This window comes from Vipera berus (assembly GCF_964194415.1).
Source record: "Vipera berus genome assembly, chromosome: 2".
In the NCBI taxonomy this organism is placed as follows: Eukaryota; Metazoa; Chordata; class Lepidosauria; order Squamata; family Viperidae; genus Vipera; species Vipera berus.
In genome coordinates this window covers 204,535,344-204,759,308 of record NC_138203.1, presented here as the reverse complement: position 1 = coordinate 204,759,308, position 223,965 = coordinate 204,535,344, and the positions used below count along the sequence as shown (strand labels likewise).

Here is a 223,965-nt window from a genome sequence, read left to right as displayed (position 1 = left end):
CAGGAAGTAACGCGGTACATGTTTTTGTGTCAACAATTCTGTTGCAAAACACTTTAATCAATTCCTGTCTTTTGGGAATCCCAAATCAATCCTGAAAAATATCCTTAAATTGGTACAAATTATGCATGTAGAGAATATTAAATGGTATTTTCAGCCAAGCTAATTATTTGGATAGCATAAAATCTGAGGAAATGAAAAATAACTTCATATAAGTTTGACCATTGAGTGGTTATTTATTTATTTGCTTGTTTACTTGTTTATGTAAATTTGTTTGCCACCTATTTTGTCATGGGGCTACTCTGGGCAGCTGTATCGCTAGGTTACTAATACAAAGATTTACAAGGATCCCAAGTATTCATTCATAATACAGCTAAACAGAAATGAAAAAAAAATATCCTTGGAGAACCAGCACAACATCACAAAGCTTTGATGTTACCATTTCTATTTGTGATTTGGGTATCACAAATGTGCTATTTATTCTTATATTGCCAGTTCATGCTAGTAATTCACAAAACTAGCAGTTTCCTTGGAATCTTGTTCTAGTTCTAAAAAAACTAACAAAAGAAAATACTTGAGATTTTATATCACCCTATGCTTAACTTTGTTTAAAATGATTTATTAAATAAATCACAACTGGTAGGCTTCACACATGTACAACATAAATAATTCATAAAAAAGATGAGCAAAAATCAGACAAATCACTTTCTGGATTTGTACAGCAAACAAGCCCAGTCTATTCTAGCAGCAGCTTCTCTTGGATATCTCAGCAGGCTAGCAGTGATGACCAAATCTTTCCCTCTGTAAATCACACTGATTTTATATGGTACAACCCAATTGTCCTGCTGCTATAGCAACAATCTGACAAGAGATAGAAGACACCTGTGAAAGCTCCCTTCAGTAGAAAACCACAAGGTACTCCTAAAGAATAGCTTTTAAATAATGTCACCACCAGGGCTTGGAAGCCACTCATTGCTCCACTATTGTTGAGATGTACATCTAAAGCAGTGATGGCGAACCTTTTAGAGACCAAGGGCCCAAACTGCAACCCAAAACTCACTTATGTATCGTCGTGTGCCGGGTGGCCGTGGCCCATTGGGTGGGTGTGGCCCATTGGGTTGGCGTGGCTGTGGTGGTAAAGGCAGAGTGGGTGGAACTAAAAAGTTCAATCAATTCCAACTTTGCGAGATCTTTTTTTCCCCCGCGAGAAGTTGAAATTGATTGATTGAAACATTTTTTCTTTTTACACATGGTGGCGGAGGCCTAAAGCGAAAAGGTTTTATAAAATCCAGCTGAAGGCCTAGGACTGGGGTAATGGCACATGTGCCCACAGAGAGGGCTCTGTGTGCCACCAGTGGCACACGTGCCATAGGTTCACCACCACAGATCTAAGGCATCACCAGACTAGGCTTCACCAGAACAAACAGGACAAAATAAGACAATCTTCATAACTGTGGTTATGATTGCTCTTTTATCTTACTATGTGAAATTTCTCTTTTTGCTAGGAAATCCCAGGAATTTCCCAGTTAGGAAACTAACTGCCTTTTTCCTGACCATTCCTACTTTGCTACATGTCTATACATGTTTTCATGATTATTTGTTCCCCGTTGCTCTTCCCAACTTCGGTATATTTCGGGTTCATCGACTCAATGTTCTGTGTCTCTCAGATAAAGTGGCACAACCTGCTCACTGGTGGAAAAAAACCCAGCTCTGAAAGTATCCATATCCTCCTAATTCTTCAAATAGGTTCTGATCCTATAATGAAGCATGGGGTCACTGCAGGTGTATGAAATAAGAGATCCCACAAAAGGAACAGGCATTCAAATGAAGGAAGCAAAACTGTGCATTAGAACCCTATCTCCAATCCATATAATGTGTTCATACATGTCACTGAATCCAAACCAGCTAATCACATTTTAAAAGGTAAAGGTAAAGGTTCCCCCGCACATGCGTGCTAGTCGTTTCCAACTCTAGGGGCCGGTGCTCATCTCCGTTTCAAAGCCGAAGAGCCAGCGCTTGTCCAAGGACGTCTCCATGGTCATGTGGCCGGCATGACTAGACGCCAAAGGCGCACGGAACGCTGTTACCTTCCCACCGTAGTGGTCCCTATTTTTCTACTTGCATTTTTATGTGCTTTAGAACTGCTAGGTTGGCAGAAGCTGGGACGAGTAACAGGCGCTCACTCTGTTACGCGGCACTCGGGATTCGACCCGCCAAACTGTCGACCTTCTGATCGACAAGCTCAGCGTCCTAACCCACTGAGCCACCGCGTCCCTTTTAGCCTAGTGTATTTCTGAACCCAGAAAATTGTGACTAAATTAGGGTTAAGTTGATCATGGGAAAGCATTTTATATAAATATAGCTACTGCCGATTATAGGTTAAATCAGAATCTTCTCCTGTTATACTATCCTTGTGGACCATGCAGCTGGAAAGCCTACTTCTTCATATGTTCCAATCACACAATTATATGTGCAGGGTTCCTGTCAATGGGAAGATGGGCTCTATGTTCTAAGTAGGGCCAATCTAGACATTTTGACATTCCTTTTACTCTAACAGCCTAGGGTCCTTCAGATATATTAGAACTCTACATATTGATTGTGTATTCTATTCCATGGTATATCTGAAGAATGTATGAGACCCTCCTACTTTTAAGCACTATTATTTTTTTCAGCTATAAACATTTCTGAGTAATTTAACTTTAATATTTATCTTGAACAAATCTGAAAATACTAGAAAGAGATAATGACACTTGGCTACCATTTTGACATATGGAAGGAAGGAGGTCATCAAAATAGCCATACAGTATATTCTTTCCCTCCCCAAACTTTGTAATGTTAAGGAAGGTTTTTGCAAGTTGAAAAGAGCCTCTCCCTTTTGTTTTTAAGGCCTCAAGGAATTGATGTGACCCATGGCTTTTCCTAATTTAGTTTTGGTGTGACCAGCTAGCCAAGCTGCATATGAAAAGGTCACTTATTCTTTTCAAGAGAGGAGATGTCAAGTGGAGTGATGGAAAACCTTTGCATTGGGAGCCATAATATTCACTTCATACAATTGCCAACCCCATGTGGAAATGCAGGAAATGGATGGTGTAAAAATACATTCATCTGTTCTTATACCCTGGTGGGCTAAAAAAGAAAAACAGTCAACTTTCCTTGATGAGCAACTGATATCAAGAAGTCTATATACAGGAGAATGCTTGCTGACAGTAGAGATGAATCTTAGTTAAACCATGGATTGTTAATCAGTGGTAGTTCTGTTCTTGAACAGTGGGAACATAAGACAAGGGACATTGGCCATTGTACTTTCAGCCTGCCTGCTGCTTAACCCTCTTATGCAAACCATGTCAATTAAGTCATGGGTTATCTTATTGCTTTCATTCTTAGCATCCCCTTCAGGAGGGCAGACTGTATATAAATCTAAAAAAAAATATGAAGTCTTATCTTTCGGTCAATCTTGCAACAGAGTAGAACAGAGTAGAAACTAGCCTTTATTCTAAAATAACTACTTATGGTTAAACTGAAACATTCATCCAAGAAAAACACATTCCCAAATTGTAAAAAGACATATCTGCTACTGGCTTTCATAGTAAATGATTTTACATATTTATGAACTTCAGTATATTTTCATTATTTTGTGCATGCACAGAACAGCATGGGGAAAAAATCAATTCAATTCAATTCAATTCCCAAGCTGTCAGGGGGGGAAAGGTTTATTTTCCAGATCTTGGTTTATTCATAAATCGAATCTTCTGTCTCAAGTCTTTTGCCACCAGAGGTTTCCCCTTGTGGGCTATGTTGAAATTGGCATTTTTGACAACTCTTTTAAATTGGAGGGGTTTATTGTACAGTTACTTTGGAAAATATTGCATTTCTCCTGTTATATTAGATGGATGTGGTGTACAATAGCATCCCAACTCCATTTTGGGCATAACGATAATGGTAAATTACCAGCGGGGAATCCAAATTTGAAAATAGCAAGGTATACAGGTAGTTGTGGACTTACAACCACAATTGAGCCCAAAATTTCTGTTGCTAAGTGAGTTTGTTAAGTGAGTTTTGCCAAATTTTATGACTTTTCTTGTTGTTAAGTGAATCATTGTAGTTGTTCAGGTAGTAACCTGGTTGTTAAGAGAATCTGGCTTTCTCACTGATTTTCTCAGAAGTTCGCAAAAAAATGACCCTGGGACACTGCAACCGTCATAAATATGAATCAGTTGCCAAGCTTCCAAATTTTGATCACATGACCAAGGGAATGCTGCAATGGTTGTAAGTGTGAAAAATGGTCATAAGTCCACTTTTTGAGTGCCGTTATAACTTTGAACGGTCACTAAATGAACTGTTGTAAGTCAAGAATTACCTATCTCTGTGTGTTTGTGTGTATGTGTGTGTGTGCATATGATAAATTAATAAAATCAAATGTATTCTCGTCCTCCGAGGAAATAAAAATATATAACAGTGTGACAAAGCCTCCACCTAGCTCATGTTTGATGGATAGATGTGTGGCCCTATACAGTAGCTTTAACTTTTAGAAACCCCTCCCCTTTTAAATATAAAGAATTTAACAGGTTGTCTAAAAATAGTAATCATTTGATTTGGTTTGTAATTAGCTGGTGATTTATGTTAATTTAGTTTTGAAATGCAAGAAGAGTTACAGAATCCAGAGCAAGAATGTCCAAGGCATTTACTGTAGTGCAAAAATATGTTGATATCCAAAAGTAACATTATAGCTTTAGAGTAAAGATTAATTCAAGAAAAATATATATATTGGATGCATATGGGTGTTTCCAGAAAGAAACTGAGATATTCACCCAATGACTGGGGAGAGGGTGATCATAATATAACCCTTGAAAATAAGTGATCCTGTGCTGCTGTGACTTTCTTTAGTCACAGGTTTTCCTATAGAGATGATCCTGTGTATTATTAAAGCTAGAAACTAGTGGCATAAACGCTAACAGGACACAGGAAATGGACGTTACTGGTAGTCCTTGACTTACAATCACAATTGAGCCCCAAACTTCTGTTGTTAAGTGAGACTTCGTTAAGTGAGTTTTGCCCCTTTTTACAACATTTCTTGCTGCAGTTGTTGAGTGGATCGCTGCAGTTGATAAGTTAGTAACCTGGTTGTTAAGTGAATTTGGCTTCCCTGTTGACTTTGCTTGTCAAAAGGTTGCAAAAGTTAATCACATGACCCCGGGTCACTGCGACCGTCATAAGCATGAACCAGTTGCCAAGCATCTGAATTTTGAGCACATGATCATGACGATGCTGCAAAGGTTGTAAGTGTGAAAAATGGTCACTTTTTTCAGTGCCGTTGTAACATTGAACAGTCACTAAATGAACTGTTGTAAGTCAAGGAATACCTGTACATGCACATGAGATTGCAAAACAGATCGTCAGTACATAGATGAAGGAATATCTATTTTCCATCAATTATGGAATGATCTGAAGTAGTTATTTCTCTTTCCATATTTCAGTAACCAGTTTCAACTGGAAGACTACTCTGTGAGTCTTCTTGCTCTTCTTTCCTTCTAAAGTTAGGTAAACTGAGTTAAAACTAGACTGTTCATATATAAACCTATACAGTATGCAACACATCTATGAATGAAGACTATAAAAATACTTTTTTCTCTATTTTTAATCTCTTTATTGGAAACAGTATAAAAAGTGATGCATTACACTAGCTCAGCCTTTTTTCAGCCATCCTGTTTCATGAAATGGGAGTTCTAGTCCAAAGTATCAAGTCATCAGACTGAAAAAAGATTACGCTAAACATGGCAGAGTAGAAGATAAATGATGCTTACTTTCATTAAAAGGTAAAGGTAAAGGTTGCCCCGCACATGCGTGCTAGTCGTTTCTGACTCTAGGGGCTGGTGCTCATCTCCGTTTCAAAGCCGAAGACCCAGCGCTTGTCCGAGGATGTCTCCGTGGTCATGTGGCCAGCATGACTAGATGCCAAAGGCGCACAGAACGCTGTTACCTTCCCACCGTAGTGGTCCCTATTTTCCTACTTGCATTTTTACGTGCTTTCGAACTGCTAGGTTGGCAGAAGCTGGGACGAGTAACAGGCCCTCACTTCTGTTACGCAGCACTTGGGATTCGACCCGCCAAACTGCCGACCTTCTGATCGACAAGCTCAGTTTCCTAACCCACTGAGCCACCGTGTCCCTTCCTTACTTTCATTGCTTCAATATTAATAGTAAATAGGATGGTCATTCTCTTTTTTTTCTCTGTAAAGATTGTTTGTATTATGACTTAACTTGACAGTGACTGCAGATATTTTTCTGTTGGCTCAGGTCTGTAATCTGGAGAGGCAAAGTGAAAAGGAGTGAATGTCAGAGAGAAGACAAGTAAGCCATTAATTGTAAGGAGATCTGCAGTTTGTGATAGCAGACCTTTTGCTAGCCTCCTATTGTTAAAGCACTGGAAGCTGCTATCCTTAGGAAACTCTTGGCCCATTTGGAAAGAAGGATGATACACTGGAAGAACAGTGTGTCTAAACTAAAACTTAACTGTAAAACAAAGCTTTTGCTGGGCAGCAAAGAATTACTCTCTCTATATTACAGTATATATTATATATTCCATATAATGATTCTATTACTGTCTGAAAGAAAGAAAAATCAAAGCAACTCTTTTTTCCCCGCTCAGATATGACTGAGGAGTAGAATCATCCCAGCCGTGAAAGTTTTCAGAAAAGGCAAACTAAGAATAGTGTGAGTGGGTTGTAGGTGGCAAGAGGAGTTAAGAAATTCCACAGGAGGCAAAAATGACTCAAGTTAAGTTAGTACAGTATTAGACAATTATTTTGCTGGGTCATATTTTACAAGTAGGGTACATGATGCTAATAAGAGATTGTACCAGGATACTGTGATTTCCCTTCAAACATATCTTAAAATATGTAAGAGGAATCTGAGTGCCTTTATAGAAAAGCAGAGCATGAAAACTAATCATTCTGATTTTGGCAAAGAAAAAAAGCAACAAAGATAGTTGAGTTAGACTATATTGTACACACACAGAAAAACACCCATATGCACACCTAAAACTCTCATGTCTATAATCTTTAACTCGGTGGAAGGACTATCATAGGGCAACACTTTTTGAAACAAAGTACCTCAAATGGGCTAACTTACAGAATGTCTCCAAAGTCCAGGACCCATGACACCTGTGGAACTGAAATTTGGCAAATTTTACAAATATTTAACAATATTAAAAGGATCATTAAGCATTTTATGACAGAGTACAAATGTCATAAAATATTTCCTGTGGTCAACTCCTGATGTTTGACTATGCCATACAATTCAGGATGGGCCACTTTTAAGGAAGATACCTCACAGAACATCTCCCTGAATTTTTAAGAACTTGTCAAGTATATTACAAACTCTGCTGTTGTTGAAGGAATCTGCTAAGGAAATATTTCTGAAAAAAAATCACCCAAGGGGTCGCAAGTTGTTGTTGTTGTTGTTGTGTGTGTGTGTGTGTGTAAAAGCCAAAATCAATAATTTTATTAAGACCAATCAAAACTATGTTCAAGGGGATAAGGAAATAGGTGAAAAATTCCTAATTAGGGCAGTTGATGAGCACAAACTATTTATAAATATTGAAAGTGGTGGACAGAATGGTATAACAGCATTGCCTGGGAGAAAAATAAGCCAAATCTTTGTTGGCATAGTTGACCTATAGAGGAAGCAAAATAATAAACCTGGATGACATCTTCAGTATACATTTAAGCAAACAGCCAGGACTTGTTGTCCTGTTTCCAGATGTAGAGGGTTTCTCCATTTGCCCTCCAGGCATACAAGTCATCAGGTTATTTATAGGAGCAAACAGTAGGGAACCCACAGACACATTCACAACTGCCTCCAAGTTTTCACTCAAACTCTCTAGTTCAAAGGGTTAATCTTGTTCTTTAGAATAAAGAATTTGCAACAAGCCCTCATCTTTACCACATCAAACACAATCTCAGCTTGCATTGTTTGAAGAACATTAGACAATAGACAAATTAACGAGACAAGGGAAATTTACTTTGTCAAGCCCTTGTTTGTCACCAATTCTTCCAAGTTTTATATCCCCAGAAAAAAGAGACCTAAGCCAGTTTCTATCTTATTTTGTGGCTTCTTGATCAAATCCTTAACTTCCTTTTATCTTCTTTCCTGAAAAAGTAGCTTCTCTTAACCCAGACAAATAGAGAATACAGGGTATTTTAAAGGAAACATAACATTTCTTCAAAAATGTTTATTGTAAAATATTGTTAAAAATCAGTTTTAACTTAGCTTGTTTTACAATAGTAACTTGAAAGGGGTACAAATTAATCGGCCATAAAAAAAGACCTGAATTTCTTTCCTTGAAAGTTGAATTTCCAATAAAGTCCATAGCTTCATCTCTTGAGCCACCTCTGAAAATTAGACCTGTGCATTTAAGCTCTTTGAATAAAAAGTGCATATGTTTCACATTAATATATAAATTTATATATATATTATATTTACAACCTATGGAAGTTCAATACTAGAAAGAACTATTCTCTAGCACTACAGAAAATCATTCAATCACTGGCTTCCAACATTTCTGTGAATTTCAACCAATATTTTAAGCAACCAATATTTTCTGATCACAATGTTGGATTCTTATGACACATTTTGTTCAAAGAAATAAAATGCAGGATAGCCTCTGCTTTTCATATTTTGGATAACTATATATTTTGCAAATTAAAAACATGTAACATAATAGTTATCAGATTGGATCCTATGCATCATCAATGTCTTATTACCTTGGGCATTAGAATCCTAGGAAAAAATGATGTAGATGTGTGCCCTAAGATGGTAAAATATCACATTAGTAATTATAAATAAGATCAAAGGCAAATCCAAGATTGAGAAAACTGGGGAAAAAAGGAAAATAGGCCTTATACATGCAGTTAAACAACACTGAATCTGAGCTTCAGACTTTTTGCATTCCAATCCTGCCAAAAAAAGACTGTGAAAGGAGAGTTACTACAAGGTGTAAGTTGCTTACAGATGTGAAATTTTTGAAAGAAACTTTACAGCCACCAATGGCTACAGTCTAGGTTTACAGGCCATATTGCACTGCATTGTAAGTGAAACATCTACATATCCCAAACCTGAGTTGATCCTTATAATGTAAGGTTACCTTGTTGGTGAAAACATTTGTCTAGCATGTAGACTAGGGGAACCAAATTTCTAGAACAGAAGTAGGCATATAAAAGGTCATGAGCTTGTGCAGTGGTAATGCTCAGACTTAATACTAATTTAGTTCAGTGTAATGTGAACATTGAACCTTTGTGCAATGAAAAACTAAAAGTCCAACAATTATGATCCGAAGATCTCTTTTCTGAATACTTCTCGTGAACAAGAAGTTTGCTTTTGGGGAGAGGTTAGAGGATGATGAATTTATCTCCTATGACCCCTGTTCTGCTGCCGAGAGTTATTGGAAAGAGAGCCCACTCGAGTGGAACAATAATATTTAGTTACCATTTGTTTGCACTGTTCACATTTCACTGTGCAACACCAATGAAACTTGCAATTGCAGCTCGTGACAATTTCAATCCGTTTCTCCTCTATTTTGAGGCCACATTCCAGGCAGAGCCTCTTGCAACTCCGTTTCTCCCACTGCGTCAGATTCTTGCCACTTTGAAGACACTCTCGTCCTTCAGTACCATAGAGGCCTAAACTGGTGTTTTTGATGCAATAATCTGGGGAGTCTTCCAAAAACAGAAGATCAGCAGCATGCACGGTATTGAAGGGCTCAGATAATATTCCACGACTCTCTGCACGGTTACCAGCTCTTATTCTTCTCTTGTCCAATTCCAGCTTCTGAGCCTGGTTATATTTGTTCTTTAGATAATTTCCAACATCTCGGAAGTCTGCTAGTTGGAGCCAGCAAGTTTGGATGCTGCAGCTCCCTGATACTCCATGGCACTTGCAGGCCCGCTTCATAGTTGCTTTTACAGCCTTGCATGAGAGATGGAACAACATTTAGGAATATTAGGAAATAAGAGCACTGAACAATTCTGTTAAATATCACAAGAAAATGGTGAGAAGAGAAACTTAATTCATCCATCTCTAAGCAGGCTATTTTGAGAGTTTGCATAGTCAAACATGTGGAAGACATAACAATTGGGAGTTTCATCCTAATATATCTGAAGGACACCAGATTAGAAAAGATTGACTTAATTTAAAACTCTAATCTTCTAATTAAAAATCAAAAGTTTTAAATATTTACTATTGAGCACAAACCCCTACTAATTGATGTCTTCCAAATATTTTGGCGTACAACTTTCCAAACTGCAAATCTTCATGGCTGTTGGCCTCTTTAATTTAGTGGAAGGCATCAATAATCTCTTCCTGGTCTAGAAACAGATTTGGTTTGTGACCTGCAATTTCCAATAGGCTGAGAGTTCTATATGGGATACCACAATCTGCACTCCAAAAGTGATTGGGGAAAATGTCATTTTGAGAGAGGGGTTCAGCAGCTTTGCAGGGTGGGGGAATTGCTGCCTTAAGCACAACAACCTCTTGTTTCTCTACTTTGTGCCCCTACCCCCGATTCTAAAAATTACATAAAAGTGCCATTTTTTTTAGTTCTTCCCATTCTAGAAATCGAAAAGGAGACAAGCTTTTTGTCACCCCAGGTAGGACTTTATATGCCCATGAACTAGTTGGATCTTATTACATGTGAACATGTGGGGTCCACCTCTGTGTCCAGCTAAGGAGGGCTGGGCATCTGTCAAATTGATTCAGGAGAAGTGCTTCAGGCCTTGAACAAGCACATCCTCTATCAGCTGTTTGTTAAAGTGCTTGGGTTCTATGTAAACCAGAGGAGAAGGGAACACTGCTACTTTAAGGAATCCATAAAAATGATTTTTAAGGCAGGTATTCCTTTCTTCCATATACATATCAAAGTCTGAGCAAAAGTTATTTTAAAGTGAATTTAAAGTGTTGTGCAGCAGGGTTAAGTTCACATCAGGTCTGCACAACATCCTCTGAATCATTTTTCAAAATGTGTATTACTTCCTGTTCAGTGCTAATTGGTTTAGGTTGCTTAAAAAAAGCAAATCTGGAAGAATGTTTTTCCCCCAACTTTCTTCCAGAGAGTTTGGGAGAATGTACATTTGTTATAATTTACTATTCATTTAGCATCAAAACCGTACAAAATCAGTAGACGTAATCACAAAATCATACTTTCAAAAACATGCTAAACATCAGAACCTGCATTATAGTCAAAGCAATTATGAACAATATAAAAGTGTGTCCTAAAAAAAGAAATTCTATCAGAGCAAAGCCATCATCAGGAAGGTCCCATCTCTGTCTGCCAGTTCTTAGCAGCACAAGGGGGTTGGGGGCGGGAGGAGAACAGCTCTTAAAGACTAATCTTAATGCCCAGGTAGATGTATATGGATGCCTTTCCTTTCAATAGTACCTCTGGAACACTTTTAGACAGCCCTTTGCAGGGACTGCTAAACAAAGGTCCAGTTTGGATCCTAGGACAGCCCTGTTTTGTACAGATCTGGATCCCAGGACAGCCCTGTTTCCTACAGATCTGAATACTTCCTAGCATACATGATTTCTGCCACCTTTCTAAGAGTGATAATATGAGTGATCTGGAAAAAGACAGGCATTCATGATTAAGTAAAGAAGTAAACTGGACCGACCTGCTGTTATTCTAAATACAGCCCTGCACTGGCACAAGCATCAAGCCATCATTTAATTTCCCCATAACATCCTCCCTCCTATCCTGAATCTCCCCACAGCTAAATTCCCATGCTAGGTGAGCATGTTATTAATGGAAACAAGCAACATATGTTATTAAAATAAATTCTTCTATGTTTAGACTTACTTCTCTATAAATATGTAGAATTTCTAGTTGGGCAATGGAAAGCAAAAGCCTACACCAGTATATATAATTTTAGGCTGACTTAAATCCCTAACTGGCAAATATATTGGCCTAGTATGTTTAGATTATAGTACTATCCATATCTTAAAAGTCTCCTTCAGCCTACTATCCTCTGCACAAGTTAGATTCTAGTTACTGTTATCCCTAAGTAGCATGGATATCACGTATGGGGGACAGCAGATTGGAGAAAATGAGACTCATGTTCACCAAACATTGGTTTGCTTTTACTTAGCTGGATGTCTGAATACAAGCTGTTATGGATAAGGATTCTTTGCAAATCAGGCCATTAGGGCTTACTTCACACATTGTGGGTGGGTTATCACTATGCCTAACAAGCAATCTTCCAAATTCTTTTTAGGAAAAAGAGTCAGCAGCAGACATGTTGGGACTTGTCCAAATCTCTCACTCTAATGGAACCTGAAGATCAATTTCAATCAATCAATCACTATAGAGAACAGGTTTCCACATTTTCCCTATACCTACAGTAACTGAGAGCAAAGTTTGTATTTATTACATCAAATTGGACTTAATAATACATTTTTAAAAATCAGACATTGTTGTCATTGGTTTTAAGGTAATCTCTGAACTATTGTCCTACTGACTAAATTTTCTGTTTCCAAAGTTCATTGAATCATGTAGTTCGCTGCAGGGCCAGATAAGGTAACTCTATAGTTATTCAGGTTGAGCACTTACTAATATACTCAAGTTCGTGAAATCATGGGGACAGTCAAATTAGGAAAACACAGCTTGAAGGCACAGTTCTGCAACACATACCCCAATTCCAAAAGAAATATTTTTCAAAGTAAAACTTACCAGTCTCCCTGCCACATTATTATGCAAATTCAATAAAGCTCTGGCATCATGTGCTGTCTCCAAAGCATCCACAAAGTGTTTGGAAATTTTTTCACCAAATTCCACATTGTCACTACATCCTCCCCAAACCCATCCGCTTCCACCTGGGGGAGAAAAATATATATGTATGATTTCCAAATCCCTGGGAGTTGAGTCATAAAACAGAGGCGGATTTTTAGGAAATTCACCAAATATCTAAACAGAATTAGCACATTTTTTTTGGATTAGTAGAGGGGGTATACATGTGGTGATGGTGGTGATGGTTGGGAAATAAAACGTCCAGTTGGGTTGCTTGGGGTGGTTCAGAATCTGTACAATTTGTGAGGTTAATTGATACCTTAGTCTAACTTGCAGAAATAAAGAGTACAAAATATGGAGGCCTGCAGTTCTGCTCTTCAAAAGTGTGAAAACCAACTTAACTGAGCAGAACACCTGTCTTTCTTTGGCATATCTTTTTCAGAAACACCCAGACTCACCTACACGTCCATTTCTTGAATTATCACAGCCACAATTCTCAAAGTCTCCCATGCTACAGTTCCTGGTTAGGGAATACATTACTCCAGCTGAGCTGATGGCATGAACAAATGAAGTTTCCCTTGTAGCTAGAAGGAAGGAAGAATGGTCAGTATGAAACATAAACTCTCGCCTCCTTATAGTCTGATCTTCCCTTCTCCTGGCCAAAATAAAAGCAAAAAAAAATCGTCTTATCATCTCAAGTTTACCAGCAATGAATTTATATATACTAATTCATTCCCAATCTTTGGAAAGAAGTTTAGTTAAACAATTTATATCCCTTCCCATGCCCAAATCTCATTAGGATTCTGGATTAGGAAATGTATCAAAGGACACATAGGAATTACAATAGAATTTTTTAAAAAGCTCTTTTTACAAATTTGTACAGCATGATAAGAAATTGGAGGGAGAGAAATACTAAATTTGTGGATATAATCATTTCTACTATAAATGTTTTGTTTTCTAGTCATTGGTTTTAGTTCAGCTTCAAGGTTTTCAATTTTTCTATGTATTTCATCAGGTCACAGACAAATCAAGCAGCATTCTTAGTGAAAGCATCCTCATTTGATACCAAAATGCACCACTGAATGAAAGTGTTTTTTCATTTGTATGATGTCTGTTCATAAAGCAGTGAGGATTGATTGGTTAATCCATCTACATTTCCCCTGTTCTCTAAGTCTGTTTATAAATTAGGTGTACTGATATATGATGTTTAGTGATAATCAACAGGTTAGTTTTCATTTTGTATCAAAAGTTAATTTAAAACATATACATTAATACATAAATATTCCCGTGCCTAAATATATGGCTGAGAGAACTGTACTCTCTTTCCTTAGTGCCAAATATTGGCATCCCTTTATTTAAAAGAATTTTGGGGAAGGAGGACATTCAATGGCAAATTTAATTTTATTACTTTATAAAGTATTCTTCCATCCACAGATTTAGAAGCCCTCCATGCTGAATTCAGTAGGAGTAGCTTCTCATAAAAGGTGCATAGGAGGATTATGTTCTGAGTTCCATATTTATTTATGACCATCCTAGAAATCATTGTTCACCTTTCACTTTGAATTCTGAATGACACTTTTTTTTAAAAAAAAAACCAAAAACATAACAACAAATAGTTGCTTTTTAAAATGAATTGCTACTTCTTGACTTAGTCCTGACCATAACAACAACAAAAACAAAAGAATCCATGCACAACATTAGCTCACCTCTCTGACCTTTGGCAAAAATAAGAGACTCAAAACCTGCACACTGTTTTTGATCTGATCTGACCTAATAAAACCATTGTCCTAATAGGGATGAACACAGCAGCTGATTTCTGGGATTAAAAAAACCAGACCTCAACCTTGGCTAGAAAAAAAAATGTTCTCCAGGTACCAGCTCAATGTGTACACGCAATGTAGACGATATCATACTGAACCTGATTCAGATCTTCAAACTATAAAGCACAGTAGATGATTTTGATCAATCACTTTCTTCCTGGACAATCTATCTCTTAGATTTGTATGGATTAGAAGTCTAAAAGATTTTTCTATGCCACTCCTAGAAAAAAGGGCAGTCCCACCTATGGTAAATAATAACAGCAAAGTAAAAGAGAAATTTACTTTGATCTCTTCAAGAATATATTCCTGGTATATATTCCTTCACATATTCCAGGATGAAGCCCTACCACAAGACACTGAATCCTACCTACAGATTATGCTCTGTTTCAGTTGCATGTAACCTTTGCACACTTTCTCATTTCAGGCTGCTAAACACAACTCAAGTGGACCTATCAAAAGGCAGGGATGTGTTAAAATCCACTTACCACTTCTAAGTCTGTGGTGAGTGGAGAGTTGAAGTGCACTCTCTGGACAGTTCCAGCGTTCCCAGATAAACTGATGCTTACATTCCTCAATTCCACTTTGGGCACCAGCAGACACGCTTGTAGAGTACCTCAAATATGCCTTTCACAGGCAAAACAAATGCAACACATTATTTTTCAATGTTTCTCAACCCTCCCGAGCACCCTTGAACAGTCATCTATATCCAGTCTTTCTGATTTCTGCACAAAGGGTCACAATATTAATACAAGTTACTTACCATAAATAAGTAATACGTTATTGACTGAACTGTCATCAATTATGTAATTTTAAAATACTTTTTTTGGGGGGGAGGGGAATGTAAATAGGTACCTTGGGTCCTGTCATCAGAAAGTTATTCACTGACCTGTAGAAAGAAGGGGAAAAAAAGGTATGCAAATCTTTTTTTGAACAGTATTTAAAGAGTGTCCTTCGAAACCAAATATTCACATCCACACCAAAAAGAACCCCTAAGTGGCAGTGAGCCTTGAATGCCTACCAGGCTGATGTTGTGTTGAAAACAGCAATCACACTGTATAGCACGAGACTGGTGAGGATGAAGGAGGTCCCTCTTTTCATGGTAAATCTCTATTCCCCTAGCTGACCTACAAAATTGTCTTCCCCTCAGACCCTTCTCAAAGGATTTGCTAGATAACAGAAAGAGCTAGACTCTGCTCCTCCTTTTATTATACAAAAAAAACCCACACACACAAAAAAAACCACAAAAAGCCCCAACCCAATAGAATGAGGGTGGAAAAAAACACCAAGGCTCTTTTAAATTACTTAAAAGCCTAATTTATGGAATAAAAAGCTCTCATAGGCCAGCCAGCCCACTTCATCAGATGCAAGAAGAAGGGAAGTTACCGCTGCCTCAGTCTTTCTTATTTATAAGGTGGATGCCTAAACAGCCAACTGCCCCCCTCCCGCCCGCCCCATTCATTTGCTGCCCAATGACAAGATAGCAGAAGGAGCTGCCTGACGATGCTGCACTTCAAAAGGCAAAGGAGGCGGAGGGGGGGGGGTCTTCGCTATCCATTCTCAGAACTTGCCTAACAATAGAGAACTTTTTTAAAGCAGCTCCTTGACTGGAAGAGAGGTGTCCTTTCTCTCTCCTTTGAAAAACAAACAAACAACACCTTCCCTTCTTCTGGTCTTCGGTCGCTCCCCAGAGATCAGGGGATCATTTGGGGGAAAGGCTAATTATCTTTGATGATTAAATTGCTCCTTCCAATGAAATGCCAGTCCTGCTAGTTGAACAAACTTTGAGTGGGTTTCTTTGGGGACAGAGCTAAGATTTCATACATTGGAAGGTGAGGGCAGCAGCATTTGTGAACTTCAACAGGCTTCCTCATTTGGTGCCTTGCAGGGCTGTTGGACTTTAATGAGCCTATCCATGTTGCCTGAAACTATATAGAAAATAACATTTAGTAAACCTGTCAGACACTGCATTGGGGATGGCCATCTTGGAATAGTTAAAAGTAGTTAAAAGTATAAAGCGCTAGTATTATAATTCTCATTTTATTTTCATCATGCAACAGATTAAGAAACAGGATCCCAGCCAGGAAAAGTGAGTAATTTTCATCGCTATACAAAAGTTCCATCCTTAACTTGAACTATTCTATTCTATTCTGATGGACAAGACAGAGATCTAAGCTTATAAATCAACAGTTAAACTGGCTTTCAAAAAATTCAGACAGAAGGACTATCTGTAACAGTGCCCATGGACTTTCTCCAGCACATTAAAAGCAAGATGGATTCTCAGTATGATTAAGTAATTATCAAAAATCCTCTCTTCTGCATTTAAAAATTTACTTAAACGTAAATATCCTTAAATCCTCAGAATCTTACATTTAATTCCCAAAGATCTGGGCAAGAAGGTGCAGCATTAGTATTCTGCAAGGCCTATTCACATGAAAATTAGGGATAATTTACTTTTCTGACAGAGCATTTTGCAAGATAAAGCCCCCCCTTTTTTTGACTGGGTATCTCAATGTTTGATTTGTCAGGTTGCTATAGATTTATCCCAATATGACTGCAACAAATTTCACCTCTCCTTTTTTTTCTCTTAACTTGATTGATATAATACTCAATATTTCCTGTTCTTATTTATCTAATTCCTGATTCTCCAAACAAATGTATTTTTGGAAGGGGTTCTTCAAATATCTTAAAATCGGAGTGGACAATTTCATGTAGACAAATTAAACATTCCAGGATGATGTCTCAGAACTGTATACAATTTTACAGTACAGATCATGACCAGCATTTTAACTGTACCTGGAAATATGCCTACTAGCCTGAGAACATCAAAGAATATAAAGTGTTTACTACTGTGGTGAACCATGGCCATAGCCAGGTGGGGTCATGAAGTTTCTAAACACATTTTAAATGAAGCCCCTTGAAGACAACTTTAAACTAATCCAAAGGAACATCAGCAAGGTATATGTTATAAAGATCTGATATTTCCAAGATTTGATGCATTGAATACTGCACACAAGTAAATGCACCGGAGACTACCAGCAAAATCTGAACCTTTTTAGTTTAAGACCTAAATCTAGGATAGTGGAAAATACGTGTCCTCATAAAAAATGCAGCCCAAGTCATTTTAATCAATTAGTTCATTAGGTAGATTAACTGAATCCGTACTCTCTAAACCAGAGGTCCCCAACCTTTTGGGCACCAGGGACCGGTTCTACGGAGAGAGGTTTTTCCAAGGACCGGAGGGGGTATGGTTTTGTATGCTGCCTGCATCTCGCGGATGGGACTTTGCTTGTTTGTGTGGACTGATTGATGGCATGCCACGGCCCAGTACCAGTCCACGGACTGGGGATTGGGGGGCCCTGCAATAAACCACTTTTCAACTTAGGAGGAACACTTACATCTTCTCTGAATGGAGCATTTGATAATAAGAAACCTTTATTGTCAAAGTACAACATGTGTACATTGAAATTAGCTGAGCCTCCCCCGTGCTCTCTCCTCCCAACACACAGTGACAACAAACCCTCCATCCTACCACACCATGATATGATTATGTTTGATGTTATTCAACCAATTATCAACATTAGATATCTGATTTAGGATTAAAATCCATTTCTGGATTAGATGGGAAAGAGAAAAGAAACCAGGAGCCATCTGCAGATGGATGAAGCCAGATTCCAAACTGTCTTCTCCCAACAATGTCATGTTTATGTGAAATAGAATGGGATATAAAATTTAATCCTAGAGTCCATAAACCATTGAAAAGGCTCAGAAGAAACATTTCAGAACCACTGTCTGAAATCCGTGGGTGACACTGATTCTGTGCTTCAAATTGCCATTCTAGCTATGTACTCCAGAAAGGTCCCTTGGTCAAGCATATTGAAAGCAGTAAGCGAATCTAGCCAAATCACCAGTTACCTACTGTTCCTGCTCAGCTCTTGGAATAGAGAAGATTATTCATCAATATGACAAAACACACTCCAACTCATTAACATACTGAAGCAAAACTGAAATGAGTCTAGATAAGCCACCTCCTACAGAAACCTCTAGGATAGATACACCTCCACATCTTATCTGAAAAAGAAATATTGAAAATTTGTGGGAAAAAGTACAATGTGTTGGGATTTGGCAAGCAGTTCCTTATCACCAAAACTCTCTTTTTTCCTCCTCTTCCTCCTTTTTTTTAAAAAAAATGGAAATGGAAATGGAGTTTTAATTTTTTTTACAAAAAATAAATACCAACTCAGTCACTTTTATAAACCATGAAGGTAACCTACGATATTGCTTATCTTTTCTAGGATCTTGTTCCCACACTGAGACAATACAGGTGAAGAATGCATAAAATGCCTGGGCAAGCAAAAGTCATCATTCCTTGCCCTGGAGCTGCACCATCAGATCACACATTTCCCAAAGATCATCACTTGTGTAAAGTATTTAGAATTTGAACTCCAAGACTAAGAGTTTAGAAGACTTCCTGACACAATTTACTGCAAAGTAATCACATTAAACTCCAAGGACAGAAAATGTGGCATAAATATGACATAGCATAAGCATTTAAACATGCTGTGAAAGGAGATTTTTATAAAATAGCACAGCAAGGCAGTCCTTAAACACCACCATTTCTTACATGACATAGTTGGGCATCCAATGGTTTATTCATTTGCCAGAAACCCAGGGTAGCCACCAAAAAATTAACTGGAAATGTAGAGCTAGTGGTACAGGGCTACATATGTGTATGCTTAAAATCCTTGGGTACAACCTTCAAGACTTCCAAAAGCTACTATGAAATTATATATGTTTAATATATATGATAGATATAATATATATAATATATAATATATATAATATGATAGAAAGGAAAATTATTAATTCATGGGGAGTACAGTATTCATATCTCCAGTTCAATTTAAGCATGAATGCAACCAAATTTAGTTTTGTTCTCAACCTACTCATTAGTAGAAGTGTAACCTCTGGTTTGCTGTTGATTGGCCACATGTATCCCTGGGCAGGAAAAAGTTGCATCTAATTTAGCAGGCTATTTTCATATCATAGCAAAAGACTAAGTCACCCAAGCCCAAGGCTCCTGTCTTTCTTTCTTTCTGGAAGGCAATTCTTTCTTGACTCCAAGTTTATTAGCAATAGAAGAAACTTATCATCATCCAAGATCATGTGAAAGGGAAACCTGGAGCCAGTCTGATAAAGCTGCAAACAAACATTTGCAATCAGAGGATTAAAATGGTAGGTTAGTGAGAATGTAATGAATGCCAAATTCCTTATAATGAGCACAGAAGTTTTCCCAAAGTGAATGTATTCCTGCTGGGAGGAAAAAAAGCTTGCCTTGAGACACTCTAATCATTAACATTCTGGAAAGCCATTTCAGAAAGGAAAGGATTTTGATAGACAACAAATGATTCAATTCTTCTTTATAAGAAAGTGTTTGTTTGCTGGAAAGAAAACTGCTAATCTGATTTTTTTTTCACACAAATGATTATGTTTTACAGTAGGACCCTAATCCTACTGTAAAGAGGAGTGCTAAACTGGAGAAGACTATTGCAATATGGGTTGTCTGATATTAGATATTAGGTAGTTTAATCTTTCTTAATAAGAACACTAGAAGGACCTTTTCAGAGCAGCTATTTAATAGTTTTTCTATGTTCTGGCATGAGGGTGGTATGGCAATAATGACATACGTGTGTGCATACATGTAGTTCCATGGCTGAGAAGCCACCTCATTTTTATTTTTATTTTTTTGAATAAGAAGCCTCTTTAACAAAGGAGTCAAAATAAGAGTAAGGATCTTCTGTTAGTTAGCTACTGATCTCATTTTCACCTCTCATCATTTAATTATGCAAAATATTCTCAGGGCATAGGATGGAGATGCCTTGAGGAGACTAACTATGCAGAAATCTCAATAGACTTGGCATTTAATCAGAAATGGTTATATTGACTGCATAGCTATTTGACCGTAATCAGTGAAATTCTCCAGATTCTTCTGATGATTCAGGGCTTGCGGTCCTGACTGTTCACAGCCCTGAGGGGATGAAGTGATTAGCAGCATGGATGGAAAGGATGGCTTGTTCACTGGGACTGGTGGTGCTGCTCTGCCTTTAACATAAGAGAAGGTAGTGTGACCCATGGTGCTTTCCTAGCACAGAGGAAATCCGCTGTTCAGGAAAGATTTTTGACTTTGAATCTGCATCTATACCAGGAAGTATATCCTCCTGTACTGGATTTAGTGAGATTAACTTCTGAGTAAGCCTGCAGACTGGCAAAGGATGCCTGCAGTCCTAACGGTATTTACTAGGGAGTTAGCACCATTTCCCCCAAGTACTGAGATGTGTGATATATTTTTGCCAGGGGAGCATTGCCAAAGAGGCTGTAAACCCAACACGTTTGGAGGGTGGTAGGTTGAGGAAGGCTAATTAGAGCTACTGGGGCAAGATGTAAGATGATTATTTTCATTGCAATGGCTAACATGAGCTATCGTATCTGCATGAACTTAGCAGAAATAACCATCCACAGCAGCGTTGGACCAGGATTAGATGGATTATCATATTAAGTAGGCTTTTTGAAAGGGCCACAAATAAAATGAGAGGGGGAACCAATGTACAGACTGACTGCCTCTAAATGTTTCTTGGTTCAAAATGTGTTGGTTCCTTTTACCACATGACAAAGGAGTCTGATCTGCACCAAGGACTGGTAGGTACCCTGTTGTTAGGAGTCTGTAGGTCTGCGCTCAAAAGATTTCTGCATGTCCAAGCAAATGAAAGAATTCTAGGCTTTTATCAAGGAAATTAAATTAGCAAGCTGGGCCTTTGGGCTGAAGTTCCCATACATGAAATGCTCTTCCAATGAAGGTTTGGGTAGCTGCCTCCTGCTCACTGGTATGTCTTACTGACATTTAAAAAATCCTATTCACTTCAGGTACAAAAATGATTAGGGAACTGGAAGGTAAAACATGAAAAATGGTTGTAGGAATTGGGTATGTTTTGTTTAATGAAAAGAAGGACTTGGAGTGACATGATAGCAGTGTTCCAATATCTCAGGAGCTGCCATAAAGAAGAAGAGGTCAACCTCATCTCCAAAGCACGGCTGCAGGACTTGGATTTGGCTAGTCCAAAGAAAAGAAGAAATAGGGGTGACATGATAGCAATATTCCAGTATCTGAGGGGCTGCCACAAAGAAGAAGAGGGGGTTAAATTATTCTCCAAAGTACCTGAAGGCAGGACAAGAAGCAGTGGATGGAAACTAATCCAGGAGAGAAGCAAGCTAGAATTGAGAAATTTCCTGACAGACCAATTAATCAGTGGAATGACTTGCCTCTAGAAGTTGTGGGTGCGCCAACACTGGAGGTTTTTAAGAACAGATTGGCAACCACTTGTCTGAAATGGTATAGGGCAGGGGTAGGCAACCTCAGCTCTTTTATGACTCATGGACTTCAACTCCCAGAATTCCTGAGTCAGCTATGGAGTTGAAGTCCATGAGTCATAAAAGAACCGAGGTTGCCTACCCCTGGCATAGGGTCTTCTGCTTGAGCAGGAGGTTGGACTAGAAGACCTCCAAGGTCCCTTCCAGCTCTGTTATTTTGTTATCTTTCCAATGAAAACTAGACCATGCTTTTGCTCTTTTTGTCTGTTTTTTCCCCTCTTTTGAATTCTATATATTGTTCATATTTTTTTAAAAATCCCAGTCGATGTTTTTTAGAAATAATGGTAGATATTTTTAAAGATAATTTAAAGATAATTATTCAGGGGTTATATAAACAGAAGATAGTTAAGAAGTTTCCCTTCTTCTCTCCACTGCAGCTCTGTTAGTATAAAATTCCTCTTCCTGTCAGTAATTTTCCTTCCTCAACTATAGCTAAGTAATTTTTTTTTTGAGGAGGGGGAATGGCCATGATTAGAGAGGGAGAGAAAACCAAGGGAAAGACATTGTGTGAATTATAGTTTGTCCAGTGACAGAATGCGATGGCGGAGGGGGGCGACCACGTATCTAGGTTTGATTTTACAACTCATGTCATTCTGACTTAAAGCTAGTTTCCATGATTGACTCTGCAACAAGATGTCCTGCCAAGCTCTAATTAGGCCTTTCAGAAGAATGAAAAAAGGAAAGTGTGCTGCAGATTTCTTTACACACTGGCAGTTTACATACATCTACGAACATATGAACAGCAATTATCAAGCTCAGGGTGATTGTGAAAATCATTCTAAAACCAATGATTCTGTATCAAATGGGCATGTTTGTTATTATTTTACTTCCAAAATTTTTCTTACAATATTATTTTATATCAACATGTATATAACTGGAGCCTGCAGTGTTTTGAATTTGATTCTGCAAGGGTGCTTACAGATGCAAATGTAGCCAGTGGGCAACTCTTTAAAAATAGTCACATTTTGGGGGGGAGGTGGAATTGTGTGGAAAATGGTAGCAACATGATTTTGGGAAAAGATAAGACACATTTTTGGAATAAAATGCAAAATGCTGCATAGTTTTGGCACGCAAACATGTACGTTCCTTCATCATGAAACATAATAGTCACCCAGAAGCTTTTCAAGGAACACCTGTTTATTTTTATCAAACAGAAGCTTAGCGTATGAATCTTTGAAAAATCAGATATTGTAAAGAAATAATTGCCTAGTGCTACGGGGCGTGGGGGAGATAAAGGACCCAATAGTATGAAAAGACAGTCAGGATTGTGTTGAAGTGAGTTTAGAAGTGATGTGACCTGGGAGAAAGAAAAATGATCAGAGAGGTGGGAAGTGCTGGGGAACACAACACAGAGATTGGAAGAGGCCACTACAATGAAAGATAGATCCAAAATATGAACTCTGTATGCAATATAAGAACGGTAGAAAGAATGAAGAAGTGATTTCAGCCTATCTGAACACAAAGTGGTGGGATGGTTTCAGGGTTTCGGAGATCTGAACTTTACCATAACCACACTTGTAAATAACTTACAACATATTTCAAAGAGTGTAGCCTTAGGACCAGATGGAGAGATTACAACCTTGATCAAGGTTGGATTTTGGGATATATATATATAGGCACAAATGATTTTTTAGGAGTTCCTGTGCTTGAGCTATCTTGGGGGGGGGGGGAGGAAAAGAGCCTAAAATGGAAGTCAACATGGAATAATACAAGCAAGTCACATTGTGCAAATAGAAAAGGAAGAGAGGCACATTTAAAACTTAGGCACAGCAAATGATAGCTTTTGAAGTTTATATCCTCCTTGTCAAGAGAATTGGATCTTCCATGGCTTCACAAATATACCCCTCCAAGCACCACACCTGGATAATTAGGAAAAATCTCCTCTCCTTCCTTCCTTGAAGACTTTTATTGTATTCATCTGCATTGCTCTCCATAGGAGGCAAAGTACTTCCCTATGTGGGATGCCATATACTTTATTTGTATACAGACACCTACAACTTGTGAGGAGGGAGGAGGGGAAAGTTCTTGAATGATTTATTGTCCTGAACTCTTTTCTTTCTCAGGATTAAGTCCTTGCAGTGATGCATCTCTGATAAAGAGTAACTTTGATATTGAGGAATAATTTTACACTGGATAGTGCCAAATAAAGATGATATCACATTACATATATTTCTTATTATGGGCAGCTTTCTGTATAATTTACTGAGCAATGCTATATTTATATCTGATAAAATCTACTGAGAATGAGAATGGGATTTACCAACAGAAAGATTCCATCCATCCTTCATGAGCTCCATTTTAACCCCTATCCAAATCTGTTCTGAAATGTTGCATATTTTGTGGAGCAGATGCATAGGTAGTAAATCTGCAAGAAGCCAAATAAGTGCCCAATTTTGCAACCTTTTTTGCACTGGAGGTGGCAGATGTGATCTCGGAATCACTGTCCCATGATCTTTCAAAGATCCTGGAGTACTGGGGAACTACTAGAGGACTGAAAAAGAGCAGATGTAGTTCCCAGTCTTCAAAAAAGGAAAAGAAAAATGGATCCAGGAAACCAGTCAGCCTAACACCAGTCAGCCTAACATCAATCAAGCAACAGATCTGTGAACATCTAGGAACAAGCAAAGCTGTAGAATAGAATAGAATAGAATAGAATAGAATAGAATAGAATAGAATAGAATAGAATAGAATAGAATAGAATAGAATAGAATAGAATAGAATAGAATAGAATAGAATAGAATAGAATATTGCTGGAAGGGACCTTGGAGGTCCAGCCCCCTGGTCAAACAGGAGAACCTATACCATCTCAGACTGAAGGAAACTCTCCTGATGTTTTCAGACTTGTTGATCTAAAGCTCTCTACATGGGGCTGCCCTTGAGGACCACTCGGAGGCTTCAACTGGTGCAGAATGCGGCCGCGCGAGTTGTGATGGGGGCTTCCCGATACTCCCATGTAACACCTCTACTCCGCGAGCTGCATTGGCTTCTGGTTGCCCTTCGGGTGAGATTCAAGGTGCTGGTGATGAACTATAAAGCCCTTAATGACTTGGGTCCGGGTTATCTGAGGGAACACCTGCTGCCGGCATCAAGCTCCCTTCGTCCCGTGCGCTCCCACAGGGAGGGCCTTCTCAGGATACCGCCGGTTAAGGAATGCCGGCGGGTTATTCCCAGGGGAAGAGCGTTCTCTGTGGGCGCGCCTGCCCTTTGGAATGATTTACCTGTGGAACTCCGGACCGCCCCCGATCTGCGTTCATTTCGCCGGGACCTGAAAACCTGGCTTTTTGATCTGTCAGGCCTGGACTGAAGGGGTTTTAGCTTTTTAAATATTGTTTTAATTGTTGGGCTTAATTAATTAAATTCATTTTAATTTTATATTATCTTTTATATTGTATTTTATGCTGCCCTGTAAACCTTCGGGAATAGGGCGGTATAGAAATATAAATAAATAAATAAATAAATAATAAATAAATAAATAAATAAATAAAGGTTCCTAATAGCTGAAAAGCAGTTAACAAACGATTTCTGTAAGTGATTAGAAAAGAAAGTATAGAAACCTAGTGCCCTTTTGAAGGTGCCACACAGCTGGCAGAACTGAGCCAGATATTAGGCATTCCCTGGATGGAATCCCCTGCTACGGAACTAACTATCCATGAAAGGGAAGATGAGCCTCACTCTCATGTTGTCCTGTGAATTCACAATGGATAATTGAGAAAGCCAAAGAGTAACTAAAATAAGTCAGTGTGTCCTTCATTGATTATAAAAAGGCTTTTTATTGTATCTATCATGTCAAGCTGTGGAAGGTGCTTAGAAAATGGGAGCTCCAGAACATCTTATTCACCTCGTGTGAAATCCATGTACAGGAGATGAAGCCACAGTCTAGATAGGACTTGATGGATCAGACTGACTCCATATCTAGCAAAGGAATGAGACCAGGCTGTATACTGTCACCTTATTTACTTAATATATTTTGAGGGAGGCTGGAAGAAGAAGGGTATGATTTTGAAATTGGAAGAAGAAACATCATTTCCTTGTTCTGTAGGGAAGACACTAGGTTGATAGTGAAAGTGCAAATGATCTTAAAGCTGTAGTGTTTAAAGTCAAGGTGCACAATGGAAAAGTGAGACTAAGATTAAATATCAAGGAGACAACAGCTACAATAGACAGCCTTAGAACGGACAGTGAATATACTGAAGTGCTAGATAACTTCTGCTTTTTAAGGATTGACTATCAACAGCAAAGGAACTAGCTGTTGGTAGGATAGCAATGACAGCTCTGGAAAAGGTACCCAGATGCTCCTGTCATATCTGTACCTACAAAGATCAGGATTGTGTAGGCAACGGTTTTCCCTCTGATAGTCTATGAATATAAAAGTTGGACTTCAAACAAGCAGAAAAGCAGGATATTAATGCTTTTTAATTTTGGTGTTGAAGTAAACCCTTGAGAATATTATGTTTAGACCAAGGGTAGGCAACTTTGGCTCTTTTATGACTCGTGGACTTCAACGCCCAGAATTCCTGAGCCAAGGTTGCCTACCCCTGGTTTAGACAAAGAACAAGTGGCTGAGGTAGAACAAAGCAAGCCACCTGAATTTTGCCTCTTTGAGAAAATAGTTGATATTGCTTTTTTGATCAAAAGCAAAGACAGAATTCTTTGCATCTCACATTCTATCTAATTTCTCATTAGATAGAAATTACCTGGCTTAAATTATACTACATTGTTGTGTACACATTATGCAGGTCAGGTCCTTGGAGAGGTCTATAATGATGGATAAGGTGGAAAGAGAAAAGAGGATGAACAGCAGCAAGGAGCAATGAACAGCAGCAATGGATTCAGTTTGATTGCTGATTTCACTATTGCAAAAGCTAAAGGGTCAAGTTGAGGACAAATTATCCTGACAATCTGTCTATGACAATCAAGTCAAGATCATTCAGAAAGGACAGATTTTCAGGATATTTTGGTTTGTCTCCCCAAAATATTCTTCTGTCTTTGCATCTGATCAAACAGGCTAAATTCAGATGGGCCATTCTTTGGACAATAGGAGTCCCAGTTTTCACATTTTTTTTTCAAGTGGCACATGGGGCTGCGAGGACAATAAGGTATCTTGCCCCTCATTATTGTCCCGCAAGCAGAGAGAATTTTGTTAAGTGCTAATCTGAATTCACCCTATAGGTCTAATATAGTCATACGTTGAAATGTCTTAAGCTCTATGGCATGTGACTGATTTTGTTTATTTTGGCAGGGGATAATATATGCTGTCCCTGAAGATGTGTTCTATGGAAATGTTATCTACAGGAATTTGCAGCTTTGGGTTGAAGCTTTGGGGATGGACTGAAGCTTTGATAAGAGGTATCTAGTGTGCAAATTGAATTATGTTAAACATTCATCATACCTGGGCGTCTGGTGGGTATTAGTCTGTAGCCTAGGGTCAGATAGCCATCAGCCTAGACAGGGCATTGCTAATGCTAAGCTAAGAATATTCTTATTCACACAAGCCAAAGGACAACACTTTATGTTTTCAAGCATATCAGCCCCGTGCCCTAGAGCTGCTGCTACTCTCCCACACCCTTACTCAATGTCTTTCCATTCTTTCTCAAAGGAAAAAAAAATGAACATCTCCTTTTCTTTGAAGTTTGCAATAAGCAGGGAAGTGGCCTGCAGACTGAAGTATCCTTAATATAACGTTTATATGCATAGCTGAAGAATAATTCCAGAAAGGACATTTTCTTCCACAATGGTAATAAAATAAAATATTGGAGACTTTTTCTGATGAATGAAAGAAAACCAAAATGCACTGTTATAACAATGGCACTTCACAGTTTCTAGCAGGATTTTTGAAATACAAAGGACTAAACCTAAGTACTGAAAATGCAAATGATATCTACCTTTCCCTCTAAAAAAGAATGTAGTATTGTGTTTCAGCTTTGTTCAAGCATTCTGTATTTTTCCAAGTAGTTTTGTTGAGGAAGGCATTGTAACCTTCCTGATGAGTTAATGAAGTGATCTTGCGCTAGATTTAGTGTTAACGTTCTCCAAGAGCATAGATTATTGACATACTGTAGATATAGTCCTACACAATTTTATTCTTGGGGGAAATGAGATAAGCTTCTCCTAGTGTTCATATGATTCTTATATGTATCTTAAATTGATTGTAGGGGGGAAAATGGCAATTAACTGGAGGACAGATCTAGCAAGTGGTGCTTCATCAGTTAGAGAAGAAACTAATTTCAGGGTGTACAGCAAATTTTCAAAGCTTTGATTTCTTTAAAATATTTAAACTGATCCTTATTTTGATAACATCCTGATTCATGCACGCAGCAGCGCATGCTGATCCTATTATCCAAGACATATTCAACATTGCATACTTTTACTTCTCAACATAAGATTGTGACTCATTTCTGTTTGCTCATTGATCTTATTTGCTGGTCTCAATAAAAATAAATAATTTTACACAGATAAATATGTAGTAACTTGTATCTTGCAGCCTCCATGTGCCTGAGCCATACATAAAGATAAGTGGTGGAGTGTTAGGGCTCTTGGACTCATTTTTAAAAGCATACTCCATCAATACAGTGGAAGAAAACTTTTGAAGTCCATTTCTTAAAAATGGACTATGTCTGAGGTCCCCAAGCTTTTGGGCACCAGGGACTGGTACTGTGGAGAGAAGTTTTTCCGCGGACCGGAGTATATGGTTTTGTATGCTGCCTGCATCCCACAGATGGGGCTTTGCTTGTTTGTGCAGACCAGTTGCTGGCATGCCACAGACCGGTACTGCTCCACAGACCAGGGTTTGGGGACCCCTGGTGTATGTACTATTGGTAAATAGAAATTGGTCTACTTTATATTTTTCTATATCTACACATATTGTATGTGGCATTTCCTAACTTGCAACTCTTTCTGAAAAGCCACCTACTTGACATCTTTAAAGCAGCAATGCCAAAGAGTGTATTAAAAGTAGTAAATTAAATAAAATGTCCCTTAAAAAGAAATATAAAGGCTATTGTGTGAAAGCATTTTTTATAAAATAGTAATGTTTCTTACTAAGAGAGAGAGAGAGAGAGAGAGAGAGAGAGAGAGAGAGATGCTTCTCATACATTTTGACACTTAAGCAGATGCAGTACAATGATGGAAAAGTACCCTCTAGTGAAAAATAAGCTGCACTGCAAATTCAAGCTCTTCCCTCAGCCCAAATATATTAGATCAGGACAGTTAATCCTTATTCTTACAATAGCGTTAGAGAAAAAGATGGGTGGATCAGCTGAAATGGTTATCTAGTCCTTCCCTTTTAGTTTCTCAAAGTAGCCCTTAGAAGAAACTAAGTAAGGGGTAGGCAACCTCGGCTCTTTTATGACTCATGGACTTCAACTCCATAACTGACTCAGGAATTCTGGGAGTTGAAGTCCATGAGTCATAAAAGAGCTGAGGTTGCCTACCCCTGAACTAACTGAAGAGGAAGCAGGAAAGAGGTTATGACTTATCGGTATTTCCTAATACTAATAATCATAATTGTGCTGCTTCTTTCATAGCTCTGTTGTGTACTAAATTGCCTAAGCTTTGAAGCTAATTGTCCTGTGCTAATATTATTTAGAAGGGACGCGGTGGCTCAGTGGGTTAGGACGCTGAGCTTGTCGATCAGAAGGTCGGCAGTTTGGCAATTTATTTGAATGTATAACCCCCCCAGCTCCAATAGATCCATTGTCTAACTTTGAGATAGAAAGTGTAGTTTTGGGTCTGTTCAGAATCCCCCAATATCATGCTCATCAGATGCCTGCAGGGGCAGCAGTCCATAAAACAAACATGGATGGGTCATTAGATAAGATCCAAATACTGATTTCATTTTTCTATCAGAAAGACATATGGATTAAGACTCAAACCTGTGATCTGAAGGTAAAATGGGTTAATATTGATATTTACAAGGTTTCTGTTAAATATGCTCCTGCGCGATCAATTAGTATGTAACCTTGTTTTATGAAAGCATACACATATCATTTTCAAATCAGGATAAAATACATATTTGATCGTGTGGGGGCATTCAAAACTTCAAGTTTGCAAAAAACTGGAGAAAGAATAATCTGTTGTGACATTATCTCAATCATCTTCAAACATTTTTGTTATGTGCCCATGTCTATTATGGAAAAAATATATTTAGTTGTGGTCTGAAATTAAAACTTATTACTAAGAATGTTTACAGATAGACTTTTTGATCAAGATGTACAACTCTTTTTGAATTTGAAAATGTAATTTTAAACAAGGGCAACACATCAGAAACTGGTTTATTGTGGGGTTCCATATCAGATAGTATATGAAAATAATAGTTTCTGTTGACAAACAACAAAAGAATACATTTTTGGCAAATTCACATATATATTCAATACACAATGTGTAGTGTCTTTGGGAAATTATAAATGGTGTTTTGATTGGCTTTAGAGAATTGCTTTAAATTAAATGACCCTTGCTGTTTTAATAAAGGGGGGGGGATAAAAAATGGCTATTTCTGAAAAAGCAGAATACATCAACTAATAACAGATTTTTAAAATGTTGAACTTAAAACCCCATAGCAAGAGATGTTAGCCATATCTTCTGATTCAACTTCAAGGTGTATTTTTGTTTTGCTTTTCCTGTTCAATAGCTGTAAAAACAAACAAACAAGAACAAGATAAACATAATTTGTCAACATTTGACATTTGTACAGATTTTTTTAAAAAAATTACGTACACAATTAAAGAAGTCTTTTTCATTGTTATTAATTTGTGCAAAACAAATGCTTTAGCAACTATGAAAGATTAACACAACCACTGTTGCAGATCAATAATTTTGCCCTATTTCTTGTATGAAGTGGTTCAGCAGTGCTGGAAGAAAGATTTGTGAGGTTTGAGAAAATAATTTTGATCAGTTGAATGGAAATAGAATATTCAGGTGTATCATAGTCAATTGACTAGTTAATTAGAGAGATAATTAACAGTTGAAACCTTCTGATCTATTGTCTATATGGTGATCTTTAACATTAGGAGGAAATTTTGCATTGGGGGAAATGACATAATACCATGTTTCCCTGAAAATAAGACTGTCTTTTTTTTCCCTCCAAAAGAGGCACCAGGTCTTATTTTCAGGGGGAGGGTGTCTTTTATACTCACCTCTGGCATTGACAGCCCCCCCCAGCCTGTCCACTTCTTCTGCAGCCGAAGGAGCAGCTTCATTCTGCAGCTGCATTTTGGCCTGCATTTCACAGTCAGGCCTTTCCCGAAGGCCTATGCAGCCGAGTACCAAGCTATGGATTCAATCCATAGCTCTGTTCTCGGCTGTAGAGGTCTTGCAGAACTGAGCTATGGATTGAATCCATAGCTCAGTTCTCGGTTGCAGTGGCCTTCCGGAAAGGCCTGTGACTGAGAAATGCAGGCCTGGCTGCAGAAGATACTGCAGAAAAAGTGGGCTGGTGAGGAGAGGCCTGGCTGCAAGGTAAGTGGGTGAGGGGTGCGTGGGGCAGCTCCACACCCCCACCCCCGCCCTAGCTTAATTTTTAGGTATGTGCCTCACCCCAAAACTAGTGCTTATTTTCAGGGTAGGCCTTACTTTTGGGGAAACACAGTAGTATGGGTAGAGCCATGTCACACATGCAGAGGGCCACGATTTGATTCGATTTTCCCCCCCCACAAGTTTCAGCTCAGGAAAGAACGAGAATTGCAGGATTCCAGGGACATGTATATTCATCTTCATTTTTAAGAAAGGGAGTGTTTTGTTTTTCAATAACTACTTTATGATATTTTACTCCAATCTACTCCAATCTCTATCATCTCAAAATAGTGGGAAACTGGATTTCTGTCTTGGCAATTAGAGTCAGGTGAGATTTCCTGGGCTCTAGGCAGTCCAGGGCAGGACCTCGGGCTGCCCAACACAAATGTCCTGCAAACAGGCCTTTTTCCTAAATTAAGAGAGACAGAATCCCATAGCTTAGTACTGTATGTGTCTGGCAAAATAATTTTAAGGCCTACCTTTCCCAATCTTACACTGAAGAGATACTGCAGTACGGGTAGTCCTTGACTTACAACCATTTGTTTAGTGACAGTTTGAAGCTGAATGGCACTGAGAAAAGTGACCTATGACAGTTTTTCACACATACAACCGTTGCAGCATCGTCCTGTTCGTGCGATTAAAATTTGTATGCATGGCAACCAGTTCATATTTATGACGGATGCAGTGTCCTGGGGTCACGTGATCAACTTTTGCAACTTTCTGACAAGCAAAGTCAATGTGGAAGCCAGATTTACTTAACAACCTGTTACTAACTTAACAACTGCAGTGATTCACCTAACAATTGTTGCAAGAAAGGTTGTAAAATGGGGCAAAACTCACTTATCAAATGTCTTGCTTACAATATAAATTTTGAGCTGCATGTGGTCATACGTCAAGGGCTACCTGTTACCCATTACAGACTCCTAAATGAGCAGCTTGAATTTAGAATGGGGGAAAAGTTGACTTCGAAGTGAATTCAACCCATGGGGTTTTACACTAAAAACATTCTTGCAGCTTTCTTGCATGGTGCAGAACTGGATAGTTACTGCCTTCTCACAGTCTCAACTTGCTAACTGGTCCCCTTTTAAGTACTAATCAATACTAAAACCACTTAGCTTTCTAGATCAGCCAAGATTGGTTAGGTGCTGCCATCTGTTGAGACTCAGGGGAATGAAAATAATTTAACTCCACGCTCTGCTTTGTTAGAATAAATGGAAGGCTAGATGTCACTTAGCTTTTTGGAAATATGAGAGGATAAACATTATCATCATCAACAACACTGTCCTAGTGCTTTTCTACAGGTGCAAGATATTCTTAACACTAAAAATAAATGACAAAGTTTCATCAACTGTGTATCTTAATTGGTCCATCTTTATTGCCTTTATCTTCTCCTTTATTGGCACGAAGTTGACTGATGCTTGGTATGAAATCTAGTTGCTCTCTCATATTGCTTACTGGCCCTACAATTGGATATTTTAATAAGACTGGAAGGTGCCAGAATCCTTTCTCTTGTATCAAACATCTGCTGTGCTTGACATTTTTTTAAATATTGCCTCTTTCTATTAACAAATGACAAATTATAGTCCCAGAGATCAGATTGTAAATCGTTATTTTTCTGATGCAGTTAGTGGACAGACCCAGTGTTTAAAAAATTTCAAGAGTTCAGTTCAACATCACATGAAAGGACATAAGGTTCATGCAACAAAATTGCTTCTTACTCTCCCTGGCTATTTACCTCCTCCACCTCAAACTGCTCTGAGCGTCCCACAAGTCTCTCGATTAAATGTAGATTTTGGGGCAGTGATGGGATTCAAATATGTGAACAACCGGTTCTCTGTGTGGATCCTGCTTCCAGAAGTCCATTATGGGCTTAGGCAACAAAAAATTAGCTACCGGTTCTGCTGAAGTGGTATGAACTGGCTGAATCCCACCACTGGTTTGGCGGGGGGGGGGAGGTTTTATATGAGAGGAGGAGGAATCCCTTCCACCAGAGGTGTTTTTTCTGTTAATGCACATTGACCATAGAATGCAGTCGCAAGAATGCATAAACAAAGGGGGGGGTTGATGTCTAGCTATGCCCCTGAAAGGAGGTGTAACAAAAGACAGCAAAAGAATCGTATGATTCTTAGTCAATGCACAGGATCAAGTGCTCCCAAAAGAGGCAGAGAAGCCACTAATTTATACCAGCAACTCTCCTCTGTAAAATCATGGCAGGTAAAATACTAATAAAGTAAAGCAACGTACCTATTGCATTTGCTTTCTATTTGTTTCTTTTTGTGTTTGGTATTTTATCCCAAATCTTGTTCATTTGTAAAACATGAGATTTACACAGTACTAAAGCTCCTGAAGCCAGACAAGAGGTTGTGAGATGATATCTCATGTCTTCTCTTTCCTCACTCTGGGCAAGAAAAAGGGTGTGTTGCAAACAGGTGAGGACTCAGAAGGAGAGGCACAGACAAGGCTTTTACAATCCAATGGTTTTGTTTCATAGGATCACAGAAATACATTTCTCTCGCGTCTTGGAAAGTTCTGGTGAAGGGGCTAGGATCTATTCTGGTGATTGCAATCAGCTTTCTCAGCTATCCTGATTGCAGAGATCGTTTTACATTTTACACCTGATTAAGTGAAGACTAATGAGCCAATTAGTCTTCACTTAATGACCACAGAGACCGCAGTCATTAACTGAGACATTATGTCCCTGCAACTTGTGATTTTATTGCCAGCTTCTCTATTGGTTTTGTTTGTTAGAAGCTGGCTGTGAAACTTGCAAATGGTAATCATGTGACCACAGTTTGAAGGCTAGTCATAAAGTTACTTTTGAGTACCACTGTAACTTTACACAATCGCTAAACAGTACAGTTGTTGAGGAATACCTTTATCTGAGTGTCTGAATCTGTCTGAAATAATCTGAGGAACTATCCTTTTGTTTATTCCCTCCTTTGCAAAATATAGCTGCATGCTGTATCATTTATTGAGATGTAGGTCAGAGGTATTAACTGACCAATTTATATCATACCCAATATAGGAAAATCTTCCGTTCACAGGAAAAGCATTTAGACTAACAGTGATCAGAGCAGGTCAGAAGGTCTGTGATATAATTTCTTGCCACAAATGAACTTTCAGGAAACAGTTCAGATTAAGGATAGCCAAATGGATGCATTGAGTAATTTTTTTTCTATTTACTATATTAAATTGTTATTTTTTTGCAAGAAAAATAATAAGCCTTGCAGCAGAGAAGGCTTGATTGCAGCTGTAGGTGGAAACCTGATCAAGCAATGTTACATGGATGATTTAACTACCAACCAGCAGAGGGCAGCACTAAGTAATTTTTCAATTGATGGCATACTATTGTCTGCAATAGTTAATAATGCTGTGCATTTATTGGTTTTTTAAAAATATTGTTGTGTCTCCTTAAAACTTTAAAATTCATTATAACCACAGCTTTTGTAGGTTACTGTAGCATAACTGTTTTTGCCACAAGGCCTCTGTCAGTCTTTAAATAGATACAAAATCCTTTGTGCGGGCATGTTGCTCAAACGGACAGCTCCCTTTGGGTATTTGTCACATGAGATTTTAGATATGAAATTCCAGTCACAATGCCATAGGAAAATCAGACAAAAAAAACAATTCAAAGTGTACATTAAATTATTATCTTGCTTGGCACTGACTGGTTCAATTAGCTTGAAAGTCATACTGTGTCCTGGAAGAAGCCAACATACATGCCTTCATATGTGACTACATGAAATCATTATTTGAAAGTACTATGAAAGCAGATACACTGTATGTTGGTATTTGAGGAATAAATTCATTCGTTTCATTCATTTCAACAGGACCTGCCTGATCATACATCTGTATGAACAGTTTCCAAGGAAATGTGGTCAAGTAGGTCATTGGCAATTTATCTATCATACACACTGATTAATTAATTGTACAAAGAAATCACTTACTTTCCTTAGTAGGTAGTGGATTTTTTTCTCTAGTTTCAGTTTTTTTCAGTTTGGTTTTATCAAACGTTTCAATTTCTGCAAAATCTGGTTTGTCAGACATGATGAACCCTGACAAAGAAGGAGGAAACACACCCATGGCTTTGTTAACCGGTGTGTGTGTGTATACACACACACACATACACTTCTGGATGATACTTTATGTGAAATACAATAATATATACAGTAAAGGTACTACTTCTGAAGACAAAAGAGTTAAAGTATTTAAACATGAAAACAACAAAGGGAAATAAAGGGTTTAAATGTGTTTTTGAATAAAATATTCCTTGTGAAATTAACAAATGCTCTTAAAACATTTTAATGAAAAGCTGACTGGTTGCACAGAAGCTGACTTTCTAGCATGCTTCATTTTTTTTAAAAAAAAAATCCTCTAACACTTGGTGATCATTTCCCAGACCCCTTCAAGGACATTGTTTAACAGACAATTGACTTTCCTTTAGCAGAACAAAGCCACACAAATAAATGTCCAGAAGAGCTAGGGTTCACCACTGCTCTTAACAATAGAGTGGAAGATCTGTAAGATTGCTTTGTTCTTTCGTATTTTTGTTTCCATTCATCACACCTCATGCAGAATATTTCCGATTAAAAAAAACACCCCAGCCATTAAATCTTTCCCTAGTGGATCATATTTAAGCTTCTGATTTTCTCCTGTAGAAACAGAGAATCTAATTCCAGATCAACCAGAATTAATTTACCCTAAAGTTATCAATAAAGGCTGCCTTTCATACTTACTCTAAAAGCTAGCCACATTTATGCTTTTATATGATTAGGGCAGGAAAGATAATAAAACCACATGCCATTACCTGTTCTGCTTCTTCCTCCTCAGCTACGTTTTGACTATCTGAGCCAGCATGGGGTGGAAAAGGTCGCACACTGATCCCTCCTCCCCATCTCAGCCCACCTCAATTAATATTGATAAGCTTGCAGCAAGGGTGGTTCAGCGAATATCAATTTATTATTTCAGCCCAGGCAAGCTCCACGTAACTGGTGCTCCAGGGACAAAAGGGGAATATCCAACCTGGACAATGAAAACTTAAAAAGAAAATCAATATTCTATTTTTCCTCCCTTTATTTGCTGAGCCTATTTCTATTAATTCTGTGGGCAAATATGTTCGAGGCAAAAAGAAGGCTACACGTACCTAGGTTGAAGTAAAATCTTCCCTACTGTCATGCACAGCTCAGCATTTTCCTGGAACTGATCAGAAATGTGGGATTTTTTATTTTATTTTTTTTGTAGATGAGGAAGCTGGATTACTCTTTATGCTAAGAGGAAGGATGCAAATACATTGTCACACCCAGTGCTGTAGGAAGATGGCAGTACGTGTGTGGCTATGTTTTACCTGCTTATCTAACCAGCGAAGCATTTATACAAAAGAAAAATAAATCAAGTAAGCTATAATTGATTAAACTGAAAATGACAGAATATATAGAGAATATCTATCTCTGATACAGACATTGCTTTTTTCTCCTGATTGCCCCTGCAATCCTTGTCTCTTCCTTGAGCCCATCATGTAGCCTCCCTACCACTTTCCAAATTTAAATATATTTTAAAAATTTGTTATTGTTGACCTTAATATTTATCATATGCTGCTTCTTTCTATCTTGGGCCTGCATTTTTATGTTCTCATGTGGGAGAAAACATTTATTTATTTGGAAAACAAATAACATTTCTAAAAATTGTTATTAACCAATTCACCCTTGGACTCAATTTTAGGCATATAATCTAGCCAAGCTTTCTTGTCTGCTTTCTTAAATTTAGCCGTTGGTTTAGGAGCTCAGTACTGTGTACACTGTACCCCCTCCTCCTATCCTTCCTCAGGGATGGATGTTAATGTCCTTCATAACCAGTTCATATAACCAGGTTTACTCCAAGGAAAGACCTAATCCAATTGGTGCACACCCTTGTACTTTCTTGATGTGGTTACTTGTGTCAAATCCAGTCAGTGTAGAAGCTGTGAACTCAGAAATGACATGAGATCTTTTACTTGAGGGCATGACAGTTGAAGTTACTCTATACCAGAAGGGCAGGTTTCTGATTAGGCTAAATCATGCCAAATCAATCTACATGATCATTAGGATAAATGATCAAAGTTTTATTTTGAATAGATCTGATGCTTACCAACAGCACTTAGAAGCAAGGCATCTGACAATTCAACCATCTGGGTCTTGTTTGGGATATAGTTAACTACTACTACTGCTTCTGCTGTTGCTGCTGCTACTGTCTCCTTTCGCCCTTGAGGTTTTAAATAAAGGTTCAGGTAGGAATTAATAATAGAGATTTTGTTGCTGATCTGCTATAAATACATGTACATAAAAATAATATATTCCAGACCATGCACAAAGAATTATTTTCTTAACTGATCTCCAACCACTTAGAAAATGAATGGTGAATGAGAATGGAATTCATCTTCTGGATCAGGCTGGAATTAGGATTGTTGGTTGTCTAATCACAGACTTTGGGATATAGTTCTTTACATAACAAAGTGGGAGAAGGCTCAGAATTGTGAGAGAAAGCTAGGAGGTTTGCAATTTTTCATCTTGGGAAAAAAGGTGATGATTGAAACGTATGTAATCATCCATGGAATGGAGATAGCAGATTGGGAAGAGTTTGTCTCTTTTTCTCAAAATATTACAACCAAGCATCATCCCATGAAATTTATTGGAGGGCAAAATCAGCACTGCTTCATGCAGCATATGAAGTGATGGTCATTAATTTAGATGACCTTAAAAATCCAAAAATTATGGAGGGCATGTCTGTCAAAAGCTATTGCTCTTGACTTAAGGCTCCCTCTGTGTGATGGGCATCATGCCTTTGAAATCCTGTGGCAAGAGAACAATGGCAAGGAAGATACGTCTGCATATGCACCTTTTGCATATTATAGAAATGTTGACCAGAATGGTTCTTGATGTATTCCTGCAGAGCTCTTCTTATGTTGGATTGAATTTATAGCATTTCTGAATAGAAACATATAAGATGGGATTTATAGATTAAATCAAAACAATGTACTGTATAAACTTTAGTGAGAGACAGTTTGACGAAGTAGTTAAGGAATCAAGCTACACAGATATTTCAAATGTGTAATGTTTTCCAAAATGGTATCTTTCTCCCCAGGATGTGGTTATTATAATTATAATAAATAATTATTAATTATATTATATATCAGTAAATTTATTATCCATTTTGTACCTAATGCAGCAGGATCAGGGAACTTTCAATTTTTGTACTTTGCTATAGTCTTTAAAGCATTTCCTTAATTCCACAAATGCATCCTTTGAGAATTGTATTTTCATGTATTTAGCAACTTGTATTAAATATGAGAAGGTAGATGATAAACTGTAAACTCTCTTTTGGTTTGGGATGGAGGGGATAGTTTCCACCTGGTCCTTATTTTTGTAATGAACTGCTTTCTTGTCACCCTTTGATCCTCTGAACTAGTTCCTACATTTAGCCATGTGACTTTTGGAAAGTATTTTGAAAATCAGTCACCTAATGGCTGGATAAAATTTCTTATCCTGGCAAGGACCTTTTCAATTTATGCATTTCAGGTTCCATGATTCCATCTAAATAAAGTAATGCACAAAACATGAATAAATACATATTTTCTTCCTAAATGCATAAATGCCTTAAACTGAAAAGGTTTGTCATCTTTCTCAGAGTTAGTGTGCAATAAATGGCCTGAAATTCCCAGTCAATGGTGCAGTCATGGTATATAATATAGTATATTATGCACACGTTATTAATCATATGAGTGCACTGAAAATCAGTAAAGTGTCAGCCTGCGGAAACGAGAATAGGCAGGCATTTTGCAAGACTGGGCATACTTGGATTGCAGAAATCCATATGACCATTAGATTGCAACAAAGAGCTGGAGAAATTTTCAGTCTAGATATGGTAAGTCTAGAAAAGAGTAATCAAGTTATTGAGGAGAGTAGTGATCTGAAGATGCAATGTATTTTAAGTCTAGGCTAATATACTTTGACCCATTCAGTTAAAAACAGAATTCCAAACCTGCAATACGTGTTTTTTTTTAAAATAGTACTGGCATTTCAGTGGTCCTGCAGAATATTGTGCTCTATTTTCTTGACTGTATTTGCTCCATGATATTTACAACCTCTAGTATAATCGGAAGGTGAATAATAAGGAAGTATTCTTTTTATAAGTGTTATAGATAATATGTGTAAAAGTGATAAAGAATTACAATGAAGTTTTTCTTTAGGGAAAAAGTAGGAGGCTGGTCTTTGAAACCAAACAATGAGGCCTTAAGTAAAGCAAGCATTTTGCTTTATCAATCACTTTAAGTCAATAAGCTCATGGAAATGGTTTACATTCACACTAGTGTTACTTTGGAGCAACGCACATTCGAACTACGGTTGCACATATTATTCTTAGTAAATGAAAGCTTGAGAGTTTAGAATTCAGAATAAGTTAATACAGGAATTATATCGCTCAATTCCTATGGCGAATAAAAGGTCTTTATATCTGCTGGATACAGCTGAGTGCTAGAAATGTCAGATTGTTTCATATTTTTGCATGAAGCCTAAGAAAACAGAACAAGGTGATCATCTTGCAAGAAAGGCTCTTATTCCCTGTGTCATTTGTTCTGTTTTATTGCCAGGATAAATATCTCAACTTGGAAACAGAAATAAGTTCCCAGCCACGAAGACAATGAATCACGAGTTTGTCGAAGAGGCAGCACGTGGCTCCTGTTGCTCCATGTTGCTGACCTCTGTCCTTCGGTTCCTGGGCTTGTCACTGGCAAGCTGGATTTGCTGGAGTTAAAACTGTAGTGCCTTTGTCTTGCTGCGGAAGCCCTAATGCAGATGGCTGTTTATCTCTGCCAGTCCTCTTCAAGACGTATCAAAGGCCACCCCACCCTCAGCTCATCCAGCCTATCCAAGATGCACTTTTTAAAGGCTGTACAAAGAGGAATGTGATTAGCACCACATACTTACTGCATTGGCCATGAAATCCATTTGTAGCTTAAAAGAATGAAACAATTAAATGTTTTAGACAGAAGCAGAGTAAGACATGCTAGGTTAAACAACAACAACCCATAGTTATAGTTTTGTGGGATTAATGGACAATTTTAAATTAGGATTATAGGATATGATTAGCTATTTAATCTCTCATTTTATTTTCCTCTTTAGTCAAAATGATTCCAGAACAGCTTTGTTAATTAAATAACAAATCTTCCTAACCACTAATCAAATGGTATTATTTTCTAGAGCTTGCAACTTTCTCATCTCTTATTCCTAAAATTTAAGATCATTTTAGGTAAGGAATAGTTTACTGATGACACCATAGCTAAGTGAGTCGCATCCAATTGTATGACTTTTTTTGCTGCTGTTAAGTGAATTATGTGATTGTTTGCATTTTGGAAGCCCGAGAAAGTTGCAAATGGTGATCATGTGACCTCAGGGTGCTGCATCAATACACGCCAATTGCCAAGCATCCAAATTCTGATCACGTGACTGTGGGGTTACTGTGATAGTTAAAAGTGCAAGAACTGGTTGTAAGTCAGCATTTTTCAGCATTGTTGTAACTTTGAACGGTTGTTAAATGGTTGCAAGTGGAAGGTTACTTGTAGTTTCTTTGGCAACAACGCAAAAATGGTTTAGCATTACTTCTTCTGGAAGTATTGCACATATAGATACATACATAAATAAATACATAGATACATATACATATATACTGTACAGTATATCTCCCAATGTTGTCCATAGCCTTGGAATTTCATAGTAGTAAGGATTAACTACGTCTCATACACAGCTTTTCTGAAATCAGTTTATACATTTTCATGCAAACCTTTAATATTAATAATTTGTTTAATGGTTGTATTCACTTAAGGTATTATTTGGGCAAGCGCTCCCTGGTCAACGTACATAAAATATACTGCTCAAAAAAATAAAGGGAACACAAAATAAGACATCCTACTATTAAATACAGTACATTGTGTTGTTTAAGTGTTCCCTTTATTTTTTTGAGCAGTATATATCAATTTTTATATGACATGTAGGATTCTAGAGAACTGAATATTTCAGAACAAATCCAAGTCAATTTATCCTGAGTTAGGTACGCACCCAAACATTCATAGTTGGTGGATAGTGAAACTATAATGTAAAAATAAACACCATCTGAAATAGAGGAAGTATAGCCAATGTTAATAGCTAAATTAACTGTTGCCAGAAAACTCTTGTTTTGATTGCGACAAACAGCAAGCACATTCTATTGAAATTCCCTCTCAACAACTATGTATCAGAAGATCGTGTGCTGAGTGGAAGTGAAAAAGCATCCTAGGTCAGAAAGTCCATGCTATCAGGCTCTGAAAAGTGCTAAAGCATGTGATAATTCTGCAGTTTTATTCTACAAAGCAAGGGGAATGCTTTGCAAAGCCTATGAGCACGTTACAATCCTCAAAGCATTAAAGCTGCTGTGTCTTTTGAAGGCTTAAAGCAGGCTGTTCTCGACTATCTGCGCCTGCCCACAAAGCTACCCTTTGTGGCAGAATGTGCTGTCTGTGCAGAGATGTGCATTCAGCTGGGAGCAGCCTTTGAAACAGCTCTGTCAGCCTTCTAAAGGATGTGGCTGTTCTAGTTCTTACACTTCTGCTTGTGCTTTTGAATGCACGGCAGTAATTAAGTTATAAATGGCCAAAGTGCCTCAGCAGAAAGAAAGTACATAAACACAGCAAACAGATTAAGTAAAGGTTCTCCTGGCTCGTTAGAGATATTTGACTTATATCGGACTATAACTTATTCATTCAGTAAAGATCTGTAGATAAGCGGTAGACACACAAATTAATCAAGTGCCAATACATCAGAATTGTTAAAATTGTCACAAACCCTCGATAGTGAGGTAGATGGCATATAGATTTAATAAACAAATAAATACCCTATGGATTTCAATTATATATATACTTTCAAGTAAATGAGCTGAAAAATAAACCATCTTGCATTTTCTTTTCTTACTGTACATGTCTGCTGAATCAAGTCATGAACTCATGTTGTTTTTAACCTGCAGTTTGATGACACTAAAACATAATTTATCAATACAATGCCAGTTTCAAAGTTGTAATTAGTATGCAAATTGTTTTTAGTTTTACTTAAAATTGAAAAAAAGCTTATATTGAATGCTCACATACTAAGTTTTATTTCAGAATCAAAGCAATGGCATAGTAATTTATTATACACCTTTCACTAAATAATAATAAAAAATAACAGAAAAATTGGCCAGATTGGGTAAGATTAAGTTAATCCTAGTGGAGGAAATCTTCTGCTGTCTGATCACACAGAACTGCCAGCACACCCATTTTCTAGGTCAAGGTTTGCCAATGGATGGAGATGGGCCAGAGGAAAAAGTAGTTTTGCCATAACAATCCACAAGTCCATCTTCTTCAGTTTTGTTTATTATGACAACAGTTTTCCAGGATTCAGGCAGTATTATTTTTGAGTCCTTGTTAGAAATGTCATGAAAACTCTTTTCATCAAGTTTGACTGTGATGTCACAAGGCTTTGAAGAGGATATAAGCTGTAATCAATTGGTCATTTTTTTAGCTGGCATAAAACAGCAAGAGAATAGTGTGGCTTTGTGTTACAAATAGTTTCATTTAAGTCAGAGGTCCCCAACCTTTTGGGCAGCAGGGACCAGTTCTGTGGAAAGTTTTTTCCACGGACCGGAGAGTGCATAGTTTTGTGTGCTGTCTGCATCGCACGGATGGGGCTTTGCTTGTTTGTGTGGACCAGCTGTTGGCATGCTGCGGCCTGGTATCAGTCCATGGACGGGGGGGGGGTGTTGGGGACCCCTGATTTAGGATAGGAGCCTTGGTGGAGCAGTGGGCTAATGCCTCCTTAAGTAACACCAGCTGCCTGCAATTAGTGCAGGTTCGCATCCCACCAGGCTCAAGGTTGACTCAGCCTTCCGTCCTTCCGAGGTAGGTAAAATGAGGACCCAGATTGTTGGGGGCAATTAAGCTGACTTTGTAATAATGCCGCTTGGTGTGTGTGTGAAAGCCCTAATAAGCAGGCATATACATAGAATGAAGGCTACTGCTAAGCTTGTAAGCCGCCCTGAGTCTTCGGAGAAGGGCGGGATATAAATGGAATTTTTTTAAAAAAAGATGCTCATGACTTCATTATAAGTCACTCCGGATGCTTCTAGATGGCAAAGCAGTGTAGGAATAAATGAAAACTGCCAAGAGAACCCCTACCACACCAATTGCTAGTACACTGCTTTGGAAAAGGCTCTACTGGGAACAACGGTGATGAGTACACCCTTAGACCAGGTTAGGGACAGATTCTCATGGACAAAAATCTAGGTCACAGGTCTGCAACCCGCGGCTCCGGAGCCACATGCGGCTCTTTCAGCCATCTCCTGCGGCTCCCAGTCCTCTGCCATGTGCAGTCCCAAAAAAAGAAAAGTGGAACTAAAAAACTTCAACCAATCAATTCAAATATGCAGGGTAGGTGCATGTCTCGCCTTGGCTCCACTCTTCAGTCAAACCCTGTTCTGTGCATGTGCGCATGTATGCGCATGCACACACATTTTTTGCGGCTCCCAGTTTTTCCTTTTGTGAGAGAACCGGTTCCGAGTGGCTCTTTCACTGTTTCAGGTTGCTGACCCCTGGTCTAGGTGGTCACTTAGGAACCCACACCAACTTGACATAATCACAATACAAAAAGATGGCAGGGTTTTTTGTTGGGTTTGTTTCCTTCAACAACTGTAGATCGGGGATGAGGGGGAACTGTTTTTTCCCTACTCTTCTAAAGTCAGTTGCACTTCAGAAATTCCGTAGCTGACACGTTCCTCATCATTGCAACCAAGCAAGAGCATCAATTCCCAACCCCACCCCGAGCTATCAACCAAGGGCGGTCAATGCAGGAAAGGCTCCTAAAACCCCAGCCCCTTGACCACACCCACCCTCGCTCCGCCCGAGCCATGATTGACATACATGGCTTCCCTAAGCCCGCCTCTCCCTTTATGATTCCTTCGCAGGGCCTGGGGAACGTCACTTCCTATCCAAAGGGGCGGGAGAGAAGGGCTTCGCGAGCCCTTCGGCCTTCCCTGCCAATCAGGCTGACGTCACTTCCTTCTCCAGGCGGCGGCTCTCTGCTGCTATTTTGCTGCTACAGTTTGACGGAGTCCGTCAGCCGGGAAGCTCGCGCTACGGGGAGCGAGGGTTTCTCGGTGGCGCGCCAGGGACCGTGCATTTATTTGGCCTCCAGGGGCGGGGCCGAGACCGGGACGGCAGCTTCACGCTTGTTACCCTCGGCTGACGCCGCTCGAGGACCAGCCCTGAAGAGCCGAGCGGGACCTCGTCCAGCCGGGCCCTCGAAAGGAAAAAGCCGGAGGAACCTGCTGCTGAAACTGAGGGCCGAGGGGAGAGTCACCCGGCAACGGTGAGGGAATTGAGGCGCGCATGCGCGCCGCGGCGGCGGTGATGGTGGGGAGGCGGAGGGAGCTGAAACGACGAGGACAAGAAGGGATGCGGGGAAGGGGCGGTTGCGTCCCGGGGCTCTTCGGAGGCTCGCTGCTCAACGGGGCGGTGGGATCGGAAAGCCCCGTTCGGCAGGCAGCCTTTCCCCGTGGAAGCGGGGGTGGGGTGGGGTGGGGGCGCTCTGCTGTGGGATCGCTGTTGTGATTTAGAGCAGGGGTCTTCAAACTTGGCCCTTTTATGACTTGTGGACTTCAACTCCCAGAATTCCTCAGCCAGCAAAGCTGGCTGAGGAATTCTGGGAGTTGAAGTCCACAAGTCATAAAAGGGCCAAGTTTGAAGACCCCCTGATTTAGAGACTTTTGTAGAGAAGTTGGAGCGATAGCTACTTAGATCTCAACCGTGAGGGGAACGGTGTTCCTTTGCAAGATCAGCCCGGTGAATGCTTCCTGTTGCCACGGGCGGGCTAGAAACATTTGAGGACGTCTGTGGTTAACAGCAAATAACAACAGTGGTCGAGAATGGGATTCTTGGCTGGCATTCCAGTTATGTACTTGCTTGATCGTGGAAATCGGATAGGGGGTTAACTCCCATCGCCCGCCTTTCCCCCCCCCCTCTGGAACTAGGATCCTGGGGTTGGGAATAATGGTATTTCCCATATCGCAAACATTTACAACCCTGTCTCATCCGACTCCTCCAGATTAACCTCTGTAATTCAGGATCAGGTGTCATAAACAGAGAGCAGGTGCAGCAGAGAGGGGAAAAAAAATCCTCTCAGGACAAAATAGAACCGTATGACTAATTGAAGTCAAGTTGAATGTTACATCAGCGCTGCTGGAAGACAATATAATTTGTAAGGATCAGTTAAATCCAATGTAGATAAGGTTTTTATGATTCTTGGTCTAAGACAACTTATCAAGCATTGATTAAGGAGGACTGCAATAGCATTCATGTTTTTCTGTTACCGATCATTATCTGCAGGAAAGTGTTATGGCATGTTCTAGGTATCTTGGTTTGAGTATAACAGAACCTCTCGTAGGTTTTCTGGGATGGTCTGATTCTTAGGCAAATGCACAAAATTTATTTATGATCTGATTTGAAGCTGGTTTCCCAAGCTTGTGAAATTGATATCTATCCAAGAAAACTTATCCTGAGTTCTTAATTTATTCTTTACTGAGCAGTGATAATTTGGTCTGATAACTATCAAGTTATCATTGAGTTTGGCCCTCTTTTATTCAGACGTTTAAAGCAATGACATGATTCAGGAAGGTGTATAGAAATGAGAGGTCTATATTCGCTGTCCCTGTTAAGAAAACGTATCAGAAAGTACAGGGGTATGGGATTTAAGATGTCATGAGATTTAGCTGGCAATAATAGGGATGTACAGCAGTATAGCACATGGTATTTCTACTTTCTCAGCCTCAAGCAGAAAATAGAAATACAATAGCCATTGCTGTTTTCATTATATAATTCTGCTTTTTCATCCCAAATATTAAGAACAAAACTCAGGAATACCCTACTAGGAGCAATGGAAACCTAGGCTGTTACTGCAGCTATTTTAAGTAACACTGTTTCTCTGAACTAAACCTTAAATACTTCTTTTAAATGAACAATGCTGATATCAGTTAATGTGAACAATGTTGGGCATGCTCCCAAGTGCATGTTCATGGATGTTTAAAAATGCAAGAATGCTATCTGCCCTTGAAATGTTTCCTGCAGTAGCCACTGGCATAACACCATGTACCTGCTGCAGTCTTGTCTACCACATAAAGTGAGAACTGCATGTATTTACTCAAAATTCTACAAGAGTTTCTTTTATTTTATTTTATTTTTATTTTTTTCTTATTGTTGGATGGGTATTTTATCCTATATGTAACATCTGAACTCAGGCTTTCTATTATAGTGTGATTATTATTACTAATTATTGAGAAATTTTTAAATGGGTTATAAAAATAAATTAGATAGGCTTAATATTGTGAGCTATGTTATTTTTTCCTTAAAAATAAACTGACTTAAAATGAAAAAGTAATACAAGCATACTTTTAAGAAGTAATATGAAAACTCCCAAGAAAAATATAGCATGGGGCAATACTTTAGGATGAAAGGAAGACGCTTCAAAAGCCAGTTAGTTCAGAATTGTTAATAGAGTCAAGTAAAGAATGCAGTAGGGAAGAAATACATTTTTATTGCTTTTGGTTTACATTAAAAAGCATGTGGGTGATGGAATTTGTATTAGCAGTTTCCTATTGGCTCCATCTTCATATGTGTGTTTTGCAAAATTTGTTTAAAACCAGACTGTTTCAAATACTCTTCAACATTTTAAAGAAATAGTAACAAATTGTGTTGTTGCCACAATTATGGCACCTCTGCTATGTATATTGATTGTACCTAGTGTGAAGTGTAAACAGTACATAACATTGATATTCCTTTGTTACACTTTTCTTGAAATAGACATTATATTCCTTTTTTAAAGGTAGGAGTTGATAATTACCATTCAGAAGTAAAATAATGTAATTCAAGGTAGACTATTGTAAGAGTCGCTCAGAGTAAATGCCATCAAAGTCAGTAGAGTTTATTTTGAGGTAGACTTGTATAGAATTACACTGCAAAATTAGTAAAAACTGTGGGGAAGCCAACAATATCAGGTTTCTCATGTTACTATGAGTTATGTAAGATGTACTGACTAATGTTCCTGAATTATGTTATTTTCTGGTAGTTATTTGTTTTAAGAACTGGGCAATGTCAACTATATTGCAGTATGTTTTGTAATATACATAGGGAATAAAATCTGTTTTGTATTTTTTAAAAGCTATCAAACAATAGGTTAATAGTGGCAAGATATGGCATGTTTTTCTAAAAAGTTATTTACTTATTTATTAAATGCATATGCTGGCTATCTTACTGATAAGGCAACCCTGGGTGGCTTACAAACAAAATTTATCTGAAATCAGACGAGTCATTTAGTATTATATTGTATTAAAATGTAAATGTGCTTGTTTTCTTAGGGAAGACAGTGACATTATTGTTCTAGTGTACTTCCATTCATCTTTAGTGATATGTTTGGTTCATATTCTTTGGTATTCATTCTTCCTTTGGTTAAAGGAAGAGGGAGTGATTGCTCCTTAACTGTTTATAACAGTAGATGAGGGCCCAAATAGTGCTGGGCAGCTGCCTTGCCCCATTCCTCCAATAAACATGGTTGCTTGGACAAGGCCCCAATATTCTACTACCTCGTAGTAGAATACCAGTGCTGAAGGAAGGATGGAGCAACTGAGAAAAGAGCTGCTACTCTGCTACAGATTGCCTGGAAGCACAACCAGAACAGGTGATCCTTGTGGTGGAAACAGAGCTCATGGAAGCCCTCCTGACTTTCCCAGTGGTTCCTGCTCACTGATCTCTTGTTCTTCTCCTGAGACCTTGCATGGTTGAGGCCTGTTACTTTAATGGCAGTAGAGAAGTTGTGGCTCTGTGGCTCATCTTCTCCCTCTCTTCTTCCTGCCTCAGTTGCTACATAGTGGGAAGGGCATTTGATGCCTGGGCTGGAATCCTCAATGCCTTGGGGAAGGGGGGGGGGCAGAGAATATTGCTTAGCTTCTGCAATAGCTTAAATCATGTCCAGTAACTTGCTTCATGTTCTTTGAAATTCTGCAAAGTGTTTTCTTTGTTTTAGAAGAGATCATTCTTGACAACAAAAATCTCTTTAATTTATTGCTTTCTTGAAGAATTTTTATCAGGAAATATGCTGATACAAATAATGCAGATGAATTTCCTTCATGAAAAGAACATATTGTGAAGCACCACATTGAATTCAAAGTAATGATGTATCTGAGGTGTCCAGTAATTCCTTAGATGCAGCTCCTTTAAGGAGCCTCTGGCCGGTACAGTGAACATGTCAGTGCCAGATATGAAACATTCTGCTTCAGATCTGAATATTGTATATCCGCGCAGATGAATATGTTGCAATTAGTGTTCAGCATGCTAGAATAAGAGTTACAGTGAAATGCTTATATGGTCTATTTAAAAATCATTTGTAGAAGAAGATAAAGAATATAATTAAAAACACAACCTATTTCAAGTGTGTATTTTATTAGTCTTATATTACAAGGTTCTTGAGACTGGGAAACATCTAAATTGTTTGTTGGCTATGGAGGATGAGAAGAACCCAGAATACAAGGGAATGGGTAGAGGAGTGTGTAGTTCTGTGAGAAGTAAAACCTTTTGAAATTATAGCAAATAACAATGTTTAGATGAGGCAAGTAACCTCTTGTAGAGGAGATTTTAAATCAAATGGAACAGTGTAATACAAAAAGTCTTAATACTATTATGGAAATTATTAAAAACTGTACACATATCAGTGATGGTCTCCCAATCCAACTCCTTCATAGGGTTGTTGTTGCTGGGGAAAATAGGTAGAAGTAGTATTAAGGTTTCTTTGCTGCTTTGAGTGATTTATAAAAATAGTAAAGATGCATTAAAAAAGATACCTAAATCAATTTTATATGCATACCATTCACTATGCCTCCTCATATACTTCAGAATAGGGCTCAGAGGTTTCCTTGAAATATTATTCCCCACATCAGTTTTGTCTATTTACTTTTTTCCTTGTTTTCTTTATATTTCTCTGAAATGTACAACTTGAGGGCTTAACATAGCCTCTGAAAATGTTGAGTAAGGCCTACTGAGACCTTGAATTATCATTTTTCATGATAGAAGAGGAAACTTTATTACAGATAGGCCTTGATTTACAACTACAATTATGTCTGGAATTTTGGTTGCAAGTTGTGACTGTTAAGCAGGTCAACATAACGTATGTCCTGATTCGTTTTACTGTTTTTGTATAAAGCAAATCACTGCTACTATTAAGAAAAAAACGGCAAAAATGTTACAAATTGTGGTCTCGTGAGCATGGACACGTAAATGTGGGCCAATTGCCAAGCATTTGAAATGGGGTCACATGATCATGGGGGCTTAGTATATGGCATCTACAGATGCAATCACTGATATTTAGTTTAAAGCACCAGCAAACGTGTAAGATAAGTGGATACTACTCTAATATAATAATATATCAAATTAAGGTAAAACCATAATAAAATCACCATAAAATGGAGCCATAGAATTGCAGGGGGATACGGTAGATGTTATAATTCACTATCTAAGGAAGCTAACTATTTAACTGCTTCTGGTGTGGTTGCAATGAGATCATCCCAGCTGCCTTGAAATTTCCCGAGGAGACATTCTTGAACTATATGTGTTATAGTTTATTCTGGTGAAAAGTCGCACTGCGGTCTCTCAGCGATTCCCCACTTAAAGAGTGTTGCCTTAGTTCTGGCATGGCTTGTCCAGATTCTATTCAGGTGGCTCCATATTTTTTGGGCCATCTTCCGTGATCATGGGGTTTGATACAATATTTTACAGCAGTCAGAAATGTTTTACAGTCTGTAAGGCACCCTTTCCCGAGGCTGTGTTAACTTCAAATGGTCATTAAGCAACCAGTCATTAAGCGAGGTCTATTTGTAATGTCAGGCATGTACTTACCATGCTGTTTCATAGTAGATAATGTTGAGCAGAAGATAGAGAAGAAGAAGAATGAACCAAAAAACCACCCCCATGAGATAAGGAAACAGTTCATATTAATACCATTCACTGTCACCGTCATGGTATGCATCATTATATTGTACCTGCTTAATACTATCCCCTAAATTGTGACATTCAGGAAAAATTATTGTGGTAGTCTCTAATTCTAGTATGCATCGAATAGCATAATCAAACTAGACTATGGTTCTGCATGTTGCATAATGGACAAAAATCTGCCAAATTGGCTGATACTAATGATTAGTAGGGAATGCTGTATGTGACATGGTTATGGCTTAGGCTGGAAACTTAGTACTGTATGCATCTATTCTCTATCACTGATAAATATTACATGTATGAAAGCCTCACAGCAATGCCACGATGGCATCCCATTTCTGGGATCGTTTAAAGATAACTATAAAATATAGATTTCAACTTGGAATGCAAAAAAATAAATGGCCAAGAACATGAATTAAGAAGAAAAAATAATTATATTGTTTGTTTGTGAAACTTGAGAGAGAAAAATCTTATATAAGAATGGATGTTTAATCTTTTTAGGGTGGAGTTACTGAAGACATACATGAAATGAAGATGTAGATTTAGTTATGAAGAAGCTAAAATGAATGTTACAAAATATAAATTACTATTGTGTGTGTATATGAATGTGGAAATTTATAAGATGATGATAGTTGCGTGTAATACTCTATTGAATGATGATAATGAAAGAACCAAGGATGATATTGGAGTTCTAAATACATTTAGAAGAAAAAGTTAACTTGTTATGAATAAATGAGCGAGAATAAAAGACAGCAATTAAGAGAATATAAATGAGTCATTCACAGATGCAGGAACATATGAGAATGATAAATATATAGTGAAAGAGATTAAAGGAAGTAGAACAACTGCAGGAGGAGCAAGTATAGTTTATGCATAAAAACATAATAAGGGATAGATTAATTGTCCAACAGAAATAAATTTAATGTGATGCTCAGGAATAAGGTGTGGAAGTAGATTGGAACAGAGTGAAAATTATGTTACAGAATGTCACAGAAGTACATGAGGTTATATTAAAGGAAGTATGAAAAATGCTTGGTGGAATGATTTATTTATTCATTCGGTGGATTTTTATCTCAGTTTTCCTAGCCCGAACCCTTCAAGGTAGTATTCCCTGCTCTATTTTTCTCCCTCTGAGGAAGCTTTACCTGAGAAGAGTGACCAGAGTCACCAGCTTTCATACCTGAAGCTGGAATTGAACCTTGATTTCTTCATTCGTAGTCTAATCCACACCTACGCAACACACGGGCTGTATACTGCATAACAAGCAGCTTCAGTGTTTTTTGAAAAATAATCCATTGCCACCAAATGTTGCTGTTGCCATGATTGATCTGCTGCTGCCGCCTTGATTTTTGCAGCTACTTCCTCCCTCAAGACATGCAACGCTCTCTACATGGGGCTGCCCTTGAGGACCACTTGGAGGCTCCAACTGGTACAGAATGCAGCCGCGAGAGTCGTGTTGGGAGTCTCCCGATACTCCCATGTTACACCTCTACTCCGTGAGCTGCATTGGCTCCCAGTTGTCTTCCGGGTGAGATTCAAGGTACTGGTAATGGTGTTCAAGGCCCTACATGGCATGGGTCCGGAGTACCTTAGGAGCACCTGCTGCCGGCATCAACTTCCCTCCGCCCTGTGCGTTCCCACAGAGAGGGCCTCCTCAGGGTGCCACCGATCAGAGAATGTTGATTGGTGGCCCCCAGGGGGAGATCCTTCTCTGTGGGCGCCCCGGAGCTATGGAATCGGTTGCCGGTTGAGCTCCGGATGGCGCCCGACCTCCGCTCCTTCCGACGCGATCTGAAAACGCATTTATTTGAACAAGCCGGCTTGGCCTGATGGGGGGTGGGTTGGGTTTTTATTGTTCTTAATATTTGTATTTATTGTTTTTTACCTTGGGCATTATGTTTAATTCCTTTTAACTTTTGTATTTTTTGTATTTTATACATTTGCCCTGTTCACCGCCCTGAGTCCTTCGGGAGAAGGGTGGTATATATATATAATAATAATAATAATAATAATAATAATAATAATAATAATAATAATAATAATAATAATAATAATAATAATGCCACCAGGACCTCCAACATTTCCAGACCTCAGGAATCGTGCCAGCTCCAATGCTGCATGATGCTGCTAGCCACCAGATAACTGATCACCAGGCCAAGTATTCCATAGTGGCCCGCAGTTATTTTTAAGGTATCAGTCTGGCCCTTTACCCTCTAAGAATTGGTCTAATATCTTAACCATTATGCTACATTGAGTAAGGGAAAAAAACACAAAAAAGAGATTGATTCCTGCAAAAATGTAGGAATATGTACTGTGTGTGTTTGTGTGTAAATATACACACACACACATATGCAGTATATATGTGTATAATATATATGTATATAGAGGAAAAACTGCAGAGAATATAATGAAACAGGCAAAGAACTGCTAAAATAGACAAATGCAAATTGATACGATGGGATTGTGAGTGAAAAGGATAAATGGAACTTCTGACTGAGTATGAAATTACAAATAAAGGTGATTAAATGATTTGGTTTGAAAATGAAATGACAGAATTCTAGGAGAATTTTAGAGTTTTGTATGGGAATGATAATGGCAAAAACCTTAACAATTACATATAATTTTTCCACATGAAAAAATATAAGAATTTTAGAATAAAATGAATTCCATTCCATTTGCCTTATATCATGCTACGTTCAGTAGTATTTTACCACCTGAAGTACTAATCTTTAAAATGTATCTTTGGATGCAGTGGAATAAAAGTTATAGCTACTGTTTTTGGACTAAATTATTGGTAACTCTCTCTTCTGGAATTGTGATTATCTGTAATTATTTTATTGTTTGAATATAATTTTTTAAAGTAAGTTTGAGCTAATTGATTAATCTTCCATCTAAAGGTACTTTTTAAAATTATTTTTAAAATACTGTCCTTTGTTAAAGCTTTTTGCTATGTTGTACTAGCTACTAAGCAATTTGATTTTATATTTCTAATTGTTAAATATTTTAGAATTTCGTCCCAACTATTAAGCAGTATCTAATGCTTTATGCCAGATCTTGAAAAACTCAGTAGATGAGAAAGCAGCAGGAAATTATACTGGGAGTTTAAAAATCTGATGCAAAGGCAATGGTAAACCATTTCTGTATTATTGTTATCATTACTCATGGATATGTCCGTGAAATAACAAGTAGTCAAGTATTTGAAAAAACGCTTGGCTTTTTCATTTTTTTTTCAGCCTCAGTATAGGAATTGAATCCAGTCTAATCTGGGTGGTGGGTGGGGAAGAAAGGCAAAAGAAAGATAAGTTCAAAATGGGTAGGTGGGTGGGCTATAGAGAAAGACAAACTATGTATCATGATAGGGAAGTCAGTTAGGTAGCTGCTCACAAGTTGCCACTCTTCCATTTTCAACTTCCCTCTCTTTTCCACTCTGGTCCTAATCCCCATTGAAGAGTGTACAGTACATTTACTGCCTTGTAAATCCCAGTGTATGCATATAGACAAGTATACCCATAAACGAGAAGGAGGGGACTAAAACACGCAGGCAACCTATTACTTTTTTATACAGAAGAAAGTATGCCTCTAGTAAAACCACTTTTACACTTCTAGGAAAAGAATTGGAAGGAATTACAGAAGCTTGCATGCTTTCCCTATTTTGCTATATTTAGAGTTCAAATTTTGTACAGTCAACTTACCTCAAATGTGTTTTTTCATGAGGCAACTGGACTTTCTTGTTTTTCTTTCAAGACATTTCGCTTCTCATCCAAGAAACGTCTTAAGCTCTGTCTGGATGGCGGGGAATGGAAGGATTTAATACTCTGTGCAGACAGCTTGTCATTTGCATTCTGCAAGGAGTAGAAATCCTTCCATTCCCCACCATCCACCTTCCAAGAAAGTCCAGTTGCCTTGTGAAAAAGCACCTTTGGGATAACTATGACCTGGATGACTGAGAATCTCCATAAATGTACAATCAACTTATTTATCATTTGCTTCTTACTTTTTTATTTCTTAAATTTATATCTCCTTTCCTTCAGGAGTTTGATACACAGTCTAGTATTCCTTCCTCCCCCCCCCCCCCCAGATAATGATAATTTCGTAAAGTTGATTGGGCAGAGAGTGATTCCCTAGCTAGCTACCATAGTTGGAAGTTGAATCTGAGTCTCTGGGTCCATAGTCCAACATTTTAATCATAGTATCATACTAGTGCTCTTACTGATCTAAAACAAATAACTCAAATCTTTTCAACCTGTACAATAAGTGTGAACATTGGAGTAAAGCTGATGATTTTTTTTGTTCCTACGTTGTTTCTTATGTGTAAGAACTGGACTGTAGGGACAGCTTTTAAAATGAACTTATAAAACCTGTGACCATTTTGTAACGGATGAATATTTAGAAATACATTAGTGGAAGGAAGGAACGTTGGACTTCTTGGCTGCCATTTGGTAATTGCTTTGTATTTTCAGAAATGAATAAGAGGCTCATATTAGAAATGTTAATTACAACTTAAAGGTGGGCCTGTGGTTGCAGCTAATTTTATTTTCAGTAGCTTTCCATAATTTATTATCAAAAGTTGGAAATACTAAGAAGGAAAACTAGTTGGACTGTAATGTAGTCTTCAACCAAACAACGCCTGTATTCATGGACATTCATGGAGTACTGTACACAGAAATATAATTGGCTTTAATACTGGCACAAGGAGATGGAAGAATTCAGTTATAACAGCGAAGAAGTTGCCATTGGCTGACTGTGGGACAGATCACAGACTGCTTATTTGCAAGTTCCAAATTAATTGCTGCAGTATAATTTGAACTTATACCAACATTTTCAAAAACATCAGTTACTTTCTCTTAGCCCAACCCACTTTCTCTTAGCCCAACCCACCTCATGAGATGATGGTTGTGGGGAGGAGGAAGGTGTGTTGGACATGTTCCTCATCTTGAGTTATTTGTAAAAATAGGCAGGGTACAAACAAATGAAAGTAGAACAGAAGAATCAGTAAAGATTTTAATCAGCAAATCTGGAGAAGACACACTGGCCAATAAAATTAGAAGAGATTCATCTATATACCAATATCGAAGAAAGGAAAATGAACAAAGTGTGCAAATTATCATACAATATAATACAATAATTTCCCATGCTAGCCAAATAGGATCATTCAATGCAGATTAGTGCTCTGTATAGAAAGGGAAATGCTAGATGTTCAAGCTGGCTTTAGAATGTGGAATCTCCAGCTAGTGTCCTATCACAGCAAAAAATGGGACAGACCTTACTCCCCCATAGTCCCTGAAGCCTTATTTGACCATTCCCAAGAAAATTCAGCCAGTCTGTTGAGATTCTCTTAAATAGGCATTGCAACAATAAAGAAATAATTTTGATTGACTCATGGTGTGGGCTGACAGTTGCTGATGCATGCTGGATAACTGAAGAGGCCAAAAAATGCCAGAATTAAATATGATTTGTTGATTGTACAAAGGCCATGTGTAATGATATGGTAGGCTAGTGATGGCGAACCTTTGTGTTGCGCGGGGCTCCTGCTGTGGGCGGCGGTGGCGGCCTGATGGACCTGCTGCTGGTGGCAGCGGCGTGCATGCCAACAGAGAGGGCTCTGAGTGCCACCTCTGGCACACGTGCCATAGGCTCGCCACCACTGTGGTAGGTCATGTCAAGGTATGGAATGTGCTTTGGGAAAATTGGTATCCAAGAACATCTTATTCTCCTCACGCAAAACCTATATACAGGATAGGAAGTTATAGTCCACATGGTGGGACATGATAGAACAAAGCAGCTCACAAGAAATCAAGCTGCATAGATGTCCCCATACAATGGTTGTAAGTGTGAAAACCAGTCATAAGTCACTTTTTTCAGTGGTGGTGTAACTTTGAATGGTCACTAAGCAAACTGTTGTAAGTTGAAGACTACTTGTACTCTGAATAAATATAGGATACTGATGTAAATTCACTTGCTTCCCTAAAGTTTTTACCATAGATAATTGAGTATAGTAATTCAGTTCAGGAAATGGGCTATCCATGTTTATTGACTAGCTATATCTATGTTTTAACTAATTCATTACAGAATGGCCCTTTTGTTTTGTGAAACCAGGATTAAGCCATCTTACATGTGAAAGGTGTTATTGTGTGAAAAATGGAGGGAAAACTTTCTTCCAGATTGTGATTTACTATGTCTCTTTAATGGCCAGTGCAGCTTCCTACAGAGAAATGCAAATGGGTATTTGGTAAATTACAAGAAGATATTTTAGAAAATTAAATTTTGCTTTGCAATTACTGGGTACAATAAGTAATATATACCCACTTGATGGATAATTGTTTTTATTCCTCTAACTCATGACAAAATGTTTCTGTATTTTGGTAGATTATCACACAGAATGTTACTCCATTCTGGTTCAATAACTAATCCTAATTATAACAATACGTACTTTCTAAGGAGAAAGTAGAGTTGTACAGTCTTTTCTTGTATATAATATTCACCTTGAGAGCCATGGGATTGCATAAGTAACATTATCAAACAATAATATGAAACAGTGATCTATTTTTAAATTTCATTTGGTCCATACATTGAAATGCAAATGTTCTGCTACTTGTTGATTTTGAACATGAAACGTTGAATTCTGAGGGCAAATATATTTATTTTTATTTTTTATTTTATTTTAATTCCATTTATATCCCGCCCTTCTCCGAAGACTCAGGGCGGCTTACAAGCTTAGCAGTATAATCAGTACAAGCTTGCTATAATCTTACAAGAAGTGTTCTGATGCTGTGTGGATCATCCTGGAAAAATTCTGAATTTGAAATGCCCTCAGTTCTTAAGTTTGAAACATTTCTGGGATGACTGAAACAGCACTGGAACTCTTAGTAAAGTCCCAAACAAATGCCCTAAACTACAAACAAGGAGTTTGATTTTGGAATGAGGTGCTTGTAGCTCAAATTTTTTCAAATGGGAAATGTATTACATGCTACTGAATTTAGTTTTATTTGTGAGTACAGTAATGTATATAGGACTACACTGTTAAGGGATTAAGTACTCAAATGCTTTTGTGTATTTTGCAGATTAATAGCTGAGATACTGATCAAGTTCTGCCCTTCTTCAATGAGGAACTACAGGCTGATCTTCTGCCATAACCTTAAGCAACCATAAATGACAAAAGAATGCTCAGTCAGTAAAGGTAGCTGGCAGAGAAAGTATTTTGTGAACATAGGTGTTTAAGTGCTGTGAGGTAGGTGTTCTCAACTATTATTATTTTCTTAAGATATTCTTAAGCTGTATCGATTTCAAAGGTTCTGCTTTATAAAAATGCAACATAATGGAGAACATTCTTCAATAGTGTGGTAAATACACTGTGATCTGTAACTCTGGGTAGTCTGCACATAATTTCATATGTAAAGCTTTCCCCCCCTAGAATTCTCATATTGTAAAGTCCATATTGGCTAGAATATACATTCAAATTTAGTTTTTTTGTATTTAAGATACTACTTATTTATCAAAATTATCCTTATGAAGATCCAGTTTTCCTCCTTATTTTTTAAAATGCCAGTAAATGTTTGTAAAAGGATGAAATTTGGAAAAAGTAGTTCTTTGTACTATTCAAAAGGCATAGACCTAAACTGGTTGATAATTGATGCCCAGAATTGTACATTCTGATTTTTAAATAATTTTTGGAAACAGTTCAAAGGACAAGAAGAAGTATTTTGTGGGTTGCATGTAGCAATGAAGCTGCTGTATATGGTCATCCTGAGATCTATTAAGCAGTATGTGATAAAAATTATAAATATAATCAGTCAATCAGTTTATAATGTGCTGAAAGTTAGTGAAAAGTGGTTTGTTTCAGAATATTAGGCAGCTGTATTTTAAAATTACATTTCAACCTTTTAAGTGTTTAGAGCAATAGAGACACATTTGATTTAGATCCTGAAATTACAAGACAAACTGAGTTGAATAATTGGAGCTCCCTTTTACTCTGAGTTGTTTCTCCTAAAGTTTGGGGAAATCTTTCACGTGGTGTGGCCTGTGATAGTAGCAGGGTGATAAAAAGTGAGAGTAGTCTTCTTCAAATTGACCCTTGGGGATCCCATTGATTTTTTTTTTGGAGGGGGAGTGGGCAAATTATCAAGACATTATTATTTCACCAAGTGTTTTGTTTGTTTTCTCTCTATTCCTGGAAATGTATTCATATATTTTATTTGGATTTTTATTTAATTTTTGTTTTAAGTACTGTATGTGCTGGTTGTCTTGGATAATTTTGTAGCAAAAAAGCAGAATTTTTACTGTAACGAAACCTGTATATCTTTAGAATCTTCTGTGTAATTGTAATTGTGTTCAACATTTTCTAGCTTTTATTACATGTCCACCAAGCATGATAAAATTTCTTATTGTTGGTTATTCTAGGTTGTTTTTCTAGCGCAGCAGTGATAGATCACTTTATAAAAAATTCTCTTTAGGACTATAACAGTAGTATAAATTTCAGTCCTTTCAATCACATTTTGTGTGTGTGTATATTATTACCATAGTTTTTAACCCATTTTATCATATATTTTTTGCTTCTGTTCAGAAGAGGTTCAATAAAAGTTTATACATTTTATCAATAACGTTCCTCATTTCTATACAATCTCATTTCAAACTCAATCTTATATTGTTCAAAACCAAAAGTTCTTTTATCTACTTTTAATCTTTTTAATAACTGCACATATAAAAATCATTGATGTGAATATCCTTTTATTATCAGTTCGTCTACATTCTTCTTGACGAAATTCTAAATTCAGAGTAAGTCTTGGTCTTATCTCATCCTAAAGCATGATAGAAGCTTGAACAGTCATAAGAAAGCAGTTACTTATAATAAACTTCGGTGGGACGTGGTGGCTCAGTGGGTTAGGACGCTGAGCTTGTCGATCAGAAGGTCGGCAGTTTGGCGGGTCGAATCCCGAGTGCCGCGTAACAGAGTGAGCGCCTGTTACTCGTCCCAGCTTCTGCCAACCTAGCAGTTCGAAAGCACGTAAAAATGCAAGTAGAAAAATAGGGACCACTACGGTGGGAAGGTAACAGCGTTCCGTGCGCCTTTGGCGTCTAGTCATGCCGGCCACATGACCACGGAGACGTCCTCGGACAAGCGCTGGCTCTTCGGCTTTCAAACGGAGACGAGCACCGGCCCCTAGAGTCGGAAACGACTAGCACGCATGTGCGGGGGAACCTTTACCTTTTTACCTTTTTATAATAAACTTCTACCACTTTGATTTGTAATTGCCAAGAATTTTTAATAAAAAAAAACTAACCTGAAGGCAAGTTAAGCCTTATCCAGGAAATAAAACAGCTAGCCAAATTTTGGCATTAATTCTGGGTTACCTAGCTTCTAGTGTAAATTTGCCTGGCAGCCAGCATCTAAAGAAATCATCACTTTGAGATGGTGTTTATTACTAGAGACAGTTCTAATCCTTTTTCAGGTAATAAATTTCTGTGGGAAGCAGTGCATTACACTGAAATCTATAATTTATTTTCAGAAAGACACTTTGACATTGGGCTGCATAAAGATATGAGGAAGAGCTCCTCCCCTTCTTTGAGTAATTGCAACTCTGTTCTTACTAATAAAATATTTGGAATTCCACTTGATGAACTGCAGCAGGAAGGGCAACCAGGCAGTGAAGTTCCATTCATAGTCCGCCATGTCGTGGACTATATTGAGGAACATGGTATGTATTTTCGTCCTGTGCCTTAGTGATAAAATTAAAAACTTGGAAATATAGATACTTTTCATGTATTCTTCTTGGGAAGTTATGAATGCAGTTCTCTACTAGGCTTTATAACAGTGAATGTCATCCTAACTGTCCTCTGTACCACTCCTATAATCTAAGAAACATCTGTACAGGTAGTCCTTGGCTTGCAACCATAATTGGGAATGGAATTTCCACCTTAAGTTGTTCTGGTCATAACTCAAGTTGGAACTGATTTTATGACAGTTTTTAAGTGAATCGCTACAGTTATTAAGTGAATTGGTTTCCCAATAGGTGTTGCTTTGCTGGAAATTAGGGGAAAAAATAGAAATTGTGATCACATGACCACAGAACATTGTAATTGATCATAATTCTGAGCTGGTTACTAAGTGCCTGAATTGTGATCACATGACTGGAGTGGAGGTGCAATGGTCATAAGTGTGAGTGCAGAGGTTATAAGTCATTTTTTTCTGACATAATTTCAAAAGATTGTTAAATGAATGGTTGTAAATTGAGGATTATATATAATGGGACAAATTCTTCTTCCATTTCTTTATACTCACTAAATCTGCTGTTGTGGGTTGAGGACGTTGTGGAGAGAATTTGGAGGAAAGAACAAAAAGTTCCAGTACACAAATAAAATCTCATGGGAGAAACTACTAGTTTACGTGTGTGTAAAATGTTTGAGAATTATTTTAAGTTGAAACTTCAATAAATGCCCTAAGCGCATCCTATTTTGAGCACAAAACAAATGTTAGTTGACATTTTAACAGTTCAGGTAGTCCTCGCTTAATGACTGATTTCTTAGTGACTGCTGGAAGTTATAATAGACCTCCCAGAACCACTTATAACCTGGTTTTGAACTTCCGATGACCGCACCCACATAAACACACAGTCTGGCAACCGCCTCACATTTACATCCATTTTGCAGTGTCTCATGGTCTCTCAACTGCAATTTTGGGCGTTTTTTTGCCAGTTTCTAGCATTTACTTCATGTTTCCAGCAAAAAAAAATGCCCATTGGGAAAAACACACTTATTTAACAACTTTGGTGTTTACTTAATGACCCCAGTATCCACTTAACAACTGTGCCATTTGTTTGACTGCCACAGAAGTCATAAAATTAGACACAGTCATGCAATGACACACTTAATGACTGCCATATCTTGCAACCATGATTCTTGCCTCAATTACAGTCTTAAGTCTAGAGCTAACTGTACTTCAAGCAAGAAACAAGCTCTTTTGAGCATGTAATGTTCCATTTCACAACCTTTAAACAGTTTTCAGCCTATTTTCCATTCAAAAGAGTAGTTCACACTTGAAATGGGAAGTTTTATGGGTTTCACTGTTAAACGATAAATGTTTTGCACACTGCTCCAATATTTTTGTTGATGTTTGTAAATGTTTCTTTGCGTGGCAGGATTGGCTAGGGTCATCTTTTTTGCCTGTTTTTGTGACATTCATTGGTAAGAAATGAATATATTTTCATTTTAAAAGGGAATATTGTTTTTTTCATTCTGTTTGAAGGAGGTCTAGAGCAAGAAGGACTTTTTCAAGTCAACGGAAATGCAGAAACAGTGGAGTGGCTTCGGCAAAGATATGATAATGGAGAAGACGTCGACCTGGTTAAAGAAGCAGATGTACCTTCTGCTATTAGTCTTCTTAGATATTTTCTTCAAGAACTTCCAGAACCAGTTATTCCTGGCACTCTTCATATGCATTTGATACAACTGCCTCAAGGTATTGGAATGACTTCAATATATGTGGGGGGAAAAACTGTTTAGAAAAAGTTATTTGGAAATTTAAAATGCCTGAAATTGTTTCCCTCTGTAACATTCCAAATGTGTATCCAGATCACTGGGAACCTTGGTTTTATATTGATAAAATAGAAGCTATATGTAGTGGAAATAGCACTAGTCTACTAATATACACTTTTCCCACTTTTAGGCCCGTTTAATAATTCTTTATGTAAATGGAACATTTATTAGGGTCACATTGTAATACCTATGCACGTCTTCACACACATAAATCCACACTATGTTACTGATGATTTATTTGGTTTGAAGATCTGTTAATTTTATATCCATTTGATATATAGAGATAGGTTTTGGCCCTATCTTTATATCTGAAAAAACTAAAAAAATGAAATTTTCTTAATAAATGCTGACATACCTATTTTTATATGATCCCTTCTCAGAAATTTGAAAACAATCTAATATAAAAGCTGGGCGGTTGACCTTTCCAAGAATATGTGTTGGATGGACTGAGTGAAGTCCATGTGTGTCAAAATATCCTTGCATTTTATTTCTTGCGGTTTAACTATATCTAAATTACATGAACATTTGAACAAATGGAACCACAAATAAATTTAGATATTTTGAAAGTTTAGATATTTTGAAAACGTTTTGAAAGATAGCTTCAGTTGATACTTCATATTTCTTTATTTAGCATCAGAAACATTCTTAAATTCTTTTCTCTATTTAATAGAAAAATATTCTGAATGTATGCGCCTATATCAGTGATGGCGAACCTTTTAGAGACCAAGTGCCCAAACTGCAACTCAAAACCCTCTTATGTATCGTTGGGTGTCGGGTGGGCGTGGCCCATTGGGTGGGGTGGCTGCTGTGGTAACGGCAGACTGGGTGCGACTAAAAAATTCAATCAATCAATCCCAACTTTGCGAGATCTTTTTTTCCTGCGAGAAGTTGAAATTGATTGATTGACCCCTTTTTTTTAAAAGCAAAAAGGTTTTATGATACCCAGCTGAAGTCCTAGGACTGGGGCGATGGTGTGCGTTACCACAGAGAGGGCTCTGCGTGCCACTTTGGTTCGCCACCACTGACCTATATACTTCAGTTTCTTCTATTGAGTGTTTGGCAGTCAAACTACATTTTTCTTAATATTGATAAAATAGATTTAGAGGTGACTGTCATATCTTGGTACATAGCTAGATACAGGTTGGCAAGGCAAACAACGTGCCCTTGTGAACCTGCTGTTCAGAAATGTCAAGGGCAACTATATGTTAAAGGTTTGAGGCACTCATTTCAGGCCTCTTTCTAGGTCCTCTGAGTATTTGTTTCAGCAACGATTCTGACATACCTTTTCTGGGCATATACTTGTGTGTTCAGATAACTGGGAAGGCATTAAAGCAGCTTCTCAAAAAGGTTGACACAGACCTGCATAACAAGGGTCTAATAAAGAGCTAAACTTGAACAGCTGAGCAATGTGCATGAATTCACTGAACCATTATAAATAAACAGAATCAGAATATAGCTCTTGATTGCCGCATATACTATATTTAAATAATAGTTCTTTTTATCCAATGTTTTGTTTAGTTTTCAGTCTAATAATACCTTTTTCAAAGCCAATCTGATATGTTTGTGATACATATTTTCCAAAAGAAATGAATAACTTAATAACTTGGTATCTGTGTGTTCTCCTGGTGTTTTGGTTTTGCTTAATATGAATGTATAGAATACAGTCAGGTTTTCTGTCAGCAAGTCTTCTATACTTCTATACATACTGTAGAAGTAGTAACAGCTTCAGATGTTAATTCCTGGTATAAAATGACTGCAATACTAGGGAGAGAACGGGAATTTTTATTGCATATTAAAATATATTTTGTTTTCATATCTATTACTTTAGATAATTTAAATCCATCTGACAAAGATAAAGATAACATAAAACTAACAAATAGTTATACAACAAAGTAGAGATGATAGGAAAGGATTGCTAAAATTTGCAGAAAATGAGGTGAAAAATGTTCAATTACTGAAAACTTTTTTTTACTTAAAAGTAACATATTTAAAATGGAATTGAAGAATTCTACATGAAACTTCATACTGGTATTTGAATTGAAATTTATCCAATGTGGAATAGTGCATTAAAATTTATTGAAAATATCTATCACATTTTGCAGATTATAATGAAGATGAATTTGGAAGAAAATTAAGATTCCTCTTGCAACAGCTTCCACCTGTGAATTACAGTTTATTAAAGTTTCTGTGTAGATTTTTAGCTAATGTAGCATCACATCATGAAGAGATTTGGTCTGCAACTTCATTGGCTGCAGTTTTTGGTCCTGATGTCTTTCAGTAAGATATTGTTCCCCTCCCCTAATGAAACTTTAGAGTAAAAGTGTATTTAAGAAATTTCTCCTGTAATCTATTAAGTAACTTATTTTACCTTCCTTATTTCTATCCATTTAGCAAATTCTATTAAATATTATCATGTAAAATTATATGGCTCTTAAATTTAGCTTTTCTATTAAAAATAGTATAAGTTTTTTTTCTTTTGCTAAATTACTTTAAATTAACAAAACTCAATTTTTGTATAAATATTGGATCTGCCTATTACTTACTCTTTCAAATGTAATCCCACAATTATATTAAATGCTTAGAACACATAGTAAATGATTTTCTGATTAATATGATGAATAGACCTCATTGCTCCTAATTTCAGAAAGGCAAAAATGAACTCAAGCAGTGGCTCTGTTTGCTAGACAAACCAAAATGGTAATTTCTTGTAGATGATGCTCTTAGAAGGTTGTCTAGCTTTAGGAGGAAAATGGTATGTATTAAAATATACATTTTAACCTTTAACTCTAGTAACCCTGGAGTAGGAAATAGTAACAACATTTGATAAAATAATGTTAAAAAACATGAATTTAGTTTTGGACATTCTTAAAGCATTTACACAGATGTGGAGGATCTGAAAGAGCAAGAACTTGTTAGCAGAATAATGGCAGGACTGCTAGAGAATTATGATGAACTCTTTGAAAATGAAGAGGAAGATTTCTCATCCAATGATTTAAGTTCAGTAACTGAGCAGGTAAGAAACTAATGCATTTTTGGATAGATAAAATATTTGTAATATGTAAAAATAGAAATCTTTTGCTGTATAATGTGTTTATAAATTCTAGTTTAGGTTTCATTTATGTTCCCAACTTTTCTTTTACCATATGGAGAAGATACTTAAACTAGCTGCAGTTATTACCTATTTTAATCAATTACTAAACAAAACCAGTTCTCATGGGGGAATCTTAACGCTAACCTATGGTTTCATTAGATGTGGACAAGTCTAGCCTTGTCATTGTACTCTTCATACCTGTCTTCTCTTTGCAACATGAGGAAAAGTATGTTGCATTTTCTCATAGTATACATGTTCAAATACAATATGTCCATTAATGTGCAGTGCCATGATTTAAATTGTTGATATTTAAACTTAAGACAAAAGCATGGTTTAACAAAAAGAGTTTTGTTCAGTTCATTCATCTGGCAGTAATAATTACAGCATGCTCCAGTTATATGTATGTAGTTTATTTAAGTCACCTGATAGGGGAGATGGATGGCATAAAAATTTAATAAGTATAATAAGTAAATATAATAAGTAAAATATCTTTCTTTGCAAGTGCAGTGTGAAAAATAGTTATGCAAACCAATTCATTTAATGTTACTATTTAACATCTCTGTCTCCTGGGAAAATAAGCACAAAAACTAGTAAGAAGCAAGAAAAATACATTTGCACAGAATCAGTGTGTCCAAGCAGACTTTGAAAAGAGACGACAAACCTGTTGGTGCAATTTGAACACCAGTTTAGTCTATTGCATCTGTGTTAGAGTGAGATTTCATTGAATTGCTTTTAGAAATAAGAAGAGCAGAGATTTCAGTATTATTAAGCTAGAGAACACTGCTACTCTTCCTGACATTATGTCCACTTTATTTAAAGAAGGTCCACATTAAATCTTTTATCTTGTGGCTTTCTTCAAGGAATAGATGTCTCTGGTTTTTTCTTCTTCTTGTCTATATATCATATGCATTACCACTGGCTTACGAGTCCAGGGCTTCGTTGGTACATGTTTTCTTTGTTAAGTTGAGATCCAAAGCATAGGTATCAATAAAGTTTGATCCACTTTATTTATGAACGTACTCTTTCCCTCCAGTGTGTGGAATCTTAATAACTTGTTTTATCTGAGAAAATGAGGTCTTGATGTTACTTCTTTTTTTTTTTAAGATAAATGATTTGTTGGATGAAGATGATATAAAGCTTGAGCAGTCTGAAGAACTGCCAGAAGAAGAGGAAGAGGAAGAAAACACAGAGGATCCAAAATATAGGGAAGATACAGAGCCTCAAGATATGATGGAGAGCATCCTGGAGTCATGTAGTGTTTCAGCCTCAACAAGGTATCAGCAAAGATACTAAAGATGGCATTACTAGGCAGTACACTGTAGTATGCTTCAATACTATATATGCTTCTCTTTTTAGTGCTGAATTTTAGGATTTTAGTTATGCAAAATTTTGGAAACAACTTTCCAACCTTTCTGTCACAGAAGTCAGATTTAGACACAGTAATGTAGTCAAATTGACACTAAGCTCTCAGACCTGAGTTTCCTTCATCTATTTTATTTATTTTATTTTTATTACATTTATATCCCGCCCTTCTCCGAAGACTCAGGGCGGCTTACAAGCTTAGCAGTAGCCTTCATTCTATGTATATGCCTGCTTGTTAGGGCTTTCACACACACCCCAAGCGGCATTATTACAAAGTCAGCTTAATTGCCCCCAACAATCTGGGTCCTCATTTTACCTACCTTGGAAGGATGGAAGACTGAGTCAACCTTGAGCCTGGTGGGATGCGAACCTGCACTAATTGCAGGCAGTTGGTGTTACTTAAGGAGGCATTAGTCCACTGCTCCACCAAGGCTCTTATATGCAATGAGTGATTCTCTGATACTGCAATACAGAGTTTAAAATAGTTGCATTTTGAATTCTGGACTCATGACATGGCTGTGGCTTGGGGGGCACTTTTTTCAGTGCCATTGTCACTAAGTGAACTGTTGTAAGTCGAGGACTACTTGTACTTTCATCACTTTTTTCCTTTTTTTTTGTTTATCAAGTTTTTGACACCATGCTAGTTGACTGGTGGTACTCGGATGTTGCCATATCCTAAAAGTGGTACAATGGGTAAAAAGGTTGAAAAGCCCTGCCGAAATGGACACAAGGCTTTTGAATAATAATAATAAAAAAATCAGTAGTAGAACCCCATTTAAAATTATCTTTTTTAAGACTGCAATGTAGGCAAATAACATTTGTATTATTACCGCCTGCATGTTTTGAATATAGCAGCCTGAATATAGCAGTCAACTAATTTGTTATGATCCAAAAAAATAGGGAATAATACTTTTTATTTATTCTTTTTATATATTAAATGTCTGTGCTGCTCATCTCTCTAATACAGTGATTCCGGGCAGCTTACAATATAATAACAAGTTAAAAAGTGCTAAACAATTAAAATTAGAATAAAAAGATTAAAAGTTAAGAACCAAGATGATAATGAAAACCTTCTCTACCCTGTCAGCCACCCCCAATGTAGCAGACCCCTAACAGAGTTTTTAGACTCTTTCAGAAGGTCAGGAGTGTAAGGGTAGATCTCACCTCTGATGGGAGAATATTCTAGAAGGGGGAGCACAGTGTAATTTTACAATATCATGTAAAAAGAGGAAAGGGAGTACATAGGGTGATGTCCAGTTATTTTTAATAATTATTTCTGATTATTTCATAAGGGTTAGTTTGAGAGACCACATTAAAAGCATACGTAAAAAACAGTATTCATTTTCTTGTCATACACGTACACAATGATTAACTCAGGATTTAATCTTTTCATTGCATATAATTTTTAACTGAGGGCACAGTGGAAGTCCACACAAAGCTAGCCATATTTTTATAGTTACTTCATTGCCAATATGTTATGTACTGAAGACAAATTGTCTAGATAATATTTGACATTTGTGTGCCAGCTTTGTATTTACTTTTAGATGTTGATGCTATGAATGTCTTCAGCTCGGTTTCATAAATTGAAAAGTTCTATCTTATAAATTGCAGGATTAATTAATATCTTGCAATAATAACTAACACTATAGAGAACTGGAATTGTCTCTAACGATTAGGAGACTGTAGGCTAAAACATGAAGAATGGTTTCAGGAATTTGATATGTCAAGTTTAATGAAAATAAGGTCTAGGGGTGACATGATAGCAATATTCCAATATCTAAGGGGCTGCTGGCAATGGATGCCTGCAGTCCTAACAATATTTACTAGTAAATATTTCCCCAAGTACTGAGATGTGTGATATATTTTTGCCAGGGGAGTATTGCCAAAGAGGCTGTAAACTCAAAACATCTGGAGGGCGGTAGGTTGAGGAAGGCTAACGAGCTACTGAACTAAATTTGGGGCAAGAGAGTCAGGTTGTAAGATGATTATTTTCATTGCAATGGCTAACATGAGCTACCGTATCTGCATGAACTTAGCAGAAATAACCCTCACAGCAGCGTTGGACCAGGATTAGATGAATTATCATATTAAGCAGGCTTTTAGAAAGGGCCACAAATAAAATTGAGGGGGGAAACCAATGTACAGACTGACTGCCCCTAAAATGTTTCTTGGTTCAAAACGTGTTGGTTTCTTTTACCACATGATAAAGGAGTCTGATTTTGTTAACTAATATTGAATAACACCAAAAGATAGAAAGCCTACGCCTTCTGTGATACTTTTACTGTATATTCATATCTGTTGATGATTATTAGTTACTTTCATAGTTGGATAAACCAGTTTTATTGCAGTTTGAGCTGAATCTCCCATTCTTTGGCTGCATTAAGGACTTATATAAACTAAGATATGGAATAATTGTGAAATTAGAATGAAATTTATATATTTCACATTTTTCTGTGATGATTTAAGATTGCAAATCTGTTCAGATGCCCTTATGATCCACTATCTTGTATCCAGGAGTTGTAAAATCAAAAGCCTGTTAGAAGTAAAATGTTGATTGGGCAGCTTACTGTCAGTCGTGACCTCATGTTGCAGTCTTTTCTATGTAGACTGCAGGACATAGTGCAGTAGTACTTCAGTGCTATCTTAGACGGAACTACTTAAATTAAGTAAGCAGAATAGCCAAGAGAGACTGCTGATCTGTTTAGTTTTTTCCAATGAGGTGTTTTCATATGAAATGTTTATTTGGAATAGGAAAAGTAATGAAAATGGCTTTCAAAGTTCTACTACATAGGTAAGCGGACTGGTTGTATGCTAAAACTGAAATAACTTGCTCTGGAAAATATGCTCTGCTATAAACTGCTATTTCCCTACAGTCATATAATCTATGATATTTAAGGAGAATAAACCTCTTCATGTATTCCTAATTGTTTATTAAAATTATAATGCTTATGAATATTTACATGATTTTGCCAGATTGTGACAACATATTAAAATAGTTATGCTGTATCATGCTGTGTCATTCTTTGTCAGGAATTCAGTCAAATAATGCTGCTGCTTAAAATATTATAATCTGTAAAACTAATGAAAGAGACTATAAAAGCAATAAGATTTTTCAGGCTTGGAAGTGATTTTTGAGAATATTCACTGCATTAAAGATAGCTGAGGTAGGGGAGGCAATGTTGAGTGTTTTGCTTACTGACTAGGTCCCCTCCACCCCGTCCTCATGGGAGCACTGAATAAAGTTTGGGACTTTGTCAGATGTAACTATTATATAGTCTATGATTTAATAAAATGCTTGCTGATTAAAGAACCTTACATAAACTTTGAATAGTCAAGTGTTTATTTAAAAATTATTCACCTTCATTTCTTTAATAAATTTTGTTTAAATATTTTATTTTGTTAAACTTTCTTTTGATCCTCTGTATATAGTACAATGACGCGGTGGCTCAGTGGGTTAGGATGCTGAGCTTGTCGATCAGATGGTCGGCAGTTTGGCGGGTCGAATCCCGAGTGCCGCGTAACAGACTGAGCGCCTGTTACTTGTCCCAGCTTCTGCCAACCTAGCAGTTCGAAAGCACATAAAAATGCAAGTAGAAAAATAGGGACCACTACGGTGGGAAGGTAACAGCGTTCCGTGAGCCTTTGGCATCTAGTCATGCCGGCCACATGACCACGGAGACGTCTTCGGACAAGCGCTGGCTCTTCGGCTTTGAAACAGAGATGAGCACCGGCCCCTAGAGTTGGAAATGACTAGCATGCATGTGTGGGGGAACCTTTACCTTTATATAGTATAATAGTGTTAATATAGTGCTTGTTATTATTCAGTTGCTCAGTCAAGTTGACTCTTTGCAACCCCATAGGTCATAGCACACCACGTCCTCCTGTCCTGTCCTCCACTGTCTCCCGGAGTTTGTCCAGATTCAAGTTCATTGTGTTGATGACGCTACCTGACCATCTCATCCTCTGCCGTCCCCTCCTCCTTTTGCCTTCAGTCTTTCCCAACGCCAGGTCTTTTCCAAAGAGCCCTCCCTTCCCGTTAATGCTGCTTAAGTACTTCATTGCATTTCACAAGTTTAAGAGCTTGTTCATATTAGTTACAATAAATGAAAAGTATTTGTTTTTCCATTCCAAAATTAGCCGTTGCTTAGTAAAAGAAAAAAAGAGGTTGATTTGGAAAAAAATAGAGGACCTATTTTTCTGTATAAGCAAAAATAAGATGGCCTTTGTTGTAGCGAACAAAGCAGTTGTAAAACTAATTTAATATTGTATTTTAAGCTTTGAAATTGGTATTTTAACTTGAGACAGTATGAGATTGTGGGTATGCTAAGATCTTACAGAGGGTTTTTTTTTTTGGGGGGGGGTTGATACAGAAGAAAAATTGTTGATAAGTCCTGGAAATATTTAAACTATAAGGGGATGCTGCTATAATTACTTAACATCTGAAATGGAAAACCTTTGGTTCTACTTTTCCCAAAATAAGCGTAGAATTTTTTTTGTGTAGTTGGATCTCAGTAAACTGATCAATATGCTCCACACAATGTTCCTTCTCTATTATTTGTCTCCTTGGTTCAATATTTAAAACTGACTAGAGCTTCCAATCAAAACATTTTCCATTCATGCTGAGTTCTTGAGACATTCATCATTTGAACTTGTATGCAGAACCTCCATTTCTTCCTGACCTGCAAAGTCACTAAACTTTCTTCTTTGGAGACTACTCTTCCCTCTTTAATTACTCTGATACTTCATCAAATTATGGATGTTTGACTCAATACTGTTCACTACTGCTTTCTGACTTAGGCGTTTTTATTATTTTACATCATGTTTACTTAGATCAATACTGAACAGATGCACAGGATTTTATTTATTTTATTTTATTTTAATCCCATTTATATCGCGCCCTTCTCCGAAGACTCAGGGCGGCTTACAATCTAAGCACAAATCAAATGTGCTTAGCAATAAGCACATTTTAACGATTTGTTAATCTTTGTTATAAAGATTTTGTAGGAAAAGAATATGACAAAACATTAAATGACAAAACCTATACTTGACTCGTTTTTTTTAAACCCCTGTCCTTTCATATTTTTTTAGAACAAAGAAACACAAAATTGGACTTATTTTGGAAGAACTTACATTAAAATTCCATACAATTTGTACAATATTTTGAAAACTCAAGTACAACAAAGTGTAGAATTTAATGAGAATGATACTTATTTTGATTATGGTAAATTTTGAACGTATTACAAAAGTGCATATTCTTTTTTCCAAGAGGTAATGCTTTGTTGCCTTTAAATAGTCTCAATTTTACCGGTGGAAGTGTTCAGATGCTAATCTAAAGGATTAATAAAACTGCCTTCTTGCCAGTCATAAGAAGTCTTCACTCGTATGTTACATCCAGGTGCGCTGCTATAAATGCTCCTGCTACGTTAATTAAAACATACTCTTCTTTCATATCATGTCTTCCTGGGAGGAAATTAAAAATGTTTTTCAACTCTTGTAAAAAGCATGATGAATTTCTTCATATATATGGAAGGGAAAGGTAGAAAAATACACAACCCTTTTTTATGTGGAGGAAAGAGTATAGTTTTTCCTTTCATACTTCATTTTTTCAAGAAACAGCAGCAAGGTGATCGTTGTGCTGTCTTCAAAATCTTTGTAAGAAGATAGGCCATATATTTTTCATTTTGAGGGTGAAGGTTTGTTCTCTGAGCTTGTGGATTGGTTTCTGAACGTTTTGTTACCAGGCTAGATAACATCTTCAGCAGAATTTAGGGGATGTCGGTGTCGGTGTACTTCTGTTTATAAGGGCTCCAGGTTTCCTTTATAAAAACATTCTGTTTCTGTACATAGGCAACCAAGGATACCTTTTAAAGCAGCTTGCAAAGGATGTGGCTGCGTTAACATGTCAAAGAGAGGTGCTGTATTAATGTTAACACACTTTGTGGAGCACCTATTTGCTTGGCTTTCCTAGCATTATTAAATAACAGGTTACTAACAGTAGTTATTGTTGAGGTCAATACCTGGGTATGTTCCATTAGCAGTTCATATTATTTTGCTGTATTGTTTTGCTTGCAGAAGTTACATTAAAACACTGTATTTTAAGTATGCTGAATAACAAAATCTTAAAAGAATGGCAAAGGCAACTCAACCTGGTCAACTAGAATTATGTCTGAGTTTAAAGCTTTTATTAGTGATTGTAACCTGTTATTGATATACTAGGTTTCTTACTGAAAATCATTACAATATACTTAAGTCAACTGAACTGAAACCTGAATGTTTCCGTATATCATTTTCATTGCAGTGCTCATCTCTCCTCCTTAAGTATCTTGCCAGCTTCTGCAGAGTAAGTATAAATTCCCCATAGGCATAGAAAATATTCATGATTGCACTGTATACAGGTACTCCTCAACTTACAACTATTTGTTTAGTGACCGTTCGAAGTTACAGCGGCACTGAAAAAAGTGGCATTACCATTTTTCACACTTAACGACCGTTGCAGCATCCCCATGGTCACATGAATAAAATTTGGACGCTTGGCAGCTGGCATGTATTTATAATGGTTGCAGTGTCTTAGGAGCAAGTGATCACCTTTTGCTATTTTCTGACAAGCAAAGTCCATGGGGAAGCCAGATTCACTTAGCCTGGTTACTACTTAACAACTACAGTGATTCACTTAACAGTTGTAGCAAGAAAGGTTGTAAAATGGCTCAACAATTGCCTTGCTTAGCAACGGAAATTTTGGGCTCAATTGTGGTTGTAAGTCAAGGACTACCTCTATTGTTACGGAACTGTTGAGCTTTGGATGAATAAATACTGGATGACATTAGTACAGATAAAAACTTGGAATTCATATTGAATGACCATTTAAAATATCTGTTAATTTTAACCCCCATTTTTCTTTTCCTAATCTTCCATATACCCACATTTCTTATTGGTCTAAAAGCACATGACTTGTTTTGACCCTAAATTTTCTTCTTTTGACATTTGTTTTTTCTGTATCTTTACTTTCTCTTTAAATTATACCTTTATATTGTACAATTCACCATTTAAACCACCAATTCTCAGACAGGTTGCTATTCTTTCTAATTGCCCTGAGTCTACTTCCATTTCTAAACCTAGTACAAGATTTCACATTGTATCATATTGAACTGTGAGCGTCAGAAAATTTCATGATATCACAGCAATATAACTAATGATTATGAGTGCTTTATGGATAATGATCATTTTCATATCTGTATTGATATAAGTATTTCAGTTAATAAAATGAGATTTCTGATATAGGGAACCAAATATAAATAAAGCAGTAAATAGGCACTAATCTACAATTAAAAGCTCCACTAAGAAATAAAAAAAATGTTCTTTAGGAAAGCCTGAAACAATAGTTATATGATAGAAGTGCATCCTTAAGTGAAAACTTAATCCAGGTAGAAGGCGGGAGCAATAGACATCTAGGGGTAGCAGACTATAGAGTATACACACTTGTTTCAGCTTGCTTGATCTAAGGTCAGCTCCAGTAATTTTTTTCCTCCAATTTTTAAAATTGAACATCGATAGAAAAATATGCTGAATCAGAATATGGGATGGATGGATCTTGCACTTAATTTTTAAAATTTTCATGCTTTCAATTGGAATTGTAAATGAATTTACTTTAATCCTCAGTGTAAGAAATTTGTTTTGATTGTAGTGTACTTTTCTTTCTGTAGTCTGTAACTAGCTTTTCTTTCTGTTTTTTCTGTTATTTGAATTATACAGTGGCGGCAGTCAATTTAATTAAAAACTTTGAGAAAGATTTTATTTTTGTAACGTAACCACATTCTCTGAGTCTATTTGATAGTAAAAGTGAATGAATAAATTGCTTTCTTTTCAGTTGAATATCCCTCTGCTTGCTAGGAACAAAGTTGAGCAACATGATTTACATAAAAGAAAATAGATTATTAATACATTTCATTGTTTTATTTCAAGCATCTTGGAAAGAACAATTAGAGCAGCTGTAGAACAACATCTCTTTGATCTGCAGAGCAGCATAGATCAAGATCTCAAGAATTTACAGCACCAAGTGGTGTGTCAGGAAGGAGATATTGAGGAAGATGAAAAAGGATCTAACAGCCGGTAAGAATTTATTTTATATTGCTTATTTGATTACAAAAATCAATTAATATTTTAAAATAAAAATGATTTTTTAAAATAAAAAAATAAATAGTTACATGAAATTTTATTGTTTGTAGTGTTTGGGCACTATGTGATGACGTTAGTATGGATAATGAATGAAGATGATGACAGCGATGAGGAGGAGGATATTTGATAGCATTTCCATTATCCTTAATATATTTCTTAAGAGAGTTCATAGTGTCCTAATAATTTATTCATGCTCTGTTGCATTTTTCTTCAAGTCAATTTCCTGTAAGACTGTGGCAGGTCATGATTTACCTGCAGGACATTCTAATTAAATAAGGATTATAATTTGTAGATTGTTGTTGCTGACAGTATATTCCGTGATGTTAGCCAACTGCAAATAAAATGCTTGCTGCTTCTTGCTGAGGTTTATCGGGTGGTGGCGGCAAGCAGCTGCAGATCCATGTCGTTGCAGGACTGCTTGCCGCCCTGCAAGGCAGGGTACAGGGCGGCCAAAAGGAGATGGGCTATTAAGAAATATGAAATATAAATAAACAAATGGGGAGTGATGTAGGGGAGAGATGAAGGGCCCTTATGAGGTGTAGGTGTAGGCAAGCTGCCAAATGCCTGAATTTTTGTCATGTAGCTGTGGAAGTGCTGCAATGGTGATAACTTTGGGCATGGGTCAAAAGTCCATTATTTTAGAATTGCAATTTTGACAAGTCACTGAATAAGTGATCATAAGTAGAAGACTAGCTGTAGCACAAAGATGCCTGCAGCATCTTTAGTGCCTTTAGATGTCCATTCTTTGTTTTAGTGACACTAGGGGAAATTTTATTTCCTTCCACTTCTTCTGAAGCAATTCTTCAAGTAATGTGTTTGAATAGGTAGTGTCTTCTGCTTCGTAGAGGTTGGGTGTTTCAGAATGGTTTCAGGGTGATCAAGTTGTATGAGCCAACTGCAACACACATCTTATCACTAGTTTAAACTCCTTGCTTTGGGGAATATCATTCTAGGGATTATTGCAGTATCTACAGCCTATTGCTGGATATGGTAGGAACAGTATTAAGTTTTCCCCAAAAGTAGAATTTTATATGTATTTTTGTGCTATAACATTTATGAGCATCTTATTAAATAATAAATGGATATTAGGAATTTTATTTTTCTTTTCTTTTCTGAATGCAGTTGTACAGACTTTTATTAGCATATTCTGATTTCATTAATCCAGAATATTATCACCAAAATAGTTAATGCCTAAAGTCCTTAACCTATACCCATAACCAGATAGCTTTATGCAGGTAAAATTCATTATTTAGCATCTTGTTCCTTTTGTTAGGGATGATACTGAAAAGAATATTACTAAAGATTATGAGAATCTTGGAGACTGCTCTGAAAGAGTGAATTGCACTAAATTAGACAGTGAAATTGTACAACCTGTGTCTGAGGATAAAGAAAATTATCAGGTAAGAGTAGCATACAATATGCTTCATGCATTTTGAGTTTTGTTTCCTGTAACTGTAGTCTGAAAATATTTTAGTGCAATCTGAAATATAACTAGAAGGAATACTATTAGCATTTGTTTTGTAAATATATTGTTATCCTGCTGTAAACTAGCTAAAATAACAATATCACTTTCCTTTCTTTGTTGATATAAGAGAGTCTCCAGACTATGTGTTCTTTCTTGTAAATGAAGTATTTTTTATGGTCATAGACCATCATAATTCTTCTTTGTACCTCTGGGTGGGGTATGTAAATGTAATCCAGTCTGCTAGGCAGGTCATGCAAGCCACAGGACCAGAGTTTGTCTCCTCTCTAGAAACTGAACTCGAGCTGGCAGATGCTCCATACACCTGTAAATTCAGTTTGAAAAGGCTGAATTTGGTAGTGCAAACTATAAGAACTTTGTTTTTAGACACTCATTTGGAACTCCTGTAAGCACAGTTCTGCCATTTTCATGTAAGAATAGATAGGAACATTGCTTTTTCTCCATACAGAATATGAATCTTGTGCCATATTTCTGGACATTAAACACGTCCAGCAAATACTACATCTTGCTCCTAAAGCCATCCATATGCTAGCAAGCTTTACACCCTTTCAAGTTCCCTTTCCTTTTTGACACAGGAGACTGTACTCTCCGTGACTTTTTCATCATCTGTTATTTTTAATCTCTTAACTAAAGCATTCTCATAATTAATTCAAATTAAAACTTTACTTTGCCATTATTCTCCCTGCCTTCTACTCCAGCAAGAAGCCAAGTGTAATATCCGTCAAGGAACACATATAAATTTGAGACATTTGTTCCTGTAAGAAGTTAGTTGGATTGAAAATAAAAGCTATTTTCAAGATAATCCAGGCAACATGATGGGTTAGTTAGCAGGGAGTTGTATCAGATCATTTCAGGACAATTTAGGATTCTACCAGAGAATCTTGTTCTTTTCTCTGCAGAGACCTATGTTAGGGCTTACTTGCCACTGGGACATTGAGTAGTTATAGCAATAGCACTTAGACTTACATACCATTTCACAGTGCTTTACAGCCCTCTCTAAGCGGTTTACAGAGTCAGCATATTGCACCCAACAATCTGGGTCCTCATTATTAGCAGCCAAAAATTACGTTATAGAGGAAAAAAGACTAATTGCTAGAAAGCTGTAATGTTATTCCCATACAATTTAGTTCCAAAGTGTTACTGTCCCACATTTTGTCAGCTCCTACTCCCTCCCCCTCCCCCCAGGAATATCAGGATATGCCCCATTTTGTGTCTGCTCACTATATCCTGTGCATACTTGTGAGTTCCAGATAATCATTGCAATTTCACTTACAGTAGTAGCATATGCTTTGGAGCTGGGAAACTTGATGACATTTCTCAGCAATACAAAGCAGCTATGTCTTATCCTGAGAGTGAGTAGCTGCTTTCCATAACTTTGGAAAAGACATATTTATATTAAAGTGTTGCTGACAGATGCAGTGTGTACACCTGTGTATGCTCTGAATCACTTCTTTTCCTTTGAATCTGATCGAAAGCATTTCACAGCCCTACAATGTTTATTTATAAAAGGACTAAAAACGGAGGACAACAGGGAACACTTTTACCAAGGCCTAGAAATTTAAAGCAGCTAACCGGTCTGGAACTGCCTCCTCCGCCTTCTAAAATGAAGGCTAAAGTTTAGATCATGTTTGAAAATATTTATAGATATGTATTTCGTTATATCTATTTATTTAGTTCCAGACTTAGTGGGAATACTTGCTGAGAATCTTTTATAAAAAACAAAATAAAATTTTGTTCCTGCTAGCGTAGGTCTTTTTTTCCTGACAGAATTTATGCTTGTGCAAAACATGATTTTTGCCCTGTCCTGTGTGACATGCTATTACAAGAGCTACATTCCCAAGAATATTGCAAAATACCTTATTTTTTTTAGAATCCTGCCTCTGAGTGAATGTAAGGTAAAGCAAAAATGAGCAAAGACACTGTTTTGAGTGGTGTGGTGGCCTACTGATGAAGACACCCACCTCCCACTCGGAAGGTTGAGAGTTTAATTCTAGGTAGCGGCAGATGTTTCTCTCCTGGGGTGCAAAGAAAAAAAAATCTGCTGTGCATGGTGTCAGGAAAGGCATCCAGCCAGTAAATGCTCAGTTCCATCCAGTCGCCTTGACTCTACCCCGAATTAAGGGATTATGGGTCATAAACAGGAGTTTTTATTGTAAAGAAGCTTCAGGTCTTATAAGAGAAATTCAAAATTAAAAAAGGAAAATAATAATAGCTTATGGTTAATTTATCACTTTCTTCTAAAGGAAGGTAATACGTTTGTAGGAAATTAATTTATGTGGTACTCCTCATTTAAATTAGCATGTTTTTCAGGGGATTTTCTATTACCATACTATCCTAGCAAAGCATAGCTGAATTATTTATCTTTATATTTATATTAGAGTCATTTGTTAACTTCTTTTACTAAAATTTACATTACGTTAGCGTTACCATTATATGAATATTATAAATATTAAAGTGATTGCATTAAGAATCCTATATGTACTCTTTCAAGGAATTTCTCTGGGAAATGCAAATATTAGTATGTATATAACTTTCAGTTGTGATATACGATAGTTTTGCCCTTCCTCCCATTTTAATGAATGTAAAAGACCATGCTGTTATTTTAGTCACTGTTACAGAGCCATTTTAAATTTTTCAAATCAAAACAGCCAATAAATTTAATGCATATATTTATAATAACAGTAAATGGCTTCTGATACAAGCCATAGAAATAGAAAAAATATTAGGGATATGCAAAATTTATAATTTCCAGAAACAAGGCATTGTGGAGAACGTTCGACTGTTTTGCTCTTCCAGTAAGCCATGCTAACTTCCTGAAGATTCTCCTTTTTCAAAGATAGTTTGGTGGAGTTTGTTTTTGGAATTCTCCAAACTGGAAATAGTTCAGTGTGTTTTGGGGGTTATACTACCCCAAATAAACAAGTTTCATCCGGAACATCATTTCCAGAATTCCTCACATGATTTCTGAAAAACTGCCAAATTACTCCTGGAATGGCATAATCTTTGTGTGGCCTTTGCATGTAATATTCAGAAAATAACACCGAAGAAGGAAAAATAGATGGGGAAAAAAACAAGTCAAGCAACAATACACTGGGAGAAGGCACAACATTTGAAGGCCAAATATCAATATCATCCTGAAATTGTCAGATATTTCAGATATTAATGGGGCTAAATTTTCAAATAAACAAACAGGCCATTTGTAAACTAACTTGTACTACTTGCCAGTAGTACCTATTTCAAACCTGTTTGTTTATTTGAAAATTTAGCCCCATTAATATCAGAAATATCTGACAGTGTTAGGATGATATTGACATTTGGCCTTCAAATGTTGTGCTGGAAACTGTATTCCAAAAGATGGTGGAATCAGAATGTACATATAATTCTTATCAATTTAAATTATTATTTCCAGTCACTTAAAGTTCTCTTTCTGTCACATTAAAAATTACATGTTTTCAGCATTTGGGTTAGGGCTTTGGAAACTGAATACTGCCTTTATTTTATATCCTAGGAATAAAATGTGCTTTACCTAAAAAGGAAAAGAGCAAATGATTTTAAAACTATCTGAAGTATGTTTAGCTGTCTTCAGATCCAAGGCACAGAGGAGAGGCTATATTAAGAAGCGCTATTACTGCTTAGCAGTGAATTGACTATTTTTCCTCTATCAGCTGTTCATAAGGATTAGTCTGTAATCACCTTTAATGTGATTTTCTGATTGTGTTAAATGCAGATATTAAAAATAATATTTAACATCTGCCAGTTTTAACTGGGTGTCTTTACTAGTGGCATGAGTGCTTTTTTCCAGCAGTGTTCTATCCATGTTGCTGCTTTATTTAGTAACAAGGATTAATAGTATCTTTTAGAGTCCAGCAGATGGCTCATTCTGCATAAACTGAGAGAAGTCCTCAGAAGCCTTGTTGTTAATATTTTGTTTACATCTTCAGCCCTCAAATTAATCTGGATTAGCATACTTCAGCAGGGCACTTTAAAACTTTTCCCCCCGAGAAGTTAAAGTAACTAAGTAGTTTAAATAAAATTTAAATTTGTTTAGAACCATAGAATGTTGTAGCTTTCTTCCTTCCTTAAAACAGAATGGCACTTACCATGCTAAGGTCTTTTTTTTCACCAATAGGCTGCAGGCGTATTGTTGAAGCCATGTGATGATGGAGGTGAAGATAAAGAATCCTTTGGAAATGAGTATGTACTCCAGTATACATGAGAACATTGGGTTTGGGGCAAGATACTTTTTATTAATGTTATCTTTATGAGGAACTGTTTTTCCAGAATTAGTTTTCTTAGTATGAGGACATCTCTATGTTGCTGGAAGAACAGATAAAATGTCTATACTCAGGGCATTTAGGACTGAATAGATTTAGTGATTGTATTAGTGACAGGATTGTAACCTTATTTTGCGTTACAGGATACAGAAAGGTTAATTTAACATAGCTTTTGTGATTTTTACCTTTAGAGTAGGAAAAAACCAGAGCCAAATAAGAAAATAGTTTCATATTGTATAAAAATCTCTCTCACCTTCAACTCAGCCAGTCTGCTTTCTTTTGTGTCAACTAATTTTTATGTTATGAAATTATTTTATAAATTTTGCTTACCATTGATTAAAATTTCACAAAAACAAGTAAACCATATTCTTTACAATTTATCACGCCAAGTAGAGTTTTGCAATAAATCCAGGTTTTGTTTAATAAATCATGAAGAAACACATTGAACAATGTTTACCATGATTTTTTGAATTGAGGAATCATGATTTGTTAGTTACTATTAAATCATAATCAGAAAATTTTTTAAATGCTTTTGCAAACCATTTCTTTTGTACACTGTGCTTTGCCATATCTAAATTGATAAATCATAATTACAGCTTTGTATACATAGATGTATTACTAGCCATGATACTAGTTTGTGTGTGTGTGTGTGTGTGTGTGTGTGTGTGTGTACATGTGTGCGCGTGTGTATTAATAATATCACTAGATTAGGGGGATAATTGTAAGTGTAAAGTTCTTTGTTCTGGTTTATCAAACAAAAGCCAAGTTTACTTTGTTTTAAACTGTACTGATATGACTGAGTTGAGTCCATAAGAATTGCCATCATAAGTATTTTGAAATAATTTTCCATGTCCTAACTTCCTTTATAGGCAAGACTTTATATTGTTTGATGATGGTAGCAAAATGACGTCACATATGATTCTGGTGAGAGCTTGTTTTTTTTTCTTTCCCTTGTATATCTAGGCACATTTTAAATATATATCCACAAATGTATTTCTACTTTTTAACTGCATGAATATTAACTGTAATTTTTACAGGTAGGTAGTATTTGACAGTCTCTTGTATGGTTCCTATTTTATATATTAATTTAACTTACTTAATTGCTTGCTTATATTTCATATCTTTTTATCAATCAGGAAAACATACTGAAAACCCACAAAACAAAAATTTAAATGTATGCTGGAAGTTGCTCATCCTATAATAGTGTATTGTTTATTTACAGGATTGTGTTAGCAATATTTCTGATCAAAATATGAAAAATGAATTGGAGGAAGTGAAAAACCGAAATAACAATGCTCCTGAAGCAACACTGTGTGCCTCTTTACCACATCTTGATTTGAAGAATGTGAATGGTGGTGACAAATGGGAAGGTAAATCTTGATTTTACTGATGTTTTTCAAAAATGGGTTAATTTTGAAAATTCAAATATATGATCAATATAAATATATATTTATTGATATTTAATAATGTATTTAAAATGGGCATTAGATGAAGTCTATTGAAATGAATCAGTAGAAGAAAAAGTTAGATTTGGGAAGTTGAAACTTCCAAATATTGTTAGTTGAAGTTACCAGTAATTCTTAACAAATTGTTTTAATCTGCTTGAAGTCTCTGAGAGTGGGGGTTTCTACTAATATTCTTCTAAAGAATATTATTTGTGTACTGCTTTTATGCTTGTTTCTCAATTTATAAACTGCAGAGATTGCTGGGGATCTTTATAACAATTGTGTGAAGGGTATTTTACTCCTGCATAGTCCTATAGCTAAGAAAAGGAGGATATGTTGACTTTGATGATGCCAACCCCATTTTCCACTGTAAAAGAATGTATGAGGGAGCTTAGCTAGAACTTCTTTGTCACTCTGTCTTTTTATCAGGGAGATAATGGGATTCTGCCCATTTTATTTTTAAAGAATTCAAGATGAGATTATTATGTTCGCCCACATCATTTTTCTTGAGATAAAACACATGTCATCCATGTAGCAAACAGTGATGTAGTAACCATCGTATTTACCATGGCTTTAATACGCCAGCAAATAGTTATGACTGCTTATATTGAAATAATGTATACATTTGTTATAATATGCAAATTTTAAAAGAAATATATTTTGGAACATTAGCATTCATATTCATCTCTGATGAAGTAATTATAGTTATAATTTACAATATAAAACTAATGTTGTATTATGTAATATTTAGGAATGGGTTTGATTCTTCTTTTTGGGGTAGGGAATGTATTGACCATGAAGTGCAGAAATGCATTTTTACTTCCGGGAAAAAGTCTTAAAGAAAATTTCAGAATCTGCAACAGCTGAAATTATATTAGAACAGTATATTCAATTTCAGGATTATCTTTTTTTTTACAATTCTTTTGTATGGTGCTCCTGGTAATGCAACTCTGTATGGTCAAATATATTTTTCCATACAATTAACAATCAAAAGAATGCTGATTGTTGGATATAATTGTTGGATATAAATGTAAGGATATATGGTTGCTCCCAGAAGCTCTTACATAAGGAGGCACCATTATTGTTCTGCCTTTCCAGATAGCTTGAAAAAGATAGCTTCTATACCTCATGCAATCTGTAAGTTGTCAAAAAAAGTTTTTAATATTACTGAGGTTGGTAAAATGAGGATCCAGATTGTTGGTAGCAATATGCAAATAATACTTCTACATTGTGAACTGTCCAGAGAGTGCTGTAAAAAGCTATGGGGCGATATATAAGCCATATAAATGCTATTGCGATTTTATAACTGTAGCTTAATCTCATGTGTGTCTAGATGATGCCAATTGGACAGATTTCCTCAAAATGAGAAGATAATATTTTTCCCCAGCCATTAGATTAACCATTCAAGTTATTTTTTGTTGTACAGTAGAAACATAAAGAGATTCCTAGTAGGAGTAAATGTAGATTAAGAACATGTAAAACATTAATATAATCTGTTTTGTATTGTTTTTGAAAAATGAAATGTCATATTTGCTGCTTATATTTTAGTTATATCTAGTTGAACAAGTTATTCCTCTAATAATTGGTATATCCTGCTGCATTACGCCAAACTATTAAAGTATAGTTTCTCTTGAGAATGATCCTGGAATATACCAGTAATTCTTGTTTTCTCTTGTTGATTCATGTGGTAAAGATATTGGTGAACTTTTGGATAACAACCCCTAACCTTAATCTTATAGCAACATCCAAACTGCAAGATTATGATTTCTGCTTAACTTGCGAACTGAATCAATTAATAGTATAGTGATATTAATTTCCAAATGGATGATAAGGTTTTTTCTGACGTTCCTCTGATTCTAAGGATAAAACATATGTATTTTGATCACATAATTACTTAAAATAGCTCTTTGTTTAAGCAGGAGCTTGTTGTTTTATTTGCTGCTGTACTCTGGGAGTAGGATCCAAAGAAATGCAATGCATTAATAGTTCCTTGCCTGGAGGCGGTCCAGGTCTGGATGGGGAGAAACAGGCTTCGTCTCAATCCTGCCAAGACTGAGTGGCTTTTCGTATCGGCATCTCGGGCTAACCAAACTATTCCACCTTTAACGATGGGGGGGTGAGGTGTTACCCCCCCCGTTGATAGGGCTCGCAACTTGGGCGTCCTCCTGGACTCACGGCTCAATTTTGAAGATCATATAGGAGCCGTGACCAGGGGGGCTTTTGCCCAGGTTCGCCTGGTGCGCCAGTTGCGACCCTACCTGGACCGAGATGCCCTACGCACAGTCACTCATGCGCTCGTGACCTCCCGTTTAGACTACTGCAACGCTCTCTACATGGGGCTGCCCTTGAGGACCACTCGGAGGCTTCAACTGGTGCAGAATGCAGCCACGCGAGTTTTGATGGGGGTTTCCCGATACTCCCATGTAACACCTCTACTCCGTGAGCTGCATTGGCTTCCGGTTGCCCTCCGGGTGAGATTCAAGGTGCTGGTGATGACCTATAAAGCCCTAAATGGCTTGGGTCCGGGATATTTGAAGGAACACCTGCTGCCAGCATCAAGTTCCCTTCGTCCAGTGCGCTCGCACAGGGAGGGTCTTCTCAGGGTGCCGCCGGTAAAAGATTGCCGGCGGATAACACCCAGGGGGACGGCCTTCTCTGTGGGTGCGCCTGCCCTCTGGAACCAGCTGCCCGTGGAGCTCAGGACTGCCCCTGACCTGCGTTCATTCCTCCGGGACCTGAAGACTTGGCTCTTTGAGCTCTCTGGCCCAGGCTGAGAATTTTAACTGGGGTTCTATTTTCAGGGATAATTTAATCTTTTTAATAGTCTTTTAACTTTTGTATTTTGTATTGATGTGATTTTAAAATGCCCTGTAAACCGCCCTGAGTCCTTCGGGAAAGGGCGGTATATAAATCTAATAAAATAAATAAATAAAATAAATTAATTGAATGCAGCTCAAGAATATCCTCAGACTTTAGGGATTACTTCAAGGGGAGGATTAATGGCTAAGCCGAAAGCCCCTTTGTGCTCTGCAAAGCTCTTTGGATCCTGAACTAGGTTTCTTCATTCTCTCTTCTCTTTTTCGAATCAGATTGAATTTGTTTATATTAATCTTATTGTTAAGATCCATTTAGATTTAGTTTAATGATTTCTAGACGTGTTATATTGTGTGTCAGAAATTTGCTTTTTAAAAATGCGTATCTTGTTAATTTGGACAAATGCATATGTTGGACACATAAATAATTGGCATATGAATTTTCTCTTCATTTTGGTTTGTTATTTTTAAACATATGTGAGCAAAATCTGTCCTGTGCATAAATTTATTTTTGTTTGAAATGTGTTTTAAACATGGAAAAGCATGTGGCTTTTGTTTGTCACCTCTGGAACATTTCTGGAAAGGCTTATTAATTGACAAAGGCCTTAAGCTTGCATGGTGTTGGGCACCTTTTAACTGCTCCATTCAGTTGAGAATTGAGTGCTTAGACCTGGCCCGGAGTCAATTGGAAGACTTTCTGTGTGGTGCTGTACTCCTACGTGTTCTTTATAGTTTGTTCTAACTGTGCTGATGTGTTCACTTCAGTATTTTTTGCCATTTTTTTTTCATTTATTAGCGCCATGCCCTATCACTTTTCCCCTCATTGATTTCAAAACAATGCATCTACAGAGAGAAGGGGAGGGTAAGTATGGTTCGCCATACATTCAGTTACTGCCTCTTTCATGGTTTATGGTTGCTTTCAAATTACCCCTTTTACCTGCTGCCTTCTGAAGAGTTATGGCTTATGATCGGTGCAGTGGTATGCATATAAACGTTCCAGGTTGACATGCTGGTACGTTCAGTTAAATGATGTTAGCCAGCAGAACTAGGACTGCCTGACAACCTGGGAAGGCCTCTGCCAGCTAGAGAAGAATGTCCTCTGCTAGTTGGACCAAGGAAGAGTGTCTATATAAAGCAGCTTTATAAGTTCACACCATGACATCATGTCTGGTTTGCCTTTTTGTAATCCAAATAACTTTTATTTTAAACAAGGAATTCCTTAAAATATATTTTGGTGTTTGGTGGGAAGCAGGTATAAGTGGGTTAATCAACATTTTACTGTGTTGTCACTGTGTTGTTTAAAATTCTCTTTCAAATATAAGATTTGCACTGGAAAAATCAGATTCAGTATTTATGTCACTCTATTTCTGTGATTGTAAATAGAGATAGACTGAGGAACTGTCTGTGTGTATGTGTTAATATTGGTACACACACACACACACACACATTATTTTCGAGGGACAGTAACAAGTTTCTTGGATTATTCTAATATTTCAGATTCCTTAGAACAGGCACAAATTATTTCACAAACATACATTTTAAACATTATTTATATCTTTAATGTGCAATATGAAATATTTATTTACTTTCTTCACAAACAATGATCCTTCTATAGAATTATTCTTCAATATCAATATATGGAGGAGTCAAATTTTTTGTATTACAATGAAACATAAGGGGTTGCACTTCATTATCTAAAATCTTTATGTAAATGATGCACACTGTTGCACTTGAAGGAATTTAGTGTGCTTTCTGTTGTTTTGGACAAAAATTACCTATTCATATGGTTTAAAGCACATAATGAAAATACACATGGTACATATTTAGCGTGCAACATAGTATAGTTTTATATATTAATGCATGATGCTTATCTAATGAAATACATTAAGTGGCGTACACTTATTGGAATATTGTTGTATATGTCTTAAGTGTATTGGGCTATTTTCTTTTTGTTTGCTTTGACATGTAGCTTTCCAGTGCATTTCATTATTCATTTTAGTCACATTGTGAATTTGCAATGTTTTTTGCTGCAGTCTTCTAATATTCCAGTGCCATTTGTTTTTTATTTCCTTCTAGACCCATTCCCTGCTTTTAAATCTTGGCAGGAAGATAATGAATCTGGAGAAGCTCAGCTTTCTCCACAAGCTGGAAGAATGAATCATCCTCTGGAAGAAGATAGTCATCCCATATTGGCACATCGGAGTTTGGATTTTGGGCAAAGTCAGCGTTTCCTGCATGATGCAGAAAAAATAGATTCTTCATCTAAAGCCCTTTCTTTTGTTAGGTAAGTAGTTAATGTCATTCACAGATACAGTTCATGAGAAAAACACTGTTAATGATTTGTATTCGGATATAGAATTTTTTATTTTTCATTTCCAAAATCATGAGTTTTGGTATCATGTAATTGTTTTTTATAAAGTAGTAAGACTTTTTTGTTTTGTGTTGTCTTTCTAAAAAAGCATCTGAGTTAAAAAAATGTAGGTTTATGAAAGAAAAATAAAAAAAAGTTTGCTAGAAGAGAATTTGCCTTTTCCACTGAATACCGTATATACTTGAGTATAAGCCGACTCGAATATAAGCCGAGATCCCTAATTTTACCCCCAAAAATTGGAAAAAGTTGGTGACTCGAGTATAAGCCGAGGCTGGGAAATGCAGCAGCTCACGGTAAATTTCAAAAATAAAAATACAGGTAGATAACAATAAAATTGCTTTAATTGAGGCATGTGGAAAAGAGGGTCAACAAAAACAATATATTATCAGTATATTCAACAAAAACAATATATTATCAGTATATTCAACAAAAACAATATATTATCAGTATATTCAACAAAAACAATATATTATCAGTATATTCAACAAAAACAATATATAACATTAAAGTATTAACAATAACTTTAAATGTACAAAAACCTTAACTCAATAAGCAACCAAGCTAAAACACAAGCATCAAAATCCTTCAAAACTGGATTCCTCCTCCTCATCTGTATCTGCAAACAGAGCTTCAGCTGTAGCTGGTGTGAGGTTATCATCATATACATTGTCACAGAGTTCGCTGTCATCACTATCACAGTTGTTGTCCTCATACAAAGCAGTGTCTTCACTGCCATCCATAGCATTACTTATGCCACATTTCCTGAAGGCGTGCTTCACCATGTCCTCTGGAATCTCTTCCCATGCATCACGAACCCACTTTGCTATCAGTTCTATGTCAGGCTTCATCATATTTCCACCTTTTGTTAGTCGGGCTTGACCAGATGACATCCATTCGCACCACATCTTTCGCACACGGTCTTTGAAAGGTTTATTTAAACACACATCTAAGGGCTGTAATACAGATGTAAGCCCACCTGGAATAACGGCTAAAGTAACTTGAGAAGACTTTGCCAATGTTTTTATGTCATCAGATGTGTGGGCTCTGAACATATCCCAAACTAGCAATGATGGTTTTTTCTTTAAGGCTGCTCCTGGTCGTCCATTCCAAACTTCTTCCAGCCACTTTTTTGTTCCATCTTCATCCATCCAGCCTTTAACATGTGGGCGCACTGTAATTCGTGGTGGGAATTTGACCTTTTTAGGCAAGGTCTTTCTTTTAAAAATAATGACAGGCCGCAGCTTAGTTCCATTAGCCAAACATGACAGAACAAAACAGTTTTGTCTCCCAAACTTGCCACGGTTCTGTTGCTTGGAAGATCAAAGGTCATAGGTGTTTCATCCATATTCCCAATATCTCCCAGGTCATAGTTATGGATCTTTCTTTGTTTTATGATGAATGAATCGAATGACATCACTTTTTCATCAAGGTCTCTTGGCAACTTCTGTGAAATCTTTGTTCTTTGCCGCAAACATAGGCCATACCTATTCATGAAGCCAGTACACCATCCTGCTGACGCAACAAAATTTTCAATGCCTGGTACTTTTAATTTGTCATCTTTAGCCATTTGAAGGGCACGTAAGCGAATTCCCATGCGTGTTACGCAGTAACCATTTTGACGACACTCCATAACCCATTTATGCAATTCAGTCTCTAGAGCCACATACGGAGTTGTTAAACCACGTCGAGCTTTTTTTGCCTTTGGAATCTTTTCCAACTCAGCTTTCATTTTCCGCCACTCCCTCACTTGTTTTTCATCAACACCAAATTCCCTACTTGCAATACTGTTATTGCTTTTTTCTGCTCTTGACACAACCTTTAGTTTGAAAGCAGCTTCGTATGACCTGCGTCTTTGTTTTGGTGCAGGATTAGAAGTACTGGGTTCCATTTCTAACAGGAATGGGGAGGTCTGCTAGGGAGGCGGCAGTCAAGCGTTGTTTCCCTCCTCGTGGGTGTGTGTGTGTGGGGGGGCAGTCAAGCCTTGTTTCCCTCCTCAGTCAACCTTGTTTCCCTCCTCGTGTGTGTGTGTGGGGGGGGAGGGGCTTGTTTCCCTCCTCAGTCAAGCTTGTTTACCTCCTCGTGTGTGTGTGTGTGTGTGTGTGTGTGTGTGTGGCAGTCAAGCGTTGTTTCCACGTGGGCCCCGGGCTGCGTCCCGGCGACTCCGCTCCCTCCCCTCACCTCCGGGCCGGGCTTCTCTCCGCCCGTCCGCCCGCCGGCGGGCTGGCTGGCTGGCGCTGGTCCCCGGGCGAGGGAGCGAGCGGGCGAGCGGCGGCTGGCTGAGTTCGGGGCGGCACGGGCGAGCGAGCGAGCGGGCGAGCGGCGGCTGGCTGAGTTCGGGGCGGCACGGGCGAGCGAGCGAGCGGGCGGGGGGGGAGCGGCGGCTGGCTGAGTTCGGGGCGGCACGGGCGAGCGAGCGAGCGGGCGAGCGGGGGGAGCGGCGGCGGGCTGAGTTCGGGGCGGCACGAGCGAGCGGGCGAGCGGCGGCTGGCTGAGTTCGGGGCGGCACGAGCGAGCGGGCGGGGGGGAGCGGCGGCTGGCTGAGTTCGGGGGGCAGCGGGCGAGCGATGGGGGGGAAAGCGGCGGCGGCGGCGGTGAGTTCGGGGGGCAGCGGGCGAGCGATGGGGGGGGAAAGCGGCAGCGGCGGTGAGTTCGGGGGCAGCAGGCGAGCGATGGGGGGGAAAGCGGCAGCGGCGGTGTGTTCGGGGGCAGCGGGCGAGCGATGGGGGGGAAAGCGGCGGCTGGCTGAGTTCGGGGGCAGCGGGCGAGCGATGGGGAAAGCGGCGGCGGCGGTGTGTTCGGGGGCAGCGGGCGAGCGATGGGGGGGAAAGCGGCGGCGGCAGTGTGTTCGGGGGCAGCGGGCGAGCGATGGGGGGGAAAGCGGCGGCGGCGGTGTGTTCGGTGGCAGCGGGCGAGCGATGGGGGGGGAAAGCGGCGGCGGCGGTGTGTTCGGGGCGCAGCGGACGAGGCAGCGGGCGAGCGATGGGGGGGGAAAGCGGCGGCGGCGGTATGTTCGGGGGCAGCGGGCGAGCGATGGGGGGAAAGCGGCGGCAGCGGTGTGTTCGGGGGGCAGCGGGCGAGCGATGGGGGGGAAAGCGGCGGCGGCAGTGTGTTCGGGGCGCAGCGGGCGAGGCAGCGGGCGAGCGAGCGGGGGGGAGCGGCGGCTGGCTGTGGCTTCGGGGCGGCGCTGAGCTGCGCGGCCGCCCTCCAGCCCTGCCTGCCCCCTGGCCGGTGCCTTCGCCCCGCAAGCCCCCCCGACTTGCCCGGAGGAAGCGGCGGCGGCGCGGCGCTGCGGGCCGGGAGGGGAGGGGGGCACAGCGGGGGCTGCCCCTCCTGCCGAGGAGCCGAGCCCGGCGGCGTGTGTGTGTGTCAGACCCGCAGGAATGGCTAGTTGCGTTTCTCTGTGTGTCAAGCCCCGTGGGCTCGACACACAGGAAGGGGGGGAATGCCGGAATGCCGCTTCCCTACCAGCCATTCCCGTGGGTCTGACACACACACGCACGCACGAGGGGGAGAAACAACGCTGGACTGTCGCCAGCTCTGCAAGGCTCTGCCGTTCCCTTCTCTCAGCAGCCTGTTCCGAACGAAGGGACAGTTCTTTTTTTTGTTGACTGGAGTATAAGCCGAAGTGGAGTTTTTCAGCCCGAAAAGTGGGCTGAAAAATTCGGCTTATACTCAAGTATATACGGTAGTTATTATTAGCTGAAATTTGGAATAACATTCATAAATACACACATACATACATTCATACATACATAAATAAACAATCTTTCTTCAGTTGCAACTTGTGCTAGAGTGAAAGTGTTGGTACTTTTAGGCATATATCTCAAGAAAATTCCAAATCTGGTATATATTTTAATACTTTTGTATTCTTTGCTCTTAGGTTAACAATAAATCTGATTTTAATGATGCATACATTTTCCTGAGAGTTTTTTTAAAAATGTAAATTATAACAGCACAGGTTTAAGAAAAGGAAATTCCATGGCATAATTTGCATACATGAAAAACAAAAACTTGTGGTATTTTAATGGGGACTTCTTCAGTTTTGGCTACATATTGTTTGTATGTCACTATCTCGATAAAAATAACACATTTTTACCTTTGAGGTTTTAAAACATTTAATTAGTTATTGAATTTGTTTTGACACCCATCTCACTTCAAAGCAATAATATATAGTATTATATATATATATGTGTGTGTGTGTGTGTGTGTGTGTGTGTGTGTAAATTATTAACAAAGAATTAAGGGAGACTAAGATGCATTTCTGACTCTTTAGTCTTCATCAGTCAGTCATACCCTTCTGAGATTCGAACCTGGGCTGATTGCATATTAGGCAGTATTTTTACCTCTTGAGCCACAGGATCTCTCTCGCTCTCTGTTAGCTTTCTGCAAGGGGAGATGTGAGTCAAATGTTAACTATTTAGATTACCTTGCTAGGCCCCAAACATGGGGCAAATCTTTATTTCCTGTTTTCAGCCTTATCTCAAAGGCCATCGAACAGGCTGTAGTCACACCGGGGGAGAAACAACGCTGGACTGCCGCCACCTCTGCCAGCCCTGCAAGCCTCTGCCGCCCCTTCTCTCCGCTGCCTGTTCCGAACGAGCTCGTGCGTGTGTGTGTGTGTCAGACCCGCAGGAATGGCTAGTAAAGGTGGCGGCAGTCCGGCATTTGTGTTTCTCTGTGTGTCAAGCCCCGTGGGCCCGACACACAGGAAGGGGGGAATGCCGGAATGCCGCTTCCCTACCAGCCATTCCCGTGGGTCTGACATACACACGCACGCACGAGGGGGAGAAACAACGCTGGACTGCCGCCACCTCTGCCAGCCCTGCAAGCCTCTGCTGCCCCTTCTCTCCGCTGCCTGTTCCGAACGAGCTCGTGCGTGTGTGTGTGTCAGACCCGCAGGAATGGCTAGTAAAGGTGGCAGTCCGGCATTTGCGTTTCTCTGTGTGTCAAGCCCCGTGGGCCCGACACACAGGAAGGGGGGGAATGCCGGAATGCCGCTTCCCTACCAACCATTCCCGTGGGTCTGACACACACACGCATGCACGAGGCGGAGAAACAACGCTGGACTGCCGCCACCTCTGCCAGCCCTGCAAGCCTCTGCCGCTCCTTCTCTCCGCTGCCTGTTCCGAATGAGCTCGTGCGTGTGTGTGTGTGTCAGACCCGCAGGAATGGTTGGTAGGGAAGCGGCATTCTCTACCAGCTCTGCAAGGCTCTGCCGCTCCCTTCTCTCAGCAGCCTGGCCCGAACGAAGGGACAGTTCTTTTTTTTTGTTCACTGGAGTATAAGCCGAAGTGGATTTTTCAGCCCAAAAAGTGGGCTGAAAAATTCGGCTTATACTCAAGTATATACGGTATATATATATATGTGTGTGTGTGTGTGTGTGTGTGTGTGTGTGTATGGATCTTTGGTTATTCGGGTTTTTCCCCGCGTAGAACTAAAGGTGTAGGGGCGACGTTTCGACGGAATCCCATCCGTCAACATCAGGCTGGTGGCTTCTGCTTCCTTCTTCTGGGAGAAGCATGTGGCTGTTTGTTCCTCTTTTTTAAACTGCCAGAGGGGGTGTGTTCTGTGGGTGGAGGTGTGCTCTGATTGGGTGGGGGAGTAAGTGTGTTCTGATTGGGTGGGAGTGTGTTTTGAATGGTGGGTGTGTTCTGATTGGGTGGGGGTGTGTTTTGAGTGGATGGGCTGGTCTCAGCTGCCAGCCTTAGACCTGAGCTGGTGAGTTGTGCTGCTTTTGTTCGGCTTCGTGTTTGTGGTGGTGCCATGTTTTTATAGTGGGTGTCAGTTTGCTTATTGTGTGGTTTGGAGGGGTTTAAAGTGGCTGATGTTGCAGCTGTAGTTAGGTTTCTGTTTTGTGGTTGTGCCTCGTTATCATTGTGGGTTTAAAGTGGCGGCAGGGCGCGGATCCAGCCGGCGGCAGAGGCTTGCGGAGCGCGGATCCACCCTCCGCCGGCATGCAGGCAAATCCTGCTAAAGGGCTTTTCCCCCCCACTGGATCCGCGCTCCGCAAGCCTCTGCCGGCGGCAGGGCGCGGATCCAGCCGGCGGCAGAGGCTTGTGGAGCACGGATCCAGCCTCCGCCGGCGGCAGAGGCTTGCGGAGCGCGGATCCAGCCGCCGGCGACAGAGGCTCGATCTGCCGTTCTGCAAGCCTCCGCCGCCGGTTAATACCCTGTATTCAGCTCTGGGAAGTGGGGGGAAGGGGGAGAGAGGGGGAGTTTGGGAGGAGGGGGAGGGGGAGCTCCACGGTGCAAAAATATAGCCTTGCCGCTCTTCGCGTTGCTTGCCCGACTGGCTGTCACGGGACCGCACGGATCGCCTCGCTCCCACCGGCAGCTGATTCCTTCGAGTTTGGTCTCGAGCGATTTTGCATTTTCTCCAGTGCTGAAAGCCACTCGGCGGATCCCAGCCTTGGCTTATACTTGAGTCAAGAACTTTTCCCAGTTTTTGGGGATAAAATTAGGGGTCTCGGCTTATACTCGAGTCGGCTTATACTCAAGTATATACGGTATCTATGATTCTACAGAGCTGGACAATTAACACATCTATTTTTGGTTACAAAGTCTTAAGTTATTTATATGAAAGTGATCATATAGTTTATATTTTACCTTAACCATGTTATCTTTTCAGCAGCCATTTTGATTTACTGGTTAATATACTAGGCTAGAAATCAGGAAACTATGATTCAAGTCGTGCCTTAGGCATGAAAGCCGGCTGGGTGACATTGGATTAATCAGTTTCTCAACCCAACACAACCTAGCACAACAGAGTTGTTGTGGAGAAAATAAGAGGAAGGAACATTAGGTATGTTCACTGCCTTGAGTTATTTATAAAAATAATATAAAGGCGGGAAATGAAGAGGTAATTTATAGTAAATATTGGTGATAATATTGCAAAAGTAAAAAAAAATAATTTTGTTGTCTCTGTTGCATGGATTTTATGATGGAAGTAGAAATGTATACCTGTTTCCTCTTTTAACTGAATATGTATGTATATGTATATATAGTACCTATAATATTTACCTCTTCTTCTAAATTCAGAACTCGAAGAGCAGCATTTAGTAGTTCTAAGGAAGACAGACGGGAAGAAAAGACTCCATATCAGCTAGTTAAAAAGTTGCAGAAAAAAATAAGACAGTTTGAGGAGCAATTTGAGAAAGACAAAAACTTCAAGGTAAATTATTTTAATATTTTACAGTGGTGCTTTAGAATAATATTTATTTGCTTTTACTTTACAAAAATGAACTTGGATTGATATTTTTTCATCATTCCATTCTTTCCTCTTTTCTACTTAATTTTCTTTTCTCAATTGTTACATAAGGCTTAATATATGTAGATTAAGAAGTTAGTTCATTGAGGATGGTCGCTGCATCACTTAATTGACCATGGGAAGACTGATGACATTTCTCCCCATGGAGGTGGATGATCCTCCCCTAACAGTTTCATGTAGATGGTAGAATAAGAACAAAAAATGTACCAACCCTTGTGTGGGAACCAGGACTCAGACTTCTTGTCACCAATCAACACTGACTGAAAACAGCCTCAGAAGAAGGATCCAAATCAAGATAGCACAGTGCCCCCATATCCAAATCCTGGAGTCATTCCAGAAGGATACCATACTCAATACTTAGCATCATTTTGCTTTATTTATTTGTTTATTTAGTTTGCCACCCATGTTGCCTTGAGGTGACTCTGGGAGGCTTATAACAGTAAAAAGAAATAAAACCATGCAGCTTGATCCTTCTAAAGAACTTAAACTATAGGCTCTGTTGTCAACAGTTAAGCCTGTGTTCAGCTTTGTCCATTATGCCTTCTACAAATGTGTTCATAATTACTCTTAAACTTTCCAGAAAATCATTTTTAGAATATTCAAAACTGGAAATTCTTTCTTCCTGAGGTGGCTAGAAAAAGTATAGTAGCAGATCACCTTAAAATTAATTCCTGAGCCCAATACTAATAAATCTGTCTTAATGAATTCATTGGTGTAGTTATTTCCTTTTGATGTCCTCTAGTATCCAACCTTCAAAATGATCATCAGTTACTTATTTTCAAAATGTAAAAACAGATGGTTTCCCCATGGGAATAATAACAATAATAACAACAACAATAATAGTTGGAAGGGACCTTGGAGGTCATCTAGTCCAACCTCTTGCTCAAGCAGGAAACCCTATACCATTTCAGACAAATGGCTGTCCAGACTCTTCTTAAAAACTTCCAGTGTTGGAGCATTCACAGTTTTTGGAGGCAGATTGTTCCACTGATTAATTGTTTTGTCAGGAAATTTCTCCTTAGTTCTAGGTTGCTTCTCTTTGGTTAGTTTCCAATCATTGCTTCTTGTCCTGCCTTCAGGTGCTTTGGAGAATAGATTGACTCCCTCTTCTTTGTGGCAACCCTGAGATACTGGAACACTGCTATCATGTCACCCCTAGTCCTTCTCTTCATTAAACTAGACATACCCAATTCCAGCAACCGTTCCCTATACGTTTTGGCCTCCAGTCCCCCAATCAACTTTGTTGCTCTTCTCTGTACCCTTTCTAGAGTCTCAACATCTTTTTTACAGTTTTGGTGACCAAAACTGGATGCAGTATTCCAAGTGTGGCCTTACCAAGGCATTGTAAAGTGGTATTAATACTTCACGTGATCTTGATTCTATCCCTCTGTTAATGCAGCCTAGCACTGTGTTGGCTTTTTTTGGCAGCTGCAGCACACTGCTGGCTCATATTTAAGTGGTTGTCAACTAGGACTCCATGATCCTTCTAACAGTTACTTCTATTGAGCAAGGTACCACCTATACTATACCTGTCCATTTGGTTTTTCTTGCCTAAATGTAGAACCTTACTTTTTTCACCATTAAATTTCATTTTGTTAGGTAGCGCCCAATGTTCAAGTCTGTCAAGATCCTTCTGTATCTTAAGCTTATCTTCTGGAGTTTTGGCTATTCCTGCCAGCTTGTTGTCCTCTACAAATTTGATGAGTTCCCCATCTATCCCCTCATCCAATCATTGATGAAGATGTTGAAGAGCACTGGGCCCAGAACAGAGCCCTGTGGCACACCACTACACACTTCCCTCCATGTTGATGCAGTTCCATTGAGGACCACATGCTGAGTACGGCCGGTCAGCCAGCTACAAATCCATCTGGTGGTGTTACTGTCTAAACCACATTTTTCTATCTTTATCAAGTAGTAGGTTGTGGTCTACTTTATCAAATGCCTTACTGAAATCCAAGTAAATTATATCCACAGCATTCCTCTGGTCCACTAATTTTGTCACTTGATCAAAGAATGCAATAAGATTTGTCTGGGTTGATCTGATCTATTGTTATAGTTAACTTCAGGGTCTTCATTCAATTCCATCTGAACTCTTAATCTATTTAAAACTTTATAAAATCAACACTTCAATCACCCTCTTGCTATATATTCCCAAAAATGTTTGTTTTACCAATCCTTAACCTTGTAATTCAAAATTCTTTCTTAAGATATTGCAGAAAGCTCACCCAATGAATCTAAGAGAATCCTTTGCCGTTCTCAAGGTTCTCAACCTTTAAAACGCAGTACAAAAAAATTGGATCGAAGTGGTTAGGAGATGAGAGTTGGTCGACCTTTGAGTCCGTATAGACTATATTAACAGCTATGAGCTCAATGGAATCTCACGCATCCCAGTTGTTCACAAGCTGATCGCCAAAATCCTGGGTTTTTGCCATCTGCTCATGAAAAATAAGGTATCTTCTTTCTCTAGAGAGATTTTGGCAGTCTGGATCTAGCATCCAGATGCTGTTTTCAGCTGTACTACCATCCCTGTCTTCTAGGAATGTCAATTTGCTACTGTGCTCACTGGAAGTCCCCAGGTTTAGCTACAAAAAACTGAATAAAAAGTAAAGAGACAGCTTTAAGATTTTGATGATTAGATATGTGTATGACATAGAAGTACTGTATGGCTTATTTTACTTTAAAATGTTATTGATTTATAGGTTTTGATCTGTATCAAAGAAAGCCAGGAGTTCCTTTTTTCTACAGTTTTTCTTGTTGCTAGCATTCCCTAATTTTGTTTTTGTTATCCTTTTCCCCTTTTTAAAATTCCTTTTCTTTTTTCTCTCTTCGTATTTTATATTTTTTTAAAAATATACTTATCTCTTTTCAGCCTTCATATTCCGATATTGCAGCAAATCCAAAGGTTTTAAAATGGATGACAGAGCTTACCAAATTAAAAAAGCAAATAAAAGGTAGGCTTTTCATAGAAATCTCCTACAGCACTTCTGCAGCTTATGCTTATTAACTACTGATAATTTTCATTAAGAAAGCATTTGATTATTTCATTCTACTTTCTAAAACAATGTTACATATCTAAATACCAGTAAAATTCTCATCAGTGTAACCTTCAACTGGATGAAACATCCAGTTAAACAAATTTTGAACCGAGGTGTCTCAAATGGGCTAACTTACAGAATGCATCCAAAATCTGGACCATGAGTTTTGTGAAATTGAAATATGGCAAAATTATGGCCGATTGAGTGTTGCTGTGCTGCCACCAAGGAGTTCAGTAGGCCAATCCCCCTAGCCCTTCAGACTGGCTCTTCCTTTGACTGGTGAAGATCAGGTAGATCAGTCCTGTTTTAGCCCTCTGAAGGCCAGATAGACTGGCCCCACCATTGGCTGCCAGAGGATGGTTATCTGCAGTCAAGCTGGTTGCAAGTTAATCTCATTCCCCCTGCCTTTTTGCCCTTGGTCATTCTGTTTCTCTGTTTAGGTAAGTAAATACCTCTGAAATGTGGTTTAATATCTAAATTCCTCCTTTCTGCTTTTATTAGCCAGATTAGAAGTAACAGTTGTAAAGTGACTGAGCTATGTTCTGTATTTTTTTATGAGCTTGTGTTTCATATTTTTTTTTAATTCAATGTAGATGCAAAGCACAAAAGCTCAGATGAATTGATACCTCAGGCACGTCCACGAAGCAACACCCTTCCAAAAAGTTTTGGTTCATCTCTGGACCATGAAGATGAAGACAATGAAGATGATCTGCGTGTTGCTCAGAAAGAGAAGAAGCCTACAAAAGAAATCACTGTTGAACTAATTTTAAAAAAATTGAAAGAAAAGCGAATTGAAAGATGCTTGCCAGAAGATATAAAAGTAAGTTTTGCATATGCTGCTGCATCAAAAAATAAAATGCATCTGTCAAGTTCATTATCCTGTTGAATTTCCTAATACCTCATTCAGTAAGTAGCTGATAATGCTGACCAATCACATGCTAATTTAATAGGTAGAAATATGAATAATCTCTAATGCATGCATTGGGCTCTGCACAAGAAACGGAATTTGTTTTCTATAGTGTTGGAGACAAATATTAACCTGATAGTCATTTAAAGGAGGAAGCATCTTGCAGAAGAAGCAGTTCCCTGGAATAGAATGCTTTGACATTTTAGGGACAATATGCAGATCTTTCTCAATATCTTTTGTTATATATATGTGGGGGGGGGGGAGGGACATAGCCTTGATCTATGTTTACTTAAGAAAGATGACTAACAAGATTAATTGTATAATTAGATAGAGTATTCAAAATTTATGCAAGGATAGGAGTTTATTAAACTGGACTATCCTTAAATACAGCAGTAGAAAGGGATTCATGAATGGTCCAGATGACTTTGAAAACTTTTGATAAGATGGTCTGGATAGGTGGCACAATCAGACACATTTTTCAAAAAAATTGTATGATGATTTCTTAGATAGTGGTGGCATTTAGGGCTTGACCACATTACTTAACATGGGGAAACAATCTGCAAATCTAGTTTCCCCCACACACGCTCATATTTTAGAAATTTGTAGGAGTGAGAACAGCAAAAAAGATTATTCTGAACTGTTGTCTGCCCAGTGAAGTACTGTGACAAAGAAACTGAAAGTCACTCTAGACCTGGGGTCCCGAACCGGTTCGTGGCATGCCAGAAACTGGGCCGCGCAAACAAGCAAAGCCCCATCTGTGGGATGCAGGCAGCACGTGAAACCACACCCCTTCCAGTCTGTGGAAAAATCTCTCTCCACGGAACCAGTCCCTGTTGCCCAAAAGGTTGGGGGGCCACTGTTCTAGACCAGATGTATTGTCAACTGGCAAGCCAAAATCCAGTAGTTACACAACTTACGTACTTAGCATTCAGTTGTGCTACCAGGAATGTGTTTGCTAGAAAACCCATTTATTTTTCCTCTGCATTCAAAATCAAAATCAAGAAAACACAAACAAAATATTTATATTTTATTTGTTTATTTAAATTTATTGGTCATCCAATTCTGTTAGGTAGTGAAATAATAATGAAACACTTTATATAATGCATAAATGTATAAAAAATATTTAGCTTAATTTTTAAATGATTTCTAAAAACTTATGTAAAACTCCTTACAGGTTCAGAAATTTTTGTAGGGGAGGCACATGAAATGCAGGTAAACATTAAAACATTTAGAGAGAATTCAGTCAATGGATTTATAATTATTGCCTGAATAAAGTAAACTTTCCAGTTTTATAAATTAGACTTGCACCATGTGATTCATACATATAAAAAATATTCTTATTTTTCAAATATTTCAACATTGTTTATTTATTTGAAACCTCAAATAAATGGCTTAAAAATTTCTTCAAACTTTGCCTCACTAGCCTTTGTCCAATTTTAGCTGATGACAGTTGACTTGGCTATAATGATGCATATTTTTTTTCCATTTCAAAATAACGTGCTCCGATGCACAGGTCCTCTTAAAAAACTTTGATATGGCAAAATAATAAAATTTCAGGAATCAAAGTGGAAAAGGAAGAATCTAAACTAAAATTATACAACTAAAGATAGTACTCACAGTTACTCATGTAAAGGACTCTTTAGAATAAATATGGGTTCAATATAACAAGGAACAAGACGTGGAACAAATTATATGAAAATTATTTGAAGAGGAAAAGCAACATATGCAGAAGATACCTTAAAGAAAAAAGTATATATTTTCTGGTTAGGAAGAATATCAATAGTAAAAGTGTATAGTAGTTTATCAAACATCAAATTAAAAGAAAGATATCCAATGACTGACAAAGACAAATAACTAATTACATACAGTATGATCAAACAATGACAGGAATAAACCTACAATTTTGCATGATATGACAAAATAAGGTGGCTTGGTTTATCACATCTTAGATTATATTAATAAACCAGTTGTTTAACTTGGATTACAGATTGGATTATATCGCCTTACAAGTGCTTTTGTTGAAGGAGCAGGACTCCCAGAAGGCTTGCATAAGTATCTTTGGTCAAATACAAACAGAAGTGTCCAGGCTATCAGGGATTACTTGGTTAAAAATAATTTATTTTATTTTATTTTATTTTATTGCATTTATATACCGCCCTTTCCCTGAGGACTCAGGGCGGTTTACAGGGAGTTAAAATCAACCATACAAAAGTTAAAACCCAATTTAAAAAATATTAAATCAACCCTGTACTATTAAAAACCCCAATTAAAATAAATATCTCCTCAGCCTGGGCCCGAGAGCTCAAAGAGCCAGGTCTTCAGGCCCCGGCGGAATGATCGGAGGTCGGGAGCAGTCCTCAGCTCCACCGGCAGCTGGTTCCAGAGGGCAGGCGCCCCCACTGAGAAGGCCCTATCCCTGGGTGTCACCCGCCGGCAATCTCTTACCGGCGGGACCCTGAGCAGACCCTCCCTGTGGGAGCGCACTGGGCGAAGGGCGTTTGATGCCGGCAGCAGGTGTTCCCTCAAATACACCGGACCCAGGCCATGTAGGGCTTTATAGGTGATAACCAGCACCTTGAATTTCACCCGGAGGGCAACCGGAAGCCAATGCAGCTCGCGGAGTAGAGGTGTTACATGGGAGTATCGGGAAACCCCCATTACAACTCGCGCGGCCGCATTCTGCACCAGTTGAAGCCTCCGAGTGGTCTTCAAGGGCAGCCCCATGTAGAGAGCGTTACAGTAGTCCAAACGGGAGGTCACAAGCGCATGAGTAACTGTGCGTAGGGCGTCTCGGTCCAGATAGGGACGCAACTGGCGCACCAGGCGAACCTGTGCAAAAGCCCCCCTGGTCACGGCTCCTATGTGATCTTCAAAATTGAGCCGTGAATCCAGGAGGACGCCCAAGTTGCGAGCCCTATCAACGGGGGGTAACACCTCACCCCCCATCGTTAGAGGTGGAATAACTTGGTTAACCCGAGATGCCGATATGCACAGCCACTCAGTCTTGGCGGGATTGAGACGAAGCCTGTTTCTCCCCATCCAGACCTGAACCGCCTCCAGGCACCGGGACATCACGGAGAGGGCATCACTGGGTTGGTTCGGGGTGGAAAGAAAAAGTTGGGTATCATCAGCGTACTGGTGATACCCCACCCCAAAGCCACGAATGATCTCGCCCAGCGGCTTCATATAGATGTTGAACAGGAGAGGCGAGAGAACCGACCCCTGAGGGACTCCACAAATGAGAGGCCTCGGGCCGTGTCCTAACAGTATGGGATAAATATAGAAGAGTCAATCCAGATTTATTGCCCCTTGCTTCAATATTAAACATTTATTTTTTATGAAAATGAATACATATAAAAGTGGTCAGTGGAATGATAATTTGTATAGAGCACAAGACTTAATTATCCAGAAGCCGATATGAATTGTTTTGAGACACTTTTCCCTGGGATGGTCAGAAATGCCATTGGTTTCACCATCTTCAAAGGAATTACGAAAACAAGATAGATGACCAACTTTGAGAGCTGGACAAAATTGATATAAGATGCTTTTTCATTCATACCGCAGACTTTGTTGCTCTAATAGACAACTCAAATTTTAAAAGACTACCAGAAATGCAGTAACCAGGTTGGATCATTTTTTTTTCATATTTTGTGGCAACTAAGAGGCTCAACTATATGGATGATGATTCACCATAGAATGAAGCAAAGTTTAACTATAGACTTTTATTGCTCACCAGCTGCTTTTTGTGCTAAATATTACCAAATGTTATATTGATAGAGTATATGGAGTTGGGTCTGAACATGAGACCAACTGCTAGGATATTTTCTGCTGCTTAACCAAAATTACACATAATTCCTTCTCAAAAAATAGCAGACGTGAGTTATGGAACTATGCTTCAATGTAAAAAATAACTTTAAGAAATAAGACTGATACTAAATTTAATTAACTTGGAAACACCAGAAGACTATAATTCTGCATGTGGACATCCATATTTAAATTTGGGTTACTCCAAGGCTTTAAAATATTAGATTTTGCTTCTTTGTTATAATGACAAGCCTTTTCAGCTTAGATCAGGGGTGTCAAACTCAATTTCATTGAGGGCCACATCAGCATTGTGGTTGCCCTCAAGGGGCCAGGTAGGTATGGCCAGGGTGGGCATGGCCTAGTGGGTGGGCGTAGCTAGAGTGCGTATGGCCTACTAGGTAGGTGTGGCCAGCTCTGCATCATTCGCATCAAGGGTGCCTATGGGGGCCTGGGCAGGAGTGGGACAGATCTGAGGGTCTCTGGCAGAAGGAGGGTCTCTGGGCCAGGGCCAAGGCAGTGGGGGCCGTTCCCTCACTGTTTCCAGGATGGCTTCGCGGGCCACATGAAACCACTTTGCGGGCCGGATCTGGCCCCCGGGCCTTGTGTTTGACATGTCTGGCTTAGATAGAAACACATATTTTTTATTCTGATGGTTTATTCTTATATCGGCTGCCTTTGCTAATTCTTGATTTAATTTGACAATAGTTTTAAAGTATTAAAATCGTCTTTATATGCTGTATTAATCTATTGCTACTTTCAAAATTTTCACTTAGTGTTATACAGCTTGTAGATTTCTCTTTAAAAAATAGGGACGTTCAACTATGACAAAATAAAATTATTGTACTATGGTTGTACAGTCTAGAGAATATGAACCAATTGCATTGTCTCTGATTTATCATGAAGATATCTTAAAATTTGTTTTGAAGTCTTAAAGAGTTCAAAGAACAGCAAAAGCCACTTTTCTTCTGTAGCTTTCTTGTAATTTTTGGTTTTCTTTCCATAACTAAGAAAGGCTAGGTTGATGGATTCATAGATCAGAGTCTTTTCTGTGGAATTCCTAGCACTATCTCTAATGATATTTAAACATGAAATACGAGTATTAGTGTTTTGAGAGAAAATTTCAAGCTCTATAACTGGATTTTAATATCACAGATTGTTTTAAACAATGTTTTTGCGTTGCCTTTTGTTCTTCTGCTGAGAAACCTTTCTGCATTACTTTAAGAAGTCCACATGGGAAGAAAAACTGTTATAAAGATTTTCATCATAATTCAGCTATTTCAATTTTATTATTTTACCTCCACAAGTAAGTATGAAAACAAAAATGGATATAGAATAAGACCTTTCCATTTCTCTCATTATAGAAAATGACGAAAGACCATCTTGCAGAAGAAAAAACATCACTTCAAAAAAGTCTCCTGTTCTATGAAAGTCAGCACGGACGTCCGGTAATATTTCATACTCTCCCTCTTGACTGGTTAGAATTATTTAAAACACTGTTGACATCATCTTGCAGAATCCTTGAACCCTTGCTCCAAAGTTTCTTCTAATACCTTTAGATTGAAGGAATTGTGTTGGGGACCAAAGAATAAATAGGACTGAGTCCTTCAAAATTAGCAATAAAATTCTAAGTATTCTAAAAGAAACTGTGGTTTCTTTTCAGAAAATTGTTCCTTTAAAACCTTCATCAATATTCATTGATGCTTATCTAAATGTAGTCTCAGAAACATAATTCAGAAGTATTTTAAGAATTATTAATTTGAGAAGAGAATAACAAGAGTTTAATTTTACTGACATTCTGGGTTGGTGTTTTTTTTAAAAAATTGAAATTAAAATCTAAGGAATTGGGAAGATGGGGTTGCTTTATTGGTGTGAATTGAGATGCTGCTTCTGCATATTGTAAAACACACTGATCTCAAAGGTCCATTTATTATTTCTTTAAAACTGTACTTACTGAGTTCTGTATACAACTGTTATATGGCTCAAATATTACATTTTAATTCTCATTTAACAACCCTAATTGAAAGTCTCACTGTTGGTAAGCAACATGGCCACTAAATGAAAAATCACCTAACCACAACACACTCTTACGATGTCACTTTTTTTAAAAAATCCCATTTATATCCCGCCCTTTTCCGAAGACTCAGGGCGGCTTACAATCTAAGAAGCACAAATCAATGTGCTTAGCAATAGCCCTCATTCTATGTATATGCCTGCTTATTAGGGCTTTCGGGGGGCCCCAAGCGGCATTTTTACAAAGTCAGCTTATTGCCCCCAACAATCTGGGTCCACTTCCCATTTGATTGTCAAGCAAGACATCACACAATAGCAAGTTGCAATTTTATTGTCAGTTTCTCCATTGTCTCTCCACAAACACCAGTTAGCAGTCAGAAGACATGATGGAATTTCTTTTCTTTTCACAACCTATAGACAAATTTAACCCTAGTTTCAATTGGGAAAATGTGATCGTCCTGGACCAAGTCAAGTCCAAAAATACCAGGGAATTTCTAGAAGCCCGACACTCTTGACAAATAAGCCATCAATAGACACGACCAACATCTATAGACTATGCAAAAGGAAGAAAAAAGAACAGCCCAAAAAGGAGCAAAAGGACCCAAGCACCTCTCCACCAGCAGTCAGCACCCAGATCAGCATAGATTAACTCCAAGGTTAATACCAGACCAACAATCAAGTAAGCAATGCCCCAGTCAAGAAATTGTCAAAGAAGCCAACAACAAACAGCTCAACCAAAGAATCTCTTAAGATGATCCCCACCAACGCTGACAGGACAAACCACCAGAATATAAACTGACAGCAAACTGCGGTCTTTGTTAGCTCTGATGATGTTACTTAGTTTGGGTAATGAAACGTCTGCAAGAAAACAAGCACCACGGACCCCTCATTTCAACTTTGAGCTACAAATATTCTCCTTTATTGGTAGTTGCATAGTGCCCAAATGTTGATTGGGTGACTGCAGGAATGCTGTGGCAATCATAAATGTAAGGGCTGATGATAAAGTTGCTTTTCCAGTGCTGTCATAACTTTGAATGGGGCAGGGCAGTCATGAAGCAAAGTCTACTTTCCGATGGTAGGACCACACGTGATAGAATTTGTCTTGGAAGGACCACTCATAGATAAGGATCAAGCAGTTAAGCTTTTATAAGCGCCCTTCTTATCTCGTGGCTTTTATTGGACCACTTGATGTCTGCTTTTTTCCTATCAAGCCCAAAATTGTAATCTGATTTATTTCTCTGTGATTTAGATTTGCCATTTTTATAATACTCTTGTTAGTTTTAAGGCAAGTGCCTTTTGTTCATTTTCAGTGTTTGATTTTTCCTTTCTTTCAGGTTTCCAGAGAAGACAGACATACTGTTAAACCCCTCTATGACAGGTACAGGCTTGTGAAACAGATGTTAACTCGAGCAAGCATTACTCCTATTCTTGTGAGTATAGAATCCGTTTTTCATATGTTTTCTATTTGGGATTGATTTCCCTCAATACTTGTTTTGCACTGATTTTGCTATTATTCTGATTTATTTTTAACGTTCATAATGACTATAATAAATGACAGGTGGAATCTTTATTCTTATTTTACCTCGTCCATTGCTTATGGATAACAAATCTCTAAATTAACCCCAATCTCCAATGTATTTATCATCTACAGAATTTTTAAATATGTGTTTCACTGTTGCTACCATTCATCAACAAGTGTTTGATTATCCTTTCAAGTGGCCTCTGATAGTTGAAAATGAAGATCTTTTCTATGAGCATATTGTAATCTGGGTGTTGGCTTCAGTATATTTGGAATGCTTAGCATTAGAACATTAATAACATGTAAAATACCATTTGGGCCATTAAATCTAACTTCTATACTAAGTATATCTTTGACAACTAAGGGGTTACCTGCCATCCATTCTCATTGCCCCGTCCCATGTTCCCCTACGTTCAGAGGTACAGTTGCAAGAAAAAGTATGTGAACCCTTTGGGATTACGTGGAGCTTTGCATGAATTGGCCATAAAATGCGCTCTAAACGTCATGTAAGTCACAACAATAGAAAAACACAGTCTGCTTAAAATAATACTACACAAACATTAGCTGTTGTCATGTTTTAATCGAACATAAGATGGAAACATTCACAGTGCAGGGTGGAAAAAGTATGTGAACCTTTGGACTTAATAACTGGTTGACCCTCCTTTGGCAGCAATAACCTCAACCAAACGTTTCCTGTAGTTGCAGATCAGACCCGCACAACGATCTGGAGTAATTTTGGACCACTCCTCTTCACAAAACTGTTTCAGTGTAGCAATATTCTTGGGATGTCTGGTGTGAATCGCTCTCTTAAGGTCATGCCACAGCATTTCAATCGGGTTGAGGTCAGGACTCTGACTGGGCCACTCCAGAAGGCGTATTCTGTTCTGTTGAAGCCATTGTTTTGTTGAATTACTTGTATGCTTTGGGTCATTGTCCTGTTGCATCACCCATCCTCTGCGGAGCTTCAGTTGGCGGACAGATGGTTGTACGTTTTCCTGCAAAATGTCCTGATAAACTCGAATTCATTTTCCCATCAATGACAACAATCCGTCCAGGCCCTGAGGCAGCAAAGCAGCCCCAAACCATGATGCTCCCTCTGCCATGTTTTACAGTGGGGATGAGGTTTTGATGTTGGTGTGCTGTGCCTTTTTTTTTTTCCACATATAGTGTTGTGTGTTTTTCCCAAACAACTCAATTTTGGTTTCATCTGTCCACAGTATATTTTGCCAGTAGTGCTGTGGAACATCCAGGTGCTCTTTTGCAAACTTCAAACGTGCTGCAATATTTTTTTTGGACAGCAGTGGCTTCCTCCGTGGTGTCCTCCCATGTACTCCATTCTTGTTTAATGTTTTCCTTATTTATTTATTTAATTTTATTTATTTTAATTCCATTTATATCCCGCCCTTCTCCGAAGACTCAGGGCGGCTTACAAGCTTAGCAGTAGCCTTCATTCTATGTATATGCCTGCTTATTAGGGCTTTCACACACACACCCCAAGCAGCATTATTACAAAGTCAGCTTAATTGCCCCCAACAATCTGGGTCCTCATTTTACCTACCTCGGAAGGATGGAAGGCTGAGTCAACCTTGAGCCTGGTGGGACTCGAACTTGCACTAATTGCAGGCAGCTGGTGTTACTTAAGGAGGCATTAGCCCACTGCTCCACCAAGGCTTATTGTAGATGTGTCAACAAAAATGTTAGCATTTGCCAGAGATTTCTGTAGGTCTTTAGCTGACACTCTAGGATTCTTCTTTACCTCATTAAGCATTATGCGCTGTGCTCTTGCAGTCATTTTTACAGGACGACCACGCCTAGGGAGAGTAGCAACAGTGCTAAACTTTCTCCATTTGTAGACAGTCTGTCTTACCGCGGACACATGAACATCAAGGCTTTTGGAGATACTTTTGTAACCCTTTCCAGCTTCATGCAAGTCAACAATTCTTGATCGTAGGTCTTCTGAGAGCTCTTTTCTGCGAGGCATGGTTCATATCAGACAGTGCTTCTTGAGACCAGTAAACCCAAAACAGGTGTGTGTTTTAAAAGGGCAGGACAGCTGTCAGCAACACATCCAATATCATCACACTGATTGGAGTCAAGGTTGGCTCACTCCTGGCTCCAATTAGCTCTTGGAGAAGTCATTAGGCTAGGGGTTCACATACTTTTTCCACCCTGCACTGTGAATGTTTCCATCTTATGTCCAATTAAAACATTAAAACAGCTAATGTTTGTGTAGTATTATTTTAAGCAGACTGTGTTTTTCTATTGTTGTGACTTACATGACGTTTAGAGCGCATTTTATGGCCAATTCATGCAAAACTCCATGTAATCCCAAAGGGTTCACATACTTTTTCTTGCAACTGTATGCCACTTACTCTTCAGTATCTCTCAAAGACAGTTCACAAATATTTTCTCAGACTATTGGTTCATTTAGCAAGTTAGATGTCACCTATGTGGTCCAAGAGATTTAAACTCAAGTTTCAATCCTGCTTCTCTTGAGTTGTTTGATATATTGTACACATTTTGCCGTGTCTCTTGCTGTGAATTTCATTTGTAGTTGCTCTGAGTTTGTTAAAAGTCTTAAGATATTTGTTCATCTATATTTTAATTGTCATTGTAATCAGGAACTCTAGTATCGTATATCACTTTCATGCACATACACCCCCTAGGGTCAAGTGAGAGAAAGCCGATAGCTTCTTCTATTTTCTGGAGGATAATTTTTAGAAAGTTAGAAAATTGCCTTCTGATAAATGTTATTATAAGGAAAACCCTCTGTTACTGTTCTTTTATGCCTCTTAAAAGTAATTTCACTTTGCTTTTGAAAAACACTAGAGGCTTTCCAGTATGGTCAAGTTTCATTTACTTTGATTTCTAAGCAGGGATAGATCTTTTAACGTACAATTAAAGTCCGTCATTGTTTCCTTCTTTTGGACCAACTGTTTTCTTCAGCTGATACCTTCCAGTAATCCCATCGTGTTTCTTTTATATCTAATAAATTGCATTTGGTTTCCTGTGTTACGAATCCAAACTCCTTTTGAACTCCCATACTTTTATTTTCCTTCTTAACATCCTTGTATAGACAATGAATGTTCTATAATTTGTGTCAATATTCTTTATTCTCACTTTATCCAATGAATAAAAACAGTGAAGATCATGTAAAGTAAAATTTCATATGCTCTAAAATTAATAGGAACATAGCTTTTAAAACTTTATCACCTTTTGATTATATTTCAGGGATCACCATCAACTAAAAGGCGTAGCCAGATGTTACAACCTATCATAGAAGGAGAAACAGCCCATTTCTTTGAGGAAATTAAGGTATTTTATCTGTCCAAAGATGATTGCACTAGTTGCCAATAGGCTTCTGAGAAGTTTTAAAATGCTGAACTTATAAAGCCATACACTGCTTGCACTTACTTATCTTCTGGAGTCTATTATATATAAACCTTTATTGTCAAAGTACAACATGTGTACATTGAGATTAACTGAGCCTCCCCCCCGTGCTCTCCCCCCCCCAAACACACAGTGACAACAAACCCTCCATCCTACCACATCATGTGAACCAACTACACCACACACCGGTCTCCCAAGTCAATTCTGCATAAGATTATGTCCCATTTAAAAGCCTAACAGCCCACGGATAAAAGCTATTTTTCAGCCTGTTGGTACGGCTGGCTATATTCCTGTATCTCCTACCGGATGGTAGTAGAGTAAAGAGATACCGTCCAGGGTGTGAGTCATCCCTGAGAATCTTCCTCACTCTTCCAAGGCAACGAGCCCTGGCGATGTCATCCAGTGGTGTCAGGGAACAGCCCACTATTCTGTGAAAGGAATTGGCCTAGCTAGTTCAATCTGTGTAGAAAAAATGTAACCCCCATCTTGGTTTAGTTAGCTTTGTTTGGTTAATTTAACTTTGTTCTGTGTTTTTTATTTTTTGGAGTAAAGATTGCAAATTTTCTGTTTATGTATATTGAGTCTTATAAGTAAACTCTTTAGGGATTTGACAATTGTTGACATAATTAATAAATCCATAATAAAACTATGTGCTTAGATTTAAGTTGTTCCATATAAACAGTTGCTTTGGTGACATCTATGTCCTTCCCAAGTATAATTGGCCAGAAACATTATCGTTAACCCACTGTTATTAACACACAAGACGAGGTACTGTAACATGAAATTAGAAGTGTTATTGATCACCTACTGATCTCAGTATTTTCTCTGAAGCCTAATCTGTTAATGTGAATGATGCTGCATCCAGAATAATGCAGCTTCTATAAAGTTTGTAATAGGAGACCTGCAAATGCTTCAGTTTATATCGGTCTTAGGTTAAAAAAAAATCATTTCTTGCCAGTTTGACAATTTTATTACTATATTTAGGTTATAGATAAGATAAAGATATGTGTATTAAAGGCCCCTCTCTTATATGGAGTTATTTTTATGAATTGCATTAATCAATATCTTTACAGATAACTTTCCTTACAGTGCAGTTGGATTGTTTAAATACAGATTTATTTGTACAGATGCTCTAAAATTAATTTTATAATAGATGCGTTATAGTATTATTAAAGCATTTTGGGGTGAAAAAAGATTTTAAATATTTTCTTAGATTGTTTCTATTTATACCTACAATTCTGTTATACTTTATAGTGCCTCTGTAATAATCTATTACAAAACACTGAACCATACAAAAAGACAATTTACAACAGCAAATGATTTTTCCCGTTCCTTTACTGTGCATTGTTGTTTCTGTTGTTTGTGTTTCCCAGGGTACTAGAACTACTGTTGGCTTTAACACTAGACTTCACATTAATGCCCACATAATTCTTAACACTCTCTCTCTCTCTCTCTCTCTCTCTCTCTCTCTCTCTCTCTCTCTCTATCTATCTATACATACACACACACACACACACACGTAGTATTTTTTTTAAAAAATTGGCCCACTACTTGAATCCTTAAAACTTGTCTATTATTTTTTAAGGAAGAGGAAGAAGATGGTGATATATCTTCTGAATTGACTGATATTTTAAAATCCAGTGCCCAAATACATCCCATTGCTACTAGCCCTGTTGAAAATTCAGAATCTGATGTTGAAGAAAGTCAAGAGAAACTAACTCGAGAGCTTCGACTTTCTAGTATCCGTGCAGCTTCCATGTAAGTAAATATGACATTGTAAATACCAAAAAAATGTATTGCTGCTTATTTGTGGGTGCTGATTAGATCCGAAATAGATCAGTGATATATAAAATATATTGAAATGCGCCACTTTTTTTGAAATTATTTTTATTAGTTTTATAGGGTTAAAAAGGAAGGTAAGGAAATGGGGATTTGGAATAGGGTAGCGGAAAGGTTTAGGGTGGGGGTTGGGGTATATACATATATTTGTGAAGCAATATGGTGGTTGGGTAGTCAAAAGTAGTAAATAACAAATTGTTTGTAAGTAGTTCAGGTTGCATCAATAAAAATTCCCTCTCTGATTCCCTTAATTTTCACATAGTCAAAGTAATTAAGTTAATACATTTCTAGTTATGAGGTAGTCAATTAACAAAGTTTTCAATATAGTTAGACTAATACATATCAAAATCCTGTTTTTAAGTTTTACCTAATTGCAATAAAAATACTCTAAGGTAGCCTATAATATACAAAAAAGAGCTTACTTTTTGGGTAACCTACAATTCCCTATTTCAATAAAGAGTAATTCTCTTGTCTACAAAACTTACATTGTTCATTACAAATCATTCTTATGATTTAACAGTAAAATCTAATTTTCATCTTAACACATCACCAATTATTAAAAAAGATTTTTTTTGTCTTAACCATTCAACACTTAATAAAATACTATCTTCTATTATAAGATTCTAAATTCTATTGTATAATTCAGTTTTATTCTAAAAGCTTAATTTTTTCCCTTTAAAAAGCTAGAACCTAAATATGAAATCAGTTTATATTTTTTTTGATTCCCCTTAGTCCATCAAAAGAATTTTTTAAGTTCTGTCTTTACAAATCCCCAAAGAAAAAGAGACAAATCTAAGTCTTTAAATCTAATTCTCGCCTTCTTTTTGTGCCAATCAGGCTTCCATCTTAATGCCTTTAAGTTCTCCAATGTGTCTCCCTTTCTTCCTCCACCTCTTATTTGAATCCACGGAGACCATCCAAATGACAGTTTTGCCAAGATAGTGTCCCCTTTATAATCCTTGAAGTATTGCTTTAATAGCTCAGTTTTTGATGTTTGATGTGATATGATTGTCATTAATTCAGTCTGATCTTTTTCTTGTTTGAAATGGGCCATTCTGACTTGTGTACAATCCCAATAGTGCAGACATGTCAAACACAAGGCCCGGGGGCCAGATCCGGCCCGCGAAGTGGTTTCATGTGGCCCGCGAAGCCATCCTGGAAACAGTGAGGGAACGGCCCCCACTTCCTTGGCCCTGGCCCAGAGACCCTCAGCTCTGTCCCACTCCTGCCCAGGCCCCCATAGGCACCATTGATGCGAATGATATAGAGCTGGCCACGCCCACCCAGCAGGCCATATGCACTCTAGCCACGCCCACCCAATAGGCCACGCCCACCCTGGCCATACCCACCCAGCCCCCTGAGGGCAACCGCAATGCTAATGCGGCCCTCAATGAAATTGAGTTTGACACCCCTGCAATAGTGGCTGCTTTGACATCAGAAAACTTCTTGAACATTTTGCACACCCCTTAATGAAGAGTTTCTAGGAATGTGAATCTAGTTTTATCATAACTTGAGCAGAGTAACTGCATTTAGTTTTCTTTAAATTATTAGCAAGAGAACAAATTAAGGAAATACATAAAAATTACTTTGAGAAAAACTTCTGAAAAAGTTATCAGTTATCTAATTACGCTGTGCTTCTTTAGAGGATGAGCCACTCATAATGGTATTGATAAGCCAGAGTATTTTCTTGCAATGTTTTTCTAGGCCTGAATTATTAGAACAACTTTGGAAAGCCAGAGGTGAAAAAAAGAAATTGCGCAAAACCCTACGGGAATTTGAAGAAGGATTTTATCAACAGAACGGGAGGTCAGTTTAATATATAACACTTATTATATCCTAGTTTTGCATTGTTAATGAAAATAAAAATGGAAGCATGCTTGTTTTAATTGAAGCATTAGTTTTGCTGGGTGCTATTTAGTGAGAATTAATACACAGATTTTTAAAAAATTAAAATAACAGTCCTGATTTTTATTTACATGTATTTTAATTAATCAAACTCTAATGTTGAGTACGCATTAGAAACCATTTGAAATAGAATTTTTCCCCAGACACATTATATAAGAGATTGGATTAAGTTTCTTTGATCATACCAAAGACTATATAATTAAAATGTATTTGATTTCTATCTCACCTTCTGCAAACCAGAGCAGTCAAACTGACTTAAGATGCACACCATAAAAAAAAGCAAAAAGCAAAAAGCATACATTTAACTGATGTAAAAGTAAATGAAGTTGAAAGAGCATCTTGGCTACTCTCATAAAGCAGGACAGAATGGTGGCTATGTTTAGCCCCTCCCCCCCAAAAAAGAATTGCAGTTCATGAATTATGAAGATGCTCCCATGTGCCATTTTGGCAACGTAGCCATCTTCAGAATATCTTGCCTTACAAATCTTAACAGCCAAAGAGATTCGTAGTGAGAGAGGCAGTGACATGAAATGTAGTAAGGAGATGGATCCTCAAGAGGGGAAATGCATTCCAGAAGAGCAACTCACCCCAGGTATCCTGGATGAGAGAAAGAGAGCGAAAATAGCCCTTCCCTAATAGTCCACGTTGTATATTGTAGATGCAAATATTGTAGATGCAAATAGTGGAGTCCTCGGTCTGCAATATTTTTTCCCCATATATGTGAAACAATAAAGAACTGATCTTGGGGGGAAAAATCCGCCTCTCATTCTGTGTTTTGGGCTTGACAGGCTTTCACTCATATAATAAGATTCTAAATCATTTTGGCAAAGATTAATGCTAATACCTTTAATTTTGGTTGTTAAGCACTCTGCAAAGCAGTGTAGCCCTTGCAACCCAGATGCCACATAGTTACTATATTTCTTACTGTTTAGCAGTCTTCAGTTGCTGCGTTTTGGAATAGTTGCAGTTTCTGCACACTTTTTAAGGTGGACCCGACTTTTACATATGTTGGAGTAGCTAAGGTAAAATGTAACCAAAGCAAAAAGAGTTTTCCAAAGCTACCCAGTTTAAAAATAGAAATAGCTGCTGCACTAATCATAATTGTGCAAATGTAATCCTGATGCAGCTGTCATCTGTGAATCTAGTGACAGCTGAAAATCAGGGTTGCAAATGTACTTCAAGAAGAATGCAACCTCCATCCCAAACAGAATCTGTTCTCTTGAGACCGGTTTCTTATTGATCCATCAATAATTCTATGCTGCTTTCTCTCCCAGTACCTGCCCATGATACAATTCAGGCAACTTTCAATGGTACCGATTACTTTTTTGAATTAGGGAACAGGAGCATTGGGTATCATAGGGATATAGATAATTTATTTCATAAATCTCCCTGGAGTTTCACATAGATGTTTCAAAGCTTCAATAGCTTACAGACTCAGGTCAAGGCTTCTGTAGCATCCTTGGTAGTACATAGCTTAATATCATAATTGTATGGATAGTATTGTAGCTGAAAGTGACTGATGACTTCTCTCAGTGGTCTCATATGGATATTAAAAAATAGGGAAAAGAAAATCAACACCTGTAGGCTTTCACATGGAAGTACCATGCCAAGCCTCATTGGAATTGTTTACTCGGGAAATGGCAGAGACATTTTAAGCAATGCTTCCAGTCCACTTGCAGTCAGTGCAAAAATATACCAAGATGATTGGCATCAAAAGCCATTAAGACATCAAAGCAAACCTCAACAAACAAAACGACAAACATCTCAGTCCCATGCCTGGGCCTGAATTCTGACTGCGCATGCTTAAAATCTACCTCTTTAAGATATTTTGTACCTGCAGTTACCCCACTTTCTCACTGACCATCCCCTAAAAAATGAGAAGTTGGAGGGAAGATCCAAAGAGCTGGGTCTTGAAAGGACTTTATTCGTTTCTGTTAATAGCACAGCCAGCAAGATTTTTTAAAAATGCAAATTGTCAATAGCAAAGGTCCATTACAGCTATAGGTTAATTTGGCAAGTAAGACATTTATTGCATTTAGATAACAAATAGTGCTACAATGTAAAGCCAATGGGGGGAAAATTCAGAAAACTTTAAAAGTGTTTTTCCCCCCTTTTTCTTGTTTAAGTGATATAAATGTAATAGGAAAGGTTCACATATCACTAAAGGTAAGGTAAAGGTAGTCGATTCCAACTCTAGGGGCTGGTGCTCATCTCCGTTTCAAAGCCGAAGAGCCAGCGTTTGTCCGAGGACATCTCCATGGTCATGTGGCCGGCATGACTAGACGCCAAAGGCACACGGAACGCTGTTACCTTCCCACCCTAGTGGTCCCTATTTTTCTACTTGCATTTTTACGTGCTTTCGAACTGCTAGGTTGGCAGACGCTGGGACAAGTAACAGGCGCTCACTCTGTTACGTGGCACTCGGGATTCGACCCGCCAAACTGCCGACCTTCTGATCAACAAGCTCAGCATCCTAACCCACTGAGCCACTGCGTCACTACTTACCCTTTATTCATTACAATTAATCTGTGTAAAATTCTATTACATGGAGGATAAGCAATATAGTACAACTCTTGATTCAAGTTCAAGTATACATTCCTTTCTTCAGGATACATTTACATTCATTTTTATAAAGAAAGCAAAACAAAGACATAGCTCTGCTTCAGAGATGGGCTTGTTTGCTTTCCTTGATGCAAAGAACCAATTGTTGAGTAAATACTAGAAGCAGCATTTAGACCTATTTATCTCTGTGTCTGTTGCTCTAAAATATCTAAGTACTGCTGAAATCCAATTCTTTCCCCCCCCCCCGCTCCAAAGATCTGTTTCTTTGCAGGTAGAATGGGATGACGGTTTTTCCTTGGATTCAATTTTCCAAAAGGATTAAGTCTTTGAATTTTTCAATCAGTCTATCACTATGTCTATCATTTATCAAATATCAGTTCAGTGCTACTCGGTTTTATGAAATGCGGTGAATATGATTTTGCTTGGCCCTTTTCAGTAGTCTAGGTAGTCATAAGACATAATCTGAGGCATTGCTTGTTTCTTCTTTGCTAGCAGAAATTCTGTTTATCAGAAGGAAGGACTCTTATCAATTCCTTCATTATTACGAAAGCTATAGAGTGAAAACTTAAACTCGATGCCTTCGTTGACTATTTTAAACAAGTGAACTGGCCAAGATTTTTTAACAACGTATTTTATTTTTCCCCCAGGAATGTTCAGAAGGAGGATCGTGGACCCTTGCTTGATGAGTATCGCGAGTACAAGAAAGTTAAAGCTAAACTGCGTCTTCTTGAAGTCCTTATCAGCAAACAAGATCCATCAAAATAAATTATGTTTCTTCGTAACAATGAACAGTTGTTGTCATATGCTGCCTGTAGTACTGTTAGGGGTATTCTTTTGTCTTGCTTTGTTCAAAGAATGCAATTTTTGTACACTTTAGAAGGATGGGTAGGTCCTATCTAGAAAGTTAATGAAAAAAAAAACAATTAAATTGCAACTCAACCTGTCCAACTTTAAGGGTGTTTTTCCCCCCTCATTTTAAAAAGTCACCATGTGTCTCGTTCTCAAAAGACTTTATTCCAGAATCATTCAGAAATGTTGGACCTGCTAACTTCGCTTCATCTGCATTCATTAGTATTACACTGAACTCCTCTGTTGCCTTTTTAGTATGGAGAATAATGGCAGTCAATTAAGAATACTTCAGAACACCAAAAAGGAACTGCAATGCCTTTCAAAGGACTATGTGGCATAACGGATTGCAAATGGCATCCTTCATATAGTAGAATGATCAATGGATATTGAAATATAAAGTACATTTTCCGGTTTCAGATGACAATGGACAAACCAGAAAGTGACCTTGCTTGTTGTATTTTTAAAACTTGGAAAAACCTGAACATTTATATCACATATTGCCTACAAGACTTACATTACTGTTAATTTCTATTTATTGTCTACCGGTGACTGTGTAGTCTGAATTGGAGACTGCATCTTACCCTTGTGTTGGTGCTCAGATTCATTCAGTTCAGTAAGCTTACACCACTTTTGCTGTATCTGAAATAAACTTATTTTACCAAGGGCTACACTTAATGTAATTATGTATTGAACAAGCTGGACAGATCTAGCTTTGAAAGAAGCCTTTCTACTTCCATTCACAGAAATGGAAAGAGAAGTGATCTGCCTCAAATAGGTATCACACAATTTTTGCATGTCAAAGCTTCAGAACCAAGAGGTCTTTTTTACCTGATGTTTTCTTTGCCTAGTATGCATATCACAACAGCAGCCGATTTTTTTTAAAAAAAAACTGCACTCCAAAATCCTTCTAAATGACTTTAGTACCTATATATGAGATACAGTACAGAGGAAAAGGGCTTATATGGAATCCTTTGCACATATAGGCCCTGCTTCTGTGGTTTGACTGGATTAAATCCTAAGTGTTGAATACCTTCCGGATCTATTTTGTCTTGTGGCCATGTTTTTGCATGTGCCTATTTGCTGCATGTGTTATGAACAGCTAATGCCAACACAAATATTTTTCATTGCTTTTCTGAAAGATCAGAAAATGAACTTCAGTGAAATAGTGGCATGTAAACACATCAGATTGATGTGTTAACATGCAATAGGTAGAAAATAGATTTTAGAAACTCCATACTTCTATTGGTTGTGTTTGTTTTTATTGTAATTCTAGGCATGTAATTTTGAAACTCAAAAGTGACAATTAAAATGAATTTATACTCTAATGTTTTGCCTTTTTATACAGCCTGAAGAGTTTAAGTGGACTGTAGTGAATTACAAAATCGGGAAATAATCTGCAGATTTTCCGTAGCTTTTGTTCAACTTCATCGTGCAATGTACATTTCAATTACGTTCCCATCAATCTGCAATCACTGGTGCATCAAACATCAAAAGCTATGTGTACTGTATAGTGTTGTACATGTTTTATATACCACATGCAAAATGTCAATATGCACTATTTAAATGTTTGTTTTAAATAATATATTCCTCCTTTATAATGCTTAAATCTATATGATCCCAATATTTTTATAAAGTGAGTGATCAAATTGGTTCCACTTCAGAATCAATAGCTGCTTTTGTGTGTGCTTTGCAGTGTTTGGCTATTTGTTTGTAGCAAGCATGGCATCAGTTATGCTAAGAGTGTGTGTTGTGCCATCTTATTGAGCAATAAATGGTAGAATTAGGCATTTTGTGATAACACAGTTTTACTTTCCTATAAGTAAAAATTATATGTGGATATATAGATATAAATATATATATATATATAAATAAACCAGATATGAATGATTGCCATGTCTGGCATTTCATTGTATAGATTTTTATAATAAAAAACCTATTGTCATATTTATATTTGTGTTTTGTGTCTATGTGTGCACGTACTTGTGTTTGCATTTTTGCCTCTAAATCTTAGTGCAATTCTTAAGAGTTGTTAGGGTTTAAAAAAAGGTTGGTTTTTTAAAAAAAATTGAGTCTAATTCTCTTATGGTTTACCCACAGTGGTTTATCCAAACTGATAATAGTTAAAAAGCTGATTAGAAATTAACTTGAATTTTTCTTTTTATAAGTCACTTTGAAGATGTTATAGAAAAGTGGCCTATAAATGTACCTTATAAACTTTTCTTTTTATGGTTGTGCTTTAGAAAATGTACCCTTTTTATGTTGTGCTAGCTGTAGGGGAAAAAACCTCTCACTATATCCCATATATTTGATATGCAGCACTTAAATTTGCTGGAGAACTAGATTTTGCTGCATGCTTGCAAAAGCAAGCATGTTTCTGTCATTTATAACAGGCATAAAAATTTGCCCATGGTTACTTCCCATTTCAATTCCTTTTAAACCTCTAGAATTAGGTTTGCACGTAAAATGTTCTGTAAAAAAAAACCCGTGTGTTTAAAAGTTCAGTGATGAATTTCTGAATTTCAGCTGTTACATACTCCTTAGACATCCCCCAGTTTTTCATTACTGGATGGAAGAAAATGTTAAAAGAGTAAATGACACCAACCTGAGCTGAGGGGCACAGAGAGATGAAATACGTTTAAAAGCCGCCTTTTGATAGCAAAATACAGAAAATATAGTTACTAATTATAAATACTGTATTTCTGCTGCTAAAAAGTTTGCTGTTACAGTTGGTATTTTTTTAATTTTAGCAAATATTCTCCAAATCATTTGCCTTTGAATATTTACAGCACACAACTGCAGGAATGTACCATTTCTGGCACTGGGCCAGTGAATTAATGTAGCAAACTTTTTTTTTAACAACAGCTGAAATGGAAAAACCCTTGGAAAACAGGGCTACCCAAAGAAAGAAGTGCATCTCTCTTTCTCCTCACCCTTCCCCATGCCTGTTAATTCACACCTTAGCTTCTCACTGTACCAGGGGCCAGTGGTAGAACACCTCTTGCTGCTACTTCTGTTGGGATTGAGCTGGAGGGAGAGATCTCATAATTGTGTCCAGCCTATAATTCACGTCCTTCAGTTGTCTCTCCAAATCTTCTGCATATCTAGAAAGTCTAAAAAAAATAACAAAGGAGATTGAGGGAATACTGGAATTTTTGCCTTTGTGAAGCTGATAGCAGAAGAAACTAACCAGAAGAAAACTGGTCAGTCACTTAGCAGTCTAATAGTATATACCGATTCAGATACAAATTTGAATTCATTGTGTAAATGTAAACTTCACTGAATTCAATGAAATTTCCAGATTAATAGGCACAGAACTGCAGCCTAAATCTCCCCCCCCAAATAAATGGACTCTCATTTTTGTATTCATTAGGACTATTAGTTCATCTTGCATTCATTAAGACTACCTGTATTCATATAAGCTTACTCTTAATTGAGCACTTTTTTTACATTAACAACCAACATCCATTTTCTTTAGAACCCAAACTAATGCCTCAATTGAATTTTCTAATAACTTAGGTCAAAGGTGGACAACACCGGGCCTAAAATAGTTAGCATTAACAATTGCTAGTTGCAGTATTACGACCATACAATTAAAAGCTAGATCCATAAATCTGCATTTATCAGGTAACATAATGATGTTCGAGAGCCACACTGAGAACACTGATGCAATGTGGGCAGAGCCAAGATTTGTTGATTTTTCAGTTTGGGAGTTTTATTTGATAAAATATATTACGATTGTGTCAGGAATTATAAATTTTGTCTGAAGATTCCACTTTAAATGTGGAACCTCAAATTGGGGGCCTCAAGTTGATCTCCTGTGGTCTAAAAGGTGAATCCCAGGTCTGTAAAGGATGAAGCCCACTGGGGTTATGAGGTAAACAGCAACATACCTCTGAAAGTCTCTCGCAGAAACTGTGTCATACTGTCCTGTGGAAATCTGCTTCCTCATGAGATCCTGCACAGAAAATTGGTCAGTGTGATTGACTGAGGATTCAAAAGTGTCATTATCTCTAGGATTGGCAGATTTTATTTATTTATCAAATTTGTATGGTTGCTCACCATACGAAGTCACAGAAAGTGACTTTGAGCGATGTCCAACAACCCAATAAAACATTAAATATAAAACAATATTTAAAAACCCCATTACCTAAAAAAACCTATTATACTTACAAACTAAAAATGCAGAACTAAATAAGAGAAGATGGAGGGATGTCAATAATAACAGGGTCGCTAGACTTGCCTGCTGGCATAACCATATCAGGAGTGATGAGGCTGACTCTCGGTGGGGTGGGGGAGAGGAGAAGATTCTTCCATACAGACATCATAGCAAAAAAGGGCCACCATGTAGTGCCTGCCAAATGTAGCTCTCTAGCTGACAGAATATGCCTATTCTATTAGATCTGGTGGGACAGGCAGATAAAGTTTGGAAGAGGGAGTCCCTCAAATATCCTGGTCCCGTGCCATGTAAGTGTTTAAAGATCAGCACCAGCACCTTGAATTGGAGCCAGAAACAAACTGGTAACTAATGCAGGTTGTGTAGCAGAGGCATAATGTAAGCTCCCAGGAACATTCCCTAACCGCTTACACCACTGCATTTTGCACCACCTGAAGTTTCCAGATACTCTTCAACAGCAGCCCCATGTACAGCACATTGCAATAATCCAACTATACGTCCAGATGAACAGAACATGAGTGACCCTGACTAGGCTCCCTTGATCGAGGAACGAGTGCAACTGGGGCACAATAAGAAGTTGTGCAAAGCACAACTAGCTATGACTGCCACTTGCTCCTTGAGCAGGAGTCCCAAAGGTGCTTTTTCAAAAGGCAATTGGATTTTGAAGAGGTTTTGCTTCTCAACCAAGAAGCTTCTTGAGTTCTGACTGAATGCTGTGGAATTCAGAACTAAAGATGCTTCTTGGATGACAAGCCAAACACCTTCAAGAGAAAAAAAAACAGAAAATCCAGTCGCCTTTTGAAAAAGCACCTTTGGGACAACCATGACCTGGATGACTGAGACTCCTCATAGAGCAGAAGTTTTAAGAGGACCTGTAGAAAAATACATGCTCGAACACTTCTCAAAGGACAAGTGGGCCAGTTGATATGCAAAATAAATGTATATACATTGATAAAACATTAAAGAGTAAGGAATATCTGTCTCTAGCAAAGGCAGCAGCCATCTTTAATAAAGAACATTAAATTCCTACACAAAGTACCTGAGAAACAATTCATGAAATTGAATCTCTTCTATAAATGGAAGATGGAAACTTTTATTCTAACATACCATATTTTTCCGTGTATAAGATGCTTATTTTTCCTGCAAACACCCTGTTCAAAAATCAGGTGCGTCTTATACAAGTGCAGCGTCTTATACACAAAAAATAATGGTAACCTCCGCAGCCCAGGGCATGCCTGTGTGGGTTCTTTACATGCCGCTGCCATATCCCCTGGTGCAGGTGTCAAGCCCCTGTGGGCTTGCCACTAACGGGAGGGGGGAAGGGCCAAAATCGTTGGATGGTGGCGTCCGGAGGCAGTGGATGGGACCACCAGCATGGATGGCAGCGACAGCCCTTTCCCTCCCCCGTAGCTGTATGCTGGCCGAACTTCCGGATATCCCAGCTCAGCTGTTTGGTGCTCCGCCGAACAGCATGGAGAAACAGTGAGTAGTTTAAAACCTGCTTTTGCTTCCCTTGCCTTGCTGTCATGCCGGTGCGGATGCCGGTTTGTTTACCAGGGTCGGAAGGCTGCTGCTGTGAACTGACTATGCATGCTCATCGTGCCGGATGCTAGTTAGGTGGGGGGGGCGGCGGTCGTGAGGCATCTATTTAGAGCGCTGGGAAGCGTTTGCTCCCAGTGCTGATTTTGTTTGCTGTAAGCTTGGAACTTGCATGCCAGAGCGTCTTATACAAGGGTGTGTCTTATAAATAGAAAAAAATGGTAGGTTAATCAACACAATGAAGATAACCTCAAATGGCCTATGACCCAACAACCAGAGTATGGTTCTTGTTAAAATGTTGTGGTATTGTTTGCATTTCTAAACTGACATTTTATAATCCTTCCCCCTACCTGTTTATGTGTATGCATGTATTACATAGGCATTTACTCTCAGATACATGCATAAAATCAGATGAAAGTTTATGCAAAATAAAGATGCTACCACAAATCTTTCTTTACGCTGCCTCATAATAATACAAACCGCTAAAAATAATTGTCTCTTTTTTTTTTTGGTCAAGTGGAAAGAAGTATATGACACTTACCTTGTCACCAGTTTTGGAGACATTACTACTTGTATCCAGTCTAGAAACGGTCATGCAAGGGAGAAATAAAACCCAAGAATTTATTTAGGTACAACATTTTAATGCTCATATACTACAAAAAAGAAGTCCTGATGAAATTAATCTAAATGGAAAGAGTGGATATGCTTGTTTCTTGTTGTGATTCAGGGTCAGCCTGTGGGTTCGGCAGTTGGGTCGGACGATTCAGAGGAGGAGGAGGGGGGGTTTGGAGAGCCTGCAGAGGACAGTTCTGAGGCTTCGAAGAGCTCTCAGCCAGGCCCCACTCATCTGGTTACTACGCAGACCCAGCTGTGTGAGCCTGACAGCGTGGATGAAGATGACCCACAGCTGGCCCTGTTCAAGGACGCCCGACGCAGGAGGCAGTCAATCAGGAGTAAACAGAGGAAGGCAATGGGGCACCTCGGAAGGAGGCAGAGAGAAGCCACGCCTTGAACTGTTTAAAAGGGGAATGTGTGGGAGGGCTGGTTTGCTGAAGGCAACCGTTTGAATAGCTCCTGTTTTGTGGTTCGTGTTTTGTTCAGTTTGCTCTGTTTTGTGTCAATAAATTCAGCAGGCTTAGTTCCAGCCTTTTGCCTTTGTAAAGGGGTTGTCCCTGCCTTTTCTGCAGGGCCGGTAGTAGGCTGGAACAGAACATTTCTACTGGATAGGACTGATCATTATACATAATCAATAAAGCCTTCCTCTTGTTGTTTGCTGTATCTTGTCCCCTGGGGGTTCATCACTCCTGCTGTTTTGTCAAAATGAGAAAGCTCCATTGCATCATTGCAAAAGAGGTTCAGGCCCTTTCTGGATGTGAATGCAGTGGGACATTGCTTTTCATCAGACTGATGGTCTGACCTTCCTGGCAGCTGCTGCTGCCTTTCTGTCTTACAGTGACATCTATTTCAAGTTGCTATGATGCCATTGCCTGTAACATTTTCCATCCCTCATAATCAGCAACCAATGCAGTAGAGACTGTGGGTGTAAATGAGGATAGGAGAACATTAAATACAAACAACCAAGATTGACCTCTTCCATCATAGCACAGTACCTATCCAGTTTGGTCTCCAAAAGTAATAGTATAGTCCTTCGTTTCAGACATTGACCAGGCTTGGTTGTTTGGTTGTTTTTAATCGGCAAAGAAAACCCAAGCACCATGAACTTAAGAGGACTTATAAATACGTTAATGAGCCATTTAAAATAGTATCTGTCACATTTAGTTCCATCATTCGCTGTTATTATTATTATTATTATTCAATTTGTATTCCATTCACAGACCTTATAGCTAGCAGCAGAAATACAATATAAACCTAAAAAGATACCTGGTCATTTGAATTACATTTAGAAACATATGAAAAACCAACGGAGGGCCCACAGAAAAGATGAAATAATGATCAGGATGGCAACTTTTGGTCAACAAGTGAGCCACTGTATTTTGCACTAACTGGAAGGTTTTTTGTGTCTTTAGTAGCAGCCCCCACAGAGCTTATTACAGAAATTCAGACAAATTGTGTTAATGAGGAGTTACTGAATTCAGGTCTTGGGCTCCAAGAAGAGCAGCAATTGGCATACAAAGCAAAGCTGGGAAATGTCTTGCTTGGCCATTAGGTAGTAGCTATGTGTATAAAAGGACACCCAAATTGCGGTCCTGCTATCTCAGGCAAAGTTACACCTTGGTGAGAGACAACCCTGGAGCTGGAAAGGAACCATGATGTGCAAACAGCAACTTTATATTGCTAAGTATCAATTTCAACTTGTTTCATCCCACTGGGTTTCCCCACAGTTTCCAGATACCTGGGGAAATGTGTGTGGCTTCTCTGGCTGAGCCCAGGATTTCAATATAAAGCTGAAGATTGACAGCGTATTGACAGAATTATATTGTAAACTACCAAATGACCTCTTCCAACAGTTTTACATAGATCTTGCAGCACCCATATATGGAGTACTTCATAAGGAGGCAGCTGATCACTCTTACCTCACCAAGTGAGGTAGTACAGCAGCTCAGAGTCTCAGACTTGTGATTGAATAAATTAATTACTAAGGCATGGGGGGAGGTAGGGGATGAGCAAGAGGTCTCTGTGTCCATATATTGTGCAATGCCACAACGTGGGATGATTTAGGTTATTTTTCCACTAGCGACTCACAAAGTCTACTGTTTTGATAGGACTACTATAGCAATGGTTATGATGATACTATAAAGACTCTTTAAGCCACAAGCAACAGAAGACCCATAGTTGGATTAGGTCAATGTTCTCATTTTAAGAAGCTAAATTTGAAATTATGATTTGGAGAGATTCATTGTTTGCAGCTGTGGTTTAGTGTGGTGTTTGATAGGAACCCATGGCTCCTTTGTGGTTTCCCATCTTGGACCTAGGTAGGCAGGCTTTCCAACTATTTCCAACTTTGAAATACTGAGGACAGGTAAAGGACCCAGTCCCAACTGGCTATCAAGAGTGGGAAATGGGAATGGCCCATAATAAAATGATAAGGTGACTCCCTCTTGCCTGCTGTGATCCAAAATCCCATATAATCTTTACTTCCAATAGTAGTACTGATATTGCGATTATACAGGCACGTTTAGAAAACAGGACAGTGAGTGGCTACTGGCCAGTATTTTATTTCAAAAAGCTCCCACCTGCTCAGAAACACAACAGGAATAAGCTGAAATAAGAGGCATCTCCTGGAAGGCTGGAGAGAAGCAATCAGATTGGTTTGCTGATAAATGAGTGTTTTATGGTAGTCTGGAAGCATCTTAAGAGCTTTTTGTGGGAGATGACTTTGGAAATCCCAACCTGCCTTATTGGCCTTTAAAAGCTTGATTCTCTGACTTAGCTGCACATCAGAATGCCTCATCTATCCTGAAGAGGCTTGCTCAGTGAAACAAAAATATTGGTATCCATCACTCTTTAGGATCATATGTATGAATAAGAAAATTAGCTAGAAAATTAAACTAAAGTAACAGTATGCCTGAAATTTGATACCCACTTTTTCAAATATACATCTTCTGTCTCTGATGCCTGTCTTTTCAGTTTGAGTTTGACTAAAGCTTTATTGTAACCCTAAACAAAAGAAATAAATAGGATTGTTAAACGGAACTAGTTGTGATATCATAGTTGTGATATGTACAGGATTCATGTGGGGGAATGTAGGAAACACTAGTCAAGCTTAATTTGATTAAAGGGTACAAAATGATTTTAGCATGCACCAAATTCTGCAATGAAAAAACAACAGTATCCTTTTATACTGAAAATATAACATATTACAGTTACTCCATCTGGTAAAGATTGAAATATACTTGTAAAGTGGACGGAGTTAAACAAAATCCCAGCAAAATTAGTATTATTGAAGCTAGAAATTAAGTTTTGGTTATATATATGGTAAGAATGGCCAACAAAACAAAACTGAGTAACATTAGCACATAGGTGAATCGTTTCTAAACAGTTTACAGGTGGAAGATCATCTGCTGAGTTACACAAAAAGCCAAGGCAGCATTTATGATTATAAGCACAAAAAGCAAATCTCCAATTTAGAATAATGCCAGTACTTCTTTAACTTTTCTTTGCTTACTAGTCATTCTTTTGAACAATTCAGGAGAACATAAATGATATAGCCTTTGCATTGGCCATTTAAAATAATTTGCATGGATTAAATAAATTACTTTAGGATTAATTGAGGTTGGAATGGGGAAAAAAGTTTCAATACCAGTATGAGGGAAGGGTGCATTTTTAATTGTATGGACTGCCTAAAGTACCCAATAATTGAACAACTGAACATTTAGTCTGAGCAGAAAATTTAAGTAAGAAGAAAAAGCCAACTCAATAAAAGCTCTTCACAATATCACACTTATTTGTGCCACTAAAGATCCTCTTCAATATTCAATTATGCAAACTATGGATTTCTTTACTGGATTTATATCACATCTTGCTTTCAGAAATGGTTCTATAGATGGCTTAAAATAAAATAAACATCACATATAAAAAACCTAAAACACAAAGCCATACAAGTAAAAGTGATATGAAATACGACACAAAACAATTACATTACAGGTAGTTCTTCAGTTACAACCATAACTGAGCCTATAAATTCAATCATAAGTCATCATGATGGTTATTAAGCAGGTGATCACATAATTAGCCAATTGTACAACTTTTCCAGGAGTCGTTAAGCAAATGTAACATTAAGTACATTAAGAAAACCAAGATCATGGCATCTGGCCCTCTCAATTCCTGGCAAATAGATGGGGAAGAAATGGAGGTAGTGACAGATTTTATTTTCCTGGGCTCCAAGATCACTGCAGATGGGGACTGTAGCCAAGAAATTAAAAGACGCTTGCTTCTCGGGAGGAAAGCAATGGCAAATCTAGACAGCACACTAAAAAGCAGAGACATCACCCTGTCAACAAAAGTGCGTATAGTCAAGGCTATGGTCTTCCCAGTTGCAATGTATGGCAGTGAAAGTTGGACCATAAGAAAGGCTGAGCGCCAAAGAATTGAAGCCTTTGAACTATGGTGCTGGAGAAGACTCCTGCGAGTCCCTTGGACTGCAAGGCGATCAAACCGGTCAGTCCTAGAGGAGATCAACCCTGACTGCTCTTTAGAAGGCCAGATCCTGAAGCTAAAACTCAAATACTTCGGCCACCTAATGAGGAGGAAGGACTCACTGGAGAAGAGCCTAATGCTGGGAAAGATTGAGGGCAATAGAAGAAGGGGACGACAGAGAATGAGGTGGCTGGATGGAGTCACTGAAGCAGTAGGCGTGAGCTTAAATGGACTCCAGAAGATGGTAGAGGACAGGAAAGCCTGGAGGAACGTTGTCCATAGGGTCGCGATGGGTCGGACACGACTTCGCAACTAACAACAACAACAACATTGCTTGCTATTGGGCGTTTTTTAGCAGAAACCAGAAGTAAACGATTCACTGTCAACTGAAGTGTTCTGGTTAAGAAAGGAACCCACAACACTTTAGTTTCCAGCAAAAAATGACACAAATTGTGGTCACGTGACTAGAATGCTGCAAATGATTGTTGATCAGAATTTCAAATCCAGGTCATCAGAACTTTAAATCCAGGTCATAAATAGGTCCAGGTCATCCTAATTCTGACTGATTGCTAAGTTGTAAGTTGAGGACTACCTGTAATTATATAAAATCTTCATTTGGTGTCATATTTTCTCTGGGAAAAAATATTCCACATAGGGTAACACTAACAAAGAGATCCATTCTTAACCACAACTTTTCAGTTGACAGTGATTTGAAAATAGGACCTCTGAAGGAAATCTCAGTGTTCAGATAAATTAAAGGTAAAAGGTAGCATTTTGTAAAATGTTATAATTGAGGACTGGTATTTTGAAACTGGACATGGAAGCAACCTAAGAGCTGATGCAGCTGAGAAAACACAAGTTTGTTTGAAACGTACAGTTCTATTTAAAGACTTAGCAATTCTATTCTGGACCAAATGAACTTTCCTTATCTGTGTTACAGGTAATTGCACACAATAGGTATTTTGCAATGAGGAAAACAGACGATTACCAAGGCACAGTTAACTATTGTCGCTTTTCCCCCCAGTCAGATAAGCTTAAAGTTGGCATATGGGAAAGATGCTTTAAGCCACAAGAATCACTTGAGTCTCTAATAAATCTGAAATCTTGAGAGGAATATGAGTCCCATCTACAGCAAACTCATCACCCTACAGTTAGGTGGCTAAACTGGGCCCTGAGGATACCACTGAATTATCTAGTTTGAGTGTCCATTCTCATCCAAAGTGATGCTGATTCTGGACAGTCCCAGCATCTCTGAAAATGAAAAACAAAGTAGGTGGAGCTTCAGAGCAACCCTCTGGATGATCTATCTATCTTAGTACTTTCACAAAGAAGCTAGACAGCACATGAAAAAGAACAAAACCTGGAATTCAAAAGCAACAACTATTTTGCAGTAACTATCCAGAAATAGAACTACTGTTAGAAAATGTCTCTCCCACACAATGAAAAGAGTTTCTGGAGAATCGCCTGGATTGTGATCCTACCGACTTTCTCTATAGAAACTTAACTCCACAGGATGACCAAGCAAGTGTTTGTATGCTTTTTGCATGTTCATTTCTATATGAAAATTACTACAATATCATAAATCATGGTAAAAAAAGTTTTAAATATGCCTTCAGATCAGAATATGGGCAACGTTATCCCAAGATAGAGAATTTTGGCTTATATGGGACCCTACTCTAAGGTCCTGGGAACCAAAATGCAATTTTACTTTATTTCACAGACAGCAACAAAACATCCCTCCTTTTATTCTGTAAAGTATCAATGAAGCAGCAACAGTCTATTCATTGCTATTCATGTGCTCTGAAAAACAATTCAAGAAATACAATTTCTTGCGACACACTTTTTAAATAAAGCATTGAGAAAAACAGTTATCAGTAGCATTTAACTATTCCTTGAACTAAAAATTACAAGGTAGCCAAAATATAAATAAGCAGGACATGGTTTAAGTTCTTACCTGTTTTATAAGGTCGCTGATCTCAAACTCTCTGCTTGGAATTACTGAAAAGTCAGCTTTCACTTCAGAGTATGTGTCATTGATGATCGCCAAGAACATGTTCTACATGGTGAAAAAAAAAAGGAAAACATAATGTGAACATAATGCATAAATATGCAAGAATCTCAAAGATGTTCCAAAGCGAAGCATATTGATTCCAGGATGATCAATAATACACAGCAGTGCAACTTTTTTTTAAAAGTAGAACATTCATATCAGTACACACCATGCTTATAGTAACCCAGCTCAGTGTTTCTCAACCTTGGCAACTTTAAGAATTGTGGACTTCAACTTCCAGAATTCCAGACAGCATAGCTGGCTGTGGAATTCTGGAAGTTGAAGTCCACACATCTTAAAGTTGCCAAGGTTGAGAAACACAGACTTTCTTACTGCACAGGCACCTGAGTAGTGAGTCTTGTTGGTTGGAATTCTGATGGTTATTTATCATTTGCCCAGTAAGAATACTTTTCTTGATAACCTGATGAGGATTTGGGTCTCAGTCTGAAATCTGACCTTACCCAAGAAGTTCAAAGCAAGCTTGCCAACCAAGTTTACTCATTTGATTTTGCCCAAGCCTGTTACTCTGAATGAAAGCAAGAATATTTCAGTGGTGGGTATAGGGTTTTGTACAGTACACCAGTTGTTGCTGAATATATAGTGGGGTTTTCCAGAGCTAATTTATTCTCTTCTTTTTTTTATCTCAGCAAATTACAGCAATTAACATGTATTTAAAAACTCACAGAATCTCACCCATCTGCTTTACAAAGTAGCACAAAAGGTAATATCCTGTTTTTAATATTTCCAATTGTGACACAGCCGATTCCTTCAAACAGACTATGTGAGGTTCACAAGACTTTTCCTTTTAAATTCCCAAGCCGGTGGAGCTGAGGACTGCCCCTGACCTCCGATCATTCCGCCGGGGCCTGAAGACCTGGCTCTTTGAGCTCTCGGGCCCAGGCTGAGGAGAAATTTTAATTGGGGTTTTAAGTATACAGGGTCAATTTAATATTTTTTAATTTGGTTTTTTAACTTTTGTATGGTGGATTTTTTAATTTCCTGTAAACCGCCCTGAGTCCTCAGGGAATAGGGCGGTATATAAATGTAACTAAATAAATAAATAAATAAATAAATAAATAAATAAAGTCAACAATCATAGGATTGAAGTCTTAGAACCTGAACAGTTTAATTCACTTGGAATGAGGTAGGTTGATTTTACTTTGATTTTCTCATCTTCTTAGGTCTCAGTAGAAATCATTAACAGCATTTGTATCCTCGAGAGTCATGCCTACTTTCACATGAACTACCCTTATCGATAACCCCAAGATTAATCTGAGAAAATCAGCGGTGTTACTTAGTAAAAACAAAAACCCAGTCTCCCATATTCTCATCCAATATTCTAATTTCACTTTTTGGACCAGAAATTATACATGTAATTGGAGCAGGGATACCGTTACCAAATATTACAACTTTCAGAAAACACTTGATATTCTTGGGAGAATATCCATTGATTCATTTGTAAGACTGTAGAGCTAAGCATTATATTCTTCTGCATCTATGAGATGTACATATTTTGCTGGGAAACAGGCAATCCCGTATAGGGATTTGAATGCTGGTGAAGTGTTTTTCACACCTGAAAAATGCAGTAGGGGTAATTGTTCACTGATAATATTTTTTTGACAATGATAGGTATTAGGATTGGGCAAGAATGATCTGTATCACTACAAGCATCCTGGGTCTTTCAGATTCAAAATCCCCCTTTCCCCCCCACCAGAAATCTCAGAAATAATCATGTCTCCATCTTGTCAGCATTTTAGCTGTTATTTGTTAAATTTATTCGCTCCCTATCTCGCTGTGGGGCTACTCTAGGTGGCTTACAGTAATAATAAAAAAAGAAAATGAAAGGAATGTAAACAGAAATGGTAGAACCCAGAAAATAAACAATGAAAAAGGTACACAATCAGAATGCATCAATATGATAACCAAAAAGATGGATGGACGGAGAGTAGACAGCAGGAAGGTGAGGTGAAGTCTGTCATCAATCCAGCAGCCACTTCCAGCAAGGAATTCCCCATTTGGTCCCCAGGCCAACCAGCAGAGCCAAGACTTCTTAGGTTGATATACAAGGTTTTATATCCTTAGAGGTTAGGGTTATGTATCTTAGAGCCCACTTAAAAACAGACATTAATTATGGGCCTCTTTGCAAATTGCAATTTCTTCACCAACACCAGCTAGACAATAGGTATTTTCTACCCAATTGTTGTCAAGTTTTGTGCAGCCCTGGCAAAGTAATCCCAACTTTGCAAACTGATTCAGTTATCCAAGTTTACACTTACCAGCAATACAAAGAATACGAAGAATACGAAGGTGATGAAATAAATTGGTCCAAGAATACGATTTGCATGTTCTATGTCGGCAAAATTAAAATCTCCAAGTACAATACGAAACTGGGTAAAACTTAGGAGGAAGCAAAAAATATACTAAGTTAAGAGATTCTAAGAATTTACTGAGGTTGTAATCCTATAGTTATTTGGTAACACTGAACACAAACTTATTTTGCAGTTAAATTTGTGTAAACTATTCTGCAACAGATAATTGATACTAATATTACTAATATGAAGAACCACTGATTACAAGTGAGTTACTATCGTTAGCTTCCAAGCCTATCTGTGGTGAAATAGGACCAAATAATGTCTATTTTAGATATTTGCCAACAAATCTCCTAAAACTGTCCAATGGTATCCAAGAAACTGAGGAAGATGCTTTGGGAAAAAAAAGATCATGACACTGGTTATGTCCTGCTTGCAGAGCTATACCAAGTACAACCTACTCAATTTGCTTCTGAAACTTTTCCAAATTGGAAAATGATTTACTTTCAAAGAAACCTTGAATTGAATAAGAAAAGGGTGAAATGATGTGAAGAGAAAAATATAATAGGTACTTGCGTGTGTGCGCGCGTGTCTAGCTCTCCCTTACCAAGTGGGTACTCATGTACTTATGAACATTTCCTATTCTATTTGCCAGACCTCCTGCCCTCCCTACTTAATGTTCTTGAAATAATATAATTCAACTAACATTAAGAAGCAAGGTGGTTTGCTGTAAAGCAAAATATTAACCTCCAGAATGCTAATAGTCTTGCATCTCATTTTGGCTTCAAAGGTATTCTTGGCACAAGGGAAAAATTTCTGTGGTAGTCACATGCTTTGTTAACATGTTCACTTGTCCCGAAAAGAAAAAAAAGAGTACTGAGGCTTTGCAGTGATTATTCTAGACCAGGGGTAGGCAACCTTGGCTCTTTTACGACTCGTGGATTTCAGCTCTACAAGTCCACAAGTCATAAAAGAGCCAAGGTTGCCTACCCCTGGTCCAGACAATAATCTGGCAAAGAGGGCCCTTACCAATTGGAATAATTTGACTAATATAAAGGAGTACATTAGATTTTAGGGACACAAGCCGTAGAACAGCAGATTTTTGTCTCCTAGCCAATCACCCTTAAAAAAACTGGCAAGGAGTAGAGCATCACTCTGATGTAGGGATGGGCAATTAATTTTCCCAAGGGGCCACACATGAGCAAGAGTTGGGACTGTTGTGGAGGGCCACCCCTGCTGCTCCGCCTCCACCCTTCCCGCCCCCACCGCCGCAGGCTAGATAAGAGACACTCAAAGGGTCCGTATGTAGCCCGTCGACTGTCAAATGCCCAGAGGTGCTCAGATGGAAGATTTCCAATGACTATTTTACTTTTCTAGCTCACCCATTTTGAGAAGGGTTTGTGGCATTCAGAAGTATCAGGTAATCCCAGAACTTCACAAGAGGCCACTACAGGAAGTCTCAGTCTAACTGTTCACTTGACGACACTTCAAATGAACAACTTTGGAAGGGATGCTTTATAGCCTGTAAAGCATTCTTAATTGTCACAAAGCATCAACCTCCCCCCCTCCCCCAAGTGGTACGTGACCATGACCTGGGTGCTTAGCAATCTGTTTGCATTTACAACCAGTTGTCAAGTGCTCCACAATCTTGCGACCCCCCATGTGATCTTCTCTGTCTGCATACCCGGAAACTCAGTGGGGAAGCCAGCAGGGAAGGCTCTATAGGTGATGTTGCCTGCCCAGAAGACTCCCTTTTATCTTGGGGGCAGGGGGGGGGGGAAGGTCTGGCTCTCTTTTATCTCTGGGAGCTGAACTATTTTCAGTAAGCAGCTCTTCCATTAATGAAAGAGTTGCCTGCAAAGAACTGAGCTGTGTGCCCACTTGGATTTGAAATTATGGAAATTTGGTTTTATATATTATGACTGCAGCAAGGATATTGTATGCAACAGGAATGTTGGAATTACAGTTGTTGAGCTAAGTAGTCACATAATGTCCCACTTAATGAGTGCTTCGCTCAAAGACCAAGTTTCCCATGCCAACTGTGGTTGTAAGTTGAGGACCAGCTGTATCACGTGCCTCCAGTTCCCTGCCCCTCCTCTAAAGAAAACTCTGCACTAGCTAATGACCCAGTGAAACAACAGTATTAGAAAACTTGGAATGTTCCATACATGCAATTCTGAAAAGTGGAAAACTCATCCACTTGCGACCCAAACACCAGGTAGCCCAGCTGTGCATATGCAAAAAAGATGATAAAAAACATGATGGCAAATCCTATGATGTCTTTAGCACAGCGTGACAGAGTAGAAGACAACTGAGTCATTGTCTTGTTAAAACTTATGTATTTAAATATCTGGAAGACAAAGAAAAAATAAAGAACATTACAATGTTGTTAAGACCCAAATCTACCACATAGTCTTAAATCTTAAAAGAGCTTTCACATATCCCTCAGGAAATCAATATTAAACTGTAAAAGCACACCAGTTAGTTTGAGATTAAAGAACTAAAGGAACAAAATGATCCACAAAAGGACTTATAGAAGGATTTCAGAGGTTACTCCTCTGAATATTCTAGACTGATTTGCCAGCTTCTAGTCCAATTCCAGCCCTGATTGAAAGGGCTGGTCATAACCTTAAGAATCATCACTGACTAGGCCCGTGGTGGCGAACCTATGGCACGCGTGCCACAGGTGGCACACAGAGCCCTCTCTATGGGTGCACGCGCCGTCGCCCCAGTCCTAGGGCTTCAGCTGGGTGTAATAAAACCTTTTCGCTTTAGGCCTCTGCCACCATGTGCAAAAAAAAAAGTTCAATCAATCAATCAATTTCAACTTCTTGTGGGGAAAAAAAAGATCTTGCAGTTGGGATTGATTGATTGAACTTTTTAGTCCCACCCAGTCTGCCGTTACCACCACAGCCACACCCACCCAATGGGCCACGCCCACCCAATGGGCCACACCCAGCCAATTGGCCACACCCACTCAATGGGCCACGCCCACCTGGCACCTGGCAATACATAAGTGGGTTTTGGGTTGCAGTTTGGGCACTCAGTCTCTAAAAGGTTCGCCATCACAGGACTAGGCCCTAGTGTATCTGAAAGAGCTTCATTGGCATGAGTTGCAGGTAGTCCGCAAGTTACACTAGCAATTGGGACCAGAATTTCCATTGCTAAGCTAAATGGTCATTACGTGAAACATCATGTGGCCATGCCACTGAGTGACAGCCCTGGTTGTTGTTATTAAGCAAGGACTGCACATGATTCTGACAGGAGAAGAGGTGCTGAAGCTGTGCCCCAGAGTAGCAGGTCAGCCAGTAGATAGGTGACGCAGGTGATGCTATGGGGGATGGGTGGGCTGGCAGGCGACATAGGCAGAAGCTACGGAGTACAGGTAGGCAGGCAGGTGTTCCTTTTTTACTCAGTTTATTATGCCACTGGCTTTATTGTGATTTCTTATTCTCTGTCACCATGTTGATAAAGCAAAGACAGCAGCCACATTCCAGGATAGAAGCCTGATCAAATTAGCATAAGTGTGGGGGAAAAATGCAAATATTCCTTAAACTTTACAGTGGGGTTGTTTTGTTTTGTTTTATTTATTTATTTATTTATTTATTTAATTACATTTATATACCGCCCTTTCCCGTTCGCTCTTTCCAGTTTGTTGTGATTAACTTTAAAAAAACAAAACAAAACACCCCACCAATATTATGACACCAAATTTGGTTAATAGCAGTACCTTTATCCATGCAAAGAAGACATTCACTGAAATCATGTTATTGTAGCGGGTCTGCCAAAATCCAAGGAAATAAAAGTCTGGATAAGAATCTGAATTGGAGAGCAGATTTTCCATAAGCCTGGATACTTCAACCGTTCGATAAACATTGAAAGCAATAGCAAACAATGACAACTGAAAGTAAGAAAAAGCAGAGGGTTGTTTACAACTGAGAAAATCAATTTATGTCTGCAAATCACATATTTATTATTAAAATGGCAGAGTGCAGGTAAAATACTTGTAAGACTTCTATGACTTTATGAAACATCACACTCTGCTACTCAGTATTTTAGCGTTTAGTGATTTTTTTTCCTAACGGGAAGCCTTTCTAAACTAGTAATGTAATTTATTTGACATTTTATATAAGCTCTCTTATGCAAAATTACTGTGGAGGCAGCCGACAACTATACTCCAAATTAAAACATAGTATAAATGCAACAAAGGCAGAAAGCAAAACAATCCATCGATTACAATCAGCACAATCAATAATTCCTGTGATGGCCACCCATAATCAGCACCATAAGCACCCTGAAACACATAGTAGTACTGATTTTAGTTGTTTTCAAAATACAAGGAAGGTAAGAGCCACATGTATCGCCATGTGGGGGGGGGGGACAACAGTCTTAAAACATGGGAACTGCCAGAGAGAAGGCCTATTGTACCAATAAAAGGGAAAATATGTAGCTCAGGATTGAACATGAGCTCCTTAGTGCTCCAGCTTCTAACCCTATCTGAATCAGGATGTCCTGATGACTAACTTATACCTGGTCAGCATTTGACTGGTTTACTGTAATGGATTTTATATGGGGTTGTCATGGAGATAATATAGAAATTGCAGCTGATACAGTATGAGCTACAGTGTCTAAATTGCTGTTCTGGGCAGAATATCTATTTTAGAATTGCTCTACTGGTTAACAGTAAGCTTCTAGGCCCAAATCTAGGCTGAGCATTATTTTAAAAATGGCAAGTACCAGGATACACCAGATAATGCCTTGCTAGATTTAATCTGCCATCCAAGCAGGACACTTGGTAACAATCTCTCTCCATGAATGGTGTATGAATTTGGACCACACAATGTCACTGGCCCAGCAGAGCCTAATGGACACAGCCATTCTGTCTTGTCAGGACTGAGCCAAAGTCTCTTCCTCCCCCATTCAAACACAAACAGCCTCCACATTGGGCCTGTACCTTGATAGCTTCATTTGCACAGCACAGGACAGGAATGTAAAGATGGGTATCATCACCATACTGCTAATACCAAACCTAGAAATGATGGATGACATCATCTAGTGGTTTCATATAAATGTTAAACAGGAGTGGAGTAGGCAAGGGGCCGTGAATGTGATCTCTCTCTCCTCCTGTCAGCACTGCATTGAATGAACCACTGGATAAGGAGGTGAAGCACTGCAACACACTGCCTCTCATTCTCTGCAATTAGTCCAGAAGGATGCCACGATCTTGGAAACTGCTGTGCACCAGAATGGATGCACCATCACCACTCCATCAAAGGTCATCAATCAGCACGACCAGCACTGTCACATAATATGCCTTGGTCTGAAGACAGACTGCCAACAGGCTCAAATAACGTGTTTCCTCCAAGAGCCTCTTTGTCACCTTTTGGCTGTCATAACAGCCCAGGAGGAGCCAGGATCAAACAAACAAGTGGTTGAATTGACAGACTGGAGGACTTTGTCCACTTCCTCCGGAATTGAACTCAGTCCAGATAGCCTCTTGGGCCTGTCTTTGATGGATCTGAATGACTTTATCTGTCAAACAGTGTGACTTTTTCTTGATAGTCAAGATCCAGCCCACACACGAGTCACCCTGAAAAGGGCCACTCAGTATTCATAGCTATCAGCAGACAAAGTGAGGGCAAATAACTGGGGTTTTGCTGCCTTTATCACCACAACAAAGGCCCAAATATGGGCTCTAATTTATGACTGGTCAGGATCCCTCTTCCTTCAATGCCTTTCCAGGCATTGCTTCTGGGACTTTATGTCCCAGAGATCCTCAGAGAACCAAGGTACAATTCTTTGCATTGTTCCCTTTGTTCTTCGGTGTTCCAAAACAGAGTACATTATGGCAAAACCTCCTCTGATTCATGACTTCAGGCTTTACCCTTCATTGGATCAATGTATGTTATGCCCTCAAATAGGACAGTCAAGGCAGGATAGAAAGTAAGTTTTCACCCTCCTCTTATCCACCTTGGCATCTGATAAAAAAAATCCGTTTTCTAAATCAGTGACACGGAAATGCTGAAACTTACCAAGAGCAACAACATATCCAGCCAATTCCAAGCATTTCTAAAATAATCTCCTTTCAGTTTCCTCATTTTTATAAATTCTTGAATAAGGAATGTGAAGATGAAAAGGCAGAAGATGACTTCACAGGAGGCTAGAAAATAATCATAATATGTGACGTATCGGAGAAGTTTTACAGAGTGGAACTGCCAAGAAGGGATTACGCCACCTGTTGCAGGAAACTCCATAGTCAGCCTGTGAAAATAAAACAATGATGCCCTCATGTGTATCTGGGAGACTGCAGGTGACTACCTCCTAAGATGTAAGCTAAATGGAACTATGACAAACCCCACACCAAGAATATAGGTGTTGCTGTTATTTCAACTTTGCACAACTAATGATTATAGCCGTTTGTTCATTTTTCATTATACAAATTTCTGTAAATATGAATTTTGATGATAAGGATGATGATTTGGTGTATATATACCCAACTAAAAAAAGAAAAAAAACCCAGCATAAGATGACAGGAAGATCTTCATGGAATTCCTGCAGCTCAACAGAATGTATGGAGCGCTGAGGAACATTTAAGGCAGGGATGATGCCAGAAGTCCAGAATGAACAAGTTGAGTGCAACAAGCAGGTAGAGGCAGAAGAATGAGACAAGGAATGCAATTTTGAAGAGTATGTTCTAGAAACAAGTAGAACCTTGATATGGAAATGGGAATTAAGAGTTGGAGAACCTCTAGACCTGAAGACCCCTGAATGAAAGATAATGTCTACAAGAAATGGGTGAAGGAAATATCTGGCTACAATCTTATGTCCAGCCAAAACTGTAATTGGTTGAAAGTCTCAACTTGCCATGTTGTTTTAATGAGGACTTTCATGTGGCGCTCAATCAAGTCATCCCCAACAACGCAGGTATTTCAGTAAATTTCTCTCAAAAGCAGGACACATAAAGCAGAGTGATTAGAAGAACTCACCTGACTATGCAGAAAAGATTAACATTAGCATTGTACATGGAAAAATCAATGAAGACAACCCTTGTTCCTCGGGTGATCCAGCTGTGTTCCTTGAGGAAGGTTACCATCCGTAAACTTTGTTCCTTTGATTTGCTCAGGATGAACATAAATCCTCCAGTACTATACAGACCAATAAGGCCCCAATGCCAGGGAGCTAGAGTAGGAGAAGTGTAGTAGTGCCACCTAGTGGACAGAAGGGTATTAATCTAGTCTTCTACAGTTAAATGTGACAAGAGCTTTCCAACAATAAATAGTAAAGCAACAGTTGGTACCTGCAGGTGCAGTAGACAAAAAAACTGCCATTGGTGCAAATAGAAGTCCTTTTCCCCATACAAATGCAGATAGAAGCAAGACACAATCAGAACCGAAGTACAGGTAGTCCTCAACTTACAAAAATTTGTTTAGTGACCATTTGAAGTTACAACAGCACTGAAAAAAGTGACTTAAGACCATTTTTCCAGCTTATGCCCACTGAAGCATCTCCATGGTCACATGATCAAAATTCATATTTATGACAGTTGCAGTATCCTGGGGTCATCTGATCAGCTTTTGCGCCCTTCTGACAAGCAAAGTCAATGGGGACACCAGATTCACTTAACAACCATGTTACTAACTTAACAACTGCAGCGATTCACTTAACAGTTGTGGTCAGAAAGGTCGTAAAATGGGTGAAAGCTCACTTAATAACTGTCTTGCTTAGCAACAGAAAGTTTGGACTCAAGCTTAGCATAAAGTTATTAAATCAGCTCTACAAGCATGCATTGCTTCAGAGTTTGAACCATTTAAATAATGAAATAATGGGATTTGCCTGAGAGGAAGTCAAATCCCACGATCAGAGTTTGTTAAACTACATGTAAAACGAAGGAATCAGGGGGGGAAAAAACCAAACAAACCTGAGATGTAATTTATACTTACGCAGAATCATTTTTAAAACCAAAGCTTTCTCTGTCTTCATGTATGTAGCGATACTGCCCATAGCATTCTCTCATAAATGCACGAAAAGAAGGATAGACGGAGCAAGTGTTGTTACTGACTTTCAATTGCCGGATCTGAGCTACTCCGAGGAGTAAGTTCTCATAGTAAATATGGCTACTGTTTCTGTAGCTACTTGTGGATTTTTCAGTATACCAGGTGTTCCAATAAAGCCCTTTCAGAAGTGGGCCTTCTAAAAACTATATTAAATGAAAGAAGTTATTCATTTGCTTTTTAGTAGAACAAACCCATTCTTTGAAAACCATTTGTAAAGAGTTTAACATATCTGAATGCTCATGGGCAGAATGGGAAATCCAAGCCTTGGGAAAGGTGTATTTATCTTCCTTGGCTTTACATCCATCTTGCTGAGGAAAATGTAACAAAATCAATTGTCACATCACTTAAAGCCACTTAGACATACAAAATCTCTTAGTATTATTTTGGACAGTATTTTGAATTTTATTTCCAGACAAGACCTATACACCTCTGTTCCAAAGCAAGCACCTCAGGCTTATTTCAACTAAACCTATACATAATCTAAGCTTTAACTTTTTTGTTCACAGTCAATATTCTGTGAACATGATTCCCCCCTGCTTTCTTGTATGAAGGACTGTTCCCATAGCCCTTTGTCCCGCTACAGAACATCCTTTGCATATTGAATATCTGATCATCTATCTTTTAAATCTCTAGTCTGAAGGGGAAGACTTCCTGCCTGCAATCCTCAAGAGCCACTGCCAGTCAATGTTACCAATATTGGCTAGAGACTCAGTGCAAGGCAATCCGATGTGTGCGGAGCGGCTGAAAAACAAGAGACTGGACTTCTGAATTTAGTAAGATTGCCACCAAAATACAACAGCACACCGGGTGAGGATTCTGGGAGCTGCAGCAGTGAGGTCTGAAGACTGCACGCAGACTGTCGGTTGCCTACTCCTAAACTAAGCCAGAATTTAACTGCTGTATGCTGAACAATCCAAAAACCAGCTCAAGTCTGGTTGGGTTTGCACACTGCCCTAAGCCATAGGATGGCTTATTGGCTTTGGATTGATATAACAAAGCTTAGCAAGCCTCAGTCTTGCAGATAACCAAATTATACATGATTGGTTTTAGACATTTCTGGATTTACTTGGTTGCTCCTGTCCCTCTGTTGGGACTGGAATTGGTTAGAGAAGGCAAGGTCCCAATGCACCAAATGGGAGGATATTGAGTAAAGGCAGAATACTTCTGAAATCCCCAATGAACTGGAGCCAGTCATCATAACAATGACCAAATCAAACACAGCTATGGTATAACCGTCTAGGAAGCCAATGTTTTTAAAAGAGCAAAGATGGAAAGGAAACTTTACCGCCCAAAAGTCAGTGATGCTGCCCATAGTTTTGAAGATTGTCTTATCTTTCTCTGAGAAAGGTGTTTCCAAGAACAGGTTGGACATTACTCTGTTTAGGTAATACATATCTGTGCTCACCATCCCAAATGTCACTGCAGAGAAAAACATGCAGAAATCTGAACTGAGGAAATGAAACAGCAGGGTGGTTCAGACAGCCTAACACACTAGCCCTATTTATTCATTGGAATCCCAAAGAAAAGTGATTTCTGAACTAATGGGCCATGGCAATACTATAGGGGGGAAAAGGCAATCATGCTCTCTATCATGAGCATTTTAATTGTTCTAGGAACTCTCAAAGTACTTTCATTATTATGTAGAAATAATTTACTGTACAAGACATGCTTTCCCCTCCAGCCTTAAAAATCCATACATCTGACTGATTCACATGAACATACACTGTCTATGGAGATTCTCAGCCACCCAAGTCATGGTTGTCCCAAAGGTGCTTTTTCAAAAGGCAACTGGACTTCGTTATTCTTCAAAGACATTTTGATTCTCCTCCAAGAAGCTTTCAGATGAGAAATGAAAAGTCTTCAAGGAAAAACAAGTCCTAAATAGGCGGTTGTTAGCGTTAGAGGGACATGATCTATCCCAAGGGTGGCATGCTCATTTGTGGCGGGAGTCAGGAAGATCACCGAAATATTTTATTAGGCATTATTTGTGTAATATACTATTAGGGGCTTGGTCGTTAGTTAGGAAGAAGTTTTATACGAGGACACCGTATTGGCTGTCGCCGATGGAAGCATTGACCTACCCTAATGTGTTTAACCCAGAAAAAAGGGTGATTTATAAAGAATTATTGCATTCAAATGGAGAATTAAAATCTAAATCGCAATTGCAGGAACAGGGTATCCAGGTAGATTGGTGGGTGTATATGCAGCTTCGCAGTTTATGAAGGAGAGAGTGGTGCCAGGGATTATTAGAGAAGCTCAAGGATTCGATAAGATTCTTTTCGGGAAAAGTGAGAAGTTGCTGGCAAAATGTTATTCCTTACTACTGGATATGGATGGGTTAAATGAGCTTACAGAGGGCTTTAGGGTCACCTGGGAAAGGAATCTGGGTTACCAAATTGACCGTGATAATTGGTGGTCCATTTGGGAGAAAAATGTTAGGCTAACGAAATCTACTGCGTATAAGGAGAACGTTTATAAGATGATGTTTCGTTGGCATCTCCTTCCAGCTAGATTGGGTGAAATGTTTTTGGGTGTGTCCCCAGCGTGTTGGGAGTGTGGAGAAAGAGAGGGCACCTATTACCACCAGTGGTGGACCTGCGGCGAAGCGAGGAAGTATTGGCATCGGCTTCATATATGGTTGAATGAGATTTTAGGACATTCTGTTAAATTGACTCCTGAGACGTTTTTGTTAGGCTTAAAACCAGACAATCTGAATAGATCTGCATGGTATTTGATGTCGCATTTGTTAACAGCGGCACGGATATTATGGGCTCAATATTGGAAGAATTCTGTTAGTCCTCCCAAGGATCTGTTAATCAAGAAATTTATTGATTGTGCAGAATCGGACCGTTTGACCATGCTGTTGAAAGATAAGAGGGATACAGATTATTATTTATCTTGGAGACCGTGGTATGAATGGTTGACAAAAAGGGATGGTTACAGGAAGGATTGATTATACAATGTAACAGCAACTTGTCTAAATCATTAGAATGTTTATTATTACGTTTTGTATTTTTTAAAAAGAATTTTAATAAGCACTGTGATGTATTGTTATGATGTAGTTGTGGATGATTTCAATAAAATAAAAAATATATTCAAAAAAAAAAAAGGAAAAACAAGACCAGTTGCCTTTTGAAAAAGCACCTTTGGGTGAACATACACTTATATTCTCTCTCTCTCCCTCCCCCCCCATCTAGTTAGCTATAAAAATAGGGAAATGGATTAACAATTATACTCTCCTGAATTTTTTGTTCAATACTATACAGATACGAATCCAGTTTTCTCAAGGATCATGCGTAAGTGCATCATCCAATCACATTTTAAACTGCCTTTTTAAACTATCACATGTGTATATCCACAGCTTCCTTCAGACCTTAACAAAAATCAGAATCCTAGTGAAGGAAACCAGCTTTACTCCTCCCCACTACAGTATTATGATTGATAAATAAATCAAGAAAAATATGAGAGAAGTTTATGGCTGATTAGATTCATATTATTATGCATTCATGTTCATTTCATATTTCATATGAAAGTTGGCGGGTGACTTTGGCTCAGCCCAACCCATTTCAAAGTGTTGTTGTGGTGAGGAAAGGCAGGAGGCAGGTACAAGTAGTCTTCAATTTACAACCACAATTGGGACTGGAATCTTGGTTGTTGAACAAGCAATCATTAAGCAAGATGTTCACAGGACCACTCCTCTCAATGGCCACAATCCTGGCACTCCCAGTTGAGGCCGTTAAATAACCACATGGGTCAGTAAGTGGAAAGAGCAAAAGAGAAACCTACTGAAGGAGGGCAGGCTGTTCCCTTCCATGGGTGGAAGAGAATTTTTGCCCTGGGATACAGGAATGGAATTTGAATCTTTGGACACAGAGGGGAAGGGGAAATCCCCCAGCAGGTGGCAGCGGTTTGCAACTTTCCGTGCCAGCTTCCATTTTGACCTTCTGGGGAAACTGGCAGAGGAGACTGCAAATGGTGGTCAGGTGATTGAAGGGGCCTTGACAACCAGTTGTTAAGTGCGAGCAGTACCCAAATTATGATCAAATTATGATCACGTGTCCACAGGGGGATTGTCATGACATTTTATAATAGCTGAAGTGCTTTACAGACTGTAAAGCATCCTTTCTAATTGTATGTTCAAATGATGGTTAAACAACTGGCCATAAATCAAGGATTACTTATACACATATACACTTATAAACCCAAGGAAGCAAGCACATAAAGGTAGCCCTCGACTTACACTTCATTTAGTGACCATTCAAAGTTACAAAGGCACTGAAAAAAGTGACTTATGACCGTTTTTCACACTTGATGACCACGGCAGCATATCAAAATTCAGGTGCTTGGCAACTGACACGTATTTATGATGGCTGCAGTGACCCAGGATAATGTGATCACCTTTTGCTACCTTTTGGCCAGCAAAGTCAGTGGAGAAGCCAGAGTCACTTAACAACTGTGTTACTAACTTAACAGTTGCAGGGATTCACTTAACAACTGGAGCAAGAAAGATTGTTAAATGCGGCAAAACTCACTTAACAAATGTCTTAGTAACAGAAATTTTGGGCTCAATTGTGGACATAAATTGAGGACTATCTGTATATATAAGTATAATAATTTTTTTATAACAGCTTGAGAAATACATAATTAATTCTGTACTTTTCATTACACAATTTTTATAGGGAAAAATTCCATTCCCCTTTCTGGACTTACATATACATAAATCAGTTAGAAAAATAATGTAGATCAATAGTTCTTGGAGAGTAGTTTTCATTTCTAGCTCTCTGCTATGAGTCAATCGAGGTTTCACATTGCCTGTTAATGTGTAATTTTCAGAAAGAAAAAAAGAACAGCTCAGAATGCTGAGAACTACTCAGACACAACCAAGTAAAAGAAGTCCTCAAATTACAAAAATAAAATTAAAATTTAGAAGTAGCCGTGACTCAGAATGTATTATCAGTTTGATTGCATTGTAGAAACTGTACATTTTATGAAATTCAGTAATGACAATCATTAATGTTGGTGTTTAAAAAGAATAATAAAGTATAATAATTGGAGCTTAAATGTTTAACACTGCTCTGTTTTGGAAGCCCAACATTCTTTTGACTTTAGAGAGAGGAATGAAGAAAATGTGAAGACAACTTTCTGTTTATTTGGGGATAGAATCAGTGTTTTGTTTTATTTTTCCTTCTAAACTATGTTGTTTTTATTTTTCCTTCTAAACTATGTTGTGTTTATTTTATGGCTTAATTAAAGTTTTTGAGTGCATCCTATTACAAAATAGCAGGAAAATATATCAGCAATTTTTAACAGTTGTCAGAGGTGCAGAAGGGAGGGTTCAGAGTATAAGAGGTTTAGCTTCAGGTTACCAACTTTTGATCTATATAGTATAATTAGTATGTGAATCCAGCCAACTGTATTCAACATAGCACAATGAAGCAAAGTTTAATGTACGGCTTACATGATTGTCCAGCAACTTAGAACTATGTTTATGCAGAACAAAGCCATGTTTGCTACACAACATGCAGATATTCTGAAGTCCCATGTCACACTGAACTATAAAAAACTAGTCCCACATGCGGGTTCACACTATTTAGTAAGCTGAAATGTGATATGGTGTTGACTGTGTTGTACAACTGTGGATGGTAAGCTCTATACATAGGTCCAGTATGCATGCAGAGGTAGTTGCACTTTTATGTCTTGCTTATGTCCAACTTATAGTAGGAAACAGCATTTTCATTTTAAAATCCTCAGGATCAGGAAACCCCAAAACACCAGGGTCTTCCCTGAGAAACTTGTGTAAACGCCTCAAGGTTTTAAGTTAGTCCATCTGTTCAGCAGCAACAACTACAGCGTATAAATTACCCACAATCTTCCTTTCTCGGATTCAATAAAATAACAGAGTTAAAAAGACCCATTACAGTCGTTGGCACAGATATTCAGACATCCATGGATTCACTTCAATAGACCCCCCTCTAAAGACCCCCATTTGGCTCCTGAGATGAACGTCTGTATTGACGAGTATAACTAGGGCAGGGGTAGGCAACCTCGGCTCTTTTATGACTCATGGACTTAGCTGGCTCAGGAATTCTGGGAGTTGAAGTCCATGAGTCATAAAAGAGCCGAGGTTGCCTACCCCTGAACTAGGGCAATCCCCCTTCTACGATTCTCTCCTCCACGTGCCCAAGGCAAAGGTAAAACCCGCGGGGAAAGCCCGAGGCAGGACCGCCGCCCTCTACTACGGAGCAAAGCCCAAGCACGGGCGGCGCACCCCCGGCAGGATTGGCCGAGCCGACTCCCGCCCAGGCTCTCTCCCCTACAGGGAAGCCGACCCACCGAAGCCGCTTCGTTGCTCCTGCGTGGACTCTGCCTGGCTCGTAGCCATGGCGGAGCTCCCAAAGAGGCTTACGCCGCCCCGCCTCTCCGCCGCCGCTCCTCTCCGTCCTCCGCCTCAGAATAACGGAACACAACGCCACTCGACCAGGGCGAAGGGCGGGGCCGCGGAGGCCTCTGCGCGAAAGCCGCCCTCGCCTTCCCTTGCGCGCAAGGCGGGATGGCGTCTGGCACCAAGAAGCCAACTTTTAGCGGGCCGAGAAGCTCGGGAGTTCTGCAAAAATAAGATACTGCAAAACATCTTTGGATTTATTTAGCACGTGCGAGCTCGGTTCGAGTCGTCTGTCTTCTGAAACTCGGCCCAGCTAGATCGGTTTAGCTTTTAAGCAGAGATCCCGCCCGGCTGCTTTTAGCGGCTGTGTTTTAAAGGCTTTCTCCCCGTCGTTGCGCAAAATACACAAAAATTAAGTTGAGGGAAGAAACCCATGATTATACCAATAGCTGTGGGTCGGAAGAATACAGGACTGTATACTACGCAGCCAGCGGGTTTTATAGCTGAACAAAATATAGCGTCCTTTCAACTTTTTTGCAGCATAGCACTTGCCTTTTAAAATATTGTGATCGTTTCCGCGATTGATGGGTAACCCTGAAGACACTATCTAGGTATCAAGATTCACTTGAAGTGCTGGGCTTCTGAAATGGGGTTGGGCTTTTTTAATGAGAAAAACATAGGGGTTTTTCCCCCCCTAAGGGTTACCTGCTGTAAGGTGGATTGCATATCAGGAGATGGCAAGCGAGGACATGAACTCTTGGCTGTCCTGTATATTAGCTGCCTAATTTTTCAGCTGAGGCTTGTTAACTTTACAAGAGGTTTGCTGTTTCATAATGTGGTTCCTGTTCCTTATTCTGAAACTACAGACTGGATGATATACATACATGATCAATAACAATTTTCCCCCTTAACTCTCCTTTTACGTTTCTTTACGTTACCCCTTTGGAATTACTGTCACAGCCTAGTTTTTTAATTTGTTCAGTGCTTTTCACTGTCGTTTTTTTTTCCTATAGGACCACAATGCAAGAAACAGTTTCGCCCTTGCTGTCCTCCTTCATTAACAGATTTTTTTTTACATTTTTTGTAAATGTTATGACTTGGCATATGAATCCACTACAGATAAAAAAGTGTTCTAGCTGAAAGCTCTCTAATTACAGTAAGAACCTCTTGAGCCCCACATTAAACATTTAACTAGAACTTTTAGCATTCTTATTAAAAGAATTTCCCCAAGAGACCTTTGTTTGCTGTGCAGCCTTTAAGATACAGCATAATTTTATGGTTCTTCTGAGCAGAATGAAAGCTTGTGCATAAAGAAACGCTAGGCGAGCCCAATTCATGAAACCCCCAATACAGTAAAAGAAATTGCCTCTAGAAAAAAAAATGATCTTAATTTAAAACACACACACAATTTTGACCATAATGCTGGTTAAGATTCTTAATAGAGCTTCTGAGATCATGATAAAATTCTTATTTTGCATTCTGGAAGTAAGGAATACCTGTACAAGAGGAACCTTCTTCATTTCTGTGGATTTTTAAAAAAAAAATAGTTTAACCCAAACCTATTCACTTTTTAAAGAACGATTATTGTCCATCGCGCTATTGTGCTAATGTTCATTATATCTCTAATGCAAATGAAACCGATTGCAAATATTCTATTTTGAACTATTTTCTCTGAACATAAAACTTTTATTAAAAACACCCAAATTTATATTTATTAATCAGCAGAAATGTTTACATTGGAAGTATATTAACGAAGCAGTAGAAATAAAAACTTAGTGACTGAAACTAGATGCATTCAAACTTTCTTGATTGAACTAGGCCCAGTTTCTTGGCCTTTAAACTCAAAAATTACAAACATTTGCTATTTCCTTCTGCAACAGCACACACATTAGTACCCTAAAAATCGATCAAATTCAAAGCAGCAGGAATAGCAGGAGTTAAGTCATAAATAAAAATATGTTAAGCATGTTTGCTAAACAGTGCTATTGCCATTTAATTGAATCTATGCACTGTTTTTAGTCTGTTGCAGGGGCAAAACATATTTTCTTTCTTTCTGCTATTAAAGTTCTTCACTCTCAAAAAGTCCGGACTGTGTTGCCATACGTTGATATTCTCCTTCATCAGGAAAAAAAGCCTGTTTCACGTTCACACCTTTCCCATTAAGTGCCAAATACTTGCTAAAAGTTGGTCGAACCTTCAGCGGCTTTGGATTTGGAAGTGGCTTGTACGTGTGGGCTGAAAAAGAAAATGAACAGAGACCATTCAAATTGCCCTGCAAAGGGAAGGAACTACAAGAGGCTACAGCGCTAAGCTCGTATGTTAATACACACGGTCTGAATGAGTTTTACCGTCGTGTTAAGAGCGCGGTGGCTCACGTGGTTAGGACGTTGGGTTGACAATTTGCAAGCCTATGTTCAAAGCCCAAGTGCTGTTGTGATACAGCGAGCTCCCGTCATTTGCTCCAGTTCCTGCTGACCTAGCAGTTTGAAAGTGTGCAAATGCAAGTACATACCGTATATACTTGAGTATAAGCCGAATTTTTCAGCCCACTTTTTGGGCTGAAAAATTCCACTTCGGCTTATACTCCAGTCAACAAAAAAAACTTACCGAGGACTTGTGCGCGGCCGAGGCTTTGGTGCTTCCGGGATCGCCCGCACCTCTCCCAAGCCACCGCCGTCCGAGACCTGCCGAAGTTTGGGGAGGTTTGGGGAGGTGCGCGCGCACCTCCCCAAACTCCGCGCCTTGCCTGCCTGCTTCTTTCCGCAGCGGAAAGAAGCAGGCAGGCAGGGCGCGGAGGAACGGAGACTTGCCGACGTTTGGGGAGGTTTGGGCGCCTCCCCAAACCTCGGCAGGTCTCCGTTCCTCCGCGCAGACCTGCCGACGTTTGGGGAGGTTTGGGCGCCTCCCCAAACCTCCCCAAACCTCGGCAGGTCTCCGTTCCTCCTGCCGACCTTTGGGGAGGTTTGGGCGCCTCCCCAAACCTCGGCAGGTCTCCGTTCCTCCTGCCGACCTTTGGGGAGGTTTGGGCGCCTCCCCAAACCTCGGCAGGTCTCCGTTCCTCCTGCCGACCTTTGGGGAGGTTTGGGCGCCTCCCCAAACCTCCCCAGGTCTCCGTTCCTCCTGCCGACCTTTGGGGAGGTTTGGGCGCCTCCCCAAACCTCCCCAGGTCTCCGTTCCTCCTGCCGACCTTTGGGGAGGTTTGGGCGCCTCCCCAAACCTCCCCAAACCTCGGCAGGTCTCCGTTCTTCCTGCCGACCTTTGGGGAGGTTTGGGCGCCTCCCCAAACCTCCCCAAACGTCGGCAGGTCTGCGCGGAGGAACGGAGACCTGCCGAGGTTTGGGGAGGTTTGGGGAGGCGCCCAAACCTCCCCAAACAGGAACGGAGACCTGCCGAGGTTTGGGGAGGTTTGGGGAGGCGCCCAAACCTCCCCAAAGGCCGGCAGGTCTGCGCGGAGGAACGGAGACCTGCCGAGGTTTGGGGAGGTTTGGGGAGGCGCCCAAACCTCCCCAAACAGGAACGGAGACCTGCCGAGGTTTGGGGACGTTTGGGGAGGCGCCCAAACCTCCCCAAAGGTCGGCAGGTCTGCGCGGAGGAACGGAGACCTGCCGAGGTTTGGGGAGGTTTGGGGAGGCGCCCAAACCTCCCCAAACAGGAACGGAGACCTGCCGAGGTTTGGGGACGTTTGGGGAGGCGCCCAAACCTCCCCAAAGGTCGGCAGGTCTGCGCGGAGGAACGGAGACCTGCCGAGGTTTGGGGAGGCGCCCAAACCTCCCCAAACACGAACGGAGACCTGCCGAGGTTTGGGGAGGTTTGGGGAGGCGCCCAAACCTCCCCAAACGTCGGCAGGTCTGCGCGGAGGAACGGAGACCTGCCGAGGTTTGGGGAGGCGCCCAAACCTCCCCAAACAGGAACGGAGACCTGCCGAGGTTTGGGGACGTTTGGGGAGGCGTCCAAACCTCCCCAAAGGTCGGCAGGTCTGCGCGGAGGAACGGAGACCTGCCGAGGTTTGGGGAGGCGCCCAAACCTCCCCAAAGGTCGGCAGGAGGAACGGAGACCTGCCGAGGTTTGGGGAGGTTTGGGGAGGCGCCCAAACCTCCCCAAAGGTCGGCAGGAGGAACGGAGACCTGCCGAGGTTTGGGGAGGTTTGGGGAGGCGCCCAAACCTCCCCAAAGGTCGGCAGGAGGAACGGAGACCTGCCGAGGTTTGGGGAGGCGCCCAAACCTCCCCAAAGGTCGGCAGGAGGAACGGAGACCTGCCGAGGTTTGGGGAGGCGCCCAAACCTCCCCAAAGGTCGGCAGGAGGAACGGAGACCTGCCGAGGTTTGGGGAGGCGCCCAAACCTCCCCAAAGGTCGGCAGGAGGAACGGAGACCTGCCGAGGTTTGGGGAGGCGCCCAAACCTCCCCAAAGGTCGGCAGGTCTGCGCGGAGGAACGGAGACCTGGGGAGGTTTGGGGAGGCGCCCAAACCTCCCCAAAGGTCGGCAGGAGGAACGGAGACCTGCCGACGTTTGGGGAGGTTTGGGGAGGCGCCCAAACCTCCCCAAAGGTCGGCAGGAGGAACGGAGACCTGCCGACGAGCCGCGGCCACACAGGGTATTCCTGTGTATTCAGGCTTGCAAAATGGCGGATTGAGCCTCTGCTGGCGGCAGAGGCTTGCAGAACGGCGGATCGGCTTATACTCGAGTCAATAACTTTTTCCAGTTTTTGGGGGTGAAATTGGGGGTCTCGGCTTATACTCGAGTCGGCTTATACTCAAGTATATACGGTAAATAGGTACCACTTTGGTGGGCTCATTCACATGGACTTGAAAGGAGCATCCCAGGGCATTCCTTTTATCATGGAAGTGCTTCGGTGCTTCTGACAGAGAATATAGTATACCATGGTTATTTGGTTCTACTATATCACTTTTGTTCCTCTAACCCAGCCAAGATAACCCAAAGTAGATGATTTGGAAACATTCATGTAATTTAGCCAGGGAACATATAGCTGAATTGATGCATTCACCTAGGTAAAAGGAAATGTACATTCAATCAGTAGGAAAAAAAGCACTTACTAGCCACATCCAATCTGGCATGACACGTTGCCACTCCTGCCTCATTGACCGCAGATACTGTGTACCAACCAGCATCTTTCTTATTTACATCGTGGATCAGCAAGCAAACCTTCCCAGAAGCATCATGAAACATGCTACAAAATGGAGGAACAACAAAATTACCTTAACTGGACCTGACTAAAAACTGTTACTCTTAATTAGAGTATATTTAATATATGTATCACATTTTTGTTAAACGTTTTTAAATGTTTCATTACCCAATACATGTTTTTTATCACTGACGGCAGCCCAAGGGCACTGCTCTCTAGTGTCCTATCATATAAAACAGACCCCATGTTGCAGATCCATCTTCTTCATCCCAAATTCAACAATTTCCAGTATTCTGCAATTGCATCATATGGATGCACCTCTCCAAATTCCTCCCCTCTATTCTCGCTACTGTGTACAAGGCAGATATGCTTTCCCATATCTTTTTGCAAGATAAATCATCCAGTAGCAAAACTCCATTATTATTACTGCTGTTGCCACTCCCCATTAATAAACATGAAATAGACAGGAAGGAGCCAACAGACATCATTTTATTTTATTAAATTTACAGGCTGTCTAACTCCAAATGACTGGGCAGCTTATACTTAAAAAAACCCCAGTAAAATAAGAGGAACTTTGTTCTAATTTTCATTTTAAAAGTTCTTAATTTTAATAAGCTATGTTTCCTAATCACTGACAGCTTCACTCTTGGCAGAGAAGCAAGATCAGAAACTTACATCTTAGCCATAGGGTGCTGGATGGGAAGGCAATATGAGGCAGTGGAAAAGGTGATGCGTATTAGTTTTCCTCCAATGAATGACACATGACAGTAACATTTGTAGTCCTTTAACTGGACTCTGCTGCAGGGAACGTATCTTTACTTCTAATCAGCTAAAATCAAATCCAGCAGAAATGTCCTTACCTGATTCTGTCTGTATTGAACTGTACCATTTCATTATTTCTTTTCCAGTATATTTGTGGTGGGGGGATAGCAGACACTTGGCACTCAAGTCTAGCTGAATCCCCCTCATAAACTTTTGTGCTTTGTGCTTTAGAGATGAAAGCTGGTGCTTTCCGGTGTTCTTTTGCTACAGATTTTAATAAAGAAACGTAAGGAGTCAGGTTGTTTTAAGAAACAAAATTGAAAGCAAACTACGTATTCATGAAATAGTGAAAGCCAATACCAGTAAAAAAACAACCCAGTAAGTTAACTGACATTGACATGATTGAAAATGACTCTTTTCTAAAGTTGAATAGTGGCTCACTATGTGTGGTAGCCTCAGCTTCAAATTATCTCAGGAGAGCCTATACTGCATATCAGATTTATGCCAATGTTGGCTATGGTTCCAACAAATATTGCAATGACGCTTACATCATCACTAAGAATAGAGCAGAAACAGAAAATTTTTCAGACATTGCAAATCTTCCATTTCTAGCAGATCCAGCTGAAACGGATGATGGAGCAACATCATGAGGGCTAGATTCTCCACCTTTAGAATTTATATCTTACAGATAACCCTCCCTACAGGTAGTTCTTGTTTTGTGACCATTTGCAGTTATGACTATGATTAAAAAAGTAACTTTACGACTAGTCCTTGCACGTATGAACTTTGTAGATATGTGAAGCAAAAAAAAGCAGAATTAAGATCAAACACACTTGTGGCTTCAATTAGCAAGTGCTTTGCTTAATGACTTGTCAGTCCAAATTGTGGTAGCCAAATGAGACACATCTGGAGAAGAAAGGCGAACTGACATTCTGTAGATTGCAGCAGACATTATGGCCATAAAGGCAGCTGGACACTGGGTATGGACTGCCAAAAATCATCTCTGGACCAAGGTAAGCTCGAGGTTACCCATACATTATGTACTCCAGACAACTGGTGTTTTGTGAGTAGATAGCACAAATTTATGTTTTTGTGGTCTCTTGCTATCAAACTGGGAGTTGCAGGATTGGGATTCTACCAGCCTCAGAGCTGTTAATGTAGGCTTTTCATGTACTTAAGGCTTGACCAAATCTTGTCTTTTTAATCACTCTGCAGTTTTTTAAATTGTTATATTAAAAAAATCATTGAAAGAACAAGTTTGCTGAGTAAGTTCTTCAGTCAGTTCAGAAAGAAATTTCTTGTTTAAAGTTTTGTAAGAATTTCTTGGAATATACAGCGAAAGGGTGACTACAGCACTGATCTCATAAAGTTTTAATTAGATTAAGGGTTCAGATGGATTTGAAATAAAGACTTAATTGAAAAGATCCTCTCTTATGAGAAAATTCTCTTTATATTTTGAGCTGATAAGATTACTTTGAAGGCTGAAAGCTAGAGGGCACCAAATTGCTAGCTTTTAAGAAATGTTTATGTTTGGGTGCAAAGGGTTTTGGAGTTATTTAAAAAGGTGTTATTGAAGAGAAACAAGCCCTATTGAAATAAAACTAAAATAGACTTTAAAGTGGATTCAAAAATTACAACCCACAAGAAAGAAATGAAAAGTCCATCCTAATGGGACTTGATGATTTAAAAACAAAAAAAGTTTTCAAGTAATAAATCAAGAGTCATGTAGATTTTCTTATATTGGATCACAAGACCTCTGGAAAAAATGACAAAAATTTTGACAGCAGAGACAAACTGGGAAAATAAATGTTAGAATTTTCTTTGTGGGACTGAACATTACTGGGAGAAAGAAAAAAATACAAAATTGTGTTATGTGATCACAGTAAAATAAGGACTGGCTATGTCTTATGGTGCCTAATGTTTTTTTGACGGTGATTGGATGATAATAGTTATTTGTGATAATGTACTGAATTGATTTTTACATCTCATATTGTTATTTTTGATAATATATATAGAATTGGTTACTATTTCTGGTGACATCTATTTTTTTATTGGGATTTGATGATGATGGTTACTTTCAGTAATGTTTATTTTATTTGGGACTGGACTTTGATCATTTGAAGAAAGGGACTAGGAGGAATTTGTTTTAATGGAAATGGAGATATAAATACTTTAGCTGTTATTTCCTATGAAGCTTACTGGATTTTTGTTGATTAATAAGGAGAGCTGAAGATTTAGAGATGGGATTATAGTAAATGAGATCAGGTATGGAATGGAGAAGTGTTTGGTTGTATTTTGAGAGACAATGATAAGTGGTTGACTACACTTGCTTGGGATGAAAGGGGAAAGTTTCTTCTATAATTTAATTTTTTTCTCTGTACTTTTTATTTTTTTTAAGAAATAAACAATATATTTCTGTACTTTATTGTAGCTTTAATATAACATATTTGCTTAATATTATCCTCAATAAAAGTATTAAAAATAAAACCAGTTGTCATAGCTAAACAATGACATATATATTATGGAATGTATATAATAGAAAAGAAAAAACAAGCGGGGCTATTGACGCACTGGCTACCATTTCAAAAAGTCTTGGATGGCACTTAAAAAAAATCTGCACATTGACAAAAATTCCATATGTCAATTTAAAAAAGGCCACACTGCACATACACTACACTAATACGTTGGGAAGAACTTTATGCATATGAATACCAATTCCAGCCAAAGAACTGGCAGCTGTATTTCACATAGTTGTGTACAATAATAATAATCTATACACTATATGATATATTACATTTGTTGAAGGAAAAACCATTTCCAAGCATACAAAGCCTTCTCATACCAATAACATCTATTTTCACTGAAAAGGAAGCTTCTCCAGCACGATTATAAGCCACACACTCCCATGTTCCTGCATCATAGACCCGAACTACTTCAAAAATGAAGGAGTGGAAGCCTTTTTCTGATACTATCATTTTATGAAAATCATCCGGGTGGATAAGTCTTCCATTTAGGTACCATGCCACATCCGGGATTGGTAGCCCACTGACCTACAAAGGGAAAGAGAAGGAATTGAGGGGAAGTTTAATGTCCAATGGCAAATATATATAGAAGCACACCATTATTTCTTATTTTATAGTGCCATTTTATTCTCACAATTCTCCAAGTATTAGGAGTATTAGGCTAAGATCCAGTAAACCTGGTGGGTAACTCTGAATTTGGTGGAAATCAAATAGAACATTCATGACTTTAGTTTCAAGTTAGTCTGAGCAACCTTATCAGAAAAGAAACAAATTTGGTGAAAATCAAATCAAACATTACTTTAGCTTCAAAGTTAAGTCTGAGCAACCTTACCAGAAAAGAAAAAAAATGGAAGTTGCACATCAGGATTTGGAACTGCCCACACACGTGGCACTCATGCTGTTCAATAAAGCTTATTTGTTTAACTATGTATATGTGATCTGTTTAGTTCTGATAGACGAGGACTCAGAGTGGTTTAACAAGGAATGAGTTTATTGAATACACAAAGTCAACTCCAACTGTCAAATGTTGCAACCCTTTTATAGGGAAAGCGTTTGAACTGTAACCAATACAAACAGTCTCTTTTCCCGCTCCTTGGTTGTGGCGTCCAATGATTGCACCTTATTTTCCCGCTTTAAACCTTGCAAAGCTGCACTATGTTTGCAATCTCTTCCAAGGCCTATTGCTAACTATTTACATACATAACACCCCTTACCCCCCAGTTGATGTCATTTTCTTACAAAATCCCTTAGGTATTTTGGTGGCCTATGTATTCTGGACGGGTATCTGTTGCTTTGGCTATTAGGGACCCTTCTTTCTGGTTGACTGCTAGGCTGCAGGTTACTACTGGACCTGGGCTCCGGGTTACTGTCTACAGATGTACTGTCTTGAATAATAGGATGTGTTTGGGATTCAGTGGTCACTGGCCTACTTCGCAGGGGTATTTCCCAATCAATTGGACTGAATTGTTGTTGTTGGGCATCAGGGAATGAGTTATCATGCCCCACCCCCACAACGCTTTCAGCCCTAATGTTGTCTGTACTGTTTCCCCTTACTAATCCTTGGTCCCCCTCAGCAGGCACACACCCACTAGATCTTTTCCTCAGTTGGTCTATGTGTCTTTTACAAATCCTATTCCCTTCCCCCTCAATGATGTAAGATAGGGGACCCAAGATTTCAGTTACCACCCCTGGAATCCATTTGTCCCCTTGGGCGTAGTTCCTGGCCCAAATCAAGTCCCCCACTTCAAATGTTCTGTTAGGAATGTCAAATTCAATGTTTGGTTGGAGTCTGTCAGGATGTAATCTGTCCAACTTGGTCAATATTTTCCTGCCCCACCTCATTTCAGCTGGGCTTTTCCCTGTAGCCGAACAGGGGGTTGTGTGTTGAGCCAACAAGAACTCAGCTAGTCTCTGATGCCAGTCACCTCGAATGATTCTTTTAAGCGCGTCCTTCGTGGTCCTCACATTCCTTTCAGCCAATCCGTTGGTGGAGGGGTGGAAGGGTGCAGAAGTCTTGTGCTTAATCGAGTTGGCCTTGAGGAAATCCTGAAATTCAATAGATGTGAATTGTGGCCCATTATCAGACACTATTAAATCTGGCAACCCATGAGTGGCAAAGAGGCCCCTTAATGCCTGTATTGTTCTGCCTGCCGTTACTGAACTGACCGGTATTACTTCTAGCCATCTAGAGTAACTGTCGACCACTACAAGGAACGTTAACCCCTGGAAAGGTCCCGCGAAATCAATATGAATCCTGGACCAAGGATTCCTAGCTAGCTCCCATTTATGTGTGCGGATGTGTTGTTGTTCAGGCCTGGAGCGTTGGCACAGATGGCAATTGGCAACGCATTCCTCAATGTCGTGGTCCAATCCTGGCCACCACAAGTGACTCCTAGCCAGGGCCTTCATCCTTACTATTCCAGGGTGTCCCTCATGCAATTCAACTAGGATAGCTGATTTGTGGATTTCCGGAATTACTACACGAGTTCCCCAGAGTAAGCACCCCATATGAACTGATAGTTCATCTTTCCTTCTGAAAAATGGACTGTATTTTACGTCCGGGTTGGCGTTGGGCCAACCACTCATGGCCCAAGCCATTACTCTTCTTAAGATGAGGTCCTTATTGGTTGCCTCAGCAATGTCTTTTGCCGTTAATGGCAAATCAGGAATATCCTGTAGGGACATTATTTGTCCCACTGGGGCAGGGTCCTCCTCTGTTGTGCTTAGGGGCAATCTGCTAAGAGCGTCTGCATGACCCATGTCCTTACCTGGCCTGTATTGGAGGGAAAATGAGTATGCTGAGAGGAAAATGGACCACCTCAGCATCCTGGGTGACATAATCTGAGGAGTCTGTTTATCTGTGGTAAACAGTCCCAGCAAGGGTTTGTGGTCAGTCAGTATAGTAAAGTTCCTACCATACAGGTAATCGTGGAACTTCTTAACTCCTGCCACAATAGCTAATGCCTCCCTGTCTATTTGCGCATAGTTCCGCTCTGCCTTGGTTAGTGTGCGGGAGTAGTATGCAATGGGTCTTTGTATTCCTTGGTTGTCTAAGTGGCTGATTACCGCCCCTACGCCATAAGGCGAAGCATCGCATGCCAGGAAGATTGGTTTGTTTTCAATAAAGTGAGTCACAGTTGAATTACTGGAAAGGATGTCTTTTAGAGTTTGGAAACTCTCTTTGTGCTTGTTCTGCCATTGCCAAGGGGTCTTCTTATCTAGGAGTCTGTGCAGAGGTTCTGCAATGGCAGCCTTATGTGGCACAAAAGTGTGATAAAAATTTACCAAGCCTAGGAAGGCCTGTAGTTCTGCCTTGTTCCTTGGTTCAGGAGCCCCTTTTATTGCTTTGATTTTTTCAGGGGTAGGATGGACTCCACTTTTGTCAATCCTGAACCCCAAAAAATCAGTGGATTTAACCCCTATGCTACATTTTTCCTTTTTTAATTTTAACCCAGCCTTTCTAAATCTGCCCAGTACCTGTTCCAGCCGCTCTACTAACATTCCTTCATCTTTTCCAGCTATTAGGACATCATCAAAGTAAGGGCATACTCCAGGTATGCCCTTTAAGGTCCTCTCCATCACTTCTTGGAAGATGCCTGGAGCTGCTGCAATTCCAAATTGCAGCCTGTGGACTCGGAACGCCCCCTTGTGGGTAACAATTGTTTGTGCCTCTGCAGCCTCCTTGGAAACAGTTAACTGTAAGTACGCATGCGCCAAGTCGAGCTTGGCGAAGATGGCGGCGTCCTGGATCGTGGCGAGGACCTGCTTCACCGTCGGGACCGGGTAAGCATGTTTTTTCATCCCAATGTTGAGGGTGGCTTTATAGTCGGCGCAGATTCTCACATCCCCATTGGGTTTGAGGGGTGTGACAATCGGCGTCTCCCATAAACCGCCCTCAACAGGTTCTAAAACTCCGAGGCCTACAAGCCGGTCGAGCTCGGCCTCGATTTTTTCTTTTAAGGCAAAAGGTACTCTCCGGGCCTTTAGCCTGATCGGGTTTACTGAGGGGTCTAGGTTAAAGTTAATGGGGGGCCCTTTGTACTTGCCTAGAGATCCATCGAATACGTCTGCAAATTCTTTGCAGACGGATTCGAGGGTCTTATTTCTAATCACAGAATTTATTCCCCCTATCCAAATTCCTAGAGCTGGAAACCAATTAAGCCCTATTAAGCTGGTCCTATTCCCCTCCGTAACTACCAAATCTAAGACCCCCTTAAACCCCTTAAAATTTACTTTAAGGCTGGTCTTCCCTTTTACGATTATTGGACTTTTTTGGAAGTCCATTAATTGGATAGTTGTTGGTTTAAGTGGAATTCTTTTTCCACTTAGTTGTTCAATTTTCTCAAGGGTTTCAGTGGAAATTATCGACACTGAAGCCCCTGAGTCGATTTCCATTCTGCAAGGGACCCCTTGCAGAAGGACTGTGATTTTTAATTTTCCGTCCGGAAAATTGTGCCCCCTTCCCCGCCGACTCCGATTGACGCGGGCCACCTCCCTTAGAGTTGGACTTTCCACCCGGGGTTCAGGGGTCTCCTTGCCACTAGCATTAGGGGTTACCTTACCCTCTGGCCACACATCGACTTCGTTCAGACGGGTGTCCCGACCGCGACTTCTGCAGATGGCCTGGATGTGGCCAGTCTTGCCGCAAGCCCTGCACTTGGCGGTACGAAATCGGCAGGAAGCGCGGGAATGGTTGCCGCCGCAGCTGCCGCATCGGTTCTGGGTTTCGTTGTCGCGTGGTCTGGTTGCGGTGTCCCGCCATGGTCGTTGTGCCCCGGTCGGTGGTCTTTGCGGTGTTGCGGTTTGTTGCCGGCGGCCTGGGTCAGGCCCCTCGCTTCTGAGTTGTTTTGGTGCCATCTTTCCGAATCGCCTGGAGACTTCGGCGATCTCTTCCTCCCACTGCTGATCCACCTCCCCGCAGTCCACATAGCCCTCTTGGTTAATTTCGGGTGCTGTCGCCATGCTACTGCGGGGGGGGTCGCGATACCCGGTTGACTCATACGTGAGGAGTTCGTCTAACACTTCCTGTAAATCGCCGGTAGGTTTGGCGATTATTCTATTCTGTAATTGTTCATCGCGTAAACCCAGCACGACTCTGTCCCTAATTCTAATCTCTAAATTGTCGTATTTGCAACGAACTGCTGCTTCCCGGACGGCAGCGACGAATTTCTGTATGGACTCCCCCGGTCTCTGATTCCTCTTCTCGAAGATGCGCCGCCAAAAGAGTTCGGACCTTCGGGGAGTAAAGTGAACTTTTAATTTTGCGAGGAGGTCGGCATAGGGCACGCTGGAGACTGGTTGAGGCTGGCACAGCCCGACAGCAACTCTGTAGACCGGTGTGCCGCAGATTGTCAAGAGTGCCGCCGCTTTTTTCCGGTCGTCGGTGATTCCGTTCACTAACAGGAATCCTTCGACCTGCCCGATGTATTCTTCCCAATCCTCGGGGAAGTTAGGGTCAAATTCCTTCAATGACCCAATCTGCGCCATTCGGAGAATTTTTTTATTCTGCCGCGGCCGCTCGGTTGACTTGACACGTATTCGAATTCCGCCGCCTTTGCGCGACAATTCTGCCGATTCTCTGGTCTTCTGTCTATCCCACCTTCGTCGCCAGTTGTTTAGTTCTGATAGACGAGGACTCAGAGTGGTTTAACAAGGAATGAGTTTATTGAATACACAAAGTCAACTCCAACTGTCAAATGTTGCAACCCTTTTATAGGGAAAGCGTTTGAACTGTAACCAATACAAACAGTCTCTTTTCCCGCTCCTTGGTTGTGGCGTCCAATGATTGCACCTTATTTTCCCGCTTTAAACCTTGCAAAGCTGCACTATGTTTGCAATCTCTTCCAAGGCCTATTGCTAACTATTTACATACATAACATGATCAGCTGAGGAGATGACATCACAGCCTATTCTATGGCCACATTTTTGGCTAGTTCACCAAAAAAAAAACACCAAAAGTTTTATGTTCATTTGTCCATACAGTAACTGAACTATTTGTTTCTGACTTGAGAAAAAAATAAACCTACATTTCTGGCAATTCATACATGATTATCTGCCCCCATATATGCCAGGTCCCACCAGTGCAGCTAGTGTCTTCCAGATTTAACTCTCATCATGATGGAAGTCCAATACATGTAGGATACCCAGTAGAAAAAAGACTGAGCCAGCAAGAAGAGAGGTAGAACTGTTAGTCAAACCATCACTTTGTTTATATGGTTTATATCATAGAGATTTGGACTTTTTTTATAAAACAAGTTTGCTATAGGCTTGGTAGCAGACCCCCTCCCCAATAAACAAATAAATTCTACACTATTGGAAGCTTCTGACATGCATATATGGCAGACTAAAATGCTTTGGAAATAGGAGATCATGGTGCCTCAACACACATACACCAAAATTGTGCGTTATAAACACCTATTTTGCAGTTGCATTAATATGGTAATACATGAAGCAGCTTTAACACATAGACAGTGTATGACTACAAAAAAGGAGGTACACAATTAAGTGGATAAGCTGACTTTTGTGGTTTTAGTCCAAATGGCTGAAATTAGGCAAAGTAACTGAAATTCTTTAAAATTTAAAGTTTGCCAATTTGAGCTTCTAGTGCTTAAATAAAAAATGGACAAAGCAGCAGAAAAACACAGAATGGTTTCTTTTTTTTACATAAAAAGAACTGGTCTACTGTGTGATATATCGAAATGTAAATATAGTGCTACCTATATGAAATTCACTGTACGGCCTAAAATTAGGACAAAAAGAGCAATGTGTTAAGCATACAAGACTAGGCCAGAATACATCTGTCACACGAATTGCCCTGTTATAATCACCACTACAATGCCTGTAGATTAGAGATCCTTTCAAATTTCTTATCCACCAGCAAATAAGGCTATATAGTAAAATAAAGGAATATTGGTAGACTACTACTCAAATCTAAGGGCCATCTGCAATGAAAGTCACCAACTTCAAAATGGTGGGTGCAATCCTTTTGGTCACTGGTAAAAACATTTTTTTAACCTGTTTCATACACTGCATGCATGTAAAAAGGGTAAAACTCTACTCATCCAGTCACAACCACCATTATGAAGCCAGTGATTGTTGCTGTGAACCTCACTGCCAACTGTCCACAATATTACAACTAAACCCTATTCACAACAGAAGATTCTGATTCAAGCGTCATATAGCTACAATATTAAAAAAAGAATGCTTGTGACAATGGATGATTAATCTGCTCAAGAAGGCTTTTGGCCCTTATCCTAAATCGCTCTTACTAAAATTCTATAATTAACCTATGGAATCTGGTACCAGAATATCTGAGGGTCAATAGTTTTAGACGGCTTTAAAGAGAGATTATGCAGTTTCAGGGAGAATGGAGAGATGCTTAATCTGCTTTCTTAGTATCAGATGCCTGGGAAAAATACAGGATCTTCACGTTCCAAATGTGACCTTTTAAGACCCATCTATTTTAATCCTGCTTGAAAGAGAGTCCTGGATTCCCAAAATTTTAAAATAGCAAAAAATTATTTTAAAAATTCTAGTATTAATTGTGTCTCAAAAAAACTGGAAAGAATGCATTTATTACCTTAAAATCAAGCCTACAGAATCTTCCTTCTTCAACTGTTACATCCTCAGGCACTTGCACGAAACGTGGTGGAAAAAATTTCTCCTGAATTGAGCCCTGATCATTTCTTTCTCCTCTTGAAGATGGCCTATTCCTATATTCCAAATGAAACAGGCAATAAAATGATTTCTCAATAAGTTTCCTTTCTCAATACCTTAAGCCACCCAGCCTGCAAGGTTAGCTCCACTGCGTAACAGCTAAATTATCATCTTTTCAAGATGAAACTATATTTCTGGGTTTGCCCCTTCCCTAAGAAAACTACCGGGATTTGTGCCTATTTCACAGATGAAAGCTCCTAGGCTTATGGTATTACAGTGCCCTAATATTTCCCATAAGTCAAACCAACTATAATTTATTCTCAGAATTTGTCATCTTCTAAATGTCCAAATGATCTGAATCACAACTTTTATCCTGTATCTTAAATCTCATAATCCAACAGTGGCCAAACCATTTTAGTACATTCAGCTTTTTTTGTAATTCATTCACTGTTCAGCCTAGTATAGCAGAACTAGCGTTTCACACAAAATATTTTCCTGCTTGGATAAAATGTGGCATCATAAAACATAGCCACAGCCAGTACCTTACGTGCTGAGGAGGAACTTGCAGCCGTACACTTTCCAAGTTTTGCTGTTGACAACAAAAAGAGGTGAGTGATCATTACATTATAGTTACAGAATTCTGTAAAAAGGTCATAAACTGCAGATCTTCAGTTACTTAAACTTGCCAGGTAACTAATAATGTAATCACAGGCACTTTTTTTATAGCATATAGAATTACATACGGTACTTTGGTACCAGCACTTCATTTTATTTTATTTTAACACAGTAAGAACCTCAATTGTTATTCTTGTGAATAACAATTGGGAGGGTTTCAGAGTGCTCATGTGGTATTTGTGGGCCTCCACCAGCCACTCTTAAGACACCCCTTGTCCTTCTCAGGAGAAACACATGTGCCTATAGAATGGTAAAAGTTTTTTGTCATAATGCACAGTATTTTGAGAAACATATAGTCTTTGTTAGAAAAGAGAGGCTATTGAGTCACTAAAATAAGACCTAGGGACATACTGTCCTTCAGGAGTGCAGGAATAGCAGTCGAGTCATTTTAATAGAATATTGGCAAGAGCACAGAGTTGTACATGCTCACAAAAGGGTTCCAATAGCAATTAACACATCCTAAATTGGAAAATATTTTCCTTGTTAGATCACCTGAGCTTTGACAAAATATTACACAACATGAAATGGCTATGTAACCTTTAAAAAAACTTTTTTTAGCTTAAAATAATATCTTCACCATGATATTATTTTAATATTTTGTTTCTGAAACAAATTTTGAAGAAATTCAAAGTATAACTTAGGTACAATAATATGCTTGCCATTTTAGTGATGACAAGAACAGCTAGATGTAGGTAGTGCAATTCAAACAGTTCTAGGAATGTGCACATCCATCATAGTAGGATATGAGCTCTGTGGCAAATTTTAAACATCTGCTGACTATATTTTGGAATGCTGATTTTTGCAGCGCATTAATACGTCAGACTAACTTCATCAAGCCTTTCGTATGAATTGTAGCTTATGTTTGCCCTTCAATTGGCTATGGTCTGATGAGATACTATCAACTTTATAAATAAATATATAATCACCACTGACTTTTTAAGTAGTCAGTATGAAATAATCCAGAGGCTGAATAAACCCCAGAAGCAACAGTTAGGTAAAGGAATACCTTTTTTAACACAATATTTTGTTGTCCTTGCTTTGCTGATCATTTTTTTCCTTACTACATCGTCTTCAAGTTTGCTATGTAAATTAATGTGACAAATACTATGTATCTGAAAGCTAACCACCCTCACTCTAGTTTCATGGGGCAAATGCATGGCCTCCGTCAGCTTTTCCATCTATTTGTATGATTTTATCGTTCTCATTTATATAGGACACGCTTAGTCCCTGTGACTGCTTGGTTGCTCCCAACCTCAGCCTTAAGCTTCCTGGGCCCGACTTTATGACTCCATGCCTTTTTGCTCTATTCTTCCCCTATTTACCCCACTTTTGCCTCTCAACTCTGAAAGGGTACTGGCCAGTCACTCAGCTTTATCCACTTCCAAAATCTTGCCAAGAAAATTGCAGGGATTTTCCTGGTAATGAAATGGCTAGGAATCAAGCATCAAAGAGGGCAAAAAGGGCAAAGCTATAATACGCCTCTTCCCCCCTCTTCTTCCGCATGGCCTGCATGTAGGCCATTTGACCTTCTGTCTTTTTTCCCTCCTCCCTCCCAATAGCTTTTGCTGATCCCAAATTCAATTACAGTATTTCCAACCTGCCTGCCTGCCCTTGAATTTAAGGGTGACGGACATGTGGCAGCTAGGAGCAGGTGGAGACACACATGTGCCGAGATGGGGGAGAACAGGGAGGGGGATATGCTGCACTTGAAAGCATCTACTTCCCTCCCATTCTTCCAACTGCACAAAGCATGTATCTGGAATAAACATTTCGAGTTCATGGTCTAAGCAAAACACATTTCACGTTTTTGTATGTTTTGGGCACAAACCACAGTAAAAAGCAGTTCCACACATGGAACAATATATGTGTGGAAAGTTTTGTGCATTAAGTAACAATAAGCTGTAACAGAACAGTTCAGGATGAGTAGAGACAATAGCTTCCTCCTCCTATCATTCTATCCCTCAGACAACCTGGAGACAAATCCCACCTCATCCATGTTTTGCCTGAGTTTTATTTTATTTTAGCACAATATATGAACTTAGGCATTGTGGCTTGTGAACAGTGTAAATTGTATTATGGGTGAACTTGGCTACCATGACTTGTTCAACAAACCATGATGTGGCATACTCTCTGAAATGAGCCACTATCTTTCCATTCAACATTTGGTAACTTGCTTTGTTTCAAATACAGGTAGTTCTTGACTTATAAACTTTTGTTTAGTGACTGTTCTAAGTTATAATGGCACTGAAAGAAGCTACTTATGACCGTTTTTCACACAAACATTGCAGCATCCCCACAATCACGTCATCAAAATTTGGGTGCTTGGCAACTGGCATGTGTTTATGACAACTGAACTGTCCTGGGGTCATGTGATCACCATCTGTAATCTTCTGAGCTGGCTTCTGACAAGCAAAATCAATGGGGAAACCACCACAGGATTCTCTTAACAACTGCAGTGATTCACTTAACAGCTGTGGCAAAAAAAAGATTGTAAAATGGGGCACAATTCAATTAAGAAATGTCTTCCTTGGCAATGGAAATTTTGGGCTCCATTGTGGTTGTAAGTTGAGGACAACCTGTATTGCATTCAGGAAAACTTCTGCTACATTTGTATGATTATGGGGAACAGTTTGGATTTCAGTTCAGTTTTTGGGTGAATAGGGAAAAAATTAAGACTTACTTGTGTGTCCTGTGCATTTTGTTCATTCTGTGGTACAAACATAGATGCAGCATTCTCTGGCCCAAGTAACCTGCGAGCCATTCTTTCTTCGTAGCTTAAACGCTTATTAAAAGGAAAAGTGAACGTGAACATTAGAAAAAAATCAGTGAATGCTTAAATTTCCATTCCATGTAACAGAGCTCACTACAAGATGACCTGGGAATTATCTGCTTTGATAAGTGCAGGACAAACTGTTTTAATCATTATTAATTGCAGATGTGAAAGCAGCATACTTTTACTACAGGAATTCTCTAACTGGGTAGAAGCCAAATCTTCATAAAGCAACCCAAAGGAAAAAGAAGACTATCTACAGATGTTTTTATAGGACTGTGGGTGATTTGAGGTGAGACCTTTGTGTTTTTTTAGCCATTCAACAGGATCCTTTACTGCCATATTGCTATTATAAATAACTCATAGCATGTGTATATGTGTGATATGCAGGTGTATGGATAGATATATACTTTCTTCTGAGAGCAGGCAACAGAATTTCATTTTTAATATGGGCCAGTGTGCTCATAGTAAAAAATGACAATAAAGGTTATCATATCTAAACCAAAGGAAAAATCCTGGGGGAAAAGGACATTTAGCTGATAAATAAATTGTTTCTAGACTGAATGACAACACGTGGAAACAATGAGAGGTCAATAAAATTTTAATTTTGTCTGTAAACTGTTACTCTTCTAGAGGCTGATCTAAAGGAAAGGGAATTTGTACCAGTCCTTTATTCTTCCATAATTGGCACAACATACTTATGCTCCAGCAAAAGACACATGTACAGACTATACAAAAAGAGCAAAGGCCAGTTAGAGAAAAGCCATGGAAGATATTTCAATGTATGATCATAGCAACAAGATTAGTGTATATACAGAGATGGAAAGATTCAACACTAGTCATTATAGAGGAATGGTTGTGAAGTTGACAGATTTTGCTGATAATGAATAAATCAATAAATCTTTGATTAGAGAAAGGACATTATCTACATTTATTGCTGATTAGAAGCCTGAGACGGACTTTTTGTGTAAAATAAAAAAGAATGAACTTGTGGTTTTATTAGACAGGACAGATTATCAAAAGAAGAGTAATAAAGTGTAAGTTTGGAGAGAGAGGTTAAAATATATTTGTACTTATAACTGCTATGCTGTGAAGAATACTGGAGATACTATTTTATACTTTTTTCTATTTTTCTGTAACATTTTCCCTTTTATTGCACCTTTTGGTTTTACTTCTTCTTCCTTTCTATTAGCTCATGTTAGCTTTTATCTTTCGGTTTAAACATTTTAATAACAGTTTTGCATAAAAAGCAGAGGAGCACTCTTCCTTTCTTGCCCCTCCTCCCCTACAGCAAATAGTTGTGACAGCCAGAGTTCCTCTAAAAGTAGGTAACAAATAGTAATTGTTAACATGACAAGAACAAAACTATTAAATGTGCAGAAGGTAATAATTAATAATGCTGAATATTTCTGCCTTGCCTCAACTTCTCATTTTTAACACAATACCACCCACATCACCAAAAGAAATTATGTATTTCTCTGCTCTGAAAAGAGACTGCAACCCTCTATTGTAAGCCAGGATCTCACACCTCAGTGACATGCAAGATGCTCAGCTCAATCAGTGGAACCTACTGCCACACTTTAAGGATATTGCATTATACAACTTTTTCTATGAAAAAGGTCATACTGTATATCTTATTGATAACTGCCTCTCATTCTTCCACCCATGGAAACAGTAATAAACTGTAGACTTAGAAAAACCCCTCCGTTTTGGAGCCCATTCCACAAGCAAACTGATATGATCTCATGCACTTGCCTTTGACTTCCTTATTAAAAAAAAACACTAATTCAGGTTTTGGAGTTGTTGGGGATGGTGGTCTTTCAGTTGTTTAGAAGCGGTTGCATGTTGCTAAAACCATGTTACAGAAATACACTTGCCACTTTATGTACTAAGAGTAATTTCATATGATTTCTGTTTTCCATATTGAGCAGCTAAGCCAGTTTTATATTCAGCCCAGTTGCAACCTATTTGGGTATACAATAAAACTGGATTTGTGACAGTGCTTGGTTTACCCCACTTCCCATGCTTCAGTTACCCAAACAGGTTTATCTCAAAAATCCAAAGGGTTTAATAGATTTTCAGTGACACTCCCCATCCAAACGACTACATTCTTTCCAATATGGTCAAGCAGATGCACCCAACATTATGAATGGGGCAATGGTACTGCAAGTGTTTTTCTTTATTTTTCTTTGGTCTGCAATGGGGTTGGGTGGGGGTGAAGAAAGGATTTTTGTACAGTGGGACTTGTAGCAGGTTGGATGGGGCAAGATTCAACTAAAATGCTTTGCTCAATTTCGGCCTGTATGTAAAATGATCCTAGCTACTATTTGTGGTTTAAGGATTAGTATGTTGAGTGAACCCAGCCTATTGTAATTAAATAAACCATAGTTAATTAAATATTTGCTTAATATAGTACTAGACCGAATCTAGGAAAGTGCCTCTCCTAAGCTGATAATGGTTATCTAATGAATGAATAAAACATTATATTAACTTCCCATATCTACACTTATATAAAAAAACATAAAACTCACTCGGCCTAGATTTAGTCTTGACAACACATGAAAGGGAACCTAGGAGAACCTAATCTCTTATAGTTTCATTCATAATGAAACATGAAAGATGGACAGAGTGCAACAGCACTCTTTAGATGGATAAGAGTAACATGAATTATACATATAAACAGCACAGAGCTGCTGCCATTTTCTGTCACTCTAGAATCTAATTCAATTTTCTGGGTGTCCTTGTCACATTATATATCTTTTCTCCCACTTCCTCTCTACCCTGAAAAACAGGGTAATGATGTCAGAACACCTATCTAGATTATTGTGTTATGATAAAGGGAAAACGGGGACATACAATACATGGTGGTGCTTTTCAGCTTTACCCCTAAGTTATTTGTAATTAATTGCCCCCTATTTCTTTTCATAACTGGCCGATCAGAAGGGATTCATTCTTATCACAAGTAGGAACTGATTTCTCAGAAATGTTTTTCCCCTTGGGTGAGGTCCAAATATAAATCCCAGACCTATTATCCGTAAGTGGCATTTGATCAAGATGTAAGTACTGGTAAGCCAAGAAATAATTCATGCCAAGGTGCCTGAATAAGAACTTATGTTCTAATACTGCCAGAGTTCAACACTCTCTGAAGGACAGAAATCCCAATTCTGAACTCAGTATAGACAATATTAACATACTGCTCAGTTAACCCTGAGTGGTCATCTTGTTAGGCAGTGAACAGTATAAGTAGCCATTTCAACATACATATGCCTTGTAAATGCATATATTTCAGAATTGGGTTTTAGCTTAATTAGTATATGGAAGCAAGGGAAAGAAATTCAGAGTAATTCAGCTTAAGTAGTAATTTCCTAGCCTCCCTTTTATATGTATTCTCTATACATTATCTTACTTGGTTCCCGTTATGCAGAAGGTTATCTTTACATCGCAGTTTCCTTTCCAAATCTTGAATGAGGGCGTCTTTCGTTCCTTGTATCTCTTTGTCAGAAGTCTTTGGTACTTGTTTAAGGCTATCAGTTTGCGGGCTGTACATAGGCTTTGAATAACTGCTAATTAAAGGAAAAGAAGGGTGATCTTGTAATTATTAAATAGAGCTGAATATAAAAGACATACTATTGAAGATAATGCTATTTTAAGTTTATATTGTAGCTGATGTGTAAGGCGAAACCCATCAGTGCCATGTGTATAGAGTCTGCTATATGCTACATATCATATAAAATTAAAAATTTGGCCCTCAAAGAAGAGAAACATCCATAATTATTAAGCTGTAAAATCCTAACTGACCAACTAAAAATTTTCTGTGGGATCTTTCAGTTGAGGTTATAAGGTATGAGAAACAAAGTGTGGTGTTTCATTGGAATTACTTATGTTCAATCATTTTTCTGCTTTTGAGGACCAAGAACAATCCTTTAAGGAAAAAAATCAAACAAATGTTCGTTTATAATGCTTGCTGTCAAATAACAAATGAATTTCCTTTCCTCTTTATAAAATCTGCTCTGCTGAGTGTGGGTTAAGAAATCTAAAGTAAATCAGTACAGTAGGACAGCTATGAGAATCACTACCTCCAAAGCCTATTTTGCTTGAACTACTCCCAGAATGCCTTAGTATATAGCAACTACTAGAAGCAGAATCTTTCTACTTGATTCTAACCTTTTCAAACCATGCGCGTCAGGGAAAAACTGTGCTGTCAAATCTTCATCACTCATTCAATATTGTAGTTTATATACAAAAATTAAGCATTACATAACCTATATTCATATTAAGCCTTGATGAAGCTAGCAAATTTAGTTCATTTTTATTAGCAATTAATTTGCTTTTAAACACCTATAGTGTATCATTAGCAATTGTTAATGATACACTATAGCTGCATAAAAGCAAATTGTTAACAAATTACTATTAACAGAAGCTTGATAATACAATCCCATAATCGTTTGCTATTTTGTAATGTTAAATCTCTTGTGATGTCTTGTTTACTTATTATCAATTCCTGTATCAAGTTAATTATCTCTTGCTTATTGTCAGGGGTTTAATTCCAGGTAAAATCATGATTCCACCTTCTAGATTAATTACGGTTTCTTGCCTCACAAGATGATTTTTAAAAATTTTAACTGAAATGTAACTATTTTATTTAAAAAAAAATTTTTTTGCGTCACAGGATGTTGAAAGCAAAGAATGACATGTTTAATATTTCATATAATAGAATTTAGTTTTGAATGTATTATGGTAGGTAGTTCAGAAATATATAACCATTGTATGCAAATTTGCTAAACAAAATTACAGCTGGCACTATTCCCTAGTTTACTTTATTGATCCCATTAATACTAGGAAAAATTCTTCATTCTCTTGAACCTTAGTGCCATCAGATTTTTATGCAGAATGTGGATGCCACTTCTTTGTATGCATAAAGATTTCTGTAGGTAACACCTGAATGTTTTGTGCTCTATGAGAAATCAGAGCTGTCAAAAAGCTGTATACCAATACAATATTTACCTAGCTTTTTTCAATAAAGCTTTTTTTAACATTTAAAACATTCTAAAAAAAAAGAAACACCTTTTCTTTTTCCATTTTTTCAGGGTAAGATTCATTATACAGTGGCAAAAATATAATGTAGAAGAGGTAGGATCTAGCCTTCACTGATATGAGATGTATTTTCCATTCAGGGCTGGATTGTACCCAACTATGCCATCTGTTCCAGATCAGTTGCTTAGTGCCTAGACAAACAGAACTAAAGTAGGAAATGCCCTAAGGAAAAGACTAAAACTGAATAATTAAGCAGTAATGAAAACTGTTTGTCAGATGTGTTGATCACAGTTCATCCTAGCCAGAATGGCTAAAGATGACAGCAGCAACTGTAAACCAACTCATCAAACCTACACTAATGAACATACCCCCCAAAACAGTGGCAGCATTTGCACAACAAGCCTACTCATAGTTACCATAATCATAGTTTGCTCAACTCAGCTTTCTGGATTTACATGATACATGGGCTGGATTTCCCCCAACACACTAAGTTAAAATGACTAGTCTTGTACATTGCACAAATACATCTAGTGACACACGTAAAACCTTTCACAGTAAATAGTGTTTACTCCCAAATAAGAATCCTTAAATTATTTGATGGAATTGTGCTAAAGCTATGTATTATACCTAGGATAAAAACACAGGATAAATCAATAATAATTAAATGAACTGAAATAAAATTTTAAAAAATGAACATTTGTCTCAATCTGTTAATCTTATCCTGAGATAAATACTTAATAGATTTAGTTTTTAATATGTCAACTAGACTAATGCATCATTTTCCAGAATTAGATTTCATTTTCAGGGCTTGTTTAACAGGATGGAATCCTGCCTTTACTTTTATTTTTCAGCCATCACTGCTTATATAAAACTTGGGAAACCTCCGTGCATTTTGCAAAAGTTGGCATCTGGAACAAAACACAGCTTGCACAATTAACAGCGCTTATAGTTTCCATTCCTGAGTTTCCCCTTCTAATTCCCATCACTGCATTCAACACTTACATGCAGCATAGCTCACTCACAACAGGAACACAGCATTCAGGTTTTCATGAATGCACCTACACACAGTTCAAGGCAAGGGAAAGAGCATACTTACTTTGAGTCCACTGAGGACGGACCTTGGCTATTATTATAATCAAAGTGAGAGGGCAACACAGAACAAAGGAATGCTGCAGGGGACTGGTTATGCATGGATGAAATTCTCTGCCCAGATGATGAGCTAGCAGGAGACTGTACAGATGCGGGTGTTACGGGAAATGAAGCACTATATGAAGGCGAAGAGAGTGAGATTGGCGAGCTCAGCGATGAAGAGGAAGTAAATTTCTTCTCATTAGAATTACAAGGCTGGATTAAAATGGAAGACTGCTTGGTTTGTCTGCTCAGATGTGCAGCAGAGGTCTCTGATCCTGGAGGCTGTGGCTTCCCTTGATATGTATTTTGAGACTGGATAAAGTGTTTTGGACGCTCATAATTAAACATGCTGGGTTGGTACATAGAGGACACAGATGGGAGATTACTGACACTCATGGGGAAGCTTTCACAATTGTCCTGTGTTTTAGAAGGTGAAAATAGACTTTGGGTTGGTGGTTGGAAAGAATGAGACGATAAATTTTGTGGCCTTTCTTGGCAGGGATCCTAGGAGGACAGAATCCCTGCCTCAGCAAAGAGTAGCTGTCTTGATGAAGATAATCCCTTTAGGAAAACAATACAAATAAGAATAGAAATAAATGGGCATGCAACAAGATTATGTAGACAATCAAATTAGAAGGGAACCAATGGACAAATGCTAACATTTGTTCCATTTTTCTCAGGAACAAGATGTTTTTTACCTACAGCATCTTTGAAATTTGCCTGCTTTATCTTTTTCCCCCCATAATAATTTAAACATTTTCCTTATAAACATGCTGAAATGTTCTAGGAATACTCACAGTCGCTTAAAAGTTTTGAATGTACAGAAGTTATTTTAATAAACACCATCCTCATATGCAGAATATGCAATTTATTTTTATAATTTCTTTCATTGCAACCCCCCACCCCCTCCTGCGAACTGCATGGCAATTAAACATACATTAAACCCTTTCTCTGAAATCACTGGAAAGCAATACACTATTTTTGCAAATTTTAACTCTAGTTATGATTTAAAGATACAATTCACTCATCTAAGGATTCAGGGTAGACTTTACTACAAGACCTTTTAATCCGTGTAAACTGTAAAGCCTTCCTACAGTAAATAAAAATTACCACAAGTAGACATTGAATTCTATCAGTTCATCTCACTTAAAACAACGTATTCAAATAAAAATACATTACGACAAAGACATGTTCCTTGCTTCTACTGCTAAGGTTTTATCAATCAAACAAAATTTGAGTTCCAAGTGAACAAACTCTGTTATGAACCCCAAGATCAATCATGTCTTTCCCCCCTCTGGACTATGCTCAAATTCCTTGTAATGGAAAATATAGTTCTGTATACATGTAATTCTAACTAGATCTTAGTACCAAAGTTCTGCCAAACTATATCTCAATTTTCTGGTTAGCATTTATATTTCTGAAACTAATGAAAAACTGTATGAGGCAGATTTATAATTAAAGTACAAAGATAAAGTTCATGTAGGATATTATTTTCACTTTTTTGTCTAGACAAGCAGCATTTTACTTCAATTAGGATTAAAAAATAGAACATTTACAGATATTGTTAGCAAGAAATCTGGCTATAACTGAAGTAATTTTAGTTACTGTGTTCATTGAATATGGTGATATATCATGATTGCTAACACATGTGCATGTCTAGACACTTTTCCATACACAAATCCCACACATTAGTTGGGTTATTGTTGAGTTGTTGCAATTATAAACTGTAAATGAATTACATAGTTATTTTAAAAAATAGTTAATTTGAACAAAAAAAGTAATAGTTCAAACTGTCAGCTGTGTGCCAAATTTCTCAATGTAGCTATATGGAGCACACTACAGTACTTTTTTTTAAAAAAAAAAAAAGGGGCAAAGAAACTTCCAGAAGAAGTAAATTTGAGGAGAAATGGCAGTAAATAAGAGTAGCTGTTCCTTCCCTTCCCACTTAAAATCCCTGCAATATCTATTTTTCGTCTACAGAATTTCATATCAGCTGTTCTGCTGCTATATATGCCTCCAGCATACTGCCTTCCTCTCCTAGGAAGAGCCTAAACTAGGTTCCATGAGGTCATGCATTCCTCAGACAGATCAAATTATTCGGCTTTTTTTAAAAAAACGTCTGATTAAAGAAGCCCTTCATTTTGACTTTTTCCACACCACGCACGATAAATGTACTTGATAAAAGTCATAAAAGGGCCAAGTTTGAAGACCCCTGCAGTACACACACACACACACCTCCCTTCCCTTCCACCCAGTAAGGGAATCTACTAAGTCCTTTACAAGAGACACCGACTTTCTAAATTTGGACCACGAAACCTCTCGTGTAACTTAATTCTGAAATGCAAGATTCGGTCACGACCTGGCGCAACGACTTAACGTCGTTCTTAGAAGTCAATCTTGGGGGGGGGGGAGGGCTCGGCCACTTTGGCCCGACCGCACTCCCCCCTTTGAGCCAAATGCCCCGCGTGAGCCTTCAAACTACCACCTCACGCGGGTCAGGTTCGCCCAAACGGCTGGGCTACAACTGAGGCACCTCAGTCGAACCCTCCCGGCCCGTAAGCGCGCGCACGCGCGCAAAGCAACCCACCACCTGCGCTCTTTTTAAAGAATCAGTCCCGCCGTAGCGCGCTGGGCTTTCCTTGGAAGTACAGCGCCTAAAAGATGAATTACACTGCAGGGGTCTTCAAACTTGGCCCTTTTATGACTTGTGGACTTCAGCTCCCAGAATTCCTCAGCCAGGCATGCCTGGCTGAGGAATTCTGGGAGCTGAAGTCCACAAGTCATAAAAGGGCCAAGTTTGAAGACCCCCTGAATTACAGCGATGCGAGCCGAACAGGGCGGCGGCGGCGGGGGTGGGGGGTGGGGTGGGGGTGGGTGGGAACAAAGAGAGACTTACCTGTAAGCAAAGGAAGGGATCACCTGCGGGCCTACGAAACGGTGTCGTGAAGGGAAACCAGCCATCCACTAACACAGACTAGAATCATAGTACCTCTCTACTTAAGTTTTAATATGAGCGCGGACAATTGCCAGGGAATGACACCGGAGGTATTCGCCCGTCCAGCCACCCGGCTGAGTTGTCAAAATAAGAGCATTTCGCGCCCCCCTCCCTCCCTTCTCCACCCCGCCCGGCTCCCCCCCCCCCCGGCCATCCAAACTAGCGCCCGCGAGAAAGAGACGCGCTTGGGGCTGCTGGAAGGAGTGCAGAGTATTCCTTACGCTCGCGTATAATTCAGGAACGCGCAGCTAAATGAGACGGACAACTCGGTAACCGAGCTTGTTCACCTGAAGTTCGGTGCGGTTGGCTCTTTAGGCGAAAAAGAGGTTGTTAATCGGGCGCCTGCAGAAGCAGCGTGGCGGGAGGAAAAACGGAATTGGGATTGTCCGGATCTAACTATTCATATGCTGTAAACAAGTCATTTTCGGGCAAGGGCAACGCGTTGGCTGCCTGGGCGTGGGATCCCTTAAAAGCTAATATTCCAACACATATAGAAGTGTTGTCGCCCCGGCGATACTTGCTCTGAAGTCCGATACCGGCAGCAACAGTCGAGGGCATTTCCCTGCCCTCCACTGGCGAAAAACGCCTGCCGCTGACTTCATTCGAGATAACGAGTTTGATCCAGAAGTTTGCCAGCCGCCACTTAAAAAAAAAAGAGATTGCTCTGAAGGCCTCCGTACTACAGATGCCGTAGTAAGGAGTTAACTCTGCGTAGGGGAAAGTGCACGCGAAGCGGCTTTGTGGTTAGGACACAGGTGGGGAGGAACCGAGCTTATTGCACTTGCTCGGGAACGCGCGAAGGAAGGAAAGAAATAAAGAGTCTAGACTAGAGGTATGCAGTAAGCGGTAAAAAAAATTGGACTCGCGTATCTCGGAAAGTTGGAAGTGATTTCAGGGTCACGTAAAAGAAACCGCATTCTAGCTCAAGGGGACTTTGATTCTGAAGCAAACGCAAGCAGCGCTTCTATAGCGCCCGATCAGATTTCTTTCTTTCTTTTTCCCAATTAGCCTGCTGGCGCCCCTTTTGTTCAAGTGCCCTCCGTTTTTTCCTCTCTTGAAAAGAGCACAGCGAGCTGGTGGACTCAAGAAGTAGCTACCAACACATCACAGCCGAGGAGGAAAAAAATATAGCGCCCAGTACTCTTAATCCACACAAACGTACTTACATGCTCAAAATAAAGATCGATTCTTTCAGTCGTCTAGTCCAGGATACGCTGCACAGTGTACAGGCCAATAGTGACTTAGGTCTACAACTTATTTTACTTCAGATATGTAATACTGTACTTCCCATCTTCTGTCTAGAGCAGGAGTAGGCAACCTTGGCTCCTTTATGACTCGTGGACTTCAACTCCCAGAATTCCTGAGCCAGCCATGCTGAGGGGAAAGGGATTGGTTTCCAAGCTGAGCCAAGCCGGCTCAGGAATTCTGGGAGTTGAAGTCCACGAGTCATAAAAGAGCCAAGTTTGCCTACTCCTGGTCTAGAGCTCTCATCCAACCCAGCTTGGGGAAGGATATATTCATCCTTAGGTCCAACTTTCAAAGAGAGAGCTGTGTTGAAGTACAAGACTTTTGTGTCATCTGTTCTATAAGTCATAAGCTTTGCCTTTAAAATTCCTCAATACAGTTTCCATTTTTCCAACAGTATATGATACAGTACAGGTATCCTTGACTTAAAGCCATTCATTTAGTAACCAAAGTTACAATGGTACTGAAAAAAGTGACTTATGACCATTTTTCACATTATAGATCATTATAGCAGGGATCCCCAACCTTGGGTCCGCAGCATGCCAGCAACCGGGCCACACAAACAAGCAAAACCCCATTTGTGGGATGCAGGCAGCACACAAAACCATGCATACTCTGGTCCATGGAAAAGCCTTTCTGCACAGAACCAGTCCCTGATGCCCAAAAGGTTGGAGACCTCTGCATTATAGCATCCCCATAGTCATATGATCAAAATTTAGGCATTTGGAAACTGGCATGTATTTATGGCAGTTGTATTATCCTGTGGTCACCATTTGTAACCTCCCTAGCCAGCTTCTGACAAGCAAAGTCAATGGGGGAAGCCAAATTTGCTTAATAACTTCAGTGATTCACTTAACAACTGTGGCAAAATAGGTCCTAAAATTGGGCAAAACTCACTTAACTGTCTTGCTTAGCAATAGAAATTTTGGGCCAATTGTAGTCATAAATTGACTACCTGAGCAATTAAGAAGCTTTTTATAAGGTTTTTAAGCTTGAGATGTATTTTATGGATTTTATTTTTTCATAGAATATATACATTTATTCAGTTTTAATTTTATTTATCAGATTTACATCCTGTCTTGATTTCCCTCTTCCTATTTATATTTATGTTTTTTTAAAAAATGGGGTGCCACCCTTAAAAGGCAGATTTTCCCAGATAGTTTACAAAATACCACAAAATAATCCAATATAGAATAAAATGCAATACTTGAAGTGTATAACAATAAAATAATAACTCAAATTTCCTGAACAGTAATATATTAAAAATGAACACATGGATTAAAATGCCTGGGAAAATACTGTAAAGACATCTTTTACCCCTAAAGATGATTTCAGGCAATGAGAACTTTCAAGAAAAGGACGTCCTATTTCCATTCCAGATTATGACAGGCCTTACAGATTTAATGCCACCATCATGAATTTGGACCAGAAACAAAATGGGAACCAGTGAAAATTAAATTGATTAAGTGCTGTCTTTTGTCTTTTAGAGACCATACAGAGGATAGAATCTCTCAGAATTATGTCTCTTCAGTTTGGCCCTTCCAGTGCTGCCTTCACTGTTGTCATAATCAAATCCATATATTTTGGCATTGGCTGTCCTCTTTCTCTCTTCTCTTATCTTCAACTTTTTCCCCTGTGTTAATGGGCTTCTCAAGAGATTTGATTGTCTGCATGTGTCCAAAATACAATAGAGCCCAATAACTAGTGATTCAGGTGAGAATTCTACCTGAATTCTCTATTTCTACTTCATTATGAAAGTTTAAAAAGTCTCTCCCTCTCTCTGTGTTAATATAATACAGTATCTCTTATGAAATGTATATACAAAAGAAAAGGAAGGGCTGAAACGAAACCTCTTGGTCTGGAGGTTTTATTATGGAAATTATTTTTCTCTACATTTACTTTTTAATAGTTTAAAATGTAATACAGATGATGAGAGCTATTTTTTCTTACCTACTGTGGGACTAGGGAGAAGATGCCAGATCAAATAGCAGGAACAACCAAGCGGCTATCCCAAAGCAAGAAATAGGGCCAGAGGGTGTAACCCAAGGGATTTCTAAGACAGAATATTAAGATGTTTGTGAAATCATATGTTCACTACAGCACACATAAGATTATTAGCTTGCTACCTTGATGATACAAGATCATTAGTATGAAGACATGAGTATCTTCAGTTGAGTATAATCAGTTGAGTACAAAGGAAGAAACCCAGCTTTGGGATTGATAGCTGCTTGATGCCTCTAAAGTGATTCTACTGGCAGTAGAGATTATAGTCCAACAACCAGTGTATTATGAAGCAGAACAAGATTTAGCGTGATCCTGGCTTGTATGGTATCAGTCAGAATAAGCTGAGTGGAGTAACCGGACAATGGTAAAATCGGGCATCAAGAAGTCTTATTGAAGGCATGTATACTCATGTATCCTCATATATATATATATATATACATGTATCCTCATATATACATGTATATACATGTATATACATGTATATACATGTATATATATATATATATATATATATATATATATATATATATATATATATATATATATATATATATATATATATATATATATATATATATATATATATATATATACATGTATATACATGTATATACATGTATATACATGTATATACATGTATATATGAGGACCCAGATTGTTGGGGGCAATTAAGCTGACTTTGTAATAATGCCGCTTGGAGGTGTGTGTGAAAGCCCTAATAAGCAGGCATATACATAGAATGAAGGCTACTGCTAAGTTTGTAAGCCGCCCTGAGTCTTCGGAGAAGGGCGGGATATAAATGGAATTAAAATAAAAAAATAAATAAATATACTGAATTTTTGCAGATGTTCTTTAGCAGATTATTAGGTTCCAGGTAAGAAACCAAATAGTGTGTTTACCACTTTGTTCTGGAGAAACTCGCAATGAAAGAAGCATGGGGTAAACTAACATCAAATTTTCAGGAAGGAGAAAAGCTGCTTTCAGCCCATGACCTTTTGATTTATCTCTCTTCTTTCAATCAGAGTAAGTATTGACAAGTTTATGAGGATCCTCATGTTGCTTTCAGGATTAAGTATTAATCTTGGAGATAATCATCTGGAATTTTGATAGGACTGGCAGTGGAAGTGTTGAAGTAAATAGCAGATTTTTATATAATAGTGTACATTCTGTTGGTCCACAGACTCTTGGATGGATTTTCTTGGTATCATTATACCAAGAAATTGGTATAGTTACAGCACGTAGGACTTACTCCTATAAAATGTCCTAGAGGCATGAAAAAAATGCATTTGACCCAGTTTATAAATTCCTATCAATCATAGCAAGAATCAACAAAATGTTATTCATCTAGACACATGAGGCCTAAAGAGGAACAGGAAGTTGCCCTCTACATTAAACTCAGAGCTCTGAATGTCTGAACATCTTGGCACAGTGAAGATCCATAAAAATACTATCAAATTATGGTACAAAAAGATATAAATAATCTATTTTTTTTCTTTTTTTATAGAAGAAACAACTATGTCAAAAACTCAGCAACCAACTCAAAGTGTTACAAGAAGAGATCCTTGCAGAGATATCGCCTCATTAGTAGCTGTATTAACCAAGATAAAGTAAAAATAGTCATCCAGTATGGCAATAAATGGGAATATTCCAATGCCATCTAAGCAGACACAGAATATACTATATGTATGTATGTGTTAAAGTGCAAAGGACCATTCAAAGATCCTTTATAGGAATAGATGAAGATTAGAAATCAAGCTCAATATAATTAAATCAGAAATTGGCATTAGCTGAATATGTTTCCCACAATATAACTGGTTGAGCAATTTCCCTTATCGCAGCACGCAGAGTCTAAGTTTTAATGTGGGGTGTTGAAGTCTGAAAATTTAGGGAACTGGGATTAATCCCTTTTCCTAAAAATGAATGCAGAAAGTGTAAGAGACCTTTTTTAAAAACAAAAACAAAACCTTGTACTGCTAAGCAAATTAAATATATAGATCATATATTAGATTTAAATTTTAGAAACATGCATCAGCATGCATAAACATGGTTTATTTTGCAGAGGAAACCCAAAACCATAATATAAATTATTCATTAATAGAAATCACCCTTTCCCAAAATTTAGCTACCAGTTTTTCTTGTGCATAATGGTTTCTAAAAGGGCAATCTAATGTGAGAAAACGTCATAAGGAGAAGGTGACCCTCTGATCCAATTTACCACTCACATATTGCTGAACTGAAACAAGTAAAGAGAAGTGAGATCTGATTATGTAACTTGGTATATGTTATAAAAGTAGCCTTACAGAGCTGCTTGAGAAATCTGCTTACGTTTGTTTGGGTTGTATAAAAACCTGTTGAGTTACAATTCTGTGCAAGCTTAATAGGGATCACGTTGCGCTAAGTAAGTAGAATTTACTTCCATATAAGCATTCACCAAACTGAGCAGTAAATAAAATACAAGCTTTTGTTTAACAGAGCCAAACTATAGTCATAAGGAAAGAGTTTGGGTACTGAAGAAATATTTTAAAAGGAAGAAAAGTTTGTAAGCATATCTCATTTTACTTAAAAGAAACCCTGAAATTGGAAGGAATTACCTATATATCTAGATTAATATCAATTTATTGAATATCTGTGCCAAAATTTTTGTGATACAGTATATAGGATTTCTTCCTATTCATTTGTATAATTTGATGATGAAGTTTGCTGGTTACATAGCAATATTTATGACAGAAAGGACGAATTGAAGTGAACCACAGAGCAGATCAATAGACTTGATAGGCAAGTCAAAGCTAAAACCCCAAGTTGGCTGAGGAATTCTGAAAGCTGAAGTCTACATATTTTAACGTTACCGAGGCTAAGAAATACTATAAATAAATCAGGTACTTAGGTTTAAGACATTCTGCTTTGCCCAGTAAAGTTTCGGCCATGCCAGATTGGCACTTCTGGCATGGGGAAACTTTCCCTTGCCAATTATCCAGCATCACCTTTGGCTTAAAGCTGTATTCTATTTTCACTTTAACATGTGATGATTCTAAAGCTGATGCCTTTAAAATAATATTTCAATATTTTGAGCCCCAAAATAAACTTTAAATTCCAATGCAAGATGGCATGACTCAAAGAGGGATAGGTTTACTATGATCTAAGATAGATGGTCAGTGTAAATAGCTTTTCTAAGCAATTCTTGTTCTGGATGACTGGTGCCAACCAAAAACATAACAGCACTGCATAGTATAACTTCTAAGAACTGTTAAGTTATAGAGTTCTCTTCTAATAGCATTAAAACAATTGTGCAAATATAATCCATTTCCAGAATCCCTTTTGAAATAAACACAATCATTTGTTCTGCTTTTCTAAAAAATTATCACATTGATTCTGATCCTCATAATACTTCATTAAACTTGTATGCCACCCAACTCTCAATGATTCTGGATGGATTTCATTTCATTATCCTTTTTCTTACCAGTTTAAATCTATGTGTACTCACAGAACAATAATTAAAATGACCTCACTTGCCCTCTAAAAGGGCTCAGAATCAGTGAGACTTATTTCTAAGAGCTAATGCTGATAATATTCCAAATGGCATTGAAAACAAATAATAGTACTATATTATCATCTTTTGTTGTGTCTGTCTAATCTTGTTTTATTGAAGTTGAATACAAACTGATGGTCCTTTTGCACTTTGAATTGACTTATTTCTATAGTTGTATGTATGAGTTGGTACCTTAAATAACTCTGCAGTTTATTCAAAGGCAAACCTATAATCAAAACTGGGTTCTAGATTCCCATTTGATTCAGGTCATGGAATAAGTTTTAAAATGCTGTTGCAAGGATTCCTAATTCTGATTAAATTAGTTCAGGCTATATACTGTACAGACAGTAACAGTCCCAGGTTATTTTCAGCCATGTCTGCCATAACCAATACTAGCTATCTAGTCTTGTTTCAGCATTGGAATAGGGAAAAGTACACTCTTCCTTACAATATACCTGTTCTAATTCTATTCAACAATACCTCAAGACCATTCAGATTAATTTATATAAACCCTATTTCTCTGAAACAAAAGAATTAATGCTTATTATTTCAAATAGAGAGAGCAAGTTTGGTGTAGTGGTTAAAGCATCAGACTACAAATTAGGAGACCATGATTTCTAGTCCCATTTTAAGTGCAAAACCAGTTGGATGACCTAGGGCCAGTCACTCCTTTTCAATCCTAGGAAGAGGCAATGACAAACGACTTCTAAAAAAACTTGCCAAAAACCTGCAGGGACTTACTTAGGTTAATTGCCAGGAATTAATACTGACAAAGAAACAACTTGCCCCTCTTTAAATGGATGCTTTTTGTTGAGCAATTGAAGTGAATATTGCTATTTGCTAATGTATGTGATTTAAATAATTGCTCCAGTCTACCCGCACGGCACAGGAAAGGTGTGAAATTTGTCCAATTTTGGACAAAAAGGGAAAAAAACAAAACCACTGCATTTTGATTTTGGTTTCAAGAGATTTCTAGAGAAAAGAAGAGGGAAATTAAAAGGTGGATCTATTTACCTTCTGGGTTGTGAATCTAGCTTCCCATTCTTTTCTGAGTAACTTTTTTGGTGTGTACCCAATCTACAGAAATATAATGTATCCAACAATGTAATATATACCCATAAATATCTCAGAACAGACCACAAAACGTTGTTCCCCAATATTTTGCAAGGGTTGTGGGAGTGGACTGTAGATTGTTTGAAAGCTCTCAATGTTTAATGCATTAAAATTAGTATTTTAACTAATGGAAAACTCACTAACATTCAGTGATCTGGTAGAGATTTCCAGCAGGATAGTTCAAAGGAGCTTAATCTTCAGTTCAATTTTACCACCTGATTGAAATAATTATTTTTTGTGCCAATATATTATCTCATCTTTAGGTTGGACAATTCTCTGTTCTAGTTACTTATATTACTGTGAGATAAATACAGGTAGCCCTCAACTTACAGCCATTTGTTTAGCAACCATTCAAAGTTACAACAGCACTGAAAAAGTAACATGATCATATAGGTAGCCCTCACACTTACAAATATTGCAGTGTCCCCATGATCAGGTGATCAGTATTTGGATATGCAACAACTGGCATGTATTTATGATATTTTCAGCATCCGTGGTCATGTGATTGCCACTTGTGACCTTCCCAGCTGCCTTCTGATAAAGTCAATGGGGGAAGCCATATTTGCTTAACAATCGGAGTAATTCATTTAACAACCATGGCAATAAAGATTGTAAAATCAGGCACCACTTTGCTTAGCAGTGGAAGTTCTGGTCCCAATTGTTTTTGTAAGTCGAGGACTATTTGTCTATGGAGATTCTCAGTCATCCAGGTAATAGTTATCTCAAAGATGCTTTTTCACGAGGCAACTGAACTTTCTTATTTTTCTTTGAAGATGTTTCGCTTCTCATCCAAGAGCAGAAGAAGCTTATTGGATGAGAAGCAAAAGGTCTTCAAAGAAAAACAAGAAACTCCAGTTGCTTCGAGGACTATTTGTATGGCAGATTTGTTTCAGCCTCAACATTTTCTGTGTTCAGAATAAAAGCTACAAGTAACATCCAAGTTGGGCAAAATTTCTAAACATTCTACACAGAATTTTTAAATTAATCTCTCTTATGACTTGGTTGTAGTGTTGTATTCAGATCAAGTAGTTATATTTAAGATGATGTTTATCAATTCCAGAAATAGGATAATCAGACCTACTGAACTACTTATTACCTTCTATCAAAGGCAACCAATGATACTCTGTGCAGTGTCTAAGAAGATTGCTGGGTTAGCTATTTAGCAGACAGGGCAAGGGTTCAAGCAATGTTTACTACAGCAGAGAAAAATTTCTGTATTCTTGTTTTCTGGTTAGTGGGCAAATATAGGATTTTATAGTAGTGGGGCATTAGAATAGTAATCTTTCAACAGATCTATGGTCAATTGAAGCCATTTGTGGAAATCTTCGCTTGTCATTATGTTGTAGAGCAATTTATGCTGGCTCAGGAATCTCTGCCAAAGTCTTAATTCACCTACATGAAAAAATGAACACACCAAACATCTTTGTAATAGCATGCCTACACTTACAGGACAATTTAATATATGCATATACACCAACCTACCAGCAGCAGAGCTTTAAAAATCCATGCATGCTTGCAATAGTTTTTAGCAAAAGCAACTGATAGGGATCGAAGCAACAATCTTTACTTAACTTACCAATCACGTGAATTGCCAGAGGGATTTTCATTAATACCAGGAAAACCGATGCTCTGCTTACTATAATTCTGACACTGGGAGCTTTCATGTTCCACTTCATTTGCTGGACCAGAGGCATTTTGTCCACCTGCATCAGAAAACATGTCCTCTGCCTCTCTTCCCATTGCTACAAATTGACTGTCTGGTACAGAACTGATGTTCATGTTGGTTAGCATATCTGTCAACAAGGGAGCAGATTCAAAGGTTCCAATTTCTTCTGTTGCTGAAACTGAAAAATATAGATCTAGGTGACATACAAAAAAATAAAATGAAAGGCGATGCTTTGTACCTCGATCATTGCTTAAGGTGGAAAATGATTCCAAAGAGCTTTTATAACAATTCCTCTTTTCATCTGAGAAATTCCATGCTATTTTCATGTTCAAATGATTTCAGGTGAAATTTAAATTTATTAAGTGCTGTCTTTTGTCTTTTAGAGACCATACGGAGGATAGAATCTCTCAGAATTATGTCTCTTCAGTTTGGCCCTTCCAGTGCTGCCTTCACTGTTGTCATAATCAAATCCATATATTTTGGCATTGGCTGTCCTCTTTCTCTCTTCTCTTATCTTCAACAGTGGTCATTTAGCTACAGACACTTTGAATAGGAATCTCTATGAAATTTAATATATAACCAAGAGTTGCTTGGTAGATAGATGGGCAGCACATTAATTTAATAAAGAATATAACCCAGAGCTAGTAGAAGAGAAATAAGATAAGTGGTTTCAATAAGGTAAATAGTTTCAAAAAGACTTATGTACGTTTTTAGAATGATCCCAGACTTGGCTTAAATAAAATTGTCATTACAGGTATGTACATTTTACAAGTATGACTAGCTGTGTGCTGTATGTATTAATGTAGTCCAATATGTTTGTATTCTTGTTGGGAGTCTCAGGAATATTCTGCCTGTCTAGCATTAAGAAAAAAAGACAGCTTTCTTTTAATGAAAATGATGCATAGAAGCTATAAATTAAATCAGTAACAGAAATAAACACGAAGCTTCTTAGCTTTTAGACATGAACAACATGATCTATTATATGAAAATTCTCTAGTCTTTCTTTCCTTTAAAATTCTTTCAATTCTTTCAGAATTTCTTTTAAAAATTCTTTCCCTCAAAACTCTTTCCCTCAAAGGGAAAAGGAAAAGACTCCAAACTTACCTTCAGGAACCCAAAGAAAAGCACTGGATGCTATAGCCCCCAAATCGTTTTCAGCAATACATATATATATTCCAGAATCTTCAGGGAAAGCTTCTGTTATCACCAAAGAACAAACTTCCTCTGAGAAAAGCAAAAGGTTAATAAATAAATGTACAATAAATAAATGAATAAGCACAATGTCATATTACAGACCCACTTATGTTAGTAGGACCTGATCTTTTTCACAAATTTACAATATATTACTACAAAGAAACCAGTTTCATGATGAAACACAAAAACTTCTTAAGTAGGTGAACTTTATAAATGGTGTTCTTAATTCACACCTAGAATTCTGCAGAATGAGGTTAAAAAAAGTTGGGGGAGGGGAGGAGGACAACGATCAGCACAATGACGATGTCAACTTCTGAAATGAACCTGGCTGAAGCCATCTTTGTCGTTTTAAGTTGCCACAGGTTGGGGAAAAGGGGAGAAAGAGACCAAAAGCATTGCTAGACTAAACACAGAGTGGTAAACAAGGTCATTCCCAAAGGAGCTGGAAGGTGGAGAGAAGAATTATCACGTAGCCCGCCAATTGCTTTTATTGGGTAGCATGATAGAGGGGAGGGAATTATTACATTTAGTTACATTGAATCCCTAAGGGGAATTTTAAAGTTGGTTTCACTTTTGACCATGCCGATATTATGTATCCAATAAACATGCTATACGGCATCTTCTCTAAGGGCTCACGGACTCAGTTTATAACCCCCTCACTTAATAAAACACTTGGGAAATACTTTTATATACAGCTACTGTTATAAGATTATCACCATCATTATTACTGCTTTTAATGCTTTTATTTGTAATGCTGGTCTGTAACTAATAAAAAATTGATTGATTGACTACACAGTGAGAAGAACAAAACTGCTGTATACATTATCGTACGCCCAAAAAACCCCAGCAGTTTGAACACATACTACCATAAAAGTGCCCCAGTGACAGAATCAAATCTATTACTGAATAGATTTGCCTTAGTGCAAAGCATTCTGAATTTAGTACAAATAGCCCTTGTGTAATCTGCTTTAGTTACAATAGTGATTAAAAGGTTACTTTGCGAGCAGTACCTTAGCCTTCACAGGTCTACACAACAGAGAAAAGCTGAAATAAAATTATCCACACAGTCACAATTTCATTTAGTGACCACTTCACTTAACAACTGAATTGATGGTTCTATTTGTGGTCACAAAATGTGGATTACCTATAGAGTACCAAACCAAGATTGCAAAACCTCAAATAACCATAAGATGCCAGAAAACAAGCCCTTTGCTGATACCTATTATAGTAATTTTCACAGATCAAATCTGGTATCCCTAATTTCATAGAAAGTCAGAAGCAGCTAAGTAGAGTGTGCGTGAATTACAGATTTGAGAGTAAGTTTATTGAAATCAGTGGGACTGACTGCCCAGCAAACATCTAAGATTGAGCTAGAAACAATCCTACAATACAGTAAGAACCTAACTATTAGGTGGATATTATTGTTTAACAGTTTGCCACCTGAAACTTGAATTTTTCATGAGTTAACAAGGACAACGTATAACTTGCTAAATACATCCAGCTACAAGGTTTTGTGCACAGTGGCATAGGATTGTGGACTTGCATGTGTCTTGCATAGGCCTTGCCGAATGCACTAGCTAGATTCTTGGGTAATGTTCCTAGTTCTTTGCAACTTATGTTTTTATTTAAAAATACTTACCAGGGACCATGGATGAGCATGCCTCTGTTAGAGAGAAAGAGACAGAGAATATAATTGTGAACAACTATTTTGTGGATTCAAAAAGTAAAAATGTAAAACAGCTCAAAGACAATCACAACTGCAGATCACACCCACAGTCACAGACCTTCCTCATCTGCTGGCCCCCACTCACTAAGGACTGGGTGGTGACATAGATTCTGTTACCTTCCACTATTCCAAGTTTCAGACTTATGGTACATGCAACTATTAAAAGGTGCAAGAATTCTTCCCATTTGCTTCTGAGCATCCTGCTTTGCACTTAACTTATTAAATATTGAAATAACACACGGATATTACAAGTCCATTTATCTGAATTCTGCATTGGTCCCAAAGCAGCATGCATGCCTGCAGGATTCAGTGGTGGAATAGTAACAGAGAAGGGCCACTCAACTATTTTCTGAATAGCTATTTTGCTATTTACTCACAAACTTTTCACCTTAGAGGGGAGAAAATATAGATAAAGCAGAAAACAGCCAGAAGGGATGGAATGAGCCTCAGAACAATTTTCTTTTTTAAAAACAACAACAATAACAAAAACAACAGAGAAGCTATATTGTATTTCATATTTTTTGCTTTAGGTTAGCCTTTGAGGTTAATTCAATACTGCCCAAATAGTGGACTTTGAATCACAAGAATTATGTGAATAGATCTTTAATTTCTAATAGTGTATGCAATGGAAACTATGAGACTTAATAAACTAATAAAGTTATTATGTTAGAGTTAAATCAGTAATTGGTTTTGCCCTTCTGTCTGCTTTTGAGCTTCCTGTATAAATCTGATTAACTGTTGTGTGATCCACAATACTTCATTGGGTAGGACTGTGCCTGATCCAGCAGGGTACATACTTACTGAATCTTTATTATTTTTCAGACCCACAAAAGGCAGAATGAGGCAGGAACAGGTCTATATGTGATGCCCACCCACAGCAAAAGCTGCACTTAGATGTTGCAATACTTCTGTTGTTGGAGTGCCAAGAACTAAACAGGTGCTTCAAATGATCCTAGCATATATTGTAAAATATGCAAATATATATGTTAACATGAAACTCTCAAGCCTAGTAAATACATAATAAGGCTTGCCTTATTGATATGAATCCCCACCTGTGACTGGAAACTTTGGATAATTTAAATGGAATGTCTGTCGTATTAAGGGACATTTGAGATGAAGTATGAGTTCTGTACAAATGCTGTCTGGAATGTCATACAAGTTTTGCATTCCATGCTAATCACCTTATTGGTTTTTAATCTGTTCTACTTGTTACTTAATACAACACATTTGTTTTTATTTTAATGCCTGATCTGGGGGTCAATCCTTTGTTTTGTCCAGGTCCCCTTCCTGTTACCTCTGTATCTGCTTTACATATCTTACAGAAAACTGGTGAGTCCAAAAGGCATGTATTGGAGAACAGCTAGAATTCTTAATTGTGGGACAAATTCAGTACTTGGTTCCTATTCCATTTATCTCATCTCAGATTTACATTTTCAACAAAATATTGCAGGGTTTTTGTGGGTTTTTCCCCCAAATTTTTATACCAGGATAATTTTTTCTTCATACATTTATACTGGAATATCCAGGGTACACCATGCTTAAATCAATTAACTTTTTAGAAGGCATGCTTATAAATTTATTGTTACTTTTCTTTATATCATAAACCTGTCTGATGATGCAGCATTATCTGATTTTCTTGAAAGTCCTATCCAATATCAACAGTTTGTTAACTTTCTTCACAGCATAATTAAATGTTGGTCAAATTCACATGTAATATTAATCCACAGTTCAGCTTGTTTATTTTTGCTTTGCTGTGATGTTGGCAATCTGTTTCAAGAAAGCAGCCTTTTACAAATCAGTGATGCACACATCATAGAAAGCCAAAAACAAACTGCATTATAGATTAGCTTTGTGTGAATGGAGAATGGAGAATGCCTGGCTGCTGTCAGGCCACATTTCCTACATATCAGTATTAATTCTCTCTCCCTACCCTCACCCCCCCCACACACAGACACACTAGCTTTTAATATATCTTTGCCCTCCATTTACTGACTGCTGCTTGCATTAAGTTCAAGGCAAGGCTGAACATGGCTCAGTTATATGTTTCTTTTATTAGATGTTACAGATGGAGACACATGGGAAAGATGTGGATCAGCAGCAACACTGTTGTGATTAGACAGCAGTTGTGCATATATTTATAAAAGAATTCATTCCACTCCAAATTAGCTAATTTAATTTGAGTAAAAATATACATTGTAGAAACTGGCAGCAACTCATCATAGAAATTTGAATATGCACAAATGCTCTATGTCATTCTTCTCCTGGGAGGAGAAGGCCACGCTCTGAGTAGCTCTTTGTACAGACCACTCCAATCACAGTCACATTTCATGTTCCTGAGAAAGGAAACACACCAATGTCTGCACTTCAGAAAGAGTTTTGCCATGGGGTAATGGATGAATTAACCCTTCCCAACAGAAATAAAATATTGGTCAAGGAGGTTTGTCTTTACTTTAGCATACTTTTTAGTTGCCATGTCCAGATTTAGAAGGTCTTCAACTTGCCACAGCCAATTCATTGCAGCCACCTTACCACAGCCAACTCCCCATGGGTCAATCGCCATGGCCAACTTTCCACTGGACAACTCGCCGTGGGACAAGAGTTACACTAATATTGAAGAAATAGTGGAACAGAATCATTAAAGAAAGGATGCCAAAGGAGGGGAAAATGAAATATGAATGACAAAAACTAAAATAATTTTTTCACTATTTTAAATAAATAAATTGAATTGTTGAATTGTCCTGCAACAAGTTGGCCATGTTGAGTTGTCCCACAGTGAGTTGGCTGTGATAAGTTAGCTGTGGCGACTTGGTCATGGCGAGTCGGTTGTGGTGAGTTGTCCCATTCCAATACCGCCCCCACCCAAACCTTTCCCTTATCTACTGTACTGGGATCAAACAAGGAAGACCAGGTTCTTGCAATTCAAACAAGTATATCTTCTATTTCCTCCCCTCTGAAATACAGTTAATGGTTTGTAAAACAGAAGTTGTCTCACAGATGGAGGGCATTTAAAGAACAAAAATGCCTACTTTTTCTTAATATGCGGAAGTCTGCAGAATCTATGATTTGGTTGCACTCTCTGTACCAGCGAACTTGAAGAGGTGTGGAAGCTCTTATTCGACACTCAAACACCACCAGCTGGCCTTTAGTAGCTGTAATATTTTGTGGGCTCTGAAAGATGACCAGAAACATAAAATTAAATTTATAAAGTTAAGATGCTATGTACGGAACAAACTTCCACACAAACTTAATTTTTCCTTTGAGAGAGAAATTGATACTGATGCACTCAATACCATCTCTCTTGTTCCCAAATGAGTAATTATAACAGTTTCCCCACAAACTTTGCCTCTGGATTTCTTGGACTATCCTAGACTTATAGTAAGATTTATACTTCACATTTCCTCTAAGAAAAGGAAATGTGCTAAGGGTGATGTACATAGTATTTTTTAAAAAATATGTTTTATTATTTTTTTTAACACAATCATCTTAATATTTGGTAGACAGTGCATTGTCTGGGTTTACATTTAGCAAACATTCACTAACAATTAAATTCTATAATCTATAATCTACATGATAACTTTATATGATTTCCTCTTTTCCCCATAGTGTTCTTTTCTAACAGCCTTAAGTTAATACAAATCTTATTGTTTTAATAAATGATAATTAAGTATAAAAGTTTTCTAATATTTCTACAAATAATAATCACAACAATATAGTATTCCTTTTCTATCAAGTCATTCTGGTGGTCTCATCATATATCCTTTTACAGTTCTTGGTTACGTTTGTTTTTCCCACAGTATTCTAAACATTTTTACTGGTTAAAATTTTCTCAGAGTTAATTACATTTAAATATTTAAATCTATTTTTTCTCATGTAAACCAAACCAATACTTTTACCTTTCTTAAGGAATAAATAAGACTAAAAAGAGAAAGAAGAATAAGAATAAGAAACAGAATAAAATAAAAAGATAGTATACTACTTAAAATCCCTATTTCCTATACGCTAACACATATTTATTTCCAAAAAATGCGTTCTTTTTTACCATAATTGAAAATGTATTTAATCTTAAAATATTCCCTTTAATAAACCTAATCCTCTAGTCTTTTAACTCTTAGTCAAAACATTTTTTAATCCATTTATAATTTTCTTAAAATCAATCACCTTTAGATATCAAAAGCATTTCCTTTATATAGGCCATTCCAACTCTTTTATATTACTCATATCCAACAATAAAATAGAAAGGAGAAAGAAAAAGCAAGCACTATATTACTTGAGGGGCTCCTCCCTCTTAAAGTCAAATTCATATCTAAAATTTTCTATTTCTTTAACCATTTTCAAATAAGTGTTTCTTTTTTAAATATTCTCTCTGATAGGCCCCAACATCTATTTTCTAAATTTTCACTTTAGCCTTTTTCTTTTGCCCAATGCCTTTCTTAATCAATATGTTCTGCTGAGTCAAAAAATCTTTCCATATTCTTATAGATGTTACTGTAGATGTAAAAAGTAAGTCAAGTGCAGTATCTTTGTTAGAGGCGTTTGCCCACTCATTTTTATTGAGAATCTGAAATATAGGTTGTCTTTTCCAAGTCCAGTATTTCTTGTAAATTTTTTCCACTTGAATTAAATCATACTTCTTTGTTTTATAGAATTCCATCTTTAAGTCTCTATCCTCAAATTTATGTTCAGTTATTTGTTTTATCTGTTGCTTCTCTGTTGTATTTTCCTGGGCTTTTTTTGGTATAAAATTGAATTGGAGATGAGTTGGTTTATATTTTCAGTTATTTTGGATTTCTTTGTGATTTAAAATCATTGTTATTTGAATTAGTTGCAACATATCATATGTCTCCTCTTGAAAAGTATTTATTTTTTTCTTGATCAGTTCTTCCTATAAATCTCTGATTTTCCATGATGACCAAAAAAACCAATTCCCCTGCCACCCTGAAAATAGTTTTGAAATCAGTTAACTACAGTATATACTTGTAATCCAGTGAGTTCAAAAAAGTTCTTTCCCCCCCTAAAGTTTGTAAGTTCCACTTTATCTACAGCCCAGATTGTTTTCTTTTTTGTCACAGCTGTTCTCTATTGTTAAAGCTTTGAAGGTCACAAGTAGAGATTAGTTTTTTCCAGATTTTACCAAGTCCTGCATGCAAGCCATACCTGTCATAATCCTCATCCACCAGTAGGTGTCAGCACTGGTTCATTTTTCTTTTTTCTTTTCCTCCATAAAAGGTTCAATTAGCTGCTTCTGTTAGCAAAAGGGTGGGGCAGAAACCCCCTTCCTTCACTGTCAGAGATTTTTTTTTTGCTTCTTGGGAATTTTTTTCTCCCCTTCAGGAAAATGGATAGGTAGGATAGAGAAAATCGATGTTCTTACCCAGATTCAAGCACACTGTTTACGATCAGCTTAAAATAGTGCTTTTAACTTAGGTTGCTTGCACCTCGGGCTAGACTCTGAAGCTAGTCTTTCTCCTGTTGATTTCTGGAAGGCTTCTCCTGGATCGATCGGGTCGACTGCCATCTCTCTGAGATCCCCAGGACTTCCTTCCTTCATTGCCACCTCTCCAGGGTGGCTTCTGGCCCATTTAGGGTCCCCTAACAGGAAGAAACTCAGCTGGAGGGCACGGAGTCCTGAACCTCTTAACTGCTGTGCTGCATGCAGGACCAGAAGTCCTTACATAGCATTTTGTCCTCCATTACCCCGCTAAGGGTGGAGTGGGTTGAGAGAGGATGACAGTCCCAAAGTTCCTCAGTGAGCTTCCACGGTTGAGGGTAAACATGAATCTGAGTGTCCCCACCCTAAGCCTAGTTCTTCAATCACTTCACCACACTGTTTCATACTCCCATAATCCGTAGCAAGCAATGGCTTGGAATTATGCAAATACCCAAAAGGATTTTCCTCTCCAATGATTAAGGTAGGAGGCTAAAAACTGGGAGGCTGTGAGCTTTAGTCCCACATTGGACACAAAACCAGCTGGGTAGCCTTTGGGCCAGACACACTCTGAGAGCCCTAGGAAACACATAATAGCAAACCACTTCTGGAAAACCTTGCCAAGAAAAATGCAGGGACTTTTCCAGGCAGTTGCCAGGAGTCAATACTAACTTGAATGGAAATATTTTTAGCACTCAACCATGCCTCTTACTTCTTTATGGGAAATCAAAGATGAATATGTCTGATTATTAGATTTATTATAAAATCATACCTAGAGGATGATTTTAGATAATGCGCGAAAGTTGAGATGGACAGGAAAATTAGGACATTTCCATCTAAGTAGCAATGGTGTCTGCAGGGAGATTTTGAACCTAAGTTACCACTGAGATTATATCTCTTACCTTTATGAACACAGGAGCTGCTTCATAGGCAGATCTAATCATTTGGGAAGGATTCTGCATCTATAAAAGAAATGAAATATGCTGCAATCACAAAACAATGTAGAAACTTTGATGGCTACGTTTCTCCACTTGCAGATAAATATAAAAAGCTGTTTTTGTGACTGATGTATTAGATTATGATGAAGCCTTTTGTGAATCTTTATTTAAGTGCTCTGTGACAACTAATACCTTTAATTAGTTTACAAAATTATTTAAAAGAAAAAAATATATATGACAACAACTGCCATATATTTATGGCTATTCACATGACATTTGTGCCCTAGATATATAGCAGTGATGGCGAACCTCTTAGAGACCGAGTGCCCAAACTGTAACCCAAAACCCACTTATTTATCACTGGGTGCCAGGTGATAAATCCCACCGTGGGGATGCGGAACCAACTAGATGGTACCGCCCCAGACGCTTAATGGACCCTCTCGGGTTCCAGGCAGCGCTGAGATCCCCACCTGCCTCTGTCGCTCACAGCTCGGCGGATGCCTTAGTGGAAGCCTGGGAAAGGGCAGCCACTGAGGCACTGGACCGAGTTGTACCCCTGCGGCCCCTGACCCGGTGCAGATCCCATCGAGCTCCATGGTTCTCTGCGGAGCTCCGGAAGATGAAGCGTCGGAAACGGGGCCTAGAGAGCTGCTGGAGGTCCAGCCGATCCGAATCCGACCGGTTGCGGTTAAGAACCTATGTTAGGTCTTATCTCGCAGCGATGAGGGCAGCGAGGTGCAATTACTTCTCTGCCCTCATCGCGTCCGCAGATAATCGCCCGGCCGCCCTGTTTAGGGTGACTCGCTCCCTCCTTAATCAGGAGGTGAGGGAGGATCCCTTGCAGGGTCGTGCCGAGGAGTTTGGTCAACATCTGTCGGATAAAATCGCTCAGATTCGGACCGGTTTGGACTCCAGCTGGGCAGAGTCTGACGATCAGGACACGGGCGGTCTTGTCAATGTTATCTGGGAGGAATTTGATTCTGTGACCCCTGATGAAGTGGACAGGATTATGGGGAGGTTGAGCTCCACCACATGTTTATTGGATCCGTGCCCTTCCTGGCTGGTTTATGCAGCCAGGGAGAGGACACGAGGCTGGTTCCAGGCGGTGATATCTGCTTCTTTGAGTGAGGGTAATTTCCCCACCGTCTTGAAGGAGGCAGTTGTGAGACCTCTCCTCAAGAAGCCTGCCTTGGACCCAGCTGTCTTGAACAACTTTCGTCCAGTCTCCAACCTTCGCTTTCTTGCGAAGGTTGTTGAGAGTGTGGTGGCGCATCAGCTCCCTCTGGTCCTGGATGAAGCGGATTATCTGGACCCGTACCAATCGGGTTTCAGGCCCGGGTACAGCACGGAGACGGCATTGGTCGCTCTGGTGAATGATCTCTGGAGGGCCCGGGATAGGGGATATTCCTCTGTCCTGGTCCTATTAGACCTCTCGGCGGCTTTCGATACCATCGACCATGGTATCCTGCTGCGGCGTCTCAGGGGATTGGGAGTGGGAGGCACAGTTCTTCGGTGGTTCTCCTCCTATCTCCTGGGACGTTCGCAGTCGGTGTTGGCAGGGGGGCAGAGATCGGCCCCTAGGTCTCTCGTTTGTGGAGTTCCTCAGGGTTCGGTTCTCTCGCCTCTCCTGTTCAACATCTACATGAAACCGCTGGGTGAGATCATTCGTGGTTTTGGAGTTGGGTATCATCAATATGCTGATGATACCCAACTTTTCATTTCGACCCCAAACCACCCCAGTGATGCCCTCGCTGTGATATCCCGTTGCCTGGAGGCGGTTCGGGTCTGGATGGGGAGGAACAGACTTCAACTCAACCCTGACAAGACTGAGTGGCTGTACATTCCGGCATCCCGGGACATTCAAAACGTTCCATCACTTTCTATGGGGGGTGAGTCTTTACCCCCCGTAGATAGGGCTCGCAACTTGGGAGTCCTCCTGGATGCACGGCTTACCTTAGAAGATCATGTAGTAGCCGTGACCAGGGGGGCTTTCGCACAGGTTCGCCTGGTGCGGCAGTTGCAGCCCTATCTAGACCGGGATGCCCTGTGTACGGTCACTCATGCGCTCGTGACCTCTCGTCTTGACTATTGCAATGCTCTCTACATGGGGCTTCCCTTGAAGACCACTCGGAGGCTCCAACTGGTACAGAATGCGGCCGCGAGAGTTGTCTTTGGAGTTTCCCGGTACTCCCATGTTACACCTTTGCTCCGCGAGCTGCATTGGTTACCAGTTGTCTTCCGGGTGAGGTTCAAGGTCTTAGTGATGGTTTTTAAGTCCTTACATGGCATGGGTCCGGAATACCTCGGGGACCACCTGCTGCCGGCGTCGACTCCCCTCCGCCCCGTGCGTTCCCACAGAGAGGGCCTCCTCAGGGTGCCTCCAGTCAGAGAATGTTGGCTGGTGGCCCCCAGGGGGAGGGCCTTCTCTGTGGGCGCTCCGGCTTTGTGGAACCAGCTGCCGGTTGAGCTCCGGATGGCACCGGATCTCCGCTCCTTCCGGCGCGGGTTAAAGACCCATTTATTTGAACAAGCTGGCCTGGCCTGATGGGGAATCACTTAGGGTTTTAATATTTATATATATTTTTTATTGTTTTTATTGTGGGCAATAATTTAATTCTTTTTTAACTTCTGTACTTTTGTAGTTTTAAGATATGCCCTGTTCACCGCCCTGAGTCCTTCGGGAGAAGGGCGGTATAAAAATTTAATAAAACTAAAACTAAACTAAACTACTGGGTGGGTGTGGCTGTGGTGATCATGGAAGATTGGGTGGGTGTGGCCAAGGTGGGTGTGGTCACCTCAATGTCGCTCATGGGGAGGGACACCTGTGGGGGGCAGCTGGTTGAAGAGGGAAAGTTGCCACCCCGGAGGCATGGTGCAGGTGCCCACGGGGAGGGCTCTGAGTGCCGCCTCTGGCACCCGTGCCATAGGTTCGCCACCACTGATATATAGTATCAGTACAATCAGCCTAAGTAGCCTTGGATACCAAATTGAAATATATCCAAAGCTTAGTTATCTGGCAATTGCTTAGTATACTTGTAGAAATTTTGGATGTAAACAAAACAAAATAGAAGGTAGTACAACTGTCAATAACTTCCTTCCCAAATTCTACTGATAATTTGACTTCTAACTTCAAAAGTTAACTTGCTTCAGATAAATGAAAACTATTCCTTTTTCATTAGCAGAGTAATATTTGTTTCAGATTAAAATACATTTCAGATAAAAAAGGATACAGCTTTTCCTTGAAATGATTTTACAACAATAATAGGCAAGTTGCAGAAGATTGATTTCAAAACTTAATAACTTCCTTTATTTTTAACCTAGCTTTATCTTCTATTCAAACTCTTGCCCATGTAACACAGATTGTTTAACCAATCCAAAATGTCCTGTTTGAACTAATACAGATATTTTGATATCTGTAAGTCACCTCCATTCCTAAGATGTCAATTGGACATAACAAAGTCCAATTAAATTACATGCTGTAAAACCTAGAAGGAGAGATTAATTATATATGGGCTAATTTTTAAGTCAACAGTATTTTCTGTGAGCTATAAGATCTATTATACTTTGAATTTTTGCAGTCCTGCGCAAGCTATGCAACTTACAATAAGCAAAATAGCATCTAGGCGATGCTATTTAACTATATTTAGCTCCCACAAACTGCAATATGCTGTTCAGACACCCTTTCAAGTTAGCAAATGAGGTCTGTCACTGATGACTATTAAGTAACCAAGAGAAATCACTAAAGTACTGAAAGCAGATACTTAATTGGATGTGGAACAAGTGTTTTGATATTTTGAAATTGTTCTAAGCATTTTTTGTTTGGTTGGTTTTGTTTGTGGCTTAACAAGGTATGTAACCACAACTGATTAAGTTTTACTTAGTAAACCATGGTTAAATAAGTCACGATTTATTACAATAAACAACTTTCATGTTAAACTCCTATCAGTCAGTAGACTTGATGATTTGAGATAGGATGTAACAATTTAACTTAATACTGCTTCTCTAGCAAAGTTATTGTCACATCAAATTGCTTGAAAGTGACTCAATTTATATAGACATTGTGAGATAACAACTAACTACAATAATAGTGGAGATAGTGTGGTAAAAGAAAGCAAAGGTAATACCAATAGTAATAGGTGCCTTGGGTACAATCCCAAAACAACTGGAGCTCTTATTTGAACAGCATTGGGTTTGATAAATTCACCATCAGTCAACTGCAAAAAGGCAGCTTTACTCAGAACAGCTTACATCCTGCAACGATACCTCTAACACCATAAAACACCAACATCTGCCCACTCCAGGTCCTTGGGAAGGACTCAGTCGTGGATAAAAATGCCAAATTCAGTGTAAACATCTGGCTGACTGTGAAACCAACCATAGTCATTCTACTTCTATTTGTAGGTCTATGTGTTTTGTTATTTTCTCAATTCTTTCTATTTTGTCTGTATTATCAACACTCCAAGCTTAACAATTGTTGATAAGAAAAACAAAAAAAGTCTGGATAATGGGCATTGCAATAATCTGGAGACAGAAGAATTAAAGACAAAGAACTAGAGAAAATAACAAAATATAAAGACCTGCAAATAGAAATAGAACAACTGTGGCAAAAGGAAGCAAAGATAGTACGAATAAAAATAGGCACCTTGGGTGCTTTCCCAAAACATCTGGAGCACCACTTGAACACCATCTGCATTGACAAAATCGCCACCATCAATTGCAAAAGGTAGCTTTACTTGGAACAATTTACATCCTATGACATCTTTAATACCATAAAACAACATCTGTCTGTCCCAGTTCCCAGATCAAAATGCCAAGTACAGTTTAAACATCTGGCTGACTGTGTGTGACCAACCATAAAAATAGTAATATATATTAGGATTTGGACTCAAATTTGTAGCAAATTAATGATTTGTAGCAAATTAATCTTGCAGTATCTTATAATACAAAACAACCTCTATTAGAATCTCCAAGCCACCAATTGGTATTATTTAAATGGTTCAGATTTGGGGGCAGTTTATTAAGTAATAGTACAGTGGAGGCATTATTACTACATAATCAGATTAAGACAAAAATCTTTGTTGTACAGCAAATACTTTTGATGCATTCAACAGCTTTTTAACATTGTTAATTCTGAATAAAAAAGCTAAATAACCTTATGCTCATTAACACTGATGCTTTAAACCATTATTAATACTGATATAATTATTAATACTGATATAACTTTGCTATCTTTTAAAATCTTCAGTGGTCTAAATTGTCTAAACATTAGAGTGTAAATTACCCATGGCTAATACTGTAGAAATACCAGTGTTTCAAATAATATATGTATTGTGTACGTTTCACAACAATTTATATATGAAATAAGAAAAGAAAAAAAGGAAGGAGAGAAAGAAAGAGGAAAAAAAAGAAAAAATGTTGTGGATAGTTTGCACAAACTAGTAACCACTTTAAATGATTCCACAATCCACATAGGAACGTTCTACCACTTGGCGAATCATGGTGAGAACTGGGTAACTCATAATTTTGCAAACACAACTTTCCAGTGGCACACTGAATGACTGCACAGTTTACTTTTCAACAAATGTACAGAATTCTTCCCTGTCAAGGAAACATTCTATCATACCTTCCTGAAATGTCCTTCTTCTCAATGAATGCATGTAGAAACTATTATTCAGAAGATATTTGCTTTTCATTTGAGCATAACTTTATAAAAAGAAATCTATGTAGTCTCTCTCAACACTCTCCCCAATCATTTGAAAGGCATTTAAATCCATGGATGTTTTGAATTTTCCATGTCTATACTAAGTCACTGCTTTGATCCAACTGTCCTTTCTTAAATGTCTTTGGAAGAAGATGACAAATGGCTAAGCTCCAGGGAAGGCACATGATGGCTTCTAATCTCCCACTGATTGATGTCCAAGCTAAACCAATTCTGGTTCCAATGAGAGGAGGGTTAAACAGGAAGAGGAGGAAGTCTGCGAAGACAAACTGACATTCTAACACTTTGCTCTGTGTTTGAGGGATATTGTCTGAGGCTGACATAAACGTAGCAATACACAATCATTTTATTGGCCAATAATGTACAATGAAACAGTCTTTGCACCATAATATGCCAATGCCATTGAATACCAAGTTACATTTGGTTCTTCCACAAACTCAAGCACTCTTTATCCTGGGCTTTGTAGTGTATACTCTTTATTATTATTATTTTTAACAACCATAGATAACCCTACAAATTCTGGGTCTAGAAGTAAATTTACATTTATCCATGGTTGGTATAATCTGATTTATGTATTTATTTAAGCAATTTACATAACCGCCCATCTCACAGCAGTGACTCTGGATGATGCACAAAAGATCAAAACCAAACCAAACCATAATATACGAACTGAATGCTAAAATAATAATAGCAGTAATAATAGTTTAACACATGCTCACTTGAAAAAGTAATCCAATTTTAATCTATACAGACCAAACAAATTAACCAATAAAGCTGGTTTAATCTCCCTTTGGTTTTAATAGTAAATTCAAAAACACCATTACATATTTATGCCTAATTTAAAGTGAATAGGCATGTAGTGAATAATCTTTCCCCAGTTCTTCATGGAGGGAAGTAACACTGATGATGTTATCTAGTCAGGTAATGAAATGTCTTCAAGCAAACAACCAAATTCAGAAAGCACCAAAGACTCCACAGGAAGAAGCTTTGCCTGATGGGACATACAATGGTGCAGGTCTCAAAATGAATAGAAAGACTATTTTGGTTAGACATGGATGGACTCTGCTTCCAATGCTGCAAGGAATCCTTGGACCTCATTTTTCAAGCATCCATTCAGATTCTTCTGAATGACAATGCATAGTGTGATCCTGTCATTTTAAGGCAGCTACCTTATGAAAACTGCAGGGTATGGTCATTGTAGGCTTAATACAGTGAAACAAACACCCTTCATAGCAAAGGAAATAATAGGGGATTTTATAAACAACAATATCCTGAAACATTACAAAAATTACTGCCACCAAATTGCAGAAATTCAGCAACTTGTTAAGATATGGCTAATTGCTACCAGGAGTTTTTAATGGAGTCAAATTCCAAATCCATGTTTGAAACTTATTGGTCATTGTTATAATGCCCCTCATGTTCTCTTCATTTGACAAGATTAAGTCATGAGCAATCTCAAAAAATCTAGGAAAAAGATAGGTATTATTCTTTTTCAATGTTAAAAAAGAGCACCTATGGGAACAAAGATGCAGTTTCTTTTAACCCAGAGCTGTGAAACCTTACGTTTTCCAGTTTTCCAACAGCCCCAGTGTGGGGATCTTGGGAGTGCAAGTTCAGCCATAACTAGAGGACTTCAGATTCCATACCTTAGACCAGCATATGAAAAGAGAGTCACACAGATGCTGCTAAAATATAGACCTCTCTCCCCCCCAAAAAAAAGTTGACCTGGTAAATAATTGTGTACTTCAATAGGATAAAGGTAAAGGTAAAGGTTCCCCCGCACATGCATGCTAGTCGTTTCCGACTCTAGGGGCCGGTGCTCATCTCCGTTTCAAAGCCGAAGAGCCAGCGCTTGTCCGAGGACGTCTCCATGGTCATGTGGCCGGCATGACTAGACACCAAAGGCGCACGGAACGCTGTTACCTTCCCACCGTAGTGTTCCCTATTTTTCTACTTGCATTTTTACATGCTTTCGAACTGCTAGGTTGGCAGAAGCTGGGATGAGTAACAGGCGCTCACTCTGTTACACGGCACTCAGGATTCGACCCGCCAAACTGCTGACCTTCTGATCAACAAGCTCAGTGTCCTAACCCACTGACCCACCACATCCCTTATTCAATGGGATAGCTGTCTCTAAAAAAAATCTCTTTAATTATCCCAGCTTCAGGCATTGATATCAACATCCCATACTATTTTTTATCCATTATGACATTATAAAATTTAACATCTCAGCATCCACTGACTTCAGGGACATGTCTGTGAAGCTTTCTTATCAGACTATGGAAGTGGTTTACCATTACTTTACTTCCCAGTCTTTATAAGTCCCAACCAGGCCTGACCCTGCTTAGCTTCTGGGCCCAAGGTCAGCTATTTGCTGTACTATTTTGCATTCTCAATGGATGGGGTAGCATAGCGCTAAAGCCAGAGTTAGCAGAACTTTCCCCTGAGAGAAGGCTATTATTCTCAGATCACTTACTATTTTTGCCTAACTGGCAATCCATGGACAAATGGGATGCTTTAGTTTGAAGCAGGAGCCTTACCATAGCAGGAATACAGCCTTACAGATAAATATGAACACAATCGGTGCCCTCAGATCTTACTAACTTGAAGTACTTAGTTCCAAATGAATTTGGTACCCTACAAGCAGATTTGGACTCAGCCCCGCTATGTTTCACAACTGCACATGACTAAATTCCTGGAGCATGCTTTCAGGAACAGCAATTGAGCACATATGGGAGTCTTTTCCTGTGGAATCAGGGTGGGGAGTTTATAGTACAGAGGTGCAAAGGCGTTGGTCTTCCTTTGGATAGTGGCACCTAATCTAGTGGAGCATTAAAGAGAAATGGAATCTTTTCCTGCACCATTCTCTGTTTACATTTTGTTGGCAAAATGTTCAGTAGCTTTTTGAACTCCAATATCATGAGGAATCAGTCTTTTTGCCCTCTCCAGCCTTGAATTACCCACATTGACTGATGGTCTCTCTCCAGGGCTTCTAAGAATTCATAGCATGTTCATTGTGCAGTACATATGTAAACTGACAATTTGTATCTTCCTTAGATGAAGCTCATGGGGACTTGATCCAGATTGGGACTGCTGCACCTGAGTTGCGAGGGAATCTTAATCCCTTCCCAGGTAAAATTTTTATAAAGGAAAAGACCCTTCTGCATTTGCTCTGCACAGATCTTGGCTGGTAAGTCTTTCTTCTGATATTTTTTTTAATTTCCCCTCTTTTGAACACAAGGAGGATTGAAGCTATATGCCAGAAAGTAAAATAACTCTCTTGGATGAACCTTACTTGTCTTTACAAAGTGTTACAAATTAAAGGTAGCCCTTGATGTATGACCACAATTGGGATTAGACTTTCCATTGCTAAACAAGGTGGCTATTAAGTGAGTCACGCCCAATTTCATGACTTTTTTGTGATGGTTGTTAAGCGAATCACTGCACTTGTTAAGTGAATCATATAGTCTTTAAGCGAATCCAGCTTTCCCCCCACTGACTTTGCTTATCAGAAGCCTGAGGGTGAAGGTTCATTCTCTGAGCTTGTGGGTTGGTTTCTGGATGTTTCATTACCAGGCTAGATAACCTTATCAGCAGAGATTAGGGGATGTGAGTGTCAGTGTACTTCTGTTTATAAGGGCTTCAGGTGTGGGTGTGTCAAGTGAGGGTCTGGTGATGGGTCTGGTGATGGGTCAGGGGTGAGTCATCAGTGAGGGACTTGTGATGGGGAGGTTACATCTGGTCAGGGTCATTGGGAGGTGAACTTCTGGTGGCGGGCAGAGGGAGGGCTTGTGTGGGTTGGTTGAGGGTGGGTGCTGCCTCTGTGCAGTTTATTTGGATTCTGAGGGGTTCGTAGGCTGGTTGTAGGTCAAACATTCAGAATCCAAATCAACTGCATAGCCAACCAGGGACAGCACTGACCCTCAACCAACCCATGCGAGCCTCCCCTCTCCCCCCCCAGTAGTTCACCTCCCAATGACCCTGACCGGATATAACCTCCTCATCACAAGACACATCACAAGCCCCTCACTGATGACTCACCCCTGATCCATCACAAGAACCTCAATTGACACACCCACAACTGAAGCCCTTATAAACGAAAGTACACCGACACTCACGTCCCCTAAACTCCCCTGAAGAGGTTACCTAGCCTGGTAACAAAACATTCAGAAACCAACCCACAAGCTTGGAGAACGAACCTTCACCCTCATCCGACACCCGTGCTAAACGTACTGTATTCGCCACTATTGCATATCAGAAGCCTGTTCGGAAGGTCGCAGATGGTAATCACACGAACCTGAGATGCTATAACCATTGTAAATCCATGCCAGTTGCATCTGAATTGTCATCACATGACAATGATCATGAGGAGACGGTGATGATTATAAGTGCAAGTTGTAGTCATAAGTCACTTTTTTTTCCACTGCAGTTGTAACTGAATGGTCACTAAACAGATGGCTGTAAGTCAAGGACTAATTGTATCCCATAGCATAAGGGTGTCAAACTGCCGGCCCACAGGCTGGACGCATCATCTGGAAGCCGCACCCACCCCATTGCCGGCAATGGAGGAAAGGTTCCAATAAGTTGTGCGACATCACGTGACGTTGTGAGTTTGATGTGTCTGCCATAGCACATTCCAAAAAAGAAGAATAAAAGCCAAATAAAATATGTGTTGCATGTATTTTAAATAACAGTTGCAAAGTCCTCAAATCTAGAGAGAGATTTTAGAGCAGAGTCCATTTTACTGCCCAAAGTTGTTCTTTGTTCCTAGTGCAGCTTCTCTTCTACTGTAATAGGAGCAGTATAAATTAATGCCACGGCCAAACGGCTATGCCATGTTAGTATACTAAAGTAGCAGGATTTAGATTTCAAGCTCTCAAAGCTGCCCATCCATAGCTTATGATGTCCTCTGAGCATGTGGAGAGGGCTCTTTAGTCTCCACTGGGTAATCACAGCTTGCTCCACACGTTTGTTGTGAAGGAATAAGACTTCCATTGCTACATTGCAGGGTATGCCTTGCTGGCAGACTTCAGTTTCTAATTTTAGATATTAAATACACTGTCAACAAGTAAAGCAACAGAAGCTTGTGCTTAGTTGATTATAACTGCTCTGGAGTACGCTCACATTATTCAAGGGAAGCATTACCCATCCAATGGAACAAAATATACATTATAGAAAGACTGAGAAACAAAAATGGCCTGCCTTTCCACGTCCACGAATGCCAGGAGTTTCTATTTTGCTTTGGCAGTAGCCTTGGTATTGTCCTGGTCATGTCCTTGAAAAAAATACCATCCACTATACCTAAGGGAGTCTTTTTAGCAAGCTCAGTGTGTTCCACGTAAATCGCAACCTTTACTTGGTGTAATTTTAGACATTAGTGAAGATGACGGAATTAGCCTCTGCCAGATGAAGAGAGAGGACTTTTGCAATCCAACACCGGGAATATTATAAGGTACATACCGATCATGCTGTTGATAGAAACAATAATGACGACTACCTGAATAGCTGAGATGTTTCCACAATTATGTTATCTCCAAGATGGGGACAAAAGTAATATAGAGAGGGTTAAGAAAATACGATGGAGGCTCCAATGGGGGACTTTGTCAGACATTTGAAAAGTAGGCAGTCTTTTAAAACTATTAAGCGACCAACATTTTTCCTGGCAGTGTAGGGTGTGAAAAGGAATTTCTATAACTTCCTGATAAGGAAGACAGCAGCTTTCAGTAGTGATCAGCAGACAACATTGCATAATCATTATTTAATTTCAAAATATTCCACTGGATATGATGAATTTGGGAAATCACATTGCAATATGTAGCAATTCTGATGCCTTTCACAATGAAGGTCATCTCTTTGCTGAATATTTCTATGAATAGACTGTGTTTAAAAACCTAAAACTACATTATTAGAATTTAGTTTTATTAAATTAAAATATATGGAAGCAGTATATGGGCAGGGAGGTGGTTAGGATAACAAATAATGTATACAGGTAGTTCTTGACATGACTACAATTGAGCCCAAAATTTCTGTTGCTAAGCAAGACAGTTGCTAAGTGAGTTTTGCCTCCTTTTATGATCTTTCTTGTCACAGTTATTAAGTGATTCACTGCAGTTAAGCTAGTAACATGGTTGTTAAGTGAATCTGGCTTCCCCATTGACTTTGCTTATCAGACGTTTGCAAAAGGGGATCACATGACCCTGGGACACTGCAACTATTGTAAATACATGCCAGTTGTCAAGAGTCCGAATTTTGATCATCTAACCATGAGGATGTTGCAACAATTATAAGTGTGGAAAATGGTCATACGTCATTTTTTTCAGTGCCATTCTAATTTCAAACAGTTACTAAACAAAAGGTGTAAATCAAGAACTGCCTTTATTGGATTACCAGGAAAACTGTGATGGAACCATAGCTAAACTTGGTGGAGCAGTGGGCTAATGCCTCCTTAAGTAACACCAGCTGCCTGCAATTAGTGCAGGTTCGCATCCCACCAGGCTCAAGGTTGACTCAGCCTTCCATCCTTCCAAGGTAGGTAAAATGAGGACCCAGATTGTTGGGGGCAATAAGATGACTTTGTAATAATGCCGCTTGGGGTGTGTGTGAAAGCCCTAACAAGCAGGCATATACATAGAATGAAGGCTACTGCTAAGCTTGTAAGCCGCCCTGAGTCTTCGGAGAAGGGCGGGATATAAATGTAATATTGTATTGTATTGTATTGTATTGCAACTAAACTAACATAGCTAAACTGGAAATTAATCAAGGAGAGAAGCAACCTAGAACTAAGGAGAAATTTCCTTACAGTTAGAACAAGTAACCAGTGGAACAACCTGCCTCCAGAAGCAGTGAATGCTCCAACACTAGAAGTTTTTAAGAAGATTAGATTAGATTAGATTTATTGAATTTATATGCCACCCTTCTCCCTAAGGACTCAGGGCGGCTCACAACAAAAAATTTAAGAAACGTGGAATACAAAATTTAAAAAAGAATTAAACAATAAATGTAATAGATACATGACAATTTAACTCAATAAAAAGCAAATTTAAAAAACATAGTCAGTCCAGACCCGCTTGTTGGAATAACCAAGTCTTCAGGTCACGGTGGAAAGACCGAAGGTCAGGGGCTGTCCGCAGCTCCGGAGGCAGTTCATTCCAGAGGGTCGGCGCGCCCACAGAGAGGGCTCTCCCCCTGGGGGTTGCCGGATGGCATTGCCTGGCCGACGGCACCCTGAGGAGGCCGACTCTGTGGGAGCAAACTGGGCGATGGGAGGTTGATAATGGCAGCAGGTGGTCTCGCAAGTACCCCGGGCCTAAGTCATGTAGGGCTTTAAAGGTTATTACCAGCACCTTGAATCGCACCCGGAGGGTAACTGGAAGCCAATGCAGCTCGCGAAGGAGTGGTGTAACATGGGAGTACTGAGATACTCCCATAAGCACCCGCGCGGCCGCATTTTGCACCAGCTGAAGCCTCCGGGTGCACTTCAAGGGCAGCCCCATGTAAACAGCATTGCAGTAATCCAGGCGAGAAGTGACGAGGGCATGAGTAACCGTGCATAGGGCATCTCGGTCCAGAAAGGGGCGCAACTGGTGCACTAGGTGAACCTGTGCAAAGGCCCCCCTGGTCACGGCCGTTAGATGATCTTCCAAATTAAGCCGTGAATCCAGGAGGACACCCAAGTTGCGGGCCCTTTCTGAGGAGGGAAAGTGCCTCCCCCCATCAAAAGAGATGGAACTTGTTGAACCATACAACATGCCGGTATCCACAGCCACTCGGTCTTGGAGGGGTTAAGCCTGAGCCTGTTCCTTCCCATCCAGACCAGAGACTGGACAGCCATTTGTCTGAAATGGTGTAGGGTTTCCTGCCTGAGCAGGGGGTTGGAGTAGATGACCTCCAAGGACCCTTCCAACTTTATTATTGTTATTGTTATTGTTATTGTTGTTGTTGTTGTTTTGTTGTTGTTGTTATTATATAAAACTGTTATTCATAAAACATGAAATTCAGTCAACTGAACACTCAACTTGACTGGTACTAATGGTTAACACGGGTTGCTGCCAGCATCCTAGGTATCAACCAGGTATCTCCTTAAAATGTAAGATGTTCTGAGTAGTGCAGTTTTTTGTAGCTTTGCTGGAGTTATTGCAGGAAGCTGCAATTTCTTGATGTATTTTGCAAAGTTTTTGGACATAGTTCCCAGTATTATTATTATTATTATTATTATTATTATTATTATTATTATTATTATTATTATTATTATTATTATTATTCGTAATAATCATAATAATCATAATCGCATAGTCAGTGAGATGTTCAGACTGGATTTGACATTTTTGTCTACCTATTGAGTCCTTACCAAGGACCTGGGATAGGCAGATGTGGATGTTTGATGGTATTATAGATATCGTCGCAGGATGGAAACAGTTCCTAGTAAGGCCGCCTTTTGCAATTGACTAATGGCGAATTTCTCAATGCCAATGGTGTTCAAGTGGTGCTCCAGTTGTTTTGGGATTGCACCCAAGGCGCCTATTACTATTGGTACTACTACTACTACTACTACTACTACTATTATTATTATTATTATTATTATTATTATTATTATTATTATTATTATTAAAACCTCTAGCTCAGACATGTCAAACACAAGGCCCGGGGGCCGGATCCGGCCCGCGAAGTGGTTTCATGCGGCCCGCGAAGCCATCCTGGAAACAGTGAGGGAATGGCCCCCACTGCCTTGGCCCTGGCCCAGAGACCCTCCTCCTGCCAGAGACCCTCAGATCTGTCCCACTCCTGCCCAGGCCCCCATAGGCACCCTTGATGCCAACGATGTAGAGCTGGCCACACCCACCCAATAGGCCATACGCACTCTAGCCACGCCCACCTAGTAGGCCACGCCCACCCTGGCCATACCCACCCGGCCCCCTGAGGGCAACCGCAATGTTGATGCGGCCCTCAGTGAAATTGAGTTTGACACCCCTGCTCTAGCTAAAATGAGGTTCAGCCAGTGGTGGCAGGTAGGTGGTTCTACTTTTTTTTCTAAAAATATACAAGATAGCCTTTTCTGTCTTCTTTTCTTTCACCTTCAAAAACAGAAGCTTCTTCTTCTTTTCTGGTGTAGCCATGTTACTATCCAATACTGTCCTGTGGAGCACAGACTTTGTATACAAAAGGACCCAGGTTCAGCTTCTGCTATCTTCTGGCACTGATACTTGCTGAATAAAAAACTGAAATCTGTTACAACATGGGCAATTAGCCATTTCACTATGAACACTTAGAGCTTACGTCCATTTCTGAGTTGTAAACTTTTTACTTCCACAATAAATCATCCTGGGATAGGAGATATCTAATTATCTGATACCTGATCTACACCCTCCAGCATCTGCTTGGCCACTGCTTGATTCAGAATACTACCTCCAGGTCCTGCAGGAGTCTCTAAGCTCTTGCAACCTAAAAAAAATCACAGCTCTGTGTCCCCTACCCTGGCTCAAACCCGAACAGCACTATTGACAGGGTCCACTTCCCATTTTGCGATAATTTATCACACTTAGCTTGGTAGTCTAAAGCCTATGCCAGTTATGTGGCTCACACTTCAGCCCTTACATTCAAATTAATTTTTTGAGACAAAATTTAATTTACATGCAAGTTATATAGGGCTTCCAGAGGCTATATCAGGTTCCATGGCTTGCAGAGAAAGTTAGAAAACCAGAATCCTTTCTTTCTGCAGAAGATTAATATGTCCCACACAACTAACATTTGCTAAGCTGGCATAAACAGCACCTGCTCAGCTTCTGAGAAGCTGCTGAGAGTGGATCTTACACACACACATTGCAGTAATGTTATCTTCCTCTTCAGAGAACTACAAAAAAAGGCTGAACACGAAGGAAACTCTTGCATGCAAGAGTTCTTGCATCAGCTGCAAATGGACAACCACTTTGGTATTTTTCTGTTCCAGAAAATTTCATGGAGGTCTCCTGTTTAGAGTTTAATCCAAGATTCCTTTGTGAATGTATTACTTATTTTGCAGCAATCCTTATATTAGTATTGGATAATTGCTTAATAATTAAAAGACAGCTTGATACGTAGTACCACACTGCTGAATTAAATCTCATCTGATATGTGAACATAGGAAAGTTTTTTTTTTAAAAAAAATCTCTATATATTATTCACTCGAAAAATAAAAAGATAAAACTTACGAAAACTATTCTAGCCAGGTGAAAGTTGAGGTGGATTAAAAGGCTCCTACTCTTGTCAAGGAGGGACAATGCTAATGTACATGCCTTAAAGCAGGCATGTCAAACTCATGACATCACATGATGTCACATGATGTATCACAATTTTTTCCCCATTGCCGGCAGTGGGGTGGGTGCTGTTTCAGTATGATGCAGCAGGCCCATGGGCCGGCAGTTTGACATGCCTGCTTTAAAGGGACACTTAATTGAAATCTACACCACTTTCATCCAGCCATGGGTGGAATTTATAGTGATTTCCATTGCAAGTAAATATTAGATAAAATCTCCTAAAAATATAAAGCTTTGCTCCCATTTTGCTTCCTGAAAGTACAAAACAAGATAATAGAATATCTCATTTTTCTCCATATGTTAAACTGCAATTCCTGTCACTCCAACCAGCAGTTACTTAGGAAAATTATGGATATTGTAACCCATCCTTTCAGAGGGGAAGCTAAGAATAGATCCTGTGACTGCAATCATAAAAGTGCCGATCCGGCTGTTGTGTAACTGGAATTATCCTCCCAGCCACTTTGGAGTTTTTCAACTTGGCATTGTAGGTTAACAAACAACACCGATCCAAAAGACTCATTTCCAAGGCCAAATAGTTTGAAAAGTAAAACCATTCTTTTGTCAAATACGCTATTCCTTGTGGGATGCTTTATTTTTAAAAGTTACCTGTCTCATAAGAGCAGCCCATTTATATATGGCCTTTGGCTGCATCATATCTTTTGAGGATTCTTCTCAGAAATTGTGACGTGCCTCAAATGTGTTGCAAACACATCAAACATAATGAGGCATTTTGATAGCAAGGGGATGTCGATTTCTGGGATTAATGGAATAGCAGAGGCCTCCTCCGTCTCTGCCAAACAATCTCCCTTTGAGTGCTGGAAAGCTCATGCCACGAAGCCCCATCCATCTGGGAAGTATAGCAGAATCTATCCTTGGAAATCCGATCCGATTAATTTCTAATTTTACCTACGTGTGTAGCATTTAATATAGAAGCAGCTGATGGAGTATAAATCGACTGGCCTGTCAAGCAGTTCAAGTGCAGTGCTAAAGCAGATGTCTTTCTTTCAACACACACAAGCTTTAGGACAGGCTGCAATGGCGCTTGAGCAGACAAATTTTAAGAGCCACACAATCAGCTCCGCACGATGCAGGAAAGGCAGCCAGCACCTCGAGAACCCCAGAATGAATGCTGGAGTGTAAACTGAAACCACCCATACGTGATCTATCTTGCTTAGCTCAACAGAAACATTCCATGCTGTTTACCTACCTGTTCGTTTTATAAGCAATTAAAAAGAAAAACAAAGTCTATTCAAAGACTTTTGCAGTGCCACTGTGAGTATCCCTGGCAAAACTCATCTGTCTCCTTGAAAAAGGTGGTTTATAAATCTCACCCTACAAGTTTTCAAATCTTCTGTGCTGAGGCTAAGCTCTTGGTAGACCCTTGAGCTTCTGGGTGTCACACTAATCACTTAGGGATAAATTGAGGAAGTGACCTCAAGGTCTGCTCAGATTTCGGCTTTTTTGTCAGCTGACTCAAGATTATGAGACAAAACAGCAAGGCCTGGGCTGTTATTGCCAAACCATGACTGTGGAGCCATTTCCTATGAAATTCTATAGGACGTGGTCTGTTATCAAGATGGATCATATGGGCATATAGACCAGAACAGACTGTTAGCCAGTCTTTTTTTGAAAAAAGAAACAGGCACAGTGAAAGAAAGTGTTCAACCAGTTTTGCATTTATTTGTCCATAAATGGAAGTGCAGAAATTAACAGCAATTCCATTCTAAAATTCTGTTAGAACTTAAATATGTAATTGTGACATGTTAAAATCTTATTGTGATTTTAAATATGAATTATTCTTTTAAAATAATGAACACTGAACATGCTATGAGACCACAATTACTCTGGGTATATACTATTCCAACCCATGATTTGTTGAGTAAACCATAACTGCAGAAATATACCTTAGTGTAATGTGTAGTCTGCATAAGATGGGGTCAGAAATATTGCACCAAAGTTTTGTTTCTGATACCACAGCAAATTCATCTGATGAGAGGCTAAAGTGGTATATTTAAAAAAATACATAATAACATTCATATACTTCCTTTAATATATTCCTGTATACACACACACACACACACACACACACACACACACACACACACACACATATATCAACATTATGGAAAGGACCTTTTTATTGAATTTACAAGTTTTCACATTTCTCTAGCTACCTTCTCATCTTTAGTAAACATTGGCACTTTATAGATTAATATGCCTGCTCAAATTATTTTGCCATTTATGTAAATTGCAATTGTTAACCCCATATTCGTGACACCATGGGGATGCTGTGTCAGCTAAGGACCTGTTATACGTTCCCCTCATTCAGCACTGTTGTAACATTGAACAGTCACTGAATGAGTTGTTGTAACTTGATTATTGCCTATAAATGCAGCTCAAACTTTTCATTTTTAATTTGATAGATGTGTCAACCTCCAGCTAAAAAGCCCAACCAAGCCAAAAACTAGAGCCATAGCATTCTCTCTAATGTATACTTTATTGAGTAATAACGAACCGGTAGGATTAAAGTGAAGCTAGCTCTGAAGAAATGGCGGAAACAGTTAATTAAAAGAACAAAACTCTCCCTCCCCTCTCTGATAGTTCAGATCACATTGTCCAATACATCTTCCAGCAATTATTATGAGAAGAAACTTCAGTTCACCAAAATAACTCTTCAATCGCTTTGGCTCTCACGTTGATAAGGACACCTGGGGATTCAAACCTCTCCCCCTCCCCTTCCTGTCCTGTTGGCAAACTAGAAGCACGCAGCAGTCCTAAAGCCAGTAGGTTTCGCAGCTTGACAAGATGTTTACACTCCATGTAATGGGAATACTTCAGCTAATCAGTATGCACCATGAGTTTGCTTGTATTGTGCATTTTCAAAAGTTAATAAATGATACTGTTTACTGAGGCATTGACATCTCTTAGGGTAGATCCAAAAACTGCATATTGTAATTTCTCTTAAATAAATGCCATCCATCTGCGGTGAGCACTGCTGACATCTTTCATCTATGGATGGTGCTAATCCTAGATTTGGATATGAAGGGAAGAGTTGTAGCAGAATATTTAGTTGTGTATGAGTAAGAGGGAACCATGTCTGGAGTGAGAGAATAATGAGAAGGGTTGTCTTAACCCCAACAAAGGCCAAATGGAGTGGGTGGTAGGTTCTAGTCTGAATAGGTGGCTTGTGCAGATAGGAGTATGTGTGTGACTTATATGGAGCAGCTACCCCTCTAAGACAGTTGTAGGAGAGAAGGGTGGGAATGATGATTGATGTAAAGTTGATACGGATCCATTCCACGGATGGAGAAAGACTGCTTCTTGACACAGCACATAGTTATCTATAAATAAAGAACGGAACTCACAACCACAGGCTCTGTAATGGTCAGCATCCTGATGGTTTTATAAGAGGATTATAAAAATCCAAGGATTAAATGATCAAACCCTACTTGTCCTCATAAGTCTATTATCTCCACTATCAATATATATATTGACTCCCAATTGCTAGAGCAAAATGGCATGGCACTTATGTCTTGCCAGTAGAGTTCTCATTAGCTGTAGAAAAAAACAAAATGCTGGACTAGATGGGTTTTTAGTCTGGCCCAGTCTGGCTGTTCCGAGGATAGGTCCAATATCTTGACCTGAAGAATTGCTGAGATTGCTGTCAAAATGTGAGTGGAAAGTGAATAGCATCCATACGGTTCCTTCAGTGATGTTACAAGGAAAGCAAATTCTTTCAACTTACCATTAATGTCAGGATAAATCTTATTGATCTAACCATCCCCTCTTACTAAGACCCATTTAGCATCATTCTTTGCCATTTGTGGCTTTATATGGCTCTTATTAATCCACACAGTGGTCTTAGTCATCATTACAGCCAGACAATATATCCTCCATCCAGAACTGACTCCAAAAATAACTCTTTTCAAAAAGCAAGCATTTCCAGCATTTTAGAATAGAATAGAATAACAGAGTTGGAAGGGACCTTGGAGGTCTTCTAGTTCAGCCCCTTGCTCAGGCAGGAAACCCTATACCATTTCAGATAAATGGTTGTCCAATCTCTTCTTAAAAACTTCCAGTGTTGGAGCATTCACCGCTTTTGGAGGCAGGTTATTCCACTGATTAATTGTTCTCACTGTCAGGAAATTTCTCCTTAGTTCTAGGTTACTTCTCTCCTTGATTAGTTTCCAACCATTGCTTCTTGTCCTGCGTTCAGGTGCTTTGGAGAATAGCTTGACTTCCTCTTCTTTGTGGCAGCCCCTGAGATATCGGAACACTGCTGTCATGTCACCTCTCGTCCTTCTCTTCATTAAACTAGACATTTTCCTAGAGAACACAAACCTAATAAGGTTTCTGAACTTTTCAAATCATTAATCCATGTGCAAAATGTCTTTATCTGACAGGACTCATATGCTTTCATTATTGGTTGTTTTCCCTCTGTTGTTTTTCTAAAATTAATTGCTCCTGATTGAATAATTTCTGCTCAGCCTCACTCCCTAGCCCATCCTAGAGTAGACCTCCTCTTGTCTTACAAACGTCAGCCAGTGACTTCCTAAATTATCCTGACAGACTAAATTACATGTTTTCCAACCAGTGTGCAAATCACCAGAACTTTACTCCCCACATTTGTCTATGCTGACATGATCCCTACATGTCAAAGGTGAGTTGCAGCTGCCTTTTGCTGGGAGGGGGGAAGGGGGGGCAAGCTTCACTGCTAGACCCTAGCGTCTTGAACGTTTTTTATGCCTGGATGAAGAGCCTAGAAAAATATACAGGCCACTTGAACAATTCTTCCCCCTTCCTGGGCAGGAACTGAAGAGGAGATTCACTTGCGGCAGAATTGTTTGGGGCAAGGAATGTCAACTATTATTCACCTCCTGGCATCATAATTACATGGTGAACTTCTGACATTGACATGAATGTGAGGATGGCAAGAAAAGAACAACTATTTAAACCATCCCGAACTTTTCACGGGGTAGGAGAAAAAAAAGCAGCTGGTCTTCAGTCTGGATATATGAGACTCTTTTACCTTTTCCGCTTCTTGATTTCCTTACGGGTTTTTCCTGAAATGATTTTATTTCTCAATCAACGACATCCCATGAAAATATAGTCCTTCTACAGGAACAATAATTAATTTAAAAAAATTAGAAGCTTAAAAAAATAAACATCTCCAAAGAATGAAGGTATTTCTTTTGGAAGATCTTCAGACTGACCTTGTAGACATATTTATGTGTACATGTAAGAAGTCTTCAATTTTTTGTTGAAGCCAAAAGGCGTGCAACCTAAATATAGGCTTGGTCATCATACACCAAAATAGTGTTAAGACTATATATCACCAGTTTCCAGATGGAATCATGGCAGTGCACAATAAACCAAAATAAAGAAGACAGTAACAGAATATTGCTGGATATTCATCTGAAATTTTATCACAAAGATGCTTCACCAGCTTTCTTTTATGAAGCGTTTATATGTATTTTTAAAGCCACTAAAGGCTTTCATGTCTTGAGATATAGTAGGAATCTGATTGTTCCCCAAAAATCTCTTCATTAATTGGGCTTTGGCAATCTTTTCTATTTTATGTTCCAAAGAACAAATGAATGATTGCCAAAACTAAGAGGAGATTCTGGATGAGGGTACATCCAAGTTTTAACAATGTTTAGTCTAGAAAATAGATTAAAATCTGGATCTGATTTTAATTTACACTCAATAAGAGCAACTCATATGAAATCCATTCACTGTGTGTAACAATGGCATAATAACCCAATAGTCAAAGTAGGATAAATATTACAATCATTTATTCAAAATGCCCTCTTTTTTCATCAATCTGGTAATAACATACAGGTAGTCCTTGACTTAGCCCAACATTTCTGCTGTTAAACAAGACAGTTACAGTATTTTTACCTCATTTTATGACCTTTCTTGCAACAGTTGTTAAATGAATCACTGCAGTTATTAAATTAGTAACACAATTGTTAAGTGAATCTGGCTTCCCCATTGATTCCGCTTGTCAGAAGGTCACAGAAGGTGATCATATAACCCCCAGGACACTGCAACTTTCATATATACTGTACGTGATATATATGCCAAGTTGCCAGGCAGGCAAATTTTGATCATGTGACTATGAGGATGCTGCAACCGTCTTAAGCATAAAAAAATAGTAAAAATGGTCATAAATCACTTTTTTCAGTGTTTTTGTAACTTTGAACGGTTGCTAAACAAATGGATGTAAGTTGAGGACTATCTGTAACTCCCTTTTCCCATGCATTTTTTTTCCTATGCTTTAACTAGAAACCTCATTGTTTTATGTCCCTTAAGCTAGCAATTCTCCCATAATTTACCTACACGTCGTCCTTGACTTATGACTATAATTGAGCCTGAAATTATGTCATTAAGTTGTTACAGTTGTAAGGCGAGGCACCCACGTCACTGGAAGTAAATTTCTGGCCTCTTTTGCCATGGTCATTGAACATCACTAATACTGCAGTTGTTAAGTGAATGCTATATTGTTAAGTGAATGCCATGGTTTTTAAGTGAACCCCTTCATTTGAATGGACATTTTTTTCCTGGAAACCAGCAAAAAAATATAAATCACAGTCATATGACGATGAAACGCCACAACCAATTGTAAAGGTGACCTTCCTGACATGCAGCCACACGTCCATGGAGGGGGGGGCGTGTTGCGTGACCATTTACAATGGTCTCTCTGTGGCTGTCGTAATTCGAACAATTGTAAAATGACCAGTTTTTAAGTGAGGACTACCTGTAGACTGCTCAATATACTAAAAAGTAGAGTAAAAGTCTGCCTTTGAGCTACGGTTCTTTTTTCCACTATGATTTCTAAAGGGAAAGTACTAGATTAATAACTAAAACATAAAACTAAAACACAAGACGTTAGGAATGAAGATGTTGGAAGTGATACAGGTTGTGTGCTAATTGGATCCTTAATTCATTGGTATATAGCAGGGGTGTCAAACTCAATTTCATTGAGGGCCACATCAGCATTGTGGTTGCCCTCGGGGGGCCGGGTAGGTATGGCCAGGGTGGGCGCGGCCTACTGGATGGGCGCAGCTGTAGTGCGTATGGCCTACTGGGTGGGCATGGCCAGCTCTACATCATTGGCATCAAGAGTGCCTATGGGGGCCTGGGCAGGAGTGGGACAGATCTGGGGGTCTCTGGCAGAAGGAGGGTCTCTGGGCCAGGGCCAAGGCAGAGGGGACCGTTCCCTCACTGTTTCCAGGAGGGCTTCGGGGGCCGCATGAAACCACTTCGCGGGCCGGATCTGGCCCCCCGGGCCTTGTGTTTGACATGTCTGGTATATAGGAACAGCTTCATATGCTGGAAAATTCTTTGGTTCCCATGAGTACAACAGTTAACGTAGGGCAGAAACTTCAGCGGAAACCCTAAGTGGTCCCATGAGTGCAATTTCCTAACACAACTGGTCTAAATGCTGTACTAACACCTTTATTTCAAGAAGTCCTTCCCTTCACCGAGTGATCTGACAGGCATGTTTTCTGGCAGCCTCTGAACTTAGTTTGTTTTATATCTGCTTCCAGGCTATATTAAGATCCAAACCTTTTCACCTATCTGATGCATTTCCTGTTGTCCTTTAAAATAATGTCAGTCAAAGATGTGCACAAATACCTGTTGCTAATTTGAGAAATGTCAGCACATGCCTGAATTCTTGCTAATCCACTGTAACTCTGCATGGATAGTCTGCTATACTGTTAAGACCAGAGAATAATATATGTAAGTTGAATACAATAGATCTGGAAGGGACCTTGGAGGTCTTCTCGTCCAGCCCCCTGCTCAAGCAGGAGAACCTTTACCATCTCAGACAAGTGACTGTTTAGTAGCCTCTTCTTGAAAATCTCCAGTGATGGAGCACCCATGATTTCTGGAGGCAAGCTGTTCTACTGGTTAATTGTCCTCACTGTCAGGAAGTTTCTCCTTAATTCCAGGTTGCTTCTCTATTCAATCAGTTTCCAGCTATTGTTTCTTGTCTTGCCCTCTGGTGCTTTGGAGAATAATGTGATCGCCTCTTCTTTGTGGCATTCCCTCAAATACTGGAATACTGCTATCATTTCTCCCCTATTTCTTCTTTTCTTTAGACTAGCGAAACCCAAGTTGTGCAGCCGTTCTTCGTATGTTTGTCTCCAGGCCTTTGATCATCTTAGTTGCTCTTCCCTGATTTTTTTCCAGGCTCTCATCATCTATTTTGTGATATGGTGACCAAAATTGGCTGCAGTATTCCAGGTGTGGTCTTACTCAGGTTTTATAAAGCGGTATTAATACTTCATGTGTTTTTGATTCTATGCCTCTGTTTATACAACTTAGGATTGTATTAGCTTTTTTGGCTGCTGCTACACACTGCTGGCTCATAGTCAAGTGATCGTCCACTAGGACTCCAAGGTTCCTCTCACTGTTTTTAAGCGAAGTCTCACCTAATTTGTACTTGTACCTTTGATTTTTCCTGCCTAAATGTAAGACTTTGCTTTTCTCCACATTGAAACTCATTTTGTTGGATAGGGCCCATTGTTCAAGTTTGTCAAGATCTTTTTGGATCCTGAGGAATCTACATAGTCATGTATACATGACAGCAATGTCACTTGTGCAGTTAAATGGCTAAAAATGCCTCAGTCGTCTTGCTCTGTATAAATGTCCTTTGACTAACCACAGGAAATTTTATTATGCAACAAGAAGAAAATCTCTGCGATTAAGGTAGAATTTAGAAGCATCCACAGTATGTGTGTGTTTATGTGCGCGCACACACACGGGTGTGCAAACAAACAAGATGGTGGATATGACATTGCTTTCTAAGCCTGCACTTGTTCAAATACATATAATATTGGTGTTTGGGTGAACAGTTGGGCTTTAACTGTAATGCCACATCCAACATCTTGACAAATTTGATCCTGTTAGCAGAGTATCTATTTAGTATTCTATCTTATATAAAAGATACATAAAACAGAATGTCTGTTACCTGAAAGCTGACATAAGTAGGTCCATAAAAGCAATGTTTGGTATCTACCTCTAGAAAGGCAAACAAACTATCTTAATATTCTTTATCTTTTTTTATTGGAGACAAAATAAATGAATGATTACCTATATTGGCATTGGAGTCCTTTTTTTCTGAGGGGTGAGGATGAGTCTTATCCAGGTATTATAAAATAGTGCTAAATATAGGCTTGCTTGTATCCCAGGACAAAACATTAAATATATGTTTAAATTTACCATTAAAATTAGAGATTACTACCTTGTTTTAATAAAATTGTCTCTCTTGAGCTCTTTAAAAGACCTTTTAGCTTTTAGAAAGAAAAATGTCTACAATTGACTTTCACTTGGTGTCTCCTGTCACTGTGTGGAAATCACTGGAGGAGAAAAAAAATGCCGTTCCATTACTTGCACCTGGTCTGGATTATTCTACTAGACTTCCCTTTAGTCCTATTTTGTGATATAGCATCTCTATTCCCAGGTATTTATTGCACTGAAATCTCTTGCAATTTTAATCCTGGACAATAGAACAAAACTTTATGGAAAATGTCCAGGTTTGGAAGACTCTTCTTTCAGTTAATTTTGCTGAAAGTATTTCTAATTAGTTTTTATTTCTCTTTTGTGATTACTATTAAAGTTTGTTAATGTATGCACTCTGATTTTCTCAGGAAGAGTAATAACGTTGTTCTTATAAAGACACAATTCTGTTTTTGTGGTGGGTCTTTCCTTGATTGCTCCCAAAAAAATTCCTCATTTTACATATTGTAAGATTGGCCTTTATTTTTCTACCTTAACTTTTATAATAATAATAATAATAATAATAATAATAATAATAATAATAATAATAATAATAATAATAATAATAATAATAATAATAATTATTATTATTTGGAAGGGACCTTGGAGGTCATCTAGTCCAACCCCCTGCTAAGGAGTATTTTGATGGAGTATATTGAAGGCTGACTTTCCACAAGAAGAATAGTTTCTTCTGCTCGCTGTATGTTTTCAGATAAGTTGTGAAAAGATGGTAGACTTGATCAAATAGATTGGGAAATAGGAGGATTTCAAACAAAAGGCCACAGAATAAGGAGAAACACTTTATGTAATCTTGGATGGAGTCTTAGCTATTGCACCAGACTTGGCAAAAAAAAAAACAGGCAGGAAATAGAGCACTGAACTCCTTCCCATGTGTACCTTCTTGAATTTTCAGAAGACAGGAGAGAAATGTAATAATAATTAAAAATAGATAAATCAAGTATGGGTTGATTCCTACGGGAAAAGGGCGGTATATAAATTCAATAAACTTAAACTTAAACTTGATCAGTGAGGGAGATCTGTATGATGCAGAGTTTTCCATTCACTTTAACAAAGGAAATGAGCCGTGTCTGGGCACGGCTTCCATTCCCTAATCCTTCCAAAATTTTGAAGTGGACCTGTCCAATTTTCCCATGCAAATATCTCAGTTTTGAAATGCTGAGAACACAATGAGCCAAATATGACTCTTTCTCCATCTGGCTATCAGGAGCCTCTGGAAGACATTGTCCAAACAATGTTCTTCCCAAATTATATTGCCAGGCTGAAGTAACAAGAACAACCATCTTCATAATTTTTCCATCTGAATAGCTGCTCTCTGCACATTATGTTTCCATTATGTGTTGTGTATTTTTCTTGCTGGTAGCACCTCAGCACCCAAACCCAGAATATTTTTAATGCAGTGGAAGTACCCACCTGCTTAGCTGCCATTCTTCCCATGTTAAAAATCTTGAGAACTGACTTCCGGTGGCAACGCCGTGCCGAATGGCGGCTTTTCTTTGGCCGCCCGTCCTGAGGCTTCGTTAGATCCATGGAGACGGTGACAATCAGCTGTCCCGCGGCTCGTAAACTTCCCCCTCGGGAGAAGAGGGGGAGGTGAGCTCTCCTCGGGTAGTGGTAGAGCTCCCCAAGACCTCCCAGAATTATCTGGGGGTCAGAGGGTGAGAGCTCCCACGGAGCCCAAGGCTTTCTCCGAGTCCAGGATGCCTGTGCTCCGAAGCAGGGGCGAAGCCAGACGCTACATCCACATCTGCAGATTATAGTGATTTATGATTGATCTTAAAGCGGACAGCGTTGACCAGGAGGAGTAAATTTGCAAGTATTTAAAACTTTAACTCGGGGTGCTTTAATCTTCCCCATACACAAATTTGACTTTGAAAGAGAAAAGATGGCGCCGAAATGTTTTTTTTTCTTTGAAAGAATAAAGTGTGAAGATTCTGTTAAAGTCTAAACAATACATTGGATTTTAGAGTTTTAAAGATTTTTTATTATTATTAAAGGTTCCTCTTTCTTCTTTTTCTTTTTCTTTTTCTTTATTTTATTTTTATTCTGAAGTGCAGAGGGAAAGTGAAAGTGATAAGAGAAAGTGAATTGTAGCAAGTTGGAAAATGGCTTCAAGACGGCAGGCAATTCCTGTTGTTTCTAAAACTTTAATTTCCTCTCCCGTAACACAGCCTGCAATGCAATCCACTTCAAAGCCCAGATCCCCTCCACCCTCTCCTCCACCATCAGCACTTACACTTAAAGACTTGCAGGATGCTTTGAAGCTTCAAGCACAACAAACGGCTCAACAAATAAAGGAAGAGGTGGCTGATCTTCTTGAGTGTAAAAATAAAGAGATGAGAGAAGACATTTTGCTTGCACTTCAAGGGCTGGCTGCACATATTGAACGTTTAGATGATCGTGTGGTACAGATGGCTTAACAGCAATTTATTATAAAACCTTACTTGCAGAGATGGTAGAACCTTTAAAGGAATTATTTAATAATATCCAGGCTGGAGGGGAAGTGCCCCCGTCCTGGAGAAGGGCTTTTATATTGTTGATCCCAAAGGAGGATCACGATCTTACTCAGCCTATGAATTATAGACCTATATCGCTTTTAAACACAGACTATAAGATTTTTGCAAAAATATTGGCAAATAGATTAATGCAAGTCTTGAAACAAATGGTTCATACTGATCAGTCTGGATTTATAACTGGAAGATATATGAAATATAATGTGAGACAAATAGTTAACTTAATTGAGTATATGGATAAGAATAACCAAGTCCCTGCGGCATTGATATTTTTGGATGCTGAAAAAGCTTTTGATCAGTTGAATTGGCAATTTCTATTGAAAGTTGTGGATAAGATGAATTTTGGGGATAAATTTTTGCAATCTATTAAGGCCATATATCAACAACAATCGGCGCAAATTATAATTAATGGGGGATTAACAGATGCATTTAAAATTGAAAAAGGTACAAGACAGGGGTGTCCCCTGTTACCATTACTGTTTGTCTTAACATTGGAGATTTTATTGATTAAAATTCGGGAATCAACTAAAATAAACGGAATAAAAATAAAGCAGAATGATTATAGGTTAAGAGCATTTGCAGATGACTTGGTTGTTACATTATCCCAACCAATTCAATCAGTTATAGATTTGATGGAAATTATAATTCAATATGGGAAAGTTTCGGGTTTTAAGGTAAATAATAATACTAAAATATTATCTAAAAACATGACTGAATGAAAAGGAAATGTTAGTAAAATTGACAGGTTATGAAATAGTGAAAAAGGTTAAATATTTGGGAGTATATATTACAGCTTCTAATGTGAAATTATATAAGAATAATTATGAGATGTTATGGTTAAAAGTATAAAAGGATTCAAATAATTGGAAAAAATTACAATTATCTTTGTTGGGAAAAATTGCAGCTGTTAAAACGAATGTTTTGCCAAAGTTTCTCTTTTTGTTTCAAATGATACCTATTTTGAAAAAGGATGCTAATTTGGATGATTGGGAGAAGGGTATTAATAAATTTATTTGGGCGGGGAAAAAACTGAGAGTTAAACTTAAGATTTTACAAGACGCATGGGAAAGAGGAGGACTTAAGGTGCCTAATTTGAAATCATATTATGATGCGGTGGTTTTAACACTGGTTAGTGATTGGCTTAATTTAACAAATAAAAGTATACTTTATCTTGAGGGATGGGACTTATTATATGGGTGGCATGCATATTTGATTTATGATAAAAAAAGTTGACAAGGCTTTTAAATCTCATATTTTAAGAAGTGCTTTATTGCGTGTTTGGAAAAAGTATTATTATAAGTTGAATTATAAAATACCAATTTGGGGGATTCCTGGACACGCAATAGAGGGTGTATCTATGGGTGTGAATTTGGATATGATTTCTTATAAGCAATTACTTAGACTGGTAGGGAATGATTGGCAATTAAGGTCGTTAGCTGAGTTAAAACAAGAAAATATCATACAATCTTGGTTTCAGTATACTCAACTGCAAGCTAGGTGGAAGTTAGATCAGAAGGTTGGTTTGACACTGATGGATGAAAATTTGGTAAAACAGATTAAAGATCAAACTCGAGCGCATATAAAGAGAATTTATAATACTTTCATAGAATTGTATTCGGAAATGGAATTAGTGAAAGACTGCATGGTAAAGTGGGCTCAAAATATTCAAGAACCGATCCCATTGGATGTTTGGGAGGTAATTTGGGTTAGAAATGTAAAATTTACTCAAGCCCAAAATTTAAGAGAAAATTTTTATAAAATGTTTTATAGATGGCATTTGGATCCTAAAAAGCTGTCTTGTATGTATTCCAATTTACAGCCCAAATGTTGGAGATGTGGTAGTTTGGACGCTACTTATTTTCATATTTGGTGGACTTGTAGAAATATAAAAGCTTTTTGGATTAAAATTTGGTGGAACATCCAAAAGATTTTTAAGAGAAAGATAAAGTTTACCCCACAATTATTTTTATTGGGTGTTATTACAGATTGTGATACTAAAGAAAATAACTTGATGTTGAATTTGATAACAGCTGCAAGGTTATTGGTAGGGCAATATTGGAAGAAGGACTGCCTGCCTACTATAGAGGAATGGACGCTTAAAGTGTCAAATTTAGCAGAAATGGCTAAGATTTCTGCTTATTTGAAGGATCATTCACAAGAAAGATACATTTCGGTTTGGAGAAGATGGATATATTCAGAAAAAATATGGGACTAAAAAGTTCCATTTAGCTTATGAGTAAATTTTAGATTGTTGTAATTTAAATTTTTCTTTTTTTCTTTTTTATTATTAGTTATAATAATATATATATTATACGGTATTATTATTATATTAGTATAAGTTGGATACTTTTAGATTGTTTGTAATTATGTTATAGGTGGGTTAAAGTGCATTATGTATTTGGTTATTTATATAGTTGGTTAATGTTAGTTAGATTATGATTATTATATATTTGTAACCCTGTAATCAGCTTTGGGAAGTGGGGGAGGGGGAGGGGGGTTTAGGGGTGGGTTGGGGATGGGATAATATTGTAACTTTTATAAAACTTTTCAATAAAAATAATAATAAAAAAATCTTGAGAACTGTTAAGGTAGTATACTATCATCTCACCGACTCTGCACATAGGTGCTTTTCTCAGCACTTTTAATTCTAGTTAGAGCCAGCAGTGGTAATTATCTTCAGGGAGATCAGGCAATTGGTTCTGAATAAAATGCCTACTGTTTAGGATGCAGGGTTGGCATTCATTTGAAGGGTGCTTAGCCATCCTTTCTATCCCGTTGGAGTCACCCAAATCCCTTTACC

At 38.8% G+C, this 223,965-nt stretch overlaps 4 protein-coding genes and 1 long non-coding RNA gene across 9 annotated transcripts; 1 reads left to right on the top strand and 4 right to left on the bottom strand.

Annotated features, from left to right (window-relative positions):
• Positions 1–9,398: 9,398 nt before the first annotated feature.
• Positions 9,399–15,689, bottom strand: WNT8A (Wnt family member 8A; the record flags this gene model as incomplete). Its single annotated transcript, XM_081319035.1, has 6 exons — positions 9,399–9,959; positions 12,715–12,857; positions 13,230–13,355; positions 15,077–15,215; positions 15,444–15,477; positions 15,610–15,689. The coding sequence occupies 6 exons, from the start codon at positions 15,687–15,689 to the stop codon at positions 9,399–9,401; spliced, it is 1,083 nt and encodes a 360-aa protein (XP_081175161.1).
• Positions 15,690–30,299: 14,610 nt separating this feature from the next.
• Positions 30,300–36,802, bottom strand: LOC308664222. The gene is made up of 3 exons (XR_014025628.1): positions 36,664–36,802; positions 35,468–35,575; positions 30,300–30,639 (listed from the first exon to the last, which is right to left on the bottom strand). It is a non-coding gene; the product is annotated as an uncharacterized lncRNA (long non-coding RNA).
• A 7,824-nt stretch (positions 36,803–44,626) lies between these two features.
• Positions 44,627–118,176, top strand: FAM13B (family with sequence similarity 13 member B). Of its 3 annotated transcripts, XM_081321471.1 has the most exons (23): positions 44,627–44,920; positions 57,645–57,811; positions 60,087–60,275; positions 61,823–62,035; positions 64,215–64,389; positions 64,984–65,125; positions 66,308–66,477; positions 72,864–72,905; positions 74,525–74,671; positions 76,011–76,137; positions 80,350–80,414; positions 81,364–81,418; positions 81,717–81,864; positions 86,829–87,036; positions 94,162–94,294; positions 97,260–97,341; positions 98,019–98,245; positions 103,498–103,581; positions 105,481–105,576; positions 108,897–108,980; positions 110,641–110,813; positions 112,599–112,700; positions 116,009–118,176. In XM_081321471.1, exons 3-23 carry the CDS (start codon positions 60,119–60,121, stop codon positions 116,124–116,126), a joined length of 2,748 nt encoding a protein of 915 aa, XP_081177597.1. In that variant the 5' UTR covers positions 44,627–44,920; positions 57,645–57,811; positions 60,087–60,118; the 3' UTR covers positions 116,127–118,176. The 3 variants fall into 3 exon arrangements, with proteins under 3 accessions (XP_081177597.1, XP_081177598.1, XP_081177599.1); XM_081321472.1 differs by lacking the exon at positions 72,864–72,905; XM_081321473.1 differs by lacking the exons at positions 105,481–105,576; positions 108,897–108,980; positions 110,641–110,813; positions 112,599–112,700; positions 116,009–118,176 and adding an exon at positions 104,564–105,066.
• PKD2L2 (polycystin 2 like 2, transient receptor potential cation channel) lies at positions 116,132–145,857 on the bottom strand. The gene is made up of 15 exons (XM_081321476.1): positions 145,767–145,857; positions 144,144–144,245; positions 140,719–140,852; positions 139,320–139,576; positions 138,366–138,587; positions 137,412–137,640; positions 135,110–135,280; positions 133,548–133,729; positions 131,347–131,467; positions 128,975–129,076; positions 125,468–125,541; positions 122,465–122,504; positions 120,101–120,165; positions 119,167–119,320; positions 116,132–116,257 (listed from the first exon to the last, which is right to left on the bottom strand). The coding sequence occupies exons 1-14, from the start codon at positions 145,813–145,815 to the stop codon at positions 119,215–119,217; spliced, it is 1,854 nt and encodes a 617-aa protein (XP_081177602.1). The 5' UTR covers positions 145,816–145,857; the 3' UTR covers positions 116,132–116,257; positions 119,167–119,214.
• A 1,622-nt stretch (positions 145,858–147,479) lies between these two features.
• MYOT (myotilin) lies at positions 147,480–210,723 on the bottom strand. Of its 3 annotated transcripts, XM_081316765.1 has the most exons (14): positions 210,554–210,723; positions 193,303–193,362; positions 190,002–190,143; positions 186,889–186,912; positions 185,160–185,279; positions 183,966–184,233; positions 168,748–168,904; positions 165,252–165,353; positions 162,439–162,485; positions 161,820–161,952; positions 154,561–154,768; positions 151,817–151,982; positions 150,868–151,001; positions 147,480–148,050 (listed from the first exon to the last, which is right to left on the bottom strand). In XM_081316765.1, the coding sequence occupies exons 2-14, from the start codon at positions 193,360–193,362 to the stop codon at positions 147,875–147,877; spliced, it is 1,737 nt and encodes a 578-aa protein (XP_081172891.1). In that variant the 5' UTR covers positions 210,554–210,723; the 3' UTR covers positions 147,480–147,874. The 3 variants fall into 3 exon arrangements, with proteins under 3 accessions (XP_081172891.1, XP_081172892.1, XP_081172893.1); XM_081316766.1 differs by lacking the exons at positions 183,966–184,233; positions 185,160–185,279; positions 186,889–186,912; ... (1 more) ...; positions 193,303–193,362; positions 210,554–210,723 and adding exons at positions 171,472–172,067; positions 174,403–174,593; XM_081316767.1 differs by lacking the exons at positions 183,966–184,233; positions 185,160–185,279; positions 186,889–186,912; ... (1 more) ...; positions 193,303–193,362; positions 210,554–210,723 and adding exons at positions 171,472–172,067; positions 174,403–174,593 and having other exon boundaries at positions 168,748–168,901.
• Positions 210,724–223,965: the final 13,242 nt, after the last annotated feature.

What these genes read in the sequence shown, in the direction of transcription:
- FAM13B (XM_081321471.1), top strand. Translation starts at nt 60,119, where the DNA reads ATGAGGAAGAGCTCCTCCCCTTCTTTGAGTAATTGCAACTCTGTTCTT. An exon ending in AAAGCCCTTTCTTTTGTTAG is followed by an intron (nt 87,037 to 94,161) that starts GTAAGTAGTTAA and finishes TTCTAAATTCAG; the next exon opens with AACTCGAAGAGCAGCATTTA. An exon ending in AGAAAGACAAAAACTTCAAG is followed by an intron (nt 94,295 to 97,259) that starts GTAAATTATTTT and finishes ATCTCTTTTCAG; the next exon opens with CCTTCATATTCCGATATTGC.
- PKD2L2 (XM_081321476.1), bottom strand. Translation starts at nt 145,815, where the DNA reads ATGGCTACGAGCCAGGCAGAGTCCACGCAGGAGCAACGAAGCGGCTTC. An exon ending in GGTTTTAAAAATGATTCTGC is followed by an intron (nt 138,588 to 139,319) that starts GTAAGTATAAAT and finishes TCTGTCCACTAG; the next exon opens with GTGGCACTACTACACTTCTC. An exon ending in TCCACTTTTCAGAATTGCAT is followed by an intron (nt 131,468 to 133,547) that starts GTATGGAACATT and finishes CTTCCTCCTAAG; the next exon opens with TTTTACCCAGTTTCGTATTG.
- MYOT (XM_081316765.1), bottom strand. Translation starts at nt 193,362, where the DNA reads ATGCAGAATCCTTCCCAAATGATTAGATCTGCCTATGAAGCAGCTCCT. An exon ending in TCTGTAGGCTTGATTTTAAG is followed by an intron (nt 154,769 to 161,819) that starts GTAATAAATGCA and finishes TTCCCTTTGTAG; the next exon opens with GTCAGTGGGCTACCAATCCC. An exon ending in AGTGAAAATAGATGTTATTG is followed by an intron (nt 151,983 to 154,560) that starts GTATGAGAAGGC and finishes TAAAATCTGTAG; the next exon opens with CAAAAGAACACCGGAAAGCA.